The sequence below is a fragment of the Rhamphochromis sp. 'chilingali' genome (genome assembly GCF_963969265.1).
Source record: "Rhamphochromis sp. 'chilingali' genome assembly, chromosome: 21".
NCBI classification, from domain to species: Eukaryota; Metazoa; Chordata; class Actinopteri; order Cichliformes; family Cichlidae; genus Rhamphochromis; species Rhamphochromis sp. 'chilingali'.
The window spans coordinates 6,844,945-7,091,907 of NC_137949.1; the positions used below are offsets into that span (position 1 = coordinate 6,844,945).

General features: G+C 41.2%; 6 protein-coding genes across 14 annotated transcripts; 2 read left to right on the forward strand and 4 right to left on the reverse strand.

Annotated features, from left to right (window-relative positions):
• Positions 1-7,925: 7,925 nt before the first annotated feature.
• Positions 7,926-143,152, reverse strand: brf1a (BRF1 general transcription factor IIIB subunit a). Its single transcript, XM_080870635.1, has 19 exons — positions 142,887-143,152; positions 141,540-141,748; positions 138,971-139,051; positions 127,378-127,551; positions 122,345-122,376; positions 117,141-117,213; positions 106,359-106,508; positions 102,825-102,918; positions 102,497-102,623; positions 100,811-100,850; positions 100,320-100,412; positions 97,638-97,961; positions 68,801-68,862; positions 67,696-67,777; positions 67,427-67,482; positions 62,876-63,141; positions 28,952-29,003; positions 13,683-13,842; positions 7,926-10,273 (listed from the first exon to the last, which is right to left on the reverse strand). Exons 2-19 carry the CDS (start codon positions 141,721-141,723, stop codon positions 10,236-10,238), a joined length of 2,088 nt encoding a protein of 695 aa, XP_080726761.1. The 5' UTR covers positions 141,724-141,748; positions 142,887-143,152; the 3' UTR covers positions 7,926-10,235.
• Positions 111,214-115,454, forward strand: LOC308389314 (BTB/POZ domain-containing protein 6-B-like). Its single transcript, XM_080870642.1, has 4 exons — positions 111,214-112,230; positions 112,832-112,922; positions 113,128-113,246; positions 113,803-115,454. Exons 1-4 carry the CDS (start codon positions 111,815-111,817, stop codon positions 114,833-114,835), a joined length of 1,659 nt encoding a protein of 552 aa, XP_080726768.1. The 5' UTR covers positions 111,214-111,814; the 3' UTR covers positions 114,836-115,454.
• A 3,862-nt stretch (positions 143,153-147,014) lies between the features above and the next one.
• zfyve21 (zinc finger, FYVE domain containing 21) lies at positions 147,015-159,826 on the reverse strand. Of its 3 annotated transcripts, XM_080870643.1 has the most exons (8): positions 159,593-159,818; positions 156,148-156,198; positions 154,590-154,758; positions 154,036-154,111; positions 152,135-152,226; positions 151,874-151,927; positions 150,390-150,517; positions 147,015-149,388 (listed from the first exon to the last, which is right to left on the reverse strand). In XM_080870643.1, exons 1-8 carry the CDS (start codon positions 159,716-159,718, stop codon positions 149,353-149,355), a joined length of 732 nt encoding a protein of 243 aa, XP_080726769.1. In that variant the 5' UTR covers positions 159,719-159,818; the 3' UTR covers positions 147,015-149,352. The 3 variants fall into 3 exon arrangements, with proteins under 3 accessions (XP_080726769.1, XP_080726770.1, XP_080726771.1); XM_080870644.1 differs by lacking the exon at positions 151,874-151,927 and having other exon boundaries at positions 159,593-159,805; XM_080870645.1 differs by lacking the exons at positions 147,015-149,388; positions 150,390-150,517 and adding an exon at positions 150,678-151,772 and having other exon boundaries at positions 159,593-159,826.
• Positions 159,827-163,607: 3,781 nt separating this feature from the next.
• On the reverse strand, positions 163,608-207,517 carry klc1a (kinesin light chain 1a). 5 transcript variants are annotated; one of them, XM_080870636.1, is made up of 16 exons: positions 207,037-207,516; positions 195,758-196,025; positions 194,521-194,751; positions 194,100-194,178; positions 188,037-188,265; positions 187,176-187,263; positions 184,412-184,513; positions 180,266-180,439; positions 179,892-179,991; positions 179,578-179,630; positions 179,040-179,107; positions 178,711-178,819; positions 177,196-177,357; positions 169,375-169,508; positions 165,629-165,695; positions 163,608-164,722 (listed from the first exon to the last, which is right to left on the reverse strand). In XM_080870636.1, the coding sequence occupies exons 2-16, from the start codon at positions 196,022-196,024 to the stop codon at positions 164,657-164,659; spliced, it is 1,929 nt and encodes a 642-aa protein (XP_080726762.1). In that variant the 5' UTR covers position 196,025; positions 207,037-207,516; the 3' UTR covers positions 163,608-164,656. The 5 variants fall into 5 exon arrangements, with proteins under 5 accessions (XP_080726762.1, XP_080726763.1, XP_080726764.1 ...); XM_080870637.1 differs by lacking the exon at positions 207,037-207,516 and adding an exon at positions 199,123-199,269; XM_080870638.1 differs by lacking the exon at positions 207,037-207,516 and adding an exon at positions 197,480-197,616.
• Positions 207,518-208,104: 587 nt separating this feature from the next.
• Positions 208,105-213,550, reverse strand: coa8 (cytochrome c oxidase assembly factor 8). The gene is made up of 5 exons (XM_080871349.1): positions 213,247-213,550; positions 212,010-212,207; positions 210,266-210,329; positions 209,069-209,159; positions 208,105-208,631 (listed from the first exon to the last, which is right to left on the reverse strand). Exons 1-5 carry the CDS (start codon positions 213,379-213,381, stop codon positions 208,511-208,513), a joined length of 609 nt encoding a protein of 202 aa, XP_080727475.1. The 5' UTR covers positions 213,382-213,550; the 3' UTR covers positions 208,105-208,510.
• Positions 212,216-226,066, forward strand: bag5 (BCL2 associated athanogene 5). 3 transcript variants are annotated; one of them, XM_080871347.1, is made up of 4 exons: positions 214,669-214,794; positions 215,033-215,271; positions 219,920-220,816; positions 222,838-226,066. In XM_080871347.1, the coding sequence occupies exons 2-4, from the start codon at positions 215,240-215,242 to the stop codon at positions 223,376-223,378; spliced, it is 1,470 nt and encodes a 489-aa protein (XP_080727473.1). In that variant the 5' UTR covers positions 214,669-214,794; positions 215,033-215,239; the 3' UTR covers positions 223,379-226,066. The 3 variants fall into 3 exon arrangements, with proteins under 3 accessions (XP_080727472.1, XP_080727474.1, XP_080727473.1); XM_080871346.1 differs by lacking the exons at positions 214,669-214,794; positions 215,033-215,271 and adding an exon at positions 212,216-212,674; XM_080871348.1 differs by lacking the exon at positions 215,033-215,271 and having other exon boundaries at positions 214,626-214,794.
• The last annotated feature ends 20,897 nt before the right edge of the window (positions 226,067-246,963 follow it).

Below are 246,963 nucleotides of genomic sequence, written 5' to 3' on the forward strand. Positions count from 1 at the left end.
ACACACACACACAGCCTCCAGGGAGAAGTTAGCTCAGTGGCTAAACTGCAGCTGTCAGAGGGAGAAGACAGGAGCAAATAAAAAGGAGGGGGCATAGTATGAGATGAAGAAAGCAATGAAGGAGAGGGGTAAAAGCGAGTGAGTGATGGGGCATTAAAAAGAAGAGTTACCGACGGAGGGATGAAATGCGATGGAGAAAAATGAGAAAGAAATGATGATGGGCTTTTAAAAAGACTGGAGAGAAAAGGTGGAGGTGGAGGGGGGAAGGAGAGGTGAAGAAAGTGGATAGAGAATAAAGTAGAGCGGGGGCATTAGAGAAATTACAAATGGAGGGATGGTTAAGAGAGAAAACATTAGGGGTTTGGTAAATAAAGGAGGAATATTTCTTTAAAAAGCAGGACCGATGTCGGTTAAAATAATGGAAAGAAGGGAAGCACTGAATACTAAATAGGAAAGCAAATTATAGAGGGATGATAGGGCAGGGAATAGAGGAGGGAGTAATATTAGAGAGCTGGTCAGCCCTGCATGTCACAGGTCTGTGGCTCAAAGAACCGACTGGAATCGCTGCCATCTGTGGATTCACTTGTGAAGGCCGACCACTGTGGGAACACAGCGTCCCAGACTAAAAGAGCTATCCCAGTGCACTCGCTCTATTGCACCATCAACTTTTATTTAACCACCTCTGTCAGGGGCATAAACTGCTCCACAAAAGACGAATGGTTAGAAGGCTTTTATGAGACAGTAGTAGATGGAAGATATTTGTCTTATGAATAAACTGTGTGAACTTACTGTCCCGTTGCTGAACAAGCTAATGAGCTGTTTCTACCTCGTACCGCCCCCCCCCCCCCCCCTTAATATTCCATTGTTATGAATGCAAGATGTGCAGTCCTGAGGACACAGTGTCAGGGGGTGTAAGAAAGAAAATGGAGAGCTGATATGACTGCCTCCAGACAGCATATTCCTGGCTTGCCAGCATGCTTGGGTTTGCTCACATGTTATGAGCGTTTGCTGGTGTGTGCGCGGCCTTCAAGGTCAAGTCAAGTTCATTTTAGCTCAGAGTATTTCCCTTTAAATGCGTTTAATATTTAACATAGCAGTTTGAAGGGAACAAGTAAAACAAGGAGCGCTCCAAGTGTGCAAACTTCCACTAAGGCAGGTTTTTTATTTTAAGGGAATCATGTTGTGTTTTGTATATATTCATTTTGCTGTTTTTGGTCTTTTTAAATGTACTTTAAGAAGTTTGTAGTTAAAAAAAAAGTGCAAAGTGCAGGTTTTTGTTGTTTGCCCTGTTGAAACCCATTTTAATATATTTGCCATGACTTTGAGTTTGAGTATTAGCATTTATGTCACTGTGTAGGAAAATTCATTTAAATGTTTAAATGTAATAAATATGTTAAACTTTGATATTTTGACCTTCAGATCTATTTACTTTGAAGAAGAGGTCAAAGGTCAAATGTGACATGATCTTTAATATGGTACTTTCTATATGTTGACAATACAGCACACACTTGTCAGAATCATAGTTTCTAAGTTATAAGGGTTTTTTTGTTAATTTTGACCAATAAATCATTGAATTGAAGTCCTTGATAGACATAACAATGGCTGAATAATGGATTGTTGACATGACCCCAATCTATACTCCTAAAAAATGTGATCAGAATTCATTCAAACCTTTTTGCTATCGTGTTTAGAGACAGAATGACGAACAAACTGCTTGGCGGAGTTTCAAAGGCGCATCTTCCATTCAGCTTTGCAAAAACATAAACATGGGGTCACCACAGCAGGTAGCGCCACACATTTTTTCCCTTGTTAGGCAAATGTAAACACCACAGACATTTAAAATGATTTTGGAAAACAAAACGGCGTACGAAACGAAAGTCAGAGAAAGAATGTGATCATTCCTCTGATATCAACAACCTCATTTTCTTGAATTTCTACAACAGAGGAGGAGAGTGTAAAGAAATCTGCAAGACACATTATTAGGAAATACACCAAGTTTAGAAAAAAAAACAAGACTCATCCTTTGAGGAGAGAGATCAGATAAGATTGGAATACAGGAAACAGGAGAGAAAAGAAGGAAAGACGAGAAGTAGGTCAGACAGAAAGAAGGAGAGGTGCTGGGAAAAGGAGAAGAAGGAAAAGGGATGGAAGTTGTTTAGACAAAGAGAGTGTGAGATTAAGGTGAAGATGAGAGAGTAGTGAGAAAGGAAAGTGAGACACCGGAAAAAGCACCTAAGGAAAAAAACTGCTTGTGCTTCTTTCTTTGTACTGACGGAAACGGGAAGAGCAGAGAGGAAGTTTAGGGAAGGAAAGACGAGCTTCTCTTTTTTTTAAAATCCCGAGTTTTTCCTCAAGTCACGCTTACAGAGAATTTTGCTCACGAGAATTACAATAAATAAATAAATAAATCTGTTTAATCAGCTCACACAAGGGACAGTTTTCACTGGCAGAAGGAATCCTTTTCCCATTCGCTCGCTCGCTGCGGAAAAGGTGAAAAAGGTCGCAGACACTGCAAAAGCAGCACGCTTTATTCTTATTCCTCCTACCTCCCTCACTCAGCTGCGGCGTAAAGGTTAGAGCAAAGGTTTGGTGTCGGAGGAAGATTAAGTTTCAGTAAAACTTTTAAGTGCAGAGGGGGGAGCTGGCAAATACTGAAAAGCTGTGTAGGTACAGTCGGCCCTTGGGGAGAGAACAAGCAGGCAAGAGGGAGTGGGTGGAAAACCAAGAGGGGGGCCTTAGAAAGCTGACCTGACAGCACAATTACATAGCATCATAAAGCATGAAATTATTTTCCAGAGCGTCTTAGGAGAAAAGTCGACCTGAAAAGGGACACTGGTGGAGGGTCACATAGAGTGTAATTTAATAGTTTTGTCAAATGTTTCTGCTCCAAAAGGCCTGCGGCGCCCTTCTGTTTCAACTTAGCTTCAGATGTTGGTGAGTATCGACAGGATGGTAATTCCCCAAGACGGCTCAGGGCTTACTTGTGACATTTTCACGCCGTATAATAATCTGTTAATAGGACTCATTTAGATGCACTCCAAATTAACTGGGCGTAGAAAATTGAATCTCTGGATGTTTTTTTTTCTTTGTTAGTTTTAAAACAAGGTCATTAACCACTAACTTTTACAGAGCGACATTTAACTGAGGATAATTAAAGGTCAGGAAATATTAAAAGACAAGCTTCAGTCAGTGATCCTCGTTTATGCGGCTTCATCGTTTTAAAGAAGGTTACAGCCGAGGCCAGTCGCACGAAATTAAAACAAATGATGGTACACTGTGAGGTATATCAAGAAGTCCTTGGGGGGGGTTTCTTAACCTGATTTTCTCCTTGTGGGTTATTAAACTTTCATGAGATCTCATCTTATTCATTTCGTTTTGGAAATTAACTTGCCAGCTCTGAAATATGAAGGTTCCTAATGTTTTAAGGTTTCCCAGATATGATCTGTTATTTAAACTGAGAAACATGCCTGTTTTCAAACTAACAATATCTGTTTAAAAACTTAATTACTGAAGAAATCGCATTAAGATTCAATTCCATTGAGTTTTATTTATATAGAGCCAAATTACAACAGTAGTCACCTCGTGGCGGTTTATGTTGTAAAGTAAAGAGAGAAAATGCCAACTGTCAGATGAACCTCTTTGAGCCAGCACTTGGCCACAGTGGGAAGAAAAAACTTCCTTTTAACAGGAAGAAACCTCCAGCAGAACCCGGCTCGGGGACGGGCGGACAGTTGGTGGTGATGGGACGGACACGGGATCAGCTCTGCCAGCCATTCTGGAGACTGAACATGACGTAGCCACGGCCGGTTGTTTTATGGTCCTTTCCTCTGCTCTCAGTTTGGCCATGTCCTACACTCTGTGTATGAAACTCCTCCCTTTTCCACACGGAGAGCAGCTGAGTTGACAGCAAAGGACAGTGGCGAAGACAACTCCTTAAGGTAGTTAAGTTTCCAACAATTTATCCAAAACCTCTTCAAGGAAGCACAAAATAAAGCCCTGTACAGGGTGTACCCCGCCTCCCGCCCTATAGCAGCCTATCCCAGCTCCCAGAGGGAGAGAAGTGACCCATCACCAGTCAGTCCCATGGCTAACACATTATCCACTCATTTCCTTACAGTCTTATGCAGTTCATGTAATTGACATTTATCTTATTAAGTCAATATGTTGATTGTTAGTTTTGACTTTGAGCACCAAGTTGTTGGTTTGTTCTGCCCCAAAACATGATCATGATTTTAAATATCTTATGCATAGAGTTTGGTGACTACATCAGGCAGTTTTTCTTTATTTTCCCTGGGTCAGCTCATATTTCTGCATGCACATCGACTTAAAAGAAACAATAGTTGCAAAAAATACCATAAATGGGTCTACAACAAAAGCATGAATCCCATAAAGCCGCATAACACTCACAGCTTTGTAAGGCAAAGAAATGTTTGCCTCAAAAGGAAACAGCGTGGTGTGTAGAGGCTTCAGCATACATCATCTGATTGTAAAGTGCTGCCTCTGTTTCAGATTTCCTCCCACTCTGATGAGTGACTCATCTTTCCATAGAATATCTTCACACGCACCAAGAGATAGGTTACTCAATGTCTCAGGCAACAACAATGCCTTCAGAAAACTGCAAGAATCCATAGACTTCAAGTGATCCAGCAGTACCAGTGAACCTCCTTATCTAATGAAAAGCTGTCTTGATGCTGGATTGCGCCTGATCTAATGCAGGCGTCTGTTATAAAAGTTCAAGCTGAGTTCAATTCCACATAGAAATAGTGAAACAAAGACTGAAAAAGTTCATAACGACCAAGGGATTTAAAACAAATGCTCAGTGCAAAAGAAGAGAAGTATATAAAAAATACAGTGCTGAGTAAATAAAAGAATAACATTCACTCAACAAAATCATATAACATATACACATAGACATATAAGCCTTAACAATAGCTCAACACAGTGAGGCTGTGCCTGCATGATGCTCATGGTTAAGCAATCAAGCCTCAAGTTGTTTGTCAAGAGTCAAAGTCAATCATGATCATTTGAACTAACGTCACTCTGAGTAAAATCCCAGTTCACTGCAAGTCAACAAGAGGAGTCCAAGTCAAATTCGTTCCAAGACAACAGAAGCAAACGAGCACGTTTAAAATAACGCTGTAGGTTCTGTTTATCTCTAAAGTTCCTACCAAGTGGAGTACAAAGGCAGCCGTGTTGTAGTGACGCTTTGTTAACATTGTGCAAAGCTTGCCGTAGAACCTTCTCTCTTCCTTCCATAGCCATTTGACAGCTTAACAGCGTTGGGCCACTTTAATTTTGACTTCACTTTCTCAGTGGGTGTTGCGCTCATGTTCATTTCTCTCCCCCGAGTGATTTTCTCTGACAGCACTATCAGGCTCGTCTTTTTCAGCTCATTTTCTGTGACAGCTGTAATTTTTGGTCTGTTTGATTTGATTTATCTGGATGTTCTCCCTGCTTCATTTCAGAGCTAAAGATGCCAGAAGAAGCCACAAAGTTGTTTTCACTTGTCCTGAATTTATTTCCTACATAGCAGCAAAAACAGCAGCAACAAAAAAAAGCTTACAGAAGGCCTCAGAAACACTTCCAGATTAAACTGGGCTAAGGAAGCGTGTTAACAAGTGGATCATCACAACCTTGCTGTATTGGTCCATTTGATCAACCTTATTATTTATTTTATTTTTTATTTATTGTTACAGACGGAACAGACATGGCCGGGGGATAGGAAAGGGAGAAAGAAAGATAAAAGAAAAGAAAAAATAGAGGGACAGTGAAAAAGGACACTTAAAAGAAAAACAAATCTCCCAGATCACCTGTTGAGAGAAAAAAGAGCAAAATAATAAACACAGCACCATCGCATTAATCTAGTAAATAACAGTAAATACTAAATATTGAATGTTGTTGTGGAGCACGCAGGACCGACAGCGCACAATGTGCTTTGAGGTAGCAAATCCTTTTAATGCCACAACAAGAAGCTAGCAGCTGTAGTCAATTGTTAGGTGTTACAGTAACACACTTCTTTACTCAGGCTGCAATACCATCGCACACTGGACTTGGTACAAGCTCTTTGCACATCATATTCTACCTATAATTTTCCCCCACACTCCCTTCCTGTATCCATAACCTTTATGGATTTCTTTAAGTTCACCTTTGAAAGTGTCATGTAACTTTGTCTACATTTAGATCTTTGAACTGCTCTGTAGAATACATTGAGTACTGTATTGTTCTAAATCAGGAGCGGGGGAACTCTCTCGGCCTTGAGGGCCGGTGTCCTGCAGGTTTTAGATGTGTCCTTGATCTAACACAGCTGATTTAAATGGTTAAATTACTTCCTCAGCATGTCTTGAAGTTCTCCAGAGGCCTGGGTGTGTTGGCCCAGGGTAATCTAAAGCCTGCAGGACACTGGCCCTTGAGGACTGGAGTTCCCCACCCCTGGTCTAAATACAAGTGAAGGCTGTCTTATCATCATTAACTAGCGACTTCAGATATGTTTGTTTGAAGGCTTAATGTTGTTAGGCTAGCAACTATTTTCATGTCCATTTATTGCGATTCTTTCAGATTAGTCAACCTTTAAAGTAAATCCGTCGGGTATCTTTGCTGGCCTTCGGACATAAAGTCTGACGGCTAAAGAACCAAACGGGACAGGCCAAAAAAAACAGAAGGATTTGCTTGACAGCGATCATTGGACTTCCCAATACATGGAACAATGAGAAAGTCCAACTCAGTGAAGATCCAAGAAAGAAAACTATAGATTTACACAAGTTGGTAAAGTTTCTTTAGCCATTTCTGGAGAATGCAGATTCCAGAATCATCAGTTTAAACAACTGTACATAAGTAGAAGTTACAACTTTGCAAAGGTCTGGAAGAAGACCTAAACCATCACCCTTACATAAGAGGCTAATGAAGTTTTATTATCAGTCAAGCGAAAGATTGAGCTTTTAGCCACAATGACAAGGAGTGTTTCCAGGAAAGGTGAAGATTTCAAACCTAAGAAAACTGTACCGACTGATTCCGATGCTTCAACTTCACCTTAAATCAACAACTAGATGAATGAAACTTGGACACAAGTGTTCCAACAGGATCCAGTGATCCTGAACGCATATCAAAGCTGGTTTTGGAATGCTTAAGAAATGGCCTTCCCAAAGCCCTGACGTCAACCGTACTTTGAAATGATGTGGACTAAACAACCAATACAAATCTACCAATTCTGGTAAGAAGAGTGGTCAAATATTGATGGTAACAGAAGGTGCCCGGCCAAAGTGCAAGTGACCCTGTGTAGATTACAGAAAGCTGAAACAATTCTTGTTATTTAAAGTCATTAAAGATAAATGCTGGAAAAAAGGAATCATAAGAATCCCCAAATTCTCACGATGAGTGTATTTAAACATGTGACCACAACTGCATGTTAGCAAGGCTCCTCAAACACCAACAGACAGTAATGCCAGGCATATGGTCATCTGTTCGTTAACAATTAATTTTTTGTTGTAGTCTGGAACTTTTGAAAGTCACCAGGTCACCCAAAGGTAGCAAAACAGGGCTGTTTACCACCATTAAGTTCCTCAAGCAATAATCCCCTGTATGCACAGCTGTGTTTTTGAGGTTGCTGCGGGTTGGTGGGCGTTTCAGACGTTATCCAACAGAAAAACACCTCAACAGCATGTCTGCTGCATGCTGTTGCACAATGTTATGCAAACATGTCATTAAGATAGAAACTTTATACTGTTTTCAGGTCTGAACACGACCTGGGTTTTTACTCCAGCCACCTTTAGTTGTTGCTCTTTGTGGATCTGTCTGCCTTCAGGTTTGACTGCAGTGAGTTAAAGGCATGCATGCTGTATGTTTTGGGTCATTCATTTGAACAATGAAGCTCTCACTGTTTCTGAAGTTTAGAGATCACTTTATTCATAGCATCAATAAATACTGGAAATGAAAGCACGCAGATCACAGTTATTCTATGTTTGGCAGATGATGTGGTGTACTGTGGATCATGAACTACTCCTTCATCACACGTTGGTGCAAGTTCATTTTGATTTCATCTGTCCAAAGAAGCTTGTTCCATCATTGCACAAGACTCTTTTAAAATGTATTTTCTAGCAGTCTTATCTTTCTGGAGATCAGATTTTTGCATCTTGAGGTAAGCCGTGTTTTGTGGACATTCAAAACATTTGCTTCACTTCAACTGTATGTACTGTATGCATATGTTCTCACAAACATTTATTAATTTCAACGCAAATTTTTGGATTATACCATAGAGTTTTATTTCCTAAGTTTGTCATGAAATAATGACAAAATTACAAACACATTTTTCCATGAATGTGTTCATCAAACATTAGTCCAGATACGTTTGAGCCTGTGAAAACCAGCTCTAATTTTAAGTGGTTAGTGAAATATTTTGTTCATTCCTTTAATTTAAAAGGCTGAAAGACAAATCCATTGTAGTGTAGAAAGGCAAAATGACAAAAATAATGACTGTATTATGGAGGGAACACAGTGGACTCAAAGAACATCTCAGGACAGAAACAGCAGATGCGATGTGGAGAAAGCATTTACATCGTCACTTGACATTTCTCAAAAACCAGACAAAAAAACAAAACAAAAAACATTTTTGGATCCATTTAGTGCATTTTTACTGCAGCAGTAAAGGTACACAACATTAGGCAGATGTAACATGAAGACTCAGCAGCAGCAGCAGCAGCAATCAGTCAGGGTGAACCAGGATGCATCATTAAATACTGTTATGTGGATACAGTGAAAAGGCCACAGTCTGCTTCACTCATCATTTCAACACAAAATTCATTAAAAAAAAACCCAAAAAAAACCAGACGTCACTCTGGCTGAACTCCCTTATTCATTTGGAAAATATAATCTTGCAGAAATACCTCTGTAGTCTGCAACAGGAATAAGGAATACAAGGAAAATCAGATGATACCATCTCATGCGTTAATTATAGATAACCAAATAAATCAATAAATAATTAAGACAAGTACAAACCAAATCGACAGCAAAATCAAAACAAATCCAAATATTGTATTCCTTTAACCAACTCCATTTTAAATTAAAATGACATCCTTACTCGCACATAACCCATAACCTAGCTCAAACATATTGAAGGCAACGTGTATGTAATACTGGGTTTAAGCAGACAGCACGCGTCTGTCTGCTAAATCGATAAGGCATTCAGAAAACCGATGTTAGCTTGGCAAATACTGATGATTGATCTCACGCTACCTGCTTGTTTTTCCAAGGATGCTATAGTTGAGAGGAAGTGACGCGCGGTCAAGTGTTAAGAATTCAAAGTGTAGCTTTAAGCAGACTAGGTTATGCAGTGATCCGTTTATTTTTGCTGTGTTATAACATCTGAGGGACTCATTTGTGAACATTCATCCATTCAACATCACCGCTGCTTTGGTATTTGCAGGTCAGGAGAAACACACTTTTCAAACTGGGCTCAGTTTAGGTAAAGTAGTTACAACTTTTTATAACGGGTCTACATTCACGACTGTTGTTCCAGCAGCATTTAAAGTTACCACCAAACACCTCAAGATTAACTCAGAGGTTTGATGCCCATATCCTGACAGGTAGAGTGGTTTTGGTAGGCCCTGGAAGTTAGTGGTTTAATGCTCTGACTGGTCTTTACAATGCATTCAAGCGTAGACTAGCTGTCCTTCTACTGCAGTTAATGTATCCACGAATCTGTTCACTGTACTATCAGCCGAACTGACTGAAGTCAAGGACGTCCAGTTTCACTGTCAGGCAAAACAAGCAAGCAAGTGCTGGCAAGTGTCTACCAGCTTACAAATCAGAAGAACCTTTTGACTTCATTGATTCATTTGATTCATTTACAAGTTGCTGCAGGTCCTCTGCTTTAGCCCAAATATCTAAGCCAGTTCTTACTGGAAGCACAACCCTTGATTGCGCAGTGTGAGCACTACAGTCTGCCAGTGTCCTGCACTGATAAATACATATGCACCACTCACTTCCACCTAACCATCTCTGGTAGCATTCAGTAAGTATGTCTTCCCAGGTCAGTCCAGCTGGGACACCAAATGGAATGAGGAGCTTAATTATTATTTATTCGCACACATTTATTCCTGATGGGAATTTCCCATTCAGCTCGCCATTACAGCTTCCACCATCTGTAGCTGCAGCCACTTAGTGTCCCGTAGTAAACATTTGATTCTTTTGGGAATTCAAAACTGTCCACACTAGTTGAGGATAGCAACCGAGAGGGACTGCCGCTAGAATCCATCGTCGTAATCTCCGTCACAGCCGTAATCTGGAGGGTGGGGGAGAAATAGAGGGTTTAGATACACTGAATGAAGAATGATGACTTGGTGTTGAAATCTGCGGTACGCACTCTGAAAATCACATAAAATGTGTCAGTGGAGACAAGTTGGTAAGATTTTAATGAAGACGTATAAAGGAACTTTATTTGGACCGTATATTTTGCATAACAACAGGGAATCCTTCCCTTCCTTTCTTATCCTAATGGCCTGGAGCCAAAATGGATTTCTGAGATGCAAGTAAATAAAATGTTCTCAGATCTCTGGGAAACTGCAGTCAGCTGGTGGTATCTCTAGTCAGAATGAAATGATTGAACTTCTGCAGCAGCCTCCGAGATGCATGCTCATCCATAAAGACTTCCTGGTGTGTGCCGAAACTCTGCGAACAGCCAAGTTTTAATTTCTTCTACTGCTAATGCTACTCTTCCGGCAACACTGCTCTGGCAAAAATACAACTTTTATGACAGTTTGAACTTTAACACTGAGGTTGCAACCTCATTTTTTGTCCAACCCATTCAGATTAGAGACATAAGTTTCAGCGTAAAAAGGTAAGTGGAAGTAAAAGATCAAGAAAAAGTTTGGTAACAAAAATTGCAGTTCCTCTAATGACCACTTGAGGCTGGCTCTAAAAGAAGGCATTCTCTAGTGACTTCTACATCAAAATGTAAAAATCAACATTAGGGCTGCTCAATTAATCGAATTTTAATCACGATTACGATCTGGGCTTTCAACGATCATTAAAAATGACTGAGCCGATTATCCGCGACACCTTAAAGGCCGGTCCGTGAAAATATTGTCGGGCATAAACCGGTCGTGGCGCAAAAAAGGTTGGAGACCGCTGATTAAGAGGGCCCGAGGGAAGCTCGGAAAGCTAAGCAGAAGTTATTTGGAGAGGAGAGTGACTGCTGTTGGTTGAAAAGAGAGGTAAAAAAAAACTTCAGTGGTGTTGCACACTATTTTATATTATTTTTTAAAGTCATTGTTAACCCTTTAAAGCCGGTCAGAGCAGCACGCTCCGTTTTGTGTAACTATTTTTAAATCCCTGTAGAACCGGAACCGCGTAAGCTAGCGCAATAATTTGTTTTGCATATGAAACCGGAGGAGTTGTACTTACATCTGATGCCATCAGCTTGTCCTCGGTCACGGTTTCCTTCCACAAAAAGCTTTGCAAAAATTGCATAAAAAGCGCTTGCAGGAACAAAAGCATAATATTCCAGAAACACGCTTCGCCGATCAGCTGTTCTTAACACTTCCCACCGTGAAACAGACGTCAGCGCGAACTATCACATGTCCGCCATTTCCTGGCCGAAACCGGAAGTGACGTCATTTTCACGGAAATGTAGTTTTTTACTTGTAGGCCTTAAAAGCCTATACTGGTCATGTTTGACTTTTCTGAATAGTTTCTGGGATGCTTAGAACTCGAATTGCACTGCTGGAAATAGTTTATTTTGATGCACCTGCTGTTTTCTTTGCAATTTGCATCATAGGATTGTTTTTTTGTTTTTCCTGCAGTATATAAAAATTGGTGTATCTCCAAAATAAAACTATGAACACACTCAAAATAAATTTCCTGTTGTAAACTATTTTTTGCAACTTTTTTGTATTTAAAGTTTTGAGGGATAAACCTCTTAAATTTCTCCAAGTAATGTAAAAAAACAAACAAAAACTATTTTAAAATTTTTTTTGTAGTTTATTGCACTTTTTTGCAATTAATGTAGTTACTATGGACTTAATGCATACATATTATTAAAATATGGGCTATAACAGTTGTATAGCAACTTGAAATGCTCCCATAAATGGCACTACAACATGTAAAAAAATAATATAAGCTCTGGCGGACTTGGTTCTATAGTAGGTCTTAAAGGGTTAAATAAATATCGTCAAATAATCGAGATCTCAATTTCAGTGAAAATAATCGTGATTATCATTTTTGCCATAATCGAGCAGCCCTAATCAACATGTTTGAAGCCTGGAACGAAACCATTTTGGTTTCTGGTGTCATCTTCAGTGCATTCATTTGGCTCAACGTCCCCACGTTGAGCCCCCAGCCTCGTCCAGCTTCAGAGGCTGGACAAGGCTGACCCTGACCTTCTGGCCAAGAATAAACAAAGAGCCCCCCTACAGGAATCAATTAAACAGCTCAGGACTTTTTTTACTGCAGCAGAGTCAGACCTTAAAGTTTAACAGCCTGAGACATAAAGCGAAGAAATGTAATCTTACCGAGGGCTCATTAAAACGTGCCGGGAGTCCGAGCAGAAAGAGAGCCAAGACCCAGAGAGACAGATTCATTAAAAGAAAGAAAAAAACGATTCCAACTGTTTCACAGTCCAGACACATTTAGTCTTACTGAGAAGTGACAAAGCAGTCTGCCACTCAAAGTGTCAACTAGAGTCAAACGTTAAGATGAGAAATTGCACTGAGGAATTCTCACTTCCATCAGCATTTCATCATTTCCCTCCATGTTTACAGAGCCGCCTGGCTCCTGACTTTAATTCGCTTTTTATCAGTTCAGTGTGATTTCTCATTAAGTTATTCTCAACAATTAACCAAAAACATTTTTAATGTGAAAGTTATTGTTAGCATAGATGCAGCAGAGCAAACTACACAAAGTGGTTAGAGGCATGCATCTTTATTGTGACGATGTGTTGACTTAAAGCTAAAAAGCTGCAAAAAGTTACTCAGACGTAGTAAATGGAGACAACAGTAACTGAGTCATTTACTCAGACAATAGTTTTATGTGATTATAATCACTATTTCATGCCTGTGAGGTAACCAGACCTCCTTACTCCAGCCACCTGGGGTCTCCTCCCGGCTGGACGTGCCTGAAACACTTCCTCTAGGAAGCATCCAGGAGGCCCAAAGCACCTTAAATGCCTGCTTTGATGCAGAGGAGTGCCAGCTCTACTCTGAGACCCTCTCGAGTGACCAAGCTCCTCCACCTATTGTTAAGGCCGAACCCCGACGGCCCGTGGGGAAAGCTCATTTCTGCCCTTTGTATTGACGATCTCATCATTCTGTCACTACCCAGCTCAGGCTATCGCCGAGGTTTTTCACTCACACCGCTTTACCTCAAAGTCCAGCAACAGCCTGTAAATCTCCGGCTCGTTTCTTCTGTCACTTGTGAATAAAACCCAGAGATACCTGAGCTCCTTAACATACTCAACGAACATATACTTAGACAAAAGCGATGTGGTACAGCATGGATTTGCTTTCATCAAGAAGCCAAATGAAATCATACTAATGCTCAAAAGATGAAACTGTTCAACCAGAAAGGTGTGCATGAAAATAAAATGTAGTTGGATTTGTTACTTTTGGATATTAAATAGGTTCTTTATGCAGAAAGCTGTAGCCTCAGTCAGCCTACACATTTCAGTCAGAAGATAGCAGACAGGTTAAACCCACCATTGCTGCCCAGCATCTCCAAGGCACTGACACAAGTCTCGTCCTCCTCATCCTCTTCCTCATCACCGGGGACGTCGTCATACACAACTGGCCCGCTCTCCACCACCACCCCGCTGGCAGGGGCTTCAACGGGCAGCGGCAGGGGGTTGGAGCTGCCGATCTGTACAAACAGGAAATATTGTTGCTTGTGAGCAGACATGCATCGTTGAGTATTTTTAATATTTTCCTCGGCAGGACACAAGTTCGCCCTCGGGAAATCTAAGCCAGATCTGATCTCGTATGCCCCACTTCCTTTAAAAATGAAAAAATAACAAACAGCGTAGTATCTGTGATGGTGTGGAGGTGTGGAGCTGCAGGGCAGGTGGAGGGTACGCGCCGTGGTGAGAGGTTTCATTTGCCGCACTTCTCCACATATGACTAAATACAGCATCGGAGCGCGACCACAACCTTATCTTACAACAAGTTATTACCTCATTTTAGATTCTGCCTTTTTTTTTTTTTTTTTAAATCTGCATAGTCTACACTGCACTCGGTATCATATGAAAGGATGAGAGATTAATCAGAGCCTCGGGGTAAAAACACCCTTCAAAGTTCATAAAAAAACAGAAGCCTGTGAAATTAAAAGTGAAGGGCTAAGGGTGAGCATGAGGGACAAAAATGTAATTAGAGTGCCCTTTCTTTTTTTTTTCACTGCTTTTCACATTGTCTGGGTTGAGCTGTCACATGTTTTGTGCATAGATGTGATAAATTCCCCTCGAGGGCAACTGCAGGTGACTCTGAACCGGCGGAGTCTTTCCAGTCGCACGCTGGGAGACAAAAACAGAGTTGTTTTTGATCAGAAATCAACCCACCTGAAACTGCAGGAAATGTAGGCAGCGTGACGGCAGCAGCAGGAGAAAGTAAACAAGTGGTATAGGTGGGAAAAAAAAAAGGACTCGGTGGAAGGAAAGGACTCTGAGGGGACCATTTTCCAGGTGTGGAATCGATGATGAAACAAATGTCAGCAGTACAAATGTAGAGCTGTCTGCCTTCATGACCCATCAAGCAACCCCACTCAAAAAAAGGAAAACAAATCAAACCAGAGATTAAATATGTATAAACTGTAAACTGCACTCAGCACTCCCTGACAGCAGCAGTCTCCTCCAGCAGAACAAACACTACTCAAGGTTAACCCAAGTAACACTGGGAAAAAGCCACCAGATCCTACTTCCAAGCATTCGTGGAATGCTCTAGAATAGCGGTGTCAAACCTAAGGTCTGTGGGCCAAAATTGCCCCTAAAAGGGTTCCAATATGGCCCACTGGATGTCTTTGAACAATGTGAAAGTGGGCACATTTTGGACTTCTAAGTTTGTTGTCATGTAAAATGAATTTGACATTCCTGCTCAAGATCAAGTCCCCACCTCTCAATGCAAAGGAGCCATTCTGCTGCCAACATTGTCCTGCTATACTGGGATGCAGACACGCCCAGAGGTATGACAGGGAGCTGCACAGTGTTAGGCAGGTAATGGTTGATCAGTGCATTTATGGAGAATGGCTGTTATTGATTTTTGCTTTTTGTGCATGAGGCAAGAGTTAAAAAACAACTTTTTAAGCTTCCTGTTGTAGCTGGATAAGCAGAACTGCAGTTTATGGTGGCTTTTCAAGCTTCAACAAGCAGCACTTGCAAACAGATGAAACTCAAGCAAAACCAACCAAACTGAAAACAAAGCTGCAGCATTTAGGAAAATAAGAAAAGTTACGAGCAGAAAACACAACTGGATATTAAAACGTGCTGACCACGGTCCAGCAGGGGAACCTCTGCTTCGTCCATCCATACCTAATAAGCCACCAACCACTGGAAGTTAAGTGATGACTTGGTCCAGATGTTTGGTATACAGCTTCATGTCGCTGATGTCAGTGTGTCAAAATGACCCTACGGTAGTAGAAACAAATTAAACTCCGGTACACATACTACGCTCCGTGTCGATATATTCAACCCTGTAAGACAAAGAAAATTTCCCCTTGGAAAACACTGGAGTACCTCCAGTCTCATTCTGAACAATCACATCTTCACTCCAATCTGAGTTTTATTTATTTTGCTTAGTGATGAAAAGTACAGATATCAAACAGACTATTGCACCAGGGAGGCCAGATGTGCATGGGTATTATATTTTTTTCTGCTTTCCAGCCTGCCATAACCTAGACAATAATACAACGTCTAAACTCAAGTCTCGCTTTTTTGCTGCAAATGTCTTTAAAATAAAAAAAATGTTGTTTAGAGGGAACTCATGCAGTTGTATAACTGCAGCTACAAGGGAACCTACACATTATTGCCTTCCTTTGAGCCAGGGCTAATTATAAAGCTGGAGCAGAGGCCGGTGGAGGGTCCACAGTGTGACGGAGAGATATTTCTTTTCTCCTCGGCTAAAACCTGTAGGAGTTCCTGCTGGGCCTTTCATTCCTGCCTTCTTTCTCCCCCTTCAATTTTCATTTCCTCCTCCATCCTTCCTTGCTTTCCTCCCACCTTTCTTTTATTTCACATCTCGTCTGTTTTGCTTCATTTAAAATAATAATAATAATTCTACCCACATCCTTTCTCGCTTTTTCCATCTCTCCGATTGTTCCTTTATGCACTGCTTCTTCTCTTGGCTTAGACTTGTGCTTTTTCCATCCTCAGATTTGGATAAATACCAAATGATTGTACAATAAATTAAAAAATAAATAAATCCAGTGCAAAAACATTCTGCTATCCCTTCCTTTCCCTTCTCTGCTTCTCTTTTGTTTCCTCTTATTCCTCACAGTGGAAACCAGCTGGCTTTAACCTCACCAGCTCATTAGCTGCCGCTGAACAGCAGTCATAATGTGGGGGAAATAAAAAAATAATTAAAAAGAAAACATAACGACATAAAAACGGTGCTCCAGACTAATTAGGAGGTGAGAGCTGTTAAATGGGTCAGGATGAGAGGAGAGGAAGCTGTGGCGAGGGACAGACACGAAGTTTCTTTGTGTTGGTGTGAACTATTCAGCACTGCTGCTCATAATTACACAGAGATAATGTTCCACTACAAATATCATGTTGCATGTTCAAAGCAAGCTCTCCAGCGGTCGAATATCTACTATTTTAGCTTACTTTAAGCTTCAGCCCTCTAACAAGGGAATTGGTTGTTAGGAGCGAGAAAGCAACCGGGGAATACGAGCGCTCAGAAGGTTTTATTGGTGTGAAGATGTAGACATCTGATAGCCTGGAGTTACTCATGCACAAGACAGCAGGGGAAAAAAAGAGTTAAAGGGAACAAACCACAGTGTGGAATAAGAGTTCTGGATAATGCCAGCCACTACATCTACATCCCCGTTTCCAAAATAGTAGCAAAGCTTTCTAAAAAGTAACCAAAAATTAATTCCATGACTTGCAAATTCTGTAACTGAATTTAATCAAGTTGCAGACATTTAGTCAGAGCTATTTAATTATTTTTAGAAAAATGGACACATTTCAAAGTTGGGCTGGGACCACAAAGAAAGAAAGAGAAGGAAAAAGCTGTGCAATGCTGAGAACAGATGGAGAAAACATGGAACATCTTACGAATAATTCCACCAATTAGTAACATGCTTGAATTTAAAAAGAGCGTTTGAGACACGCTCAGTTGTTCTGAAGTAAAGAAGGGCAGGAGTTTACCGCTCCTTGATGAACTGCATGTGCAGATTCTTCAGATTATTATTGTACAATCAATTTGCAGATTTCATCATTAACAGATTCCGAGATTCTAGAGAAATTCATGTATGCAAGGGACAAAACAAAAAAACATTCCTTGGTCCAGCCATGGACAATGGATACAATCATGACTTTGTAGTGGAAATCACTTCATGTGTGGAGTGGACTGAGGTCTATAAAAATGTGAAACTTTTAACGATACTTAGTTCAAAAGTTACCTCGTATTAATGCTTGTTTTTGTGTAAAGGTGCATTAGTGCACATGGCATGGAGAATGTGTAACACTACACTGATCAGGCCTAACATTATGACCAGCTGCCTAATAATGTGTTGGTCCTGGTCTGCAGCTATGCAGCCCCACATACAACAAACTGCAATCCACTCTGTATTCTGACGACTTCCTGTCACTACCAGCATTAACGTTATTGGTAATTTGAGCTACAGTGGCTCATCAGCTGGATCGGATCACACAGCAAGATCCTACAAACAATCAGTCGCTCAACAATCAAAACTTTATAATTGTTTGTTAGACTGAGAGTATCCAGGTTAATGACATTTAATAGACCACTTAAATTTGTTTGCATTATTAGCATCCATGTGTGAATTAGTGTGGATGGGTAAAGGAAGGGTAAATGGACGGATACTTTTATAGTCCTATTTACTCTAACTGAGCACTTAAAGCTCTTTTTACTACAAGTCTCATTCACCCAATCAAATTGGGGTTCACTATCATGCCCAACGATACTTCAACACACAGACTGAAGTAACCATTGATCTTCTCATTGGTAGACAGCTCGCTCTGAGCCACAACCATGCCGATCAAGCAGAGGTTTTGCATATTTTCATCTTTCTGCATCAATTTTATCACAGTAAAGGTGTTTTCCTGGGGTGAGGGAGCAGGTCGCTGTGTTTCTGCAGGATGAGCTAAAATTGGTGCACATCATGAACTTTATCGCTGTCCGGAAAGCTTCATTGAGAATACTTCAAATACATTCGGCCATCACTTGCCAAAATCATTGCTTGCATAAGCAGGCTATATCTGCAACACCAGCGAGGCTGTGCACAGCTCAAAGCCCTTCCTCCTGTGACCTCATCACCCTTTTGAGATTTCTAAGCTTCTTTGAAAATCCCCACATCTCTTAACTGCGCTGCCTTCTGCCTCCTCCAGCCTGATGCTCAGCCTAAACATGAGTAGACAAATAGGGGAAAGGGCAGAGAAGAACAGCTGCGCCAGTTTCAAGTTCTCTGTAGTAAACTGATCATTTCCTCCCTCGACTGGCTTTAAAAAAAGGAAAAACTGTACAGACTAATTGCTGGGTCGCTGGAGAGGGTGATGGAAATTGGTTACTGTAAGGCAACGAACAGAAACAGAACAGGTTGGCAAGTAGAGCTCAAAGAACACATCGCTTTTCAATCTGGCCCTGTTGCTGGAATCAAATGCCAACATTACATAACATGAGCTGCGAGCTATGAGCAGCCGCAGCCAATGGCGACGGCCGTTTGCTTCCAGTTCCCAAGGGAAGGTGAGGGGGGGTTGCTAAGTAACAAGCCTTGTTGACCCAGCCCCTTGTGGCAATGTTTTCTTCCTAGCTGACAGAGCCTGAGCTCCCTGAGCTACTCTATTCAGGGCTGCCAGCAGCACATGATGGCGAGGGAGACAAAGGCTGTGAGGAGGAGAGGAGAGGGGGGAGACGAAGGGATTGGAAGGAATGTGGAGGAAAGAGAGGAAATATGAAAAGAAGAGCGATGGGAAAAAAGAGGACAGCAGCAGAGTGAGGCAATAACGGGAAGAGATGAGGAAAGAGAAAGCAGGCAGAGATTTGCAGGACTTGGGGGGGAAAAGAAAAGTTGGGAGATTTTAAAAAGCAGATGATTCGCTGGCATGTTTTTCACCAAGTTTTAACGGCAACTTACAGTTTCAGTGATATCGTTAATTCCCCTCAACTTAGTTGTTTTTAACATCATTAACACCACAAGAGCCACAAATATGACAAATTCACTCAAAAGCTTTTTGGGTTGTTTTTTTCTCCACATTAAATAACTTCACTTTATTTCTATAAAGTCTTCAAATATGGGACACAAACCAGCATGCACTCTCTCAACAGCATGTGTGACTGTGTTTACTGCTGGTTTCTTAACAGAAGTGTTTTATTTAACATCAATCTCAATAACATGTTTGCTAAATAATCTTAAAAGTTGGACAAAAATAATAATAGTGTTTCTTTTTTTTCAGCCAAAAATATTACAGAGCTTTTTATACAGTTACAAGTATTTGACCCCCTGCTGAATTTATAAGTTTGCTCACTTCCAAACAAATGAACAGTTTCTAGCTTTGATTGTAGTTTTATGTTAATGGACACAGAATATCAACCAAAAAATAAATTAAAAAATACAAAACACACATTACATAAAAGTTACAAAGTGATTTGCGTGACTTTGAGTGAAATACGTGAATACCAGGAAGAATTCTGACACTACCATGTGACGACTACCATCTATCAATTAATGCAACGAGCAACGAGCTGAGATCAGGAGTACCTGATCTCAGCTCGTTGCATGTATAAAGCACACTTGTCCAAAGAAACAGTTTATCCATCCCAGTTCCATCCCAAAAGGACGTCAGGGACAAGATCGTCGGCCTGCACGATGCCTGAACGGCATGGAAATGGAAGAAATATAAAAATGACCATCAGCCCCCCTCGCTCTGGAGCTCCATGCATGATCTTGATGTGAGGATGATCATGAGAAAGGTGGTGGATCAGCACAGAACTACACGGTTGGAGCTTGTTAATGACCTGAAGGCAGTTGGGACCACAGTCACTAAGAACACCACTGGTAACACACACTGCTAAGTGTACAGGATGGCTGCACCGCATAGATTGGCCAAGGCGCGGGGCCACGTACCATAAAGTCTTGAACGAGAGCCACCTTCCCTCAGCCAGAACACTGAAGATGGGTCATGGACGGGTCTTCCAGCATGACGATGACCCAAAATATAATGCAAAGGCAAAAAAGAAGTGGCTAAAGAAGCACATTAAGGTTATGGAGTGGCCTAGCATGTCTCCAGACTCGGTACTATACAGTGGGGCAAAAAAGTATTTAGTCAGCCACCGATTGTGCAAGTTCCCCCACCTAAAATGATGACAGAGGTCAGTAATTTGCACCAGAGGTACACTTCAACTGTGAGAGACAGAATGTGAAAAAAAAATCCATGAATCCACATGGTAGGATTTGTAAAGAATTTATTCGAAAATTAGGGTGGAAAATAAGTATTTGGTCACCTCGAACAAGGAAAATCTCTGGCTCTCACAGACCTGTAACGTCTTCTGTAAGAAGCTTTTCTGTCCCCCACTCGTTACCTGTATGAATGGCACCTGTTTGAACTCATCTGTATAAAAGACACCTGTCCACAGCCTCAAACAGTCAGACTCCAAACTCCGCCATGGCCAAGACCAAAGAGCTTTCGAAGGACACCAGGAAAAGTATTGTAGACCTGCACCAGACTGGGAAGAGTGAATCTACAATAGGCAAGCAGCTTGGTGTGAAAAAATCAACTGTGGGAGCAATCATCAGAAAATGGAAGACATACAAGACCACTGATAATCTCCCTCGATCTGGGGCTCCACGCAAGATCTCATCCCGTGGGGTCAAAATGATCATGAGAACGGTGAGCAAAGATCCCAGAACCACACGGGGGGACCTGGTGAATGACCTCCAGAGAGCTGGGACCAAAGTAACAAAGGTCACCATCAGTAACACACTACAACGGCAGGGAATCACATCCCGCAGTGCCAGACGTGTTCCGCTGCTGAAGCCAGTGCATGTCCAGGCCCGTCTGAAGTTTGCCAGAGAGCACATGGATGATACAGCAGAGGATTGGGAGAATGTCATGTGGTCAGATGAAACCAAAGTAGAACTTTTTGGTATAAACTCAACTCGTCGTGTTTGGAGGAAGAAGAATACTGAGTTGCATCCCAAGAACACCATACCTACTGTGAAGCATGGGGGTGGAAACATCATGCTATGGGGCTGTTTTTCTGCCAAGGGGACAGGACGACTGATCCGTGTTAAGGACAGAATGAATGGGGCCATGTATCGTGAGATTTTGAGCCAAAACCTCCTTCCATCAGTGAGAACTTTGAAGATGAAACGAGGCTGGGTCTTCCAACATGACAATGATCCAAAACACACCGCCCGGGCAACAAAGGAGTGGCTCCGTAAGAAGCATTTGAAAGTCCTGGAGTGGCCTAGCCAGTCTCCAGACCTCAACCCCATAGAAAATCTGTGGCGGGAGTTGAAAGTCCGTGTTGCTCGGCGACAGCCCCAAAACATCACTGCTCTCGAGAAGATCTGCATGGAGGAATGGGCCAAAATACCAGCTACTGTGTGTGCAAACCTGGTAAAGACCTATAGTAAACGTTTGACCTCTGTTATTGCCAACAAAGGTTATGTTACAAAGTATTGAGTTGTATTTTTGTTATTGACCAAATACTTATTTTCCACCCTGATTTACGAATAAATTCTTTACAAATCCTACCATGTGGATTCATGGATTTTTTTTTCACATTCTGTCTCTCACAGTTGAAGTGTACCTCTGGTGCAAATTACTGACCTCTGTCATCATTTTAGGTGGGGGAACTTGCACAATCGGTGGCTGACTAAATACTTTTTTGCCCCACTGTAGATAATCTGTGGAGGGAGCTGAAACTTTGATGTGGCTAGCAGCAGCCAAGAAGCTTAAAGGACAGAGTTTCAGTAAAGAGGAGACGACCAAAATCTCTCCTGAGATGTTTGCAAACCTGGTGATCAACAACAAGAAAGCTCCTACCGCTGTGCTTGCAAACAAGGGTTTCTCCAACAAGTACCAAGTCAGTTCCTATGAGCTCATTAACTCACTACTTAAATTCTGATGTGGGTCAGTCTTTGGTGTTAAATCCCAACAACACTGTGGATCTTCTAACCCGGGATATTCCTCGGCAATTACCAATCATCAACAGTTCTGCTACTCGCAGGCCACAGCAAGGAGTGAGGAGATGGAACTGCCAGGAGCCGAGACGCGCTGCTCTAAAACCAGGTATTTTCTAATGGAGGAGCTCACATTTTATACTTATGATTCCACTGACAGAATTTCTCATCCACATAATCCTGTAAATGGTCCGACTGTCAGTCAGCTGATCTCAACTATAAAAAAAAAAAAAAAAAAACTGACATTTTTACTTCCCAAACCCTGCACGTCAAGTCAAACTCCTGCTGCTTCTCTACAGAGTGGTTAAAAAAGAGAAACACGGAAAAAGCTGTGAAAAGAGAGAAATAAATTATATAAGAAATGAGAATGACAAGGGATTAAAAGACTGTTAGGGAAGTGTAAAATGAGATATGGAAAAAAGTAAGGAAGAAGAAGTCAAGAAAGCTACATTTAAGACTTTGAAACTAGTAACACTACCCTCGACTGAAATGAAGTCCAATTTAAATCAAATTAAAAATCAAAGCAGAAGAGACTGCCCCATTTCTGAATGGAAAGCTATGAAGCTATAAATGGTCAGAACGAGGACATTTGGAAACTAACTGTTCAAAGCCAAGAAGTCTAACTAGGTTTAGTAAAGGAGATAAGACACATTAGCGAAAGTAAACTCCTTCTGTGTGGACTGATTGGAAACTGGCCAACAAAAGCCTACTGTATCACTGCAGTGTGATTAAAAAAAACCAAAAAAAAAAACCCTGAAGCTGCTGTTTAAGACATTTTTATGTTCAAGTTTAAGGCTATATTTATTTTAAGAGTCTGTCAAAAAAATTTTTTAGAAGCAGTCAATGCCCGGGAGAAAGAAAGAGTGAAGGAGGAGTAATATAGCAAGGCCAAACAAAGACACAGAGCGGTTCACCTCTCACACGGCCCGAGAGGAGATTTATTTATTGCTGCCTGCTCTGCAGAAATCAGCAATCAGCTTTTATTGGCTGAGCAGGAGAGCTTGACACAGACTTACAATAAGTCTGCTACAGTCAAAGGTTCATGGTAGTTTGGTTATTGTCAAACAAACATAAAAAGACCAAAATCAACAATAAATGTATCCAACCAACAACAACTGCGTGGCTATGTGAAGCCTAATTTATATCACTCCTCTGATTAATTCGGGCTCTCTGCAGATTTACATCGTATTCTGTGTCACAGTGCATCTGCATCTTAATATGCACTGCTCAAACAAAAGCCAAAAAGAACAAGAACCAGATATCTATACTGATATGAACCGGGTAATGTGTTAGGAACACAAGGACGCCATGTCGTTTGATGGAAATGAAAACGATAAACCCACAGAGGACTGATTTCAAAATAAACTAGTCAAGCTAGTCCATTTTGACGATATAGTACTCGATATTCTGCTTGGCTCCCACATGCTTGTATGCATGGCTGACAACATCGGGGCATCCTCCTAATGACATGATGAGTTCAGAGCATCACTGAGCTCCTGGACACTCTGAGGGGTAACCTGGCAGCATCGGATGGAGCAAAACATAATGTCTATTGGGTTGAGTTGCGTTTCTATTGGTCAGGTGACTACCTAATGGCAGTCAGGGTTCTGTTGCCTAGTTTATAGAGGTTATGTGCCCCCTTAGCTATGGCTTCTTCAGACCCCTTCACATGTCTGTCACATGTTTAGGGTGAACTTGCTGTCACCTGTTAAAGAACAGATGGTAGACCTGCCAGTTCTGGTATTCTATGGCAAATGCAAATCAGGCACCGCGGTGCTGAGCAGTGAGCACAGGGCCAACTAGAGCAGGGGTCTCCAACTCAGTCCTTGAGCGCTACGGTCCTACAGCTTTTAGATGCACCCCCACTCCAACACAGCTGAATCAAATGAAAAGCATCTCTCGAGGACTGGAGTTGGAGACCCCTGCACTAGAGGTTGTACCACTGGGCCCTCAGGCCACCTTCATGAAGTCTGTTCCCGATTGTTTGGTCAGAGACACTCACACCAGTGACCTGCTAGAGGTACTTTTGTAGCTCCCAGTGCTGATGCAAGCTGCTGATGGGTTAAAGGCCTTCTATGGCCCTGTCCAGCTGTCCTAGAGTAACTGCCTGTCTCCTGGCATCTAAGCCATGCTCTTCAGACTGTTCTGGGAGACAGAGTAAAACTTCTGAAAATGTCACTTATTAATGTGCCGTCATGGAGAAGTTGGACTACCTGTGGAACCTCTGTAAGGTCCAGGTATTGTCTAATGTTACCAGCAGTGACACTGACTCGAGCCAAATGCAAAACAAGTGAAAACAGTCAGAAAAGATCAGGAAGGGAAAATGTCAGTGGCCTCCACCCTTAAAACCATTCCTGTTTCGGGTTTGTCTCTTCGTTGCTCCTCTAGTGCACCTGCTGTTAATGTCATTAAAACTAAAGCAGTTAAAACCAATCAACAACCCCCTCTGCTACTTAAATGACCAGATTTTTTCACCCTCACAAGCTATGGTGATCACCTTGAATACACAAATAAGGACCAGACCTTCTGCTTCACTGAGGTTAGTGACACATTTATAAATAATCACTTATCATTATATGTAATAGGAAATTCAATTGAGAAACCAATTATGACAAACCATGTGAAAGAAGCAGGATAAATCCAGGTACTTTCTCATTCTACATCACAAATTCAATTTGTTGTCCCCCATAAACCCCCCACCAGAGCGGCCAAAGGTTCGCCATCGAGCCCCACCCTCAACAGAGCAATCGAAGTCACATTGCCCAGCCTCGCCCCCCTTAGTTCCTCTTCATGCCCTGTCTCCGCAGTCTGATGCGTGATGTGTGAAGGGTCCGGGCTGTGAGGATTATGGCAGTGATGACTTTTCCCAGGAGAAGCTGGGACCCTGTTTACTAGAAGGTTTTAAAATTTCTGTACTTTTAGGTGACAGGAGACATGTGGCCTGGTCAAAACACAGAGAGCTGCACTCTAAAAGATCTTTAAACATACCTTGTGTGCCACAGACTGCTCCCAAACACGAGGGGACAAGTAATACCTCTAAAACACTTAAGTTGGCTTTATTAAACATTAGATCTCTAGCTGGGAAAACATTTTTAATTAATGATTTAATCACTGAGCACAGCCTTGATTTTATGTTTTTAACTGAAACTTGGTTGGACCAAAGTAACAGTGGAGCTGTTCTCATCGAGACGACCCCTCCTAACTACAGTTTTATCAGTGAGGTCAGGGCGAGCAGGAGAGGAGGAGGGGTTGCTGTCTTATTTAATGAATCATTTCAATGTAAGCAGCTATCTCCTGGAAGTTTTCAGTCTTTTGAATATGTGGCTTTACAGCTGAAGGCCCCATCCAAAGTTGTGTTTCTTAATGTTTACAGGCCTCCCAAATACTGCACAGACTTTTTTAATGACCTCAGTGAACTGTTGTCTGTGATCTGTGTTGATTTTGACTGTGTAATTATTGCTGGGGATTTTAACATTCATGTGGACAACCCTCAGGACAAAGGGACTAAAGACCTGAGTAACACTCTGGGCAACTTTGGGCTGACTCAGCATGTAACAGAGGCCACACATAATAGAGGACACACTCTTGACCTACTGATCTCCAAAGGCCTGAGCATTTCAAAGGTTACTGTGTCTGATGTGGGCCTGTCTGATCATTACTGTGTTTTCTTTGAAAGTAAAATCTCAGCCCACACAAATATATCAACAACAGTGATCACAAAACGGTGTATAACTGAACACAGTAGTGAGATCTTTAACCAGGTCTTCCCATTAACACCTGACCTGCCCAGAGGGTCAGTCAATGAGCTCGTCAATAGCTTCAATGCTAACATGTTAAATGTAATGGACACTATTGCTCCCATTAAGGTGAAGGTTATCTCTGGAAGGAAAAAGTCTCCATGGAGAAACTCCACACTGGTGAAAAATGAAAAAAGAGAGTGTAGGAAAGCTGAGCGCAGATGGAGAAAAACAAACCTCCAGGTTCATTATGACATCTATAAAGAGAAACTTCACAATTATAATTTACAACTGAGGAATGCAAGGAGGTCCTACTTCTCTGACATCATCACTAAAAACAGCCATAATGCTCGGGTCTTATTTTCTACAGTTGACAGGCTAACAAACCCTCCTGTGTCAGTGGCAGCTGAACTTCATTCGACCATGGCCTGCAATGACTTTGCCAAATTCTTCACTGAAAAAATCCAAAAAATTAGACAAGCAATTGGTACATCAACAGCAGATCCAGGATATGTACTGTGTCCACCAAAAAACTGTTTAAACACCATGAAACAGTTTCAACCTATTAACAGCAAAGACCTGGAGGACATCTTAGGTCAACTGAACTCCTCCTCCTGCTGTTTAGATGTCCTGCCAACAAGTTTTTTCAAAAAGGTCTCAAAGAGTTTAGAGTCAGACCTGTTACAGATCGTCAACTTTTCTTTATTATCAGGTGTGTTTCCAGAATCACTAAAAACTGCTGTAATCAAACCTATACTGAAAAAGGACAATCTTGACAAGACACAAATGAACAACTACAGGCCGATCTCAAATCTCCCGTTTTTAAGTAAGATCATTGAAAAAGCAGTTTCTCAACAGCTCAGTTACTTCTTAAAACAGAATAATTGCTACGATGCCTTCCAGTCAGGTTTTAGACAGAACCACAGCACTGAAACCGCTCTGACCAAAGTCTTTAATGACATATGTCTGAATACAGACAGTGGAAAAATGTCAGTCCTAGTTTTACTGGATCTCAGTGCAGCATTTGATACAGTTGACCACAACATATTACTCAAACGACTGGAGAACTGGGCAGGTCTTTCAGGAACTGTACTAAACTGGTTCAAAACATACGTAGAAAACAGGAAATACTTTGTATCAATAGGTAACTTCACATCTGAGCAGACAAGTATCACATGTGGAGTTCCCCAAGGTTCCATCTTGGGACCCCTTCTGTTTAACATCTACATGCTCCCACTGGCACAGATTATAAACAACAACAAAATAAACTATCACAGCTATGCAGATGACACACAAATATATATCACAATGTCACCAGGAGACCGAGGCCCTGTACAGGCTCTTGGTAAATGCATCGAGGAAATTAATGACTGGTTGTGCCACAATTTTCTCCAGCTAAACAAAAACAAAACTGAGGTAATAGTCTTTGGCGCCAAAGAAAAACGATTACAGGTCACCAGAGAACTTCAATCTATACATCTAAAAACCACAAACCAGGCGAGAAATTTGGGTGTAGTGATGGATGCAGACCTAAACTTAGAAAAACACATTAAGACAATAACAAAATCAGCTTACTATCACCTCAAGAATATATCAAGGATAAAAGATCTGATGTCTCAACAGGACCTGGAAAAACTAGTCCATGCATTCATCTTTAGTAGGCTTGATTACTGTAACAGCATCTTTACAGGTCTACCTAAAAAATCAGTCAGACAACTACAGCTCATTCAGAACTCTGCTGCTCGAGTCCTCACTAAGACCAAAAAAGTGGACCACATCAGTCCAGCTCTGAGGTCCTTACACTGGCTGCCTGTCCGTCAGAGGATAGACTTTAAAGTTCTGATGCTGGCCTATAAAGCTCTGAATGGTTTAGGACCAAAATACATCAATGACCTCCTGACCCAGTATGAACCTTCCAGATCCCTCAGGTCATCTGGATCCGGTCTTTTATCAGTTCCCAGAGTCAGAACCAGACACGGAGAAGCTGCATTCAGCTTTTATGCTCCTTATATCTGGAACAAACTCCCAGAAAGCCTCAGATCAGCTGAAACACTCAGTTTATTTAAATCCAGGTTGAAGACTCACCTGTTCTCAGCTGCATTTGAATAAAGCACCAAATCCACACTTTAAGCTTAAATTTCAAAACTTACATTAACTACTGATTTTATCTACTGTTCTGATTTTATCTGTTTTGATTTTATATACTGTTGTTTGTTTGTTAATTAGTTAGTTAGTTTATTTGCTTGTTTTATTCAATTTTAAATCATGCTTTTTATTTGTTCTTGTTTCTAATGTCTCTGTAAAGCACTTTGAATCACCTTGTTGTTGAATTGTGCTATACAAATAAACTTGCCTTGCCTTGCCTTATAAAGCTTTCCTGCTCACTGATTTGCAGCATCACCCACAGTGCAGTACAACTCAGAGGTATTCATTTGGCAGCAGTGGTTGTCGTCCCCCCCCACCCTGTGAAAAAATGTTAAAAATTGCTCAATGTTAAGTTGCAAGCCTTATTATTGCCTAACCCGCTTCCCTGTTGGTTCACATAGACTTCACAGGAAAAGCCTTTTTTTATGAAGTAAAGCAGTGATGACAAGACTGGACCATCAATCTGGTTACTTTATCACTTTCACTGTAAGGAATATCAAGGCTGCTCTTCCCCTTGAAAATACTCTTATTCACACAGCACAGTCAAAATACAGTGAAGCAAAGGAAGACTGAACCTGAGTGAGTGTGTTAAAGTAAACGTGAGAAGTTAACCGACTGATCGACATGGTGACTGAGGTGTCGTGCATTTTAGGAGCAGCGGGGCAGCGAGTGTTGTAGTGCACAAGAGTGTCGGAGAGGAAGAGCAGATGCAGTGAAGATGAATGGAAGCTTACCTGCTCCGTGGCCAGCTTTTTGTTGGGCTGTCCGCTGATGAATGGCTGTAGCCTGCAACACAGACAGCAACATCATCACACTTAGCCTTCTTTATTTTCTTTAGCTCATTTGTTTTATTACTGTTTAACATAAGTCCTACTAATCATAGTGAGGCAGAGGAGCTAGCTTGTATTTGACACATTGCTAACATCAAACTCAAACATGAAACATTTTCTATGTATTCTAGGTTCTTTTGTGAATAAAATCGGGTTAATGATATTTGCGGTTTCACAGCATCCCAGCTTCTTTTGGAACTGGGTTGTAAACGTGCTTCTTAAGTGGAATCATTGACTCTATCTCCTTGGTGTTGTAACTAGATTATTTGATGTTATATGGCACCCCATAAACAGCAGCTTCCACAACAACCAAACCAACCAACACATCTGGACTTCGTTCACACAGTCTGTGTGTGCAACCAGCAATATTCATCAGTACTGGACAAACACTGTCCCTGTAGGTCTTTACCTTACAATATAAAGTGCCTTAAGGTGACTGTTGTTGCGATTTAGTGCTTTATAAATAAAACTGAAATGAACTGAACAGCACAGCAGTCCTACAGTGAAGCAAACACATTGCCTACAAAGGTTACAGACTAATGGGCTCCCCTTTGTTTTAACAGTGCTGAACAGCAAACACTGAAATGACATAAAATACTTAAAATTAACCTTGATTTTTAACAGCGGCTGGGCTTTATGACCTTGAAGTTGCACGACTGTAGAAAATGAGTTCCATTACTCAAACTGAAGCACAATCTGAAATGCCAGTGAGTCTACAAGAGGATTAAATGTGCGGATTTTATGAACCCCTAAAAGCCTGAAAGTAAGATATTCATTATTTTTCCAGACATTAGAAGATAATAAAATCTTCTATTCTGAGGCCAGTTCAGATTACATTTCACTGTTAACCTCAGCAGCGAGGACACCGCCTGCCTGCTTCTGCTCAGCTTCGTTTCTTTCTTCCACCGCATTCGTGTCCTCTCTCTTTGTCCCTGATTGGCTAACAGATTCACATACCCGTTTCTCTTCAGTAAGCTCATGTTAGCAAGGTGTTACCTAAACATACCCAGTATAGTAACATTTTCCCACAAGTACAAGCTAGTGGTGAAGGGATTCGGTGTTGTTGTTGTTATTGACATTTTACAGTTTAAGCCAATGTGCTGGAGAGCATGTAAAAGCACACTGCTAGCATGACTAATAATAAAGGACCTCCTTTGTGCTCCACTAAATAATCAGGACTTTTACAGTCAATTTAAGCAGAACAGGAACAAGGGAAATCGAGCTATCACAGCAGCCTTCTGGGGATGAAATAATGGCTGATATAATCATTGATAAAAATTGTAATGACAATAGCTCCTGCTGATACCAGTTCCTGCTCATTGTTGCCATTTGGACAGATGGGACAGCAGAACATTGCTGTATGTCGGATGGCTCTTTGCAACCACTCTTACAGAAAAAAAAGCACATTTTATTTGTACTTGACGCTGATGCAGCATTTAACTCTTGACACAACACAGGTAGAGCATTGTATTATCTTAGTGCAGCTGGTCTCTGTTGGCTTCAGGGCGACTAGCTCACATTTCTAGGCAACTGCGATTAAAAAAAAGGAAAAGAAAAAAAAATGGTGTGAATGAGAAATGAGCCCAAACTGTGAGTGACAGGCAGAGCGACTGTCTGTCTCTGTGAGTGCAATCTCTTCCTAGACAGTCGCGGAGATAATCAGCAATGAACGCACCACTGGCAGTAATTCCTAAGCAGCCGTCCCACCACCCCACTGGCTGGAATTAGCATTGTTCCCGAGGCTCCCCACCCCCATTTTCTGCCCACCCGGCCCGGTGCTGAGCTCTCCCTAGAGGCTTACAGTAAAGTGCTCAAATCTCACTGATAAGACGCAGAGCGCGAGTGAGCTTTTAATTAATCTGCTTTAACCGGGGGGAAAGGGGAGGAGGGGTAAAAAGTGAATGTGGCATTTTCACCCCCCAACATCATCATTCCCCCCACCTCCTCCTTTCTCAAAGCTCATTATAAAATCCCAGCCAGGCCGGCGAAATGCTCCCCGCTGAGAGAACTATTTAGGGCCCCGTATATGTGCTAGACAAGACTGGCTCCCATGAGCCCTGACCTGGACACTGTGGAAAGAGGGAGGGACGGTGGAACCATGAGAGGAAGTGATGTCGTTAGGCAACAGGCAGTGGAAGGGGGCAAAAGGGTGAGAAGAAGAAGAAGGGATAGAGGGCAAAACAGCACGGGAGCGAATGAGGAAAAAGATTGGGTGAGGGCATGGGGAGGCATGGAGGGGGAACGCGGGGGAAGCCTGAAGAGAAGGAAGGTGCTTGGATTAAGAGAACAAAGGAAAACAATATTAAAGAATAAGATCAGCTAATAGCAGAAAGAGAAAAGCAGAAAGGAAGAAAAGAGCGCACAGAAATATCAGAATGGGAAGAAGAAGAAAAAACTGAGACTCAGGAGTGTTGACTGATTATTCCAAGGTTGTTCCTCACAGAACTAAGGCAGTAGTTCCTCCAGATAAACAGTCTTAATTAGCTAAACCTTTGTTGTGTTGTGCTGCTAAGTGAAACCAAACACAAATTAGCTGAATCAGCTGCAACAGTTCTACATAATGGAGTTTAATTCTACGTAGCAGCCAGTCGTGGTGCATTCGTAGCTAGTGTGCCAGCTGTTTGAAGACGAGTGTGTCGTTCTTTTCAGCAGGTTTCTCAGTCGCTCATAATCACATTTGGAAGATATGCCGTGCATACTGATAGGAAAAAGAAAAAGGAGTGAAAGGTGTGAACATTTTACCTTTGGTAATAAATTTGTAAACTAAGACAATGACAAATGTTTCCCTGATTTAAAGCCATTGTGAGTGAGTGAATGAATAAGCCAGGGTGTTAACGGGGTAACACCCTGGGGATGTTTGTCAGTGTTTTGACACTTTACATAACACATGGAATACCTTTTCATGAGCTTGATATTTTTGTAAATAGGAAAAAAAATCTAATTTTAAATCGGTGCTCTGGCTGACATCAAACCACTTCCTGTAATTGCAACAGTTAGAGCGACTGATAGCGAGTGGGGTCAAAGGTTAGAGTCACAGGGCTATGAGAACACCAATGCTCCTCGAATGAACAGATAAAGACAATTTAACTGAGGTCAATGAAGGTTAAAAGAGTCGAGTAAGTGCTGTGGAAACAGCAGTTTTAACCTCTCCAGTGCTGATACCGCTCTCAGCTCTTCCACCACTTTGACTGAGACTAAAATATCTTGTCAGTGGTTGATAGACCACCATGAAATTTATAAAGAAAACCATGTTACCCCAAGAGGCTGTCAACTTGAAACATCTCCACAGCGTTAAGACTGATTGTCACAACATGTGCTGTCAAAAAACCCCAAAGACAACACAAAGACCAAAAGCAAGATTCCCCATCAGCTGTACTTAGACTTAGTGTTTGATAATCGCCAAATGATAGAACATCCAAATATTAAACTAGGATCCCAGGAAAAAAAACAGATGTGACACTGCATCTCTGATGTAGTTTTGCATACAACTCATTTAAAATTAACACTCCAAAAACCAGAGGCTTTGATTTTGGAGCTGTAAAAATAAGTCAGTATGATAATAACTTGTGTGTTATGTAGAGTAAATATTATGTTATCAGAAATAAAAGTATGTATATTGTTCTTAATGTTTATATCAATGAAGAATCTGGATAAATATTAACTGATACGTTATGGAGAAGGAGTGGACTAAAAGTAAGTGGGCAGTTCTTTCCACTCATTTTAGACACGTAGGCTGTCTCAGGACAGGGTTAGTGAAATTGGAGTGTAGTTTTCTTTATTTTTTATAGCAGTTTTATCATTTTTCCCTAAATGACTTTGCATGCTACCTGCATAAGCAAAATAAATTTGTCCAGGTCACTTTTTTGAGTTATGACATTATTTATTTCAGCATTATGGCCTCACTTATTTCTTAAAATAGCTTATTTTAATGATCATGTATTTGTCTTTTTTAGGATATAATAAAACACATTTTGGAAATGATACCTCTGCCTGTATGTCTTTGGGTACATTTAAAAAGTAGTACTGTGCAATACTACAAGTTCTACTATTGATTTGTGCGACTGATAACAATACTTGCTAATGTAGGGGAGAGCAGTGTGTCATGACTTTGCAAATTCTGAACACATTTTAATAAAATACATTTATAATATAGTTTATAATCAGTGTTGGGCAAGTTACTTTGAAAAAGTAATTAGTTATAGTTACTAGTTACTTCTTCAAAAAAGTAACTGAGTTAATATTCTAAAAGTAATTAATTACTCAAAAAGTAACCATTGTGTTACTTTAAAAAAAGTTTAACCCTCTGGGGTCCAGGGTATAATTGGCAATTTTTAACTACTTTTGATGTTTCCTCTACATTTCACCTTTAAAAACTATTTACTTTGCCTTGTTTGGTATCATCCTTTTCAGCACAACCTCACATGTCTGAATTTACAGTTATGTTTTCATTTTGACATACTGTATTAACACAATTTATCTAAAATCAGACAAAAAACATAAAATCAGAGTAGAAAAAGTTATATTTTTCACTGTAACAACCACTAAACATGTTTAATGAATCATATTTCATAACTTTAAATGCAAATATAAATTGTCAATTTTAAAGTCCTGTGCACAAGTTTTGCAAAAAACAAACTTATTTGCATCCATTTACCTTTTACCTTGATTTTTTTAAATAACCATTTCAAACTATTTACAGAACAATCAGCTGTTCTTTATTCAATAAGATGCCACACAAATTATTTGTGCCACTCCAAATATTTCTGTCCACTATAAAGGAGAACATCACAGCCTGATACCTGCAGGTCTGACAGCAGCAGGTGCATCACTCCTGTTTCTACCTGGAGACAGCAGTCGCCTCATTGTTCTGACACACAACATAAAACTATCCAAACTACACACTAACTACACAAGACAACATGAACTACACACTCCAAACACGCTAAACGTGATCGTGATTGCCGTCCACGGGAGCGCGCAGCTGCTTAAAGCTGTAGCGTCCAGATTACTTACAGCTACTTCCGTGCAACTGATATAAGATGAGGCTGAACACAGCTTCAACTGTCTGTTTATTGAAAAATAAATGGTTCGATTACTGGCTCCTCCAGTCTGCATGCCAAATATCCTTGGGCAAGATACTAACCCCAAATTGCCCTCCGATGCGTTCATCGGAGTGTGAATGTGTGTGAATGTTTATTAGTTGCACTTGTGTTTAGCAGTGCTTGTATGAGTGTGTGTGAATGGGTGAATGAGGCATGTTGTATAGAGCGCTTTGAGTACTCCGGGAGAGTAGAAAAGCGCTATATAAGAATCATTTACCATTAGTTGTAACGATAGGAATAGTAATTAGTTCGATTACTCGTTACTGAAAAAAGTAACGCCGTTATTCCCATCACTGTTCATCAGCTTTTCATTTATTTTGAAACTTTTTTTTTAGACCTGGAACATAAACGTGTCTGTCTCTGAAGCACTGAGGGGCAACTTCTGTTGCTTAAATGTGAAATAAAGCTATAAATAAAATAGACGTGACAGTCAACACAAATGGTTCAGATTTTTCAGAATGCGTGTGTCACATATCCTTTTTATTTTAAGAAAACTAACTTTTAACACAATTCAGGGTTAAAAGTTACAACCACAGCATTGGTATCAATAGTATCAATATTCAGATTGATCCACCGATCTCTATCAAAAAGTAATCTATGTGGAGTGATGTGCTGGAGTGCATGTCAATGACCATGACATACACTTCATCTGACACTTTAAGCACTTGCTATTGTAACTATGCAGATAACTTCTATAACTTCTGTTGCATGTCATAATTTTTGGATTAGTAAGTTTGACGTAGTGACTGATTTTTTGTTGTTGTTGTCACAAACACTGATTATTCATGAACAGCTTTTAGTGAAAGTTTTGTCATGTATGTCGGGAGAAAATCGGACAAACTGGTCCGATTTGCAACCGCACATGAGCTAAATAAAACTGTGCGGTTGAATTGAATCTGATTCTTCCTCTTGTACACTATTACAAATGTTTTCATTTCAAATTCATACAGAGAGTCTCAGGAGTGCCTTACACTGAGTCAGATTTCCTAATGAAACCCGTTGCTGCGAGTGTAAGATAAGATAAGATAAGATAAGATAGAACTTTATTAATCCCTCGGGTGGGTTCCTCTGGGAAATTCGACTTCCAAAAAAAGCACAGCAACGACCGAAGTTACAGTTACAGAATTGTTATATATATATATATATATATATATATATATATATATATACATACATACATACACATACACACACACACACACACATATAAATACAGAGACAAATATAAATAAAATATACAAAGGGGATAAATAGAATAAATAGGAATAAAAATAAAAATACAAGTGAATTGCACATTTCAAGTATTGAGTCTATTGCACTGTTGACTATTTACAAAAGTATTGCACAAGGTATTGTACAGTGAGGTGAAGAGGCACTACAGCTTAGTTGTTCCCCCCTCCTTTGTCCTCCTGTTTCCCCTACCTCTCCCCTCCAGAGAGGAGTTAAACAGTCTGATGGCGTGTGGGACAAAGGAGTTTTTAAGTCTGTTAGTTCTTGTCTTGGGGAGAAGCAACCTGTCACTGAACAGACTCTTCTGATTGTTTATGGTGTGTATAAAGTCAAAATACACACTCGCTCCATTACCACATTCGCTTCCCCCATGATTTCATTTCCTACAGCGGAGCCATTTTCATTTTGCAATAACTCTGCTCGTCATTAGAGCTTCTAATCATTCTGCAGTATGCTGTCTCTCTTCTCGTTTCCATTGTGCGCCGGCGTTCGCGGGACATTTGTTGTTGTTTTGCTCGTTAGCATCGAGGAGGGATGTTTCTACGAGCCTCTGCTTTTTAAATCGAGATGATTGCACCTGTTTGTTTTTTTGCGTTCGGATCAACTTCCATTTCTCCGCAAATGAACTGAGGCAAAACCAATATAAGGGAATAATTTCACTATTCGTACAATAATCCAATCAATAAGATAACAAAGAGGAAGGATGGAGGCGAGGAGGGGAGATAATCTGCAAACTGGGGGTTGAATAAAATTAGTTCTGCGATGAGCGCGGATGTAAATAAAAGATGATAATAATCTGAGCTTCCAACTCGATTTTCCAGCTGGGGACTAGATCCTTGGAGACGCGCGCGCACGCACACACACACACACACACACACACACACACACACACACACACACACTCACACACACACACACACACACACACACACACACACACACACACACACTCAGCTCTTCGGCACAATTAAATCAGGCATAATCACCCACACATATACACACACAAGAAACTGCAGTGCCCACTCATACTTTCCCAGACACACAAATACAGACGCACAATACAGCCTCACACACACTCCCCCACAAGGAGTGTGTGCCTGTGATTCGTGTCCATTCAGGCTGCAGTGCATTGTGGGCCGGTGTGCAGCTTGGCAAGAGGAGACACAGACTCAGCCAAAAGAACTGATTGTGTTTTCTTCTCTGGCCAGTCCATCCAGCACTAACCCCATTACACACACACACACACACACACACACACACACACACACACACAGTACCTGGTACTGCAGATTCAAAAGGGTGAAGGGTTATATAGATGGCTGTTTATATGCAAAGACACGAAGGAAGAAGCACAATACAATCCTGAAAATCTGCATACCGTCAAACACACAATCAGCCGCTGTAACACACAACTGCAGAATCTGTACTTCTGTACAAACAGCAGTGTGAAGTAACTCAGATATTTTCCATCAAATGTGACAAAATTGTATTTTTCCTGGAGGGCATACGAACACCAGGACCGGGTAACTGGTCTGATCTACCCTAAACTTAGGTTTAATACAGCACGTGTTTCTCTGTCTGCAAACACACTTAAGGGTCATTTACTTTGCTACAAGTTATGGATGTAACATGGTTAAACCGGACAATATGATCCACAGGAAGATACCACAGAACTATATGTTCAGAGGTCCAGTCGATACTTTCTAACTCTTCTAACGCTACTAACTCTTTCACCCATAAAACAGACATTTGACAACCTCTGCTGTGCCACTGATAATGAGTTTTGACACCTCAATATATCAACAAAGATTTGGTTTGACAAATAGAATAATTTTATGCGGGTTTTTCCAAGGGTAGCTGCTTAGGCAAAGACCACCCTCGCTAACATACCCTCGCTAACATCTGATGCACACCCAGTCACTGTCCCAATAGCAGGCCTGAAACATGAAAGAAACCGCTCAGTTCAGAAAAGAGTTTTAAGGGTCATTCTAGGCTTCAATCAGACATTCAGCTGAACTCTCTTCAGGCACAATAACGAGGAGTGCTGTAAAAGATGATCTCGCCCACAATGAGATCTGATCTCATCTTCAAGGAATCGGTCCAGGATTACAGAGGACAGTGAGGTAACCTTAGCTCTGTCCAAATATCAAACAGATCTGTAGCTCGTGAACATTACAGGCTCTAATTGAATAACGAACCATCTTGTGTGCTATCCTTCGTTCCTGCTGGTGGTTCCTTCAATTGCTCGCCTCAAAGTTGGGATTAGTTTAACTTGGGCTGAATAACAGTTGATACTGCAGGTGATAAGATACCATGTTCTGATCCTTAAATCTACAGACAAACTGTAGGAAATTCTCCAAGTTTTCAAGAACACGTTTCCAAACGACCTCAAAATTCTCAGCCAACCACTGCTGATGAAAGGCAAAGTGGGCTCATTCCACAGTAATGAGATTTTTCTTAATAACTTCATGAAGTTAATCATATGTAGGACCTAGTAATGACATTACTTTCTTCATTTCACTTTTACAATCTGACACGCTGCTGCAGCTATGTTAGATGAAACAAAGTAAAAATGTGATTGCATTTGTAAAAACATCATCAGTAACTTGGTCTATGAAACTGAAAATACTGACTTTTCAGTCTTGGTATGGTTCAAACTCCCCAAAAACACTGGACCTTTCCCATTTTATTTCCCAACATTGCTCATCTTTAACAAATGGTTGCACATCATGTCATAATTAACTTGGGAAATTAAGTTGTGCGACTGCTTTCACAACTTTGAGCCTTCTGCAAGTGAGACCTTTGATACAAGTTTACTTTGGCTGGCTAAAGTAAAGACAAGACTATAAATGATGCAACAAAAAAAACAAACAGGCACATGAGGTCCGTACTGAAGTCTGTCATGTCAAATAACAAGCAAGGTTCAGAAGGAGCTCAACGCTTAACAGCAAGAAACAGATGAAGAACATCGTCACAGACTTTTTCGTTTGTATTGTGCATTGCAACAATGCTGCGTGGATGTTCCTGGTGAAATTAGCGCCTTCATTTTTGGGGGATTTCCATCAGTTTCTTAATGCACTTGTGAAAGCTGGTACACACACACACAGAAACATGCACACACAGGGCCGCATTTAATAACCCACTAACCCATCCGTGGCCATTTGATGAGAGCTGTGACATTTCTCCAGATGGATGGGATTTCTGGGTCAGTTAGCACCCAGCTGCTTACTGTGGCGCTGGGCTCTTCCTTTGCAGATATTCTGGGGGAGCATGACCAGTCTTGTGAACAGAGATTAGAGATTCAGCGAGACGGGTGGCTGTTAACGGCTGTGGGCTAAACGCACACACACATATTAATGAGAGTTGTGTGACAAGAAAGCCATGCAGCCCAGCTTTTGGTGGAGGAACAAGGAAGGAGTGCGAGTAATTTTGAGTTGGCCTTTTAATGAGAATGTATTTTGATTTTCAGGCTCATGATAAATAAGTTTAAGTTTGATATTTTAGTTTGGTTTTCTTTTAAAATTATTTGCACCACAAATGTTTAATTCACACATAAAAATTAATTAAATTTTTTTATGTCGATTTTAAATTTCAACAGAAATGTAGAAAAACGTGGAAAAGTTGTATGTAGTTTTTTAATTTCTTTATTTAACCAGATAAAGGATTAAGAAAACCTCCTATATTATACCAACCTGACCACATAAACAATAGAGGTTAGACCTCAGCCAGAAACAGAAACATCTGCTCTTTTTATTGAAGTGCTCTTGAGCAATAGTTCTCCAGGCTCTTACACTCATTTTCAGTCAGTACTTAAACCTGACCATTTTCGTTTGTAAGGCCACTTAGCACTGACCTATGAATGATTCGAGCATAAATCAGAAGAAGATGGGCCTCCAGTGCTGAGAAGTGAAATTTGGGTATTTTATTAGCACAAATCACATCATCACAGTAAATGGACCCAGCTTGCTAACAAATTTTGACAGCTTCATCAAGTTGTTTCTTAGCAAAACAAACAGCAGACAATGAACTTCACCAATCATACAAACAAGCTGCATACGAATGCAGGTCATCGATTAGACTTCAGACTAAAACTATGAGTTAGAATATTAAAATATTACTACTTTTGTCAACAAAATGAACTTGGAGTGTACCGTGAGGTGTCACGGTGTTATGAAGCAGGGACACTGAGTGCGTGCTTCTTCAAAGGCTGCTAGTTTGACCAGAGGGAGGATCACAGTCTTCCACGCCACTAATCACACAAATGGGGAGGATCACAAGCTATTAACCCCCATCTACTCAAACAGATCAGTCATAAGTCTGAAAGATCAAAGAGTTAACAGCAGCAACACACTCAAAGCCAGACCTTGTGGCGACAAAGTCACGCTCGTTTTCTAAAATAAACTCTAGATGATTTTTATCCCGTGCACACTTTGGTACTTAAATTACATGATTTGACATGATGCTTAAATTACATTTCTCGCCTCACAGTCATTTCTCACGTGACTGCCGACTCTCCTGTGTGACGGTGCAGCTCGAGCAGTGAAAATGCCCTTTCACCTCCAACAGAAGAGTTCTCACTCAGATCTAAAAGATTACAGTGCAAATAAAATAAAGTCAAATCTCCAAGCCAGAAAAGCCTCTGCATAGAAAACAGATTATACCCAACTCTGCTGCACAACGTGTCATTACGTCAGCTCGGAAGTCAACTACGGTCTGTTAGAAGAAAGAAAGTATAGTGAAAGAAAACAAACAAGTGAAAGGTAGCCGAACTAATTGCAGGCTTTGATGCATCCAACTTCACAGGACGTAATTAGGGGAAAGTTGTCTAAACACTTTTCTGTTCTCTTTGAACTACAGCACAGCGCAGCTCTTTATACCACAGAAATAATGCCATGAATGTCTTTGAAAGTAAACTAAACAAACAGAGGAACCTTGATGGGATGAAACTAACTAAACTCATAAATGAAGGATGAAACTAATAAGAAACCAAAGGCAAACACAGAATATAGAGAAGATTCAAAACCGACATAAAATATTCTTAATGAAAACTGATGTAGATATATTTCCAATATTAAATATGGACAAACATCAGTGTTCTTTCACATCTATGTAGTGTTTGTGGTCGCCTCTATAAAGGATTGGCCTTCACAGATCAGTGGAGAACAACTTGACTAGCCTTGACCCCATCGACCCACCTTTGGCCGGCTTAACTGCCTGAGGTATCCCCGCAGAGGTGTGGACTCGAGTCACATGACTTGGACTCGAGTCAGACTCGAGTCATTAATTTTATGACTTTAGACTTGACTTGAAAAAATGTTCTAAGACTTGACTTGGACTTTTACACCAATGACTTGGGACTTGAATTGGACTTGAACCGGTTTACTTGAAAAGACTTGATATTTTACCCCAAATATAAAATTTAACACGCATATTATATAGAGATTGAAAATGTGACGTCATTCACGGGTAGAACCGCAAAGGATTCTGGGAACTCATGGCAAGCGGTACTAGCGCACGCAGGCTTTCAATTAAAATCAGTTATACAGCGATAAAAAGAAACACAAAAATGTCAAGAAGCTGTTGTATTATTAACTGCAATAGCCGGTCGCATGACAGCCACGGGAAGCCGACGGGTAAAGAGATCGGTTGTTATCGGATTACGTCGCTGAGGAGAAATTGTTCGAGCCATGTTTCCGAAGTAACAAAGAGGCGACTGGATTGCAGCCATTCAAAGATCAAATATAACGTCCCAGAACACTCCAGCTCACAGGTTACTCTGCTCCAAGCATTTCCACAAAGGTCAGTCTGCTGTTGTAGTTAATGCGTCATTTTTCTTAACATAATTGGTGATATAGGTTACAAGCAAGTCTGGTGCTGAACAGAAATTGTCGCGCTATGCTCCTTTGTTTATTGTGCATAAATAGTAAATTGTCCTGACACAATATTGCGTTTCGCTTCTGTTATTATGGTACACTGACAAAAACACATACTTTTATTCACAGGATAAAACAGTTGTTTTGTATCACTAATTGCCCAGTACGATTACAGCATACAGTATTATTGTCACTGCTACATTTCTGTGATGCTACCAGAAATTATTTCCACTACTAATTAATTACCATTGAGCTCAAAGGTCCTATTAATAAACGGTTAAGGAATGTGTATTTATGACGACAATTTGTGAGACTGGTAAACTTATGATAGGTACGATGGTCTTTCGTTCTACACGGTGCGTTTCAAGGTCCTGCACCCATCCGTCGGTAAACTGTACCTGGGCTTGTTGCAGTGACCTGAAGTTACTAAACTTCATGAGTGTATGCGCTCACTCCAAGAACCGTATGATTATAAATATGCATATAAATATGCTACGATGAGATGGCTGACTTCATCTAACTAGCAAATGTTTTCCAGGCTACGTTGGTGATGCAGTTTTTTTTTTAAATGATATTTTAAAAAAATATCATTTATTTATGTATGATATTTTTGTCATGCGATTTTAAAGCCAGTCCTACAACCGCATCCAAGAATAACATGCAGCTTATCTCAGAACTGTCGGTGAAAATTATTCTTGGAGCTAGGTTTAATTGAGCTGCATTTTAAAGAGGTGCAATTTCACAATTTGTGTATATTTTCTAAGTTCACTATTTTGTCATGTGTTGAGAAAAACACAGATTTTAAAATTACATGGTCTAATATTTACATTTAGCATAACTGCAACATACTTTTTTCGTTTTTTTTAAAGACTCGAAAGGACTTGAAATTCAAAGTTTCAGACTTGTGACTTGACTCGGACTTTTACACCAGTGACTTGAGACTCGACTCTGACTTGCCTGACATTACTTGAGACTTGACTTGAGACTTGAGGATAAAGACTTGAGACTTACTTGAGACTTGCAAAACAATGACTTGGTCCCACCTCTGTATCCCCGGGGAAAAAATGTCTTGCTGGTCCCATCAATTATACCTGTCAGTTTCATCAATTCCCCGCACGCCCAGAAAGTACATGATCTGAAACGATTAAGTCTATCAATAGGTCAGCTGATCGATAAAAAAAACTGTAAAGGTACAAGCTTCTCAAATGGGATTATGACAGTTTCCAAGGTTTCAGCGACATCATCGGGATTCTGATTTACAGTTTCACTACTGTTTACGTTTACTGCCGCCAATTTGGGGTTGTTAGCATGCTACTACTTTCAGAGTAGAAAATCTGAGTTGAGGGGGCACTTAATCTTGAACACACAATTAACACCAACCATGTAGGACAATCTTACCTTTTTTCTTCTACTAATACTAAGTCAGGAAGCAGTGGTCTTAATGTAAGCTGTTCTGGGCTCTACCTCAGGTTCTCCTGGGGTATTTGATGAAACGCCCAAAAAACTAAAAATAGCTCTGTGATTCTAATCTGTGCTCGTCATCCAGTCTTTAATCTACCCACCCATGCAGAGTAAATGAACTTCAATCACTTGTATCTGCAGACTCATTCTTTCAGTCACTACCCAGAGCTCGACGTGGTCAGACTGTATACTGCATTGTCTTTCAGGTCATTCACAGACTGGTCCTAGTGTCGAACCTCTGAGTGCAAATTATAAATCTCACAGCAAGACAACAACCAAACAGATCAAATCTTCAACTCAGTTCAGACTCCTTAATCTCGAGCATCACACGTGTCCAACAAGAAGGTGAGGGGATCATCAATTATCACTTCCCCCAATCTAACTGGTTCTCGGTGGTGGGCTGGCATAGCAACAGTGGTAACAGTAGCGTGGCTCTTCCCACAAGCATCTGTTAAGTGAAGCTGCTAAAAAGAAAGAGTGGTAAACATCTTTTCGGGAGGCATGGAAACAAAGTGACCCTTTGGGAAAGTCAAACGAGCTGCTGTTTTCAGAGCAGCCGCATCCACATAACCAGTGCTGCGGTCATTTTGATGAGATACTTTTTTTAGTTTTTGTCTTTTAACAGCGATGTGTCCATGTTCGTTAACTAATAAGCAAATTTTAGGGCTGGTCTGAAATCACCTCCTCCTCCCAATATCATAGACAATAAATATGTTACCCATTCATAAATATTTAATTTCATTAATGAAGTTCAAATAAAGTGCTCCAGTCCCTTTCTCCACCAGTGTGTCTGTGTTTAACCTTTTCTCAGAATTTTGGAGAAATAATTGAAAGAAAACAGCAAAGTTGTCCACGGAATCGACTGCTGCATCCTGCACAGACGGGGGATTTACTGACATTTCGTTCGGAAAAACTTTTCTGAATTAGTATGCAGAAATGCCTCAACTTTATCTGAAGGAAGTGAGCATTTAAAAGTTATAATCCCTCCCTGTGGAACCAGCTTCCCACCGTCAGCAGGAAATCATATCATCTCAGTATTCAAGGACATGCTCGAGACTTTGCTTCCCTTTCTATTTCAGACCTTCGTTTTCTCTACTTTACACGCCTGCGGTCTTTTATTCGTGGATTTTCAGTTTGGGTTCCACCTGGTGCTCTCAGACACGATCGCAGGTGTGTTTACCTCTTTTTGTTTGGTCCTTCCACTAAAGTTCAGCACTTCAGTCCTGTTTCTTAGGAATAACCTTTTGTTAACATGGCGAAGGTGTAAATGATTTCCTCCAATAGCAGTTGACCTTCTCTTATTTGCTATCGCTCAGGTTACCTCTTTACCTCGATCGCAGGGCACCTGAGACTTTTCACAGCAGTGAATGTAAAGAAAAAAATGTTGGATTGCAATTGAAGTTCGTGTCAAGTTGCTGAACTACATTACAGATAAAATGTTGTACTTTATACTAAACAGGCAGCTTTAGATATAGGTTACTTTATATGTTAATATTCTTGTGGTAAAGTAGCAAAAAAAGGACTTAAGTAGAAGTCAAGACAAAATTATTAGTAACATGGGTTTGAAGCCACGTTCAAGCAAAGTTCCATCATTTTAAATGTGAGACTTTGGTGTTTGCTTTCAGCTTATGTGAATAATTAGTTTGTAAAATTTTAAATAATTAAAGATTGACTGTCAGAGGGGGTGAAAAAGAGAAGAAGAGATCTTGGTAGATGCAATTTTTCAGCAGATGAGAACGTTTCAGGATTTTGTAAATATTTCCGCTAAATTTCACGTCAATTACGTACGTCAATATCAAATCAACATATTCAACTCTGTATATTTTATATATTTTATTATTATTATTATTATTTTATTTTATTTTTTTACTATTTAATTTGTAAAAATGTGTATACACACACACACACACACACACACACACACACACACACGTAGGAAAATATTTAGTATACACATCCAGAAATGCATACACTATTATATATTGTACATATATTTATTAGTTTCAGGTTGGCCATTCTTGTATTTTGCTCGTTTGTGTTGTTGTGTTTGCACATCTCTGTTGCTTGTGGGGCTCGCACACAAGAATTTCACTCGCATGTGCTGTGCCAGTGTGCCTGCACATGTGATGTGACAATAAAAAGTGATTTGATTTGATTTGATTTGATGTTCAATTGCAGTTTGTTAACCCGAATGTGTGAAGTACTTGGAAACCATGCTGCTACTTCAGGGTCACAGCTAATGATAACCTTCACTACTTTTCTCTATTAGCTTATTGATTACCTTACTAAGCTGTAAGATCCCAATGGCAGCGAGGATGACACTGTTTAAATGTCTAATTTTTAAAAAAAATAGAATAGAACAGAATAGCCATTTATTGTCATTGTACATGCACAATGACAATAAAGTCAATACTGTATCACGGTTTTTGTTTTTTAGGTTTGGCAGTTTAATTCTCTGGAAAATGTTCTTTATGCCAGAATGAGTAAATGTGGGGAAAATAGCTAAATGATGAATAAATGTAATAAAAGAGAAAGTTGCTGTTTTACTTTCCTCACACATCAAAAACAGAAAAAATACTTTGGTGATGACAGCGTGTAAATTTTAAATCACATGTGTTCCCAGAGGAGCTATTTACATTTTGGAGGTATGAGGTTTCTGTGTGACAGCGGCTATTAATCTGAGCTCACTGCACTCGCTTGTGGGGGTCAGAGGTCAAACGGCCATCAATAAGAGTTGGTGGCTGCGTGTGGCGATAGACTTTTCGGCAGCTCTCCTTTGCCATGGCGACCCTTTACAGCAGCGGGGAGTGGCTCCTGACACCTAGTCAGGCTTTACCGTGACAGACAGCGTGCACTTATAAATCACTCTGCCCCCCCGAGGATCACAGCGAGGCCATACGCAACGCTCTCATGGACAACCATCCGTATCCCAAAAACACAATACACAGCATATAACTGCAGCCACTGACACCTACTGTCCAAAGATCAATCGAAGACTCCATTAAAACACTCTGCAGTAGTGTAGGAATATCTGCTATAATTTGAATTATAACGCTCACAGTTTTCAGCTAATTTCCTGAGAGCAGCTCTTATAATTCCCTTAAAATGAGTTCACATTAAGCTGAAAATTACAAAGACATTTAACGGACAAAGTCGCCATAGTTTGGCACTTATAACATTTTGATTATGAAGCACCTGTCACTGCTGAAACTAGATTCATAAAGTACTGAAACTCACTGCTTGCTAATCTGTAAATATCTGCGTAATAATGCTTGATCACAAGTTTTGGTTGAATTGCACTTGAAATGCTGAGTTTTATTTTATTGGCTCAACTGACATGATGATTAACATATGAATGTAACAAAAATTTCAGTTACTTGGATGCATTTGTATCCATTTTCTACATAATTAGAAAATATTTGTATCTACAAAAAAATATATGAAATCAAACAAGCCTAAGAAGTATGCAGTGAAGCATCCTGGTCTTTTCTTTTAAACCATTACAGTTTACATTTTTTGCAGAAATGTGTTCCACCAGAAATTCCCAGATCAACCGGCCAGAGTCTGCAACTGGCTGATTTCCAGAGTTGTCGGTCCGGACGGGTGACCAGAGAGTCAGAATTACATGTGTGATCACAATCACAAGAACAAAGAAGACAAAACAAGATGAATTAACCTTCCACTGTGCTCACATACAACACCAACAGTCGTGTGAAAAGGTTTCCACCGATCTCTGAACTCTGAAAAACTAAGTAGATGATTGAACAGTGTGTACAATCCCCTTTACCTGCAGTAACTTCAATAACTGTTTTCTTTAGAACTTTATTAGTCTGCCACACTGCTTCATCTTATAGAGGTTTCTGGATATCTGTTTATGCACAGTTCTCTTAAGGCCATTTCATTCAGGTTGAGGTCTGGACACTTCAACACCTTGATTCTTTCTTTTCAGCCAGTCTGTTGTACATTTGTTGATGTGCTTGGGATCTTTGTCCTGTTGCATGAAGCAATCTAAGCCAAGCTTTGCCTCTCGGAAGACAGTGGCATCGTGTGCACTACTGTACAAACACAACAAGCAACAACCCTCAAGCAACAACAAGCACAGGCTCAGAATAAAATGAGAGTAGGGCGCATGCTGACCCCAGTCAAGCAGCCAGGATTGATTTTTCAACAGGAAACAAAAGCAGAGATGAGCAGTCAGGTTTGTACCTGTGTCTACAGGAGACTCTGGCTAGAACTGTTTATTTTAGCTGGCTGTCCAACTTTATATGGAACTGTAATTTAAGGTTTTCTAATGTTTACTGGTAATTATGTGAAAAAATATTAAAAAATTTCTATAAGTAGTAAGTGATATTGTGCAGTTTTTTAAAGTAACAGGTAATGTAGGACACTTTTAAAGAACAATGCTGCAAAAACCTAACTGATGCCTCCAGCTTTATGTAGAGTTCAGGAGTGGATGCATGCATGGATGGAGATGCTAATGCCATACAGGACAATTCCTGTATGGCATTAGCGTCTCCATCCATGCCAATAAATGACTACAATAACTGTCATTTATATAGGATATGCCTATAACCTGTTTGTAGGGTGACTTTCTAACATATGTTCAGAGACTTCACATGACACATTCTGGGCTTTGTCCTGATAATTCTTCCCTTACAAGGGAATAAGGGAATGAATAGTTCATTTAAACAAACTATAAATATTTTTGTAACAATTACAAGACTAACAGTGGAACCCAGGAAAAAAGTGCAAATTCATTTTCTCAAAAACCAATTCACTCGATTACAGCGAGACGAGTTTTCAGTGTACCATCTGTCTCTGGAAAAAAGCAAAAATCTTCCACTGTAGGCGAGAAGCTCATTTCTTCAAAAGGAACCTCGTGTACTGAACATCCTCTTCTTGTGCTGAATCACATCTCCTCCTCCTCCTGTATTTGTTCTAATCTGCTCTTCAAGTGAGTCTGTAAATCCTCCCTGCCTCCTCAACACCTCTTTTTTCTTCCTAATAACTCATCATAATAAAAACAGGTAAATCTAGTTTTACATAATCATTGTTATACCGCTGCAGCTTGTCCTTTTAACCCCTAAATTATCCCATTTGAACAATATAAAGAGCAAGAAACAACCGCCTCATCTCGTGTCTTCGGCCTGGCTTTTTCCTTTGCTTCGTCACATCCGCTCAACATGCTTCCTACTCGGCTCTTCTCCTCTTTAAACCATCTTCAAACCCATGGACCTAAAACATGCCACCATCAACATAGTCGCACCAGACCACTGCTGTATGACCCGTGAAGCTGCTGTGATGTTATCATCTGAACATAAGTAGTTTTTTCACACATTAACCGCTCACGGAGTAGCAATATTACACATGGATACTTTTTTGTATCAGGTATTCATGCTTCTGTTAGCTGTGCTACCAACCTGCAAAGGGAAATATGGGCCTGCTAGAGCTCCGCTGTGCTCACCAGCTTGCCTCTACCTGCATGTGTCTGCTGCGTCTTGCTGAGCTTGCCTCAGCCACAAGGCTTTTTTTTTTTTTTTAAGAGCTTTTCAACTGAAAACAGCTGCTCATTGCTGCCGCACAAAGAAATAATGAGCTGAAACTCACTGTAATGCTCGACAAGCTGCAGATTAAGATAGCTTCCTGCCTCTGAAGCACCAGCGCACTGTTTTCACATTGTCATTTAAGGGACAGATGTCCGCAGATCAATATGCATGCCCATCCACGGTCCAGTTCCCTTTTCAGTTTTAGACTGAAAACGTCTAACATAATTTATGGTATTTTTTTTTTTTAAAGCTGCGTCTTCTGCTTTGATATATTCTCCATTATGTGACCGATTGTTTCTCCAAATCTACACCAATAGAAGTGAAGAGTGCTAAGTTAACATTAACGCTAAAAACACGATAAATCCATATGGAAAGTGGACACTTAACTGACTCACTCCTTGCTCCATTTTGTTCTAAGCTTTGCTTTAATGCTTCTTTAAAGAACCTAAATGCATTGTCATTAAGCAGAAGCATAACACATTACACCATCGTGATGTAAACTGAGAAGGAGGAGGTCAAGCTACATCATCAACAAGCGGTTTGGGGGTATTTCAATTTGTATTTTTCCTGTAAGCTCTTGAAAAGGTCAGCTTCTTCTCTCTGTGCTCTTTTCAAATAAGAGGTCACAGCTCTCCTGTTTGTCTTTGTAAACTGCAAACCGGCAACACTGCTCGTTTCTTTCTACCTGCTTCAACTTTAATCGGTCAAGGTCTCAACTGCTGCTTTGCCTCTGACACCACTTCACTTAAACGTCTAGTCTGTTTATCCATTTATCAACTTCTGCTGCTTCACTGGGATCATATGTGCTCACGGGACACTTCATTAGGTACACCCTGCAGTGACCACTCCTGCAGCTAAGAACAGGAAACTGAGTCTATACTTAGCACGGGACCAAAACTGGACAATAGGAAAACGTTTCCTGGTCAGACAAGTGTAAACAACATGAAAGCATGGATCCATCCTGCCTTATATCAAATGTTGAGGCTGCTGGTGTCAATGGTGTGTGTGATATTTTTTGGCACACTTACCAACTGAGCATTAGTTAGATGCCTTAATGCACCGTAATTCTCTAAGGTAACTCAATGCTATGAAGAATTGAGTCGTTCTAAAGGGAAAAGACTTCACATGTTTCGTGTTCAGAGATGCTCAAATGCTCAGATCAATGCTGGCTCTTCTATACAAGGTCAAACTAGCAGCTTCTCCTTCACCCTTTCTCTCTTTTTCCTCAAATGTATTCTGCAGTTTCATACAGACGTTCAAAATACAGCACGGCACAAACCCTTATGTTGCATATCTCGCCCTCCCTTCACCCTCCTCTGTCTCACTTTCTATCCCTTGACTAGCTTTCTCCCTCTTGTCTCACCCTCCTCCCCTCTCTCGCTCATCCACTCTGCAGCGACTCTCTGTTAGGCTATCACTCTCTGCCGGGCTTAGCGGCTCGTTTCTAATCAGCTTACTGCCAATGAGACTAAGCTTGAACTGAAAAGGCGATTGAGGGAGGCCGTTTAGCCACTGGCTGACAACTGGCAATAGCTGGAGGGGATGGTGTCAATAAAACTTAGCAAGTAAAAGTAATAAAATATTAAACAGAAAATAATAAATTACATTGGGTTTTAAGACAGTGAGGACCAAGTTGTGAGTGAAGATAAAGAGGGACAAAAGAAAAAGTACTTCAGTGTTAAAGTGTCCCTTCACCCTGCGCCGAGGGGGACAAGTCTTCAGTTGCTAAGCTGTGCTGTGGCCCCGTGAGGCCATGAACTACCACAATAGCATCAACTCTTATAGTGTCAACATTTTCGGTTGCTGGCTGGGCTGTTTTTTCTTTATTCTGTGGCTAAGCTGTGGATAAAAACTGGGATGTTTTCCAAATGGCCCAGTTTTAGAGCTCCCCTCAAAATTCCAGCCCTGGCTGTCCCATTAGTTACAGTGCGAGCCACGCTGGAGAACAAAGGTTTGGCCGTTGAAAGCTGTTTGGATGGAAGAGGCTGTGCAGGGAAAGCTGCTGTCGCCGCTGTGAGTAGAGCCGGATGTCCAGAATCAAAGGGATGCTCTCATTTCTTCGTGCTTCATTGAGAAATGGGTTCGTCTGCGCAGGGTGGGGAGGGGGTGCAAGGGATTAAATATCTTAACATCTCTCTGCATGAGTGTGGAAGCTAAAGACCTCAGCGTAAATGTATGTGGAATGAGCTTAATTTATCATGCAGCCAGCAGTAAACCCTTTCCACAGGCCTGTTAGCCCCTGGGATGTACTTTCATGTGTGGAATAGCACGTCATGGCATCACTAGCCTGATTATGAGGCAAACTACAATGAGTAATAGAGGGCTCATGATCAGTTTACACTTTTATCTCATCGAGCCATAACATTATGTACAACAACTGCACAGATATAAACGTCCCATTTGGCTGGAGTGACATTTTCTTCCTTAAATTTAGAAGCTGAGCTAAAGCAATTAGTGCATAATCAACGAAACAATATACAGCTCATCTTTTAACTTTTAAGCTTCACAAATAAACCGTTCTGCTGTTTTTTCTTCTGATTGAACATAACACATTTGAATCATATTGATATTTATGTGTGTAATTCCTGATCGCTCTATGATTTGGTATTTCTATTAGCCGATTAGCAATAAATATAGTAGTTTTTCTTCATCGCTGGAAAAAGAAAACGACATTAAGCCATGAACAGAATGATTGAAAAGTGGTGAAATCGGCTTATTTCACATGCATCAGATGGAAAGCAACATGGTCCTTATTTTGGAGTTATCTGTGTGCAAACCTGTGAAATTCAAATCCAATATTATTTTTTCTTTAAGCTCAACTTTTGCTCTCCATCAGTTACTGAGTATCTGCCTCCTAGGCTGCAGCTATAGTTTGATTATAATTAGATAGGGGTTGCTAACTACTAGCAGCCTCAACAGTAATTTTATGCAACAATACAAAACCGGGCATCAATATCTGAATCTTAAAAGTATAGCTGGCTGTCTTTGTTCATGTAATCCCTCCCCGGTGTTATGCTAAATGCTGATCAATGTTTATTTATTTTCAAATTTGAATGAACCTCATTTTATAGTGTATTTGGAAAGTTTGCCGCACATTAGTTTTTCACATTTTCTGTTTTAGCTTCAACTTGAACTTTTCTGAGATTTTTGCAACTAAAAGAAAAAACCATAAGTAGGAAATCAGGTCTACAATGCACCGTCAACAGAAGCAGCAGCAACACGTTTTCTTGGGAATGACCTCAAAGCCTGGCACACTTGTCTTCTGACAGCTTCCTCATTCTTCAGAATAAATTAAACTCCACTGGTTAGATGAGGGAACATTAGTACAGGTCTCTTTAAAGGTGCTAGAAAGCCTTCAGGTCCTGAAACCACTCTTTTTTTTTTAGTTGTGTGCTTCAGGTTTTCACCTAGAACTGCTCTATATTTTCTTCATCCACCTGTCCCTCTATGCTAACTAGTCTTCATGTCACAGTCAGAAAAACATCTGCACAGCATGATTCTACCACCACCGTGTTTGACTGCAGGGATGGTATTAATGAGGTGATTCTCAGTGCCTAGTTTCCTCTGTACATGTTTTTGGAAATAGTGGGCAGACAGTTCGATTTTTGTCTCCTCAGACCAAAAAAAGTCTCGCATCCCGTGGTCTGAAAGCAGTCATATGCCTTTTGGTTAACTCCAAGCAGTCATATGCCTTTTAAACAAGGAAAGCTCTTCACCACTCCATAACGGTGTGACTGGTGGAGTGCTCCAACCACGGCAGTCATATGCCTTTTAAACAAGGAAAGCTCTTCACCACTCCATAACGGTGTGACTGGTGGAGTGCTCCAACCACGGCAGTCATATGCCTTTTAAACAAGGAAAGCTCTTCACCACTCCATAACGGTGTGACTGGTGGAGTGCTCCAACCACGGCTGTCCTTTAAAGGTCTCAACTCCAGAAAGAAACACTGGATCTAATTTACAGTGCCCACTGGGTTTATGGTTACTAGTCTGACAACCAGGGAAACCAGATCTAGGAAAACAGTTGCTCCATTTTAGGATTATGCTGGCTGCTGTTAGAGACTTTCAACACTGTGGAGATGTTCTTTTATCCCCAGATCTCACCTTGACACAGTCCTGTCTTATAGCTCTCCTCTTCATGGGCTTTTCACCGAGATATAGCTGTGAGACCTCATGGAGGCAGGTATGTGACTTTCCTAATTACATCGACTGGATTTAATTAGAGAACAGGTGCACTCTAATCAAGAAGCAGAAGTAGCTCAAGGACCACTGATATAATAAAGATGCCCTGAGTTTAATTATTTAAACAGGGTCAACTACTTCGCCCAACGGTATACTCCCCTATTCTGTTTTGAAGTCAACAACATGCTTTTTCTTTGTCACTGAAAAGTAATGTGTGTAGGTCAATGAGGAAAAAGCCAAATCGATTCAAAGATGAGTCTGAAGCACACCAAATGTGGAAAACCTAAAAGGCTGTGAAAGAACAACACTATAAATCTACCAACTGATGCCCTTAAATTTTGGAAAAGCCTCAAATTTTGCGTAAACAACCTTTTAATCTCATCGGCAGTACGTGCCACCCACATGACATGGCTTCTGGAGAGTCCCTGCGTGTACATGTGGTAGTAGTGGGGGATGTTGGGCGGACGGGGGTCTGCAAACCTCCACCAGCACCCAATAGTAATTGGTTACAGTTTGCAGGGGGGAGAGCAGGGAGATCAAATGCTTCCAGGGAGGTGCTGCAAACCACAGACAAATTATACACCCTCCCCTAACGCAGCTGGTCACTTAAGTAGGAAAACATCCTCTTCGATCGGGTGTGCTCTGCAGGAAACTATGGAAACTTTACAAATGGTAAAGTTCAGCCCGCTCTTTTCCTCTTCTCTGCGGGAGAAGATTTAACTGGAGCTGCTCCTCCTTTGTCAGCGTTTCCTGTTTCTGTTCAGTTCTTTAAATGTACTCTAGATTTTCTCACGACACCTGCTCCAGCAAGTCTCAAACCCAAAATTGGAAAGCATTTCCTTCCCCCTTGGCTGTTTCTGTCCCTCGCAGAAGCGGTGGCAGCGGCAACATCTGGCCAGAAACCTGCTGAGATTTCTAGTTTTTCTCAAGCACTGGCTAAGTCTGTGGGTCAGATTTACATTTCTGGAAAACCAACACAGACCAAAATGGTTGTCCTGGCTGCCCTCTGTGTGAGGGGGAAAAAATGCAGTGAGGAATTTATTTTCCCCCGTCTCTTTCTTTTCTTTTTCCCCCAAAAAAACTTTGGAATCAGACAAGCTCTCTAAAAAGAGAAGAGAGGGAAAAAAACAACTTTGAATGCGGAAAGAACAGATGAAGGAGCAAAGAAGTGTAAAGAGCGACAGAAGAGGGAAAAAAATATCACTGGAGGGCAATTATCTTGGCTATTTCTGGAAGACTGCTTTTCCATCCTCCAGTCGGGATGGAGGGAACAGGGAGGGTCTGTTTGGCAGCTGGCTGAAAGAGGTGGAGGGCGAAGATACAGAAGGAGGGAAGGGGAGGGAAGAGAAAGAAGGAGAAGTGAAAGAGTGCATGGTACATTTAAACCTAAAGACTGTCCAGTACACTGAGTACAGCAGGGGCCTGCTGTCCCTGAAGGGCTGAGTTAGTAGGAACACAAAGCAAGAGAAAACAAGTGGGTGGGAGTGAAGAGGGAGGAGTAAGGGGGGGGGGGGGGGGGGGGGGGGGGAATGGGGTGACGCAAAGACAAAGACAAGATAACAGCAGGCAAGAAGCCAAGAGAGAGAGAAAAAGAGAAATCAGGCCCAACACCGCAGAGACAAGAAGTCTGTGGTGGTCATGTGAGCATCTGAATTAGTTTGTAGGCAATCGTTTGAGTAAAATAAAACCGGCACAGGATACTTCAGACTAATGTGAATTTCTGATATCTTGAGTTCACAAAGCTGCTCTGCCAGAAAAAGCTGCTCAAATTTCTGCTTCTCGAGGTCTGAAATATAAACGGTCCTATGGATTAAGTCACTCCAGCAGAGGCGAGCCAAAAGTGTTGCGGTCAAACCTTTCCAATGATTATGATTTTATGGGAAGAAGAAAAACAAAGACTGTCTTGAGCTGCATCTTTTCTGTATGTTAGGTGTAAATGCGCCGAGGTGGACCCCCAACACATTACAATATAAACCCATCAGCCATAACATTGTGAGCACTGACAGGTAAAGCAAATAACACTGATTATCTCTTCAACATGGCATCTGTTAGTGTGTCGGGGAGCATGTGAACATTTTATCCTCAAAGTTGATGTGTTGGAAGCAGGAAAATGGGCAAGAGTACGGTGTGATGGCTAGACGAGTGGATCACACCCAAACTGCATCTCTTGTGGGTTGTTCCCGTTCTGCAGTGGTCAGCATGATCAAAAGTGGTCCAAGGAAGGCACAGTGATGAACCAGACAGAAAGTTGTCATTGCAGTTTGATGCTACATAACCACAGACCAGCCAGGGTGTCTTTGATGACCCCTGTCCACAGCTGAAAGCGCCAGAAGATGGCCTAGTGTAATGAATCATGTTTTTTTATTTAGATCATGTTGATGACCAGGTGTGTCAATCACCCGGGGAACACCTGGGACCAGGATGCACTATAGGAAGGCAAGCCGGCATGCTTTGGGCAATGTTCTGCTGAAAAACCTTGGGTCCTGTCATCCATGTGAATCTTACTTTCACACATCCCACCTGTTTAAGCATTGCTCCTTTGATGGAAACAGTATTCCCTGATGGCCGTGGTCTCTTTCTGCAAGATAATGCGTCCTGCCACAGAGCAAAATGGTTCAGGAATGGTTTATGGAGCACAACAACGAGTTTGAGGAGTTTATTTGCTGTCCAAAATTCCCCAGATCTCAATCCAATCATGCATCTGTGGGATGTGCTGAACAAACGGTCCAATCTCAACTTACAGGACTTAAAGGATCTGTTGTTAACATCTTGGCATCAGATACCACAGCACACCTTCAGGGGACCAGTGGACTCCAATATGTCAGAACGGGACCCACCCAAAATGAGGCAGGTGGTCATAAAGTTATGCCTGATCGGTGTATGTGTCCTTTGAAATGCCGAACCAGAATTCTTCAGGCCTCTAAAGTTTAGAATAAGTAGTTTACAGGAAAACACAGTCTGTCAGACTGAGCACCAACAGATAATAATACAAGCATGACAGAAAAACCCCATCAGTTCATTTGACCACAAAAAATAAACTAAATAAATCGAGAAAGATGTCAACAGAGCCTCAAACCTACAACTTTGTTTACTCAAAGTGGCCTCATTAGACTCTGTCATTGCCCCACTTCCACGTCTTGTTTTCATGTCGAACCATCCAGCTTGTCTGAGTGCAGTGAGGCAAATTTACACATTTTGTAAAGTGCAAACACTTCTGATCAAGAGCGAAGATGAAAGGATAAAAAAAAAAAAAAAAAAAAAAGAGCTGAAAGAAAGACAAAGAACTCGTTAGCGAGTTGTGAGAGCCCAAAGCTAGAGAAGACCTGATGGTGTAGAGTGATTCGACAGGCCTGTAGCTGCTGCTGAGGGCTTTTAACTGCTAGCAATTCAAAAAGTAGGTGAGAGAACAGAGTGCAGGAGGAAGAAGGAGAAGCAGGTCGAGAGAGGAGAGAAAATGGATAAAAAGGGGGATGAAGTAGACAAAGTTGGAGAGGCAGAATAAAATGGGGAAGAAAGTAAGAGGAAATGGATGGGAAAGAACCAGAGAGCAATAAGGAGATGCTGAATGGAGCAGGTGAAGGAGGAGGGAAACGAGAAGGAAGGTAGAATGGAAAAAGAGGGAGGAAAGAAAGTGAGAGGTAGCTAGTAAAAGCCTTTTCTTAGAGTAGATGTGATGATGGCAACATGGTGAAGAAAATGGGTCCTTTTTGGGAGACAGAATCAGTGAAACTTTAAGCTAGAGACAGAGCTGAAGAGTCCTGAAGCTTACAGAGATAAAATACTTCTATCAGCGTACACAAATTTTATTCCGTCTCAGCAACAATTAAGACTGATTAACGTCCTGATTGTGGCATGTTGTGTACATAAGACATGAGCATATTTAACCAATCGTCATTATTCAGCACTCCAAACTCTAACTTGAGCACTGCAAACTCTGCAGAAACCCGATGACCTGGATTAACCTCACAAATAATTAGCATCCCTGAGCCTGGTCCCAGGGAGAGAGCACTTCCTGTTAAAAGGGTGTTCTTCCTTCACACTGTCACCATGAGCTTGCAGAGAGGGTCTTTACAGAGTATAATTGCCTTGAGAGACCTGCTGTATGAAGTGGTGCTAAATAAATAAATCACATTGGATTAAACTGGCTGAAGTGCCACTAGTCATCGCAGTTCCCAGTGAGGCAGCAGAGCTCTTCAAACCCTCATGATGATCTGTTTTGTCTAATTGTTAATTTTCAAAAGAGCTTAATCACATTAAAATGCTGTTTACACATGCATGGATGGATGCCCAAACAGCATTTTAATTATAATTCCTAATAGTAAGCAAAGAATGCACAAGAATCTTTAGTGAACCTGTCACCAATGACAGAGAAAGTGTCATGTGCTCCAGGGCAGGATGCCAGCGCTCATTTGCACCACATTTTGTCTGATTTGAGGACCTAGAGATGACTCTTTAATCTTTATTTTGGTCTTTGGATTCAATAAAACAGAACATAACACACAGAATATAAAATAGAGGCACGTCAAAATGAAACAAAATATAGCAAAAGAAAGAATTTATGAACAAACTACAAATAACATGTTAAATATTAGCTCAGTATCAGTATCTATGATGCAGTTCATGCATTTCGGTGGATATCAGAGCAGCTAGACAGACCTGCAAAAAGCCACAAATGATGAAAATAACATAAAGACAGAAGGAAATGAGGAAAACTCCAGGACGACACAGAGCAAGGACCTAAATCTGAGAGCAGCCCCTTCAGCGGAGCTCTGAGAGCAGCCAGGAACATGTAGGAGGAACCAGGAGAGGGAGGGGAGGCCACGGTAGCACAATGCCTCAGTGTAGCCCCTCAGCGCGGCCTCCAAACAGGGCACAATGACTGCACTGTCAGCAGGCCGTCTCCTGCACTTTCATAGGTCTCCCTGACACCAGGCCCCTCTCCTTTTTCAATAACCAGCACAACAACCTTTTCACGGGCCGAGGCAACGGTTTGCTCCTCGACCGCCGAGCTGAAAGAGACCATTCTGCGCTCAACGGCCGCTGGCTGAGATTGTTTTTTTGTCTCTGCCATTTTTTTCATTCCACGACTAACATGCTATGAGAGAATGGGAGATTATCACCATTTTGCTGCTCGCCAGCCCTCGGGGCATTTTCTCGGTGCTAATGGCTTATGGATAGAGCTACAGAAAGCCGGAAAACCGCGGGGGTTGAAAACATTATTGTGCATTCAAGGCAACAAAGTGCAGAGTTCAGCAATTTCTGCATAAATGGACAGAGCCAGCATCCATTCAGGAAAATAAAAGAAAGAAGCAAGTGTGGGATGAATGATTCAAACCAGCGATTCCGCATCAATGATTCATTGATAGCACGGGAATGTGTTTTTAAAAATTCAAACAGGTCGAACACTTTAGAAAGAAGGCATCCATTCTTAAACACACAAAGACGGGGCTTGTGCCGGTGATGCCCTCCTTCAAGGAGATCAAAGCCAAAACATGAAACTGGAGATGGGCTTTCATTCATGGAGCATGTCGGCTTTCCAAGGAAGAGATTTGCCATTCTGGCTGCAGCCATTAGCCAACTGGAGCAGCTCAGATCCAGCACTGTTGCAGCCTACTGTTGTTACTGGTTTGGTGTAACCATAGCTGCTGCTTGCAAACTTCAGTCATTGATAAATACTAGGCGTGGGGGTCAAATATGATCAGCAGCAGTGCTGTGCAGTGGATCAAAAACCATGGCTGCTAAATCTGAAATGGAAATATTACATTTCATACATTTTATTTAAAAGCAGGGTTTGTTTGTTTTTTTTATAGCTGTGTCAATGTTTTCACCAGCGCTCATTCAGTTGGGCATAGGTCAGTTTGTTTGAAGTCTGAGGTTCTGCCCGGCACAGAAACTAAAACAGTGCTGTGAACACATTAGCGGCAAACTGTGGAAGCTTGTTTCCTCCAATGGAAAAACAAATTGTGATCCATAACTCGAAATCTGGAATTATGCAACTTAAATTTCGAGAAAACAACTTGAAATGTCAAATTAATAAGTCACAATCTCGAGAAAATGCGGAAGGCACCAGCTGCCCAACAGCTCATCGTGAACAGATTGAGTCCAGACCTCTTATGTTGTTATCGTTGGCTCGAAGGCATTCAAAGCTGAAAAACCTGTGATTTTGCCATTTTGGTATTGAATTAGTTCAGGTCAAAACTAACAGACTAAAGTGACAAAAAGTAGCATCGTATAGTCACAAAACTCTGTTCCCTGACAGGTAAAATTCAGTGTTTCTACAGTGACCCTGAGAGGTCAAACCCACTGAAACTTAAGGAAGTGACAGTGAATAGAAAAATGCTGCTAAAGCTCACAGAACACAACCAAAGTCAAATAAAACAACACGTTTGCTATTCGCTGTTTACTGTTAGCTTGTTATTTTCTCCACAAAACACTTCTGTTGTGTTTTAGGGGGTTTTTTGTGTGTTTTTTTTCTATTTCCATAGTGTTTTATTCAGCTTCCACTGTGTTTTGTGTGGTTTTGCAGCATTTCTCTATATACTGATGTTTTGCAAGTTGCACTGCGTTTGACCTCTCAGGGCCACCAGTTTTCAGCAGTCATTCTTTGAAAAGAGCGATTGCTTGCCTTGGTGTATCATGTCCACAAAGCAACAAGCTTTGCTTTTCTTCTCACACATGCTATTACTACCAACTTAAAGTGTTCCTTCAACCTTGAGTGATTGTGGGGTATATGCCGTCTCACACTCCACTCTGGAGGAGAACTTTCAAAGTGATCTTCAGGTGCAAGCAAGTTGTTTGTTGAGGCACAACAACAAACTACACTGATACAAATTATAGGACTTTTTTTCTTCTGAGGTGTTATTAATATGCTCTTAAACATGAAAACATGATCCGGCCTTTATAAGCACCTTTTAGTTTGACTGAAACTGTTTACCTGACCCGGCATGACTCCAGGATATATGATGCACAGGAATGAATAGAAAAAAAAAGATCATTTCATTGTTCATTGTAACTGAAGACCCAATTCAAAAAACCTGTTTTCATTTCATCGTTCAGAGTTACTCTGTCCTTGAGCATTGTCTTTAGGATGAATGAGATACAGTGAAGTGTCCGTGTGCGTGAAGAGGCTGAAGTGTCCTCGAGCAAGACACTGAATCACTGGCAGCTTCACCATCCTGACCTCTGACCTCCCCGTGGAGGGTTGTGAGCACAAAAGCAATTTCCCCACAATGATCACTAATGCATCACATTACCATCCTATAAATGGGAAAAGCTATAATGTGTCATAATTTGTGTCATCCATCATGTTGTCAGTGAGGGAGTGGTTGCTGTTTCTGCCAGAGAGAGTGGCTGTCTATTGATTTAATCAACAACTGGAGGCTTATGTTGAGTTTTTCCTTTTTCTACTTTGTATTAAACTGTAACCTCACATTGTTATTTTCTGTCACTTTCTTTTTTTTTATTTTTATTAACCAATTGTGCTTTTTTTCCCTCCATCTATGGCTCAGGTAGTAGAGCGGGACATCTACTAATCAGAAGGTCATCGATCCTCGACTTCCCCGGTCCACATGCCGAATTATCCTCAGGTATGATACTGAAACTCAAGTTGCCCCCAATGCATTCATTGGAGAGTGTGTGTAGAAAGTGCTTAGGCATAGATAAATGTGTTTGTTTACCTGAAGCCTAACCTTGGCCAAAGTTCCACATAATTAGATCAGTGCATGTATGAGTAATCTTAACCTTCAGATCCGTTTGAGACAGTCGTCTCGACTCGGTCATTTGTAATGATGACAGCACGAGCACATATCTCTAATGTGGTCATGTCAGACAAGCAGCACTGACTGCGAGCACCGAATTCATCCGACTGATTTCAAAACCTTCTGTTTGCGTGTGCAGCCAATTAGAGGAAAGCTGTTTAGAAGGGAGGAGGAGCCAAAAAAGCACGAGCATCATTTTGAAGTGCACATCGTTCAAAGCTACACAAGTTTAATAAGAATCAGAGATGAGCATATTAGGTTCATCTTCATGTTTTTATATTTTATTTCAGTTTCATTTTTTAGTCTCTTTACATCAGATTTCAGTGTAGTTTATTCCTTATTTGCATTTTTTAATTTGTATTTTATGCTTCAGTTTTTGTCCATTATTGATGTATTCATTTATTTATTTATGCGTGTTCTGGGTTAATCCTCCGATTGTTAATAGTCAAACACGCTGCACAGAAACACATGATCGCAAAATAAAGAATAAAGTATTAAAGACAGAAGAAACCCAGGGAAATACTCCCATCTCCATATCTGCCTCCAGATTATGCTGCTGCTGCTGTTGTTGTTGTTTCCATGACCCGCTTTCCACTCGCAGGCTTTGGCCTCAAATCTTAAGAGACTGTAATGTTTTTCTTCCCCTGTTTTCATGTGTGTTTACATCCCCCGTCACTCTGTAGAGAGCAAAGTGACAAACCCATTTTGTTAAGCAGTCTTTTATAAATATATTTTATTTGACTTAAAAAAGAAACTGGCTCTGAAAGGCTCCCGACTGCAATAACCGGCATACTTATCTGAACTCCTCTGTGGGTCTGAGACCAAATGCAGCGCATTATCGCAGAGCCCAGAACAGGCTTTACCAACGCCTAGCAAACTGCAACCAGATGACTTGAGCTCACCTAACCACAGAACCTGGGAGGGGGTGACCTGTGGGGGGGTTACATCCCCTTAATCACCAAACAGCTGCCTCTATAGGAGAGCTATAAAGCTTCAAGATGGCACCTAAAACCAACATTAACTGAAAGAGTTTTAAAAACAGAGCCATAGGAAACCAATTTCCCCCACTACCAAACAAAGTGGGGGGAAAAAGCCCCTCAGCTTTTCTCCCTGTTGCAGAAAACCCATTAAATTCGTCTGAAAGGATCAGTGTGGATCAGTCCCGTGAATGCATGTCACGAAAGGAGTGGGGGGTGGTGAGCAACCGCTAAGGGACAAATCCTGGCAGACAAGGTGCATCGCTGAAGGAAAAAAAAAAAAAAGAAAGAAATACGGTAAATCCCACAGGAGTCGAGGGGAAAAGAAAAAAAAAGGATAACAGAAGACTGAACATCTGTCCTCCTGTCGCAGGTGATTATTTTGGGGCGAGCGGAGTCGGGATGAGGCAGTTTCTCCTCCTTGTTCCAGGAAAACAAAAAGCCGAGTCTGACCTCGGTGGCAGACGAGGAGCGGCTGGTGCCGATCAGACCTGAGCAAACACTCTCCCATCCATCTCGCCTTGATTCAATCGAGCATCTGTTGTTTGCATTCCAGATTATTTAATGGTGCGAGGGAGTGAAAGAGGAGGCTGAGCAGATCCAAACAAAAGTAAATATGGATCCATGTTCTTTAGCCGTTATGACAGGTGAGAGCGTTAACGCGAGCAGGTAAAATTACAATTAATTCACTATCCACGCAATGTTTTTGGAAAAGAGCCTCCCACAGATGACATAGTGGCTGGCACAACAGCTGTTCTCATCAAGAGATCTTTTTTTAGCTGCTTAATATGCTTACAAGATAATAGACACACACACTCAAAAAAAGTAGGAATCTTATGTAAATCATTGAGAGTTCTGGGAAACGTACGACGAGCATGAAACGTGTCACTGATATGTATCAATATCATTTTTTTAAAAGACCATAATGTAGAAAAAGATGCCGGTGTAATGGTGCAGTTGTGTATTGCGTCCACGACAATGGTTCCAGCTCCAGTGTTTACACATGCACACTGCAGCACATGTAGCAGAGAAGCATCACAGCTGAGCCGGCTTTCAGAGGGACCTCTGTGGTTGGCAAACGCAGTCGTCAGAGCCTGTAAATGGCTGTTTACTGCCAGGAATCAGTGTGGTCTGTGGGCACCACATGAATCATTTTTTTTTTTCAGGCAGAATCAAGTCATAGCTGGAGCATAACTGAGCGACCAAATCAGTAACCCAATCGTTTTAATCTTCACTGTGATTCTAGCATATTGGGGAAACATGAAAATGCTTTGTTACTCTGATTCTACGTGAATAAATACTCAACCATTCTACAAATGTTTGGTAAATCTGTGGGATGGATTTGTGTCATATAAAAAGGAGTCTTGTAACAGGTCGACAGAGGTCGGATCTAAACTTTCTGGAGTCAGCCTGGGAAAAGGTGAAGCAAGAGAAGACACTGACAAGCTGTAAATCTACAGAAGCAGACCTGTAGTGAGTTTTTCAAAGGCTGCCAAATCCCTTGAGAAAGAAACAGTACTGCTTAAAAGGCAAAGAGCGGGCACTATATATTAATTTGATTTAAGTTCCCTCTATGTGCACTCTGCTTTAAAAGCCAGAATCTCAGAGGTCCATTAAGAAGTGGGCAGTTTGCTGATAGGCTTCAGGAATCTTTGTTTTAATGTTTTTTGCTCACTATTAGAAACCAGGTTTTCCACCAACCTTTTTCCCAGAGTACTGAGAGGCGTGCTGAGGCTGAGCTGAGTTTGGGCGGGTCTTCGGTTGCGTCCGGCCAGCTTGGCGGCTGGCCTTTCCTTCTTTGGGGACTCAGCGTTGCGAGCTGGGCTGGCGCAGGGCTTGACGTTGAGGTCCTTAAGGACGTCGTAGTTGATCTTGGAGGAGATCCTCTTCTGCTCCAGCATCTTCTCAATGGCCTCGTCAGCCGTGTTAGCTCGGATCGGGGCGTGTTTCCTATTGGGGCCCCTTGGCTGTCGGGATTTCAAACAAAACTAAAGCTTAACATCGCCTCTCATAAAACAAGGACACTTTATAATCTGCAAAACATCTGGAAAACACATTACAGCAAAACAAAGTATTTGCTTCCAGATTAACCAGGTATGTGTGGGCTGTAATTTGGCTTAGCTACATGCTTATATGAGCAAAGTAAGACACTTATCTTATGCAGATTTAGGTTTAGCAGGAATTACTGTAATGTATTAGTATGCAAACATTGACCTGTACACACCGGACAAATAATATTTGTGTGAATATTTCGCGCATTAAAAATAACGGTCTTCAGGGCTGATAAATAATATAAAGGATGTACAAAATGTCGTCATGGTTACCAGTCAAATTGTTGTTTGATTTCCAATTAGTGCACAGGAGTGAACCAACATCGTCACCCCTAGACCTGTACTGCTGGGGTGAAAAATTCAAAGCTACAGGTTGTTGCTTAAAGGGCTCATTAGTCGTTACTCCCTCAGCAGAAACGACTTTTCCTGGAGGCCCAAATTAAAGTTTTGTCCTGGCTAGGACCGCATACATTCAAAACAAGTCCTGATCAATCAGTTCTTTGAACCAGACAAAGCTCAAATGTTATCTGAAAACAGTTTGTCTTTATATTAAAGCATTTGGGTCCCATGGAGGATTTGCCCTCTAAAGGTAAGACTAAAGAACAGCTTTTCAGGCAAATATAAAACCCAACGTGTTTCTGTACAAATGCAGTTTATCTCAATTATTGAGGTTATCACCCAGCTTCAGTTACTCTGCATTAACCTTGACCCCCTCTCTAAATTATGACATAGATCAGCAGAGATTTCCTTAAAACTTTTAAAAACACACTTTTAAACAAGTTTCTTTACACACTTGATGTGATCAGTTGAAAGCCCCTCTTCCCTATTCAGCAGCTAATCAACACAGAATATTAACGGTTACCAAATGAGAAACAAAGGATGCTCAAATCCTTTGTGCATCAACACGATGTTCTTCCTGTTGTTTATTCAGCCACTTATTTGTCAGTGATGTGACAGTTTGCTGCTGGTTGGATAAGAGCTGTCGGGAGGCTGCGTGTCTCATTAGATCTGTTCCACTGCAGTTAATCCAGCTAGTTAAAACCAGTGAACAGATGTTGGGTCTAACAAAGGGCCTGTGCTGAGCCAAAACCAGTAATGGCAAATGAGAAGAAACCAGTTCCACAGGACTTACTGCCCGTCTGTCTGTGTTTAGTCTCAGTCTGGCTCACAGTACCGCTCACTGTCCATCTCACTTTGCAGTTTTTAATGCATCGACTCTACTTCAGTCATTTATCGCTAAAGACTGACAGGTTTAAGCTCTTCACTGCTCAGAATGTGATGCTTTTGACTGGTTTAAGCACTGAAAAATTGGCTTTTGGAGTATTGGTCAGACTCTAGTGATACTTAATTACATTACCTCGGGCAGTAATATATCCCCCTTTTCTCAACTTTTGCATCTTAATGTATTTTTATTCACTGTTCCTCTTACAAGTAAAACCTACAGAAAATAATTCACAGACAAACTGCAGCTCCAGCGATATTCTTTTGAATAAATTACTGCCTGAATGATTATCTGCCTGCACAGAATCATTAAACCTGATGGGCAGGTTTAACGACTGCATGCAGATTACACACAGTACTGAGGTACTGACATATATATACACACACACACACATATTTTTTATATTTATATATATATATATATATATATATATATATATATATATATATATATATATATATATATATATATATATATATATATATATATATATTGCTGAATCTGCAAACTTACTACACATGGGGTAAGTTTGCAGGGGTCCATCCAACTGTTTACATCTTTATCTGATCATTTCAGCGTGGCATGCAGTTGGGCATTTAGGCCTGAGAGTTTGAGGCACTTATTACAAGCCTGCAGGAGTTCTCCTGAGGTATGTGGGACACGCATTACTAAAACTTTATAGGAGACCACTTTCCTTATTTCCAGCCACACAACTTTACTACTTTTATTCCTCAACTTTACTAGAGTTTGTTTGCATGATTCACAGTTCAAAATAATCTGTATATTAATCTATAATACTCTATATAATAATCTATATAATAATAATAATCTGTATTTACCTTATTCTGAAAGGATAAAAGCTTCCTTCCCCCTCGATTTAAATCCCATTTTGTTCTGATTGGCTGTCCCTTGTAAACAAGCTTTATGAGGGGCAGCCAATCAGTGGGTGAGGCTTCTCAGAGCCAGAGTGTGCATATTTTGGCTAACCGTGTTCAGTGACACCACACAGATCAACAAGCCCCCTTTTTGCCTTCAGAACAACTCAACAAACCCCTACACCACCAGCAGCATGAACTGTTAATAGAAGGCAGGATGGATCTGTACTTTCATGTTGTTTAACTCTGACCAGGAAACATTTTCCTGCTGCTCATTTTTGGTTCTGTGCCAGCTGTGGACTCAGTTTCCTGTTCTCAGCTGACAGGTGTGGCACACTGCGTGCTCTTCTGCCATTGCTGCCCATCTGCTCTTCTGCATACCTTTGTTTCTGTCAGCTCAATGCAGTCTGGCCAGTCTCCTCTGACCTCTGGCATCAGCAAGAAAACTGCTGCTCACAGGATAGTTTCTCTTTTTCAACCATTGCCTGTGACCTCTGCCTGAAATACTCTGAGCAGTCTGTGTGGCATCAACAATTATGCTGCTTTTAATCGCTTTTGCTCCTAATCCGGTTGTTCAGTCTGACGTCACTAGCCGTGTCTGGGTCTAAACTCCGCTGCAGGTCCATATATCAAACGATCACTGTGGCATTACTGAGAGTTGAAAAACTGTCTAAAGTCTTTCATCTTTAATAAAATGATCAGCGTTCTGCTCTACCAGGTGTAACAATTGAGTTTAACATCCAGACATCCATGAAAACGGAATTTATGACATTTAACGGAGTTAGAAGTTAGCAGGGAGTTAGCTCGCTAGCTTCTATCTAAATATAATATAGCATGTCCTGACTGCGGGGTTTTGGAAACAAATTAAAACGTACAGCTCTGTTATCACTTCCAACATAAATGAAGACAGAAAACTAAACAGCAGTGACGTTTGTAGGGTTACTGAAGTTTGGCTAGCTGGTATATAATGATGTGCTACGTGACCGCTAGCGACACAGCTATGTTAGCATAATATAAACAAGCTAACTTTTTTTCCACTCGATAAAAGTTAACGTGAGTGTTCTCGGTGGTCAGGAACAAATGTAATCGCATGGCAGGATGCTGTAAAAGGACCAAACTTCAGCCAGGAGAACAACTGAGATAATCCATCCACAATACGAGGTTAGTCATTCATATACTGCTGCATGGGCTGGGCTGTAGTTACACCCTAAGGTTTTAAAAACTGAGCTTAAATAAATGATTAGCGGGAATAAAAGCCGAGGGAGGTCAACAGTGATCACTGACTGTTTTAGGAGCTTTTTGAGATCAAATAGAAGAAAATACATAACATTAAACATGTTAATAACACAAAAGCCATATTAAACGCAGACTACTTTAGGCCCGGAATTAGGATTCGTCGCGTCAACACTGAACAACCGGATCGTGATCCTGAAGTTTGAACTCCAGCAGGTCCTCTTCACCTTCCCTACATGCCAAACTGCACTGAGTTGCTTCCATATGATTGGCTTATTAGATATTTGTACTGTCAGCTGAACAGGTATACCTAATAAAGTGACCTGTGAATATGTGTGACAGGGAATATGGGTGCTTTAATGATGTTCGTTAAACAGATCCTTCTGCAAAACGAGTCAGGCAAACTAATATCTGTGGTACTTTTCAGGTGTTTTTTTCTTCTTTCGGGTCTGAAACATTTTGTCAAAAGAACAATCTGAGACATTTCAGGCACAATGAGTCTAGCGCACAGACCGATAGCCGAAGCAGAAGAATGAGCGGCTTTTTGACAGGATTGTGTAGGGTGCAGATTTCAAGTAGATAAGCGGTCAAAGTTGAGGCAGCCGCTGGTTGGACAGCTGGGAGATATGAACAGATCATGCGGCATCAGATGTGACCGGTGCTTTTACGGCTGACAAATTGTGTTACGGCCCATTTGGCCATTTTCTGTCTGACTGATCAACTCTCACCCTGCCTGACCACAAAAAAAAAAAAACAAATAAATAATGCTGCCTGACCATTTACCGCCTCAGACAAACTTTCTGTCATCCTGGCGAGCTCAAACAAAAATGCCCGCCCTTATCTCAAAGTTTTTCAGACCGTCTGCTGTTACCTTTCTCTCTTTGTAGATCCCGAGCGCCTTCTCCTTCGCTATCTTGGCTTCCTTCTCTGAAAGAAAATAAAAGAAACAGTCTGAGCATACAAACTTATAGATAGTGCACATAAATATGACACAACCTGAACGCTCAGGTTCATTTGGAGGTTTAGCTCTGTTTGGCTGATAGAGGACTAAAAGTAGGAGGTAGATTCTGGGACAAACCAACCAATGAGCATTAACTTCACCACTGAAACACTAAGATCGTGTTGCATACTCAAAGGTACCTTTCTGCTCTTTGAGGTAGGTGGAGTTTTCTGCCATCCAGAGTGCCGTCTTGATTTTGACTTCTTTGTCACTCAGCAGATACTGCAGAGGAGCACAGGGAGAGGCAGGAGTTCACTTTACAGGGAGTTTCCCAGTTTTTTAAGGTAAAACAGCCTGCTGCTAACCTCTGCGCTTAATCATCAGTTAACCAACCTGGTTTTTACATATTTTATCAGAAAGAAGAAAGCAACATACTGAACGTAAAAAAAAAACCACAGTTTGAGTCAAACTTCTCTTTAACGATGTGCTTCCATGTTCCCACATCCCAGCAAATAACCCTGTGAATCCAATGTTATCGTACACAACACATTAGAGCTTGCACTCTTGACTGAGATAAACACATTACACAGCGAGGCTCACGCTTTTATTTATGTTTTTATTCATTTTGAGGCCTATTTTGTCTTCATTTTAGAAGGATTCCTATTTTCTATATAAAGAGGAAAGTTGCTGTTTGCAGGTCATTGACGTGTAGTCGAGTTTCCTACATGTGATTGAAATGTGCACGGCTGTTATAGACGTGATAAGCTTTGTAAAAATATAAATTGCAATAAGTTGCTTTTCTGGCCTCCAATCCAGCTTGTCTATTTTGCATTTAAGCAGCCAGTCAAAAACAAGCAGAGGCGGGACTTAGAAAGACAACAGCACTAACAAACAGGTTAATTCAACATTAGAGTCAGTTGTTTTTGTAACAAAAGAAGCCGTAGACGAGCACGCACAATTTGATTATGATTATTATTGATGAGTGAAGAGATAATCTGTCCAATGCAAAGATTTGTCTTGTATTTCTTGTCCCTGTAGCTGCCTTACAGTTTTAAGATTTTGTTTTTTAAAATTCTGAAAATGAACCATGTCCAAGTTTTTAGCTATTTTTTACCAAGCTAACATGCTACATGCTAACAGTTCTGCAATAGCAGAAAACATTTGATGAGATTTTAACTCTTCTACAGGAAAAGCTAACAGAATTTTCTACATTGAGAAAGATTTCAGGGCATTGAAGGCACATCGCATGTGTGAATCTGTAGTGTGTACGGCGTGACTGGAGCTGCATACGCAGCAGGTACGTACCAGCTCTATCTCACTGTCATTTATCCCACTCAAGTCGAGCTCCCCGCTGTCAGCAGCACCATCTGTCACAGAGACACACACCAGAATGGACACTCTTAGATTTGCTGTAACACACGTTTTTACTCCAGCCGTCCCATCCCAAAGGGCTGAAACAGGAAACGGCAGCTTGCAAAAACAAATAAATAAATAAATAAAATCTCTTCCTTGTGGAAGATCTGTGAAGCATCTTCTATCAGGAGGAAATCGCTAAATTAAAAAAAAGAAATAGAAAAATGCACTGTGACTTCTAATAAGACGCTAACAGGCTTAACTCACTTTAAGCCGATCTACCTTCACACGCATTCTTTTCAATTACGATACGCTTTCTAGATTTCAGCACGCTTTATTTTGAAACACTGGGATGCTGAAACAGCGATTTGCATTTTTCATAAGATGGCCGAGACACGCTCCCGCTCCTACCTGTGAAGGATGTGTCGATGAAGGAAAGCGGTATCTCAAATCTTCCGGTTGCACAAAGTCCAATTTTGGAAAAGAAATTTCAAAGAAAATCTGATTGGCTTTGATAAAAGGAAACAAAAGATGACTTTTTTCTTTCTTTGGAAGAAGCGGGAGCGTGTGCCGGCTTTGACAGGAGAAGGAAACCATCAATGGAAATTCAACAGCTTTCACTCCAAAAGATTCTCCACCTTGATTAGCTGTTTTGCAACAAAGTGCAGTGTTTCTCTGGCTGCCTGCAGACATCAGACAGGCAAAGACTGAAAGGCTCGATCTGAAGAAGCAGCAAGCAAAAGGTTTATGGGAGTCATTTAACTTCTGTCAGGCTTTCTGTGTTTGACATGTTCACAGGGGCCCTTCTTTCCTGAAGTTCAAACTCCCAGTCGGCGGCAACTTCAAAGAAGAGCCACCTGAGTCCACGGGCAGCTTCATTAAGGAGAGACAGGTGCACAGACAGGCAGGGAGCAGGCAGAGAAGAAGAAATACATTCATCCTCAGACAGTAAAGGGTGTGTTTGCTGCACCAGTGGAGAGGTTGGGGGGGGGGGGCTAATTCTAGTCAGCTTTTTTTTTTAGTTCAGTTAGCAGATTGCAGCTTCCTTAAAAAAGAAACCGCTCCAGAGGAAGAGACAGGTCAGTCGCTATCTGTCGGGCCCAGCCCTCTAAGAACTTCCTCCCCATGAAGTGCGGGGCCGAGATAAGACAGAGACAAGCCCTGGGAGAGATCGGCAGCTCCGGGAGGCAGAGAGGCAGCGACACTGAGAGCTGATAACACCAGTCCAACCCCGCAGAGAGCAGGGGGGAGGGAGCAATTACTGAGTTATTATTCAGCCGCTGCTTTGATATATCGACACTTGCTAATTTTAATCAAACCCATAAAATTGTTCTTGGTGAGAGTGCAGGAGAATCTGTGGACCGCAGGTTGACAATTTGCCTCGGTATATCAGGAAGGTAAAGCTGAAATAAGAGACATCGGGCTCTTCGATTTCACCTTCCTGCCTATTCGTCTTTTTAATGAAGATGTGAAGGGTGCAGAGCCAACAGGCAGGGATGTCACGTGAAGTCGAGGACCAATATATAACTTTATTGCTTCCAACAAGGAGATGCACGTCTCCTCAGGTACGAGTAATCGGGACTCAGCCTGATGATAAATGCAGCATCTACAGCTAACTTCACAGTGAAGGACTACACACATACAGAGAAGACTCAAAGCACTGAGGAACTTTTAACATTCAGATTTCATCCAACTGAATATCTATTACACCCCCACTTTCATTATGGCACAAGAGTGAGCCTAAACATGTGACGTTTGAAAAAACAAAGCTGTTTACACTGTGTCGATGGTGTTAAATAATCGGTTAAGTGAGGACCTGAGGTGAAATTCTAGGTATTAGAGGAAGTCTAATAATCTGGACAGACAGAGAAAGAAAACTAATAGGAGCAGGTCACTAAAGCTTTTTTGGAAAGTACTATTTTGTTGTACGAGACCACAGAACATGCACCAGCTTCTCAGATATATAATTTAAGGTCTCCTCTCTCTGGCACAAAAAGCTATGACCTGTTGAGGTACAGATACAGAACGTCAGTGTCCTGTTGGGCAGGCTGGCATTTAGACATAGGCAGCAGTTTATGCAAGTTTAGCTTCCTGGAGCCGGGGTGCACCGTCCTGCAGGAGGTGGTGCCTGAATCTAAAAACCAAGTAATGTGCAATTAATAGATTATGAACAAGGTTTTACTACCCAAATATCACAACCCACTCTGTTCAGAGTAAGCTAACAATCTTTTTATTTGGATGATGCTGCTGACTTCAGAGAAACAACAAACAAAATCCTCTTTTAAGAAACCTTGAAGCATTATGAATTTGTTCCTGGTTTCAATCGTACAACCGACTAGCTGAACTTGTCATTCAGTGTTTATTTGTGAAAACAGATCAACACTTTTTCATACAAGATAAAAATCTGATAAAACCTGAAGAATCTCAAAATGACTGAAGGAAAAAACAAAACATGTGCTTTATGTTACTTCGAAGGTCTAATGATGAATTTAGAATAAGTAGTAGGATACCATAAACGCATGATGGTCAGGCTGGGCTAAATAAGCACTAAATCCAAGCCCCTTTAATGAGATTATCTCATTATTACACAGAAGACAAAATAATTTAAGCCATCTGGCCCTCATCAGTGGAAATTCAGTGGAAACTGCTGAAGGCCAGAAACATTTTGTGTCACTATGAATAAGAAGTGGTGGATTACATCACCTCATTAGAGAGTGTGTGTGTGTGTGTGTGTGTGTGTGTGTGTGTGTGTGGGGGGGGGGGGGGGGGGGGGGGGGGGGGGGACGACTCGCAGCACATTCACAAAACTTCCAAATCCTAAAAGAAAACAGAAATCACCTCCCTGATGACCTTGTGCATGCAGAGAAACTACTTTTCTCTTCCTGTCCAGGCTGACAGAAGCCTGAGGTCTTTTTGCAGCAGCTCAGTAGCTCAGAGATGCAGCTCTGCCTGCACATCAGTGCTGAGGAGGAAAAAGAACCAAAAAAGAAAACACACACACACACACACACACACACACACACACACACACACACACACACACACACACACACACACACACACACACACACACACACACACACACTTTCCCAAACAAACCCTACTCTTGACAATGTGGTAATAAATTCTTTTAAATGGTAAAATGGTAAATGGCCTGTATTTGTATAGCGCTTTACTTAGTCCTTAAGGACCCCAAAGCGCTTTACACGTTCAGTCACCCACCCATTCACACACACATTCACACACTTTTAAGACAAAGGGGAAGCACTAATGGAGGGAAAAGCAGGGAAACAGGCAGTCATGGCTAAAATCATTCTGAGATCTGGACTTTCAGTGGCTTATATAATATTTTTATTATATAATATTTTTATATAATATTTTTTATTTGTATTTGTAACACACAGCTTACAGTGAATTGTGTCGGTATTTAAAGCAGAAAAAAAGTCAGCCCGTGAAACTAACCGCGCCTCTGAGTGCTGTTTGAGGATTGAGCTCAAACACTATTTTGACCGGTTTAGTGCTACGTAATGTCAGAGAGAACCCCACCCAGCTGCCCTTTCAACTTCTGTTTGCTAGAAGCAGCCAATCACATGAAGGTTGGCTTAAAGGGCGGGCCTTTATTTGATCAATGGATATAGACACTGTGACATCACCAGTTTTTGGATTCTGTAGCCTCATCTGGTCTTTAAGTGATTACGTTTCAAGCCCCGAAAAAAAGGCAGTGACCAGTGTCGGCCTCTCTCGGTTTTTATTACCGCTATTCATTTTAAAGCTCAGAAAAAAAGGTTAGCATTCATCCTCCAGGTTCACTGTGTTTATATTATGCTAACCATAGCTGTGTAGCTATCCACCACGTAGCACATCATTATATACCAGCTAGCCCACCTTCAGTAACCCTACAAACGTCACTGCCGTTTAGTTTTCATTTATGTTGGAAGTGATAGCAGAGCTGTACGTTTTAATTACATCACAAATCTCTCAGTCATTACATCATCTTTAGATTATATCATCTTTAGATGGAAACTAGCAAGCTAACTCCCTGCTAACTAAAATTTAAAAATTGTGTTTTCATGGATGCCTGGATGTTAAACTTAATTGTTACACCTGGTAGAGCAGCCACACTGATCATTTTAATGAAGATGAAAGAATTTAGACAGTTTTTAACTCTCAGTGATGCCGCAGTGTTTGTTTGACTTTGGCACCTGAAGCAAAGTTTGAACCTGGAACCGGCTAATGATGTCAGACTTAAAGACCGGGTACAGCCTCAGCATTTTAGCTGCAACACCCAGAGAGTTAAGTTCCAAGTTATCAGCTAAAATCAACAAGCTCGTTTAGCAAGTTGCATCCGTGAACTTGCACACATACAGAAACACAATCTGCTAATTAGTGCTAAGCTAAACGCTAACTAGACACACTGTAACGTAGAGTAGGCCCGAGAGCCATCGTTGAGAGGTCCAGACAACACCACGTGAGGATACAATCAGACCAGTGTCAACTCTGAGGTGAGTAAACTGAAGCAACTACCAGCTTCAGCAAAGGATACTGTTGATCGACATATGACATGATAAAGACACAAGAGGGTTAACTAGACATCTGGAACTTTTAAAGCCCCCTAGCAACCAACTACCATCTACAAGGCAAAGTCCTTTTATCTGGATGGATAGATGGATGGGCTTTAGTCATTCAGGTCCCAACAGTCATGCGACCTTGATAGGTGACTCCAGAACAAGAGCAGGAATGCCTCGTCTTGGCATTAAATTTCACTTCAGTATTCACTGTGCATGAACACGAGGGATGGCTCATCCCTCCATAAACAATGTGATTTAACTGGCTCCAGCCCACATATGATATATTTTACTCGCTAAGCTCCTTTATCTGGCATCACAGTAAGGACACTTATTTGCTCACAGCTGCAGGTTCGACAGCTGTCTGAGAAGATGCCAAATTCAATTTCTTTTCAGGCATACGGCTGGCCTGAAGAAAAATCAAGGAGAAAGCAAAAATCACTCACAGGAAGGTGGTGTTCAACCAGCCTAATCCACTGCAAGCTGTTAACCCTATCACCCTGTTCTCTCGTGGCCCTCACAGCCAGGTAACCTGACCCAACGTATACTCCTCAACCCCTCTCTTACTGCTTCAGAATTACCCCCTAATACTATCCCCTTCTTGGCCGTCTCCCACATATCACAGTGTCCCGGGTGGCAGCAGGCCTGTCTGATGTGGTCAGGAGAAAAAGATGCTTCACCGCAGAGGACCTCTAATACGAAAGACGAGAGAATAAAAGAACACAAAGAAACTGAGAAAATGTGCCCCGCAGGAGCGAACGCTAACAGGTGAAGTAGACAGCCTTTTGAAGATGGTGAAGGAGGCAGAGAACAAGAGATTTAAAGGGGGGTGGGGGGGGCTGGTGAGTGAGCCAAGCAGAAAAAGTAAGACATAATGCGGCCGCTGAGGATCCTTATTTTTCTTAGTGTCCACAAATCCCAGAAAAAGACCAGAACCAACAACGTGTTTAGGCTGTCTCTCAATGCTTCCTGCCTCCCTGTGCTCCCACCTCCAAAACCGCTGGATCCCACTGAAGACATAAAGCTTTAAAAACACCTCGCACATATAGAGTTTCATTTGTAAACATGCTTTACAATTTCCTGAACAAGTTAGCCCCTGTAGTTTTAGGCTAAAATAGGAGGCAATGTGCATTTACTGGGGCACATATGAAGTAAATGGAACCTGTTCCAGCTGCATCGGTTAGTAAAAACCAGCTTTTATTAATTACAGCCACTGAAATCCCACAAACGTTAAACTGAGGATTGGTTTTCAGCGTTTAACTCAATTTATAATCAATTAAAACTCGATGACTCAGTTCTGTAGCTGTGGCCACTAAAACTCGTGGCCTTCCTCCAGCTCCACACTGAGTAGAAATGTTACCTGTACATGCTAATTTGAGAGTTCCCACTGTGCGGGTGTCTTCAGGCAGGAATAATGCAGTCCCAGCCTGGTACTGAGCAGAGTTAAGCTAGATTTATGCCTGAACTGCGTGTCAGATAGCTTTGGAAACTCCCTTCCTCCACAGCTTTTAGATGTTGGATATGGCGTATCAGTGTCGCTCCTTTTATCTGCAACTTTCTGAAAGAGATGATCCCACATCCAACGCTCTGCTACTTTTCCTCCAGAGCTCTCGTTTCTTTGTTGCTCAGCCATTCGTAGCACAAATACAACCCAAACAACCCTTTGAGTTTGACCCCAGAACCAGATGAGGGAAAAAAAAGTGTGTGCATGCATCTTTCAACAATATTGTGTATCCCTCCTCCTCCTCTGCACTTCTTCATGACTTTTACCAAACACATTTGATTTCTGACCGGGCTGATCAGCATGTTTAAAGGAAAATTACCTCAGTCTGCTCTGTCCATGCCTCAGCTTATCTTCGGAAAGGACATTAACATTCAAATATTTATTTTAGCTTGTCCTCCTGTTACTTACTGAACCTATAATCTGGCACAAGTGACATTTGTCATCCCAAGCGATCAAAGCAATAATCAGGCCAGGCTCAAAAAGACAAATGCTGCGCTTTGGTCTTTGCAATTTTTTGCAATAGGGGGAGGGGTGGTGAAAAGTTTGAGATGTATTCCAAACAGGAAACCGATTAGATTGCAGCCCTACCCTTCAACACCGCGGCTCGTTCGTGATTTTAACGGGTTTTTTGGCCAATGATGAAATTACATTGTGCAGAAGTGAAAAACAAAAACAGTGGCTAACTTGAGGAATCTTTCAAATGATCAGATGTTTAACTTTTAGTTTTCCACTGTTAGAGCCAAGGGATTCCCAAAAAGTTGGGATGTTCTGTAAAAATCAAATAAAAAACAGAAAACAGTGATCTCCAAATCTGTTGTTTATAAGACATTTTCTCATCGTCGTGCTGGCTGAAAATTAAACGCAGCTTTATAATGCTTTAAATCAGGCTTGGCCAACTCCAGGCCTTAAGGGCCGGTGTCCTGGAGGTTTTAGATCTCAACCTGGGTCTACACACCTGAATCACATGATTAGTTCATTACCAGGCCTCTGGAGAACTTCAGGACACATTGAGGAAGTCATTTAGCCATTTAAATAGCCGTCCTGGATCAAGACCACATCTAAAACCTGCAGAACACCAGCCCTCGAGGCCTGGAGTTGGACACCCCTGCTTCAAACCCACGTCTTTTTCCTTCTGATGACCAGCAGGGGGCAGCAACTTTGGTCTTGCGGTATATAAATTCTACTGCAAAGTACTTTGTTTCCCTTAATTCATGACCTCAGTAAGCACTTTCCTGATGTGCTCACAGTCACACTCTTAAACTTCAACTCCTACATCGAACAGCACGTTTACTTTGTACATTATGATCTCATCGGTGTCTAGAAAAACAATAAAGAGGGTCTGCTTTTGGGTGGGGCCTACTTGTGGTTGAGAAATCAAACATTCCCCGTATTTGTGACGTCTCGTTTCAGAAAGCTAAGGTGGCAAGACCCACAAAGTCAGCGCAAGTCCTCACAAACCACTTTGTCCACATTGTCTACAAAAGACAGCAATCAGTCTGTGCTTCTGTCTCCGGTTTGGCAGCATGTGGTCGAAAGTACATTTCTCTACAAGTAGAATAAAGCATATCTAACTGACAGGTGAAGGAGTTATCGGCCCCCGTGGGGTAGAAAAATAAGTCAAATCTGGCTTTGGATAAGCATACTTGTTAGTAGGAACATCTAAATGTTGGTGTTGATTTCTGTATAGTGAGTCCAAATCATGACTCACGCACAACCATATAGTTCATTTTTCTTAAGAAAGTCAAACTATACTGATCCTAATGGAAATTTTGACAGCAGGACATTTTGGTTGATAACATTTGTTGACATTAAGAGAAACGGAAAACCCCCAGCCTTACTCTCACAAAGACATGATAAACAGCAGATGGAAAGGCCAAAGACAGCAAGAGACACTGAAGTCGTAACAAGGGGAGAAAAATGAGAAAAGCAGGGAGATAAAGACAAAAAGAGGCAGAGCAGGGGAGATTAAGAGAGAAAGAATGAGCTAGGTAGGACACAGAGACAAACAGACTGATGGAGAAAAGGCAGCAGGAGGGAGGACGAGGAGGAATGAGAGGACAGCAGCTGGGAGACCAGGCAGAGAGAAAAGACTGAAGACAGTAAAATATGAGTTAAGACGGAAAGAAAAGTTAGGATAGAGAGACAGAGAAAAGGGAGGCTTAAGAGGAGTTCAGTGATCTTTCTCTAATCCTGAGCTGTATTTCATTTAGGCCTGATCTGACAGAAATGACACAGACAGAGAAGACGAAGGGAGAGCGGGGATAAAAATGGAGGGAAAAAAAGCCACGCTGGCTGAATTAAAAGGAAGCACCAGTCTGCTGACTCCTCCACACCTCATGTCCTCTCCCCCTCCCCCCTCTACCTCCTTCCCCTTCTGGAAAAAAAAAAAAAAAAAGACAAAAAAACAAAAACTGAGTGTGTGTGATCTAAGGGATGAATGGGGCTGTGTAGCCTCGGTGCTGCAGGATCACCCATCATCCACACTTCAAACGCAGCCCACATTATCCAGACTCTCAGCTCTTGATGTCAGCAACAATCCTGATCCACTCCTACATACCCAAACCCTTCGACCTGCGCCCAGCTCGGCCACGGGGGCCGCAGGGAGGAGACACGTGAAGGGAGATGTTTTCATTTGTCAGGTTTTCTGCTTTGAGATTAGACGGTGGCTGTTAGAGGTGAAGTGAATGAAACTGCTGCACAAAGAACGCAACCAAGCGATACTTCTACGCACTGGCTCTGGTGTGCACTGAAAAACCAGCTTAAATAATTACTCAAGCAGGAACGATCTGCTCTAAGGAGAAACTTTAGCTAGTAATCTTCTGTCCTTGTTGATTAAGACAGTACACCTTACTGCCCACTGGGGGCAGTACAGCTTTTGACAGCCCATTTGTGGCATCTAGCCAAGTTTTTAAGCATCCACCTTGACCCAGTACAACCAGCGGTCTTATTATCTGCGGTTTACATTCAGCAACCAGGTTTCTCTCGGAAACAGCGTTTCTATTCAGCAGACAGGTACCATGTTTGCACGGAGTGATGATTGCATTTAGAAACAAAGTATGACTATGACAAAGTGAGGAGGACTGCAATGATAACGTATGATAAAATCCAACAGCACAGCTGCAAACTACTGATCCCAGTCGGCGCTGGGCATGTTTTCAGCACATCCAATAGAATTGTGAGTGTAGCAGCTGAGAGGGATTTCTGGATTCAACGCTCGAATGCTTTTAGTTTAAAGAATTATTAGTTTAATAGTCCAAGCTAACAGAACTGTACGGCCAGTCATAAAAGTCTACAGCTCTTGAGATTCTGTAAATGAAACACAGGAACGAATGTCTGACAAACTATTGTTTGGATCACAGGCCACAGCAACCGGTCTGACGCAGTAATGCTGTTGTGACGATGCAGTCTTCTTCCCTGCATGTAGCATAAATCATTTGTGTGAATGCGCTTTGATTGCTAGCTGCAGTGCAGAGATGCAATTACAGAGCTTGAAATACACATTTAATAAAATGAGGAATATGATAACAGACGGGGTTTAAAGTGATCGAAGTAAAGAAAAGTGCAGAGAGCAAAGCAGATTATTGATTTTTTTGAATATTTTCTTTGCAAAGAGGGCTACTTCATATGTTGCCAGTCATATTATTTATATAGAACGTCACAGATAAAAATTGCCTTTGTTTGAATTTTTTTTCTGCAAGCTGGACACTACTGCATATTTACTCTTTGCTTCTACTCATGTTAAAGCATGCCTGGACCAGACTGTTGGCTAAATGCCTCGTATGTAAAAAAAAAAAAAAAAGGCAGCTCTGGTGTAAAAGTCCTTCTCTGCAGTGCTATGAGGTAATAAGGCTCGATGCCAGTGCTGCCCTGAAGAAATAACCAGCCGGCCGAGGCAATAAATAGAGTGAGAGATTCTCGCTGACACGGGTGGGCTGGGCAAGCCCATTAAAACGTGACCTCCACTGACCTTGGAGGAGCTGAGGCTGAGCATACGCCCACTCAACCACCTGCTTCTTCTCCTCCTCCCCCAGACACAAAAATGGGTGTGAGTGAGTGAGGGGGGGGGGGGGAAATACCCCAGAAAGCAAAATGAAGCCAACTTGTTTATATTTGAAAAGTTTCCTCATAAATGTGGACTTTAAATTATATTTTGTTTCATTTCATCATTTTGCACAAACTCCATTAAAATCCCAAAACTATAATTAACAAAACCATAACTGATCATAATTAATAATAATGTAAAAATGAATGAGTGCACACTGCAATGTCTTTTTATTCTGTGGCACAAATTTCCCAAATACTCACTCTGGTGGCCATATGGGTCTTAATCTGCTGCTAAAAATAGTCCCTAACGAAGGTTTGATGCCTCTGGTTTGAGCGTGCATGTAGAAAAACTATAGAGTCTGACTTTTTAAAGAAATGTGTGTGCAAGAGAGCAATGTCTGAATGAACTGCTGGTCTCAGTGCTGCAGGCTCGAAAGCTTTTTTGTTGCTTTCATGACTTTTTTTTGGCAGCAACAAAAAAAACATATGATATAATAAAGTCTCTGGCGATCAAGGTATGATGGATTTATTTTTCTAATATTTATTTAAGTTTATTTATTCATTTGTTTGTTTAAATGGCCCTTTTTTATTTCAACTATAACACAAACCAGATCTGCTCCAGATCCCAATTATGTGATGTAACTTTGCAATAAATGCCACTCAAGACTCCACAGACCTTTAGCCACATGCACTAACCCTCTGAGCTCTGTCAGCTGCTGCGCTTCCATCCAAATGAGCAAATGATCAAGTGACATTCTACAAAGTCTGTCAAATAAAAATGCTAATTTTCCTTTTTATCGGCTACTGTTATGGAGATGTACTCAGCAGGACGTGACGAAATGAGATGATTAAACGGGTATCAGCAAATGCGCTTGCTGCCTCACACCTGCATTAAAAGATATTTAAAGAACGACTTTGTCATCGCTGTTCAAACACTAGCATTTGAATTTGGCAGAGTGACATTCAAATAATGTCTCTGCTGGATTCCTCAGGCCACACTGCTATTGGTCCTCATTCACAGGGGCACAAGCTGGACAAAGCTGCTCTTTTTCTAAGTCAAAACTTGATCTGGTTTTGAAAAGGAGACAGCAAAATAGGTTTCGAGGGCTTCGCTCTCAGACTGTGGGCTCCGAGAGTTTCTGAAAGTGGAGTGGGAGGAAGCTATCAGGCCCCTCTTCTGTGGAAGCAGGCTTCAATTTGGATTCAGGAGACAGACGCCCTCTCTAGTTTAGGATTAGGCTTTGAACTTTCCTTTTTGATAAGGCTTATACTTCGAGCTGGATGGTGTAACCATGGATCCTCCCTTAGTGTATCACAGGAGGTCCTGCAGGAGTCTGAGCCGCTTGCAGTAAAACTGAGTGTGTTCGCCTTTCTCTCCCCCAGAATCCACAAACAAGCACAAGAAAAACACTTTTTATAACTCAAAGAATGCAAAAAGGAGTAAAAGTCATCTCATTTCAGACAGATGATGAAAAATTTATGCAGGCTCGCTCTCTTTTTTTCCTTTCATAAGAGTTGGATCTGATGCCTGGACTGGACAACAAAGCGCCTGTCACGATTTGAAGCATTCGACCAAACAACAAATGATCTGCTAAGGACTGCATGTAATAAATGCTGTAGCGTGTGTGCTCCCCTTCTCCAGCACAGAACATTATCTTTATTGATACTGGTGCCAGTAAAGATTTATTCAAACCAAAACAGTCATCTAGTAGAAATCTCCTAAACAGTAGCAAGCAAACAGGCCTAAACACCGGACCAGCCGACACTGCGTCACTTTTGTTTCCACTGTTATGAACAATCTCAAACGGTCCGTGATGTTTAGCGTCCGCCTCCCTCTGCCTACACTGTGCTCTCTCATAAACACAACAGATGTTCGCATTGAAAGCGACGGGCCCTTTCAACAGCGCGCGCGCCATGTTTTCCATATTTTGAATAAATATCTTTGATCAAAGAGATGTTCTGTCAATTTTGACCCCGCTTCGATATTTTCCAAAACAGTCTGCAATTTTACATCACAAGAGCAGGATGAATAAATCATCCACACTGAGTGAATCCACACTGTCAGAATATCCCCACATGAACTGCGCGACTCTTTGATGGATGAGGAGGAGCGCGCTCGTGGCCGGCCGCGGCTGTCTCAGCAGCACAGCTGAGGAGAAAAAGAAAGAAGTAAAATATTGGAGAATGTATGTTAGAAACTGAGCGATGCTTCGTGTGCGTATTGGTTTGGATGAGTATCAAACATCCTAAATGTCAGATTACAGCCACTGGAATGTTTAGCCAAGTGTTGCTGTTGCCACACCGATGAATCAGCCTTCTGTGTTTTACATGTACCCAAACCGTCTGCTCATCTGGTGGGAAACATTTATAAACTTTCTATGGATGTAATCAGAGACCGAGACACCAAATCAAAGGTGGGGCTGGTGGGGAATCCCTGCTCGGATCCCTTTCTGCTTTTGTGCGTCGTCAGTCTGAGATGTTCAAAGAACTTTAACTTCTGACATGCAGTTCAGCTTCTTGTTTTCATGTTCTGTGAGGAAAAATTTCAATCGCATCCCCGATTCAGAACAACAATGAAAACTCTTACGGCTGAAACACGTTGGGATTTGTTATCAGGAACTCCTGTTTTCTTAGAGATGATGCCCTTTTTTCTGCACATCTGTGAACGCTCCAAACTCACACCCACAGTCAGCTTAACCTGTTTATTATGAACACAAAGATCTTCGGGTTGACTTTTCTTGCTTCTGTATTACAGGTTTGTGTGCTTACTGTTAACAGAACACATCCAACTGCAGTGATGTTTAAAAATAAACAGCAGGACTGCAGGTGGTGTTAATGAGGCTGTAGTTTGGGTTGAAGATATGGAACCAAGCAGCTAGAAATGCTTTGGCTTTGCTCCAATTTAAGGCTCATATGTGAAGCTTCATGAGGACATCACTGCATCTAAAAGAGATTATGTGAAAACAACTGAGAGAAAACAAGAAGACACACTGTTTTAGCACTTAGCACCTATACCAACCCTAAAAAATGTAATTGAAGAGGAATTAAAGGTAGAAACTTTAATTCTGACAGCCTTCAATTCCATACTCCCATCTGTTGAGGACGATCATGTTACATTTTCCAAAAAACCTGTGAAGAACGGACATTTGTGAACGCAGAGCTGCAGAAACAGCAACCTCCGAGCTGCTGGCCTGCTCCTCTAAGAAACAATCCTTCCATCTGCTGCCTCCAGCAAGGGGGAAACACCTCATCTGCACCTCATCTTGACAACATTAGAACATTACCTTTGATTTAGACACCAGAGCCGCCGCTCCGCTCTTTCCACTTTGACTCAAGACTTTGCCAGAAATGCAATTTGAATTGACCCAAGACTGAGGAAGTCTGTTGCTTTTGAGAAATTATATCAAAGTAAATCATATTTATTGTAAAAGTGACCTGGAAGGTATGGAACGCCAGGACTGCCATAATGAATTAATTAAATACACCATTAAATAATTAATTAAATGTGTCAATAATTAATTAAAATTGGAATTAATTAATTAAATAAATAGTTATGACACATGTAATTAATTAATTATTGACACATTTAATTAATTATTTATGTATTTCACATTTTAATTAATTATTGACACATTTAATTAATTATTGACACATTTAATTAATTATTTAATGATATATTTATTTATTTCATTTTGGCAGTCCTGGCGCCTGGCTCTCGTCATGAAATAATTTTATCTGTCAGCCTCACCCATCAAACTCAGGGGGCGGGGTTAACGCTGCCCATGCAGCTTCTCTAACATTTGATTGGTTGCCGTGCAAAGTAAGTCAAAACAGGTCGATCCTAGATAATCGATTGCTTGTGTAGACTTGGGGCAGCCAGTTATCCCAGAATGCAGATCAAATCACAAGCAGCAATGGTGGTGGTGTAGTTTTAAAATACCCCGTTTTTCTGTCACCAGCTACACTTTTAACAGTGTTTTAGCCGCGAATGTCGCGCCGTATGTCTGGTCAGGTTGTCAACATAGAACATGTTTGCAAAAGTGCTCAGATGTTTTCAGAGATTTCACTAGCTCTGCTAACAGTTAGCATGCAGAGCGCACCGAGGGGGTACATTAACCGGTTTGTTTACATATTCCACTCTCCGTGTTCCACATGTTGCATTCGCAGATTCTCATTTTCACCGAACGATCGTCTCTTTCCGCCTGGTCTTGTGTCTCTGTGCTTCTGTAACATAAAGAACGAGCTGACATTTTTCTCACGAAACCAGCGATCAGCTCAACAGACCCTCAGTTTACCTGCATGCATCCTCCTCCTCATCTGTCAGCTGTTTAACACCTGCTGCTAATTCAAGAAACACGCCTAGTTACCTGGTGATAGTCACAGTTTAACTGGGCAGCCGGTGCTCGATATAACGCAATGTCAGCGCATTTTTCTGCACAAGATAAGTAAATATAGTGTTTTCCCCGAGCGCAGAGCTGCTGGAGCTTGTTTCCTTACAGAGCACTTTATAGGCGAGCCAGCTTTATCAGCGGCTGATGTCCAATCACCAGCACACAGCTTTCAAACCTCAGCTGAGTTTTAGCTCTCAGTGGTTAAACGCTGGACTTCATTCACTCAGGTTCTGTCTGTCGGGTCACGTTTACTTCGCTGTTTTATTTACAACTGAGCAAATCGGTTTGGCTGAGGTTAAAGTTACGTTTCATAACTGCATAGTTTCACAGACGTTTAATGGTTCACTGGCACATGTGTTAGACTGAACTATCATCTAAATATCATCTGTTTTTTAATAGTTATTCAACTGTATTCTAAGCACCAGCTGTCTGTTAGAATGTGATTTTTTTTTCTCTCTCTGTTGGCAGAGGTATAAAAATGCGCAGGAAAATCTGACATGCATGGCGAACTTCACCGACGATATTTAGGGAGGAATAAACACACATCAAACATAAATGAACCATTTGCCTGTCTCCATAATTGAGAGAATTTTCTCTTCTTATGTCAACACTCTCTCTCTCTCTTTTTTTTTTTTTTGCTTTTTCGGTCATGTTATGTTTACCTGTCAAAGGCTTGTTACAAACTATGAAACACATTGTGCAGACTTCTGGATGTTAGAAGAAAACGAATACTGCTCATGAATGAGACTAAAGGCAGGAAGGTGTCCTTTAAAACTAAACATGTTAATAGGACCTCCCTGTTTATATCATAGTTTATGATATAGCACGTGTATTTCAGTAATAGCCTGCTGAGGCCACTATACGTGCTGGCCTCATATCAAATGTGAAGGCAGACTGAGTCTATGTTTGACGTTTGTTTATATCTAATCTTCCTTTTCAAACATTTAAACAGCAGCGAGTCTGCAGCTGAGGGAATACAAATTCAAATTGTCGGAACAGGTTTGCTCGTTTCTTGGATTCATTTGGTGATTTATTAAATGTATAACTGTTATTCTAATCTGCTGCTGAGTCTCTTACACTTTTCTTTATGCTGTATATTTTCACGTCTCTGGAATAGTTGGCAGTTAGATAGTCAGCTGGGAAACTTTGTGTTAACTCATGGAGCTGAGGATATCGTGGATGTGCTGACCTCGCTGCGTGGTGTACAGAGCGAGGTCAGCATGATTAATATTCACAATAAAAATATTAGCCGAACATCATGAAGTCTGTATGTGTTTCATAGTGTCGAACAACCTTTGTACAGTTAAAGCCAGCAGTTACTACATGACGGAAACACCAACGTTATCTCTTTTATGCGTTTATACACAGGTCACGCTGATTACTGAACAAAAACCCAAAGATCAGATGTTAAACAGATTTATTTGCTCTCTCTCCTCCTTAAACATGTTTTTAATGTTAGTTATAATTCAGAATTGGCAACTGAAACACGTAGGACACATAAGAACATCAGGAAATAAAACACCGATAAATATAACCTCAGTAAAAGAAGTCAGCGGGGGTTACTACAGCTGTGTACCGGGGCCTGCGCTTTGTCGGTGGGATTGCTTGCGAGGCGAGCGGGTCTATCCCACGCTTTGCCGTGAGACTGGGACGACATCTCCGAAATCATCGAAACACTTTTGCAAAGAGGCTGTATCTTGACAAACCGACCAGACACATGAAGATTAAACCACTACATTCTCGGCTAAAAAAAATATTAAAACGGTATTTGGTAACACACAAACAGGGTTTTTCAAAGCTCAGTTCTGTTAGCTTCCACATGCCGGTTGTTGTGTGCTAGAAACAATGGCCACCAGGCCAAAGCAATGGTTTTGACTCGATCAGCGTTAACCCCGCCCCCTGAGTTTGATGGGTGAGGCTGACAGATAAAATTATTTCATGATGAGAGCCAGGCGTCAGGACTGCCAAAATGAAATAAATAAATATATCATTAAATAATTAATTAAATGTGTCAATAATTAATTAAATGTGTCAATAATTAATTAAAATGTGAAATACATAAATAATTAATTAAATGTGTCAATAATTAATTAATTAAATGTGTCAATAATTAATTAAAATGTGAAATACATAAATAATTAATTAAATGTGTCAATAATTAATTAATTAAATGTGTCAATAATTAATTAAAACGTGAAATACATAAATAATTAATTAAATGTGTCAATAATTAATTAATTACATATATCATAACTATTTATTTAATTAATTAATTCCAATTTTAATTAATTATTGCCACATTTAATTAATTATTTAATGGTGTATTTAATTAATTCATTATGGCAGTCCTGGCGTTCCATAGGAAGGCAAGTCCCAGGGTTTGGTCTTTTGCAATGACTGTTTAGTTGGTTTAGTTATTCAATGAAAAGTTAAATTCCACAGTCTCATAAGAGTAATTCTTAGTTGGATTTGAAGGTGATGGTGTTAATTAATCAAGGCCTCAGACTAAAGTAGCACCTAAAATGTTATTTAATGAATGTCAGTGCCACAAGAACCTGATGAATAACAGTAAAACTCAGTTGTTTTGCTTGGTGTTTTTCCCCTGGTGTTGTTATTCTCTGTTATTGTGTCTATGGCGTATACTCTCATTTTTTTTTTTATTAAAGTCAGCATCTGTTTTGTACAAGAGACAAAGATTTTGTGTAAGATGATCTGTATGCCCATCACTACATCAAAACCTCTTCCCTAAAACGTTGAAATGCTCACATATTTAAAGCATTATCTTCAAACTGCATTTCAAATCATGGAATTGTGATTACCAGAAACAAAAACTGTGCGTGTGGTGTCAGTTCCAGACACGCCTGGTCTGGGTGGGACTCCTGCTAAAACTCCAGTGACACAGCATTACAGGTCGAGGAAGGGAGGAGGTTGAGACAGTGAAATGACGTAACAGCCAGAGGCGAGCACCACGTTCTGCCTTTGCCTGCCTGCTAAACGGTAGCTGTCATCTCCTGTCAGGCTGGCGGCGGCAGACGAGACGGCTTCCCTTTGCCTCCTCGGGCCAGAAGACGCACATCATCTCCGATCACAGCTGGCTGCTGTGACGGGCTGCTGCCGCAGCCATCTCACCAGAGAGACTGACTGCTAACTGCTGCTGCTCACACACGCACACGCGCTGCCTGATTTCATATTCTGCACCACACTGCTGCTGCTGAGGTAGCTTAGCTTGTACTGACTCACTGAAAGCATATGATGGGCTGTCCACGGAGAACACTGAGGGCCTGAAATAAACATTACACTGTTTGCTTCGTCCTCTTGTGCCTCTGTGTTTCACTGATGCCCGTCTCCCTGCACTGCCATCGCCTGTCTGTCTGTCTGTCTGTCTGCCAGCCATCCAATTGTGTCCTCCCCTCCTCTGAGGGCCTGTGTCCATCCGGCCATATGTCCGTCAAGCTCTACTGTACCGCCCCAGGCACTGCAAACACTCAGGCCTGACTAGCTGTCATGGCAGCAGAGAGGAAAACGTTCACAGTGAGCCAATGGGACGAGTTTGTGAATGGATTATCTGCATATATTAGCAATAAGCCATCATTAATTAAAGGGACAACTCGCTTCATTCTTGCTGATCAGCAGCAGATGATGGCCACAGGTTTGCACTGCTGCTGACTGAACAATAGCCTTCCATTAAATATATTCAGCAGGTGCTGAGATTAAAATACTCCACCTCATCTCCCCTCCTACACTTTATATGGAAGACCCACATGTTAAAGCCATTTAACATTTTTGTTAAATGATGCAATCAGACTGTGTGCTGACATCATCTATAACAAAGTGAGGTTTTAAATTCCTACTTCTGTTCATCCAGATGTTAATATTGCCACTTTGTTTTGTGCAACTTCACACACACATCAACTCTTTAACTAAACAACTGACGCTGTGGCTTGTTTGCAGGGGAACATTATCTGCACTTATCTGCCTACTTTCTGTAATTAGATTGGTCTCTCCATTGATCCCCCCCCCCATGTTGTGCTTTTTAATAGGTGATCACAGCAGTGCTGCATTTAGGTTTTTGTTGATTATCAGCAGTCATATTAAGCCCTGGCTTGGAATACCTGATTCAAATTTCCCTGCAGGGCTAACTCTTTTTTTCTATTGATCACTGAGCACCGTCTATCTACCATTGCGATACTGTGATATCGGCCATGATTTTGGACTTTGCATGTCTTTTTGTTGGTTGTTTTCTGGAGGAGGGGGGGAACTTGTTCAGACTACTTTTGGTCAAGAGTATGGCTAGCAACCTTCAATGAAAGAATGCACAGGTGCAAGAAACTACATCCCTGCTAATTAGTGTTAGGTAACAAACTAATAAAATAAAAATCTAGCAAACTATAAAACGACTAATGTGCCTGAGCTTTTGTGCAGTTCTTTGTTTCTCAGCTGTAACTGTTGTTTTTACCTGCTCAGTGATGAATGGTACAAGCAAGTAACCAGTATCGACTGATAGGGTATCCAGGCAGACTGGTAATTGGGGCTCATACTAAATAGTAGGGCTGCACGATTTCGCATAAAATGAGAATCACGATTTTTTTGGCTTAGAATTGAGATCACGATTCTCTCACGATTTTCTTTTCCAGTATAAATATTTATTGCACTTATTAACTGCACATCAACTTCGTAACAGTTGAGACTGAACATAAAAACAATAAATATAAAAACAATAAATAAACATAAAAACAACAAATGTCTCACGTTTTGTTGTTGCCGCAAAATGTTGTACTGCTTGAAATTCCGTCTCCACCGTTGCTCGACACTGCGTGTATAGAGCAGGTAGTGCAACAATAGAAAAATAGTTGCGGGACGGCACTGTGTAGCGTTTGTCTAGGGTGTTGATCATTTTCCTAAATCCCTCGTTTTGCACAGTGTTGATGGGAGCCATATCTTTGGTCAGGTGATAAGTGATAGCCTCCGTAATTTCTTTGTGCCTGCGGGAGTTCGACGGGTATAGGGAAGCGCTGTATAAGGTTCCCGTTATTGATGTTTGGGTGGTTGACCGGGACGGATTTTCTCCTGTCACTTTCTCGTCATCCCTGACGTGCTCTCCGTTGTTTTTTCCCTGCTAATGTTAGCATCACACAGCACAGCTTCTGTATCACGTGGTATAAAGCTCCGCCCTTGTCATTTGTTGAGCAGGAAGAGTGAGCGCTTGTTTTCGTGCAGAGTACGTCCCGGATCAAAATGCGGTACAATCGTCGTCGTCTTTTTCTTTTTTTTCTTTTTTTTTTTTTTTTTTTTTTAAATCGTTGTCATTTGGAAATGAGATCGCACATAAGTATGAATCGAGATCGCGATTTTCTAACGATTAATCGTGCAGCCCTACTAAATAGCCAGACTCACTCTTACTCTGTATGTCATACCTCTCTATCTGAGAAAAGAAAAAAAAAACAGTGCTGTCATGTTTTAATTGTGAGATAAATCAATCATTACTTGGGTTGTTAGAAGGTCGCGCGTGTGTGTGTGTGTGTGTGTGTGTGTCAGCTTTTCCAACAACTCGCTTTAACTACTGAGATCTGTCCTTCACAAGACATTTGGTCACAGATTCATCTTTCCACACTTTGTCTTCTTTCAAAGTTTGACCCATTTTCAGCAAATGTGGTGCGAATCCTTCCAGTATCCAAACGCAGTTTCCTTTGTTTCGCAAATTCTGGTTTCAAAATCTTTGATAATACAGAAAAGGTGCATAAATGTTTTTAGGAAATGTTCTTTTCATTCCTAACCAGAAACAGTTAGAGGGAAAAACACTTAAGATGAAGCTCTCTCGATCGACGTTGGGAACACTTGTAGCTGCTGGGATCAAACCGGCGACCTCGTGGTTTGAAGGGCTGCCTCTCTGCTCATTAGCACAGCAACAACACAACACAAAGGAGCTCGCAGAGCTTTTTTCCACTTTACCACCTCAGCAGTCAGATGTGAAAGCATGGTGATGCTGAAACTGATGAGACTTTGCATTTCCTTTCATCCCTGAACAACTCCTCTGTGGACGGGGAAGAGATGAGACAGATGCTGCTCATTTAAAAGACTGTAATTGACTCAGCAGAGCTGCTGTCAGAGCAGAGATCTGTCGGAGAGCTTCGACTGCGCCCTGGAGTGCTCAGAGCCACGATTTACTGCAGCGATTGCTATTAGTGCAGACGATGGATGCAAGAAAATGTTTCAGGAGAACAAGTTCTTATCTGGGGAGCGATGTTGGTTTCCTTAAACAGCCTAACATCCCAAAAATGGGCTGTGAAATAAAGTTAGGTCTTTGAAATGAAATGGATTCTTAAAAGTGCAAAAGGCCCTGCTAAAATCTAGAGTTTCGCTCACTTCAAACAGCTCTCTCCCCAGACGTTTGCAGGCAATAAAAACAGCAGAGTGGTTTGACAAGAGCTGTTCTCACCGAGGTAGTTAAGGTCAGGGCACACGTCATTGATTGAACTAAGTGCTCCGCTGAAAACAGTGTGCCTCAATCAATGCTGCCTCTAATGGTGCAGGTCAGAGTTCCCCGAAGACCTCGACTACGGGCGAATGTGACAAAGTCATCGGGGGGTGCTGGAGTCACGTTCCTTCTTCCGGCGCATTTGCTGGTCAGCCAGGCTGCTCTCGGGCTCACTTTGTCCTCTGATAGCACAAGTTAATGAAAATGCCATAACTCCGACAGGCTGTCAGTGACGGAGAGGAGTGAAACGAGGAGAGGCAGAATGGAGTTTAACTAGGAAGGCTGCCACCTCCCTTTCAGTAACACAAATGGATGGAGCACTCATACTCTCTCAGAAGGAAAGTCTTCTGTTGTTTGCACGAGCTCATGATTGCACATGGTTAATGAGAACTTTTACATCAGGGAGTTTAAACATACTTCTATAGTGAATCTTTTTACTTTTACTTGAGTAACGGGCCCAAACACTTGTTTCATCGCTTTGAAAAACAGTTATTCCACACAAACCCATTTGCAGGCTCTTGTGCTGTGCTACTGTTCATGTAATAAAGTACATCAGTAAGGCACAGCGCCAATTTTCCACACAATTCATTTCTGCCAATTATTATGATGTCCTGCTGTTCCCGCTGCCAAACCACTGAAAGAAAAAGTCCTGGAAACTCCCCTGAGGTCAGGCACTCGTAAGGTTCTTTAGGAGAGGCTCCGACTTTGTCCTTTATTCTCACCCCCCCGGAGAGCTCTACCGCACTGGCCTGTAGGTTAAATACCCAATAATAAGAATTGTAGCCTGTATTGTATTTGTGTGGATAGATCAGAGCAAGACAGTTTAGCCAGCTGAAGATTTATTTTTCTACTTTTTCATTCTTTGAGATGTCTGGGAAAAGCTTAAAAACCTCAGATTTCTTTCTTAGGGTTTGACAAAACTCTGAATAAATTTTCTCTGTAAGTAGGCTGGCTTTTTTGCTATTTTTTTAAAAGTGACCTATGATGATAACTTCCAGCTCTCCGTTTTCATGGTACGGTTTTTACAAGAGTAGTTTTACAAAATAATCCTATAATAAGACAGATTATCTCAAAAAGCCATTTCAGCTTCTCTCTCCCTTTAAGCCATTTTTCTTTTGACTGGCCGCCACGCCAAACACAAACGGTAGGTGGGCGGGGCTTCTGTGCCAACAGCCAGAGCTGTATGGCTGAGATGACCCCTCTGACATCATACAGTAGCAGAATATTTAGAGCCTCAGCTTTTGGTTTATGCTGTGAGTTACACACTGTCAATATACTGAATCACTGACAACCAAAGTGGGATTCTAAAAACTAACAAGGAAAAAAAAAAAATGCCAATGCGGGTAAGTACACAATCAAACCCAAGTGTGCTCTGTATCTCCATCTACCTTAAAACTAAAAAGATCAACTGGTGACTTTGTTCCAGACCATCTGCGTTTTCTTTTTACTTCGTTTCCTTTGCCGTTTCCCTTTTCCCGAGTGAATCCAAAATTACACCCTTTCACTTCCTCCAGTGCCCTGCCCTCCACTAACAATGTCCACAAAACCTACACACATACACACTGGAGTGTGCAGATGAAAGGCTCGGTCCTAATGACAAGGTACCCTGTCCACTTAATACTTCAAAGATTGAGGTTCTGCAGCAGAGGGAGGGGGAAGGGGGTCCACAACGCTCATGCAGCCCCTCCTGTATCCACCCCAATTAGCCAAAGCCTCAGATGAACCAGGACCAGCCTGCATTCACTAAACCTCTGTGTGTGTCCACCTCCAAGTAACAGGCCTCCAAACAAAAAACAAAGAGCTACATGATGGAGAGCTTTCGGCTAACACAGTAATTACGTCACATTTGTGTATGTAAGTCTACACGCAGCAGTCACACATACATCTACACCGTGTCAAACATTGGCAAACACCCGAAACCCAGAAATCAGGATGTTTTTTCCCCTCCCTTTCGCTGTATCTCAATGGCATCACAAAATTATACTAATTAGACTAATTACAGAGTAAAAGCATGACAGGTCGCTTTCAGGCAGTATTTTTAAATCCAACAGCAGCACAGTAAACATGGTGGAGGTTAAGTTTATTTTGTTTTTGCAAATCACATGATTAAATAAGGTCAACTGTGGAAGCAGAAACGGGGACAGAAAACGCACAAACAGCACAGATTTTGGTGTGGATCTTGTGTAAGAGTCAAATCAAGTCTGAAAACCACTGCCACAAATGACGGTTTGTAACACTGTTAAAGTATTTAAACCTCCAGAGTAACCCGAAAGAAGGACACAGACCCCAGGGACTGAACGCCTCCCCTGTAATCACACAGCTCCCCGCTGCCAACTCCACCACTCCCACCAGCCAACCATTAAACCCTTCAATCATGCCCCATTTTTCATTTTTAATGGCAACTTTGTCATTCATGGCCACATCCGATGAGCCTCGCGACAATAATCGAGTAAGATGACTCAAACTAACGTCACTCCATAACAAAGCCAATAAAGACGGAGACACATTTACAATTAACATAAGCGCTTATGATTCAGAGCGCTGTAATTCACTGCAGTTGTGGCTTTTCTCACTCTGAACCTCACCACGGTCGCAGATTTCCCCACGATAGGATGACATCAGTGGGATTATTGGGGACGTCTTCATCAGGTTAATGGCTGGTTTGACCCAAGCTATGGAGACCTTCTCATGGACCACAAATATTCAGATTGTGTTCATGTGTTTAAGGTGATAATCTTCATGTATCACAGCCACAGGCACTTCATTTACATTTTAGACATGTAGTGGAGTCTTCTCCACATTTCTGAAAATGGGCCATGTTTCACAAAAGCTTGTGGAACCAACCGTGGACGAAATTCTTAGAAAATGTTCATCTTTTTGTTAATTAATCTTCTCCATTAACCATGAAAAAGCCTGAACCATGAAATAGCTGCCAGAAAATTATATTTTCATGATAATAGAGTTCATGCCCTGAACCTTCTGAAAAGTCACAAGAATTAAATATATTTTTCTTACATGAACTTTAATTTGTAACATATTTGCTACCATCAAGCATTCTTCCACTTTTTTGCAATTTATTGCTTAAAGAATGTATTGTGAAATAATAAAAATGGAGAATCTTACTGATGTAGAAGTCTCAAAACAGGGTAATGAAAAGTGTTGACATTATTTTGTTCAAGCTGAGATATTAGCTCTCTAAAGTTACTTATATCTACCAACACAGAGAACTGCTGACTGTACAATAAGCCTACTCTTCAGTCTAACAGTACAGATGGTGTTGATGCTCCGTCAATGCTCCAATTAAGCCCAGATGGAAAAACATCTGAAAAACATGAGTTTTGTGCAGATGTTCATCCGTCAGATATCTCAAACTTCCGACCTGAATGCTATCGTGGTAGCATGATTAGCTTTTAAAGTGGCAGACGTGCGATCTTCATGAATCTTGCACGTTAACTTGCATCCTGTGATTTAATGGCTACTTAAGTGGAGTTTGCACTGAATAAAAATGTAACACGTTCCAAATCATTATTCATGAATAATCATAATTATTCAGTTCATTTGTCCAAGATGAGTGTGTCCTAAGAGAGAGGAAGACAGTGTTACTGACAGACTAAGAGATAAGCACATCCACCATGAAATTGGTTCTAAATGCAGCATTTTGCGCTTTAGCCACCACGTTAGTTTCACTGGAGGCAGAATTAATCAAATTTGGTTGAGTGTAGAGTGCTAACTTATCTGCTAATGCTAGCAACCTTGCTCTTCAATCCACTTTCTCACTCAGTATGTGTTAACAGACCTCTCTGCACTGAATCGTACTTGTTATTAATCTCTGGCTCTCTTCCACAGCATGTCTTTTATCCTGTCTTCCTTCTCTCACCCCAACCGGTCGGAGCAGATGGCCCCGCCCCTCCCTGAGCCTGGTTCTGCTGGAGGTTTCTTCCTGTTAAAAGGGAGTTTTTCCTTCCCACTCTTGCCAAAGTGCTTGCTCATAGGGGGTCATATGATTGTTCGGTTTTTCTCTGTGTTTATTATTGTAGGGCCTACCTTACAATATAAAACGCCTGACACTCACATTTGTAAATTAGTGCTAAAACTTAAAATAAAAGAATTCACTACCCAAAACTGGAGTGCAAAGTTCGATACAAGAATAATTCAAGAAGATATTTCTAACCTATAGCACACACATGTCAGAGGTCCAGTTCAGTGACTCCAGAGTTGCAGTGGCAGCCAGCTCAATGTACATGTACAACTAAATTATCCAGTAACCAGATGATGATTTATAAAAAGTAAATCATGTTCTGCATGGTTATTAATGGTTGTTATGACACAAGAAACTATCCATAGAGGCCAACCAACTCTTCAGAGCTGTAAAGTTGGGTATTTTAACTCTAAGGACTGACTGTCTCAAGTGTGAGTTAGTGGAGCTGCAGTTTTTGGCACTTCATTTGTTCGGCCGTGGAGGTTCCCACTTGGTGTTCCCATCTTTACAATCTAAAACTGTATTTGCCCTGCTGACTTTAATGTTTCATTTAAAAGGAAAGTCCACTGTGAAATTTAACACTCCCTTTTGCCCGAGAAGCTTTTTATCCAGCTAGATTGTTTCGTGCCGAGTTGTCCAGTTTTGGAGAAAAGCACAACAAGCCTCTCTCATGCCGATTGTAGTTTGGTAGTAAGAAACTACACAAAAATACACAAGGTTTATGGATTTTTCCCCAACAGGGTTGAAATTTCTGGAAAGACTTATAGTGCTTCTGAGTTCTTAGTGCCTCAAGGCAAAGACCATTTAGTTTCATTATATTTGAGAGAAGATCGACATGTCATTATCTCCCAAACCAGCAAAAAACAGTCTAGATGGACAATTTGGGCCAAGTAGTTCAAGTCAAGTAAGTTTTGTTTTGTTTCTTTTTTAAGAGCAGTATCTGATTCCCTTAACTATTATATTAAGTATTATAGCCAACCGCATTCTTTTTTACCGTTTTGAGTTTTCACAGTACTTTTGGCTGCTCCTTTAATTCCTCCTCATCAGGATGGATCTGTTGATTGGGTACAGATTTTACACTGGATGGCATTCCTAATGTAACCCTCCCATTTATCCAGGCCAGACAGATACTAGGAGTGCAATAGTTTGTGATTCATGAGGCTGGGTTTGTGTCCCGTCCCACTCTTGAATCGGGGCTCTGTTACACCCAAGGTGAATTTACCTGCTACTCCATCACTGAGCCAAGTTTTAAGTTTTCAAAATAAAACATAATTTACACATTTATTTTGCTTTTCCTACTATATCAAGCCACTGTTCCAAAACAGAGGTGAATATAAAGCCATGATTTTTTAATGTGTTACAACCCTTTGGTCAATCCCTATTCTTAACAATATGAATCACAGACAGTTGGCTATCCTCTTTGGCCCCACCAAAACTTGACATTTAAAGGGTACTTGGTCTTAAGTGCTGTTCAGGGAAATAAATGTAAAAATTTAAGAGCATTTGTCGAGAAAAAGTCTCAGAAATGACTTTTAAAGGGGACCTAGGTCAATATTTATGGTCACAAAAAAGCTTCTGCTGAGATTCAAACCTTCTGACCTTTAAGGTGCATGATGTTCTCTGAACATAAAGCCACATCATAACCTCTCCTACCCCCCCAATCAATCAAAACACTTCACCTTCCACTCTTAGCCTCTCATGACTCCCCCGTCCTCCCATTCAGAGCTGTAAAAACAGGCTTTTACATCAGAACAGATGCAGCATCATGGCACCATTACACTGCATCCATCAACACCTCTGTGCACCCAGCTAAGAAGGGGTGGGGGTGCAGTGCATCCTACTCGTGTAATTAAGTAATTACACACAATGTATGATGGATTCCTGTAATGGTTTATTTTTGAAACTGTTAATAAGTCAAATTGACTGAGGGTGTAATCAGATGTATGATCTGTTGGCTCTTTTTTCATGAATACTGGAGAACACTCGAGTAGTTTAGTTTTAATTCTATTTAATTTTATTTATATAGCATTAGATCACAACAACAGTTGCAACAAGGTTTATATTGTAAAATAAAGACGCTGCAATGATCGAGAGAAAAACCCCAGCAATCAAATGATCCTCTTTGAAGAAGCACTTTGGCAAGAGTGGGAAGGAAAAACTCCCTTTTAACAGGAAGAGACCTCCAGCAGAACCAGGCTTTTACATGTGAAAGACTTTATAACACAGACAAGTTTTATAAAGACTTTATAATTTCTAAACAGAAGCTGCAAAAATAAACTGGCTGAAATTATTTCAGCAACAGATTCAAGTATTCATGCTGAACTAAAGGTGGAAAAGTGTTCGTGTCACCGACAAAAAGTTCAGTTTGGAGTACACATGCTTTATTTTTATGTCCTTTAGGTTTTCTACGTTCATTTCTATTATGCCTAGGTTGCCATTATAATTCTTTGTTATTAGATCCCCCTTGTGTATTCAACCCCTGTGTTAAGTCTCCCTCACCTTCATGTGTTTCATGTCTGCGTGTCTTGTGTTGTCAAGTTCTTGTTGTCATGTCATTATGTTTCCTGTTTTATTTTGAAGAGGTCTTGTGTTCCTTTGTTCAGCGTGTTTGGTTTTACTCCCCCCCCCCGGTGGCGTCGTTATGTTCATTCTTATCAGCCGTTTCCCCGGGTGTTTCCACTTCCTCTGATCACCTCATGTTTGCATTTAGTCTGTGTGTTTCCAGTCATTCGTGTTCAGGTCGTCTGCTAAGTTCACGTCATGTTTCCAGGTATTCACGTATTCTTGTCAGGTTTTCCATTCTTCCAGGTTTCCTCCCAGTTTAGGGTTTAGTTTAGCGTTGTCATTGATTTTGTCTTTTGTTTTGTACTTATTATTCATCCACTATAAATATATCGCTTTCTGTTAAAAGTTATCGCTTTGCGTGTCTGCACTTGGGTCCCCTTCCTCACTCCATACAGTCTGCCTCAGCCAGACTGTGACAATGCAGATGATGACTAGAAGTGTCAGAAAAGACCAGGAGACTAACTTGGCTCAATATCACTTCTAAAAAAAATAAACAAATAAGAAAAAAAAATAAAAATAACAGGCACGGCTCAAAAATGAAAATCGGGAGTGCAAAATTATCCAAATAAACATGTTTAAATGTCGTTTCTGGAGAGAAATGGTTCAAAGTCCCTCAAATAAACAAAACACTACAACAACATGAACATTTTTGATCTCCAGTGTCCTCGAGGGTTCAGACATATAGCAAACACATCCTCCCACACATTCGAAAAGAAAAGGTAACGCAGAACAGGAGACATTTCAAACACAGCACAGCCTATTTCATTCATAGAGCCCAGTTAATTACTGCAATTAAACCTGAGAGAGCATCCTTTAACATGATTATGGATTATTATGGTGATACTGAACGTACGAGACACAGTCAAGGATGAATGATATCACTGCAGCACTCTGAATCAGATCATTCTCAAGGGTACACCTGCTTTTATAAAGACGTTTGCTGAGGCAGACGATATAATGCCTGACGTCTCGTCTTAAACGCACCGCCGTCTTCAAATTGCTTTTTAAACTACTGTTTGCACAGTCAGGGTTTATTAAGCTTCTACTTGTCTTGGATCATTTTTATGGCACATTAAATGCAGTGTAACAAGGCAGGAACAAATAAGGTTAAAGAAAATAAATCTAAAATGTTGGTCGCATACGAAACTTGACACGACAAACAAATGAGATTATAACAGAAATCAGCAATAATCTCATGTCCGATGTTGCAAATAAATAAAGAAAAAGGATGGAGCTATTCCAAGATGATAAATAACTTGTACTTACCGTTCTCCTTCTCGTCTGTGACACAGCTGCTGATGGACTCTGAGAGGCCCAGTGTGGCTGATGAGGGCATCGATCCCAGGAGGAACGCCAGCGATGGGGCTTTTCTCTGTGGGAAGTCCCCGTCGTCCTCTTGCTCCTGGTTCCCCTCCTCGTCTTCTGGTCTCTTCTGCTCCAGTTTTATCAGAGCCTCCAGTGTGAGCTCGTTAAGGTCTTTGCCAAAGTGCTTGGCCACAGCTCGAAGCTCATCTTCGTCTTCTGGTTCCTCGTCGTCCACCAGCTTCGATGACATGGAGAGAATGTTGTTTTTGTCATCATTTTCCAAATCTGTGGAGCAGGACAAACGTGGGGATGTGTCATTCATTTACCACTTTGTGTGCAAAGTCTTTATGCTAAGCTATTTAGATAATTGGACCATAAACAACACGCTGAAAGCTTTTAACTTTTGTCACCATGTTTATTAAAATGTAAACACACAAACGTGTCTGGACAAGGCGACTGAAACAACCATTCATGTGTGTCAGCTTAACAGCATATAGGGATGCAGTTATAATGCTATAATAACCGGCAGGTGACTTGTTTAATTCTCAGACTCACAATAAAATAAAATAAAACATCTGTCCTTGAAAAAATTCCCACTTTTACTTTGCTTCATTTTATGTAGTTCGTAACTCCTGAGTATTCCCTGAAGATTAATAAGACTGCATAATTGTACACCATAGTTAGAGTTTTCAAATTAAACATAATTTAGTGGGAAAAAACAAACCCACATTTTCCAGCACACTGAAAGCAGCCACAGCAGTTAAAGGGTCAAGATACTGATCTAAAATCCCACAAGTGCAGGGAATTTATTCGGCTTCCCGAGTCGCAGAAAATGGAATGGTGATAAATATTCATATTCTGACAAAGTAATTGGGATCATAGTTGTGGCTGTCCTGCTACCTAATTAAAATGTGTCCTTTAATCAGCCATAATTAAAATGTCCCCTCACAGGCTCGAGACCTCAAATCGGGAAATCAACTCGGTCTGAGAAGAAACGAACTGCTGCCGGATTTGAAAGCGTCACGGCAGCTGGAAGAACAACATGCCTGAAATCAGTGACAGACCTGCGACCCCCCCCACTGCGTAGAAACAGAGGGATACCGGGGCTTGTTTGTGTGCGAGGAAGAAAGACAGACTGAGGCTGAGATAAAGAGCCAAAGGTAGAAAGAGATAAAGGGTGAGAGCAACAGGGAGTGCAGTCTGCTCTGTCTTATTTTTCCTGGGTGGGCCTGTGTGGGCCTTTCACAAACAGCAGCTCAGAGTTCTCGTCCTGCCCGAGTGAGCGACAGAAAGACAAATAAAAGCGTCATCCCGCATTAACGCAGCGGTGTTTCCCCTCTGATATCTGGATTTGGGCGTCCCACTCAACCTAATCAGCAGCAGCTTCTATTATTGCTGCTGCATTCACTCGCTGACACGTCGGCTCGGTGTTCAGAATTCACGCTACGAGATGTTCGCTTGCAAATCGGTAGCCGCACTAGCAGCTAAACGCTCAAACACTGTTTAACAGACAAAATGCCAAGAGACAGCTTTTCTATCCTTAGCTCCAGACCGGTCATGGTGCCATTTTTAAATGGTTATTTTATTATAATCCAAGGTCAATGGTTTTATCTTCAATACAGAATGTAGTGCCTTCATAGTTGGCTTTTCAGGCCTGCGTCACTCAAATATCACGTTTAACCTTAATACTGCACCACAAACTCAACTCATGCACCTTAAACATGAGTTTAAGGTCTATACAAAGAATATAATATGAATAAATAAATAAAACCCTCTTTAACTAGGGCCCCTGGCAATAAATCCACTGTGGTCTGCTCACCATCATACAACAATGAGACGCCAATAAAGAACTAAATAAACTTATAGAATGGTAACAAGTTATGAGTGGGAACATAAATATAAATAAACGTAGCACAGAAAGAAAAGACATTTGTGTCTGCTCAGTTATTTCTTTGTTGTAACAATGCTACACTCACAGCTGCTGACCAGTATGATCAGGTGGTACCAGGCTGCTGTGGCAGTGTACGGTTCCTCCACATGCTACTGAGGTCCCAGCTTGTTAAACGGCCGTATGTCTCGTTTCTTCGGACTTCAATCATCCAATCCAACAAACAAACCCAACAAATAGCAGAATAAACTGTTTGGCAAGTGTTTCATGGTCACAACCCACATACTCAACCTTGCTGAACAATGGATTTTACTTACAAATGTGGCACCGTTTAAGGCTTTCCAGCAGTATAAGATATTATTTCCTATTAAGATATTTCCTTAGAGGTCAAATTCAAACTGTCCCTGTGAAAATTGGGATTTGCATTTTTTACCACAGAGCCAAAGCTCCAGAGCAAACCTGTCTCCTGACATACCAGAGTACAACCTCGGAAGAATATGGACAGCAAATCAGACTTTAGTTGGTCACACTGTCTGGATTCTCAGGCTTTTAAAAAACACTCCATACATACAGTGCTGCTGCAAAAAAAATATGCATTAGCCAACATAAGCAAGCAGCAGTGTTCAGTCACTGAAAGGTCCACCACTAAAAACCTCCCAAACCTCCAGAAAACCCTGCGTGGAGCAGAGCAAGGTCTTGTTTACCCCAGCACATAAACAGCTGAGGACATGAGAAGGGTTTCTGAAATCACTCACCTCCCTTAGCATAGGCAGCGTACACTCCTCTTAGTTTGGGTCTGCTGCTCTCCAGCTCTGCATCTATTTCTTCCTGGTATTCCTGAATTTCACCTGTTGAAGGTGTAAAACAATGTCAAAGGAACTCTTCCATAAAGACTTAGATTGCGTGATTCTCTAGGGCTTTCTAGGCTAACCCATTCAATTATATTTCTCATAGTCCCATAATTACAGCACAATATGTTAGCAGTGTAACATAATGCAAGGTTAATTACAAGTTGTACGGAGCCTAAATCATGTCCTCTATTTATGTTTTCTTTGCTTTAACCACATCCAACACTGATCTGCTTTTAGTCGAGGTCAACAAACACCAACAAGAAAACAACAACAACATGTAACCAAATGTCCATCTTTAACACACAAACTTTTCTGAAAACTTAACAAAATAAAAGAAACTTGAGCCAGGACTTTGTGTCTGTGGTGGCAAACAGACAGCGACGAGACATTCATACCTTCGACGTCATCCATTTTTTTCTTGATCTCAATCTCCAGCTACAGCGAGGGAGAGAAAAGAGAGGGTTTGGATGAGACAATGAAAGTAGCTTCCTCTCTAATAGTGGCTACAGGGTGAAACGATCGCTGAATAAAACCTCTTAGAATAAAAGAAGGTTATAACACGAGGGCTCTGGGGTGGTTGACGGCAGCACCCTTTGCTCTCAGCGTGCTTTTTCCTCCCCGGTGTATAACGTGCGTGAGTTTGATTTGATGTTGCTGGTGTGAGACTCGACTAAAGAACAGCACTCTGTGAGTACTTTCACAAAGCTTTTACATTAACTCCAATGTTTCCTCTTTTTTACATTATGGCATGAGAAAGTTCAGCTCATTACTGGGCAAAAGCTCCACCAGTAAAGTCAGATCAGTAAAAAAAAATTACCACTTTTTAACTTTTGGCCACATCTCACAGCTTTTGTTTGTTAAAGCCGGGTGAAAAACAAGTACGCTCCGACTCTCTGAAGCCCATCTGTCAGTTTCCACAAAGAAAAACCCAAGATCTTGAGAATTTGCTGCTGTCAGGCTACAGTTTACAGTTTTTGTGGCCAAGAATGAACAAACTGCTGTAAACGTCTCCAGAAAGCAACGACTCTTTTTAATGATACCTAATTTTTAACAGAAATCGCCACCGCATTCATCAAACATCAACAATATTGATATGGAGAATACTCAGATTTCATTTTTCAAATCATGATTATGATAAATCCTAGTACGAAGTGTCACCTGAACCTGGGTTAATGCAGTAACAGCCTTTCAAGTAATAAAGCCTTTTTCATCTCTGATTAACGAGCTGGTCGTCTTCAATCATGAGCCCAATACGACACCTTCACATGTTAACTTCATTTCATCGGCCTTTTTTAAAGTAACATTTTCCAGCCTTACAATCACATTGTATTTAATTAAATGGCAGGCTGGCCAGACGTCACGCTGTGGAAATGTCCCAAGAGTGAGGTGATTCCTCTTGAAGGCTGGCATTAGACAGAAAAATGAAGACGTTAACCTCTGCAATGAGTAATCATCACGCCATGTATGATGAATGGGAGTCGCATGCAGTTAGCTCAAGTTTCATTAGCTCTGCTTGCAGGTCAGTCCATTTTTTGTTGTGCAAAATCCCTTTAGAATACTAGAAGGAATAAAGCAAAGTAAAACTTCTATTGTGAAATACTTTTTACTCAAATAATGGTGAGTGGGGAAAAAAAGGACTTTTAAACCCCCAAAACCACTGAAGTACAGAAGCTATATGGAATTTAAGACCTGAAAATTAGGCACCAGATATATTCTACACGCACTCACCCCTAAATCATCAGGCATGTCTCCTGTTATCTGTTAAAGCAACAAGTATGTGGGACAATGCCTTAAAAAGAGCACGATGGCCTTTTACAGAGCCCACAAAGTGTGAGGACACCGACAACACTGATGCTGTTAGTTTAGAGGTTAATACCCTTCATCCATTATTGGGGAAAGCCTGAGGGCTGTATGTCACCATCAAGATAATAAAGGATGAAATTTGAATATTCCCTGTGGAGGGATGAATGGGTCATTTCATGAGTAATTGAGTTGATCAGAATTGATGCGCATGTGCGTTTCTAATGCTATGGCACATTAATTGGGGTGAATTGAAGGCTGAGGTTTGTGTGGAAAAACACCTGCTGGGCTTTCTTCTTCTTTAGTCCGGCTGTGTAGCAGGGCGGGTCACACTCTTGGTCCAGATCCACCTTCATGAACTCCTCGATGGTGAGCTGGCTGGTCGGCGTGTCCTCAAACTCTGTCAGTCTAACGCAAAGTGGCGTTACAAGGCAAAAGATAAGTTAGGTAATTAAGATCCAACTAAACATCTGGGCTGATCATCTGGACCAGCAGAACTTCTAAAGAAGGAACTTCTGCTGCTCATTTTGGCAAAAACAGACAAATCCCATAAACTTCGAGCCTCCACAGCCAGGATTTTCTACCAAATCACAAACTTTGATCGCCCACCTTTTTCTCAGCGTGGATTCGCACACTTTGACGATGTTGACTATTTCTTTGACAGTGCGCCGAAAGTCATGTAGTCGAGCAGCTACAAGAAGGGCTGGAAACAAACAAGCAAACACACACAGGGATGAGATTTAACCAGAATCTGCACAGAAGCAATAACAAAACGTGTGTCCGTGTATGATTAGAGAAAAGGCCGAGATGTGACTAAACACTAAAAAAAAAAAAAGTTATGCGCTTATGGTTTTAGGCACTTTTAGATGTGCACCTTAAACAGTGAAGAGGAGCCAACAAGACGGGGGCACCTCAGAGCCAACAAATCCACCCCCACATTAAAAAAAAAGGAGAAACAACAACGCTAATATTATGCAATGAATTGCAGTGTGAGCCTTGAAGGGGAACAGTTATGTAACTGTCATTAGACTTGCCTCGCTCAAGAGCCTGTTAAAAGATAGATGCGTGCTTCCACTTCCACATGCACACTTCTAACAGCCTTGAGGAGTGAAGTGGTGGCTTTTTAGCTCCGCTGAGGACTTTCTCAAACATTTTTCATCGCCATTACCTTAAAAACCACACGACTTCAGATTTGCAAGTTTTCCTTGCTGAATACATTCGTCGCTTCGCATTCACAAGCTCTTTGCCCTTGAAATCACAAGAAGCAACTTATAAACTCGTCTCTCCTGGCACAAACTTTTTTTTGCATATGTTTAAAACCGTCAACAGTGATATTTGCATCATATTTAGGAACAAACTTTTCCTTCTTCCATTTGAGTGTTTCCTTCTCAAAGATTTATGATGAGTAATTAAATATTAAGGTAATCCAGCAGAGTAACAGAGAAAGATGAAAACTGAAACCATGGGAGTAAACATGCAGGGAGCAGCAGAAGGCGGCGATTCGATTTCAGGACGTCTTAGCAGGTAATGCGCAAAGCCTCAATGTACTGGGCTTTGTAGCAATCACAACACAATAAGGAAGGAAGGCCTTTGAGTTCAGCTGTTTAATATAAACTGCACCACCAAAGTCCCGTAAAGACGATGACGTACCTGGTGGGAAACCAAAACCTCACACGCTGCAGCCAGCTTAGACAGGTGCTGGCAGGATCGGCTTTCCCACAGGTTTCACTGGCAGGTGACCAAAAGATCCACAGTAGGAACACTCAGCAAGGCTGCAAACACTGCGAGAGGTGCAGCTGACTGTTAGCGTGCAGCACCCGTGAATAAACGATGCTCGTCTTTGGTTAATATAATCTAATGTTCTCATTTTATAAGACTGCACCTATGGTGTCAATCTGAAAATCATCGGTGACTTTGCACTTGAGTCATTGCAATCAACTCCAGAAGCTTCTCAGATAAGGCGTGAAACATCTTCATGAACTTAAAGAGGTTCAGTCGCTTTTCTTTTCAAGCTCCATTGAAAACTTAGAGTTTTCAGAAAACCTGACCTCTAACCTTGACCTTGAGGTCAGGGTCACCAAGACTCGACCAAGTTATCGTGTCCACACCCGGCGGGGTGATTACACTACCCCCATCAGCATTTAGAGCTGAAAGATAAAAACTGGACTTTTAAAAACTTAAAACTAACTGAAATGACTTTGTGAACTTAGAAAAGTAACTGAATCATGTATCATTTATTAACTGTCCAGCACCGTTCTGATATTTGGACCAGGTATCAGTCCAATAGTGCCTCAAAAGCTAGATGGGGTATCCAGAGCGGATCGACGCACTTCAGGTCTACATTGCTCTGTGTACTGTGCTGCATGTCAGCAGGAGTGCAGCAGCTGCTAAGGGGAGAAGTAGACTAGCGCAGAGTTAGCCAACAGCAAAGACTCAGAAGTTGGAGGCATTTCCCTCCTGCTACAACAACACGTTCTTCATGCTTCAGGCAACAGAGCTCCAACAACAGAGCTCTCTTTATCTCCCACTTTTCGTCTGTACTGTTGGAGCTCACACTTGTTTGGAAGTTTTCATCCCAGTGCACTAACACAACTGTTATCCTTTGTCACCAGCGTCAAATCTCCTCCACTACTCACGTGTGACGAGTACACCGACAGTAAAATCAAGAGCAGAGAGAGGAGAAACCAGCTCGAACGCAAACGACAGCAAAGACTCTCACATTAAGCTGAAATGAAACAAGTGCAAATAAAACAAGAAGCGGTCAGAGAGCACAAACCTGCACTAACTCTCTGGGCAGTATTTACTTTTAAGGGAAGACTATTGTAATTTGTATATATTCATTTATTTTTCTTTGTTTTTTAAAAACATACCTTAAGAAGTTTGTAGTGCAGTAAAAATCAGATAAAGGCAACATGACAGATTTACTTTTCATGGGTAATAGCTATTGATTTGTAAATAACTAGACATGAATAACCTTATTAGATAATATTATACTACAGTATATTAATAACTATACAGGCAGCTCATTCTGCTTCTCTTAACAATACTTTATAGATATAAAACATTTTGGGATCGAATTTAAAAAGGTTGACCTGGAAGATGTTGGTGGATGTGAGCCAAATGTTAATGGGTTGGTAACATGACCCCACTCTACACCCCTACAAAGCTTTATGAGAATTCATTCAAAACCTTTTGAGTTATCGTGTTAGACACTACCAAAAACCTTCTAATATGTTAAAAGCGCTGTGGGAAGATTTGACACTTTCCAAACACATCACTCTGGACAGGTTTTACAGCTCTCTTTGGAGAGTTAACAGACAGGTATCGCGTTTGCAACCAAAAATCTTCATGTAGTTGGAAGAGTGGGATGCTAAGACATAAAGCTTATACAGAGACGTTCTCAGCATTTAGAAAAACATGCTGAAAACCACTAAAACTGGCAGGAAGACAAGTTTCTATGAAACAACTCGTGCTGACAGGCATCTTTCAGCTCAGGCTGCCTAACCTGGGAATCATGTCGTGATAACACGATAACCCAGACAGCGGGAGAAATAAACTGTTTGTGTGTGAGCCTCCAAGCATCAAAGGCCTCCTGGCCTTTGATGCTTGGAGGCTTAAGTGCTTAAGTGCACTTAAGTGCACGGAACAAATCTCATGGTAAAAATTAGTCATAATTAGTAGTGTAAGCATGCACAGTGTGAACCTGGGAACCACTGCTTTCTGTCAAAATATAGCAGTCAGATACATCCTTGTGTTAGAGCTCTGAAGGTGCATGCAGCCCTTCTTACACTGATCTATAGCTGCCCCATGAGTGCATCTGTTTACATTCACTTCCTTATCACACTGATCAAGTCACCAGGAAAATGTGGCAAAATTAAATTTCTTTTATTATTCCCTGTCAGAGAGAATGAGCCTCTTGTACTGCACTAAAACATGTAACAAAGCGTTCCGGTCACTGATCGGCTCTCTGAGAAACTGAGGTTAAAGCATCTTGATTAAGGGCACCTTGACTTTCCAGCAGAGAGCATTAATCACTTTCTTTCCTCAGATTTTCAGTCCCGCTGCTCAGAGCCTCGGGGCTGCTACCAGCACCCCTCCTGCGAATTGAAGAAGATACCCAGTGCTGCTTCAGCTTGTAGTTACCTGCTCCACAGAGTCCCGACGGCCTTCGCCCCGTGTGCATCCAGTCCCTCTTCATCCTCTGCACCAGACGCAGCGCCGTCATGGAGACCTCGCGGGTCTTATCGCCAAATTCCAGCATTTGGGCAAAACGGGGAATATAAAGGCACGGGTCTGGTGGCAAAAGGAAAGGTTTTTTTTTCCCCCAAGTTAATCACAAGGACAGCCTTAAAAATGTACAACAATGCCTCTGTACTCCCCCCACTGTACTTTTCTTTGGTACAGCCGAGTTCTCAAAGTCAACATAATAATGCAACACTGTGGACGCTATACATCCACAGTTCATAGTATAGCATCAAGGAACCATTCAGGTTTTCTATGCCCTCATCTCCATTCATAATATGCCAAAGTAAAAACATAGATAAACAATTAAAATGACAAAGTTCTTGTTTCTACTATAATTTCTGATTTTTACAGTGAAACAAAAAACGATATTCTGTTAGTGAACAAAACGTTTCCTTTTTGTGATTCATTTTGTTTATACACCACATTCATTCATTATTTATAATCTCTGACTCTGTTCCACAGTGTGTCTCTCGTCCTGTCTCCCTCCCCCCTCAGACGGTCATGGCAGATGGCCGCCCCTCCCTGCGCCTGGTTTTCCTGGAGGCTTATTCCTGTTAGAAGGGAGTTTTTCCTTCTCACTGTCGCCAAGTGCTTGTTCATAAGGTGTCATCTGATTGGTGGGATTTTCTCTATATTATGCAGGGAGGTTACCTTACAACACAGCTAACAGTAAAACTTTACATTCAGACATTTATTTTAAATTCATTTCAAGCTTCTGTGTGCACCACTTTAAAAATATATAACCGTTTGAAAAAGATTCTTTTTGATACGGCCTTTATAAAGCCCCTTGAGGTGATTTTTGCTGTGATTTGAAGCTATATTAATAAAACTAAAATTGAACTGAAGTGAATATTTTAGATGAGCCTAATCTGAAGCTGTAGGCCAATCAAAGAGAAGACTTTTTCTCACACTGGGTGGAACGCACAAAAGACTTCAGGGTTGTTTGACTGTTTGACGTCAAGGAGCTAATTTTGAAGGTTGTGAACTAAATGTGCTCATGCCTGATGATCATGCGCAGCTCTGTGAGGAGATGCCACCATCCTGTTTCATGCTTCATCGTCATCTATGATGCCCTTCACCTTTGCCTCCTAACCGGACATCATTGTTGTTGTTGATACCTCAGCTGCTATTTTTCAAAGGTGATTTGATGATACTGCCCATCACCTTTCTGAGGAATGAGCAGCTCCTGTATGTAATCTAAAGCAACTGCAGCACGCTACACAGTTTATGAGTGTAAGTATCCTATTTAACATTTGTTTCGTGTTTGACTGATTGGAGAAGATAAACTGCGGGAAAGTCAAGGCCACTGTGCTCAAGTTTAATTCAGCTTCTCTCCAACCATGGAGCCAGAGGCCTCTCCTGATGGCACTTTAGCCAGAGCTCTGTCCAATAAACTGCTGCTCGCGTGCCCATGGATTTTTGTTTACAAGCCCTGGTTTGTGTGAACAGTAAACAGACCAAAATGCCAGAGCGAGTACACTTTTCCTCTCTTAGGCCAAAAGAAAAAAAAAGAAAAGGGAAAAAAAAAATGACCAAAATCCAGCCTGAAACACATCCAGATCTCAACTTACTACCACCTGTGAGCTTCCCACTAAAACCAGTTTCTGACTGCTGGCTGCTAATTAGCTCCACTGGAGGACTGGAGGATTAGCATTTAGCTTGAGTGCACCTCGAAGCAGCCTGTTTCTCATTCAGCGACTCCATCCACATTTTCTCAGCTGGCGAAAGGATTTGGATGGGCAATCATCCAATCGCAAGCTCACTCCTTAAACTTTCTGCTCGCTTCTTCTGTCTCTGAGAGACTTGTACAGTTTTGTATGTCATAAACTTTATGCGAAATACTTTTTAAAAACATCACGACCACCTGCTTTTACCATGAAACTGCCTGGCAGGTGGCCCGTTTGCCTTTAGTCGCTTTTTATTGTGAAAAATGATTTTACCATGCTCTGAAATCCAGTTTAAAACTCAAATGAGGAGGAATCCGGTTCCCACTGTAGCCTGAAGACTAAAAGTCGAGTTTTGTGCCCCGACTGTGTCAAATACCTTTTGAAGTCAGAGGCTCTGTTTAAAGAGCAGCCCAGTGGAAAGCTGGTAGAGCCAGCTGGTAATAAGATCCAGGCTGATCCCTTCCCCCCTCTGCACCGTGTAATGATACGTGTGCAGAGCTGGCCATCACTGCTCCAACTTTTTACTCGGTGTCTGTAAACTCAAAACCAGGCTGTTAAAATAGGTTGTTTAAGAAAGAAAAAAAAACAGCCCAAATCCTCTTTCACCGTTGAATATAATCAATCTGTGATGCTCAAACAGCCCAGGAGTCTTTCTGTGATGGAGTGCTGTAGTTTACCTTTTTCGTGTAGCCACTTTACCTCAACCTGCCTCGCCTCTATTCCCCCAAATTACTTCGACCACCCCCAGAGAAGGGCCGCGAACTTGCTCCTTTCAATCAAATGTGGGAGCAGGGCTTCATGAATAGCATTAAAGTGTTATCATTCAGTCATGGGGAAGCTGCACCCTTCCCTCAACCCCCAAAACTGCAATGGCTCTCTATTCTAGTTTGTGTTACTCTGGATACAGGACTCCGTCTCTCTAATAAATCCTTCTGTGTGTGATTGATGAACGGCAGTACAAGACGGCAGCACTACAGTGCGACCTAAAGCCTAATAAAATTTCATAAATCATTTTCTGGTCTTCAACTCCACTGAAGCTAAATCGCCGTACATGATATCGTGCTGTTGGTTTGATCACTTACTTCACAAATGACCAGAATTAGACGTCAAGCAGCTTTTAGGAATTTACAATGTAGCAAACAAACAGAAAGTTTTGCTAATACTGTTACATTTATACTAGTTTGTTAGACACTTTATATTGATATACTGCAAGGCACTGTTAATTTTGATTTTGTTGCAGGCATAATTTAGGCATCTAATTTTTTTGTTTTAGTTGACTATAGTAGACTAAAACTAAAGTTGAGTCAGTTAAATAATATAAAGTGTTAAAGTTTTTTCCTTGAAATCAAATGTGAAACGTGTGCATCGTTCTTTTCCTCTGAAACGCTGACATTTTGCTTCATTTTCATGAGAAACGGGGAGGATGGAAGCTAATTGTACCGTTTCCCGGGGGCCAGATCAAATGTGCGTGACTAACCTTACTGCACAAGGTTATTACTTCTGATTGGAACACTTCCAAACCCATCCCGCCTACCTACACAACTTCATTAGTTCTAATTAGATCTCATCTACAATATTTTCATCTCGTTTCCTTTTGTTGACGAATGTTTAAATCCATTTCATCATCGTTGTTGCCTTCGTGCATTAGTTTTTAATTACTTACTGCTTGATTTTGTCAGAAAAGGATAACTGAATAAACACTGATGCAGGGTAAGTAATGGTTTTATTTATCACTGTACTTACAATGTTATTAATGTAACTAAACAGAATTAATTAAGCAATTACTAAAAAAAGAAATACAGATAATACAGTCACTGTTATCACTGTCAGTTTGACAGGCATAAAAATAGTATTTTTGCACCAACAAGGTGTTTCCCAAAGAGCTGTTAGCCAAAAACGTGCCATATCTGGCATATGTAGAATAGTTTGAAGTGTATCCTTAAAAATTTGGAAGAAATTGAACAACGAGGACAAAAGTGTTTGTAAAATGAACAATAGGTGAATGATGGGGGTATCAATAGCATTGATAGCAAGGCTGTATTGGTATCAGATCATTACCAGCGAGGTAGGATCGATACCTTGTTTCTATCCTCTGAGTTCAGTGTGTAGCCCACTGAATTGTGTAAAATAAATATTTTTTAGAAATGAAAATTTAACTAAATGTACTACTGTACTACATTCTGACACTCTACGGATTCAGCGGTCATTAAAATGTGTTCAGAATTTGCCAATTGATGATGATTCATCTTATTAATCATGACACGCCGCTCTCCCCTACATAAACTGCCTTTATGAGTTAAAAGTATCAGCAATACTGGCCCTGCATTTACTCTGTATAGGATAAACACCAAAATCTGCAGTACTGCACAACACTCAAGCAAGTTAATCTAAAATGTGACCACTGTCCTATGAGGAGCAATTCTTGTTAACTGTGCAGAGGAACAAACAACTTGTCAGCCTACAGGTTTAATGCATGATCTTCAGACAAAAAATGACCACAGAGAGAAAACAACCAAAGAAATATAAAATGAAATCAACACTGGCAAATGGGACGCACAAAAAATTTTTTAAACTATAAATATATACAAAATGTCTAATAAAAGATGTTTTAAAAATGACCAAAGACTTATACAAATGGGATGCAAAACTGACAAAAAAAAGCGCACAAAGACAAAAGTCCCAGGACTGCCACAGAGTGACTCCAATGGCATCAAACAAATTTTAAGTCACTTATTAACCACACGGGAACACAAAGACACATCTGTAGGGGTCGTCCTAAACAGAAGTGTGTGTCTGCATAGGTGGGGGGTTGGGGGGGGGGGGGGGGGGGGGGTTACTTATGTTGTCCCCCTGGTGTGTATTGTCTTTCACTCCAGCCCTGCTCCTCCTCTGAGGAGGAGAGATCAGAGCGTCTGTCCTGTGACGCACTCTGCGGAGCTAGTGAGGGAGGGGCCTCTTTGGCCTCACGTCAGCGCGGTGCGTGATTGTTATTGGTCCTCGGCGGGCCCTGGGCGTTCATGGAGAGTCGGCCAAAAATAAGGAGGAGGGGGAGGCGGGGAGGAGTAAAAAAAAAAAAAAAATGAGAGGGGGGGGGCGAAAAAACCGAGCGGAGCTTAAAAACTCCCGACAAATGATTATTTACCTCGGCAGCAGCGGAACATCGTAGCTGGCTTCGTGTCGGTCTACAGCCGATTCGGAGAAAAAGGGGGAAAACAAATCGGGAGAGAAATGTGCGTGAGGATTAACGCAGAGGCGGGGTGGGAATAAAATAGGCTGGACTTGACTACCAGCTGCGACTATCCGGATTACCCACTCGCTGGAAAAGGGAGAAAACAAGCGAAGCTTCGCGGACATTTGTGCGCTCGGAGAGGATGAGCTGACCGCCGAGGAACGGGGAAAAAAAACAAGTGTTTGAGGTCGAAAGTTGCGAGTGGATGTGGAAACGGACAGCAGTGGGCCTGGGGGGATATTTAGATGCTGTCGCGTAAACTTCGCTGTCGGTGCCGTTTGAAACCGGCGTTGTAGGAACCGGACCGCACAGGAAAGAGAAAAAAAGAAAAATACTCAATCCACCGCAGCGACAAGCTTCATGTCGAGCCCGACAGCAGTTTATTGCACCGGGTATTAAAGAGACAGCGAGAGAGAGAGGGAGGAGGAAAAAACCCAGAAGATCGGCTGCTCGTGCAGATGCCAACGGCAGACTGCAGGTTGCTCCATCATGGCCGGATCATGAGGTGTTTGACTTATTTGCTGCTACTTCCAGAAACACTGAAAAAGTCCAAGAAGGTAACCAAGCTGCCGGGCCGGCTGCCGCTATGTTATGAGATCCTGACTCTGTCCCTGTCGAGCAAGAAAAAGCAGCAGGAGAAGAAGATGGCTGCGGAGTTGTACCCCGCTAACAACACCAACAACACCAACCTGGCCAACGGCACTACGGTGGCTGACGCGGAGAAGACCAAGGAGCTGCAGGTGTGCCAGGCCAGCGGGAGCAGCGCCGGCGGCGGAGGGAGCGCGGCGACCACCCCGACCACCCAGCAAAACATCAACAACAACAACGTAGACCCACCCAGCTGGCAGTGCAGCCACCCCACGCTCCGAGAGAGGTAACTCCAGAAACACAGAGGACAATTATCCGCCTGATCTGTGCGCAAAAAGCCCGATCGCAGTGCGAAAGAGTCGCTGTCAGAGTAATGACAGCCGCTTTGACTCGGTGTATTAACACGGAAGCTGGCAGCAGCAAAGTGCACGAAAATCTCTGCTGTGAGAATCGCTCATGCTCGCTTTACTTTTACTTTGGAGCACACTTTGACAAGTTTCTAGAAAACTGATTTACTGTTGGAGCGTCTATCTAAACCAACATGAGCTTTTGTTTGTTTTACTTATTTGCTCCTACCGTTCTTTAATCTCTTTAATTTATTCTGGCAGTAAACAAATCCCACTTGAGTTTGAACTGTTGATCTGCCAAAACAAGACATTTTAAAAATGTCAGCAAGCACTCTGGGGAACTTTCCATAGATCCCAATGAGCTGACATTTTCGAGGCTGAGGGATAAAGTGAGAAAACAACAAGAGGGTAGTCCTCTTTTTTCCCTGCATCCTCCCTAAATCTATAAAACTAACCAGTGTCTCTAGGCAAAAGCAGTGTGGGAGGACTTGATGTTATACAATAGTTGAGGCTTACTTGTGAAACCTGCTCTGTTTTTAGGAACGCCTTGATGTTTAACAATGAGCTGATGGCTGATGTCCACTTCATTGTCGGGCCCTTGGGGGCCTCGCAGAAGCTTCCCGCACACAAGGTAAGGAGCGCATCTCGGAAAAATCGCTGCAAACCAGAGAAAGACGGGAAGCTTATGCACTAACTTAACTAATGTTGATATTTGAGCTTTAAATTTAAATACGAGCTCCGAGGACAATGCAAGGTAATATATCGGCTCTAGTGTTGAACTTGTGAAAGACGAGCTCCTCTGGTTTCTCTGACGCATCCGTCTCCTCCCCTCCCAGTACGTGCTGGCCGTGGGAAGCTCCGTCTTCTGTGCCATGTTTTACAGCGATCTGGCGGAGGAGGAGTCTGAGATCCATATTCCAGATGTGGAACCTGCTGCTTTTCTAATTCTGCTGAAGTAAGCCACTCACCATCCCTTCGCACAGCCAACCAGAAGCTGAGATGACAAGCACAGTCAGTGTCACTTCAAAGCCTATTATTACTCATCCAAAGCTAAGCAGAGGCGAATGCCAAAATGCTGGGAGCACCAGAGAGCCGTGGCAGCGGCGCGGTGCTCTGTAATTGCTGGTTTTCTCAGTGCTCTTTGTTCGACTGGCAACATTCCCCCCCCTTCTTTTCCTCATCCTGACAGTTTGCCTTTATGCACACTAGTAGTTATAAATAACATGCCTTTGTTGCTCATTCAGTAGCGCTGGCTAAAAGCGTAGCACAGATTGTTGCTCTGCAGACTTTCTGGAAAACGGTAGGATTATGTATAATGGTGTTATATAATCTTCTTTGGGAAGGAAAAGAATTCCCTTTTTTGTTTGCCGAGTCTCTTGATACAGTAGGAAGAAGAAGAAACGTGGAGCCAGAGTCACTTAAATGTGTTCATCGCTGTATCTTCTTAGTCAGCATATCATCTGTCAGCCAGTCTGATTTCTGTACATTTAAGGCTCTTTTCTTTCTCCCAGGTACTTGTACAGCGATGAGATCGACCTGGAGGCAGACACGGTGCTGGCCACCCTGTATGCTGCCAAAAAGTACATCGTCCCTGCACTGGCCAAGGCCTGCGTCACCTTCCTGGAGACCAGCCTGGAGGCCAAGAATGCCTGTGTGCTGCTCTCTCAGAGCCGCCTGTTTGAGGAGCCCGAGCTGACGCAGCGCTGCTGGGAAGTAATCGACGCGCAGGCCGAGCTCGCGCTGTGCTCGGAGGGCTTCTGTGAGATCGACCTGCAGACGCTGGACATCATCTTGCGGCGGGAGACCCTCAACACCAAAGAAGTGGTGGTGTTTGAGGCGGTCATGAACTGGGCCACGGCAGAATGCAAGAGACAGGGTTTGGGGCCAACCACTCGCAACAAAAGAGAGGTACTGGGTAAGGCGCTGTTCTTGGTGCGCATCCCCACCATGAGCCTGGACGAATTTGCAAACGGTGCTGCGCAGTCGGACATCCTGACACTGGAGGAGACGCACAATGTCTTCCTGTGGTACACTGCGGCTAAAAAGCCCCAACTAGACTTCCCTCTGAATCCCAGGAAGGGCTTGGCTCCTCAGAGGTGCCACCGCTTCCAGTCCTCGGCCTACCGGAGCAACCAGTGGCGCTACCGCGGCCGGTGCGACAGCATCCAGTTTGCTGTGGACAAGCGGATCTTTATTGCCGGTTTGGGCCTGTACGGGTCGAGCGGCGGCAAAGCCGAGTACAGCGTCAAAATCGAGCTTAAGAGACAGGGGGTGATCCTGGCGCAGAACCTGACAAAGTTTGTGTCGGACGGCTCGAGCAGCACGTTCCCGGTGTGGTTCGAGCATCCCGTTCAGGTGGAGCAGGACGCGTTCTACACAGTGAGCGCCGTCCTGGACGGGAATGAGCTGAGCTACTTCGGCCAGGAGGGCATGACGGAGGTGCAGTGCGGGAAGGTCACGTTTCAGTTCCAGTGCTCCTCCGACAGCACCAACGGGACTGGAGTACAGGGAGGACAGATCCCCGAGCTTGTGTTCTATGCATAAGCTGCTCTGGACTGCTGATGGGAAATTGGGTCTATCGCTGCCTCCCAACCTTCAAAGTAATGTAGCATTAAAAGACACTTGAGTAATGTCACACTAAATGGCCTGGTTAGTTCTATAAGAGACTATTTTAAAAGCGACGGAGCTGTTTTATCTTATTTAATTTAATGTTATTTTTTTATTTAAATGCTGATTTAACGTTATTTGCTCAGAAGCTTGTGTTTTTCAAGGGCTGCGGCTGCTGTAGGAACAACATTAATACAGTGACCTGTGGTTATGTAATCAAGCTGAGCTCCAGAACTGGAACAAGTAGGGTCTGCTTCAAATTGTGTAATTGCAAGTCTATATACAATGTTGTTACTATAGTCCAGGCAGCAATATCACCTGAGGAGCAAACTTTATGTAGTGTTCGATTCTAATGCAGAAAAAAAAAAAAAAAAAGTAGAAATCGTGTCAAGAACAGAGTCGTTTTGCACTTCAGAGGACGGCCTCAGAAACGTTGTGTCTTTTTGTAAAATACAATTTATCTGTTAACAGCTTGATGCTGTTGATGAGCAGATGTGTTCTGTACAAGAATGCTTATACACCTGCCGAAATATAAAGGTTATAATGTGAGAAAGCCGCACATGTGACATCTTATGGGATCTGGGTGAGGGAGTGGGGGATTTGAGGGGCAGCAGCGCCCTCTGGTAACTAAAGTGGGAACTACACATTAGGTTTCTACCTCACTTGCATGGAGTCTGGCAGGCACAGATTTGAGGACTGATAAGGGTTCTGCCTCTTTTTCCAAGTGAGGATTTGGATTCATTTCCTACTAAATAAACTGCACAGTGCATTTAACAGACAGCACAGTTACATTAACGCTGGCAAAACACTATAATGGAAATGCAACGCTATGAACGAGGAAAGCAAAGCCTAAACCAGTGATTTTCTTTGACAGTTTCCCAAAATATTTCGTACATTATAGTTAATATTAATGCACTTCTGCTTTGGCAGGACGGCTCGTCGTGTTCAATTTAAGGACATCAGAGCTCATAATCTTCCAGGTAGCTGCAGACCAGACCAGCCTTACAAAAATCAAAGGTGGTCACATTTGAGTTTTTGTAAATGTAGAAAAGTCAAACTCTTGAGTTTAACAGGCTAATAATATGCCGTACTTCACAAAAAGTACAGGCTGCTCTCAGAAACAATAACAAGGACCATTTTTATTTATTAGATAATTAGATAAAGTGTGGAAAACAGAAAAATTAGAATAAAACATTTTGGTGTGACCGCCCTCCACCTCGTCACAGTTTTTCCCCAGTTCTGGAAGTTTCAATCTCTGGAGGAGCTTTCAACAGTGTGAAGAAATAACTCACTCTTATGGCCACTTGACAAATAATATTTTTACAGAAAGGTGTAATATACACTCGCCACTTTATCTTCTAGTTCTGGGCTGGACCCTCTCCATGCATGTCTGCAAAGATTCAACAAAGTTGGTGCAAACATTCCTCACAGAGCTTGGTCCATATTGAGCAGTTGTTGTCATGCAGTTGCTGTCAGCTCCACACCCATGAGGATAACCTCTCATTACATTACACCACTGCCAGCCTGATCCGCTGATACAAATCAGTCCCCGCTTTCATGTTCTTTATACCAAATTCCGACTCTACCATCCAAATGTCGCAGCACAAATCAAACCTGAGCAGACTGGGCCGTTTTCCTGACCTTCTATGGTCTAATTTTGTTGAGCCTGTGTGAATTACAGCCTCAGTTTCCAGTTCTTAACCCACAGATGTGACACCTGGTGTGGTCTGCTGCTGTGAAGTCCATATGCTACAAGGTTTGACATGTTGTACTCCAGAGATGCTCTTCCCTGGCTGTAATGAGTGGTTATTTGAGTTTCTGTTGCCCTTCTATCAGCGTGAAGAAGTCTAGCTGTCCTTTTTGACATCAACGAGGCATTTTTGCCCAGAGATCTGCTGCTATCTAGACATTTTCCTACGTTTGGACCATTCTGTGAATCTGAGCTGCCTAACATAAATGCAGCGAGTTGCTGTTATATGATTGGCTATGATTGCCATGCGCTACAGAGAAGTTCAACAGGTATACTGCATGAAGGGATAAATGAGTGTATACAGCTTTTCATTTGAGGGGATTTAAACTTCTTTAATAATTTACCAGCAGACATCCTCCAGCTTCTTTTCCCTGTTATTAAATCTATAGTGAACATTTCTGGTTTTTACAATATGTGAAAGGTATGACACACCTGATTCAGCATTTTTATAACACGACTCACAGTAAACAGAGTAAAGTGGAGCTCAAATACCTATAGCAGGAGCGTTGATGCAAAGTTCTCTGGCCAGAACGAGAAACGTTCTTCCCAACACGTAGACGTTCACCTGTGGATGAGACAACCCAGGATGAGTAAACGATGTTATTCAGCAGACGTAAAGTACCTCGCACTGCCAGGAAAAGTGTATCTATTGAGTCCAGGAGCCATTAAATCCATTCAAAGCCACTTAAAGAATTATAGTAGAGTGCGATTAAGCACACTATCAGGATATGAAATAAGGCCGTTGCATCACCGGCGGGACAAGTGTTCTGGTTACATAGTTGACCTGAAGGTTGCAGAACATCACGCTTCAATATGTCTGTGATTTGGAACTGTAGACTCATCTCTAATGAAAACACCTGCAGCTGCACTCGCTGTGCCCGCATGTTTTGGTTTCTCTGCTCGGTCCGGACAGTCCTGACTTTTCCTCACTCTGAACAGCCCAGAAAATAGTGGCGCTTTAGCTTGTTGTGATGAACTCATCGAATTTTAAAAGCAACTTAAATATCTTCGTCACTGATGATTAAGAAAGCCCCTTAGAGACTTCTAGATTTACAAATAAAGCACAACAACTGAATAATCTGACTGGTTCATGTTAAAGTGAAGGCAACTGCTGGTAGCAGACTTGTTTTAGCTTCTCAAATGTGACGATTTGCTGTTCATCTTTGTTTTAAATGACAGTAAATTGACCATCTTTGGCATCTGAACTGATTGGCAGCCAAAATAAATCATGTGAAGATAAAAATTTTACCTTTTTTTGCATCAAAACTGACACGAATCCATAAATAATTTGTATAAACCCTAATCTAGTGAATTTTGTAATTTTATTCTGGCCAACTTTTATTTTTTAAGGCTGCATCACTTGTGTCACTTTGAAAAGTTGTTTTTGCATGTTTCTCTGCAGCACTGTGTGAAAGCAGACCTGCGTAGATGAGCACAAGCATACGATGCAGAACTTAGAGTGTGCGTATAAGTACTTTAACATGATTGCAGCAGTGGAGGACAACACAACACAAAGTCCGACCAGTCATTTCCCGTCCCCAAACAATTCTCACGAGACAACAGTTGCCTCACAATGCTGTGTATTGTAAGGTAGAAACCCGATAACACAGCAAAAACACCAACAAACAACCTCTGTGAGCAAGCAGTTGGTGACAGTGGGAAGGAAAAACTCCCTTTCAATAGGAAGAAACATCCTGCAGAACCAGGCTCAGGCTGGAGTGTCTGCTGCAACCAGTTGTGGGTGAGGGGAGGAAAACTCCAGGGATTTGTGTCTCCTCCTGGGATCTTTACACATTAACCCTAACAAGTGAAAGTCATAAAATATGAAGTATATCTTACTTGTTAAAACCATACAACTAGTTTTGTGTCAATTGCGTTCTACGTTATTGAATAAGTAAACTTGCCGGTCACTGGACTGCAAAAATCAGTGCTTGATGCTTGATAAACTGGGGCTGATGCATTTTCCTATTCAAACTTTCTGGAAGAGGATCTGATAAGAAATCCCTTGTGCGGTTAAAACTAGGCTGAGCAGCAAACTAGAAACCAGGTTTGTCAAAGGAAGAGAGGTAACAGGAGGTGAATGGTGCTGTGTGTCATCAGGGTTATCTCACAGGAACCTCCCATCACAGATGTTTCATTGTGTTTGACCCCACAACATCTCCAGAAGGCTCAGCAGTTAAAAAAAAGGGGGTTGGGGGTGCCCCCACCCACCCCCTACTTTATCTGAAAGGATCTGATGATGGATACTGTTGCATAACAAAGCCACGAGGCTGCACATCTATCATCTCTTAACGAATTAACAGCACTGCAGCCTGGAATTAAATTCTGCTCTGGCTGAAATTTGAAGGAGGCGGCAGTGAAAGCTGCAGGATCAGGTCGTGAACTCGGGTCACTTCTCTGTCATTCCTTCAGACCAACTCTCCCGAGAACACGGGGAGGGGGGAGTAAAACGAGGAGGTTTTAGGAACAGACAGACGGACTCTTGCTCAAGGCCTCCCCTGGTGTCGAGCAGGGGCAGATGCTGCTTTGCTATTCTGGGAAGTTGATTCTAGCGAGGAATTTCTACATGAAAGCAGAAATAGAGGAGCAGGAGGAAGTGGAACAAGTGCAGTCACCACTGTGTGACTGATAAAACGCCATCTTCGCCATCATTAATACTACGATATACAGAGTCACACCGACTCCTCAGAGTAATCTGCACAAGAATATGAAACAGTAAGGAGCCAACCTCATTTCAATGATGACATAAACAGCACAAAAACACAGTGTGCTTGATCTGCCCAGCACCAAACACCAATCAGAGTTAGAGAAGAGCTGGTGAAGCTTTAGCACCTTAAGAACAGGCGTTTTTCTCCGGAGCTGGAAAACATTAAAACCGGAGCTAACAGAGTGTCAATATAAGGATGTATCTTCATCAAATATTGTTTTTCTACTGGATACAGAAAAACTACAAATAACCAGCTGTTTGCAAGCTCAATACATCATTGCTATTTCTTGTTGTGATTGACAAAAGCTCACAAGTTTATATTTTATATCTGGGTCCTGTTTTTGTGCATGTAATAACACCGTGCCGAACAGGTCATTTTTAGAAGCAAAAATGGAAACTCGTGACCCAAACTGCCCGCTGTACACATCTATCACAGTTTTCAGACCCCCGTCCCCTGATTGGAGCTGTGCACCGTGTTCCTGTGCAGAGAGATTTATTACCGGAGGCACTCTCAATTTCAGCTGGACTCATAAAGTAGTTTGTTTTTGCCTAATTATACTTGCTTGCTGGATTTGCCACTTTATTAAAACTTTTAATTAATCAGAAGTCTCGAGGTGGCTGAAAAGCACACAATTATTTTTACAATGTGTACACGCTGCACTGTAAGACAGGAACCGAGAGTCACACTGTTTCTATAATCTGTTGAAGAATGAAAAAGAACGAAGAGATTGCAAACATTTCACGCAATTTTGGAAACTTTGTTCTGTATGATGCACAAGATGCAGATATATCCTAAAAATAAGTGTTAGAACTGTCAATCGTCTATTACGCAGAACATCGTGATGTAAACAGTCATCACAGACAAGTGACATTCACTCATGTGGTCTGAACGTTACATTCGAGTCACGCCTGAGACTTTAAAGTTCAGCAGTGGCTGAACCTGAGAACCTGAGGAGTAAACAATCTCCTCTCCATCGAAGCGTTAAATCAAACTTTCCACGGTCAAAGTTCAACCCCCAGCACCCCACAATCAAAACTACTGCGTGGTTACCTGATACGTCACAGTTCAACAGGTGGACACAGTGATTGGGGCTTTAGAGGGGAACAGCTTTCAATTAAAGAGCTCCTGATGTGGTTCGTATGACTGAAGGCAGCTCCTCTGACAAGCCTGAGGATAAACAGCTCTTTGATAAAGTTGAAAGCTACAAAGGCAAACAGCTGCTGTCAGCAGGTCTGCATGTCTTTATACCACAAACAATGGAACTGGGCAAATGGCAAGTTTGCTTAATGATCCCAAACCGATTGTTAACCAGGATCCCAGACTGAAATCTTAGCACAAAGTTTAGCAGCTGAAACCAATCAAACATAACATTTTGAGCACTCACAGGTAAAGTGAATAACACGGATTATCTCTTCATTATGCCACCTGTTAGTCAGTGGGATATATTAGGGGGGGAGTTAGTCCTCAGAAGCAGGAAAAATAGGGAAGCGTAAGGATTTAAGCGAGTTTGACGAGGACCAAATTGTGATGGCCAGGCGGCTGGGTCAGAGCATCTCAAAAACTGCAGCTGGGGGTTCCCAGTCTGCAGAGGTCAGTATCTATCAATAAGCGATCCAAGGAAGGAACAGTGGTGACCCTGGACATGTGAGGCTCGCACCTTCAGGGGTCCAGTGGAGTCCATGTCTTGATGGTTCAGGACTGTTTTGGCAGCAAAATGTGGGCCAACATAATATTACGCAAGTGTACAGAATGTTCTGCCTGATTGGTCTATAAGACAATAAATATATGACAACCCACAGCATCCTAAAAAGCACTCAAAGGATCATCTTTGTCTGCGTCCCTGTAGCCCTGAGGGCCAAAAGCCAGACTAGCAACTCAAATGCATTTGTTCATGAAGAACAACACTCACTGGGATCAGGAATGATTCAATTTCATGTTACCACCAACTGGCAAACATCTGGTGTGGTGACACTCCCCCAAAGACTGACGAAGCATCCAAATAGTGCGGAGGTCACCACCCAAAGCACCTGTTGCACAAAACTCTGCATGTGTGCAAAGATATAGCTCTCACATGAAAGAAACATCTGAACCACTCAATTAATGACCAACATGCTAAACTGCCATAACGTCAGCTGGATGCAAAGGCAGCTGGTATCGATCCGACCCTCAGCAATGGAGTCTCTCCGTTTAAGCAGCTTTGAGAAAACAGCCTAAGACAGACAAAGCTGACCATTCACCCAAACAATGCTAGGAAGACCAAGTGGTCTGGGTGTGGATCCATAAAAAGTGATTGGTAGAGTAGAACACACCCCACCGCCCCAGCAGCAGCAGCTACAGCCACATTTCTCAGCATTAATAACCCCACAACCCCACCCACCTAAAATCCAATACAAATCCATTCCCAACCCCCAAATGCCAGGGTGGTGCTGGTGGTGGGGGAGGGGTGGACGGCTCCTCCAGGACAGCTGGGTGTATAAAAATAAAAGCCCCCGACCAGCTGTGACTGTGAGAAATGTCCCATCCTCACCAACACCACACCCCTGACTCACTGTGAATTAAATACGCAGACAAATGGAGGGCTTACTAAATTTATACACATGCAGACGAGAAAGATTTACTCACACGAGGGAAAGCGTGAGTGCAGGAGCAGCTAGGGAGACCTGCACTATGGGAGGAGTGGTAGAAGGTAGTGTGTTTAATTGGTTTGCTTGAACAGGGTTGGGCCTTAAGACGCATCAAAGTGAGAAAGACATTTTTATCCAAGTTATTTCATTCTAACAGTTTTTAATAGGGATTTACAGCAGATTTCATGAAAGAATACAAGAAATATGGTCTAATATAAACAGTCTAATCAACTCAGAGTTTAAATCGAACTGATGTGGACATTTTTACCCTATTTTGTTCTAAAGACCAAAGAATTCACTGATAATATGAAAAAAAACCAAAACAAATCAATCAATCATCCAATATAGACGTAGTAAAACTTACCTGCAGAATATCACTGAGGTCCAAGAGCATGTCTGAGAAAAACCAGGTCAAGGACACTAAATGTTCAGGTCATGATTTGTATTTTTCCAAACAGTCAAACAGAAGAAGAGCCAGGCTGTCATCGTTTTTAGGTGATCTTGAACAACAGTTCTCCAGGTTCTCTGAAGGTCTTTACTTTTGACGTCGGCTGTTTTTCCCACTCATTTTCACTCAAGTCCTTGTACATTACATTTCAAAATGTTTGTTAAGCAACTTAAAAGATTGACCTCTGAGTCATTCAAGCATAAAACAAACAAACAAACAAACAAACAAACAAACAAAAAGTTATGTACTCAGTGGATGAGCCAGAGTTTTATCTACATATAACAGCATATTTAGCAAAGAGCTGAGGTTAAATGACACTTTGTTACTGTTTCTTTGGTAAACACCAACATGTTAGTATTTTCTGCAGTCCTAAAAATCTCTTTAGGGCAGATAAACAGTATTTGAAATCATGTCATATCCTGACAGATGCATTTGGCCTTTCAGTTGATTCATCTACCGTTTGCTGAAGCCTCATCAGAAAGGGTCTCAGTAAAAGGATGGCTGTCAAAGTAATTCGTAAAGAAAGAAATGAAGCAATCAAAATTACACAAGAACTGGAATGAAAATCTGTGGCAAAAATGTCCAATTTGTGATGAACAAAAATGAGATGTTTTGCTTCAAATTAACTTCAATATACATGAAGGAAAGAGACAGGACAGCCATCAGCAGGCTACAGCCATCTGTAAAACACGGTAGAAGCTCTGTCATGGTTTGGGTCTATATTTCAGTCTGGTGCTGGAGCTCATGACAAAACTTCTGTAATTATTAATGCAGAAGAGATCCATCAGATACCATCTAATAGCATCTGAATGACAACTTTGTTTTTCAGGATGACAATGATCCCAAACCAGTGCTAATGCACTGAAAGCCAACCTGGATAGAACAAAATAACACAGCAAAACTCACCAGAGCCCAGAGCCCAACATCACTGTGGCAGTGTGGAATCATTTTAACAGAACAAATAAAAAGGTAGCCAGCACCCTCTAGGAAGCCCGAAGAACCATTTTCATGATTTTCAAGCTTGTCTGAATTACAGAAACTCTATTTTTGTCTTATAAATGTGTATTTTTGAGCTTTTTAACTACACCTAGTCCCCATCCTCCTGAAATGTAAAGAAATGATGGGTGGTTCAAGAGTTTTGCACAGTACTATGAATATAAAGACAGTTTTATAGATCCCCCCCCTACCCACCCACGAAACTAAGCGCAGGTAGATTTCCTGATTGTATGACTTTGCACATGCTCAGAGGGCACCAGCATAACCTTAACGACCAAATTAAAATTCAGTGAACACAAATCAAATGACACCTGTCACTTTTAACCAGGCGACTCTTCAACAACAATAATAAGGGATTGCATTTATATAGCGCTTTTCGAGACCCTTAAAGCACTTTTACAATTTCACTATTCATTCATTCACACACTGGTGGAGGCAGCTACAGTTGTAGCCACAGCTGCCCTGGGGCAGACTGACAGAGGCGAGGCTGCCATATCGCGCCATCGGCCCCTCTGGCCATCACCAGTAGGCGGTAGGTGAAGTGTCAACGACCGAGACTGTCCAAGCCGGGGCTCGACCTGCCAACCTTCTGATTACAAGACGAACTGCCAACTCTTGAGCCACGATCGCCCAATAGGCCTGACAAAAAGACACAACATGCCTGACCAGGGTCTGGATAGCTTGTCCTCCCAGTGCCCGACCAGCTTGAACACACTGGTCTCTATGGCGACAGGTGCACCTGTCTCCAGGCTGCCTATGTGGATTAGCGGGGCTCCTCTGAAAAAGACCGCACAATGGAATTAGCAGCAGTGCAGATGAAATGCAAAAAGATAATCCCGGCACATCCCGTCTGGAAAGTGCAGATGATTCCATTAATCAGGAAAATAAAGAGCAGCAGGTCCTTCAACACATCTGGACCGTGGGGTGAGGGGGCTACTTAGATCTTATACAACAGCAGGAGATATTTAATCCTCTGATCTCCCCCCTCCTCCCCCGTTACACATCTTAGTGGCTCTTATAATATTTCACATCAGTCACAAGTCCGTACTTATATTAAACAGCATTTGATTGCAGCAGCCATTCCTGTTAATGCTGGTCAATAATTCTTCTTAATGCATTTTGCCTCTAAATTTGCAGCCCTCAGACCTGATGTTTAACTATGAAATTGAGAAGTTGAGATACCTTGGGTTGGGGTGGGGGACATAAACCCTGGCCGATCAATTCAGTGTTATTTTTAAACTCAACAACGACACCAAAGCTTAAAGACAGGTCCATAAAGAAAAGATTTTCCCACTTTGCCCTGACCTCAATCAATCAGCACCTTTGGGATGAACTGGAGCACAAGCTGTGAGTCAGACCTCATCAGCCAACATCACTGTTGGACCCCATTATTGCCCCTGTGGCTGAATGGGAGCAAATCTCAGCTACAAAAACCTGCTGAAAGCCTGAAACACCAAGAGAGTGGAGGAGCAACAGATTAATGCGCGTGGTTTGGACATGAGATGCCCTGCAAAACCAAAAGAACTGAGTAGACTGCTGTGCAAAATAAAACAGGTAAAGGCTGTTGTTGTTGTTTCACACCAGACGCTTTATGGAAATGACCGCCCGTTTGTGTGTCTCTAACTGTAATTATCTGGCAAAAAAATGATCACACCAGGTACCATTTCCAAAAATAACAGTCCGAGCAGTTTTGAGGACAGACCGCCTTAAAAGAGGTAAAAAGACCCAAAATTTCTGGAGCGAGATCAGAGAGGCGGTGTGATGCAGCCAGGAGGCGGCTGTGGCTGCAGAGTAATTGCCCTACTTTCTGAGTGTGGCCACTCTCAGAAGGACACACTCAGAGGTCCATCAACATGTAAGAAGAGACTGTATTCAGCTGCAGTGAAAGAAGTTAATGATGGTAAAAGGCTTAAATAAATTCTGTATAATTTTATCATTTAAAACCTTGTTTTTGTTTTATTTCAGTAAAAACCTGGTCCTTAGTGCAAGACTCCAGTTCATCCACCATCAGAAGCAAGCCATTTTAATGCCAACCGTATGTAAGGCCATCCTCCCTTAAAGTAGCTTTCTTCTACTCGCAGATCGCTCTGTTAGGCACGTCCCTTCTCAGTGACATCATACAGAACCAAGAGACAAGGCTAAAGATCCAAGGTCAAGATGGATTGGACACATGCAGAGGAGGGACAGTGGATATAACTGGACAAAAGATGTCAAAGATGGATCTTACAGGCAGGAGGAAAAGTAGAAGACAGAGAAGGGTCATGGATATACTGAGAGCACAACAGGATGCTAAGCATAGGATGAGATGGAGGCAGATGATTCACCACAGTGAAGAAGAAGCATAACATAAACAAGAAGTTTATGGGAAACTACAGAATTATGAGACAGCAGGAAAACTGAAAATAGAAAGAATGTATTGAAGGAAGATCAGAAAGACAAATAGAAAATTCACAACACATGAACGATCGGTGAGCGTCTGAAAATGGATGAATGATCCCAACAGTGTGGCCGCTCCTCGTAAATTAAACCCCAGGTTTGACGGATGTTTCCCTTTTTTACCCCACTCTCCTTCTCCTTCCGTCTTTGTCCTCATCCTCCCCTGCGACAACATTACAGAATCACCCAGCTGTGGAAAAGGAAGCGAGCGGAGCTATTTTTACCCCAGTGACACTCTTCAAAACATGCACAAACAGACAGGCCTGCGCCAACACGCGCGCACACACACAAACACAAAAGCCCAGCAAACAATGCAGCAGGAATGCATTACACCCTGCTCGCCTCTTTTCATTAGGCAAACCTATCGCGGCCGTTCTGTGCAGCAGTTACATAACGCAATCACCCTCGGAGGTGAAGTGAGTCAGGAGTGAACCCACACTGAGAGCAGAAAATAAATAAATAAAGAGCTTCTGTGCTTATGAAAAAAGGATGAACCAAAAAGTCCCATTATCCCGATGATGACACATCACTCTCGACTTCAATAAGCTGCCGTTAGCGCTGTATGAAACATTTAGAAAGGCGGTGACAGGCGGCCCGGCCTCCGCAGGCTCACATCAAAAGCAACCTGCTGGCTTTATTGTGCCACCCTCCATCGGTATAAAAGGCGGGTTTGCAAATTTAACTTGCAACTTTGTCTCAGCTAATACTGAACATCTGCTCAACCGCTGCAGGAGGAGCGCAATAGAAAGGAAAGGGTTCCCTGGTGCATGCAGGAAAAGCAGCTCGGTTATGGAGGAAACTTCTTTGATCAGGCTTCCCCTCAGAGAGCATTCTTCATTACATTCATTTAAACCAACACACACAGGCAGATGGCTAACTTGCCAGCTTGACACACTTCAAATTTATCATTCTAGTTCAACTCAGCCTGATGTAGTTCCCATTAATCTCTCAATTTTGGCTCTCGGAGTCATGCTAATTTGCATTCCTTGACCCTACACATCAGACAGACACACTTACAGTCTAGAAAGTCAGCTAGCAAACAAAACTACAAAGCTGATGTTTAAGGCAGATGGTGTATTGAGTGGTGAGACCGAGAACTATTTTCTGTTGCGAAAGAGGGACACATATCTGTTTGCCATGAGACAATCGCTTAAAAGATGCCAGATATATGGCACCGCGGACACGTAACACAAGCAGTAAGAGGCATGCAGAACAATATGTTTTGTGTGTTTCTTCTAAGAAGGGACAGAGCTGTGAAGGCAAGCTTCATCCATAAAACAGGATGAAGCACAGCATCGCCATGGTAGGCCATTCAGAGGGTGACTTTCATATAAACACGGGCAAAGACCTTCAATTTGCTGATACTTAATCATTATTTTGCTCTTATATCCAGATGTATTTTCTTTGCAAATGCTCCATAAAAACATTTAGACAAGTGAAATAATGCAGTCGAGCAGGATATGTAAAAGGAACCTATGCTGGACATTTTATCTTATTATTCTGAGCAGAAAGGATACGCGGCGTTCCCTCGGTTCGGCAGACCATGTAGATGCAGGCGGCGATGACGTGGGAGGCTTTGCGGCCACGGGTCAGGTGTTTGATGAGTGCCATCTTGTAGAAGTTCAAAGCTGTGTCCATATGGTGCTGGTTCATCTGTAGCTGGTTCCCCACGATGTTGATGTGCTGTTTCGCTGGGGACACAAACAGACAGACATCAGCTCACAGAAACAAAGAAAAGTACAAGAGTTCTGCAACCTGCAGACTTTTAGGATCGATACAGAAAAGAAGAAAAACAAGTTTCAGGGGAGAGCTCAGCGTGTGACTGCAAGGTTTGTCTCCTGCCTGCATGAGTGCGCCCAGAAGCTGTCATGGAAAATAATTCTTGCATATTGGAAGCTTTGACCTGATGATGACGACATGTGATTCAATAAATTTACAGGGAGAATTTCATGGAAGTCCAAGTGATTTTTTCCAAAGAAATCTGACATATATCATCTATGACTATCCAAGAAGATTTAGTTGAAATGTAAGTGAGAGATGGACACGTGGAGAGTTAGTTTCTTTTCTGTGGATGTGTTTAAGAAGCAAACCATCACATCCAAAGAAAAACATGCCCTCCATACTCGCCTCATTTTAGGTTTATTATGACAGCAAAAATCGCTTCGGCGTCTTCTGGAAAAAAAATTCAGAAAGCTGTTACAATTAAGGGCATCATCCAAAAACAGTAACACACTCCAGCATCCATTCAACCAAAAACAATAAAGTATACCAATCAGACCCAGTTTAAAGTTTAAAGCCGGATATAACTCCCAGATCTAAAAAGTAAAGACAACAATGGTGCCCAAACCTTCCATTCTTTTATAGGAGACTATGGGCAAAAAGTCCATCGGCTCCATTCCTGATGATTTTAAAGGCTCACTCACTCATTTAATCATATTTAACAGAACATTATGTTCATTTTTTTACATTTTGGTCATTCTAAAGTGGCGTACACACAGAAAGCTATTCATCTGTCATGCATCATTCTGTGGCTGATGCTCATACCAAGCTCCTATTGCCTCAGTACCTCTCTAATGAATATACCATGCTGGAATATGTCAATCAGTGATACACTGAGCCCATAAACCCTTCAGTCACTTGCCTCAACAACTAGAAAAGTTTAATTCAGAATTTACCCACTGTGCATCACCAGGAGTTATTTTGCCCACAGTTGCTTAAGCTCAGCAACTGTCATCAACTTTCTCTAGCAACTCAACATGGGCCTGAATTCCATGGTCATTTGGGCTTTTCGTGATTTCTCTGGACTTTTATTTTACCAGGATGGAATAATTGCACGGCATACATCTTTGATGCCTTTAAATATATACTGTACATACATTCACTTAAATATTTTAAGCGGTGTTCAAGGTTCTACGGTTTCTTATCTTAATGAGGCTCAGTGTTAACTTTGTGTTAACTTTTGATCATAATTGTGATTGTAATTGACAACAACTGGTAGTTTATCTTCACCAGAATGAATCAGATTTGTTTGACAGCATTCACTGGACCAATGCAGGGAACAATGAGAAAGTCCAAGGAACTCAATCAAGATCTAAGAAAGCGAACTGTAGATTTACACAAAGATCTCTCGAGCCATTTCTAAACAACTTCAGATTCCTAGATCAGTTTAAACAACTGTATATAAGTGCAAGTTACTCAGATGTGTCACCACTTTGCCAACGTCTGGATGAACCCAAACTGCCAGCCTCAGATTAGAGGAAGTTGTTTATAATGTTCAGGGAGAAACCCAGAAATTCCATGGACTGAAAGTGCCGGCCAAGAAAGAAGCTCCAAAATCAACTCTTTCAAACTCGACCTAAATTTGCAGCTGTCCATATGGACGACCTTTGCGACAAGCATTTTAAGGACATCCAGGATATAAAAAAAAATTTTTTTGAAAAACATGGCAAGAGAAAAAATGCTCAGCTCAAGGCTCCATAACAGGACTTTGCAAATCAATGGGTGACGTCACAGACGCTAGATCCATCCACTATACCGTATATGATAAATCCAAGCAGAACCCTATATGGCAATAATAATCCTTTAGGGAACAGCCTCCCCCAGTAGTACAAGGTGTTGTTTGTTCCGTCTTCCTCACATCAGCCCCAAGCGCTCGGGGCAGATGGCTGACCTGAGCCTGGCTCTGATGAAGGTTTCTTCCTGTTTTAATCCTACTGTCGCCAAGTTCTTGCTCAAAGGGGATCATCTGATTCTCTCTATTATTGTAGCGTTTTTTAAGTTTAAAGCATCTTGAGATGACTGTTATGATTTGGTGCTATATAAATAAAATTGAATTGAATTGAATTACCTCCTATAGGAAAACTAAACAACCCATCAGACAGTAAAACAACAGTCCATGTTCAGAGCAATAAAAAAAGCATTCTGTTAGCAGTTTGCTACATCAGTATGGTGGTAATTACACAAGCATCACTTTATGCCCAGCATCATCTACAAGCATGTCGGGGCACACACACCTGTAGAGAGGCAGACGGATTTCATTATACACACGTGTGCAAATGTAAATGGGCACACAAAGACCTGCATAACCACATCTTTACACGCAAATAACAGAAAAAACACGTTTTCCACAGCTCACTGCACGGACCAGTACAGGTGTAGCCACAGGTGGAGGCTCCAGAGAGACTTTATAATTACAGTGCTGCAATGCATTTCTGTGAGTTCGTGACCTTAGATAAACTCCACATGTCAAACATTCTCATGCACGCAACCAGATGTGTGTAACCTACTAAACTGAGTTGGGTGTCTGGGAATGTGAGAGCCTCGGCTCATCGTGTCTCATCGTACTGCTCCAGCCTATGTCAACACGAGCTCGTCAGACATACGCATACCCCATCGCCGTCAGCCTAAACCACGTCTGGATGAGTGTTTGTGGTCTTGATCTCTTGCGTCACCAGCTCTAATAAAACTGTACGTGCTAGTTTGGCAGCAGAGAATTTTATGCACAAAATTGATTGTTGTGGCCTTAGTAAATCCGGTAGAATGAATAATCCTGGGTTATACGTCTTCTCCTATTATTTGACTAATCCTCCTACAATTCATATGCAATAAATGCAGTATGTTTGTCTCTATGTGAGCTCCTGGATTAAGACGCTCACATGTAACTGCAACAGCTCTGCTTAGAGGCCTGACAGAGACGTTTGTTTCATTTCATTACAGTGTTATAGAACTGTGGCGGGAAAAAGGGTCAAATTTTGATCACCAAGTTTCTTATTTTACATAATTAAATGATGTTTAAATGTTTACTTTACGACATGGAGAGAACTGTAACGTTACTGTCAGGACAAAGTTTTCTACAAGATAAATGCGACAGCCGGGGTGGGAGGAAGTCTTTTACTACATCGCCAAAGCACCATCCTATTGTTAAGATGCCAATTGTTGTCCACAGAATAGATAATCGGGTGTAGGTAGCTGCTCTCTAAAGCTGTGTTTGCACAGATGTGGAGAGCCCTGTTTATTCACAGATAGAGGGCAAGTATGAGGAGAAAGGTTAGACCAACCGCTGAGCGCTGAGTCACAGTTAACTGTGTTCACATACAGGAACGGATGATTAACGCCACAGTAAGTAATTAGTGGACATAAGTGGACAGACAGCCAAAACAGGTAAAACAGCTTCTCCGACTATGATGGTTCATTTTACATCTAATTAAAGGTAACAGTAGAGTTATAGGATAGTTAGCCTAAGTTATTTAACAGTGAAAAAAGTACTCAAAAATATACAGTGATTAGTGCAATTACACATCAATTTGTTGGAAGACAAATTCACACATTCTCATGAACTTCGAAATAATCGAGTGAGCACCAGTTTGTGAAAGTCACCATGTTGCCCCGACATACATAAAACATGTTACATATGTGGTTAGAAACAAATCACAGTCACAAATCGCTCTTTCAAACTGTGACCATTTAACATTTGCCGTTTTCTCTCCTCTCTCAGTTGCACCTCTTCCTCCTGACCTAAAGCCTCACCTCCTGAACTTGTCAGGGCTCTAACACAAGTTCAAGTGGCAGGTTGCCCTGCAGTGGAATGAACCTGCCCCCCGACCATACACACACACACACACACACACACACACACACACACACACACACACACACACACACACACACACACACACACACACACAGGGATACAAGTCAGAGAACGGTTGCATTACAGAAAAAAAAAAAAAAACACTGAAATGTACACTACAATGGGAAAGTGCAAGAGGAAAAAAAGAGACCTCTGCTCATGCTGGGCTATAGAGGACAGCATGAGAACAGGAAACAAAAACTCTGCACAGAAAGCAGATAAATGTCCACAGTACAACATTATGTTTACACCTGAAAACATGCATAAACATGTTTATTTATTCCTGATATTGTCGCAATCACTTATCATCAGCAGATCAGACATGCAATCCTCCAGTCTCTGGACACCTGAAAAGCAACAACAGCAGCTTGTTATTAGCTAACATTAGGCCCGAGTGTCCTCAAAATCCCACAATCCCTGTGATAAACAGTTTGGAACCAAAATATTTTTAAAATGGGGGCTGCCCCCCAATACAAGGTTTTAAAAAAAGGGAAGAATAAGGCACTGAAGTTGTTGCATCCTTTGCGAAAATGTTCACTGCCATCCTCTCCAACCAAGTTTGCGTCACAGATAAGTAGGACAGAGTCTCAGGATGCAGCTTTAATTAGAGCTCTTCCTCACAGGTTAAAGTTAGATTACTGGCCTTTACCTCACTCTTCAGCTCAAACCCCCAAACACTCCGTAATCGGAGGCTCTAAATAAAAAAAATAAACACCACCTTATAACATTCACACCGACACAAACTGGGACACCCTGAAGGAGAGTGGCATTTACACATACATCTGATGGAACCATCCAGGGAGCTATAAATGCACTCCAGTCTGTTTTTCTTTTTAAAGAGGTAAGATAAGGACAGCAAAGACGAACATGTACACCGCTCAACAAAGTGAAGGAGATATAGGCCAGTTAAATCTTTCAGTGTCTCACTGACAGCCGTATTAAACCAAACACGGTGTTTGCAGTAAAGGAAGAAGAAGGCAGAAAATGTGACTGGACGTGCGATGCTGAAGTACAGACAGTCTGAATGAATGAAGAGTTCATTAATGGCAGATTGACTTTTTTAGAACTGGCCTGCATCGTTGTTACAATGGTTCCAAAGAGGGTGCTGCACCAAAAACCTTCTTGTGATTGCTTTTTGTTGCTAGCAGATTAGCGCTGCCACATGTAGTTTGCATGGAAGGCACCACTCAGTAACTACAAGCTAACTAGTGGAAAAAAGTGACGAGGTGTGACTCAAACTGGAAATAAAGAATATTCACATAAAAGCCAACTTGGTGTGCTGAAGCCAAAACATGAAAACAAACCCAAACACACTTGCAACACAGTAAAAGAGTATTTACATAGAAAAACACACATTTGGAACACTATCACTATCAGCCTCCGCAGTGTGGGAACATCTTGACAGTGAACAAAACAAAAGGCAGCCAACATCCAAAGAAGAGCTCTGAATTCCTTCAAGAAGCCTGACAGCTGAAGACTACTCAGAAAAATATCAAGCTGCTGTAGAGAGCTCAGAATGTGCTGAAGAATAAAGGTGATCATCCCAACTAATGTCCACACTATGTCTTTGTCCCGTCTTCCTTCCCTAACAGTCACAGCAGATGGCCCCGCCCCTCCCAGAGCCTAGTTCTGCCGGAGGTTTCTTCCTGTTAAAAGGGTGTTCTTCCTTCCCACTGTCATCAAGTGCTGCTAACAGGGGGTCATCTGATTGTTGGGGTTTTCAGTTTCTCTATATTATGGCAGGGTCTTCACCTTATAATATAAAGGACTCTAAATAACTTAAAATCAAACATATATAGATAATTGACCAATATCATATTTCTTAAACCATTAATCATTAGTATTATCTTATAAACCCTATAACTATTGAGCTTTCCTATATAATGTATTTCCATGCTTTTCTAAATGTTTCAACAAATCACTGTACCCATTTCTCATTTTCTTGGTAAAACAAAAAGAAATGAAGGATGGCTCAAGACTTAGTACAGCATTGTATTGCTACATCATAACTTCATATTGAGCTCAAGCGTGTTTTCACACTAAAATTTTCGCCTGAAGCGGTCTTTAAATCTACATTCCAGTCATCACGCCTACACTGCGGCACACCGTGGACCAATACACGAGGGGCTGGTGATACATTATTGCCCAACACAAATACAGGAGGAGGTGGGGTCTCCGCTGCCAGACATGATTCAGTCGGTGGGGAGACAGCGAAGGCGCAGACGGCCACTGGGGAGCCTTTCCAGAAGAAAGTAGGAGGAAGAGAAAGAAAGAAGAAGAGTTGTTTCTCTCTCAGAGACGCCTGCACACTCAAACAGCCACAGACGCCCATAAATCTGCCCACACGTGTATACACCATCACCAGCTCACTGCTACTGGCAAACACAAGCCACCAACACAACACAGCATCCCACACACAAAACCAGTGCTCAGCTACTAGGAAATATTTAAGAAGATCAATGTTACTCTCAACCCTGCATAGTAGAACTGAAGCATGCACAAGCATGGTTAGCGTAGCATACAGACTAAAGACAAAAACTTGATCTACTGGCATTACTAATAACCAATACACGAGGACAACACCGTCCCTCACTTGTTTCTTTTTAAGTCATTTTCCATTATTTCAGCATATAAACCTGTGAAAAAAAGTTGGAAGCACAGTCGCTGTATAAAAAGATGGACAGCATGACAGCGCCGCAAAAAAGAAGCCAGAACGTCTCGACCATCCCCTGGTGGTCAGCTGCAGTACAGGTCATAAATCCTGTTGCCCTCCAAATGCTAATTTTTGCTGCTCCCTTATAGGCCAGCAACTGCATTTGTGTGCGTATGCATTTCCCTTTGGACAGCCTACCACTGCAAACATGCTCGTATGCATTCCTCCAATACCTCAAATGTATGTTATGGATGTGGAGGATGCTGTGCATCAGTCAAACCTGATTGGTTGACAAGGGAACTGAAATAGGTAAGCGTGCGAGAGGGGAGTTCTCCGGGACTAAGAGAACCCCCCACCCCTCCCCCAAAAAAGACTAAAAAATACACAATGAAAAACAGCTCTTCAGCTCTTTGTATACTTCTCTGGTCCACACACCAACAACCGCACAAGCAAGAAAGCCCACTGAGTAGTTGTACCACATATTCATTGACAACAGATGCTGTGTGTTCCCCTGAATAACCCAGAGGAGGTGGCTGAGGAGAGGGAGGTCTGGGCCATGGTGTTTTTATGTTTGTCTCATATCAATATAATGATTAATATTAGCATTAGAACTGAATTGTGAATAGGAAAATAAATCAATAGTTTTCATTAACAAGGTTAATTTAAAATACAACACCAGTATTTAAAGAGCCTCGAGTATCTTAAGAATAAACATCACATTCATTTACTACATGGTGTGAAATATGGAGGTCTGAGAGGCTGACTAAACACTGTTTAGCATCCTGTGGAATAATTTAACCCACTGTTGGAGATTTCAACAGGAGTTTGGTTTGACTCTCCCAAAATTGATCCTGGCATGTATGATTTGTTTTACTTTAAATACATAAATAATATAAATAGTTGCAGTAAAATTGAAAACTTCACTGGGAACTAAGGACATCAAATGTCATACATTAAAAATCATCCCCTTCATGACTCAAATTAAACTTGGACTCATTATTTTACTTAAAATAACTGATATTACGGCTATTATGGCTTGCTCTATCAACAAAGTTTATACGTGGAGGTGAGTGAAACTCTAGGATATCTTTTCATTCATTTTCAACATTCAACCATTCACACAGAAAGTCATGCAAGTACTTTTTCCTACATTTAACTGCTTTTAATCCAACAATCTCATACGCAAGCAACGTGGCATCTTTGGCTATCTGCCTGTTCATGAATGAATGTGCACGACTTCCATGCAAAGGGTTTATTATTATATAAACATCATTAGTTAAAGCCTTGATTATACTTCACTGTGGACACACACACACACACACACACACACACAGCTGGAAATCTGATGACCAAGTAGTCATTCCTGCTATACTTCCAAGTCCACTTGAAGTCTTCCACCATGTGTAGTTGGTGCACTGTGGACCACATGGTCTGCACGGTCACCAACATGAGGACAGGCACTATTTTGACATGCACTCTCGCACTCACTGTGATGATCAAATGAACGTGATTCATACCGAGCGGACCTCAGTGGACTCGCACAGTGAGGTCACTCAGTAATCAAGGCTTTATGTATGAAAACTAATCTTGACCTCAGCTGGGGACCGGGCAGCTCCTCCTGCTTCCTCTCCACCACATGATGATGTTCAGTGTAAAAACATGGACGAGGCTGCCCTCCGTAGCGTCAGGGTATTTAATGTAAACCCAAGTTGTTTGACAACAGAGCGAGGTGTTTTTATACTCTTATGTTGTTCCCAGTTATATCCACACTGTATCTCCTTGCTGATGAGCATGTATAAGCTGCAAGCTTATCCTTTCCTAAAAGTTCAAACCATCCTTCAGACTCCATGTGACAGCAGAATAAAGCCCCCCACACATACACAAACAGCATGGTAGAAATATCCTACATACAAGCCTCCATCCTCACCCAGTTACAAAACACACACGCAGCATTTAACAGCAGTATTCCTCAATCCACACCCTCCTATCGCTCCCTGCTAATCCCCTGCATCCATGCGCACACTGCCGTTACTCAGCGCCTGCTGCAGTCTGACAGCCCTGTGACTCCGTGGCTCTGTCGCATTAAACATCATCAGCTGAGCAGACGGTCGTCGCTGCGGTAACCAGCTGCTGGCAGTCGACGTCTGGGCTCTCTGTCCGGCTGCCAGCAGCCAAGCGGTTGCTCGTTTGTGTCTGCAAGTTGTTGATGCGTTTTTAGACTAAAGTCCCGTGTCAGCAAGAGCTCCAAGGACACCCACCAAGACCCCTCGAGGTTCCCACAGGGGCCCCCAGCACTTCAATTTAGAGCATGACAGGTTGATAATATCAGCTGACAGCAGCTTATCCTACACACAAAGAAAATCCAAAAGAGGAAAAAGAAAAAAAAAAATCCATTCTGGGAGGACACTGGAGTCAAAGTGAATACTGATTTTCCCATTTGGAACAACTCTCACACCACCTCGGATGAAGAGAGCATGCTCAAATGTACTAGAAACACTCTGCTTTCAGAAAGGTGAGCTTTTACGTCACTTGGTTAAGTGACAGAAAATGTGCAGCTCCTCAAAGCTTTACAGCACATGATGGTGACTTTAAATTCACTGTTAAGACTGTTTTGGCTCACCATTGCTGCTCTCTCAGTGGTGTTTTCACCACAACACTCAGCTGTTTTCACAGAAAACACTAAAACAAAAATCTTGCTGGGTACTACCAAAAAAGGCATAACACCAAAACAGTAAGCACACACAAAAACTAGAAGTTGGGGTGCTTTCACAGCTGTGGCGTTTAGTCTTTTTAATCCCAGCTGTGGTTCTTTCTTCCACCCCGACACATCTGGCCAATAAGGGGACTGAACATCCTCACGTGGTTTGTAGTGATGCCGTTTGGTTTAATTGGATTTTTCTCTGTGTGAAAACAAACCAAGCTACAAAACAAAAGCTACAAGTTTACAAACTCACCAACTGATTCGGACCAGAATAAACGAACTACAAGTGAAAAAACGCCTTTAAAATACTAGCAAATTTAGCAGCTGAAGAGTCAGGCTTCCCCTCACCCACAGCTGATGGCAGCCCCTCCCTGAGCCTGCTTCTGCTTGAAGTTTCTTGCTGTTAAAACTTTATTTGCCTCAATACATTTTTATGTAAAATGACCTTTTAAAACACTTCTAACCCAACATTAGCTGGGATAGCTCCAGCCCCCTCCCACAACCTCATATTGGATAGATGAGGATTTTCAACTAAATAAAAGCAGCTTCCGTACAGAAATAACCGTCACTTACACCAAGCCTGACAACACACAATCACATGAGCATGCATGTGCTGGTCTAAATGACAAGCTGAGGTTGAGTCACACGATGTGGTACGACATATCATAGATGGATACAAGTGATTGATAAAAACCCACACTGGAGTCTGCAAACAGAGCCTCACAGTTTTCCCTTAAAAGGCAAAAACTCCATAAGAGACTTGTTCTAAATGACAGTTTATTATTATTCACAACTTTTACAAACTTAAAGCTTTATCACGTAAAAAGCTTGACCACACACACTGCTTATTGGGACTATCTTTTGGGGTTTACAGTGTTCTTGTGAACTCTCCTGGTACATAACCCTGCTGAGTGCTGGGTGTAATGAACAAACACTATAATAGTTTCATACTGTTATAGATCGAAAGCAAGCTGCTGCTGTGGCTCAAAGCTGCACTTCCGAGAGGAGGGCTTTGAGCAAACAGCATAAAATGATTCAAAGTAAACCTCCTCTGAAAATATAAAGACTTTAATCACTCGAGTGAAGTCAAAGACACCAACGTGTTGCAACGGAGCTGCTTTCAGAGGAGAAGTTTACACTCGACATGAAATAAGATTAAATGAATTATTGATGCCCGTGCAAAAGACCTAAAGTCGTCTCCTCCTTCATTTATTGCCCAAGCTGCATTTTGCATGAACACACAAAAACGCAACCTCGGATCACGTGTTGAAGGGTGATCCCGACACTAAAGAAGCAAATGAAGAAAACAAAGTTTGCAGTATGCAGCAATACCACGTGCAATGTAAATACAAACAGAATGCATTGACTTGCAAATCTCAAACCTATATTTCATAAACAATAGAGCATACAGATGTTTCAACAACTATTTAAAGCGCCTCCGTACTATCACAGATGCAGGCTTTTGAACTGAGGGCTGATTTCAATTCAGCTTCCATTTTCCTCAGTCGTGAACTTTGGCCCAGAGAAGGCAGCGTGTGCACATGTGGCCTCTTCGCTGCATGACAGAACTTCAATCTGCATTTATGGTTGGCACGGGGATTTGTGTTTGAGTTCTTGAGACAATCCGCTCATTTGCATGAGAGAATTATGCGTGTTATTAAAGCAGTCCCACAAGCACACAACATCCAATCCATCTAATACACAGATTTCTCCAGCATCTCTCAGTCTTTGCATGATATTATGAGACATGACAATTTTACACTAAGGAACATTATTTTGAAATTGCTCTACTATTTGTAAATGTGTGAATGTGGAGGTCCTCTGTCTCTGTAAGATGCTATTTTTATGTCCAGTCATGTTACTGATTTGCTGCCAGCGCACAATGCTCCAGCTCTTTCTTTGGAGTGCCTACGTTTTCAGCTTTTTGTTGTTAAGTAGTAAAGTCTCAGTTTTCTGTGTTCTATTGTAAAATTAAATGTGTGTTTATGAGATCTGCAAACAAACCATTATGTTTTTATTTATATTTCACACAGCATCGCAACTGCTTTTGACTTGAGGTTACACCATGCACCTTAAACTCCCGTAGGCTTTTAAGGTGGAGTGTGGTGCCATCTAATGGCCACTCACCTCTCTGCAGCGTCTGAGCTCGGGATGCCTTGCCCATCCCTGAGAAGTGCCCGTCACCAAAGGATGGATGTCTGGCTCCATCTGAAGGACAGAAGATGCACAGAAACAGATTTTCAGCAAAACACTCAAAAAGTGTTTCTCTCTTCTTTTTTCTTTATTTAGTTATTTAGAAACAAGAACTTTGCCGTTATTCCTGGAAATAGATGGCCAAATTTCCTGTCTTAGCATTATCATCTTCATTGTTTGATATTTAAAAATGTATACAATGTCCCACCAAGCACAGAGTTTACTCAGACATTTCATTAACTAACATGAAAAAATAAAGCAGAAAGCTTCCATGTTTCACAGTCACACACAAAGGCAGAAAACCACAATCATCTATAATCAAAACAGCTTTTGCAGTCCATTTTTAGCTCGCTGCTGCAGCTTTAAAACAAAAAGTAAATCCTACAGTTTCATTTCTTTACACTTAAGAAGCCATCGCCAGATCCTCCTATAACCAGGGCCATCACAGGTGACCCTCTGCACCCGCCCGCCGCCTGTTTGACCCGCTGCCCTCTGGTCAGCGCCTCAGGTCAATCAGGTCCCACACCTCGACACTCACAAACAGCTTGTCCCCCCAACCAAAAGTAAACACTCCGTTATAGCTTATTTTACTCCAGTGTAACCATATTTTACAAATTAAACATCACATTGTATTAAATAAGACACAAACCCAGCAATTAAGACCATAAGCTCATTGGGAAAGTTTACTGAGGACATACAGAGTGAGAGTGAACAGTAAGGCTCTTTCTCACACTTTCATTTGACCAAATCTCTTGTGGAAACCACAGAGATCGCCATCTACTGGCCATGAAAAAGAATGTAGGTTCTGATGCCACTTTTCAGACCTTGGTAGCAAAGTCCATCTTTTTTTATGCAGTCTATGCTTCTTTGATGTCAGCAGTTGAATTTGTCCAGTTTTCTTGTAGTCAGACTGTGTAAACAGTAAAATCATTAGACACAAACCCAAAGCCATCAGTATTTTATTTATACCAGCAGTGGAGCATTTTGATCCACATGATCACCTTCAGCCACAAGCAGCATTTAGAACAGAGATTTCATTTGGCACTAATTGCACACTCTTTGTTACTCTTTAGTCCAAAGTGACAATGCTGCAGATTAGAGCTTTTAGAGTGCATTTTGGTCTGACATTGTTCCATTATAAATGTTATCATGTTTCTTTTTAGCCAAATCAGGCAATTCTGCCTCCTGGTAGCTAGCAGGAGGCAGAATTGCAAATATACAGGACAGCGACGAGCACCTGGGTATCCCACAGGCCCATGGCAACCATAATAACGATGCACAAAAGTCAGCCACAGCCAGTTTCTATGCAACTTTCCTATGCTCATTCGGGGGGTTTCCCCCCATGCTTCCCCATTTAGAAAAAATGTTTTTTGTTTCTAAAGCTAAAACTCTTTTATGAGAACTGAGTGTAATTCGTCTAAACAACTCTTATAGTGGTGTCAACTATGCATCTTGGGACGAGAACCAGCACACCAAAGCTTCCAGTCCAGCCCTCTATACAACTTTGCAAAATAGATGCAGTTAAGTCTCAAATTTCTCTCCATCACTGCAGCTGTCACATTTTACAGTTGTTTTTTTTAACCAACGAAGCCAATACATACCTGAAGTAATTACATTTTTATTGTTAATATTCCATGAAATAACAGAAAAGTTCCAGTTTTTCACTCATTTATAAGAGAATTGTTTATTTACTTTTTATTGACAACAGGTGCACAGTAAAGTTCGGGTGAAAGGTGAGTGCTGACTAGGCTGCGCCCTGCTTTAGCTTTGTTAAATCGAGTAACTGAACTGAACATCGTGAGCATGTGTGTGCTGTTGGTGCCTTGGAGCTCTAAATCACTGTCTGGTTGAACCGATCACAACTTTCAGACATGTGTACAGCATGTGAGGAGGTGTCTAATCTTTGCGCCCAATCTGTAAGCAAATGATGACTCTGGGCACTTTTTCTTTTTGAGCTTGCATTTACTTTACATGGCTGTGTCTTTTGTCCCACCTCCTTCCCCTCAACCCCAACAGTCTTGGCAGATGGCTGCCCCTCCCTGAGCCTGGCTCTATCACACATTTCTTCCAGTTAAAAGAGAGTTTTTGCTTCCCACTGCAGCCAAGTGTTTGCTCATACAGGGTCATCTGATTGTTGGGGGTTTCTCTTGATTATTGTAGCCTCTTTACCTTACAATATAAAAGCACCTTGAGGCCCTTTAAGAGCGCAGTTCTTCTTTCTGATTGGCTGACGCTGGTAAACAAAGCTTATAGTAGTGAGAAGGCTGAGCTTTCAGCTCTCGGGAATTATTTGCACACATTTTGACTTATGTACAGTGGATATATAATTCGAGTACACATGTACACAATAGAAAACCCTATTTTCATGCAAACTGTCCAGTCAGTGAGTCCACTAGTCTGTCCTTCATGTATTGGTTCAGCTCAAACCCACACAGGAAAGAAATCCACAGTAGATCTAGAGAAACAGCAGAGCAACAGGCAGCAAATGTCCTGTCTTTCTCACCTTCTGCAGAGACAAACTGTCCAACAGCCAGCGACCCTCCACCTCCCGTCTCCACAAACTCCACTTCAGACACAATGATGTTGTCCTCCAGCACAGAGCCGCAGCCCATGCATACCGCATCGCCGCGTGCATGGTCGACATCAATGTCCGAACTGCCACAGTTCTTACACACCTTGGAGCTCATGGTGTCGTTCCTCAAGTCTCAAAGCCTGATGGGAAAAGATAAGGCCAGTAAATACAGGAAGTAGCTTAAGTACATAACTGGCTCCCTACATAGAAAGAGGAAAGGAGCCACCTTGTGTCTCTGTAGTCGGTATGCGTTTCATTGTGGTCCACTGACATCTTTTGTTTTTTGTACCTTTGATTATACATGTGTGCAGTTATGCTGCCTCTCTTTTTGGGCAGTTTGCAAAATTTTATAATCACTTTGGGTCTTTGGATTTACATTCTGTTAAGAAATGTTACCAGTTATGTCACAGGGACCATGTGATTAGCACTGTCTACTGTAGTGTAATAGGGATCTGGACGAGCATGTAACAAACTAGCTGTGTTTAGGCACTTCCAGGATGAGGTTTGCTTTCTTAAAATCACCACGTATAATAACTGACGAGTCCAAGTTTGTCTGCTTTGCACACAGTATCGGATCATCAAGTGTATGCATGTTTTGATGCTAAAACTTATATTATATTACACTTTCAAATTCCCGGAGCTCCTCCCTGTTCAGTAATCCAAGCATGAGGTCAGCAGGGCGCAACACAACACAGGTGGTCTCTAACTTGTGGCCCCCTGGGAGGGTAATCCCTCGAATACCGGAGGCTATTGCATGTAAAAGAGAATTGTACCCCGCCGTATCAGTACTTTTACTCGGATTACAGAGGTCTATAGGGTAGTGCTTCTCCCACTGGCAGTCCATCTTGTTGGTTTCATGATGCAGCCTCCTGCAGCGGTTGTGAACAACTTGCTCGCGGCTCTCCTCCCATTAGCCGGCCAGCTACGTGGCACTGGTCAGCAGCCGCCGGCTAACTCGGGTTTTTCTAACTTTTCTTGCCTAAAAGCGAGACCTATTCAATGCACAAGCTGACTCACTAGTCCCTGAATTGTCTCGCCTCTTTGTGTCCTTTTGATTAGATTAATTGATACTGTTGTTAGCCGAATGAGCAGCACACTGTTCACATGGGGCTGTTAACAACAAGGAACGAGAAGCTAGCCCAGCGCTGCTACCGGCAAACTCGCTGCAACGATCACTCATGCTAATACCAACACGAAGTCATGCGTATCCGAAATAAAGAAGCGTCACGAAAGGCTACACAAACACACACATATAATGTGTGCTGACAGCATTCATACCTCTAGTCTGGTGAAGTCAGCGGCAGCATGCAGCCACGAGTCAGCCTCCTCGGCTCTAGTGTTTTCGACAGACGCTGATTTGAAAGTATTTCTCATTGACTGTGGTGCTTCACTGTTTGTAACTGTAGTCTCTGGAGAGCAAACAGAAGCGTGACAACAAACAGATATTTCAGAAATGCTGTTAATGCTGGAACAATCCTTAACACAACACACCCGACGTGAAAACATGTGCGTTTGATGCCCAGGGAACTCGGGCGAGACCAACTCTGCCGTGAGGGGTGTTACTATGTCAACATTATGGTAAATGGTAAATGGCCTGTATTTATATAGCGCTTAACATTATATTTATTTCAAATCATGGTCGCGCAGAGGATTAAGTTTTAGAACCTTTTTGATATTCATTTTGAGTGAACTATATGTTGTGTGACGAAAGATTATCAGTAATTGAAATATATTTCATACAAAAAGTTTATACCATAGATATGATCACCGAGGTTATTTGTATTATGGTACGTCCCCTGTCGCCGGTTTCCAAACTAACAGGAAATATAATAAAATAAAAGTGTCCCATATCCGTTTCGTTTTTCCTTCATGTGTTTTTTTTTTCACATCAAACTTTTCTGTTGCATTTGGGCGTACTTAAAAATCTTAAACCCACAATTAGGCTAAACAATAGCAACAGCCTATGTGTATTTAAAAAAAGAGCAATAAGCTAAATTTATTGTTATATAGGGTGGATAGAATATTTTCATTATCCAATGAGCAATCGAAAAGTTTAAATTAGTGTAAATTAAAGTTTATAGACTAGACTGGAACCAGAACGAGAGAATTTTTAACAATACAAATATTAAGATTTGGTAATAGATGTGAACGTAAATCTCAATATGAAAATGTGAAAATGAATAAATATATAAATATGACAAAATGTGGTCATTAAAAAAATATAAGAAACATTTCATTAGGTGTTAGGGGTTCGTATTTTCTTTAACCCACGTAATTAAACATTTTAGTTACATAAAACATGTGAATTTTTATTTTATGTACTGTATACTGTAATAAATAAGTATTTAGTCCAACAAGTATAACATCCAGAAAGCTACACAACATGAGGTGGTTCATGTCTAACCTCAGTTTCTGACAGTATTCATCCTTGCTGAGGCTCCACTGGACCACAGCTGTGCACATACAGATGTACTGTATCTGTAAACTTCAATAATGTGGTCAGGATATTCTCTGAATGTTCCAAGAACCAGTAAACACAAAATATAAAAAGTTTGAATTGTCCCTCATCTTCCAAGGTGGAGTGGCACATTCCCTCTTGACATCTGATTTCCCTGCAACCATGACCGTTTCCTTTTGGCTGGTTAAACCCTTAACATTGCTACATGGATATGAATGCACAATGTAAGGAACATACAAGCAGGACTAAGTAGATACAATTTTCATATGAAAAACATTGGGCCTCACTCAGTATGTGTATGGAAACATTCTTATCTCGTGTAAAAAACAAAACAAAAAAACAAATGCACACACAAAAATACAGAAAACCTGTACAAATTTAGTTTTTGTGTTTGTTAGTGGATCTGAATCATCCATATACTGCCATGCCTCTACTTCTCTTTGATTTGGTTCACATTGTTGAAATGTTTCTGTTCATAGTTTTTGAACAGAACTTCTACGTGCATACATTGATGTGAAAAAGTGTTTCAGATCATTAAACAAATTTAAATATTAGACAAAGATAAAAAAAAAAAAAAAAGTAAACACAAAATGCAGTTTCTCAATCAAAGTGTTTATTATTTATGTTAAGGTGCGTGGTGAGAATGGGGCCCAAATGCAGGACTTTCCAATCCTGCAGGATTGTGCTGGTGGTCCAGGTGTGACAGGAAAACAACTCCAACACTCGACATTTACAAACACTTCGCTCCTGTGACACACAAGACAAGGTACAGAGATCAGAGCGGTGAACTCAGAGAAACACACGTACAGACTATTTCCACTCAGAGCTGGGACTTCACTTACTTGGTAACTCAACAATCCAGCGTTGACTGAAGCTCAGTCAAACAGTTAAGTAGTGGCCAATCTAGACGGCAGACAGGTGTGGCGGCTTCAACACGGGAAACACCTTCCGGCCTGATGGCGCCCATAAACTGGCACGCTAGAATACACACACACACACTTAAAGGAAGAAGCAGGGGACTGGGAGGGGAGCCAAAACAAAACATAAACAAACATACATACAGGCAGGTCGAACATAGGAGACTCCCAGACCATCACAATTTAGCAGGGAAAACTCAAACCTACATCATATTTAGAGAAAATAAAGTAAAATGAATATTTTAGAGAGAGGGACTGAGAGAGACACAGAGAGAGAGAAATAAAACCCTTTTGCAGCACTTATGTCACAGTAAGGCAGATATAAAAGGTACAAGACCAGTTCTAGGTTTGCAGCTAAGAAGGTCACACTTAACCCTCCACAGTTCAAGATAGTTTTAGTTAACCAAACTTTGTTCCAAATTACAAACCTAGATTATTCTTTAAGATTTACTTCTTAATTTAGGAATCAGATTTAATCTAAAACCTTCAGTTTCAGATTCTACTTATTTAAGAGAATCAAAGAGTCTAAGACCGATCTGTTCTGTGCAGGGCTGATAAAGCCAACGTAGTGCTATGAGCTCATTTAACTTTAATCCCTCTGAGCAGTTTGTGTCTTTCCTTGCATGAGAAAAAAAACTCTTATCAAAACTCAATTTGGTGCATTGAGCCTTTAACACAGAGTTCCTATAGAAATTTAGTTTGACTCAAAACAAGAAAATAACATCAGCATATAAAATCACTCAATAGTCAGGGAGGATAAATCACAGGTTCTGACTCCAGCTTATTGGTCAGAAGAACAATCTGTCACCTATAAAATTCCATTTCTCCTCGTTATAGTTGTTTCTACTTTCAGATCAAAAATGCAGATGAAGAGAAAAGATGGGTTTTAGCTGTTAAAATGAAGTCGATTTGATTTAGTTATTAAATATAAATCAAACCAAAAGCAATAATGTATTCAATACAGTTAATATCTGAATGGGCCCTGGGGCACTTTGTAGTGGAAAAGTTGGGGCCTGAGGTCAAAAGAAGGTTAAGAACCCCTGCTTTAAACCACTGCATCTGACGCGTTGCATTGCACTGGACGCAGCTGCTCAGCCATGGAAACTCGGTCCTTGAAGCACTCTGTTCTTGATCTGTTATTTGCCTCAGCTTATGCTATAACCTCGTCGTGTGATTTTATAAGACCTACCGCTTCTTGGCTGTTGCTGTCATTCCCATTTGCTTCTACCACTCACAGTTGAGTTTGGAATATTTAGTAGGTAAGACATTTCATGACTGGACTTGTTGCACAGATGGTCAACCTATCATGGTACCAAGCTGGAATTCACTGAGCTCCCATTCTTTCACAAATGTTTGTAGAAGTCTGCATGCCTAGGTGCTTGGTTTTATACACCTGTGGCCATGGAAGTGATTGGAACACCTGAATTCAATGTTTCAGATGGGTGAGCGAATACTTCTGGCAATGCAGCATTAACGGAGGAAAAATAATAATCCCAGTATCTACCTCCAGGGATTAAGCAGGTAAACCAAACGTATGAATTTTACGAAGATTGGAAACTATTTTGAATGTTGGGTCAATGTAGAATGATGGCCTTGAAATCTTCTACCAGGTCAGCATTTCTTCGCCTCATACAGGAATCCCATTTTCAAATAACAACAGCACAGCAGATTTAAAAACACTGGACTTTATTAAAAGAAAAATCCATCGAAGGGATGCAGTTTAGCATTTTGAGCAAAATAAAAGATTTGATAGGGAAAAAGTGGCCATAAAGTGCAGATACAAACACTGGCTGACTTGGTGATTTTAAATGTAGTGCGAACTTAAAATAAAATCATTACATTTTAAAAGAAAGAGCTGCACACTGAGCCAACGATACAAAAGTCTGTAGATGTGCATCTGTTTTCAACTGATTAAACTTGAACCAATTAGTTTCAGTTCAGAGTGTTACTGAGATTTAAAAAAAATAAAATAAAATTAACACAGGAGTAAAAATAATATCCCATTAGTGTGCAACATGCGGTACTGGGGGGGGGGAAATGCATGACTAAAGATCATTTTTGTTGTAGACTGTGCAGTCATTAACACCCGTTTTCATCACCAGCAACTGTTGAATGGGAAAACTTTACACCCTGTCAATGTACAACAATACTTCAAAGCAGGAACACACAAATGTCTCAAACAAACACTTCACTATCGTCTCTTCGAAGAACATGAAACCAAATAACAGCAACATTAATTCTCAGGTGAGTATAAAAATAACCTTTGTCACAAAGGGGTGTGTGTTGGGGTGGAGAACATTTTTTTTCACTGCGATTTTCACAAGCGGTAAAGTGGGGGGGGGGGGAGTCAGACATTTCACCAAATGTTAGCCCGTTCTGTGCTCTATTAAACCATTAATTTCTTTCCTCAAGCTTGGGGAAAAAGGAAGACACGCAGATGCCTGTAAAACTGCACCAAACTGTACTACAACATTAACAGCTGACGAGCTGCTGTGCGTTTAACGGACACGTTAACTCAGATGTAGAATGAAGTACACAGTTTATTTAAAAAAAGAGAACCTAAAAGTTAATTTTACTGACTATTTCCAGGGTTTTCCTCCTGACAGGAAGTTCATTTATTTGCCATCCAGTATATACGCCGCCTACAGTATGACGACCTGTTATTATTATATGCTCAAAGTTTGACAGTAAGTATCTGCCGCTGTGCTGAAGACCATGACATACACCTGAAAATGTGACTTTGTGTCACAATGCTCACGCTTATTACTTAATAAATGTTTTTAAGACAATGATTTTTATACAGCTTCATCCAAAGTTCCCCAAACTACCCCCATTTTAAACTGTTTTAACAGTAAAAACTGGGCTTCTATGAACACTAAAGCCACATACTAAACAGCCTTTAGTTTCACCTTCTTTCAGTTTCTTCTTCTTTAAAAATAGAGTACTTTAGCATATAAATTTGTCTGCAAAGCAAATGAAAATTATAGTTTTCTTGTGCTCAACACTTTAACCATCATGTCTTTGATTAGAATAACTAAGTAACAACCTGCTAACTGAAAGACCCGTCAATTCAACATGGCTGATGGATAGCTGAGATCTGACATCCTGTTTGTTGGTCTGCACAATAATGACAAAAATAAAGATTAAAAAAATGTTTGGGGGCTTTAGAGTAATGGCAAAAAGGAATATACAAGTATTACAAAAACTAGAGTCATATGTTCAGCTTTAAAAATTATGCAAATACATACACAGCTTGTGCTAAAGTAGGAGTATTCAGCAATATATTTTGTACAAAACTTTAATGCATGAAACTATATTTAAAGCATTTATGTATTTGTGTGTATACTTCACTAGAATCAGTGAAAAGTTGAAGTTTTTAGACAAAAAGGCCTAAAGATGTACGACTGTGAATATTTGAAGCAGCTAATAACTGAAAAAGAAGATTTCACCTAAACTTTCAACATTTAAACGGAACTGTCACTGAAGGAAAAATCCACCATGTAATGTTACTTTCATATAAATTGGATGCAAGTCTGTGATGTTATTGGCATTTCAGGAACAACTGTGTTTGTTCACACCTTTTCTTATTATGAGATTACCAGAAATGCAGCACAGCTGAATCCTGAAGTGCCGGTAGCATCACAGAAAGCTGCTTTTCTGTCTGCGATAAAGGATTTCAGGGTGGATTTGTCCTTCAAACTACTTGTGATGACGCTCTGTGTGGAAGATCTGGCTACTGCGGACAGTTCAATGACCAAGTCCCTGCTTGGCTCTGTTAAGGTGACCTAGTAAACCTGCAAGGACACACTTCATCACTTCTCCTGTAGCAGCATAACAAAGTTATAATGTCACCATAATTCAACCATGGAAGGCGGTTTATAAAAAAGGTGCGATGCCTCATTTTGTGACATGTTTAATGTTTTAAAAAATTAAATTAAAATCTAATGAATTCTATAAATAATTTTAAATTGGCAAAAAAGAACAAACCTTCTTCTTCTTGTTATATTTTTTGAGTCGAAACATTAATGCTGCATGCCCTGATTTATGGATTAAAACAAAAGAGGATTAAATGAAGTCAACGTCAAATAAATTCTTTTAAAAAAAAATTAAAGTTTAAAAATAGGTCCAAGCAGCGTACTTGTGGTAAACATTATGTACAAAGTACTGGTTATAGAGGTAATAAAAGTCATTTTTCATACAAACATTTGCAAAAATTACCATGAATGGAACTGGTATCAAGAACCAATGAGGAATCGGACAGATAAGCAGAAGAGGAAGTGGCGTTAATAATATCCAAAGGGTACCAAACCCGACCGAGATGGGTACAAAACACTTGGGTGTGTGCTGCCTGGAGCTTCGCTTCTGGTCCTCACTGGTCTCGAGCTTCGTACAGCAGTTTGGCTGCCTGTTGGAAAGAACAGGCAGAGAAAAAGTTAGAGTTTCATAGTTTTGGAAATAAAAACGCTCTTGATTTCTTATTGCTTTGTCTCAACAAGCACGCTACAGACCACATTCAGCTACAGTGCTGTGTGAGACTGATGGCTTTTTTAGCCAAAAAATAAAATAAAATGTAAAAACATGTAAAATAAATAAAAGTGCAAGCTCTGGCCTGATGGGGGCGCCACTGGACAGGTTATGATACTACATCCACCTTTCCAGACTTTGCTCCACAGCACTATAATCAGCCTGAGCTGTCCTTTGTTCTGCCTTTTGATCTGTTATTTAGCACGCCACCATGTTTTTATCAAATGTTTGCAATAAGGCTGACTGACCATATTAATGAGAAGCATTTCAATGACACCATGAAACAGAAAAACATCAAGAAAACATGAAGAGGTGCTTATTCAGAGCCATATTATTCTCTGCAACCCAAAAATGTAGAAAAATGTGTAACTAATTAAACTCATAGCTGAATATTAGATGCAGAAACTTCTCTGCATGACTGACAAACCAAAACATTCAGCTTACAGTAATACATTCAAAACTTCACTTCTGATAAGCTTACATTTGAGGCGATTATCTGTGGGACTACAACTTGATGCATGAATCAAAACTCTGTTTTGATTGTTTTACTTATTATTTAGATGGTAAATGGCCTGTATTTGTATAGCGCTTTACTAGTCCTTAAGGACCCCAAAGCGCTTTAGACATTCAGTCATCCACCCATTCACACACTGGTGATGGCAAGGACCAGTGTGTGAATAAAGGACATAAAGCAGTGTCTGTTGTAGGGAGGGACTCTTTTGTGTCCCTGACCTGATTTTATGCTAGCACAATTCTTTATTTCCAGCATAATAAATCATTTTCACTCCTCTCCAACCATTTTTAGGCACTTTAAGTGGGCTGGGCAACTGTTACCTATCTGCACTGCATGGACCGTCTTAGGTGTGCTGCTTATTTTTTTACCTTGTGCATTGCAGACAACCATAATGAAGCCACCTTCTTATCATCTGCTGCCTCCATGCGGAGCTGCTGGACATCCTGAGAGCCCATCGGCTTGTAATGGAGTAGCATTCCACTGGCTCTCGACCCTCCTACACACACACACACACACACACACACACACACACACACACACACACACACACACACACACACACACACACACACACACACACACACACACACACACACACACACACACACACACACACACACACACACACACACACACACACACACACACACTTTAAAAAATGACTGAAAGACATCCTCTGTCTGTTAAGTAAACTGTATTCTTTGAGTCAAACAACAAAAAAAGCAACTTTAAAAGAGGTCATTTTAGTTTTTTTCATGCAAACATCAAGTTGTACACATAGTCTGACACACAAATTAAGTCACTACATATCCCTTTTCCCCATGAAATCACAGTTCTACTGAGCCTTGGACCCTTTCAAATGAGATTTAACATATGTCAGAAACTAGAAGAGTGTAAACTCAGGACAGAAACAGACGACGGTTTTAAAACAATATAAGGCAAACACTAATGGAAATGCACGTGACGACACTGATGATGAAATGATTTCATGCTCCAGTCAGGAAACATGCAACAGTCGAGGTTCAGTGTCCCAAAAGCATCGAACTCATCTCTCTAATGGAAATCATGTTTATGAGCATTGTAGCATTCATCAACTCATTCAGCTGAGGGGATTTTTCTATTAATGAGTGAAAACTCAAATTCTCTGGGTGCTTTCATAGTATGTTTTGGGCTGCTGTGCACCTGTTCTGTTAAGAGCTGTTAGGACACCAAGTCAAGCTATACACTTCCTATACCTCACAGGCCTTTATCAATGCATTTTTACAGTCTTTCTAATTGGCTTGCACCTTCTGCTGAAACTTTGCCCACATGATTTGTCCTTGTAATACACTTGAATCCTGACATGCCCATTGACCATTTGATGGAGCATTATGCAAAAGTTTCTTTACCATGGAAACGATCCTGTGATCATTCGCCGCTCACCAGTGTGTGGATTTGTTTTGCAGCATGAAATCAACTTGGAAGCTTTTCCTGCCCAGTTTGTAAAGAAATGATAAAGAAATAGCCCACATGTATCCCTGAAAGACCTTCAGAGTGAACCGTCTGATTATTTTGGCGACTGATGAATGACTACTCATCAACTGAATTTCTGCCAAATGAATCGGTTAATCAGGCTGCTTAGGATATTAATCATGATCAGAGTAACAAACTGAAATGTTTGGCATTTCAGTTTCCTCTGAGATGCTTCGGGGACCCAGTGATAAAAAAAAGGAACCGCAGATGTATCAGACGCTCCATTTTCAGGCAGCTTCCTTGAAAAGAAAGAAAGCTGATGTGGGAAACATGCAGAAATGCAGCGACATCGATGAGGAACTGTTGACAGACGGACACTGTAAAGCAAATGAAAGCTAACCTTCAGAGATAAAGTGACTGTCCAGTAGACTGGTGTAAGTGTGAATGTCATTCTCTGAGCCCGGAGGAAGAAGCACCGGGCGGCCAAAGCAGCAGAGAAAAGAACGTTTGTTAGTTTAGAAAAAACAGAAATTTATCAGTTAGTGACAACATCTCGAGGAGGAAACGGGAGAAAGAAACAGAGAGAAAGGTGCTCAAAAAATTAAACACACACACGCATATATATGCTTACTTGTAACACAATTTTATTTCACACACTCACCTCCTGGACTTGTCCCATCTGTCAAAATCTGCATGCTGGAGATCCGAGACAGCTCAACCTCAAAGTGGCTTTCACCATCGAGGAACAGATATCTGACGTTCAGGTCAGAGACAGACAGCTTACCAAAAACTGGTGCAAATAAAACTGTTTGTTTTTTTTAATATTAATTATAAGTATTCTCGTTATTTTATGAGCTAATGTAAGATCTGAATCTATGCTATCCACTCTTCTTTATAACAAAAACATTCAAATGCATTCCCCTTTCCCCCCCTCGAGGACAACTGTTAAAACTGAAGTACTTATTTGTTGTGTACAGATTAGAGATGGACCGATCCGATATTACGTATCGGTATCGGTCCGATACTGACCTAAATTACTGGATCAGATATCGGAGAAAAATAAAAAATGTAATCCGATCCATTAAATATCACGAAAGCACCTCACAAAACTTGCAACACGCCGTAACTCGCCTCAGAACGTTAGCACGTCGGAGCAGTATGCATCACGTGATAGAGCGGCTGTGGCATGCGGGACCTGTCGGTGGTCTGGATAGCATGTGGAGCTTCGCTAGCAACCTGGCATTTCATCTCCGACAAAGTTATCCCCGAGAGAAGTAAAGCAAGTGTGTAAGTCCATCTCTGAATGTTTGTAAAGCATTCCCACGTTAAGCTTAACGAGCGACTGCCTCTCGCTCTCCGGCTGCTACTTCAATCGTGAAACTGCTTAATGATCAGCTGATCGGCTTTTCTGTCGCGAGTCCGTCTGTCTTGTTTGTTTTTGGCCCACTTTGCACCAGAAAGAGCAAACCAGCGGCTGAACAACAGCAGCAAGTTTAAGCTTGATAAGCTGTTGTTAGAATTTATTTAATATTACTTTCTACACCAGGATCTTTTTCTACGTAGCTGACGCTGGTAACTGTGCAGGGGCGGATCTAGCAAAGTTTAGCCAGGGGGGCCGATAGGGCATTAACTGGGAAAAGGGGGCACAAAGACATACTTTTCTTTCTTATTCTCATTTAAAATGTTGAGCTTTTAATAAATAATTATTTGACACCCAAAGTTTTAATTTGATGTAAAATGAATAGAAGTCAATTACTGTATATAGTGACTATTAAGTCTAATATATATACCCTAGTAAGCTATAGTACTTTTTACTTTGGGAAGGTACCATCTGTGCAGTCTGCAATTTTGTTGAAGAAAGATGTTGAATCTATTTAATATTTCTTGAAAAATAATTGATTTCTGTGCATTTTTTTCACACTGCATCAAATTAAGGTTGATTACGTCGATTAAGCATCATGAGGTGGAGCGTGAGGGGTGGTTCCCTATTTTTTATTTATTTATTTTTGTTGTTGCTGGGAGTTGGAACCCTATTAGTTAGGTTGCTTAATATTTACGCTAAGTACTCTTTAAAATACCAGAATAGGGAGGATGGTGTAGGTCTAAGTTTATTAGATTGATCAGTATTGCTGAACTATGAAATATTTTTTTTGTATACAGGTATAACAGAATAGCTTTAGTGTAGTTGTTGTTTTAAACTTGAGTATGAACTTGCAGACTTGCAAAATGCAGCAAGATATTTTAAAAAACAGTTTTGTTGATTAAAAAACACTATATCGGATTCATATCGGTATCGGCAGATATCCAAATTTATGATATCGGTATCGGTATCGGACATAAAAAAGTGGTATCGTGCCATCTCTAGTACAGATGTTATTTATGTTTCCTAAGACTGCAGCGGACATATTTGATCCTGTTCAGCTGGCAGCCTAATTTGCAGACGGAGACATTTCATAGAAGGGAAAAAAACAACATGGCCAGATGTGACAGGTAGCTTTTTGTAATTCAGGTAAAGTAAATATTTGGTATGTCAAGTATGTGCGGACTTAAAGAAGAGCTAACCTGTGATTGTTGGAGAGGCGACACGTCATGGTTTCAGACTTCTCCGACGTTCCCAAAGTGACAACAAAGGTGCCTCCTGTTACGGCGGACATAAACACATTTCAGACACTAACAAAGGCATCACGAGAGTGGAGAGTGAAAACCTGAGGACTGTTTCCAAGTCAGTGGCTCATTTGTCAAACAGGAGGAGAAAACAAAGTATGGCAGTGTTTGCTGCTCGAGCTCTTCATCTTTATTTCTTTCTTTCCTTCATACTGAGCCTTTGATACAAACACACACAAACTCCAAACGTGCAGCCGGCTGTTCCTCTACACTCCAGGCTGCTGATGGATTCTTGATAAGGAGCCACACTGTTGCTGTGTATTTATAGCTGCACACTGTCCCACAATCAACAGGATTACCAGGAAGGGACTGATAAGATTAATTCAGAAATTACTTTGATCATATTCCGGCTTTCTGCATGGAGTCAATGTGTCGAAGCATGATTACAGGAAAACAAAACCCAGGCAGACGCTCTGGATCTAAGCCTTTTTTAAAAGTATGAGAGTCCTCACCTCCCAGAAGCACTTTGAGCTGCTTGTCGTAAAACTCCATCTCTTTCTGGGAGACCAGGCTGCACTCGGCGCACTGCCGCACCGGATCAACAAAACACATGCGTTGCAGCGGCACTTTCTTACTGCAGCATTTATCACAGAAACACCGGCCGCACCGCCGGCAGTGGTGCTGTGGGAGACAACACAAGACAGTCTGATTGCCTGGCCGATTGTCAGGGTTAGGATGTCTGTGTTAGGCACTTCAGACGTTCTCAGGAAATCTCAAAACAATCTGGCTGAGATACAGCACCGTTTCCAACCAATCAGAACTCCTATTACACCCCCAACTGTGTGCCTGACTCACTCTCAGTCACAGTATGTCCTACAGCTTACAGTAGAGTATACAATTTAAACAAAACAAGTAGATATGATTTCATTTCTGATGAGGACACAGCACTTCTACTTTTTTATATGGAAACAAAAGACATTATCTGCAAATTACTAAACATGATAATAGGGACAACTTCTTTTATGTAACGTTAAACAACTATGGAGGATATCCTTATACTCTAAAGTTTTTAGCATAAAATGTGTTTAATGGTTTCAAATAACAGTTTCTAAACAATATAGAAGAGTCCACTTTCCTTGTTTTATTCCAGTTTGACTGCAGTCGAACACATTCGCTCCTGTATTAATTTGTACGGTAACAGATCCCACTACTAATTAATAAAGTTTATTATAACATGTATAATGGATATTGTGCAGACTTTGGAGGTACAAAGTTGTTACGTCTATTTTTTTCTATTATCAGAGCAATTTCCAGTAAATTTCCACATCACTGATTTTGGTGAGTCATGAGTTACATTAGTTCCCAAATTTTTTGGCTTGCCTACATCGAATGTTGAGACCTCTGAGGCCTGGATAACAAATAAATAGAAGCCCTTGATTTCCTGGGGGATCCACCTCTGTGCTGGTGGGTTTCTGTTGCACTCTGATTGAGTAAGTGTGTCAGTTTTGGACAGAATGTGTTTTTTAATCAGAGACTTTGAGCTGATGAAGAAACACTTCTCAACAAGAGTACAAGAGACTGAGGCAAAGCAAAACCACATCTGCTTCACTGCACTTTTAAAGAATCGGGAAGCTTAAAAATATCAAAACTGTGCTAAAACCTCAAGATAACCAAGACGTGAGGGATGCCGAGTACAGGACGTGTGTAATTCAACACCTAGAAACTGACTTCAGTCAGCAGTCTAGAGCTGGCTCTGATAATGGCAAAAGAGGCAAATATTGAAGACACTTGTAAGGGTGATTATTTTAACTCGACAGATGTAAAATGAAATGGTGGCAGGAGGCTTACAGCGTTATGTCGGTGGACACTGGCAGGAAATATCAACACACGGCTCTGACTAAATGATCCAAGAAGGAGTAACTCATCCAAGCATTCGCAACACAAACGAAAGCCTCACATTTTTTAACAAAACATTTATACTAAACGCTGGTTTGTCCACCATATGTTTGTCCAGTCTGACAGGAAGTCGAGATTTTCTGCAGAGTTCGCATTGTCAGAAACAAAACAGACCTTTCTTTTGATGAAGTCGAACTTGGTGTCGCACTGCATACATCTGGGGCACTGAAAGACGGGAAGAGTGGAAAAAACAGGACGTTACACAACATGCTGAGCTGGACAGCTTTCAGTTAAAGTACTGCTTTAAAGTTTTGCACAAGTATCAGCAGCTAGCCAAGCCACAATAGATCTGCAGCTGTATGTGTAAATAATAACGGTATAAAAATAGTATGTGTCAATGGCTCTTGTGTCTTATGGTCATTACTGACAAGTGGTAACTGTTCATTAAACCATCAAACTTATGATTTATCACTGGCAGATCAGAAGATATGGGTTTGTAATTAGTGCCAGGCTTGTTTTTAATTCCTGCTCCTCTTATTAAAGAACTGAAGGCTGAGGTCAGCAAATAGTAAATGATTAACTTTGCCAGTCTGGTCAAAGTGTCCCTGTGTGCAGCCAGAGTTTACATTTTCACAGCCAGACAGTCTTTGTGTGTCCTGCTGTAGTTTTACAGTGCAGTAAAACTACAGCCTTCGAGGCACGAAGGGCTAGCTCCTACTGCTGGTTAGCTAACCTACGTGCTGGTAGTCAAACACGCACACAACCAGAGGGGTCTCGTCACTGTGACGCGGACAAACGCTACAATTAAGTTTGCCGCTAGTTGTAGCTGTTAACTAGCTAACAAGCTCCGTTTGCTGCCAGGCTGGCCGTGACAGCCTGCAACGCCCAGTCCAGCGGCCAACTGCGATGTCCGGAGCGCCGTCAAGCTCGCCGCAGTCAGCAGGATGTAAGCCGGATGTAGAGCCGTTTCACTACAAAAAATAAAAGCCTATCACAGCGCACGACCGAAAGACTAGAGTTTGAATTTAGAGTCGAGCTGTAGTTTTTAGGTGTGATAGTATAACCCACCCAGTCACGACTTTTAAACCAAACAATTAACCAATGGCTGAGCAAAGAAACATTTAGAAATATTACAGCAACAGATAAGAAGATGTGTTGTTTTTAATAATTTAATAGACATATTTAGACCTACTATTTAGTAGGGGTGCAACGATATTCGTATCGATATTGAACCGTTCGATACAGTGCTTTCGGTTCGGTACGCATATGTATCGAACAATACAACATTTGTAATTTATTTTATCAATTTTCCTTCTGACGATGCTGTCTGTGTGGAGCGCTCAGTGAATCTGTGTTCGACTACTCCGCCTAGGCTGCACTGTCGAGCGCAGATCCAGAGCGCTCCACACAGACAGCATAGTCAGGAGGAAGAGCACAGGGCAAGCTAGCGAGACAGAAGTTAAGCTCTCCTTGCAACAGGCAAATTGACCCTCATTCAGATCTGGCGTTTGGAATTATTTTGGTTTTCATGTGACGTATGACCCTGAAGGTAAGCGAGTCATGGACTAAAGTAAAACAGTATGTTGGATGTGCCATGCAATGCTCAATTACATTGGTGTGAACTAGTGTGTTAGCGCAGTTAGCTCGTTAACGTGTTGGCCGTCTAGCCCCATGCACGGAGCGATCGGCGGTAGCTCGTTAACGGAGATTTGCCGTGTTGTGGCGCTAACGTCATTTCAACGAGATTAACCTGAAAGCACTAGTGGGAACACAACGAATATGACTGCACATTTACACCGACATCATCCTAGTGCAAAGACAAAAACAACAAGCATGCTACTAACTTTAGCCGAGTCATTTAGACAGCTGTTAGCACATGATTCTCCTTATGCTGCTGAGAATATAACCCAGAAGAAGCGGATAGTATAGCTTTTATTTTGGAAAGAGACATTTCTCTGTAATAAACTCTCTTTTCCAAAGATGAGTGATTCCTCAATCAGATACAGGGCTTGCAAAATCGCTAGCCCGACGTCCCGGAGCTAGCGATTTTTTCAGTCGGGCTACCAAAATCTATCTCTGCCCTGCCCGTCGGGCTATTGTAGGAAAAATATATGTCAATGCTTTTGCATTCTTTCAGAAATGTAGCTGGGTAATTATGTCATTGGCATCGGTGAGCCACTGTCAATATGTGACATATTGAAGTCGCGTTTGAATTTGCGCTTGTTTTTTTGCTTTCACTTTGCAATCGTGCGAACTGTGTATAGAGAGCGACAGCACTGATCTGTGAGTGATGATAATTTGTGCACCAATTCCTCTGACATCGTCTTATTAATCGTTAGCTTACTATGCAAACATGACAAGTGAAATCTCCCGCAGCAAGCTTAAACATGTGAGAGGTTGATCGCGCAGAGAATCGCTGAGCTTATGTGAGTGCGTGTGTAAAAGCATTTCAGTTCTGCTGAGCCAAATAAGACAGGTCAGGGTGAAGAAGTGACAGCCAAATAAAAGCTTACCACAAAACGGAGAAGTTATGACAAATCAGACTATAAGGCAAAAAGAAAGTGCAGCTTTATGGTTTCATGGACAAAATAATTTCTGTGGCTGCAATATGACGAGCTAAATAACCAGGGCTGCACATAAGTGGTCCGCAGGTGCGCATTCGCTGTCAAAATAAAAAACACGCACAAGGGTTAGGGTTAAATTTAAAAACTGTACTTTTGAGTTAAAATATATATTTATAATTTTAATAAATGACAAATTAAAAATGCATGAACATTTTTTTTGTATCGAAAAAATATCGAACCGTGACACCAAAGTATCGAACCGAACCGAACCGTGAATTTTGTGTATCGTTGCACCCCTAATATTTAGACCTACTGTTCTAAAAACTGACTTATTAAAGTTAACAACATTAAAGGATCGGATAGATGCATCTTAGATTATTATCATCAACTGTGCATTTATTATTTTTAAATATTTCTATTTTGAATCTGTCATTATACTGTTACTGTATTTTTCAAGATGGATAGGATCATCATATAGTGACCATCTGTACTGGATGTACTCAGAATAAATACGCAAATTAATCTGAAAAGCACTGATTGTATGAAATAACAATAAAAAACAAATTAAAAAGAAATATTTACTACGCCCACACGCTTTGATAAATATATCTGGTCCTTGAACTATCGTTCAAATAAAAGCAGCTATTTAAACACCATGTGATTATCACTGATAAGTTGAAACAGGGTCTTACATTTTAAAGGCCCAAACAATCACTATTCTAATGTAAAATGTAAACATTTGTTAATTTTGAATGTTTCCTTGTATTTTCCTTTTGAAAATAGTCCAGTGACTTTTGCTGTCAGGATTATAAAAACAAAAAACAGCGCACAAATTTTTTTTTCTCAAGTTGTACTACAATGAATAAAATACAACATCATCAAAACTACAGCTAAAGCTACCACTAGACTCTTACTTTACAATTTTATTCCCACTAGTTTAACAGAGAGGTGATTTTATTTTGGAAACTACAACCGGAAAGCCTTAGTTAAGCTTCTCGTGTTTGCACGGCTGTGATCGCTTGTCGCTGTCAAACCAAATCCGACGCTTGTCTCACCTCTTTGTCCGGGACCCACTGCGGCTCGTCCAGCGAGAAAGGACTGCTAAAGGCGCCGTTTTCCGGAACCATGCGAAGGCCGCTGGGACTACGGATGAGTTTCTTCCCGTCAGGAACTGAAGACATTTTCCTTCAGCGTGTGTTTCTCCTCTGTGTTCAGCGGAGTCTCCTTCGACCACAAAACTCTCATCTGGACACACCTTTCAGGATGATTGACAGGCTGTTTAGCGAATCAGAGCACAGATATGAGATCACGTGTTTCTCGGCAAAGTTGAGTGTTTTGGTTTCTGCAGCCCCTCCCATTAAAAATAAAGTAAACACATTAGCTGGTCATGGAAGAAGAAGTAAACATGCGGGGTTGTTAAAACTAGCACTAAATTTAGTACATGAAAGGTAGATAATGATTTGTAAAAAAAATTATAGATATGTATAGTATACTTTGGACAACCATAATTTGAGCGGACATAAAAGACGATCTGGCAGATCTAAAAAGTAAAAAACACCAACAGGTTTCTGCATAACTTGGTGAGCTGTGCTGAACAACAGTACCCGTTCCCTCATCAGTTTCTGTTCTGTTACACATTATTACTCTCTAACGATACTGTAATTAAGATGATTACCAGCTTAGCAGAAGACTACAGGTAAGCTTTGGTTACAGGAGCATTTACTTTATACAGAAGACACAGAGCACAGTAGTTTTTCAAATTAAACAACGACCTGGGCAGAGTTTACAGAGCTATTATGTGTGCTTAAAATAATTTCATGCTCCATTTAAAAACATGTGTTTTTAAGTCTTGTGATTTAGAAAAGGGACTACACTTTGGATGCACTTTGTTGTGGACTGGTGCAGGAAGATGGGGCTACATCCATTATATCACCGACATTATTTAGCTCACGCTGTGTCAATGTACAAGCGATGTGCACACTTTCCTCCCTCAGTTTATGTTTAAGTAGTCTTAAAATATATTAGTCCTTACTTGTGTTTTCACAGCAGTCCTTTCTCTAGCAGTTGTCCGTTTTTCTCCCCAAACTCCCTGTTCTTGATCACAGTTTTCAGTTACTTCACTCTGGGCAAAGTCATCTACCTAAAACAAGCCGCCATGACTCTTCTACTGATTGGCTGCCCCTTGCAAATAGAAGGTTTGAACAGCAGGTGGGTGGGGCTCCTGTGCTCACAGCGAGATATCGCTCTTATACTACACCAAGCGAAGAGGGGGGGCTGGCCTCATTATATGAACCTTTTGCTTGATGTTTAATATTAGCATCCACTATTATAACTGTATGTTACCAAATAAGGTTTCAGTTTCCTATACTGACATTTTAATATGAACTCAAAGAAATGATCAAATGATGATATAAAATTTTAAGTTGCTTGAATTTAAAGTAATTTTGAAAATAAAACCACATCTTGCACAAAGCTTAATGCCCGACTTTTAACGAAAGTGACTTGATTGCACAACAAATTCCAGTGGGTTGATCTTTACTGTTTTAATTGAGCATAGCCAAAGTATAATAAAAAAATCAGGTCGCATTTATTTTTAAATTGCTGAATTTAAAATATTAAAATAAGTCAAATAATTTCAATAACTCCACATTCTGAGATTTTCACAATTATTGTATTTAGTTCAAGTTATTCTTGAACCTCTGTATTCAACATCTTTGCATTGTATCTGTGTACACTCCATTCAAAACGTTTTTCTTTGTGTTGCATATTTCATCAAAACCACTGAAGATTCATTTGGGAAATTGGAACAAATAATTAAAAAAAAAAGGCAAATACAGTATAATGGTTTGAGACACCTTCATGTGAATGAATTCGTCAGGTGTCGATTTTTATTGAAGTTAAAGGTCTGATCTGTGAGATGTAAAGAGGGCTTCCCCCCCAACAAATTAGAGAAATGAAAACAGAACCATATTGCACAACCCTGCCAAAAAAAAAAAAAAGTAAGATTCAGGAAACACAACAGAGACAACGCACAATGCAGCAAATGCATGAGTCACACATCAGTACAATAATCAATGCAGCTTAAGGTGGGAGATCATCATTATTACTTTACGTCAGTCTGATGCTTCCAGTGCAAATCCTTCTCAACTAGATGTTCATGCCAAAGATTTACAAATGTGCTAGGGTTGTTTGGAGATGGACGGTTAAACCCGATTATGGTTGATCTGTGGAGACTTCTCTATCATTAGTGCATTTATTAAACAGACCACTGTGGTCATTCCTAGGCTGATATGGAGGCTTTATTCTATTTTTTTGTGCTGTTTCATCTGTTTGAGCTTTTCTCATCAATCCTTTGTGTGCGCATCTTTGTATATATGTTACTGTAACGCCTTCGTCTAGATCACATTGTACTGAATTTGTCCAATGTGAAGTTCATTGTGTTTAATTTAATCTTAAATGTTAATGTTAAAAGCTGGCTCAGGATCTCTCACCAAATTTCTAATCTTCTAATCTAGTCTGTATAATCTTTGCTCGAATCTAATTTAAAGACTTTAAATTCAAAGACATGCACACAAAGGTCGTGCAGTTGGTAAGGCTGTTTAGGTGCGTTTAGACAAAATTCTAACATTTCAGAACAGGCTTCTGTGTTCCTGTGAAAATATACATCTATAATGTATCTATATGCCTGAGGCAGTATAAACAAAAGGACTCAGCTGCAGACTACCATTGCATGTGCACTCTAATAATTTTTGATTTTCATTATTTCTATAACTTCAATCTATATAGAAAATATATTTTGTAGCAGCGTACTTCTCCATAAATGGACATCATGTGCATTCATGTGTGTCTGAAATGAAAAGAAATGTAAATACACAGCCCAGCTCAAACAGAAGAAACTCTCCACACAAAATATCCCATCTCTGGGATTTCTTAAACAAGGCACCTCATCATCATTTAACCTGTTGTATGTTCTTTCAGTTCAAGCTTGCCACCAGTAAAGGACATTAAATATGTTAAATATTATGTAGCTTCCTTTTAAAGAAGTGAGCATGTACACATTGTTACCTTCATTTAACATAAAGTTATCAAAAGGGCAGTAAAAGGAAAAGTTTAATCTCGAGATGAACTCTTAGAACAATCACAAATCAACTCGTACATTTAGAAACAGAAATTGTTTAAATGTTTTTTAATGATAAGTCCTTTAGTATTCATACCAGGATTATGTTGGATATCTCTATATTTAACTGGAAATTTAAACCACTTCAAAAAATGTACATTAAAAATCGTTAAAAACTTTTCCACTTTTTGGTTCAACTTCACTCACATGGCAAAGTTTTGTCTCGTCATTGAAAGTCCTGCAAACATTTCTCGTCATTACTTAAAAAGTCTGGAGTGACATTAAGTTTGTAGTCAGTGTGGAAGTACAGCCTCAGTCCTGAGAGTGTGCGGGCCAGCCTTCGTGTGCTAGTCAATTCACGGATCCTGCTCTCAAGGCTTATTACAGAACGATATAAAAAGAAACAGCGCAAAGACAGAAACAAATAAAAACATAATTTACAAACCCCAAATCATGTAAACATGGAACTTCATACATCAAAAGCTAAATATTCAATCAATCAACACAGGACGGATCATTTTTAGGAAGAGGCAGCTGAAAGATCCCTGGACAGGTTTCCATGTTTTTGTGAACTACAGCTGCTGAGATTCATACACATCAGGAGATTTTCTCAACTAATCTACACCCTGTGCACAACTTCATTTGGAAATCTGCAGAACAAAGAGTGAAGAGTCTTAGGAAGTAGAACTGTTCTTATTGGCAGAGTTAGAATTCAGCACACAACCAAATATAAAGAAAATGGTGTCAAATCATCAACACTGGCCAAAAACTGTGATTCATGAGCTAAATCGTAGCTCTTTGTCGTTTTAATGATCGGTACCAGTGAAGACAAACATGGTTTCTTTAGTCATGTTTCAGCAGAGCAGCAAATTAATGAAGCATCTGAAAGCTTTTAGCAAAATAAAGTGAAATTCAGTGCAGCTTTATCTAAAAGATGAACATAGCGATAGTGATTTAAACGACTGGTTTGCTGACTATGGCTGTGAAGCCTCGGGTTCAGCATTCTGTCCTTCACAATCTTCTATTTTCCTTTTTCAAAACATACTTGGATGAAAAACGGCACACCTGGAAAATGATCAGATAAAGCTAGAGAGCTGGCTAGTGGTCACTTCAAAAGAGATGCTAGCAAAAACAGGCTCAAACAAAACAACTTTAAATAAGATTCAATTGTATCCACTTTTAAATCTTTTTGGGGTTTTTTTTTTTGCTATGCATAGGTTTAAAGCTTAGAGTGAACAGGTAACTTTTATATATATAGAAAACATGCACTCTTTGAAGCTGCATGCAGATAGAGATGATCTATAAAGACCAAAACACGCTTGTCTCTGCTGTGAAGCTGGGCTTTTCATAAAATGGGCGGTTATGGAGATTTACTTGATTTGGATGATGAATTGTGGGTTTTTGGTCCCTCACTGACCCTTTCCAGGTCCAGAGGTTGCAGTTTACTCCTACCATAGCAGCAAATTTAGCAGTAGCGATATTTAAATCACTGTTATAGTTATTGTTAGGGTATAGCTAAAGAATGACTGAGCTCCTCTCTGTCATTTAAGACTGCCTACTGGCTTCATCCACTGCAGTTTTTAGCCTCACATTAGAAGTGATTTTAAAATTAAAACTCCACTCTGCGCCTGCTTTTACCACCACTAGTATAGGAAAAACCAAAAAAAATTAAACTGTAATCTGAGAGAGTAGCCACTCACAACAGCACACACTTACATACAGTACATGCACATAGAATTAGACTGGAACAAGGAAACATACAGCAGCCCACCCCCTCCTGATATGTACTGATATAATTACATACCACAAATTACCATCTGAGATCATAAACCTTCAAGAGTGCAATGAAAGACTAAAATCTGTATAGTTAGCACATGATGGGATGATGCTGAAGTAGAATACGGGAGATGTCAAGCTTTCACAAACAGCTATTTACATCGAGGATGGTCAGAAGTTCAGTTCAGTTCTCTGTGACCTTTCACCTCCTCAGAGTGAAAAACCTTCAACGCGCCAGGTTAGTGTGGCTGGCACTCAGGTCACGGCTTTTTCTCAGACAATTATTTCGTTCCTAGAGGAAATTAAACAAGCAGAAATCAGATGGAGAACACAGGAAAGTGAATGTTTTCCATTATAGGTAGAGCAAAAAATTGGGTCCCGTACATTTTTGTTTTTTTTTTGATATAATCAAAAACTTTCAGAAATACATAAAGCTTTCAACAGATCATAAAACAACAAGAGTTATTATCTGAAATTATAATAGGGCAAGGCTGTCCTTTCTTATGATACTAAGTAATTAAAAACACATTCCTTCTTACAATTGCAGTCTAAAGGAAATTATGGATACAATGTACCACTTTTTCACTGTTAAAATAAAGAATTGAAGTTGTAAAAACAATGTGTAAAAAAATAACAAACTTACTAAAAATTTGATTGAACATCAAACACTGTTAGTGAAACAGACAATGATGTTAGCCATGTCAGATTTATCACTATTTACAGTGAATGATAAGAGCCTTGGGGAGGGTTTGATAATAACAGTTTATAAAGACATGACAAATCAGAATATGAAATAAAAGACTTGAGTCAAAAAGTATCTGCCAATGGTTCTGATCATTTAAGAGACTGGTTTTTCCTACAACATAATAACATAAATCTGTGGTCACATCTTTGGATATTTGTTCATTTACTGTCATCTGTGGGCTTATTTTGTCTTGAAATAGTAATGCACAATTTCCAAATGAGGGAAGATTGATGAAATTTTAAAAAGTCAAATATGTATTAAAATTACTCCCTGGAAGACCGAACCCAGATTAACTGTTTTCTAAAGAAAAAGCCTCCTTGAGATATTTCTTATCATTTCTAAGAATTTGTTTAGGGATCCAGCTGCAGTCCTTTGATTGCGGTTTTGCCCCTGGCCTGCAGCAGGACTAAAAACCCTCTGCAGATACTTTTGCACTCGTGTCTTGTTGCTTACTTGGTAGTGGTCATTCGCAGCCTTGTCCGCCACGTTAAGTATCCCCATAGAGCTGGCTCGCTTCATGCTGCACCCACATGCAGGGAGGTGGGGTTAAGGGTCAGAAGTGAGGGGGAGGGGGTGGAGATTCAGTTGTGAGGATTTGAGCTCAGTGTATGTGTTGGTTAATGACATTTGTAGTATTTTCACACTCTGATTAGTTTCACAGAAACGTTCATGTCACATGTATCGTGTTTTCTCTTCCCGTTCATGAATGTTAGAAGGCTGAGTGTAAAATCTGTTACCACTTTCTCCAAAGTTCACCTGAGTAATGTTACAGCTAATTTGCTGTTCATTTGTTACAGTAATAGTAATTAGTAACATTCTTAAATGTTATTGCATGCTTTATCGAAATATAACTTATTTATTAACTTTAATTTATGCTTCAACCTCAACTTAAAAATACATTATGAAGTTTGATGGCTGGATAAACTCTGCTGTCAGAGAAGTCTTTAAATCTGGCAACTGAAACTTAAATTCAATATTTCTTTATATGTGATCTACACCGTACAAATTCTTTAGACAGCCTTCCCCTATAAGAAACTGGTAACATATTTTAAGGATATAGTCTAACAGTCTTTTAATTGATGAGTGGTGTAGACTGAAATTTACACTCAATAAAGTCCGTGCACACACACACACACACACACACACACACACACAAACAACCTGGTTTCAGTACAGTGACACTGCAGAAAAGAATCCATCCTGATGAGAAATGTAATAAGATCAGCACATGGTTGATCATAAAACAGTGAGATACTGGATCCATAAACTAGTTAATGGGAATTTATGGGAAATGGAAGGCGGGAAATAAAAAATGTAGTCAGCGCAGAAGCTTTTAAATAAGTAAAATTGCCAGAACACTAAAACAAGCTCAGACAAAGTGTGTGTAAAGTGTGGGTTGTTGTGTGTGCGTACGTGTGCCAGTGGGTGCTGAATGTATTTTGCCTATTATTTCTATGCAATATCCTTAACTCACCAGTATGAGCTCCTTCACTTTGTTGCCAGTCATACCAATTTCTCCCACCCCTTGTTTCCGGTCTTTATTTAAGCTGCCATTGTCAAAACTTCGTTTAGGTCAAAATACACAAAATGTGTTACTCTCAAGATCTTCTACACCTCTACAGTAGGACTGGCAGAGAGAAAACTTCACTTTTATGAGAAATATACTGGGAATGAACAGAATACTGGTCAAAGCATCTATGAAGCACTTGAGTTCTGATAACCTTCATTTTGTCTGAATACACTGATGATGTGCATTTAATGCTAATACATCTGTTTTCTGACTGTATGCTAGTGCTGGTTGTGAGCACAGCTGTACCTGCTTTGCCTGACTGACTGGAGCTCGCTGTGTTGCAGGGTGACGGTGCTGCAGAAACGCTCGGCTGTAAGTCTGTCTGAATTTGCAACACTTCTATGACAGATGTGTAACAGCTGGAATTGTGAGAACCAAAGCACAGCCATAACTACTGCTGCAGTGTAACATGTGTCATCTCAAGTCAGCAGTCATTGTATGTTTCAACAGATAGCTATACATCTAGTCTAGTCTAGCTTTCCTGCACTAGTATGGACAGAGCCTGAGGAGCAGCTGACCTTCATAAAGATATGACCAGCTGCAGGCATAACACATTATACTGTTTCTCAAGGTTTCCCTATGCAAGGTAGCAAGTCATAGCACAACAGAAAATACCCCACTGTGAACCTGCAGATACTCTCTCGATGAATATCATGAAATTGCAACATCCTCAGTTTTGTCTTTTGCTCCATTTTTTTGTACAAACTAAAAACTTGCAATTGTTTTTAAATAATTTAGTTAAACACTGTACAGCAGTTAGCATGGACATTTCTGCAGTGATTTACTGAGAACCTATCAGTCATAGTGATGATGGACATGACGGTTGTCATGTCCATCATCCTCATGAGCCACAGAGAAGAGCAGCACCAAAAGAAAAAAAAGGAAAAAAAGAGCACACAGATGAAGCATGCAAGTAGGCATTCGAATGGAAGGAAAAAACATTTATTCATAAATAAAATAAAATCAACATGGTACTCTACACAGGAAGAGCCATGCAGACAGGTTGCTTTTCAAAATAAAATTCAAAGAAAGTGAAGAAAATAAAATTCCAAAGCTACATGAAACTCAAACGTATTTCAGTTGAGAAAAAAAAGAAAACAATCCAGAGCCACAAAATGCAATAAATAGGTGTAACTATTAGTGGTTAAAACAAACAAACAAACAAACAAATCCCACCAGCATAACAAGCATAAAGGCAGTTCAAAAGCAGACATTAGTAGTTTCATTGCAAATGCTCTTTCACATGTCCTGTCATAGCATGTGAATGCCAGTATTATTTTCCCATTTCATCAGTTAGTTCCCTTTGGTTCTCTCGTTTAACAAAGTTCAGGTTTGGTCAGGACAACAGAGGTGTTCTAAAAGCATCATTCAGAGATTCAAATTCAGAAAGAAAAAGTGCAACTTTTATACTCTGTTATACATTCGACATTTAAATGTCTGAAGTTATTCATGTCATCACCTTGTTGTTCTGAATGCAGTAATAAAATATACGTAAACCCATTCTGACCTTCACCTCCAGTCGCTTTCAAATTCCACATAATTTTGAAGTTTCCTGTCACGTGAAGTAAACAGACCGTAAACTCCACTTTTCAGTGGGGGAGTAAATAAGCGGTGGTGGTTTTTGCAAGCTAGTGTTGAACTAAGTTGATGTTTGAAAGTAAAATCACTTCCTGACAGTGGAAGTCGTTCAGATGAAGAACTGTTTATGTGAAGGTTTAACAGAATACATTTTAACCCCAGCAGCAAGTACACATGTGAATAACTGTGGTCCACAGCCAGACTTTAGACTCCACTGTGCCAGACAACAGTCAGGTGTGTGTATTCCAACTCCTTCCGCCAAAAATGGAAGCCGTTGTTTACACCTGTGCAAGTACGCAAATATTCAGTTGTCATGAAGCCTGCGTGAGATGTCAGGCACAAATCACCAATGTAAATGTTTGGCTGGATTGTATTTGGACATGTGGCGAGTATAAAAACATGTATGTTGTTGTAACTATTTGTTGTAAATATTAGACCATTTTATGACATAAATTTTTTTCTTAACATATTAATACTTTTCCTGTATCTCTTAACGCAGAACATTAAAACTTTTTTTTTTATAAAAATACATTTTTCACAAGATATATTTTTTCCTCTTAATATTAAATTTTTTTTTAAATACATACCTTTTCCGTAATTTGGATTTCTCCCCATGAAATAACACTTGTGTTTTAAAATTTTAAAAATATAAATCATACACTTACTATAATTCTGCATTTTCTTAAAATACTGTCTCTTTTTTATGTAATATTTCCTTACATAAAGGAAACAAAGCGCCTACTGTTGCCAATGACCAAACCATGAACTGTAAAGAAAAGGTTGAATGCATCGCAGTGCAAACAAATGCAATGGGAAAAAAAGCTGATGCGTATGTGCCAGAAAAAGCTCCTCCATCGCTCCATGTGCAAACACAGCTTTCCACCACTTCACCACCAGCAAAGTACAGTGAATCCCTTCTTTGTTTTTGGTTAGTACACCAACTGTCGTGCTGCATGATGGAGGGCCGGCTTGATCCTCCAGGCCTCCAGTGCAAAGGGTGAGTCAACCTGTAGCGGGGTGGGGCAGGTGTCTGGGTGGAGTTGATAGTTACCCGGGGTTTTTGGGCTCGCTGTCTCGGGACGAGCCGCCGCCTTTCAGCTTGCGAACGAGTTTCTCGCTGCTGCGGCGGATTGACGCTCGTAGTTTACTGAAGGATCCGCTCCTCTTCAGAGAGCCGGAGCCATCCTGGTGGGACACGTCACAGAGTCACTCATACACACCACTATCCAACATATTTAGAAGAGTGCAGACACAGAATGTAGATTAGCATCAAACCAGCGTACACTCTCATTACTGCTTCAAACACATTTTCTGCTACTGTGCTTTAATCGAGAGAAGTCTGTGCATCTTACTACTGACATGACTTAATAATTAAAACTGTCCAAATCTAGGCTACACATACTCACACCCTATCTGCACACTGGTATATGCTAATATATTCACACAAACACTCAGTAGATCACTGTGTGATTTAAAGGAGTCCAATAGAACAGCTCTGCTACATTTAGTTTTACACACCTTGTAATCATTAGTCTGTTTGTATTACAATTAGCATCTTGAGCTGCTGTACTGGACTGCATTTGCTTGTCTCGTGCAAAATTTCATGTGCTTACATGATGCAGTAAAGCAGCACACTCATTACAAACCAGCAGAGATGCTTAATGCGTCATGTGTGGCTTGTACTTCAAAAATAATGCTCCGTGCACTAAACAAGACTGTATTTATTTTGTTACACTGCATCTCATTCTGAGAGACTTCTACCCCTAAACTGTGGCACCATCAGCTGGTGTATTCTGTTATACATTATTCTCATCTTTTCAAATGTGAAAGGCTACACAGAGTGGCTCTGGAGAAGTCACACTGCATAATTTAGTGGCACCATTTTTAAGGTGTCAGCTATATGCCTATAGATGGCCCCAAAATCAAAAATGACATTACATGAAGAGATCTTTAGTGTGAGAAATATAACACCTCTGACATTTCATCTTCATTTAGTCCAGGGGTGGGCAAGTCCAGGCCTCGAGGGCCAGTGGCCTGCAGGTTTTAGATCTCACCTTGGGTCAACACACCTGAATCACATGATTAGTTTGTTACCAGGCCTCTGGAGAACTTCAGGACATGTTGAGGAGCTAATTTAGCCATTTAAATCAGCTGTTGGATCAAGGACACATCTAAAACCTGCAGGGACACCGGCCCTCGAGGCCTGGACTTGCCCACCCCTGATTTAGTCTCAGCACAGCTTTGATCTCTGACTGTTAAACTCGATGCACTTTATTGGACCTGCTAGTTTCTCACCTGCACCACTTCCTTTCAACATGTGTTGTTGAATAATAATAATAATAATAATGAATCAGAAGTTTGACTGAGGAATAGGGCAGCGTCTTGTGTGGGAGAGAGCGACTCAAAAGGCTATACATAGATTTAAAAAAAAAAAAAAAAACAACATAATTTCATATTTTTTCCAACTTGGATGCCTTAAATGTTTCCATTAACCATTGTCATCATATCCAGCAACATGGTAGGATCAGAGTGGTGAAGCCAAAATAGGTCAGTTACTTCCTAGTCCTGGCAGAACTCCATTTATTTTTGTAAAAATGTAGAAATAAATTACAATAATAATTGAAAAACTGATCCAAAATATGAATTAACTAGTTCCAATGATTTTTAATGTTTGCTTAAACTTTTGATCGGTTGTTTTTTTTTTATTAAAGAAAAGTATGTCAAAGTTTAAAAGCTGTTACTGCCATGAGTTGTCAAAGTAGTCATGGAGAACCAATTCATACTCCAAATAAACTGAATTTTTCACATCAACGTGACTTTTACCTTTAAAAACTAGAGCACACCTAAAATATGGGGGAAAAAAGTTGATCTGTAACTAGCTAGAGAGACAGTTAAGCATCACCCAAACATACCTCAGAAATCAAATGAAGAATATAATATGCTATTGATTTCTGACATAAACCTACCCTCTGAGCTTCTGGGAGATTAAATTTAAATATGCATTTTTTCAGAATTGAGTTTTCAAATCTGCAGAACATCCATTATCTGATTTAAACAGTGACATAAAAGATTCAATTTACTGGACTGCGGATATGGTGATTGTTCTTCCTTCCACTGCTGCTGTATCTGAGCAGGACAGGTTTAGAGCTCACTCAGTTATGATGACACACACACGGAAAAGAGAAGGAACACACAAAGAGGCGACAGGCACAGGTTCAGGTGAGCAAAGAGTTTAAGTTTTATTAGAAGTTAAGAAAGATGCACAAACAGGACAGCACACGCAGAAGATTAGTAGCAGGAGGTGAGATCAGACTGAAAAGGAGACTAATTAAATTCCTAAACTTTCAGCAAATGCAACAATAATGCTTTTATACAGCAAATTCTCTGTAACCCCCCCCCCCCCCCCCCTCACACCAAACCCTGACAACTATATACACAGATATACAGAAGGTAAACAGAGAGAACACACAAGGTTTAGGCTCTGTATCGGCCAAAAGCTTCACTTTTTTCAAGACCCAACCTGACAAGTGGAAAACTTGAACTGTTGCAGCGTTTCTCCCCGAGACTTAACCATGTAAGCCCACTGCACATTAACTCCAATCACCTTTATGTGTCCTCTTATTGACATCACAACATGTTTTTGTCTGATATCAGTGCAAATGATGAGACAGCAGAGTGACACAGCAAAGACTAAACTCTAAACAGGAGCACAAACCTACAGAGCCACAATCAGCGGTGCTCCTGATCATGCTGACGAGTAAAGTCGATGTTTTTTACAGTGTGTTACGTGACTACCACATGAGACGTTTTCAGTTATCACTACGGATTCTAAAAGCTAATGTTGAATTAAATTGCACGGATGATAAAAGAGAGATGAGAAGCTTCTAACCTCTACAGAGGGAGAGAGAGAGAGGAGGAAGGAGGCTTTAACATGGACCTCAAGCCTTCTCAGACCTTTTTTGTTGTTGTTTTTGGCTCATCTGACCACGACATCAACAAAATGTCATCACTTTTGCTCCTGTGAATGCCTTTGCCAGTATTGTAGTGCTGAAATGTTTTAATTTTTTTAGCCTAATGAAGTTTGAGGTTTAAATCAATCATTTGCACCTGGGTTGAACACAGGATGTCATGTTCACACAGCAGGAAGTTGTTGTTTTTCCTGTGTTTTTTAAACCACAATCTGTCATTTTTAGACCTCAAACACAGTTTACAATTTGTTGCACAGCGGCACTGCTACTGCTTTTTCCCCTGTTTTGCTGTTTAGTTTGGTTCACTGTTTAAGATAAAGATCCACTGGATACAAACACGCACATTCTTGTTGCATTTTGCAGTCATTCTGCGTGACCCTGGCCTTTAAAATCGATGGACCTGTTCAGCAACACTTCATTGATCTCTTTTTAATCACAAAGAAAAGTTCTGACCAAAATTTTGCTCCACTTTAAAACTAAATATAGCACATATTTGGTCATCTCTTTTGGTCATCCACTTTTTGCTTTGATTTTAATGACATGAAATTTTAATGATGAAACTTTAATTGATCTTGTGGTCAGATTTATACCAAATAAGAAAGTTCATAATTTTAGTTAAAGAAGAGTTCAGTTCAGGAACTTTGTGTCAAACACCCCTCAAAGTTCCTCCAAAAACAAGTCTACAAGCAAAACGAAAGCATATTTTAAAGATAGGAGAGTGACAGAAAGAGAGGAAGCAGAGGAGCAGAGTTAAAGGACAAGGAGAAATATCAAGGTATGAAGCACAAGTTTACTGTTGCCATAAAGAAAAATCACCCCAGTCCTCTCCCACCCGCAGCAGATACACATTCTAGCGCAGTGCTTTAGCACAAGTAGAAAGCAGAGGGTTGGATTCGGACACACAAGCTGTCTCCGTATTTCTGCCAGAACCATTTTCACACAGTTCCTGTTCCCAAAAACAACTGAGATTGGGGTGTAAAAGCAACATTATCGCTGTGGTTGAACCCGGTGTGAAGAATCCCGCCACAGAAAAGAGCTGAAGGAAAACTGCAAAGCTGAAGGGGCTGAGGCGAGGTGAGGCGAGGCATCCGTCATGCAGAAGACAATTTTTAGAACCACTACAAGGCATCTGGAGTTACGCCTGCCGGTCAGACAGAGCAGATTGAAGAGAGAAAGACGCAAATGCAAACAGTAAAAGAGAGGGGAAAAGACAGTAAGATGAGATATGGATACAGAGGAGCAATTAAAGAAGGGTGAAGAAAGGAGGGAAGCATACAGGACAAAGACTGAGAGGTTAACAGACAAACCAGACACAGCGTCTCTCCACCCGCCAGTGCAACACATGGAAGACAGAGATCAATAAATGATTATACAACAAAACCCAACACTGTACTGGACAGCCAACACAGTATGGGTGGGCTTTAAGTTACAGTCATTACAGTGACATAATTTGATCAGAAGCAATTATTTTAATATTCTGATTTGGGAAAAGAGCTCAAAAAACCTGTTAAAAACATCTTCAGGAGATCTGTGTCTCACATGAGCGTGATTGGTAACCACTAGTGTTTGCGTCACTAACCTCTGTGTTATAGAGATTCTCATAAAAGCAGCAATAAAAAAAATTTTATGTGCAGTTTTATTTTCACAACAATCCAACTTTACATGGGGAAATCCTGGGAAACCCTGGATGTTGTCTATTGCTCTAAGTAGCTATTTTCAAATGAAATCTGTTCTTTCCAAATCACAGGACTCACAGCAGGAGATAAAAATTAAGAGATAAATAATAATACTTCTGTATTTTCACAAATATGAGGTAGGATAAGATCATTTTAACAGAATAATGGTTGTGCAGTCGGGGGACTGAACTACAATAACACTTCTGTTCCAGCCTCCTCTAGTTTGTGGGAGAACAAAACCATCCAGACCGCATTATATTCCTTCTCCAAGACCATCAGCCATTTTCCACAGCTTGTTCCAGATGGCCTCGGGTCTCGTCCACTCTCAGGCCCAAACCTCTAAAACTCAACAAACTAAACTAAATTAAGGCAGCAGACAGATAATGTCAGGGTGGACTCTTAAATGCCTGAATGCTCTGTGTGGTTATTAGGATGATTTATAATTTTACCATGAAATTACCTGTTTGTAAATGTAACTCACAACTGTGTAACCATTTGGTAGCGCCCCTGGCCTTTTCTTTTGGCAGCTATTTTGAAGAATTATGTAAATTAACTTTAATGTCAGCAGTCACATGGCATAAAAAAAAAAAACTACATTTATAAAACAGGAATATTCACACGTCTGGTTTCAGGAGGTGAGCTGCAGAGGCCACACCACCAGGTTCAATTATATTTTTAATTTAAAAAAAAAAAAAATCGAATTATATGCGCTAAAGGCAGGCTGAAACATCGAGCTTGTGCGAGAATCTGAAGAAAAGAAAAAAAAGAAAGCAGAGAGGCCAAGCTTCAAACTTTCTAAGGTTTGTGTTTTGTGTGAATTTACACGAAGAAACAAACAAACAAAAACACGGTTGTGGAATCATATCTCATGTATTCCAGAAGTATTATGAATGGACACCTAAACCTATCACAGCTGTGAGAGTGCAGGACAACTGGCAGGCTCTGCCACTAGGTGGAGCACTTACACAGCTCAATCAGGTGGAGAGAGACGCTGTGTCTGAGTCTGGAACATAGCTCATCAATACATATCAGTAAAGTTAAACCTTGTTAGGTGACCACAAAATAAACAGAGGGGTGCAGGTAAAGAGACATGTGAGAGTAGCCAGAAAGATCAACTTTTTTGTAACAGAACTAAATGTTTAGTTTTGTGTTTTTTTATCTTCATCCCAGAAAATGAACTAAAATAGCTGGGAGCAGCAACACAAGTCAACTTAATGATAATCAGAATTGATCATTTATTCGGTCTGAACTCTCCCATCTTCTCTGGCAGCTAACAAGGAACAAATGGAAAAGAACAAAAGGCTGGGAAAGTCACACTTTACATTCTCTGGCAGCAGATCACCACACGTATGCAACGATCAGAAACATAAACAAGTACACACATGCAGATCACCAACATCAACAAAGAAGGAGTACAGTACAGAGCCCATGTTGAGTCAGAACAGACTGATGAGTCACAGACTCATTTGTATTAAGTGAGAAGAGAGAGGTTTTCACAGCTGCCTGTGGAGAGAGCTGAAGTGGGAGTGATGATTTGTTTGACAGGATGAAAAACAAAATGTACTCTGACAACTGCAGGGAAGCAGTGGAGGATAAACATCCCCAGACATATCTGTTTTTATCCATCTAATATTAGAAATATGAGCCAATTGCAACTGATAGTATACAAGTGCAATACAAAATTACAGAATTTTAAAGATTGATATTTTCAGTATGCTGCAGAATGATGTTGCTATTGTAGAGATTTGAAAAGAAGATAAGTGCATGCTAATAATACACAAATAGTGTATGAAAATAACTGGATACACCCAGTATTTCCAAAATAATACTTCTACTGGAATCTTGCATAGTGCTTTTGCAAATTCTAGTTCTTTATATATTTAAGTTCCATTTACTTTTGTAAATCCTCTCTAACTCGTAGGCTGTGGAATTGTGCTGGTGTAGAAGCTGTGAAAGCTCCCTCTTGGGATCAATAAAGTGTGTCTTCAAATCCAATTAAAGGCCGATAGTTGATTGATTGATTGATCGTTGTATTTATACTGACTTCATTTACTGTTTGATCAAAGAAGATTTAAGGACAAAACAAAAGCTCCTTGTCAGATTTTCCTTCCAGCTAAAGTTCTTTCCAGATGAGTCCGGCTCCTTTCCTGATATAAATAGGTCCAGAGATCTGCAGGCGATCGTCTGCTGTGTGCTAATAATCCATTGACAGGCTACAGTTTATAGGCACAGCTATGTGTCACACCATACCGCCTGCAAGGACTACAACTAGAGGTGCAATAGGAGATGCTGATTGGTTGTTCTGGGCTCTATGACTACTGTTGCTATGCGAGCAGGCCAGCTCTAAGCAACAGCAGGAGCAGCATTTTAGAAATAAGGTGGTGAGCAGCCTACAGCGACCCTATAACTACATATTCTGCCATTGCAGTGAGGACAGGCTGAGAAAATTCTGCATATTCTGAAATGTACCAGCTGATTGAGAACAGTCGGTCTGCAGCTGAGGCAGCGAGGTGGCATCAATGTGTGTGACCAGAGGGGTTTTTAAAGCTTTTTAGACATTAGTTGGAAAAGCTGTACAATAAAAGAGAGTTTAGTGAAAAATACTATACTATACTAAACTATACAAAGAGCTACGACTCAACGACTGCCAACGACTTAAGCTCCAGCCAAGTGAATGCTCCAGCAGAGCATTTTTTCACTTGATCTCATTAATCAAAGTCAGGGTAACAGCGACGCACAAGCAGGAAGAAGAAGCGGGAGAGCAGAGTAACTGCGACTGTCAGTCAGGATTATCAGTGTAGCATTGTACAGTTTGATCCTTTTGAGCTAGTCGGACAAGATTTAAGTCCTCATTCAAACATTTTAGTCATAGATGAAGAAACAACCTCACTGTATCTTTCATGACCGAAGCCACTAATTGAAGAGATAATCCCCTCACTGGCCTCCAGTGGCCCCTCATTCTCACTATAACTTTATAGGGAACCATCAGTTGGCTTGATTGACAGCAAATAAAATAATCCAATCCAAGCCAGCTCAATGTGACCAAACTTTAGCATTTACATTAACAACTGTGTTTATTATAGTTTCTGTGCTGAGGAAACTTTAACAAGTAAAATGACTTTGTGGATGACGTCAGTCCAGAAAGATAGAGTTATTTCAAGTCGACATGTCTGTGTCCCTGGTTTGAGAACTCTCAGTAATGTGCCGAGGGCTGTGTACTGTACTTACCCCGTTCCATTCCACGCTCATACTCACTTCCTCGCCGCCGTCTGGCCCGCTCTCATACTTCACCGTGTCAGAATTCAGGCTCTCGCGGCTTCGCTGCTTCTCTCGGGCCTCCGGCTCGCTCAGCACCTCAGCCACGCGCTGCTTGTGCACATTGTCCAGACCCTGATGTGTGCACACAACAATAAATAAATGCCAGTTCAACAAATCCAATTAAGCATAAGCTAAACCCATGTACTAGTCGGACCTCCAGCACAGCCTCACCTACACAGATACACTGTACAGCTGTCAGCAACAAGTGCTAATTCATCCAATCCAATTAATACTAAATCTATAGACTTCTACTGCCTGCTGCTCTAAACCCAGCACCTGGGATTTGCTGATTAGCAGTCAGAATAAACCTGGCAGAGGACAGAAAATGAAAAAAAAAAATCCAACTAATTATTGGTAAATTAGCTTGCTGACCACTAGAAATTCAGTTAAACCATTTTTGAAAAAGCACACTTTCAATATGGAGCTAGAGGAAAGCACCTACCTAAGAAGTCACTGCCCATTCTAAAATTTAAAAATATCATTTTTGACTATCTTTACTGCTGTTTTGATATTTACAGAAATCTTAAAGACTTTTTTAAACGTTCAGTTTGGTGGAAAAAACAATTTTGCAACCATGTGATTAAAAGAACATACATGTAAGCATCTAATATAGTGAAACCTGAACAGCAAACCCATGGTGCCAGTGCAGCTAAATTAGCTTTTCTGTTAGCTGGTGACTTCCAGTGCTACCTTGCGTAATTAAAGCTGGCCAACAATACGGTTACACCACAGTACAAAGTACTTTCTGTGACTCTGCCTGAGCGTTTAATTATTCAAGGAGGGAAAAACAAACACGGGACGTTACACTGCCAAACAATCATGCTGGCAGAGTCTGGTCGCTTATTTTATTTCTACTAAAACCTTCTCCACTTGTATTATCTAAATGCTGATTAAAGGTTACATTCATATCGGGATCGAATCTTTCCTCAAGCAAAAAATGACAACGCTCCAAATATATCAAAGGAAGTTTGTGGTGTTAAAACGAGGCCCCAAAGCAGATCCGACTAGTTATAATGGAATTATTGTAATAATTACCAAAATGTTATTTTAGTTTCTACAGCTGTAATTTCAGCAAGACAATGGGGAATTTTATCTTAATAACATGTGTGTCTGTTACTGAATAACTCAATGTTTACATGTTGATGGAAAACCTAATTCAGGATAAAAGCTGCAGGACTTAGACTCCATTAAGTCTCATAAGTAACACCATCAGGGGCAGCTAAAAACAACACCAAAGAAACCAAACTACGCTCCAGGATTCTGAGTGCATTGCATTTTTCCAATTTCACAGCAGCTCATACATTTTCTGCCTTTTAATGTGACACAAATGCTCAACGGACCCGTTTCATCTGAGCACCGATAACAAGTCATCTGCTTCTATATCTACAGTCCTGTGTTGTTAGTCACATTATCCAGAGGCCACACCTGCTTTCTGGAACGCATCGCAGCTTCCTCCAGGGTCCCAGCTGCCTCTAGCTTGCCCTGCCGCCTGTAGAGGGCACCAAGGTTTTTCAGGGTGGTGGTAACCGTGGGGCTGAAACGACAACCGGTGGAAATTTAATGTCACAGAAAATCGTTTTGGCGAAAGACAATAAAACAACAAGAACAACACGACTGTCTTATAGATGGTTGGCCACAGCTGGTTTAATTGCTTACTACATTTTGTTATGTGTAAACATTTATATATATCATGTATCAGTTTGCTTCCTGTGCTGAGAGTATCACCCATATTTACTCCGTGGAAAAACACTGACCTGTCGACTTTACAGGCTTTGTACCAGCCTCCATACTCTCCAAATGGTGAACCGTCTTTCTGCTTCCCCTGTGAAACACCAATTTGGTTTAGATTTAAGAAATCTGCATATATGATATAATAAATCAGACATTTAAGGATGGAAACCAACCCGCTTACATTGTATGTAGTCAGTTTACATGGAGAAGTGTTAGCAGTGGGATTATAATTGGATCAGTACTTCTTCCCCAGAACATCTAAACCTATTAAACCATGAAATGAACTCTTAGATGGGAGAGTGAAGGACTCGGACCATCATCATCAGTTTTTACTGAGACTTAATATCCTAATCCAATCTTTGTAAAGTCAGTCTTTCTTATTTCCATGTTAAATAAGGTAAAAGAATTCAGAGAAGTTTAATGCAGAAGTTTTTTTTTTTTAAACTTGGTGTGTTTTGATCCTGTGCAATTATAAGGTTTTGTCTTTAACACTGAAACCCAAAATTAAGAAAGCACAACAGAAATTACAATTATACTTGTATATATGTTTCAGGCTCTCACCTTGCTTTGCTCCTCTCTCTCCTCAGCATGCATCCAGATTGGTTTGTTCTCATCTGCAAAGAAACATACACACAATCAGTCCTGACAAACTCAGATAAGCAGCTAGAGACACCTTTGAAAAGTCACTCTGACTCTGAAGTGCTGTTTTCTGTTTCTTTTCGGCTCCATCCTTCACTAAAATAACAGCAGCCTGAACATATTAACCTTTACTTCAAAGGAGAGACTTATAAAGTTGTTCATGCATGCAAGTTACTCTAAGTTTAAGCTACTATCTGCAATGTCTGAAATATAAAAAGTGTGTGAGCACTTTGTACCATCAACAGAGCCAAACTCCCGTTCATGAGCGCGGGTTAGGATTTCTTTATACAGGGTCTCTGCCTGCTTGAACTTGCCCTGCTTCAGGTAACAGGATGCCTGAAAAACACAAACAATAAGAACAACATGACACTGCGAATGAGCAAAGTCAGAGCTCGCTCTTCAGCAGTTAGCAGTAAGGTCCAGCAATGGGATGTCAGCAACACACAAGAAGCTTCACAGGACTGGGAGAAGCTGAATTAGTTTTTTCTTCTTCCTTTTTTTTTTTTTTTAAATAAAATAATTTAAAAAGAGTTGTCATTTTCATGCCACTTGTCATCTGCAGATATTGATTTTTATTCCGCAAATTGACAAATACTTCCATCCTTCTCACCAAGTTGTTCTTGGTCTTGGCCACGTTGGGGTCATCTGGGCCCAGTTTGGTCTGGTAGATCTCCAGGGCTCTCATGTAGTAGTACTCCACCTCCTCATACTTGCCCTGGTTCTGACACAGCAGGGCCAGGTTGTTTAGCTGCTTGGCCACATCTGGGTGGTCCTTGCCCAACACCTGGGAGAAAAGAGGAAGAGATATGAACTTTAAACAACCCATTTCTGCCATGTGCTATTTGGTCAGTAACACTTAGCCAACATGAGAAATGCTGGTCAGACGGATTTAGCGCCTTCTACTGAGTTTCACTAGTGTAAACATTCAAATGTGCAACCTAGTTTAAATCCTCAGGTCCAATGTTGTAAATTTGGATTTCCAGGAAGACCGGAAGGGTGTTTGTCAATACGTTGGAAATGTTTGTTTCATCTCCTGCCAAGCTGCTTTGACTTGCTGCACTCTGTTTGTAGTGCGGCTGATTACACTACACGTATGTTTGGAGCAGTGTGCACAGAAGATGTCACATGTGTAAATTTGGTCTAGAGTACTGGGGATCAAGCCTGTAGCCTTTGCTACATACAGTACATGCCTCCGTAGGAATTTTGGCCTTTTGTGGATTAATAGGCTACTAACCTGCTTTAATAAATAAAAAAATAAATAAAGCTGTAAAACAAAACAAAAACAACACCCAGACCCCCCCCCCCCAAAAAAAAAACCCACTTCTGGATTAAGAAACAGCCTTTAAGCACTGCAACCTCTTCCTGTGAGCTAAGAAGAGTAAAGGTCATTAGAGTAGAGTGCAGCAAGACTAAAAGACATGTATTGGGGCTAGATGCTAAATGACCCCCCCCCCCTCTCTCTCTCTCTCTCACACACACACACACACACACACACACACACACACTAATATTTTTTCTTATTATATGATTCTAACTGCCAAGTAAAGATGTAGCAATCATAGGTGGATGAAAGGAAAGAAAACAGAGAAGAAAATGAAAAGGATGTGCACGGGTGGAATCAGTGAACACACATGGGTGGCTGGTGTTGTTGGGAAAGGGATCTGATCAGTTAAAAAGAAACCACCCTGAGTGTCACGTTTATGGTTGTAAATGAAAACAAGTGAACAATTAGTTTGTTTTGATTTCTAGTTTCAGTTTACTGCTCGGTAAGTTTGTGTGAGGTCTTAGAACTGCAGGATGATCCCCCCCTCCCTCCCTCCCTCCCCCCCGCTGGAGACCGACAGCGTCTTTGATCCACAGGATGGTGCAGAGCTGTGTGAGCGGAGATACCTACAGTATTCACTCAGGCCTGGCCTCAATCGCCTCCTCCTGCACCACATAACACATCTGAACGCTTTCCTGTAAACAGCATTAGCTAGAAAACAGATTGCCATCAGCACCACAAAACTGCTGAGGATCTGATCATGCCTACTGATGCCTTCAACCACCAAATGTTCTGCAAAAATTCTGTGGCTTATTGAAAGCTTTCAGGCAAAGTAAACACACTACATACATGTTCTGGTCGCCCTTTTCTAATTAAAAATTAGTTACTTAAACCTTGGAATTTGAACCTTAAAATTCTGGTTTGGTACTGAAAATGTCAGATATGAGGAAAAGAGGAAAGGCTGCAAGTTCTTGCAGGTAGCAGATCTGCTAAGTTATCTATAATTGCAGATATTCGAGTACTGGAGTAACTATAGCATAGACTAAATGTTTGAAAAAACACAATCAAGCAAAAAAGATTTCATCACCGTCTTTGTGTTTTGAAACCAGATGTGATGTATGCATGACTGAGAAACCAACACACTGCGTGCTCATGTGGTAGCAACTAGGTGATTACAAGGCAGACCCAGCCTAAAGCATATCCTCCTTTATACTTGTTGTTTTACCATAATGGGGACCAATTTTCAAAATGAATATAATGGTATATACACTAAAATTGAAACTAGTGATCAGCTTATAAACTTGTCAGGTAAAGTGTTTCCTTACTCACTTATGAAGGAGGCCAAGGACACTTTTCTCATAGACTAGAATTTTTTATGCAACCAGAGGATTCATACTGCTGACCATTACAAAGACAACATATTTAAGACACTTGTATACTGGCTTCACTTTACATAGCAGACCCTACATCCATTGTTTAAATGCAGTCTGTCATCTGCAAGTTTCTATTATCTTGAATCTTTTACAAGAATAACGCTGCTGGCATTCCACATTTTTGCTGTTGCCATGAACTCAAATAATTCTAAAGGCTAAAAGCAAGAAGTATTAACACTTTCTCAATACTTCACAAGGGAAACTTTAAGATGAGTCATATTTCCTTTTTCTCAACAACTTTCTTCAACAGATACAGACTGCAATTTACTTTGCCCTGACAGATTAGTGAGGGCAAAGTGAAAAGGATATGACACACACACACACACACGCTGAATTTTCCAGAGTTTCTACAAAAAGGCGGAATGACGAGAGGGGGGAAAAAAACATCCTTCTGATTCAGCAGTTCTGCTGCAGTCACTTTGCAATGCCCTGGATGTGCAAAACCACTCCGGCTTAAGCAAGTGCATTATCATCTCAGTTTAAGAAGCATGAAGAAAAAAAAAAAAAAAAAAAAAATTAAATGCCTCGGCTTAACCAAAGCTGACGTTGCATTCTCAAGGAGACGAAGGAGAAGTGGGTTTGTTCAAAGGCAAGAGCTGAGCATAAACAACAGAAAGTGTCTCCTGCGGCTCGTTTGTAAGTATCAAATTAATACAGGCAAAACAGTAGCGTTCGCTCAGGATAAAGAGCCTGCCCTGTGACGAAGGCTGAATACTGATAAAAAAAAGAAAAAAGAAAAAAAGAGGAGAAATTACATAAAGGAGGTTGACTACAGTTTATTTCTTATGCAAGCAGTGAGGAAAAAACAAAACAAAAAAAAACAGACTTTATGAGTTTTATGTAGTTTTTGTAGATGTGTGAATGGGTGAATGACTGAATGTAGTGTGAAGCGCTTTGGGGTCCTTAGGGACTAGAAAAGCGCTATACAAATGCAGGCCATTTACCATGTACTTTCTAATATATATATATATATATATATATATATATATATATATATATATATATATATATATATATATATATATATATATATATATATATATATATATATATATATATATATATATATATATATATATATATAATAAAACACTTTTTGGAAAGAACAAAGACTCACTGCTGCTTTTCTTTTTTTAATTCCAGATTTTGGCCAACTGCTGTTTTACTCTGAGGCCTCAGTCGTTGGTGATACCCCAACCTGAAATCTATTATATCACAACATATCAATTTTGTTTTTTTTTAATCCTTCTTAACAAGTATAGTTGACTTTTTTTTGGGGGGGGCTGCCAACTCAAACAGCCGTAGCCGATCACTGTGTGCAAGGCCCGACTTCTGCCAGCTACAGCTGAACTACAAATTAGCTGTCCAAGAAGTTTATGTTCAGTTTTATATGAGTATAATCAAGTATTTATTGCACTCATCAAGCAAGTTATCTGTGTATGTTAAACACGGTTAAATGCAGCTTGCTAACCAAGCTTGCTAGTGTTAGCTAATAACATAAATGGTAAATGGCCTGTATTTGTATAGCGCTTTACTTAGTCCCTAAGGACCCCAAAGCGCTTTACACTACATTCAGTCATTCACCCATTCACACACACATTCACACACTTAGCACTTCACCATCTCATAAACATGGTCACCACCCCCAAATAAAACACAGTGGTATCTAAAAACTAATGATGAGGCCTCAAAATGTGTCACATAGTGTCCATAGTTTGTTAAATCCAACAATAAACACAAGTGACTGCCACTAGACATGAAAAGCTAATACTGTTGTTAATTATGTGCAAAACTTAAAATTTAGATATTCTAAACAAGTTAATCTGTTGCAGTTATAGTAAATATCTGCTGTGTTGAAATGAAAAGCTGAAGGGACAAGTGGTCAGTTGCTGAGTGCTGTCTGAATATTTTAATTCCTACTATTCATTCTGCTGCCTCCAAATGAAATATTCTGAGTGAAGTCTGAAGTGTTTCAGTACAGGGGCACAAAGTCTGTCTATAAGTGAAAGTACTCGCTAGTGCATCGACTCATCACAGTGTTTGATGACCTCGTACCCACCTTTTCTCTGATCTCCAGCGCTCTCTTGCACAGAGGCTCTGCTTCCTTGTACTTCCCTCTCTTCCCATACAGGACAGCCAGGTTATTGAGAGTTGCAGCAACCTGATAGGGACACAAACACATTTATTATCCCACAATGCTCTATTCTTCTTGGCCTCATAGACATGTTCACTCATTTGCACAATGTGTGGAACCGCAAGAGTCTACAACAGCAGAGTGGTGTCATTGGTCTGATGAGTGAGAAATTGACAAGGAATAAGAGGATGTGGGGAAACAGGAAGTGATTATGCCGGGCTGTAATTTGATCCAAATCAGCTGAGTGATGAATCTCCAACATGTGCACACAGGACGAGTGAGGGGAGACTGCAGAGGGGACCTGAGGTGAGCACTGATCTCTGATTCACACCAAGTTCTGGCAGCCATGTGAGCAGAGTGGGAGGAAACGAGAGGAAGGGCAGAGGGTTGAAGTGATGGGAGGAACGGGAGCTTATTCAGGAAGATGGGAGGAAGAGAGGGACAAAACTCCTACAGTTTGAGAACACTTTTTTTTCTGCTCTTTAAGACTTAATTTGTCCTCATGTCACAATCTCAAAAATGGTGAAAATATAAAAAAGAACATTTAGAGAACTTTTTTTTTTTAAAGCAAAGGAGCTACAGATTATATAGTCTGATCACAAACCTGTCGATGATTAACCTAAAGCCTTCAAATCTTACAGACAAATTCACAGTTTCACATCCATGTTTTTTAAATCTTGTGTTTGTATTAAGAGTCATAAAGTCAGACACATACTTACATAATTATTTTAATTATAATTAGATTCAGAAAGCATTACGACACACAGACTTGACGACTAAATTTAGCATTATATCCACAGAAAGCAGAACACTACTGCGATTCAGATCATAGTGCTCATGTCTCCTGAACATCCCTGTCAGACTCAGCCAGATCCATGTAGAGCCAAAGTAGCAGCGTCAACGGGAATCTCAGGGACTGGACACTTCAGTTGGTGGGGTTTTGACCTCAAAATCAAGGTGTTTGTGTCTCTTTACAGTCGAAACCACAACTCCGCCTTTTTCAATTACCTCAGCAGATTGTCGCCTTTCTTTTTAGTGGCAAACCAAGAGCCAGTTTTCATAGTCCAAGTCCACTTTGACCTATGTATGTGTGTCGGTACATGATTTACCCAGAAGTTCACGACTGATTAGGAAAGAGAACATGACCTCAACATATTGTTTGCCCGTCAGGCTAAAGTTAGAAGTGGCTTACAATACCGCACATTGAAAACAGAAAGAAGAGAAAAGAAATTCTATAAAAATGATATGATTAAGAGGAAGAAAAATCACTATACTTAATCACATATCAGGTAATGTGTCAGATTTCGTCTGGGTGATGGATCACTGGGGTGAAAAAAATAAATTAAAAAAAATCACTTTCTTCTTTGGAAAAAAGGGGAAGACGTGGAGAGGGCTAACCTCTGTTTCACACAGTGAAGAGAGACGAAGGTCCGAACAGTGGAGACACAGGCCTGCTGGGGTTAACCTGCTGCATGCGTACAGTCACGTTGACAGAGAGAGGTTAAAGAATCTGAGAACAGGCCGGGGTAAATTATTAATGACACCCACGCTGCTTGTCACAGCCTTGGACAAACACATGCTACGGTATCATTTTAAATGTATGAGGTAGGTTGCTATGCTTTTTGTGAGATATTTGTGTGATATGAAGTAAACAGATGTGCTCTACAATAAATAATATAAAGACTGTAATAAAGTGCACTGGGCCAACCATATTTTCTATGAACCAGAAAAACGGTCTGAAGCTCCACAGTATAGTAGTTAACATATTCACCTAACGCAAAAAAAATCTTGGTTTAAGACTGTGAGGATACACAGCTTCTTGGGTTTCATCAGGAAGGGCCTCCAGGATTTATGGCTGCATGTGCTGAAGGGAAACTCATCAACTGGCCCAGATCACATTAAAGTACTGCAATAGAATAAACTCTATAGTGCTGTTTATATATTTTCCCCCAAATGCAAGTAAAATGTCTGCAAAGTTACAAAACCTGAAATCCATAGGGAGTTTTTCTCTCCAACAGAAAGTAATGCTCCTGAACTGCCCACAGTCCTGTGACTCATCTGTCACAATGTAACATTTGCATAATTGTTCCAAGCACCTAGTCTGGCACATACTCAAAATTTTCAGAAGATATTTTTATAGCTAGAGCTAAAGCAGCTTCTCTGAGCTAAGCTAAGTGCAAAGACGAGAGTATTCCTGAATTCTGAAGAACCAAAGACCTAGCAAATTTGTCTTGTTGTTGACAGCAACCACTTACTTGGTGGAGAACTTGATGGTCCTAAGCAGTTTCAGAAATGATAATGCCATTGCATGAAAGCACTGAGCTCTTTCTACAGCAGAGAATGCTACCCTGTGTGGTTTTCCAACCTGTTGGTCCAATTACCTTTCACTCATGGTGCTAAGCTCTCAAAGAAGGGAAATCAATACATCCAACTATACCTACAATACTGTTGATGTGGCCTGAATGTCTTAACAAATGACTATATTTGTCTTCATGTTTCACCACCGCTGACTGTAAGAACAACCTCCATTTGGAAATAATTCATGCTGTGAAACAGTGCAACACATCTATCCCCATTAATATCAACGGGATTACACCGAAACAACAAAGAACATCATTCACCTGTCTAAAGCAAGAAATACAGAGCACAACAGAAGACCTACATGCAATGTATCAACAAATACACTCACAGCTGGATGGTCCCTGCCAAGTGTCTTCTCCCTGATGGCCAGAGCGTCATTCAGCAGGTTGGCGGCCTCCTTATATTTGTTCTGATCCCTGAGAGACCAAAGCAGACAGAGTTAGACTGAAATACAGACACAGAGATGGGCAGAACAACAGACAAGCACACATGAACACAAACATAAACTATGCTGACAAGTTCAACTAATGGGCCACCATCTTCAGTGGTTCCCACAGCCAGTGCACAAGAGTACTGACAACAAGTCACCCCAGACTCTCATTGTTTTAGGTAACTAAATCAAAAGCCCAAGCTGATTGTTCAGTGGCTTAGATTTATGTAAATGGAAAAACATGGCAACAATCCTGTGCGACATTTGTCCAGGTTTTAGGCGTCATTCCTTTGCTCCTGTCTAGTTGGGCTGGAAAATTAACTTCCGTTACTGTCCTATAAATCTTTGTCAGGCTACGTTTGGCTTGTTCTGACAAAAGCATCCAGCTCTGATTAAGAAGCCAGTCACACAACACTTAAAGAATCCCTGCCAAAGGTTTCAAGAGACATGTCACAGTGTTGTGAGGGTGACAAAGTGTGCTGTTATTATCTCAATGTTAAAATCTTAGCTTTTTATGATATCTTCCAAACACAAGAATTCATTAAAAGCTGTTTAAGTCTAAGAGGATTTTGGAGTTTATGAAACAATGCAGACTACAAACAAAACTTTTTTTGAGCATGAAATTCATTCATTATATAGACCACCTCGCTTCAGTTAGCAACATGATCTCTTTAAAAACAGGACATCACCGGCTTTCATTAGAAAAAGATAAATACATAAAAATGCATGTGCATATTATTAGATGTTGCAGGAGTTTACCTGTAAACAAGGGCTAAGATATTAAGCATTGTGGCCACATCTGGGTGGTCGTGTCCTGAAGTCTTTTCCAGGTCTTCCAGAGCCTGTTTGCAGAGAGGCACAGCCACCTCATACCTGCCCTGAGACGCATACTGGATCACCAGGTTGTGGAGGGTCCTCAGTCGAGCAGGAATCTCGTATCCTCCCTGCTGAGCAGCAGCTGCTGCAGCGCTGCTGTGGGCTGGCTGGACTACAGACAAAAAATACGAAAGTAAATGAATTATTAATTAGGAAAAACCCATCACTGCACTGTATAGAAAATGATTGTTAAGTACAACCTGGTATTTTGTATCTGACCTATTTAGAGTAATGTGATATACTGTACACGGGGCTGTGAAAAGGTATGGAAAAAAAAGTTGAAAACATTTTCCTCTTTCCTGATTTCTTATTATTTTACATATTTGTCACACTTTCATGTTTCAGATCAAACAACAACAAAAAAATTGTCCCATCCTGTTAAATCATGAATGAATTATTTTTAACCCTGTTTTTCAGAAAGCTGAATCGAATTTCAGCAACCACACCGAGCCCTGATTACTGCCACACCTGTAATCACTTAACAGAACCTGTGTGACAAAGTTATCTCAAAAAGCAACACGTCACACCACAATCTAAAGAAATACCTGAGAAACAAAGTCACTGACATCTATCAGTTTGAAAAGTATTACAAAGCCCATATTCATCAATAAAACAAAAAAAGTCTGAGCAAAAAAGCCATCCATGGGAGAGTTCTGACTCCTGACCAAAAAAAACACCACAAAGACTCGTCTCACATTAGCCAAAAAAAATATCCTGATGATCCCCAAGACTTGGGGAAAATATCCTGTGGGCTGACGAGACAAAAGGTGAACTTTTTGGAAGGTGCGAGTCCTGTTACATCTGGCATAAAACTAACATCAGTTTGCACCCAAGCTTAAGTGTTCTTTGGTTATGCAGCAGGACAATGATCCAAAACACACTAGCAAGTCCACCTCTAAAGGGCTATATATATTGATATTTATTATTCAAGTTGTGCTGATTCAGTAAAAGGATGTTACAATCCCTGATAATGAATTGCTTCAAATGAAAAGAAACTCTATTCCAACCAGCTGAGCAGCAAAAGGCTTTGTGAGCTGTTTTGTAAAAATAAACAGTGTCGATCAGACCTCACCAGCCGCTAATAGACACTTCGGCTAGTCACAGAGAGACAGATAACCATTCTCGCATTCACGACCAATTTAGAGTCACCAATTAAACTAACCCCACTCACCCCATGTCTGTAGACTGTGGGAGGAAGCCGAAGTTCCCGGAGAGAACCCACACAGACACGTGGAGATCATGCAAATTCCACACAGAAGGCCAGATGGCAATTGTGTAATTTTGTGAAACTGCTTTTTCCAGTTCACAACATTACACAATTAGGCAAATTTGATATCCCATCACATGGAATAAAATAAATATTAATCATTCATAAATAGCAATACTGTAAACTGCAGTTCATTCATTTCATTAATATGGCTCAGATGGCTGAATCTTTATAACCTGAATGAGTCTGTGACTATGGATGACAGAAGAACAAAGGTTTATTAATAACAGGAGTTTAATAGAAGTTTTCTATAGGAGATGACGTGTGAAAAGAAAGCTGATAGGCTGGTTATGTGACAGTTTTCCTCTAAAATGAAAGAAGTATTTGAAACCAGTGGGTGTCTAAGATGATATAAAAGGGTCAATGCTGACTAGAGCAAACACAAACTGGCTGCCTTTTAACATATGTGCAACACAAACAAGCTTATTCACCCATAAACAATGTCCTCTTTTTCCCCATTACGCACAGCTCAAGTACCAGCTCCTGAGTGCTACATTTAACTGGGCCAGAAGGACATGACTGGAATGTCTCTTGTGATAAATAGTCTGTTTGTCTGTCTTTCTGTCTCTATATGCGAGTGTCTAAGAATGCATGAATGTGTGAGAGGTCAGGAAACCACTTGATGGGGTTTCTTATTAAAGGCAAGCAGTTCTGTATTTACTCTGAAGGAAAGCCAGTAAGGTTTTGAGTAGGAGCCGCCCACTGCAGTAATAACAATGACCACAGAGAAATGTCCGGGCACGAAGTGATTCCAGGTGTTCTGAAGTGCTGGCAAACCACAGCCTGCCTTTGCTGCTGTTCACAGGAAAGTAACGCAGTGACAGCAGAACAGAAACGGACAAAAACAGCAGGTATGTAGTCAACTCACACATCTTCACTATGAGTCAACTGATGTCTACAAATAAACGCATCAAATCCTCAAAACTTAGAAACTGGAACCAGCCAACGTCTGAATAATGACCGAAAACACAACTTCATCATCAAAACACGACAAACCCTTGCTGGAAGAAGGAAGCAGAAGCGAGACTCCATCAATGTAAATGATTCTCAGCTACAAGTGAAGCGTGAGCAGTGAATTGTGTTACATGTGGACGTGTTACTGTTGACCCAGTTTGTTGGTATTCTTTACCGATTCTGACTTTGATTTTAAGATTTATTATTCACATGATTTTTGTGCACTTCTGTAAATATGTGGATGATGCTTAGCGCTTTGATTGACAAGGCAGTCATTTTCCATGCTTGTTAAGAGTACTCCCACCCGATTTACATAACCCCTAGCACTGTGTTGGAGAGTACTTGTTACCAAAGGGGGGAAAAAAAAGTCACTGTGTCGCACTATGAAAAGTGCAGGATGCTCTATTTTTGGAGCCGGACCTCTGCTTTGCATGATTCTAGTTAAAATCTGCCCCAAACATTCACAAATATGCTGGAATATGTTTCAGGCTGTGACACTCATTTAGTGTCAACGCTAAGTGAGTTAAATGTAAATATTAGCACAGAAAAACATTGCATAAGACCCTGAGTGGTTTAAAAAAAAGCAGGAATGTCATCACCATTGTCTTCTTCCTGCTGACAGCAATTTACCAAAACCCCACAAGCTTTTCAGGCAGTCTGAATCAGCTTGGAAAGGAAAGACATCTAATCTACTCCAGCACTAACCCAGTATCCACTGAGCTCATGCAGAGCCTCAGGCAGCTCAGTTTCATACAGAGAGAGGATTAATGCCAGTGCAAAAGGCATTCGATGAAGCACTGCGTCTCTGCGAGTTCAGTTCTGTCTCAGTCCTTTACCAGCTCACACCTGAAAGACTCTGGTTACTTCTTAAGAGTATTGTCTAGTCTTCATTTGATTCGATACAGTATGGGAGGTCATTTCTTTTCTGTAGCAGTTAAAGCTGCTGCTTCTCTAAGCTCCAGTCTTCTGCACATCTGGCACTTCATTTTCTCTTCATTTTAAATGTATATACATTGTCATCAAATGTAGCTACCTGACAGTATTTACTGTAAGCACTGATGTGGGCAGAAGCAGGAATTTGTGTATGTGTGGGTGTGTATACACAACATTTATGTGTTGACATGTGAATGGGTGCAGGTGTACTGCAATAACTGCATGCTCCTTGACCAACTCAATATAGACCCTTTACAGTGTCATTTGTATCTCACCATCTCCAAAGAGAAACACATTATTTAATAATTATGGAGTATTGATCTCAACATACATTTTTATTAAGCTTTATGATGCATAAAGTCTGTCTGGTATTACCCTTGTCCTTGTTCTCCAACCAATTTCTCGCTCACAGCTACATGCCATTAAACTCTCCTGTCTCATCATAATTCATTTAGTGGTGCTCACAGCAAGTGCTCTATCACCACCCTCCCAAGGGCAATACGCAAAACCACAATAATGAAGTGAGCGATCCATGTAAAGGAAATGCTTTTACTGTAAAAGATTTCATTAAATTAAATAGAATATGAATGCAGCGTAAATATCTGTAGTCTAGCTTAAGCGGTGGATTACAGCAGTTACACAGCACAAGAGGCAAACCGTTTACAGCCCAGTCTGTCAGCAAATTAGACTGGCTGATAAACTGATACCACACAGGATGAGGCAAATGGGGCAATAAAGGGGAAAAAAATGGAAAATAAAACCTTTGGGAGCAAAAAACAAATGTTTTTCATTAATCTTAAAACTGTCCCTGAAGTGGGGTCTCTTTAACCAGTGTTTTGGAAACTGTGCATTCATCAAATGCATTTTTTGGAGATCATCTCATTAATATTAATAAAAAAAATTTGAGTCAGTACAGCAATTTAGGCAATATGACATGTAGGGATAGGAGTGGAGAACCAGTTCCTGTCAGTCTAATTTCTTGGAATTGTCACTCTCGTTTATCGGTTCCATTTGCACCCACACTAGCTGATTTCAGTTCATGTGCAGGAGGAGGAAAATACTGGCTCTGAATCCAGGACAGAAACAGCTGCATAATGCTGCTAACATAACTTCGGCTCTTTGCAAGCATCTGCAGAGGCAGCATGCTAACACTAAGCTTGCCAAGAAGCCAGAGTGATGCTGAAGCTGAGTGAATGCCGACCTCAGCCCAGGTAACAAAGTGATGAGCAATCAGGCTGTATCCTCCAATTCCACCTGTTCATGTTTCTACAGTAGAATCACAGTGGCGATAATTTTAAAGTCGTTTTGAAGTCATCTTTACTTTGTGTTGTTGGCTTTGTCTTCTACTGAGAGAGGCTTTGTGTAATGCTAAGTATTCTGTGTGTCATTATTAGGATAGAGATTTGTGTTGGTGTGTTGGCTACAGGTTTATATTTTTAAAGGGTAATTACTAAAAGATCCCTTTCAGGTCATTTTACAGAAGAACATGAAAGTGACATAATGAGTAGTACAACAAATTTCTTTCTCCCAGGAGTAATTAAGTAATGTAGTGCATCACTTTTAAGAAAAGTGTTCTTTGTGAAAATTACTTCTTTGAGTAACGAGAACATCCACAAACGTCAGAGTCACTAAATTCTTATCAATTCCCATTCCTATTTTTTTTTAACTACCTCTTGACATTTATTTAGTCCAAATAATTAATCTGGAAAATAACTATCCATCCATCTTCTGCTTATCCAGTTCAGGGTTGCTGAAGCCTATCACTAGCCCCGGACAGAGAGCAGAGCTAACACAGACAATGACTTTCACCTCACATTCACACTTATGACCCATTTAGAATTACCAGTTAAAATTGCCAACACAATCATCCCAGTAACTACTTATCTTTGGACTGTGGGCGGAAGCCGGAGTACCTAGAGACATCCTACACAGACACAGGGACAACATGCAAACTCCACATGAAAGGCTCTGGCCAGATAATGGATTCAAACCACTGCTGTCTTATTGCTCTGAGGCAACATTGCTAAGCACTGCGCCACCAAACTCCCCTGGAAATTGACTATAATAATGTAATATAAGATACATAACATGTTACCAAATAATGGATGAGAAGTTCTTATGGGTTCCTCTTTTTACCATGATATAACAAACATTTACATTTTAAGTCCTTTCTTGATATCCAGAGCCACAACTTCACTGGCTCAACTAGGTCCTGACTAATGGGGCTTTACAGCCATAAAGCTTTGTGGTCTTACATCATGAGCTACTGAAAAGACCAGCCCATCTAACAGTGAGCAAAAGGCTGGTAACAAACAATGGCAGCAATAAAAAACTGGCGCATACATGTTTGAAAGAGAGTGGTACTTGGACACACAAACATGCTCACCACCAGAACTTGTCATCATGTATTACACAATTTATCTGACTCTGGAAACATCCACTGATTCAGCTTCAGTAAATTACAAGACAGCTGCTGATGCAAAGCTCTGTTCCCATGGCGATCTTAATTTTACAGCGGTAAAACTGTAGAGTCTATCAGGGATTAAAAAACTAAAACTACATGTCACAGCATTCAGATGCCACTTTTTAATATGGTGGAAACAGTAGTTTACTTACAGCTCTCACAGCTCTCTCTTTCTATAGTTGCAAAAGTATTTAGGAGTTAATAAAGAGTGTGCCACTGAAATCTACATCCCAAGCCCAAAAACTATATTTCATATTTGGGTCCAAGGACAAGAAATTGAGTGAAAGTCTCTCAAAGCAGAAAGAGGATGAAGAAGTACAGCACTTACTGCCTGGGGCTTGATCATCCTGATCATCTGGGAAGAGATCATCCAAAGTCTCTTTGGTAGAGTCTGAATCCTTTTCTTCCTGAAAGGGGAGAGAGGAAGAGAGCAAGCAGGATGATCAGTGAAGGGAGAGAGGACCAAAAGCAAAAAGGAGGAGATATTGCTCATGAAATAGCTGAATGTTTCTAAATGACGAGAGAAACACTGCCAATCTATTAGCAGATAGAGTCATTTTGTAGTTTGGGTCTAGATCACACATACTTAAAACATGTGAGATGGTGTATACTGACATCTTTTGATTGTATCTGCTTTTGATAAGGTGCTTGGGGGGAAAACCCCCCAAAATATTGGTTCCAATGATAAGATGGTCACGCATATTTTAGATAAAAGCATCGCAACACATTCTTAAGCCCTGAGCACTCACAGAGGGGGACAAGTCCTCGTCGTACTTCTTCAGCTGGTTCATAAACTCCAAGTGCTTCTTTTCCTCCTCCAGCTGAGCCACGCTCTGCTCGCTCTTCTGCAGTTTCTGCTGTGTCCCGGCCAGCTCGTCCCTTAGCCACTGGTTCTCCTGGCAGAGTCGCCGTACCTGTACCCTCAGCTTCTGCTTCTCAGACTCAACTGAGCTCAGGTGGTTTGAAAGCGCCATCATCACCTGCAAAGAGGTGGCGGTTATGTTGCAATGTCTGCAATCATACAGACCCTTTTGTATTTACAGTTGGGTTTATCCTCTCATAACAACATTTACACTAATATATGTAGTAGAAGGTTGTCTACTAAAACAATTCCACCAAAGCCATGTGGATGGTAGATAGTAAAGCTATCTAGGGGTAAGTGTGCACTTGCCATCACAACTACATGTGTGTCCACTAATGTTAGAGTGAGGCACTTTGGGTAAAAGCATACAGTCTAAGGTGAAAGGCTCGGAGGGCTGTAATTAGATGAGGGGTGTTTGAGCAGGAAAATTACACTTTACCACAACTCCAAGCAAAAATGCTGGAGGTAGAAAATTCAGTCTGTGGGGTGTGTGCACGGTGTATTGTATATTTATTAGACAAAGCTTGCTGGGAGATGGCGATGAAAGGCTAAAGCATCAACAATGAATCAGCGCTGACTCATTCACTGCTTGTGAAATGAAATGTGAAGTGAAATGACGAGAGCAAATATTCTGCATAATTTCAAGGCTTTAAAGCTTCTATATGTTCTTTTCCCCAATCGACCAAACAAAAAGTAGAATTACAAGCTAGAGAGAAACACTCCCGTGTCAAGAGAATTCTAATGATCTAATCCACTATGGACTTGAATATATTTTTACCTTTTACTGTGTCTATTGCAAGGAAAGATGGTGTTCAGTAAAGGCAAGATTCTTGCTGTTTTCACTGAACTTGTGATATTAATTATCCAGGTGAAAACCACCTGCTGTCCTTTCTACACAGTAGAAAGTAGAAAGAAGAGAACCTACTATCCTTAAACTTAAAAAGGGAAGATTTAAATGTGTAACCACTCACAAACAGCTTGCCTTCTTATTATGTTTTGTTAAAAGACATGTAGATTAAATTGCTTGTTGCCCGAATCTCCTGCCCAGACCAACCTAAATGAATAACAGAACAGTCTAACATCCATAGTGATATTAACCAATCACTGAAGCTCTACACACATACTTGAGCCTCGCTGAGCCCAAGTTCCAGCATCTCCAGGGACTTGCGGATCATGTGCGATTTTTCCTCCACGAGAACGCCCTCCTCATCCTGCTTCAGGCAGCGCAACGTGCCCAGAAGGCCCTCCAGGATGGAGTGGTGCTCTTGCTTCAGGGCCTCCAATCCTTGAATCACCTGCTTGGTCCGGGAAATGATCTCATCCTGGGACAGCTTCTCCCCAGGATCCTCCTCCTCCTTCACACACACCATGGTGGACATGTCCTCACGCATCCTGCAGAGAAAGCGAATAAATTAACATAACAGGAAAAAAGGTTGCATTAAAATATTTTGTCTTGGAAGTCCTCATAACACAAGATTCCTTACAGGCTCTAATGAGGGAGGGAAAAGAATTTTCTACGGACACTAAAAACAGCGTGTTGTCATGTAAAGATGGTATCCACTTGTCTTATGACTGTCACAGATGTTTAACATGGTAAAAAACTAACAGCAGACCATGAAAACAGGATTCAGCAGAAATGTGACATAGAGGTTAAAGGACAAACAGGTAACCTTTTTCTTCAAAGTCACAATCCTCTGACCTTTTCTTGTCTCATGGCCAAATAAACAGCCTTTCATGACGATGACTCATCTCATAAAATCAATTATGCTGCAAGTGAGAAACGGCTCTGGTTTATGAAAAGGTCAGACAATGTGTTTCTGACTGGACGGCTACTGGGACAGGGGTGTAGGAAGCTCACTTTGAGGGAATTGGTAGGAAAAGTCTGTGCTTCTTCAGCTCTACACACAAAGGTGCCTTGAAAAGAGGCCCTGACTGAAGCACCTGTTTTGAAAAGCTCGTGAGAGCAGCATCAGCAGAGGTTTGTAGTAGAAGACGGAGCATGATTGAAGATTACCACTTGTAAAGTGTTCTAAAAACAAAACAAAAAACAAACAAACTTAAGAATCACCATTTAAGATTGTTTAATAAAAAGCGGGTCTTAGGTTCAGCTGTCATTAAAAGTTTAAACCAAACCAAAGAAGTTAAATGTTGTGCCTGTTTGACAGTAAAACCCGGATCTGAGGTTTGTGGTCTGTGAGTGGTTTACAGATAACAGATTAGAGGGGACAGACAGGAAAACTCAGAGGAACTTGTAGACATTTTCTGCTGCACAACAAACTCACTTTGACCACTTTAAACAAATGTTGGCCGTCACATTTTCTTTTATGATAGTCATCTATTAACTGCACTCGTATCTAGTCAGCTGACAATCTACTATGATCCAAGTTCAGAAAAATCTACTATAAAATGTAAACAACTATTATTCCCAGAAGCTGCAAAATACAGTCATACAGACCCCAGACTCATTCATGAGTCGCCCATAACAATAGTGCTGCTATTGCCTCTCTCAACACACTATGCACTCCTTCCTGACTTTATCTGCTATATATTCATCTCACACACACACACACACACACACACACACACACACACACACACACATAAGAGGATTATGACTGAGCGCTTTGGCAGCAGTTGTAGCGAGCTGCCTAATAAATCTCTGCAAGCACACACGACTGAAACGGCACGGTCTCAGCTGAATAATTACAGAAACACTGAATAAAGTTACATTTTAAAGTATGTTCCATTGAAAAATACAGAAAGAAAACCCGTGGGTGTGAATGAGCCAACATTGGTCTTATCTTTGACGGTGCAGTGACACAGTGAGTTGAACCGACCGAGCCTACCTCAGTAGAAAAGCCGCTATGATGTCAAAGGGAGACTGCAGACTTGCCCTGAGCAGATTTCACATTTTACTTAAAGAAGAGGAAACAACGAGGTAAAAAAAATACGTTGAGACGAGACAGACCGAGGAAGGGCAGCAGCTCTGATCGCTCCATGTGACTCAGCAACCGGCCCTGCAGCCTATCAGCTGAGCAGGAAGCAGGAAGCTGCTTGCAGAAGGAGGTGGAAAAGAGCAGCTCCAGGCAAAAAGAACGGTGAAGTATGGGTTGCATTTGAAATGATCTTGGCAAATACAGGAAAAGCTTTCAAATGCGTTATTAGCAAGATCCATAAAAAGCCAGACTTTCAGGGATTTTTCTTGTACTGAAAACTGTATTACTATTAGTTACAAAAAAAACCTGTATTTCAGAGAAAATGAAACAGAAAAAGCTCTTTCAACTGAATTAAATCTTTTTAAAGAAGGAAAAAAGTAAGAAATGTACAGAAAGGATTTACTGAAATTTCGACTACTGTTTTAGGCACAAGAAGAACTCTGAATATTCAAACTTGAGCTTTGGGAAGTTAAATGGGCATTTCTCATTTTTTATTCTCTTAACCCTTTATCGAAAACCGGGCCACTGCTTATATGTCAGTCATTTTATCAGAAAAAAAAATTCCCAGATCCTTCAATCCATTCATTTTCTGCAACTTCTGAGTCACAGAGGCGGCACTCTAAACCAAGAGTGCCCTGACCTCCCACCCTGCATACAGAGGAGTCTGGATAGACATAATCTCTCCACCACTTCCTCCCAGTTTGACACAGCACAAAAGCCTCACCTAAAAGCCATTTAGGTGTTCCAATTAGATGTGCAAACCACCTTAACTGGTTCCTTTCAGAGAAGACAAGCAGCTCTATTCTGAACCACTCCCAAACGACCGAGATCCTCACCAGATCTATAAAAGTGAGCTTGAATGACCTTAAGAATTAACTCGTTTTGCACCATTTTTAATCCACAAATTCCTCCTTTCAGCTGTTTGGAAAGTGAGCCATGGCCTCAGATTTCATCCCAGCCAATTCACCCTCAGCTGCAAAACACCCTGATGCTCAATGAGGTCAATGGGATCACATCATCTGGAAAAAGCACAGACATGACCCGGAGACCACCAAAATCAGTGACAAAAGCCCAGCCCTGGGCAAAGTCTGAAACCCACTTCGACACTAGCTAATAACCTGCAATGTAAACCAAGGTCTCACTATGGTTGCGCCAAAGCAACCTGCAACAACAGACCAATAATTCCCAAACTACTTCCCAGCTTTCTCCAACTCCACAAAATACATTTAAGGTAAAATATTTACATGGCTTTTTCCCCTAGTCAAATATACAGTGGGGCAAAAAAGTATTTAGTCAGCCACCGATTGTGCAAGTTCCCCCACCTAAAATGATGACAGAGGTCAGTAATTTGCACCAGAGGTACACTTCAACTGTGAGAGACAGAATGTGAAAAAAAAAATCCATGAATTCACATGGTAGGATTTGTAAAGAATTCATTCGTAAATCAGGGTGGAAAATAAGTATTTGGTCAATAACAAAAATACAACTCAATACTTTGTAACATAACCTTTGTTGGCAATAACAGAGGTCAAACGTTTACTATAGGTCTTTACCAGGTTTGCACACACAGTAGCTGGTATTTTGGCCCATTCCTCCATGCAGATCTTCTCGAGAGCAGTGATGTTTTGGGGCTGTCGCCGAGCAACACGGACTTTCAACTCCCGCCACAGATTTTCTATGGGGTTGAGGTCTGGAGACTGGCTAGGCCACTCCAGGACTTTCAAATGCTTCTTACTCCTTTGTTGCCCGGGCGGTGTGTTTTGGATCATTGTCATGTTGGAAGACCCAGCCTCGTTTCATCTTCAAAGTTCTCACTGATGGAAGGAGGTTTTGGCTCAAAATCTCACGATACATGGCCCCATTCATTCTGGCCTTAACACGGATCAGTCGTCCTGTCCCCTTGGCAGAAAAACAGCCCCATAGCATGATGTTTCCACCCCCATGCTTCACAGTAGGTATGGTGTTCTTGGGATGCAACTCAGTATTCTTCTTCCTCCAAACACGACAAGTTGAGTTTATACCAAAAAGTTCTACTTTGGTTTCATCTGACCACATGACATTCTCCCAATCCTCTGCTGTATCATCCATGTGCTCTCTGGCAAACTTCAGACGGGCCTGGACATGCACTGGCTTCAGCAGCGGAACACGTCTGGCACTGCGGGATTTGATTCCCTGCCGTTGTAGTGTTACTGATGGTGACCTTTGTTACTTTGGTCTAGGGCTGCCACAAACGATTATTTTGATAGTCGACTAGTCACCGATTATTTTTGCGATTAGTCGACTAATCAGATCATCATCCATTGGACGTACAGCGTACAGCTTATTGCACCAGCAGCATCTGGTCTTATATAACTATCATTAGCTTACAGCTTGAAGTGTTTGTGCTAACTAAAAATAAAGACAAGATGGTAGTTTATTAATTTTTAATGAAATTTGCAGATTGTTTCGGTGAAGTTTAATAAACTCCTTGCTTTCTAAAATATAACAGGACACCGGAGTATATTCTCCAGCGTCTCACACTTCTGATAATCAGCTGTCTGCTTGACAGTTTTAGCTGTGCAAAAACTATAACTTTAATCTCAGCCAAACCGATTTACTCAGGAACAAATAAAATACTAAAGAAAGCCAAACAATAACATTTTTAAGTTATCTAAGTGACATATATATATATAAAAAAAACACCCAGCACGCCCCTGCGGGCGGTTTATCCTTCAAGCTCGGGTCCTCTACCAGAGGCCTGGGAGCTTGAGGGTCCTGCGCAGTATCTTAGCTGTTCCCAGGACTGCGCTCTTCTGGACAGAGATCTCCGATGTTGTTCCTGGGATCTGCTGGAGCCACTCACCTAGCTTGGGAGTCACCGCACCTAGTGCTCCGATTACCACGGGGACCACTGTTACCTTCACCCTCCACATCCTCTCGAGCTCTTCTCTGAGCCCTTGGTATTTCTCCAGCTTCTCGTGTTCCTTCTTCCTGATATTGCTGTCATTCGGAACCGCTACATCGATCACTACGGCCGTCTTCTTCTGTTTGTCTACCACCACTATGTCCGGTTGGTTAGCCACCACCATTTTGTCCGTCTGTATCTGGAAGTCCCACAGGATCTTAGCTCGGTCATTCTCCACCACCCTTGGGGGCATCTCCCATTTTGACCTCGGGACTTCCAGGTTATACTCGGCACAGATGTTCCTGTACACTATGCCGGCCACTTGGTTATGGCGTTCCATGTATGCCTTGCCTGCTAGCATCTTGCACCCTGCTGTTATGTGCTGGATTGTCTCTGGGGCATCTTTACACAGCCTGCACCTGGGGTCTTGCCTGGTGTGATAGACCCCAGCCTCTATGGATCTTGTGCTCAGAGCTTGTTCTTGTGCTGCCATGATTAGTGCCTCTGTGCTGTCTTTCAGTCCAGCTTTGTCCAGCCACTGGTAGGATTTCTGGATATCAGCCACCTCCTCTATCTGCCGGTGGTACATACCGTGCAGGGGCCTGTCCTTCCATGATGGTTCCTCGTCTCCCTCCTCTTTCTTGGGTTTCTGCTGCCTGAGGTATTCACTGAGCACTCGGTCAGTTGGGGCCATCTTCCTAATGTATTCTTGGATGTTCGTTGTCTCATCCTGGACTGTGGTGCTGACACTCACCAGTCCCCGGCCCCCTTCCTTCCGCTTAGCGTACAGCCTCAGGGTGCTGGATTTGGGGTGAAACCCTCCATGCATGGTAAGGAGCTTTCTTGTCTTTATGTCAGTGGCTTCTATCTCCTCCTTTGGCCAGCCTATTACCCCAGCAGGGTACCTGATCACGGGCAGGGCGTACGTGTTGATGGCCCGGATCTTGTTCTTACCATTCAGCTGACTCCTCAGGACTTGCCTGACCCTCTGCAGGTACTTGGTGGTTGCAGCTTTTCTAGTGGCCTCTTCATGGTTCCCATTCGCCTGTGGGATCCCCAAGTACTTGTAACTGTCCTCTATGTCTGCAATGTTGCCTTCTGGTAGTTCAATCCCCTCAGTTCTGACTACCTTCCCTCTCTTTGTTACCATCCGACTACACTTCTCCAGTCCGAACGACATTCCAATGTCATTGCTGTATAGCCTGGTAGTGTGGATCAGTGAATCGATGTCTCGTTCACTCTTGGCATACAGTTTGATGTCATCCATGTACAGGAGGTGGCTGACAACTGCTCCGTTCTGTAGTCGGTATCCGTAGCCAGTCTTGTTAATGATCTCACTGAGGGGGTTCAGGCCTATGCAGAACAGCAGTGGGGACAGAGCATCTCCTTGGTAGATCCCGCACTTGATGGTGACTTGTGCTATGGGCTTGGAGTTGGCCTCTAGTGTTGTACGCCACATCCCCATTGAGTTCCTGATGAAGGCTCTTAGGGTCCCATTGATCTTGTACAATTCTAGGCATTCCAGTATCCAGCTGTGGGGCATTGAGTCATAGGCCTTCTTGTAATCAATCCAGGCAGTGCACAGGTTGGTCAGTCTGGTCTTGCAGTCTCGGCTGATTGTTCTGTCTACCAGTAGCAGGATATATATATATATATATATATATATATATATATATATATATCCTGACTAGCGAAAGACGGCGTGGGTTTGAAAACGATTTGCCGGGAGTCCAGTGTTCTCACGGCTCTAGTTAGCCTTGCCCCCGCCTAGCTAACGAGCTAGTGGGTAACAGACGTCTCCGAAAACGTCGAAGCGCTTTTGAAAATACGTGGTGTCTTGATAAACTGAGCAGATATTTGAGGTTTACACAGCTACATTCTCGCCTGAAAATATGTTAAACGTTTATTTTGTGACCCAGAAAGAATAATAAGAGTAAAGTTAAAACTAACTAGCTGCCGCCATTGTTGACAACTGCGCTGGGCTGCGCTATGAATTCTGGGACACAGCTTCTTCTTCTTCGGGGTTTAACGGCAGCTGGCATCCTTGTACATGCAGTGCTGCCATCTTCTGTTTCAGTCCGTTATTACACTCTTAAATCCTACTATTATTATTCCTGCGTCCTTTGTGATCTTACAAAGCTTCAAACGATGCGTCGACTATTAAATTAGTCGTCGACGATTTTAATAGTCGACATAATCGTGACTAGTCGACTAATCGTGGCAGCCCTACTTTGGTCCCAGCTCTCTGCAGGTCATTCACCAGGTCCCCCCGTGTGGTTCTGGGATCTTTGCTCACCGTTCTCATGATCATTTTGACCCCACAGGATGAGATCTTGCGTGGAGCCCCAGATCGAGGGAGATTATCAGTGGTCTTGTATGCCTTCCATTTTCTGATGATTGCTCCCACAGTTGATTTTTTCACACCAAGCTGCTTGCCTATTGTAGATTCACTCTTCCCAGTCTGGTGCAGGTCTACAATACTTTTCCTGGTGTCCTTCGAAAGCTCTTTGGTCTTGGCCATGGCAGAGTTTGGAGTCTGACTGTTTGAAGCTGTGGACAGGTGTCTTTTATACAGATGATGAGTTCAAACAGGTGCCATTCATACAGGTAACGAGTGGGGGACAGAAAAGCTTCTTACAGAAGACGTTACAGGTCTGTGAGAGCCAGAGATTTTCCTTGTTTGAGGTGACCAAATACTTATTTGCCACCCTGATTTACGAATAAATTCTTTACAAATCCTACCATGTGAATTCATGGATTTTTTTTTCACATTCTGTCTCTCACAGTTGAAGTGTACCTCTGGTGCAAATTACTGACCTCTGTCATCATTTTAAGTGGGGGAACTTGCACAATCGGTGGCTGACTAAATACTTTTTTGCCCCACTGTATTTAGGTGCCATCATATTTGAAAAATCTAAGAAACTAATCTTCACATTTAATCTTTGCATAAATAGCAGAAACCCAAACCACAAAGAACTACAGAGGCGACCGTTACCACTACAGGCCATGTAATACAGAAGTGAGAGTGACAGCATAAGCATTGTTTTCCTGTTCAGATCCAACAGTCTTTTATCTCTGGGATTAGATCAGTCTCCACACATAAAGCACCACAGGAGGAAGGCAGGGAAAACTATTTTCAAAGTCAACTTTTGAAATGTAAATAGCTTGCTTGAAGCGCAGCACCCGGAGACGCTGCAGTTCTTTATGTAAGCATGCTAAGGCGGTTATCTGAGGTGATGGGGATGCTGAAGACAAACGTGGTGGCAGTGGATAGAGGGGGAAAAAAATGAGGAAGGAGTTATGGTTGGGACCGATGGAGAAGTGAAATAGAAAGTAAGTGTAGGTTTTTATGTATGAGGATGGAGCCGGCGGCAGAAAAGCAGCACTCGAAGAACAGTCTTAGTCAGCAAAGTGTGGGCACAGCTGCTTTATTTAATAAAAAAAGAAGAACAAAGAGCCTCTAAAAGTTTCTTTTACTGAACTATTTTACTGAAGCTTTGTTTGTTTGACTGCTCAACCCACAATTTAAATAATACAGCATTTCTTCTACTTGTTCCCTGTAAATAAAGGAGAGAAAAAACAAAACAACATTTACTGTTTAGAACCTCGTACCAGTCTGTCTGGTACAAATAGCTCAAAGAACTGGATAGGGTAGTTAATAACAGCAGCTCAATACTTTTCCCTGGCTGAAGACAAAGGAAAGCACAACACACCACAAATCTGTCCCACCCAGTCTGAATACATTTACTAGCTCTGAGTATAAGCACTCATTTACAGCCGAATGCCAAGTAGTCTCGTCTTTATTCCCGTCTTACTTCTATCTATCTTTTCGCTGTTAAGCTTTTTTATTTCCCCACCAGCTCTAATTGTTTGGAGAACAGGTAGTGCTTATCTGCCTGCTGTGGACAAAAAACAAAACACCCACGATAATCACTGTAAAGTCAGGATTCAACTTTTGACAAAGCAAAAACAATAAGCTAATGGGCACCCTTCATCCAAATCGATGACTCTTTTCACATTAAAATAGACGCATCAATTAAAGCTTCTGTAACAATAGTCTGTTGTATATATTGTGCTGTATCCCTGTGTTTTATGTGGCCTCAATTCTACAAAACATCACTAGCTATTAGCTAAGTGTGAATCTTAGCTCATTTGGTTAGTTTCAGAGACCAAAAAAGGGTTTAAGAAATCGGAAAGTCACAACATGACATTGTACCGGTGAGAAACAGGAAATGACCTGTGTGACTGGTGTTAACAATGAACAAATTTAGTCCTGGGTGCAGATTAGGACAACAAAGAGAGTGTGGTGTTCTAAATGAACCCAACAGAAAACCTTGCTGTCTAAAAAAACAAAACAAATCATCGTGTGAATTCACTTGCTGCAGTCTTAACGTGTTAAACTGTGTCATCACCATTTCTTACTTCTGATAAGAACTCCAGTGACAAGAGCGCCAAATTACTTTTGCATGTGCAAGCTCTGAGCAAGAGATAAAATGTATCATTCAAATAAGTGAAGCAGTTTAAGATGCTGTGATCCAAAGAGCCGGCAGTGGTACCGCTTCTTACTCCAGCAACCCAAAGGATTAATGATTCAGAAAGACACTCGCTGATTTTATTATATGACTTTCTGCAGACTCTCCGTGGATTAAAGTTTTAAATTCTAAGTCTGTAATATTTGAGGTCAGCTGAGTTTAGAATGGGAAACTTCCTCCCAGGCTTCTCAATAAACCTGTCAGTGTTGATATGTGAACATCTCCTTGACATAAATCTTAAAAGATTAGGAAGTTTAAAATTAGGAATTTTAGGACCACTTAGAGAAAAATCAAAGACTATCCAATTCAGTGAGATTGCTGCTAATAAAATGCTAAAACCTTCTTAATAATTATCTGGCCGTCATGATGTTATTTACCATAGCCCATAAGCTAACTTCATATCAAAGGCCTGTGAGGAATATCACTCACTTTTCACTACAGTATATTAGGTGAATTAGTGCTCTTGGTTTTCTGTTCTTTTCTTGCAGCAAAAGGTTGCAACCTTAACATGGTGCTACCCAGTGTTATCCTACTAGAGTCACTAATGTTTCACAAAAACAGACAGCCCCTGGTCTTAAAATAGATGAAAAAAAGGAAGTGCCAGTTTCATAGAGGTTGGTTTAAGGAAATGACAGTCACTTTTACTAACAAATAAAGATCTTTAGATCCACTGAAACCCTACTTGATTAAGACAGACAGAGAGAGAGAGAGAGAGAGAGAGAGAGAGAGAGAGAGAGAGATGTGTGGGCACCATTCATAAAATTGATGTTGTGCAAAGAAAGGAAAAAAAGCTTGAAAAAAATATCCATTATGGTTTGCATTTATGTAAAATATTGGCCATAGATCATTATTGATGCCAAAAAACAAAAAAGAAAGAAAAACAAGTATTGCTTGTGTAGTAATTCAGCTATTAATGCACAATTTACACCACAGTAAGCAACAGTAGATGTGAATGCAGGTGTGTAAGATTTTAGTGAGGTCATGTTATTTGTATGCTCATTCACATCTCGTTTTGTGCTAATAACCAGTCAATTCTTCTATTAGTTCATCAACAGAAAACCACCTGATTTCTGGCTGGGGGGATTTTAAGACCTCACCATTAACCAGCTCTGGGAACCTGGAAATAATAACAAAGTTGTACTCATTGCTGTGCTCATCTGCAGAAGTGAAGTAAAACCTGCAGCCATTAAAATCAAATCTGCTGCAGCCACACAAAACTGTCATTGCTACCCAGCAGCACTCAACCCACTCATCTGGGCCGACAACAAGCTGCCTCAGGTGTAGCAAAGGGGGTGTTTAGCCCTTAGGGAGGGGCCCTGCAGGTTGTCATGAGTGCACCTTTGGGTGTATTAAACGTTAAACATGGCAGGGCAGAGAAGAATGCTTGTGTATTTCCGTGCAGACTGAAAATGTGTAACTACATACCCCCAAACTGCCCCAAATCTCAAAATATCCATAGATGCTTCTCAGTCTTTTTGGTTTCCCAGCTGTGGGTACCACAGTGAGATCCACTGTCCCCCTAAAGCTGTCTGCGCAACACAGGCAGCTTTCACAGCTCTGACTCCCCTCTGAATATCAATGAAAGGATACAGCTAACTATCACATGACAAATTGTCATCATCAAGATTTAATCCCACCGCAGTAGCCGACAGAAGCTCGTTTCCACAGGCTGACAGGCGTGTTTTAGTCGGGTCCGTGTCGCTGTAAGTTTGTGCTGCTTTGTCCGAGCTATATAGCGTACAAATGATTAAACCTGAAGAACCAGTTAAACCATACTTTCTTGTAACACAGACCAAACCTCGGGGCCAACTCCGACCTAGCCCTCTAAATGAGTTAATGTGCTTGCGATGTCTAATTCCTGCAACTAACGTAAACACCGACCACAGAACAAGCAGACAATTCCATACAAAATGGTTACAAAGACTACATAACGTTAGTAGTATACATACCTATGTTTTGGTAAATGACACTTTAAGAAACGCGTGATAAGAGAAGCAAGTGGCTTATTAGCTATTAACAGCATTCCAAGTAATACACGGAGCCATTCTTACCGTTCTCTGGGACATCCGTTGCCAATGTAGCTCGACTTCAATGTTCCTCTTCCCCTTTTAAATCACGTCTTTTCTAAATGGGATTTTTTCTTTTGGCCGACAGCCCGTGTAGAGTGTAAAAGAAGCGTAAGAAATATACTAAGTTAAAAAAAACAATTTTCACACTGTCTTTGTCTGCTAGGATGTGTTTTGCCTTCTGACGCCGGGCTTCACTGCATCAACCTCGTTAATGTTGACCAGCTAGCTACATAGCTAATCACCTAGCTATCTGTCAAAACAGCGATTTCAGTCAGCCGTTCAAGAGAAGCGAGTATTTTCCGCTGCTTCCATGACAGGAACTGCTCTGTCAAACTAGCCTGACAAGGGCTTCATGGGGCGGAATAAAAAGTTCATTAGTCCCCCATGGAGATGACAGCTCCTCAGTGCTGTAGCTGGCTGAATGACTAACCGCACAGTACGCGAAAATGGCGTTACCCGGCACCCCCCTGCTCCTCTGGCAGCACTGATGTCATCCAGGCCAGATTAAAGGGAAAGCTGTGGTGCGAGTTCAGGCTCCATATTTATTACCGGAAAAACAAGAAGCACAAAGTGCATGGTGCACAATACTCCAATATATCTACTTAAATAAAAGTAGCCTATGCCTATAATGGTAAAATTGTTAAATTGGAGGTTCATTAGATATTTTATGGTAGAGGTTAGAGGTAGGCGGATCGATCCAAATATTTGAATTGTGTCGAATAATTATTTTATTTATTTGGAAATAAAAAGAAAAACATCAAACATGTACTATGAAATGTTTGTCCCTTTTTGTGTTAACTGTCACTAGTTTTTTGTAGCCTACAATACAGTTAACCCAAAGTGCTTTAGAGACAGACACATTTACATTCCAGGTCTCAAAAATATTTAGACCAAATGATTCATCTGGAAAATAACTGTCCATCCATCTTCTGTTAAGGGGTTGCAGGAGGCTGGAGCCTTTCCCAGCTAACATAGGGCTAAAGGCGGGGTACACCCTGGACAGGTCGTGGTCTGTCCCAGGTCTTATAAAGAGAGAGAGACAGATAACCATTTACACTCACATTCTTTAATTTCTTGTATTTATCGTAGGTGGTCAGCACCGATCTCACTGAGAGGATATCACAGGTTGTCTTTGTTTTGACACAAACTGGGTGTAACAGTTGAATCTGCTTTATAATGTATCTATAACCCCTGCACCAAGAAAAAAAACAAAAACCCTCTTGACCAAAGAGACCATGACATAACAATCCATACTTTAAACTATTAAAACATGATGAAAACTATTAATTAAAAAGAAATACCTCACATGTTTTGCTTTGCTTTATTTTTTCCAGAATAATTTACAGTCATTTGCAGAGTCTGAATAAACATGAAGCAGTAACAGAAGTGACAAAAATATAGCCAAGGCATTTGATATTTTGACAGGAGGGTGGGGGTGTGTGTATTTTCTTTGCTATCAGCTGGTAGGAGTGCCGTTTTTCTTGCTGCTCTGTCTTTCCGTAACTGTCCTCCACATACTGTTTAGGGTGACTCGAGCCAAGAGCAAGGTGATGGTAAAGTTACGTCTGTACCATTCCCTGGATACACAAAAAACAGAATGTTTCACTTTGCACAGTGTAATAAATATGCTGATATAAAGATTCAAACGGGCAAATGCACAATAACACCCGAAGGAAGAAAAGGGGAACATTTGTGCTTTGATGGAGTTTAAATTGAAACGACAATAAATATAACAATCAAAAGTCAGAGATTAAATCCCACACATGCTGCTGAGGTGATGTGTGTGGGCGGAAAGCTTTGCCAACATGAAGACAAGTCAGCCACTTTGCATTGCTAATTCACACAAAACTTCTTCATAGCCTGTGAGGTTTGTTGTTCTTTGCCGATCAGTTAATGCAGTGCAGTTAAAGCTCACAGCTGCTGCAGAGGGACATTGAACAACCCAACCACCCACCCACCCACCCACTCACTTACTCACCCACCCAGTAGCATCATGGGAGACAAAACAACTCACTTGTTGTAATTTGCATGTCGTACTCTGTTTTTGTCCAGGAAGCTTTTGTAAAACGTGGCCATCTCTTCGCTGTTCAGGGACCGCCGTCGTCCTGAGGGAAGACACAGCAGACTGCGTTATATTCTCATTAGGATACATCTCCCCTGCAATTCACCAGCTGTTAGAAAAACAAACTGCTGTTTACTGTGCCTCCTGAGGGGTAGGTTACGAAGCAAGTTCGACAAAGCCAGGGTTTCTTTGTGTTGGCTGACTTGACCAAAAAAACCTCAGTCAGCGATAGTAGGCATCACACCAGTGGTTATTAACTCTCTCTGGTAACCCCGGTTTTCTGTGCTCACATAAAAAGGGCTGTCTGATGTGTTTTTTGACACTTCAGACGGCACCGGATGGGTCAACTGAGCACCACTTACTCCAATCAGAGACATTATCACATGAATGGGGGATAGAGGTCTATTAACAATGTTAAATAAATGCAGTAAAATGCAACCCTGGTGCTGCAAGTATGAGTAATGCTGCAGAAAATTGTTAATTTAGTGTTTTGATCATCACAAGAGCTGAAAGCTTAGCTTCAATGTTTATCTCTGATGTCACAGCCACACATCGGTGCTCTCGCTGTGTTCAGCTCTGACAATTCACCCACAGCCTAACGAAGGAGACGTGGGATTACTTTAGTTTACTAATGATAAACTGCAACTCTAGCATTGATTTTTTTAAGGCTTGGTAGCCAATGAAAAAAAAAAAAAAAAACACCAACAAAAAACTAAACATTTTCTGCATCGTCATCCAAATATGAATATTTGGAAAGTCCAGTGATAATATGATGTAGTTTGAATTATCTGTAACCTCACAGCTGAGCTTCATTCTGCAGTCTTAAGCTCTACAGACTGCAAATATTTGTATTCATTTAGCAGAGACTCAATATTGTGTTTGTAAGACACTGTAACTAAAAGAATTTGTGAAAACTTTAAATCGAAACTCTAAAAATAAACTGGTACAAACCAGGGATGTGGTCAGCATAAGTTACCATGGTGATCTAGCCAGGTATAAAGGCGGCCCCTTCACTTACATCAAGGTCGACTTACATCACTCACCCAGTAATCTTGTTTCATAGTACACCCATCTGAGCTGGTTAAATACTGTCTAAGTGCAAACCCAACCAACAATGTGAAATATTCAGAAAAGGCTGCATGTCCTCACCGTCCTGATCACGCAGAGTCAAGCCTTTTGCCTTCAGCTGTGAAATGATAAAAGCTTCTTTTTCCTGCAGACAGTGTAAAACAAACAAACAACAAACAAACCTTTTAAGATTTAACTGTAACTTTAAATTAGGTCAGTCTTAAAGTTAATTAAAAGGTCGTTAAATCAGATTTGGACTGGGGTCCACATAAAACCTACAGTCAATTATTCCTCACTGTAACCTCTTACATAGCTGGGCCCTAACAGAACACATTTGTTATGCAATGCTGCCCTCTACTGGTGAAATGATTTTACACACATACGAGCTCAGCACACAGAGATTAATTACATCCACTGCTATTACAGTCTCCATTAATAATGATGGAAATTACAGCATGATTCTAATGCAAGTAGGAAGTTGGCAGGGAAGATAATGCGGTTAGTGGACTTCATCGTGTTTAATTTAATTTCCATTTTATTTTTAAGAAAAGTGAACTAACAAGCCGACAGGGATCGCTCACCTGGTTTGGTTTTGTAACAGCTACAGATGAATTTTCTTCTAATATCAATTTGATTCATTGGATTTAAGCGGCAGTACGGCATGGCTGCATATGAAATAAATAGCAGCAGTAGCAGGACAATATGAATCATCATGGGGCGATCGTGGCTCAAGAGTTGGCAGTTCGTCTTGTAATCGGAAGGTTGCCGGTTCGAGCAGTCCGACAGTCTCGGCCGTTGTGTCCTTGGGCAAGACACTTGACCCGTTGCCTACTGGTGATGGTCAGAGGGCCTGCCAGCGCCAGTGTTCGGCAGCCTCGCCTCTGTCAGTGCGCCCTAGGGCAGCTGTGGCAACAATGTAGCTTGCCATCACCAGTGTGTGAATGTGTGTGTGAATGGGTGAATGACTGAATGTAGTGTAAAGCGCTTTGGGGTCCTTAGGAACTAAGTAAAGTGCTATACAAATACAGGCCAACAATTACCATCATAAATATATATTAACTGTAATAAATTGGAAGACATCATCTTTATGCTCTCAGGACAATATCACAAACAATTTAGGAATTTAATTTAGGAGTAACTTTCAGTTTCTCTGCAAAGACTAAAGACTCCACTTCCTCTGTGATTAAAGGTTTTCTTGGAGCACATCAACTTCCCACTCTTATTCATACTCTGAAATCACCTGCCCCACAATGAACCAACAACCGCTTCTATGCCTGCTTTACACCACCCACCACCTTTCAGCTTATTTTCAGAAGGGCAGAACAGCCAGCACAGTCTTAACTGATGATCTAACTAGCCTTAAATGAATTTTATTCTCTTCCAAACTACATGTCATGTGCTCAGATGACTTAAAAGAACCAATTTTATCACAACTTTCTAGTTTTCTATGAAAATATTGACATCTCAGGAGGGATGTCGACTCACTTGAGTGTTTTGTTTTTGGGATTTGGGAATATTCTGTCTCCCTTCATTAAAATGAAGCTACCATAAAACGCGAGAAAACGTATAAATAAAGCAGGGGATCGAACAATTAATTCCCCCATGGTATCTTTGTTAGTTTCCATCTCAACAGTTAAAAGCAGCACTATGCGTGCTTCTCTCTCTACACTGTGCTCCCTATTTTTAGACAATACCCCCCTTACCCTCCATAGGGACTGGCTTTTCACCCCACCTACAAATGAGACTTCCAAAAACTAGACAAACTAGTTTTCAGAGGCCAGTCCCTGACCCCAGAGAAACACTTTTTAAAAAGTATTTCAGTAACCTTGCTGAAGGTGATGTTCTGCTTGGCCCAGAAATTGTGGTTCCAGTCCTCTGTGTCCTGCCTCAGGTTTCTCAGCCGTTTCTCCAGCTCTGTTTCATTCTCCGGGATGTGGTAAATAATTGGCCGTATGTTGGAGAGCGAGTTTGGTGGACCGACCCAGTCATGTGTGGAGCTGGGTTCTGGTCTATATGTAGATCTCTATGTAAAAAAAGAAGACACTACAGTAACGATGGGTTCAGACAACACAGTATCAGCACAAAAATAACTTAACGGGAAAGATACAGGGTGCTAACACAAAAGTTGAGCGTAGAATTGCAGGTGACAACAGTCAGAAGGCTGAAGATGTCCCAAATTTCACCTATGCAAACCCCATATGACAACGATGAGCTCATCAGACACAAATACCATGTAGTTTGAACTCCACATGCAAAGTTAGCATCACCAACACAGCCACATCTGTACTAATGAAAAATGCAGATATCATCTGGAACTCAGGTTTAAAGACAGTCTGCTAAAGACTGACACTCCACACAGCAGATGCACATCACGTGGCTTTAAATGGGCAGTGACCTCCACCAGACAGCTTATCATTACCGAGCAGACTTCAAGATGGAAAGAGCAGCGAGGAATAAAAAACGCTCCAGGGCCAAGAGACGAAAAGAGAGGTAAAACAATCCAAATGCAAAACACTGGGTCAGCAAATTCAGTCTGATTACTGACAGGCATATCAATGCACGCTTATATGTAAAGTAGATGTATTTACATTTTTAAAGAAATACTGTATTATTAAACAGTCATTAAACATCTGCAGTTACAAACTCCAACAAATGCATGTGATTTTGAAAGGGTAAAAAAAAGTGAAATCTAAGAAGATGTATTGCTGGACACTTTAGGTCTTAAAATATAACTTTAAACCATAATATTTTAAATTGTTCTCAATTATTTTCCTACAAATACTTATACTACAACTGTATCATTAAAACAGACGTTGTAACACCGATTTAACCCTAATAAAGTCTAAAGCACTGCAATATATTTTTGTCAATAACACTTTATTTCCTGCAACGTTTAAAATTTATTTTTAAAAAACAGCTTATTTCGTACACACGTCTTTAATGTGGGCATAAAAAAATGGCGCCACACGTGATCGTCAACAACAACAACCCAGCCGTCTATAGCTAACAAATGGCAGCCCTTTAAACGGTGTATAAATGTAATAAATTGTCATTATACAAACATTTACTGGCTTGTCCTTCTGGGTTGCCTGTTTGGAGCTGCAGAGCCGACTGCTACCTGCAGATAAGCGGAGACTGGAAGGACAGAAGCTCCTCCATGTCGACCGTCTCGCAGCTGCAGCTGTCCTGGCGGCCATTTTTGCAAGCCGACTCTAAAAAAGCGACTTAAATAAAACAAATCACGCCAAAAACCACTAAACAGCACAAGACTGAGCTCGAGGACACAACCAAACTTTCACTGAGCTCGTGCCCTTCTCTGTACAACTGCCTGCCATTTGGTCACGTGAGCCCAACAAGGAGCATGGATGCGCTCGGCAATCTCACCGGTAAATCCCGGATTCACTTAAAAAACGACAACAGAAAAAAGGTTTCTTGTCAGTTTAGGATATTCTTTAAATGTAAGACTACAGAAAGAGCCAAAACAGAAAGTAATGTGGGGAATAAATATATGTCTATGTTATCTATTTGTTTATTTATTTAAGCTTAAGTCACATTTTTTCCTTATTAAAAAATAAACGAATTGAAAAAAACGGCTGTAGGGGTAAAAGAAAAAAAAAAGAGGTCAACCAGATTAGATGTTAGGAATATACATATGTAGTCACTATGAAGCAAAAATCCCCACTATATTTATTTTTCCTTTGCTGCAGCCCTTCCTATGTATTGTATTATTATCATCATTATTATTATTATTATTATTATTATTATTTTGTATACTACTTCTAATACTATATTTCTAATACTATATTTATATACTATATTTCTTCTAATAACTATATTTCAGTGGTAAATGTTGCATTTTGTACAGCAGAGTCAGGTTGAGAGGGGAGCTGAGCTAAGGATAACAGGCTGAGGAGGAGGTTTGTCTGGATCCTGCTTGGAGCAGACGAAGTTGAGCAGGGCTCAACGTAGCTTGATAAATATCATTATTGTCGAATTAAACTTGAAAACCACATGGATTATCTGTGTAGGTTTCGCTATTAGTACTTTTACTCTCACAAAGTATCTAAATGCCTATTTCGTTCTGTTATTGAATTGTTGGAGATGCTAGATTGTTAGTTAGTTTTTTTTTTTTTTACTACACAATAAATAATGCTCGTCAAACTTTTTTGTTAACTAAGTTAAATAGACTAAAGTAAAAGTTAAACAGTAGCAAAGTCAGGGTTTATCTTAGCACCGTTAAACGACGCGGAGTCATGACCAAATGAAGCGCGCCTATTGTTGGTCGACCAAAATTTGCACAAGGTTAAAAATAGTAAAGCTGTTTATCCGAATATTAACAGGATTATGCGATTTATTTTACATCCGCATATACGTGTCGTGCGGTAACTAAACATCGACTTGTATTTCTTATTTGTTAACATCAATAAAACAGTGATGTAATGGCGTCTCTTCAATATTAGCGAGGAAACACAAACTCCGTGTTAGTTCATATCCTCACGAACTGTAAAGTAAGTACTCGAAGGTAGCTAGGTAGGCTAATGTTTAGCTTTAGTCACAGGAGGTGCGCACTTTTCCGCAACAGTTCCGATGGCTGTACGCTGGCTATGCAGGTAAGAGCGAAACTGTTAAAGAGAGGTGGCGGTGTTGATGTATTTACGCTGAAAAGCCAGAGTTATTTGGCTGAGGTGGGGCTGTGTCAGGTGATCATCAGTAGCTAGCTTAACACACTAACAATGGCATTCACAGGGGAGTGTCTGCTGTAAACCGGTTTTTGTAATGGCTGTTTCCATTTAAGCGTTTCATGAGTCCTTGGTAGCATATTTATTTTTAAATTAAGTTGTTTTAAAGGGCAGCGGAGGAAGGAATCTGGTGGTAGAGGCTGTGGGAGGGGCGACAGCAGCCCGACCGCAGTCAGTCAGTCACAGTCAGTCGCTGGATACTGAAGCTGACCGCAGGAGCATCGAGATCTCCCGGATTTCGGCTTTATCCCTTTGGATGCATCTTTCCTGCACGAGCCGCCCAGCATTTGGCTGATGGAAACAGACATCCGTGAAAATGTGCGCGAATGTGTTCGGGGTTTTGAAAAGGTGAGAGGAATGCTGCTCTGTGTGTGTGTGTGTGTGTGTGTGTGTGTGTGTGTGTGTGTGTGTGTGTGTGTGTGTGTGTGTGTATATATCTATCTGTCTGTGTATGTGTGCGTGTGTGCACGAGAGAGAAAGGATGCAGCTGACAGCATCTGGAGATGCTTTGAGCCGTTTTGTCGAGATCTGGAGGTGTGGTATCTGTGCTTCTTGTAGCGCAGCTCCGGCAACATACATGGGCTCTCAGAGGTAGATGCGTTCGCACGCAGGCGGCAGGACGGGATTTTCTGCGGTGACATAATGCGCAAAGCCGTGCAGAAGGACCGGCAAGCATGCAGGCAGCCGGGGATGGAGCTCGAAGCCTTTATCTGGGAGATAAGCAGGAGGTGTTGCATGCGTGTCACCTGCAGCTCGGTCACCCTTCATGCAGCGAGACTCATGGGAATGGAGGACTGATTCCCTCCCACGAGGGAGGCAAACCTGCCCTTAGCTTTGAAACCACCACATCAGCCTTGTCTGTCTTGGCTCAGACAAGGCAGGCTGTGGATTTTGCTGAGATTATCCTAATAAATACTCAGATTTGTAAGCTCTGGCCCGACATGTGCTCATCCACTCTTGTGGAAATGCCCATCCCCTCGCCCTGTTATGTAAAAGTACTTTAGGCAACATTGATACATAATCCTATCTATTGCTAATAAGCCTAATTGATGCTTTGGATAACAAAACATCATACTGGCGGCTACTGTATTTACATGTAATAATCATGCTGGCAGAGCTTTCCTTTCATGTCTGTGTGCTCTGGTGTTTAGCATAACACCGAGACCTGGCTTGGACAGTCTCGGTTGTTGTGTCATTGGGCAAGACACTTGACCCATTGCCTACTGGTGGTGGTCAGAGGGCCCGGTGGCGCCAGTGTCCGGCAGCTTCGCCTCTGTCAGTGCGCCCCAGGTGAATGGGTGGATGACTGGATGTGTAAAGCGCTTTGGGGTCCTTAGGGACTAGTAAATACAAATACAGGCCATTTACCATAACATCATAGCAGGGGGGTTAAATGGGGGATCGTCTATAGCAGAAAGCAATTTTTGAACAGTTCAGTTTGTCCTTAAAAAAAAGAAAAAAAACCCCAAAGAAAACTGAGAGACACAAATGCCTATAAGGTGAAACAAAACTGCTACAAAGAGATGACATTTGGTACAGAGTGGCTAGAAAGACTCCAAGATTTCACAAATAAATGCAAAACATCTGCAGAGATATGAAGATGCTATAAAGAGACACAGATCCAAAATCCTGAACAGGGCTGAAATCAAACAGTTCATGCCTGTGATGGATTTGTACATAGCCGCTGTCAAGGCTTTGCTTTTGTGTACTCCATTACTTGCAGGACCCCCGGGAACTGATCGATGACGTGCAGATGATCTGAAATGACGACAACTACTGAGATGCACAGAATGACTTTTAAGGGCCACAAAATGACAGTAGAGCAACTCAAAATTATTGCAAGAGAAAGCAAGAGTATAAAAATACACAACTACCAGAAAAAGAAAGGAAAAGGAACCACAGAACACGCTAAATGAGCAAAAGAACAAGCAAAACTGTGTGGATGTGCACACAGGTGTTGCAGATTGACTCAGAAGGTCTAAAATATACACATTCATGGGATAAAAAGTACAAAATGACCTTAAAGACGTGCACACGTGCACAACTGCAACAAGACAGTAAAATGATTACAGAAAGAAGAGGCAGCAAAGAGGGCTGAAACACGTCATCATCTGTTGCTCTTTCTGTCTTTAATGTGGCTGCTTTTTTCACGTAATTTCACCTTTTCAATTTTGTGTTGTCATCAGATACGCAACCAAACCACAAATGATCTATTTAGAGGGACGAAAAGCCGCAGATCTTCACATTGGAGTTTGGCAAAGCTTCTTTTTTTTTTTTAAACGCAAAAGATGATTTAATCTTTTCAGCCCTCACGAGAGCCGTGTTATTAATCCTAAACTAAAAGGCAGATGCTTCTATCTTAATGGCATTTTTCTAAATGTCTAACTGGGAATATATTCCAGAGCTCAAGGCACCTGTGACACATTTAATGAGGCCGTCTGACCGAATCTTCCTGTGTGGAGATTCATTCTGGAGGCGCTATGAACCGTTTCAAATTTTTTGGGTGTTGGTCAGCTGCGTTTATTTTCTGCTCGGTATTAAAAAGCTCGATGGGCAGTCGCACTGCAAAGGAATCTGGATCCCGTCTTTTAACGCGGATTAGAGCTTTATCACGATCACGTCAGGCAATATATCTCATAGAAACGCGCTGCAGTGCTCCCAGTGGTTGTCATGTGGGTGTTTGTCTTGTCGAGACTAAATGTAGGTTAACCTCATTTGTTTTCTTGCAGTTGTAAGGGCAGAATTTTGTGTGAGTATATTATGTGGGAAGTTGTTCTTGTCTATAGCTGCGCTGTCATTGGCCTGAACAGGGATTGTGCTTCTTAACATAAAGAAGTCTTTGATTAAATATAGGGGATTTTGGATGATGTCATCAGTTTGGGGGTTTTTTTATTGTCATGTCCTGGCAAAATAAGGTTACTACTGAACGTTAAAGATGTATAGACACAGTCTTTGAGCTCTTTAACACGATGTCTTTGCTCGTTCAGGAGAGCAACCTTGATGTTCATTTGATTTATATTTGGCCAGCCTCCCTTTCTGGATCATCCTCTCAGGCCCTTCTGGTCTGTTTATGTTGGCTGATGTTTTTAGATTGCTCTCTCGTTCTGACCGCTTGTGTTGTTTGCTCTGAGTTTTCCTCCAGTGAGGAAACAGGAACTTCTAAAATGACCTGACTTTCATGTGAAGGATCATTGCTGGTGCTGAGAGCTGGGGCTCTGGTTACAGTAGAAGAGGCCATATTCTCCAATCCTGAGGGGTCTGAGGGATGAAATGACCAACACTGTGGTCAGGCCCTCGTGCAGTCGTCTGCAGGTTTAGAGCAGAGTTTCTTGGACAAACCGAAACTCGTCACTTCGCTCATCACTTGCCATACTTCGACGCCTCTGTCCACTTTTTAAAAAAAATGAAAGTGGAGTTGAAGCATTGCTGTTTAGAGAAACTGTAGGAACTCCAGCGTGCATCGTAGAGGCACAAATGCAAGGGGACATGATAAAATTTCCACAGAGCAGTGTAAAAATGGCCAGCGGTCTGAACATGTGGATGAATATGATCAGAAAAATGTAAATTGTAAGCTTTATTCATTTGTTTTCTATTTTTATGGGCCTATTTCTGGAACCTTTTGGTTATAAGTTGCCTTCTACTGAGACCCTTTCTGTTGAGGCTTCAGTGGATGACTCAGTTGAATGGCCAGATGTCAGGTCCTGTTTCAGGTCTTTGCTTGATTTTTTTTTTTTCCTGTTTCTTGAGGATTTGAGTTTCAGATGCTGCTGATAATTTTTTAGGCCTGCGACTTCATCGTTGTCCTCCAGTTGTCTCCATTTTGGCTTATAGCCCTTTAAAAATCACCATGTCAGTGCAAAAATACTATTTTATGTTTGTCAAACTGTGTTGTCTGTAACATTTTTATAGACTCAAGAAAAAAACAGGACCGATGTGTTTTTGTGACAGGCTGCTAAAAACAAAGTGTTTAAAGATACTATTTAAAATGGGCTCTTTGCCACGATTTCTATTATGTGTAGGCACATCACTGGTTCATTCTTTGGGTTAGATGCCTTTTGTATGCTTGAGTGATTCATAGATCAGTATTAAGGAGCTTAAACATTCCTCTGAAAATGGTCAGGTACAAGTACTCCACTGAAAATGAGTAAACAAAAAGCCAATTTCCAAAGAAAAACTTTGAAAGACCATCAGAAAGCCTGAAGAACTGTTACTCAAGAACGCTTTTTTAAAATGACAAGAAAGTCTGGCACCTTGGAAGCAAAATATAAAAAAATGAGGGGTGTGCAAAGACGTTTGCACAGTAATGTATCTAAAAAACCAATCGCCACACAGTACTATTTTTTTTAAAACTCATTTAGTTTAATGAATCCTTTCAAATGTGTTTTTATTGCATCGTGTCAGACGACATCGGCTGTGAAAAATCTTCAGAGAGTTACAGTTTGACTGAAACGCTGCAAGAAATTAGGAACAAATGGAGTGTTTTTTGCAAACTGGTCCTGCAGGCTCAGTTTTCACAGTGAAGTTTTACAAAAATGAGGCAGCACATTGTCAGGATTGCTGATGCTAAACATAGTGTCATCCCGTTTAATGACTTTTGCCACCAGGCGGAATTTTCTGACATATAAACAGAAATGTGTCTGCAAATTTGCCAAGCAACAATAAATCCTTTTTTGTTTTTGTGAGCCAGTGGGAGTTAGTCTCCAGTGATTCATAACAGCCTTCCTGGCTGTGTCAGAAGGTCAATCCTACTGCAGGCGTGTGCTTGTTTCCATAGAGCAAAACTCAAATGCTACATTATTTACATGCTAATTAGTGTGACAACAGGACCAGTGGCATTTGTGCTACGTTGTTCTAAATTCTTCTTGATTTCTTCAAGATTTCAGCCTCTGGATGTGGTTACAGAGTTTGTGTTGGCTTGTTGATACGGTCTGCTGAGGCTCTGTTTGTTCCAGTTGCTCATTGTTCTGACTTCCCTTTCCTGCTTCATTTTTTTCAGCCTGTTTGGGAAGCCCTTTGATGGCGGGAAGAGGATGGACCATGGTGGTCCACAGCAGCAGCAACAACATCCAATGGAGCAGCAGCAGCCGGCATATCATCCGCAGCACCCTGCCATGATGCGGCTGTACGAGATACAGAAGGAGGTGGCGTCTCTGGGGCCGCAGGTGTGCACCTTCAGCGGCCTTCAGAACGATCGGGACTACAAGCGTCTGGAGCGAGAGCTGACCCGCCTGCTGCTGGATGTGGACCAGGTGGACACAGAGGGCAAGCCGGAGCTGCAGGGAGCGCGAAAAAGAGCGGCTCAGGAGGTGGAGGGACTCCTGCGTTATCTAGAAGAGAACGCCACCCATCCTTCCCGGCTGGCCATCGAACAGCTAAGCTACGAGGCGCGGCAGCTGGTGGACGAGCGCGTCGTGGCTCCGCAGCGAGCAGGCGGGGTGACAGAGATCAACGACGAGTTGGTGGACGCTCTGCAGCAGCTCGTGCTGAGGCTCACTCAGGTCAAGACCGAAGGGAGGGTGCCGCTCCGCAAAGCACGCTACCGGGCGCTAACGCGCCTCTGCGCTGTACAGGATGTGATCGAAGGGCGCACGCAGCAGCAGACCCTCTCCCTGCCGCTGTCGGGAGACACCCACGAGGCCGTGAACTGCATCAACCAGGTGATGGTAAAGGTGAGCGTGGCCCGCAGCCAGCTGGTGGCGCTGCTGATGGGTCTGAGCGGGAGGGACAGCTGTGCCCACCTGTCACGCATCCTGACAGAGATGCAGGTGGAGCTGGACGCTCTGGATGTTTCGGGGAACGCGGTGATCAGAAATTACAGGAAACAGGTGGTGGAGGAGATAAACGGGCTGCTGAAACATCTGGACCTGGAGGGGGAAGGAGACGACACACGCAGGTAGGCGTCACTCATAAAGGATGAAGCTGCAGATGAGTGCTGCACCGAATTGATTATTTTTAATTGATCGTTCATTGATGAATTGATGACAAACTGAACAAATATTGCTCCAATAAAGTCACATTTTACCCATCCAAGATCCATGGGTGGGTACGTGTTCAGGAAATTATATGTAAAAGACTTTTGAACATGAGCTACATGGTTTTCATTCAGTTAGTTTTTTTGTTTTCATAAATACAGTGGGGCAAAAAAGTATTTAGTCAGCCACCGATTGTGCAAGTTCCCCCACTTAAAATGATGACAGAGGTCAGTAATTTGCACCAGAGGTACACTTCAACTGTGAGAGACAGAATGTGGAAAAAAAATCCATGAATCCACATGGTAGGATTTGTAAAGAATTTATTCGTAAATCAGGGTGGAAAATAAGTATTTGGTCAATAACAAAAATACAACTCAATACTTTGTAACATAACCTTTGTTGGCAATAACAGAGGTCAAACGTTTACTATAGGTCTTTACCAGGTTTGCACACACAGTAGCTGGTATTTTGGCCCATTCCTCCATGCAGATCTTCTCGAGAGCAGTGATGTTTTGGGGCTGTCGCCGAGCAACACGGACTTTCAACTCCCGCCACAGATTTTCTATGGGGTTGAGGTCTGGAGACTGGCTAGGCCACTCCAGGACTTTCAAATGCTTCTTACTCCTTTGTTGCCCGGGCGGTGTGTTTTGGATCATTGTCATGTTGGAAGACCCAGCCTCGTTTCATCTTCAAAGTTCTCACTGATGGAAGGAGGTTTTGGCTCAAAATCTCACGATACATGGCCCCATTCATTCTGTCCTTAACACGGATCAGTCGTCCTGTCCCCTTGGCAGAAAAACAGCCCCATAGCATGATGTTTCCACCCCCATGCTTCACAGTAGGTATGGTGTTCTTGGGATGCAACTCAGTATTCTTCTTCCTCCAAACACGACGAGTTGAGTTTATACCAAAAAGTTCTACTTTGGTTTCATCTGACCACATGACATTCTCCCAATCCTCTGCTGTATCATCCATGTGCTCTCTGGCAAACTTCAGACGGGCCTGGACATGCACTGGCTTCAGCAGCGGAACACGTCTGGCACTGCGGGATTTGATTCCCTGCCGTTGTAGTGTGTTACTGATGGTGACCTTTGTTACTTTGGTCCCAGCTCTCTGCAGGTCATTCACCAGGTCCCCCCGTGTGGTTCTGGGATCTTTGCTCACCGTTCTCATGATCATTTTGACCCCACGGGATGAGATCTTGCGTGGAGCCCCAGATCGAGGGAGATTATCAGTGGTCTTGTATGTCTTCCATTTTCTGATGATTGCTCCCACAGTTGATTTTTTTCACACCAAGCTGCTTGCCTATTGTAGATTCACTCTTCCCAGTCTGGTGCAGGTCTACAATACTTTTCCTAGTGTCCTTCGAAAGCTCTTTGGTCTTGGCCATGGCAGAGTTTGGAGTCTGACTGTTTGAGGCTGTGGACAGGTGTCTTTTATACAGATGATGAGTTCAAACAGGTGCCATTCATACAGGTAACGAGTGGGGGACAGAAAAGCTTCTTACAGAAGACGTTACAGGTCTGTGAGAGCCAGAGATTTTCCTTGTTTGAGGTGACCAAATACTTATTTTCCACCCTGATTTACGAATAAATTCTTTACAAATCCTACCATGTGAATTCATGGATTTTTTTTTTCACATTCTGTCTCTCACAGTTGAAGTGTACCTCTGGTGCAAATTACTGACCTCTGTCATCATTTTAAGTGGGGGAACTTGCACAATCGGTGGCTGACTAAATACTTTTTTGCCCCACTGTAGATCTTGTACTTTAACACTGGTTTTCAGTGTTTGTTTACCAAAGAAGAAGCTAATTTTGTGGTTGTAGCTTCTAAAACGATGCCTACTCACAGTTACAATATCAAGATTGATTGACTCTCCGGCAAGTCATTCATTCTGCAGATTTGATCATGAGAAGCACTGACTCTGCCCCCACCCTCACAGGTATGACTTGGCGCAGAACAACTCCATCCGAGAGATCGAGGACGTGCGAGCTCACATCTCGCACCTGCGAGAGGGTGTCCTACGACACTGTGTGATGGGTGACCTCAGCTTCAGACCCAAAGCTGAGCTGCAGGGTCTTCTCACCCAACTGGACCAGGTGGACACGGCGAAGAACCCGTGCATAAGAGAAGCCCGTCGCCGTGCTGTGGTGGAAGTCCAGGCGGTCATCACGTTCCTGGACCTACGCGAGGCTCTAGCACGCCGCCAGCCAGGCCCCAATGAGCACCCATCACATCGAGCTGTGTGGCAAGTCCTGGGGAGCCTGTCAGAGCTCCAGGCTCAGGTCCTGGGCTTCGACGGCAAGCGGGTCGACAAGAGCTACATGATCTTGGAGGAGCTGCTTACCAAACAGCTGCTGGCGCTGGACGCCGTTGACCCGCAAGGCGACGAGACAACCAAGGTGGCACGCAAGCAGGCGGTGAAGTTTGCCCAGAACATTCTCAACTACCTGGACATGAAGACAGATGAGTGGGAGTATTAATTAATTCCAAAACACGATGGGATGCTGCAGGAACAAAAGGAGCTGATAATGTGTGTAAAATAAAAAAAATAAGGAAATAAACTGGTACATTATCATTCCACGGGCTGTAAATATGAATTCAGATCCCTAGAATGCACTGCAGCAGCGCTTTTTCTTTCATCACTTCGTGGTTGTCATGGCCGACCCTGCAGATAAACACAGAACTACTTTTGTCAAACACTTTGAAAATTCTCTTTGTGCTATTTGGAGATATCTTTTAAAATCTCCCATGTATGTGTGTACCTGTGTGTGCGTGTGAGTGTATGCGCGCAAATTGTTATTTGTTGTCTTTGCATTTGGCGTGTGGCTGTCGAAGCCAAAGCACTAAATAATGCCTGTAAAAGTGGTCACATCCTCTAGACTGCACTTGATGTTGATAAATTATCCCAGTGTGATGGATTGCTTAGCAGTGGTTTCCCTGATTAATCAGAGTGTCAGTTGCTAATGGAGACAGCCGATGCACGTGTTGAATACCGTGACCTAATTAGGAAAAGTTGTCTATGGCTACCCTAAGAGCTGGGCTTGGTCCAGAGAGTGATACCTGCTGATATAGGGTGAGAAAAGACACCCCACCCCCCCTTCCTTTTTAAAAAAAAAAAAAAAAAAAAAATTAAGGTAGTTGAATTTGGTCGATTCCTTTTTTTTTTTTTGTTTGTTTCACTCAAATTGTAATCACGAAAAGTGAACAGCAGTGTCTATTTAATCTGAGGTGATGTGCTTTTGAAGGTGAAACGTGACAAATGTTCACAAGCCAGAGAGTGTGCGTTTAAACAGATGTAATTAGAGAGGGAACGGTGAGAGTTTACACCGTCCATGTTAAGTGACTCTCCACCCCTGTGTGACCTTGTTGATCCCTCAGCATGTGTTTCAAGTCTCTGGCAGCTCCCCGAAAACACAAAATCGGACAGCAAACAAAACGTCAGTGTTGATGCGGTATCCCCTCGGCTGTGAATGAAGAGATGAAAGTTACTCCTCCACCTCCTCGCCGCTTGCGTAGCTGTTCATCTGTAACGGGTTTCGCGTTTGCTCTGATTCCTGTATGATCGTTTCAGGCTATTAATGAATCAGGGCTAAATCCAGAGATAGAGGGGCAGAGGAGAAATTTTGTCACCGCTGCTGCTGTTTGAGTTGTTTTCTGTTTGTTTGTTTCTACCTACTGCTCTCTCCGGATGGAGGAGAGACTGTGAGAGGTCCCTGGGGAGAGGAGGAAGAAAGGGAGGAGGGCGAGCAAAGATATCCACTGGATTAACACATCAAGGCTGAAGCGCACAGGGCCGACAGTCGGGTACTGTTAGGTAGAGGATTGACGGTGATGGCAGTCGACAGAGCCTTCTAGAAACTTCTCTAAGCTGCTTCTGCTGCAGACAGCAGGAGGGAGGGAAAGGACTAGTAGAGAAGTCTGTGTGCCTTGATTTTGACCCTTCCTTATGACCCGGTTTATGTAAAAGCAGCCTTGTAGTGCAGCAGCTGATTAAAGAGCTAAAGAGCAAGCTCTTTTTATTTTCTTTCTTTTTTTAAATATAAAAGTGCACAATGAGGAAACTAAAGCGCCGAATGTGTTTATGGAGAACACCTTGGTCATTATAACCATCAGAAATATGCACTAGTTGTCAGAAACGCTTTTTAAGCATTCAGCATGTATTCCTGAAAATGCTCCGGCCAGTCATTTGTAGTAACACAGCGATGACGCTCCTTTTTTACCAGGCAAAGCGACATGAGTCATGGTTTCACGCTGCAAAACAGCCACGCTTCTGGAGCAGCTCTCGTGCTCTGACAGCACGTAGGCGACATTAGCAGGAAAATCAACAGAGAAAAACCGAACGACCGGTCTCACCTTCCTGCTTAACCCCCTTCATCAGCTGACGAGGAGACGATGGTGGAGGTGTTCCTGAGCGGGAGGAAAAGGCAGCTAATGAAAGAATCGCTCCTCAGCTCGTAGCAAGCGTTTTTAGGCATACGTCGTGATCTTTGACAGCAGAAATCCACAACTTGCTTGCTGCTACTTCGCTATTTCTCTTCACAGTGTGTGCGTGTGTGTGCGCATCAGTCAGTGTAAAATTCTGATAATTTAGGTGGTCCTCTGCCTTACGGTGACACCTGAGGTGGAAGACGCATCTGCCAGCTCATTAAAAATACCTCAGCAGAGAGCAGAGAAAGAGGAAGTCTTTTTGAAGTTTATCCGATTGGTGGTTGAATAAGACTAAAGCCGTCTCCAGAATTTCTTGGCTCACAAGACTTCTCGTCAACTGAGAGTCTCTGATCTCTGTGTGATTGTGTTTGAACACACACACACTAAGAGGTCAGATGTTTCCCCTGCAACAAGTTGCTCACAGTGATTAAAGTCTTTAGGGCGTTGTTGTTCATCCCAGCTGCAGGAAATGTGGTCCAGCATGTTTCGGGGAAGCTTCACCAGCCCTTCTAACTCTTTGAAGCTACTACTGGAAGCAGTTTTCTGGCACAAAGCCTGCAGCTCGGCCTCCTGGGTAGTGAGCTGACTCATGCGGGGGGAAATTAGCTTAAACAGTGTTCATTAAACGTAGCCAGTCTGCCTGGCTGTTGTTGCAACAGATGCTTTCTCACGGCGAACCTTATGCTCTCTCAGACCAAACCGACCCAGACACACCTTATGCTCACGGTTTTTTTTTTGTACGCAGTAACACACAGATGTATGTCTGTTCCTCGCAGGACACTGCATCAGTGTATTATACACGTTTCTTTGAATAGTTTATCCAAAGTTTTACGCTGTTAACAGAAGTATTTAAATCATTCCTGTCTCATTGTCTCAGAGTGTTTGGAAGCCATACACGTTTATATAGTGGTCCTGAAGTCCAGGATTTTGTTGCAATGGATGTTGTTCCCCGGCTCCAAATATCGCTCTCACACTTCTAAAACTGCTTTTTTTTTTGTATATGTACAATGGCTCTACTAGATTTAGGTATTACAAATTGATCATTGTGAAATTAGTTGTCGCATTAAAGTCGAGGTGCCTGCGCCTCAGCGTTTTTGTTTACACGAACAAAAGGAGAAAATCCATTTTATAGGTTTAAAAGATTGATGAGGAACCAAATATGTACAAGGGTTCACGTGTTTTAGGCTATCGTGATGTTGCATGAGTGTGAATGTTTTGTTGAGGTTACATGGCAGGGCTTTGAAGGATAAAGCTGGAGAGATTTTTATTTACATTTTTTCTTGATTGTCAACAAAACCAATAATGTTGTGCATCTTGGTGGCCCTCAGCTCCGCTTTAGTTGGTTCATAATCGGATACATTTAACGAGGCTCATTAAATGTATCTAATTTCCTCAAAAACACATGGGCATTGTAGTTTTTTACCAAACAATTAGAAGGTTCATGTGTGGGGACTAGTTTATGCAGTGGATGTTGTGGCTGTTTGTATGTTTTTTTTTTCCATCTAAGAGTGCATGTGGGAAAATACAAAATACACAGTGTCTTTGTCTGAGATCATAAAAATTACACATTTACTGGGATAGTTTATATTTTTTTTTCATATGATTTGTTGACAAAAACACAGAATATGAAGGAATTCTTACTTTAAAACAGAGACATATTCTTGCTAATATCAAAACCAGCACCATAAAGCCTGTTTTGCTTTTGTGCAAATACATTGCTACGTTTCATGAATTGCTTGTTGGATTGTTAAAAAGTGAAATGGGTCATGCTTTAGTTATAATTAGAATGTATTTACAAGCAGAGGCAGAGTGTAGTTTGCTATTAACATGGTATTTATATGCAAAAGCATTTAAATATACATAGAAGTTGTTGACCAATGCTTAAAAATACATTACATGCTGCTGCTAAAAGCTAAATAGTGCTACGCCGATTATTTGTGCGTCATTCCTTTTGTCATGTTTAACTGGGAATCTTTCACATTTCAGTAGTATATGTTCCGACACGCTACTCGGCTTGTAGGATGTCACTTCCTGAGAGCCATGTTGCCATGGTAACCCAACCTCATCTGAGTTAAGCCGAGCACAAATAAATTTATCCTTGGCAAACTGAAAACTTTTTAAATTTAAACACTTAAATTGAAGCATTTTTGATATCAGATCTCAGTGCGTTGCATAATAGGACATTTATGCCCGGTGTGGAGTCCTGCGACACATCCTCTAATGTTCCCTCAGAAACATGCAACTAGTGTATTTCAGTACATTCGTTGGTTTCGGCACGCTAAAAAACGACTTCAGTATGTAAATTTGGATGCGATTCTAATCGTGCTTTTTGTAAGTTGTTTTTCGTTCCCAAGTTCAAAACAGAAAGTGACTTTTGACTTGTAATTTGGATGACCAGCTAGCTACAGACTTTTCTGTGTAAACCTTTACAAGAAGTTAAAGGTATAATGTCGAACGTCACTATGAGCTCATTTTATATTTTGAAAATTGAAGTTTTGTACTGGATCACTGCAATGATGCTACAGAAATAATGAAATGTTACAAATTCCACATCACGTCTGTTGCACATGTAATTCTAAGAAAAATACCGGATCAAAATCAGGGAGGGAAGTGTGTATTAAGATATTTTAATTAAAACTAGTTCCTTTTTCCATTACATAAATGTGGCTTAAAAGCAAAGCCTAATTTCAACATGTAAACTGTGAATGCAAAAGGTGAACTTTTGCATTAAAGCTTCCTGGTCAGACAGATCATATGTCAAAATCTTGTTTCCAGTCTTTTCTTTTTTACGTGACTTGTAAAATCTAAATTACAAAGTATTATTTTTTGCAATTAATATATAAACAGCACTTTTTTTAATGTTATTATTTGGGATCTTTAGTTGAATATAGAAAATATGAATGAGACATGGACTGCTTGAATTAAATGAATTTGAACCAGGGCTCTGTTATGTTTCACCCCAACACACTGCTGGACTGCTAAAAGCAGCTCAGGGTCATCCAGAGCATCTGAACTTGGAGTCCATTAGACAGGAGTTTAAAAGATTCAGCTCCAGTGGGTATTCAGAGGCAGTCCCTTTACAGGACAGTGCATTTACACCAAACAGCAAACGGGCTGACTTACTCGCAGATGCAAGTTTGCAAGGTTTGAATTTCCTAAGGTGAATGTAGTCATGTTCTGTATTTCATAGTACTAAAGTTTGTTTTACTAAGGACATATCAAGTGGAAATGGGTAATGTTTAATAAGATGGGATCGGAAACATAAAAAAGCATCAGCCAAAAATGTTTTCATTATGTTACAGCTTTTAAGGTCAGCAGAAATTTACACCAGCAAGTTTGAGACTTAAGGCAACTACATTTCACTGAAACCTGTAACCAAACATACTGATTTATTTATTTTTTGATCAATACAAGTCAGCTACAAGTCAATAATCGATCATTTTAACTTGATGCCACAAAAGGACACCAGCTAAAATCAGCGTTTACACTTTCAGATTAAAGAAACGAGAAGGGATGGGTAACCTTTAATCCACTAATGTGATGGTGTTCTGTCATTCTGACGTTATATTAATGTGCTCCCAGTGGCAGAGACACCTTCCTCCCCAGTGTGTAGAGATACTGCTGCGGTGGTGGGAGTGCATCTCCTTCTGCAGGGCCGTTTGAGTGGCCCATTCCTGCCATCCTCCTTTGCCTCTTTAAACCTTGTGCTTGCATTCCTCCCGGTCCTGCCTGTGCTTTTTCATGTTGACCAAAAGCCTGTGCAAGTCATCAGTGTGTTGATGCCTCTGTTTTGTTTAGTTTCCCCCCTAATTTCAGTGGTTGTAATCATGTGAGTGCCCATCTGTAGATTACACTGAGATTAAAGGGGAGGATGTGCTTGTCTGAAATGGGCTTTCGTGACTTTTAAAGGTGCTGATGGAGGTTATACCTTTGGACTGAACCTGTAAATTATTAGGCTCTAATTTAAAATACTTACAGAGCCCACTCTTCAGATAAAAGTCAGGTAAATGTGTATTAAATAACCAAAAAAAGTAGTCCTCCATCAAGGCTCATGTCCCATCCACATCAAAATTTAATAGGTTCTTCCTTTACACATTCCTCTCCATCTCCTGACCTTCGCCTTCTACTCTACTAAAAGCATCACTGAAAAAAAACAGAAACAATTTTAGCTGTTGAGCAGATTGACATTTTGATGGTAAACATGAAGCTTCACAAGCAGCAGTACATAGCAGGCTGATGAATCTTCGGCTGATCGTTTAAGTGAAATGTGAAAACGACAGAATCCCACCGAAAGTAAAAACAAGGTTCCTTCCTGAGCTTTTGCAAAACTTATATTTAAGGACAGTTATTATTAAAAGTTCATCAGTCATGTGTGTTCATTACTGCTTTGCCTTTCTTATGACAGGAATGTGTTTAAGTGGTGAAAATGGGACTGCGTTTTGTTCATTTTTTCCAAATGTGTGTCTCATGAAGTCGCCTTTAACTGCATTGATTGTGACAGGCTTCTGATGTCTCTCCTCCAAAATGCGCTTGTACAAAAAGCACACTGACTGGAAAAAAACAACAAAAACCCCATTGTGTGAATGCTCCATGGATGGTTGTGTTCCAAGTTTGTATTCCCACTGCAAAAATAAAGACAGTGTGTCTTGTTTAGTGTTCTGTTCGTGTTTTTTCCCCCCTCCTAGCATCTGGCAGCTTCCTTTAAGGCGATTGCAAACTTTTAAAATGCTTACTCAGGGTTATTTTAAGAATACATACAGTATTGCCAAGGGAGACTGGATAAAAAGACACCTCACGCAATGAAAACTCACTCCCTGCTGTCAATGTGCATTAAATTTTTAGCTTCCGTACAGAGCCGGTTGTTAGATTCGGTGCCTTCTCATGAGGGAACAGGACAGGACACGTGGCAGATGCAGGGATGTTATTGCAGTGTGTGCAAAAATGAACTCTGATTCTCAAAGTTTACAGTTTAAACTTCATTATCCTTCTATAGTTTAAAAAAGCGAGAAAATACACAGTGAGCAAGTGATGTGCTTGTTGGATAGCCAGACTGCTTGTAGCTGATAGGAATGCACCAGCGACTCAAATGACCACTTGTTACAAACTGGGTATGAAGAAGAGCATCAAAAAACACAAAAAAACTGGAAGCAGATGGGCTACAGCAGCAGAAGACCACACCGGGTGTCACTCCTGTCAGCTAAGCACAAAAGAGGCTCCAGTCCAATGTTATAATAATCTAGTGGCTGGTGAGTCTTATAGTAATGCTGCAGGGATTTAAAAAATAAGCTTCAAATTCTCTGCTTGTAAATTGCATTGCACTTTTAAGTAGATATTACCCCAAAGAACAAATATGGAAATTTGCAGCTGAAAATGCACATACCAGTCTAGTTATACATATTAGGTTCTCAACTGATCCTTCAATTCAAACTATCATTAAATCAGTCTTTCAGAGAAAGACTGGAGCCACATTAGTCACATGTTTTTGGTCACCAGGTAAGATAAATTATAAGAGTTAGTTATTTACTGTTGCTCTCTTTTTGGTCTCCATCAGCTCCTGGAGAAATATCTATCCTTTTAGCAGCTACGTTCTCCACTATCATTAGCAGATTTCTAGCTTTTTGCTCTTGGGTGTTTTTAAATTTTTGCGAGTTAGCCAAAAGATGTTTAACAATTAGCTGGTTACACATTATAAAGCTCTGTAACACTGCAAGGTTAACATAATACTTATCACCATGAGTGACACCTTATGCAGGTCACAGGGCGGCCCTTAGCAGCTGGAATCACAGTGAGATGGACCAAGGCAACAAAAAGTATTTATTTAGTATACAGCTTCTTACAAACAATCCACTTCCCAGCTAATGACAACTGGCAGCCTTAAATACCTTCAGCTGTCACAGACTAAACCATTATTCCATTCACAGGTAAGTTCTTAAATCCATACCTTCCGCCATAGTATACAACACATCAACTTGAATAAATAAATATATAAATATATTTCACATTAATAAATATTTTACACTTTAATCTTATACCAAACCCATTATTATAAAAACCCCAAAACCCAAGCACAAAATATTCCCCACACTCCCTTAAACCATGGTCTCTCCCGGAAGCTTTAAATGGTGTCTGGACCGCTGGGGAAGCATTTGCCCAAACACCTTGAAGAGGACACAGGAAAGAAAGGTGAATGCTCACATCTTACAATCCCTTCTTTGCACCCCTTTAATTCTAGACCTGCACACACACATTTGCATTAGTTGTCCTTACTGGTAAACCTTATAAATATTCCCCAATAAATATTCAATAAATAATTAAACTTCTGTGCAAATCCATGCTTAAAGTGTGATGCTAAATAAAGTGCTTGATAAGGTGCTTTTAATAAAGTGGAAAGGTGCTCTTAAAGTGCTATACAGATTATAATATAAAACGTAGTAAGGGAGTCCTCTTCCTTACAGTCAGGTTATTTTCATACATTTGATACATTATTATAATAAAAACTACGGATAAAGGGGACTTTAAGACACTCAAACACTATTCAGTGTTCAGGCTTATTATTATTGTGCTGTTTTCAGCAGTTCACAGAAGGTCATTACACTTTCCCTCATTTTCTTTTCCATTTACTCTCACAGTAGGAGGAGGATGCTGAGATTAAATAATGAAGAAATAATGAGGTCAACTCATGCACAAAAAGTCACTATAATCAAAAAAGCTTTTTGAAACGCAGTTCAAGGAGAGGTCTTTTGGTACAGTTGAACATGACTTATTGTAATATAGAAGTGAACGAATCTAATCTATTTATTAAACTCCTATGATCCATCATGGCAGATCCGAATCCCAGCGGTGATAGGAATTAGGACAGAGTCTAGATGTTGGTGGGGGCCTGGATGGGTCTGAGTGACCATGGTGAGGTGGGTTACATGAAAAGTCTGAAAGACATAATGACAGAAGAGCACTAAGAATTAAACTGGATGCTGAAGTTGGGCAAGAATAGAGTAGTGTTGTCAATATTTAGTCTGTCAGCGTGGGAAAGTGGAAGTCATGTATAGACCAGAGTAGCAGATGTACACCCAGGAAGCAGGCAGACAAATTCCAACCTTCCTTACTGGACTTGTGCATAAGCTTTGTTATATGGAAGCAAGTTTACTATTTACAAACTCTTCTTTCAGACAGAAGATGAACAGATGGTCTGCACCCAAAGCCCAGTATAACATAAGTAAGCATAATTTTGAACTGTGACTCATGCAAAGCAACCCTAGCAGAGTTAAAGAACAAAATTATGGACCTAAAAATAAGCGGCCTTATTGAACCAACATAGTGGCCGCTTTAGAGATTTCTAGCAGTTTTCAAGTGATGATGAAATTGGGGCGATGACAAGACCACAAGCACGTTTTCTAGTCTCCCCAGAGGCAGCCTGGCGGACAAAAAGACTCCCCATGTGGGGGATCAGTTGACCTTTCACACTGAGTCACTCCCAGCTCAAGCTCACGTCCGCCCTCAATCAGCAGCCAATAGAGACTGAGTGACTCTGAGGTTGGCTGCATTTACATTGGATTTAGCAGTTGTTTTCACTCACAAGAAGATTCATCCCTAACCCTAAACTGCCCGCTGAAGGGATATATACAGCTGTAGATTGGTTTCAGTCTCCTTTAATTTTGTTAAAGTCAGATTTGCATAGCTAAAACTGATGGACATGACCAAAATGTGAGCAAATGGACTCAGCAGTTTGTTTGTTTTTTGACACAACTACAGTTAACACCAAAAATATGATGTGAACTTACTAAACATAGCTTTGAAAATATGTGGCTATTTCTTAAATGTTTATAACTGCAGTTTTTAGTTTGCCCTTATTAATATATTTAAGAATTCAGTGGCATCAGGCAGTTCTGAATCAAACTTGATAAACTACAACTATAATTTTTAAAGCACAAAGCCTTTGAGTCACTGACAGTTACTGTTGTGCATTTTGGAGTATGTTAAATGCAATTATAGGACAAATGTAACAGCTAGCTGCATGGCTAATTGTACTAAGAGACCATTTGAGGAATTTGTTCTCAGTTTTGGTTAGTATTTGGTATATTAAAACTATACAGTCTACAGATGCAGCTCAGCTAACCTAGTTTGCTTTTTCACCTTACAACTTAGTACTCCACCATTTGTGTAATTACCATCACAACCATTAACTATCACAACTATGGATAGTTTTCGTTTCACAAAAATGATACTGGGGGAATTTAATTATATTTCCATTTGAATATTAGAGTTGGGGGTGTGAGTTTTAACTAGGGTTGCCAACCGTCCCTTAAAATACGGAATCGTCCCGTATTTCGAAACAAAAGTACACGTCCCGTATTGAGCTAATAAGGGACGCACACTGTCCCGTAATATAGTGAGAATCAAAAGTAGTCTATAAATGTTAATGGAATTAACGCTTTGTTTGAAAACATAATTCCCAGCCCCTCTCCTGCATTGTGACCAATGAGCTGACAGCACACTTATGACAATTCGAGTATGACAATTCAGATTATCTCATTGGTCGAGGAAAGGTCGCTTACAGAGAAAATACCGGAAGACAACAGATGACCACAACAAGAAGCATGGCCAACAGGGAAACAAACGCCGACACTGCGGTGCAAGTCTCGGATGACAGTACACCTAAAGCTGGGCAAACACTGTGCGATTTTCAAACTGCACGATTGACTCGCAGGGGTTAGAAGTTGGTAGGTCACGATGCAGGTCTCACACTATACCACCCGATGCTCTGATGCGACCTGAGTGCTCACACTGTGCCTCCATAACACGAAGGTTATAACAGAAAATCTGTCGCTCGCTCTCTCTGTCTTTCACTCACACAGACACACCACCACCATCAACTTTGCTAAATTGCTAATGAAAAACAGTGATCAGGCAGCTGTGATTAAGCAGCATGTAGATCCAACTATTTTCACGGTTGTTGTGGTCGTGATCATTTTGTGATGCCACATGGAAAAGGCTCGGATGAGCTTTCTAAAGTTCTACAAGTTGTGCCTCCATCGCTTGTGTCCAGATCACACGCTGCACAGCTGTGCTGCTCCGTCTTTTTCACCGACGTTTACGTGTTTGCGCGTGCGCAGTGTGAGCAGCTGCGGTGACACCCTCACGAGCGATTGATGATCGGGAGCTGGTCGTGAGGTGTTAATCGCTTCTCGTTACCCCACGTATACTACACGACGCACGATGAAGGCCAAAATCGGGCTGATCACCAAATCCGTCGCACGACTCAGAAATCGTCTCAAAATGGGCCAAAAATCGCACAGTGTGAGCCCAGCATTAGAGCAGCAATGTTTGTTCGCTCAGAGAAAGAAAAATAGGCTGCAAAAGCACAGGGAGGAATGGGAAAAGGAAAACACCTGGCTGGAAAAAGTTAATATGGGCATGTGCAGTGAATATCAGCGCTATGTGGCCAGAAGTGTGATAATATAACTTATTTTGTGTAATAAACATCTGTAAGGATAGATGATTACAACAAATAGATGACTAATACATAAAAGTAATACATAGATGAATAATGATGATGAGTTATGATGCGTAATCATGGGAACAAGCGGGTTTACAAACAGGAGCAGCTGATTAGCTTTAGAAAAGCTGAAATAATACCTCAACTGAAGCCAATTGTACTAAATGCACTATATGTGCACAGTTACAAGAATATTTTTCGTTCTATTGCTTTCTATTAATTTATATAATTTTAAGTTAAGCAGGACAGAGTTCTTTTAAAGGAAGATTTACTTATATTCTCAAAAGTTAAGCATGACAGGCTTCTGTTTAAGAAGGAGACCTGTTTTATTGTGTTAATGTTGTCATTTTGAGCTAAAAATAAATGGCTAAATGATCATTTGTTTCCCATGTGTTCATATCACAAAGAATATGCATCTGCTTAAATCAACTTCAAGTCAAATGGTTAAAAAAATAATTTCACACACAAAAAAGAGCTACCACACTGGGAAGCATAGCTGGACTGGCCATCGGGCATACCGGGCATTTGCCCGGTGGGCCGCTGGCGATTTTTTGTTTTTATGGGCCGATGGATTTTTTTTTTTTTTTTTTTTTTTTTTTTTAGGAAGGGTATATATAATGAAAGGTGTTGGATTGGCCAATTGGTCATGATCGACTCTGGGCTGGACCAATTACAGCCGAATAGGCTGGATGCACCCTCCCCCTTGTTTAGCAATCACGTGATTTTCGCGCATTGCATGCCGGGAACTCGTGGCAAAACAATCCAAGTACCGCATCAAATGCAAACATTTGCAGCACCGCAAAACGTTCATTCTCCGGTTCCAATACCTTCTTTTTTTTCTTTGCCGCACAAAAAAGGAATGTACAAAACAAAAGGAGAACAATGCCGGTCCGTACAAAGACAGACTCGACGAAAAGACAAAGAAAAGATACGAGGAAAAAATCAAAGGAGTGAAAGAGTGGACAAAAGACGTCAGCGTGCTGCCCAACTTTCACCACGCTCAGATTTATAATTATACGCTTCTTGGAGTGAGTGCATACACTCATGAAGTTTAGTAACTTCAGGTCACTGCAACAAGCCCAGGTACAGTTTACCGACGGATGGGTGCAGGACCTTGAAACGCACCGTGTAGAACGAAAGACTATTGTACATATCATAAGTTTACCAGTCTCACAAATCGTCTTCATAAATACACATTCATTAACAGTTTATTAATAGGACCTTTGAGCTCAACGGTAATTAATTAGTAGTGGAAATAATTTCTGGTAGTGTAACAGTGTTTATGTGGTATTATTCCACTTGCCACAAATATCAGTGTAATGGGGAAACAGCGCCCCCTCTCGGTGTGGCTGGCTGCAGTAATCGCTGCCAGTCTGCCGTAGCCATACGAGAGGTGAGTTGTATTGTTCCGCACACAATATAGCTAAGTAGTACAGACACATAAAACATGTTTGATTAGCTGAAGAGCACTGAGTGTAATAAGTGCTTAGTGGACACATGTCCAACACCAGTTTTATGTACTTTTCATTTGTTTATTAATGTGTGAAACTGTATGCTAAAGCGGAATGCTAATGAGATGTTCTGCCGTAGTGTGCTGTGCGGAGTGGTGTGTGGCGAGCCTGTGCACTGATAATACACCGTTGTTTCCATTCAGGTACATCATTTGTTGTTGCTGTTATTTTATTGTATATTAGAAATTGTAATATTGCTGCAGTAATCGCTGCCAGTCTGCCGTAGCCATACGAGAGTGTGCTGTGCGGAGTGGTGTATGGCGAGCCTGTGCACTGATAATACACCGTTGTTTCCATTCAGGAAATAAAGTGGCAACGATCGATCAGAGACTCCTTGTCTTTTTAAAAACACTACACAACGCAGAGTCGAGGAGTCTGTTTGGGCCGAACTGTTGCAGCGGGATGAAGCAGAAACCGGTTACAGTAGCATTACAGAAATGTAGCAGTGACAATAATATTGTATGTTGTAATCGCAATGGACAATTAGTGATACAAAACAACTGTTTTATCTTGTGAATAAAAGTATATGGTTTTGTCAGTGTACCATGGTTATAACAGAAGCGAAACGCAATATTGTGTCAGGACAATTCACTATTTATGCACAATAAACAAAGGAGCATAGCGCGACAATTTCTGTTCAGCGCCAGACTTGCTTGTAATCTATATCACCAATTATGTTAAGAAAAATGACGCATTAACTACTACAAAACTCTGACCTTTGTGGGAATGCTTGGATCAGACTAACATGTGAGCTGGAGTGTTCTGAGATGTTATATTTGGTATATCCAGACCAGAGATGGGCAGTAACGCGTTATTTGTAACGCGTTACTGTAATCCGATTACTTTTTTCAAGTAACGAGTAAAGTAAGGGATTACTATTGCAAAAACGGTAATTAGATTACCTTTACTTTCCCGTAGGAACGCTGCGTTACTGCGTTACTAAAACCGTGAATCTTTTGCGAGAATGTCTCACGGCAGTGACGTAAGTGACAACAGCTGTGTGCAGATCAACAGTGGATCACATATCGAGTGCAGAGAGAGTATGAGCGTGCAGCGTTTAAAGTGTGGAAGTACTGACCTTACTTTGAGTTTGATTCCATAAAAAGTGACAAAAACATTAGTGTCCGCTGTGCGTGGGAAGAAAACTTCTTTTTACAGCGAAAAAAACCCTAAACTTCCAAGCAAGCACCGAGTAGCTACGATGTAATGGGAAACTCACAGAACTGCCATATCCTTCCACTGACCGCAGCACACCTGCACCAGGGTAAACCTCCGCCTACCTAACTCCTGCTTTACAGGTGAAAATAGAGCAACAGGACCGCTGAGTCTTTGACTTTATTTATTTTCTGCTGTGTTTTACTTGCATCTATTTGAAAGACTGAGTGTAAACACACAAAATATTTTATTTTATGTGCTGGAATGTGCAGAAAATAGGTTTAAATGTTAAACTAATTTCTTCCAGTCAGAGAATGTTGCATATAAAGATTAAAACTAATAAAACAAGTTAAAAAGAGACTTTTCCATTTGATTACATTTTGTATGATGGATTATGTAGAAAAAGTAGAACTGGGCTGAAAGCTCTATCGCTTTATCACCTCTTCAGGTTGTAAATCGTGTTTTTAAAAAGTAACTAAGTAACTAAGTAATTAATAACTTTTGAAAATAAGTAATCAGTAAGTAACGGGATTACTTTTTGGGGGAGGTAATCAGCAATTAGTTACTGATTACTTTTTTCAAGTAACTTGACCAACACTGATCCAGACCATCCGTCGGCTCTTACTTCGGAAACATGGCTTAAAAATTTTCACTTCAACGACGTAATCCGATAAAAAAAAAACGATCTCTTTACCCATCGGCTCCCCGTGGCTGTCATGCGACCGGCTATTGCAGTTAATAATACAACAGCTTCTTGCCATTTTTTGGGTTTCTTTTTATCGCTGTGTAACTGAGTTCAATTGAAAGCCTGCGTGCTAGTACCTCTTGCCACAAGTTCCCAGAATCCTTTGCGGTTTTATCCCTGAATGACGTCACATTTCAATCTTTATCCTGGTGGGCCGGTCTCTAGTCAAAATGCCCGGGCCGATTTTTTGTCCCAGTCCAGCCTTGCTGGGAAGGGTGAAGACAACTGGGTTGCCCGGCCCTGGCCACGAGGTGTCCCTTATTTATTTTTCAGGGAGTTGGCAACCCTAGTTTTAACTAACAGGTGTGCTAACACAGGCAGCTGTAGCTAATCGCTATCTGTTAGCACCATTTTTCGCTAACTGGAATCACCAAACTAGACCTTCTCATAGTTTTCATGCTTGTTTTGCCTCTTTTTCTTTTTTTGTGCAGCTAGCTGACAGTCATTATAGCTTGCTGTGTGGTACAACTTATTCAAATAAGCGGTGGTTTAAATGTTAGTTTGTTACTTAACAGAAATTAGCACATATATGTGTCTATGCTTTCATCCATATAGCTTTTATTTAGCCAATAAGTGAGCACAGCAACTTCATGTCCAAATAAGGAAACTACAGATTGCAAAAACTAACATGGTGATCATCACCATCCTGAAGATAAGATTAATTTTCAAGTTAGTTCGCTAGAACTCTCAATATAATGAAATGGCAGCGCAAGTGGCCACTCTCTCTGCTTAGATTCAGCCACATGATGCAAAACTGATCGCACAGCGCTTACATTGAAAATGGATAATGACCCAAAGCATACTGCAAAACTACCAGAGAGTTTCTCACAGCAAAGAAATGGGAATCTACAATGAACGAGTCACCTGATCTCAGTCACTGAAGACAAAACTGAATGCAGAGAGACCCATAAATAAGCAGCAGCTGAAGGTGGCTGCACGAAAGGTCTGGTGGGCATCTTTTCCAGCCTAAACTGTCATATACAACAAACACTACAACCTACAAGGTTCATCCTAAAGGTTAGCCCATATACAGCTCTCAAGATTCACCCATGTCAACATGAATGTGTTGTATTAAGAACAAAAACCTATAATTTACTCAAATCCAAGGCCTGATCTCACCCTGAAGTTTATTTTGGGCAGAGCAGCTTGTCAGTGTGTCACGGTGTAATACATCTTCCTCTGGGGAAACCTGCAATTTTCCTGCAAACAAAAAGATAATAATAGAGCTTATTTTGTTGCACGAGGCAGTGCTGCTTAAGTCAGGGTCAGGACTCCTCAATAGGTCCAAAAGCACAAATACTTAGGTTATCTTATGTTTAAGAAGAAAACCAAGGGGGGGGGGGGATGACTGTTTCAATGAACAGATCACAGTTCATGTCCATACTGTGGGAATAATCTGTGATGAGGGGTCAATTGTTATTGCTTCAATAATTGTGTGCAAATTTTATGCAGTTATTTGTGGTGCTGGGTAGCAAAGGCTGTGACCACTGCGGACACGAGTACATGCAGAGCATTGTTAGACAGCTAGGCTATGGCTTTCTGAAAGGAACAGAGCATATGTAGAAACATAATTTCCATTACATGTACAGATTATGTCACAATGGGCCCACACAATAAGACGTCCTACACAGGGATTTACAAATACAGAGGATAAAAACAGAGCTTGTTTGGTTTTTGGAAGCAAAATCCAAAATCATATTATCACGCTTGCTAAAAATTGTTGATTTCCCTGATCTGTGCACAGTTAGATGTATTTAAAAACATTTAAACAACAAAGATTTTAAATCATGCTCATAAAGAGAAGCATAAATCAGCTGTCAAGCAGTCGTGTATGAAGGACAATTCAAACTCATATTGATTCATGACACTATAATGACACTAGGTGTTTGTGTGTTCAAAAGCTTGACAAAGGGATATTTTATATTAAAAAAAACAACATATATCTTCACTGTCACTCATCATAATGACCAGTACAGTCAAATGAACAGAGCAATCGCAACAGAAACGTATTCAGCTCTGTGGGGTTTTTTAAACAATAATTGTTCATATTATTGTGGTCAGTTTGTTGGATTTTGTCTCACTTTGTCGCCAATTTGAACGTCTTAATGGTTCATTTGTATCTCTTTGTGGTTACTTTCTCATTTGCAATTGTTTTATTTGTGATTTTTGTTTTTGTTTTTTACATCTCGGTGTAATTTTCAGGTCTTTGGGTGTCTGTGTGTGTCACTTTTTGGTCATTTCATGTCCCTTTGTGTCAATCTGGTGCGTCTTTCTCGGAGTTTTGTGGCTTGTGCCGATCCCACTTTCTGACCACTAGAGGACGCCACACACTCGGCTGTGAAGGCAGCGTTATGGCCTGAGTTGGGCGAGGCTGCAGTCACACACAGTGCTGATGACAGTAGGCAGTGAGATGCTGTGGCTCTGTCAGGCTGTGCTGATTGCATAATCTCTAGCACGGGGGTGATAAACACTCAAAATGCTTCACTGCATCAGCAGCTTGAATCACCACAGCAACACTCCCAAGGCTGTAATGATCCTTAAAGGCCACTCAGGCTTTATAAACAGCAGTTCAGTGCTGTATTAATTATTTCAGGGTGATTTAAACAGCATCGTTTAACATCTATGAAATACGCCGAGATGACTGAGCCCTTGTTTAAGAGTAAAAGGTGTAATTATGTCTACGCCTTAAAATTTTTTATACAAGTGAGACCTTTGTGTAGTAACTAAATAGCACTGTAGGGAGTTTGTGTTGAAAAAAGCTGAATGTCACAGGCTACAATTTCAGTTATCAGTAACTGCAGAGCAGCAGGGCTGAAATAACAGTTCAGTTTAGTTAATTATACAGTAGTGTGGCTCACTGCAGTAATACATGTGTGCTGATTTCTATATCTTTGGTCACTCGTGGCTGGTGGAAATAAACAAATCCAATGTTAATATGAAAACGCAGTATACACATTTAATCATCTAAGCACGTGGCAGCAGCATTTAGTCATGTAGACATGGTCAAGACGACCTGCTGAAGTTCAAACTGAGCATTAGATGGGAGAAGAAAGATGATTTAAGTGACTTTTAAGGTGGCATTGGTTGTTGGAGCCAGACAGGCTGGTCTGAGTGTTTTGGAAGCTGCAGGTCTTTGGGGACTTTTCCTCACAATCATCTGTAGAGTTTGCAGAGGATGGGCTGAAATGCCTTGTTGATGCCAGAGCTCAGAGGAGAATTGCTTGAAGACTGCTTCAACCTGGTAGGAGGCATCAGTAACTCAAATAACCACTCAAATAACCTGGTTATGCAGAAGAGCATCTCTGAAGTTGGAACACATAAAACCATGTTGTTTCCAGCATCACTCACAACAAATACCTTAAACTTAGTTTGAAGTTTGAAATACTTTTCCTTTTGTCCACGCGTATACGGTGTTTCAGGTCACTGAAAGCAGACCTTGGACAAAGAAAATTAAGATCTTACACTTTTGTCTCCTGCATTGGTGTTTGTAGACCTCTGATTGGCCAGCATTTCTTTATTAGGGTGGTATTGCCACTTGCTTCACTGACATGACTTGATGGTGTTTGATGTGAATTTAGATGTTTTTGAACACAAAAGCAGATTTGAAAAACACACCTCTGTATACGTGGATTCAGTTTTAGCTTTACAGCTATGCTGATATCAGCCTAGTTCCCCCATAACAAAAAATGCAACTGAGAGCATCCAGAGGAGGAAGCATAAATAAAAGTAGAGATAAGGGCAGGTCCGTGTGTTTTCTGTAGAGTGAAGAGTAGATCAAGAAAACATAAAGTCCAAAACAGATGAAACCAAAAACAGGGTGAGTCAGAAAAAGCCTACACACAAGAAGCCTGAGAAATGTAAGCCATCCAGAAGATGGTGAAGAGCCTGATGATGAACACTAGATTCCTATTAATAAACTGAGCGGCTGCGTGCTTTTTTCCATATTAAAACAGTCCAACTTTGAACAAGGAGGGAGGCGGGGAGCTGCAGAGAGCTGCAGAGAGCGCCTGTGGGGGTAAAATGGAGATGAAAACAGAGACACAGCAATGAAGGAGGACAGCATGGAGAGTTATGTCATGCAGTATGCAGCAGGGTTCCTGGTGCCGTCAGCTGTGCAGCGGCGCAGAAACAGAGTAGGAGTGTTATGTAATACTCCCAGAGCCTCTTTATGGGCAAAAGAAGCCCAGATTAATTAGCGTAAAATATGATAACACTCGGTGGAGAGGGTTAAAATAAAATGGTTTGTAATCTGTTGGCCCTGTGTGGCAGATGCACGAATTACCAGCAGCTGGAGACAGAATAAAATTACCGCTAAATATTTAGTCTAACACTGGTGACTACACAGTGATCCTAAAGGTTTTTGAAGATCTGCAGGGTTTAACGATAAGGCATGATAATCCATCTACAAAACATAGAGAAAACCTGCATTTGTTTTGTTATTTTGGTGCACGCAGCTGAAGCATCTCAGTTAAAAGCACAGCGCTGTGAGAAATTAATTGCTGGAGTTTTCAGTGTAATCACCTGATGTGATAAAGCTCGGGTTAATGTCACCCTTTTTCCAACACTTTGATAACAGCAAATACCTGACCACAGGATGACCAATAAGGTTTATTCTGCATTTAGTGCCAATTACAAAACGTTCTGTGGCAATACAATGAAGTGTGCTGGTAATCTTTATACCTGCTGAACATCAGTATGGTAACATTTATTCTTCAGTTCTTCAGTGGTGTAATAAAAAAATGACTGAAATCTAACTGTTTGCATATCCTTACAGTTTATATACTAAATTCTGCTCTCCTAACCACAGCAGGGCAGAACATGCTGTTCAGTGTTGTGGATTGAGAGCACACTGTATGTTTGAACCTGCAAAAATAGCTGCACACAGTGTCCATCATTGAAAAAAAAGGCCTCATGTTTTCCGTTGTTATCACTTCATGGTATTCTTATCAGGCATCTCAGTTTTCACTTGGACTTACCTGCTTTGTCTAACGACACAAGTTACCACTCAAAAAAAGCAACTCAAAGCTTCAAAGCGCTTGTTAATATTTTTATTTTAAGTGTGTGACAAGGAAGGATGAAGCATCTGTTGATGACTGAAAAAACACTGAAGGAACAAGTCTGTTTTAGTCATCAAAGATGATTAAATGTTTGCAACATTAACAAATCCAGCTGGCATGAAGAAACGGCACCTCATTATTGCAAATTAATTAAATCATTAAAAACACAATCTAATCTAGCATGAAAATAAATAACTATTATAAACCACCATTCTCTTAATAGGTACGTTACTCACTTTAACTATGTTAAATGTCAACTTTTCTCCCCACACCAACTAAGTTATTTAGATCATTAACCCACTGAAGGCTAAGATGTCATCTGTGACAACCCCAAACCTAACCTAACTCTAACCTGGGTATTCATAATACGTCATTTTTAATAATTCATAGGACGAATAGTTAAAAGTGACCGTGTTTGCACTCGGGGGTGTCCTGTCAACAGTGGGACATACTGCAGCCTTCACTGCAATATCACACGTGACCACTGGGATAAACTGTTACCAAAGTGAAGTGGCATTAAATGATCTTCAAATATGTGGCTATGGTCTGCAGAGCCTCTGACGGTGTCGGAGGAGAAATGGAAAAAACATTACAGCTTCGTCTCCTCAACAGACTGGAAATACTGGCTCAAGTCCGAAGCCCATCTGCCTCCTGCAGGGCTGGTTATGTGTTTCTGTTGGAAACCTCATCAGATAAACACTCAGCTCCGGTTCAGGACAACAGCTGGGACTCTTTTTTTTTCTTCCTCTGATTCGTCCCTTGGTTAGCATAATTTATGTTCGGTCACGGTTTGGTTCTTTATATGTAAAAGCTCAATGATTACATCTCTGTGGCTGTAATGCTGGCACCTGACAGGACAGTGATGCGAAAAGGGCCACATTTGGCTAGTTGCCACAGCAACAGCAGGAATTACTCACTCACTCCAGCGCAGCTGCCCCGTATTTGGCTCGCGGTTATTATTGTGTGTCTCCACTCCCACGTAATACATCTGCAAGCCAATCTGAGCCAGATCTGCAATTCAAGGAAGAGGCACTGGCGGTGTCCGAAATTGCAGCGCGATGGGGATTTGCAGGAAGGCCGAGAATCAGTGTCATAAATGTCCGTTTTAGAGACCATTGCGGGTATTGAGCTGTGCCATTACCAAGATAAAAACAGACGTGGCTATTTACCCCAAGCCCCATTAAGAATACACAACCTTTCTCTTCTGCAGAGCATTGATTGCACTAAAAAAATCTGTCCTTGTGTGCAAAAAGGCCCTTTCACAGCATTTTCCATGTTTTTTCACATGCACAGATAAAAATAGCATAAGTGGGTTTGAGAGATGCCATGTTTTATGCAGATGCATGAGCTAATGTAAAGTGCTGTTTGATGTGATGGAGAGCCGGGAAAGCAGTCCCCACCTAGAGATCTTCAAGGTACTGTTAACGGCATGAAGCAGGCACGCCTCGGTCCAAGCTGCAGGGGGCAGCCGATCATTGTGCTTCACGAATTTGCGTGTCATCCTTGCGCAGGGGCCATGCTAATCTTCTCTGTATCGTATCCAATTTAGCGTACGCGCTTGCCGAAGCAAGCATTTGTGCCACATCCCCTCACCTTTAACAGGACTTCTGCATTTGCCATTCTAGCACACACTGTTCCCTTACATCCAGCACTGACATTAATGCTTTATCGTTTCATAAGATGCTGCAGGGGAGACTTGCCTTTTGCAGCTGGAGCTGTTTGTTCTGTATTTAAATACTGTCAGTGAGCTGAGAATGGAAAAGGAGGAAGTAAAACTAAAATACACCATCATCGTTTTGGCTAATGATTGCTGGGAATATGTATCAGGTGACCTACAATATCAATAAAACCGATTTTATAACACTGTAGAAAAAACAGGACAAAGCTTCTACACAGCTTCTGTCATCAGGTGTGGGATTGTCTTGTGACTGAAATGTGATATTAAAGCTCTTCCAGCGAACGTTTTTGTGGGTACACAAACTCACACACTGTGAGACGAGGCTGAAATAAACGGCTTTAAAGGGAGGTCTCGTTAAAATAAGGCTGATGTTTTTCCTCTGAGGAGAAAAAAGAATCAATAAAGGGAAGAGTGGTAGGCGGGGCAGCAACGACTAAATGGGTATGGCACGTGACTGGATTAAGCGTACATGTGTATTGAGGTCAAACAGCGCATAAATAGGGTGTGCCTGAGGAAGCAAAGGCAAAGGAGAAGGAAAGATTTTTTGCTAAGAGGGAAATGCATATCTTAAACAATTTCTAATTAGAGATTTATGGGAGAATGTCATTTTCCCAGAAATCAATGTTCTTCTTTGCAAAGCCAAACCTGGCCAAGTAATCAAAGAAAATGCTAACTAGATGGCAGCAAAGTAGCAAGACATGACGTCATGGAGGACTTGCTGTACAGCCAAACTGCACTACTGCCCCATTCATTATATTCAATTCCATCCAATTTTATTTATATAGCACTAAATTACAGCAGCAGTCGCCTTGAGGCGCTTTATATTATACACTACAATATTGCAGAGAAAACCCCAACAATAAAACAACCCGCTATAAGCAAGCACTTGGTGACAGTGGGAAGGAAAAACTCCAGGAAGAAACATTCAGCAGAACCAGGCTCAAGGAGGGGGAGTATTTGCTGGGGGGTGAGGGGAGAGGGGGATGCATCACACTGACAGTCAATAGGAAAAAAAAAAATCAGCATTAAAGCAACAAATACATTCATGCAAAAGAAGCCAACAGGAACCTGACAAATATGTACCAAGAAACTATCAAAAAGGATTGTAAATAAGACATTAATTTGTGATCAGCTTTCATGTCTATGGTCTGTATGAGGCTGACTGTGTGTGTGTGTGTGTGTGTGTGTGGGGGGGGGGGGGGGGGGGGGGGTTACATTAAGAAGCATTAAGCACACAATAGGGATTGTTGTGAGGCTGAGAATCCAGTTAATCCCACAAACTACAGAACACTATCATGTTTACTGACCACTAAACAAAAGTCCTCAAGTCAAGGACATAAAGTTTCATTTAGCCCTCTGTTGTCTTTGTTCACACTGCACAATGCAAACTAATGATGGCCTTTATGCATCTCCTCTTTTTGTTGTTGCTGTCTCAAAATCAAGCTTGATGTGTGTTTTTCTTACAGAACACTTTATATGACATGCACATTGTCCCCAACAGGGCCACGTAGCCAGGAGGAGATGAATCTGCAGGTAGTAGCATGAATAAAAGGACGAAACCTATACATATTAGATCAGTAAATTATAATTCACATGCAGCAAGTGCTGACTAATCAGGTTGTTGTGTAGTACTAATGAATCAGCTTTACCTGGTCAGACTTCTGGATTTAATGGCACATTTACTGGTAATCATCTTTAAAGGACACTCCCACTAAAAGCTCCATCTATTAACTGCATCAGTATTGATTCATAATTGAACCTTGTGGAGCTGAGGTGGGTATAAACATCTAGATGTAATGTTTCATGGTTTTACTGCTTAGCTTCTGCAGTACTGCCTTTTTGCCACTCTCCACTCTGTGATGCTAGGTCTGTAAAAAACTTGTCATTCTGTGTGTGACAAAGTACCACTGTCCACCTATGCAATCACAAAACAAGATCTTTGGTGATGGTGTTATTTTTAGCCATGGTAGCCCAACTTTATTTCAGACTAAAATGTAT

Excerpts from the sequence above, each read along its gene's own strand:
- LOC308389314 (XM_080870642.1), top strand. The coding sequence starts at position 111,815 with ATGCCAACGGCAGACTGCAGGTTGCTCCATCATGGCCGGATCATGAGG. Across the intron at positions 112,923-113,127 it reads AGAAGCTTCCCGCACACAAG|TACGTGCTGGCCGTGGGAAG; the intron begins GTAAGGAGCGCA and ends CTCCCCTCCCAG. Across the intron at positions 113,247-113,802 it reads GCTTTTCTAATTCTGCTGAA|GTACTTGTACAGCGATGAGA; the intron begins GTAAGCCACTCA and ends TCTTTCTCCCAG.
- brf1a (XM_080870635.1), bottom strand. The coding sequence starts at position 141,723 with ATGAGCTCCAAGGTGTGTAAGAACTGTGGCAGTTCGGACATTGATGTC. Across the intron at positions 127,552-138,970 it reads AGCTCAGACGCTGCAGAGAG|CGAAACAGCACATCAACATC; the intron begins GTGAGTGGCCAT and ends TTGTGTCCCCAG. Across the intron at positions 10,274-13,682 it reads GGAGATGCTGGGCAGCAATG|ATTACGGCTGTGACGGAGAT; the intron begins GTGGGTTTAACC and ends CCCACCCTCCAG.
- zfyve21 (XM_080870643.1), bottom strand. The coding sequence starts at position 159,718 with ATGTCTTCAGTTCCTGACGGGAAGAAACTCATCCGTAGTCCCAGCGGC. Across the intron at positions 154,112-154,589 it reads GCTCAAAGTGCTTCTGGGAG|GAGGCACCTTTGTTGTCACT; the intron begins GTGAGGACTCTC and ends CCGCCGTAACAG. Across the intron at positions 151,928-152,134 it reads AGATGGGACAAGTCCAGGAG|AGAATGACATTCACACTTAC; the intron begins GTGAGTGTGTGA and ends CTCCGGGCTCAG.
- klc1a (XM_080870636.1), bottom strand. The coding sequence starts at position 196,024 with ATGCGTGAGGACATGTCCACCATGGTGTGTGTGAAGGAGGAGGAGGAT. Across the intron at positions 188,266-194,099 it reads GGATGATCAAGCCCCAGGCA|TCCAGCCAGCCCACAGCAGC; the intron begins GTAAGTGCTGTA and ends TTTTGTCTGTAG. Across the intron at positions 180,440-184,411 it reads CGCTGGAGATCAGAGAAAAG|GTGTTGGGCAAGGACCACCC; the intron begins GTGGGTACGAGG and ends CTTTTCTCCCAG.
- bag5 (XM_080871346.1), top strand. The coding sequence starts at position 212,568 with ATGGGCAGTGACCTCCACCAGACAGCTTATCATTACCGAGCAGACTTC. Across the intron at positions 212,675-219,919 it reads GCCAAGAGACGAAAAGAGAG|CCTGTTTGGGAAGCCCTTTG; the intron begins GTAAAACAATCC and ends CATTTTTTTCAG. Across the intron at positions 220,817-222,837 it reads GAAGGAGACGACACACGCAG|GTATGACTTGGCGCAGAACA; the intron begins GTAGGCGTCACT and ends CCACCCTCACAG.
- coa8 (XM_080871349.1), bottom strand. The coding sequence starts at position 213,381 with ATGGCCGCCAGGACAGCTGCAGCTGCGAGACGGTCGACATGGAGGAGC. Across the intron at positions 212,208-213,246 it reads AGAAGGACAAGCCAGTAAAT|AGATCTACATATAGACCAGA; the intron begins GTTTGTATAATG and ends TTTTTTACATAG. Across the intron at positions 209,160-210,265 it reads GACTCTGCGTGATCAGGACG|GACGACGGCGGTCCCTGAAC; the intron begins GTGAGGACATGC and ends GTCTTCCCTCAG.